At 45.0% G+C, this 288358-nt stretch overlaps 1 protein-coding gene across 11 annotated transcripts; it reads left to right on the top strand.

Moving 5' to 3' along the window:
• The first annotated feature begins 74385 nt into the window (after positions 1 to 74385).
• On the top strand, positions 74386 to 270865 carry ERGIC2 (ERGIC and golgi 2). 11 transcript variants are annotated; one of them, XM_085652338.1, is made up of 19 exons: positions 90608 to 90672; positions 90845 to 90887; positions 91492 to 91560; positions 100612 to 100769; positions 109623 to 109721; positions 110071 to 110170; positions 111789 to 111932; positions 124882 to 124990; positions 136533 to 136579; positions 138258 to 138328; positions 160139 to 160179; positions 160822 to 160923; positions 164612 to 164707; positions 168914 to 168969; positions 196829 to 196927; positions 205598 to 205695; positions 228369 to 228531; positions 245897 to 245976; positions 269984 to 270865. In XM_085652338.1, the coding sequence occupies exons 7-19, from the start codon at positions 111827 to 111829 to the stop codon at positions 270047 to 270049; spliced, it is 1134 nt and encodes a 377-aa protein (XP_085508464.1). In that variant the 5' UTR covers positions 90608 to 90672; positions 90845 to 90887; positions 91492 to 91560; positions 100612 to 100769; positions 109623 to 109721; positions 110071 to 110170; positions 111789 to 111826; the 3' UTR covers positions 270050 to 270865. The 11 variants fall into 11 exon arrangements, with proteins under 11 accessions (XP_085508463.1, XP_085508462.1, XP_085508465.1 ...); XM_085652337.1 differs by lacking the exons at positions 90608 to 90672; positions 90845 to 90887 and adding an exon at positions 74386 to 74482; XM_085652341.1 differs by lacking the exon at positions 100612 to 100769.
• Positions 270866 to 288358: the final 17493 nt, after the last annotated feature.

The following is a 288358-nucleotide window of genomic DNA, read 5'->3' as shown; positions in this document are numbered from 1 at the left end:
CAAGATGTTACCAAATAAACTACCCATTAGGCGTTGAAAAACCGCAGAAGCTGATGCTAAACCAAAAGGCATTCGAAGATAGCAGTAGGCACCTTTGGACGTGACAAAAGACGTGAGATAGTCCACAAGAAAGGAAGGTGCACTCTGATAGGAATCAGTCAGGAAAAACACGTGTAGTCCAAAATAATCTTCTTTTTATTAAAGTTGTTTGTTTTAAAACCGGCACAAAGCCAATGTGTTTCGTTCCCTAGTGCCATGGGAACTTAGTCAGTGCTTACTGAAAAGTCAAGTAATTAAATATAACCGGGATCCACGCTGTTGCCGGTTATCATGCCGTTTGTCACTCGTCCGCTTTCGTAAAGTACGTAATATCGGGCACTATCTATACCTGTTTGTTCTACATTTGAGAGCCACTGTGTGCCCAGGGATAATCTACTTTGGATGCCTGTTTGACTGATTCAAGATATTGTTCTCTGGTATTATCCACACCTGTTTTCTCAGAAATAATGGGAGCCGCTGTTTTAACCGTTGTGTTCCGAAAAATAAGATAAAAAATATTTTTGGATGATCTTTCTATGTTCAAGAATTACTTGGACTGATTGAATTGGATAATTCAAGTAGGTGGCGACATACAGCTCAAGGGACTATTTCGGTCAATTCCGGTTATCTTTAATTACCTGAATTTAGAGTAAGCCCTGGCAAAGTTCCCATGGCACTAGGGAACGAAACGCATTGGCTGTGTGTCGGTTTTAAAAAAAAAACAACTTTAGTAAAACGAAGAGTATTTTGGACTACACTTGTGTTTCCTGACTGACTTCTATCAGAGTGCACCGTCCTTTCTTTTGGACTTTTTCAATTAATTGGCATCCTTCAACAGCGGATGCCGGGAGTAGTTGCACTCGTCTGTGATATATGAAACTAGTGGAATTTAAGTGCTTAACCATGGTCAGCTGTTGTGTGCGTTTCTGTCTTGTGTAAATCCAAAAGACGTGAGATGTCTGGAATCCTTAGTCAACTGGATTTGATGGTACGCTGAGGAAACATCTAAGGAGGTGAAAAACTTTGCACCATCCAACGTTGCCAACATTCCGTTAATGTTCGGCAGGGGTTGGCGATCACTCCAAATGCTGGAGTAGAGATCACGAAAGTCCACACAAAGTATCATGGACTTGTCAGCCTTGCATGCCAAAACTATAGACGCCAACCACTCAGACCCCTCAATCGGCTCAATTTTCCACGTGTCACACAACCTTTTTAACTCTAATTTCAACTCATTACGTAAACTTAGAGGCACTTTCCACAATCTACAGGCACTCACAAGGGCCGAATCCTTGAGAATGATTTGTTTGATTGTGTTGGAAGCCTTTCAACTTGCCCAAATGTTCGCTAAACACTTCGGGATAGTTACAGACCCAATCATCAGCCACCAAATGTCCAACTATCTCCGTACAGGACGAAGAAGTTGGCACGGATACACCACAGGATTCTATCGTTCTTTGCTTTGATAATACCATGTCACGAGGGTTGGGGTCCAAAATTATTCCTAACTCCCCTTGTTCGTGCCACCCCAACAAATTTGCACCTTCTTTCACTACATAGACGGATCCAGTGGCAGAGTTCCCTTCAATCACCAAACTGCCTTCAAATTTTCCTAAAACATCCACCCTTCTGCCCCCGTAAGAGAAGATCTTTATACCAAAATTCTGTAACTGTATGTCCTCCAACTCCTTAAAATCTTTCCGGTTTATCAGTGTAAAAGGAGAACAAGAATCAGCCAAAAAGTGGATTTTCCTATTGTTCACATCAACCACACAAATTAGAGGTTTTCTCTTGCAAGATTCCAGAAAAGCAGATGAAGAAGATAGCATTAGTAACTCATAGTTCTCCTCATCTGAACTGTCCAGACTGTTCTCAATGGCTTTGACGGTGAGCATGGAGAGTTTGCGAGAAGATGTCACTTTGCACATCTGTGCAAGATGTGCCTTTTTACCACATTTGAAACAAGTCTGATTGAGAAATCCAAAACATTTTTATGGGACTCACAATTTGAACTCTTTCCAGACCACAAACAAACTAAGTTGTATGCTGAATGGGAATGGTTCTGGTAAGGCATCAGAAAAGGCTAATCAGATTGTTGTCTTGCCTGAAAGAATCTAATTCTACAAACAAGTACATCTCTGGAGGCAGGAATGTTGGGGTTGACTACATTTAGATATTGGCTTTGAACACTGTTCTGCAAGAGGATGATGCAGAGTGTATGGTGGCTGTGGTTGAAGATGTTTTAGATTTTACTCAGATAATATCCCCAAAAGATTGGTGGAGGGCAGCAGAAAAAGATGAGGGTTTGGTAATGGCCATGGAGTTTGTCAGGAAATGATGGCCCAGGGAAAGAACTTTGCCATTATCTCTCAAACCTTTTACACAACTAGGAAGCAAACTTTCGATATCGAAAGGTGTTTTGACGTGTAATGATGTAAGTATTCCACCTTCTTCAATTTGTGAAATGCTAATCAAAACAGCACAAGTAGGACATCTTGGGTGAGAGGAACTTTGGTAAAAAACCTTAAGCAGTATTTTTGGAGGCCAATGATTAATGCTCAGATCTCTAACTGGATAGTCAACTGTGACACATGTTTGATTTCTGATAAACATTGGAAGACTGTCAGACTCTTGTACACATAGTGCCTTTTCCAGAGGATGTTCGGAGTAAGGTTGAGATAAATTTTACAGGTCCGTTTGAAAGACTAAACAGTGACAAGAGACACTTATTAGTCTTAACTGCTGTCTTCTCAAAGTGGGTATGTTTTGAATTCACAGCTGCACCTACCACCCATATAAGTGATTACATTTTTTAGGAAAATATTTGCCACTGTAGGCCCACCAAAGGATCTGATAATGGTACACATTTTACCTCATTACAGATGAAGGATTTAATTGAATCTTTTCATATAAAACATTTAAGAATTACATTGTATTCTCAAACTTCTAATTGTTTAGTTGAGAAAAAATTGACACGTTTCTGAAGGAGGGTATCCAGTCTGCCTTAGATATAGGTGCGCCAGTAGAGGGATTCCTCAAAACGTTAATGGGCATACGTAGTCACTCCGCATAACACTACAGGCCTTTTCAACTTTTAAGAAGTGATCCCAGATTAAAAGTATGTTCAAATTGGTTCAAGTATTTATGGTCCAAGGATGATCTTTGCTATAGTAAGGATTATAAAGACGTTACTAATTCAGTTGCGTGTCGATAGGCTGTGCACAGATTGTATTTGATAACAAGCACTCTGTAAAAGACAGAAACCCTCAAGTTTGTTATTCTCAATTAAAAAGGCCAACTACGGTTAAATTATCTTTTGTGATCGAAATAAAGAAGGGTTAACTAATGAGATTCACTTTACACTGAACCTGTGCAAATAGTCATGGTGTTCTCTACTTACCCGACAGAAACATGTTTTTTGCTGTGCATTACACGGTCAAGCTCTACTCACTGTGAGTTCAAATCAACACATCTGTTGGCAGTTGTAAGTTACAGGAGGTGTAGTGCTACACGTGGGCTCCTTAGCATAGGATTAAACTTCTCTTCAAACCAACTTGGTGCCCATTTACCCTTCTTGACATGCACTAGAGCCACTTTACAGAGTTTGTCAGTGAAGAGCTACTTTCGTTTTCTCATCTTTCTTTGAACACCATCGTTTTCTCTTGGTGTGGAAGTGCACCATTCATGACGTACTGAAATAACTGGTTTATCCATGAAGTGGAAAACCTTTTTTTTTTTTTTTGTCCTCATCCCACCTATAAACTGCCTGCAGGGCATAACCGGTCAGTTTAATAATGGGGCGCCCTCTGACCGCCTGCACTTGTTTAGGTTATCCAACCAATCCCCTTCTGTCGTCCGGGATTTAGGTGTTAATCATAGGACCGTGATATTTATCGACCCTTAACATCTGCAGAATGGAATCAACAGAGTCTCAATTCCTGACCCAAACGTATAAAGGGTGCCCAGAATGTAGGGAGGCTAGGACTGGTGCTCAAGATTTCTAGCCGGGCCATAGCAAGTGCGGATTTTAACCAGTCCTCGGTTTTCGGGGGGAGGGGGTCTTTCCATCTAAAACAGATCTCCCTTCGGGCCAACAAAATCAGACATAGTAACAGCCCTCTATAAGGTTGAGCCATACAGGCAGTGGACACCTGATCATTAGCAAAGAAAATCAGATAGCCGTTCAACACAATATCGATTCCAAAGGACATACTTAGATATCTACACACCCCTTCCCAATATGATCCTAGTTTGGGACATTCAAAAAAGATATGTATGTCATTGGCTTTAGGGAGCGAGCACCTGGGACAACTCGGTACGGGGTTAGGTGCGAATTTCCAGATCTTCTCCGTAGTGTAATAGATTCGATTGGTGACAAAAAAATGGTTTTTCTTCAGACTGGCAGATTTGGTGGATTTATAAAGCATGATCATGGAGGGTTCCAGAAGATTCCCGATATCCGCTTCGAAGGGAGAATCGTTCCAGGCTGACACCTGATGGGGGATACCAACATCATCTGCGTTAATCAGGAGCCTATACCAAATGGAGATTTCCTTCTTCAGATGTTGAATGTTTTTTAGAGCGGCTTCCACCTCTCTATTTCCCCTTAAATTCTCCTTTTCTGTTTCAAACCAGGATTTTAGTTGGATAAACTTGAATCTTGAGAACCCCGGGCCAATTCTTGCCTTCAGTACCTCCCAGGGATGTATGCCATTTTCGTCCCCAAACTCAGACCAAGTCACGACCCCAGATCTTTTAATTGGAAGTGCCATGCTGTCCTGGAGGCAGGGGGGGGTCCCCGGAGAGTCCCAAATCGGAGCCTGATCGGAGTAGTAGCCTATCCCACATCTGGAGCGGATGAAATACCAGACCTCCAAAGCATTTTTGATCACCATCATCATTTTGATCATCATCAAGTGGAAAACCTTTAATGTGAACCTTATTAGCTGTTTTCCTTTTTCTAGTTTATAAAATGTGTACTGCAGCTCTGTGTCAGGGATGTGGTCTTTCTAAACCATACCGCTTATGTTTTGTAAGGATATAAGCAATGGGCATTGAAATGGGTCCCTTCCAGGCCCTGTAGTCCTGTCCTTAACTTTTCAGGCAAAAGCACTCATTGATTCCTGAATGATTGTAAAAGTCAACCATCGACCAGGTTTTCCGCTTTGTGTTAATTTATTGGTGAACTGTTCTGATTGGCTGGGGCATCCTTTGTCGCTTTCGATTTGACTCCTCGAGCCAGCCTTTGGAGTGCCTTGACTGACCTGGCAATGCCCACTGACATTTTATTGCTTTTAATTCGCTTTACCAAGGATAATTATTCGTGTATCCGTGAGAGGAGGGGTGGAATCCAGGCCCATTTGACGGAAGGGTACCAGTTTGTTAAGGCGTCCGCCAGGGCTGTGTCCTGACTCCCACTGTTCTCACATTTTATTAATGATATTCTTTCTTTTTTGTCTCAAGTGGAAGCAGATGCCCCATCTCTGGTTGGTTCAAAATTCCCGATTCGTCTCTTTGTGAATGACACCACGTTGATCTCCAAGACAGTGTGCGGGCTTCAGAAACTTCTAATTAGTTTAAATGAGTTCTGTGCTGCACGTGGCTTGGAGATCAACTCTTAAAACCAAGGTGATGCTCTTTAATCAACACAGATCTTTTAAGGGCATCCTATGTGGGGGGAGAGTTCCCCTTCAGAGGTTGATACTTTTGCATATTTAGGGGTCACATTTGCAGAGGGCAAGTACTGGCACCTTCATATCAATAAGGAAACCAGTAAACTCAAACAGATTTCGGATTGTGATACTCATGGAATTTTCTACATCCCATACCAAACCTATTTCACCTGGACTTAGGATCTATGAGGTCAAAGCTTTGGGTTCCGCTCTATATGGGGCTGAATTATGGGGGGTTTCTAAACATAACGACCTTATAAGAACTGAGAATAAATTCCTTAGGAATCTTGCATCTCTTCCACCTATGACCCCGTTATTTTTCCATATTTTAATGATTTGTGAACCACAGGGGCATCGGGTAAAATCTGCTCACTGCCCCTATTGTATTGGGAATGCCTGGGGACCACTCCCAAACTCGCTCATTATGTGTAAAGTCTAAAGGAAGCCACGAAGGCTGACCAATTTAACAACATTTGCATGGCTTGCAAACATAAAGTCAGCACTGTACTTGTTGGGGCTCCATGACTTGTGGGATCCACCGGCTTCAACTGTCTTTCCATCTAAGGCCCTGTTGAAAAATAAATATTGGTCACTGGTGGTGGCTGAGGAATCTCAGAGAGCAGTCAGCTCTAAGATGACCAGTGACTTCATTGACATGAAGCCCACACCGGTTCGAGTCATTCCAGGATCTAGTATCTGTTTCATTCCATAGGAAATTATATTTCCAGTATTGAATAGGCACCTTACCCCTCAGAGTATTTACTGGTGAGTGGGCTGGCAAAGGAGACACATGCTATCCTACCTGTAACCTTTCAGGAGAGAGCATCTCCCATGCCTGTCCAGGTTACACATCCCCTCAGCAAACTTGGCTCGCACCTGTATGTAGGTTACAAGGAGTGTGTACCCATCAGGAAGCCCTTCGTTTTCTTAGATCGGATCCCCGCCCAGTAATAGCCATTTCCATCTCCAAATTCCTGGGTGCTATGTGGTCCGTCCTGTTTTTTATGGTTTAAAATGTCTTTATTGCATATCGATAACTACATTTAAAACAAAATAGCAGGAGGTGTAACCTCTGGTAGTGATGGTAACAACAGTTGTTAGTTTAGCAACTCCTCCCCCCCCACCCACCCAACGAACCCAGACCTGGTGTTGCATACAAAGCAATGAAGAGAAAGAGCCAAATGCCCCAACCTCCATCACAGATTAACGGTTATAAGTTAGAGCAGTGTTTGACTCCGCTAGACTGAGTCGGTGTAGATACTTAGGGCAAGTGAGTTCCTGGAATTCTGTCATAAGGAGGGCTATAAAAGGCTTCCGGAGTTTGGGGAAGAATGAGCTTTGATCCGTCAGAGTAAGGTTAATGCGCTCCATCCCCATTATGTGCCAGAGTCTGTGTAGCCAGCCTAGGTTGGTAGGAATGTTTCGAGTTCCCCAATGTGTTAATATATTCTGAAGAGCCGCCAGCAGTGCTTAGCCAATCTGACTGCCTCTGTGGGACTTTAATGGGAAGGTAAGAGCGTTAGGGAGGCCAAGGAGGATGTATGCCGGGAATCTAGGAATTTCTGTCTTGAGATGTGTGTCTATGTCCTTAAGAACTTGCTCCCAGTTTGTAGCTAATTTCAGGCATTCCCATAATATGTGAAGTAGCGTACCTGTGGAACCGATTTGGCGGCAGCAGTCCGGCGGAGTAGTTGGTCTGTATTTATGTAGTCTACTAGGGGTGAGGTACCAGTACGTAATGAATTTTGTGGCTGTTTCCACACCTGGGGTATTGTGGGCAGTGTGTCGAACGCAGTAGTAGATGTCATCCCATTCTTTCAGAGACCGTTCCCTGCCAATTTCTTCCTCCCACCGCCGTTGACCCGGGGATTTCACGGTTGAGCCTTCAGGGGCCAGAAATTTATATAGATGGGTAATAAGGCGTGTCACTGACATGCTGGAAAGGAGCCAGCGTTCATAAGGGGTGAGGTGACGTTGTGCCCCTGGCCGGACATAGAGCTGAAGCACCCAATGGCGGATTTGGGTATAGTGCCAACGTTCTCCTTCGGGGAGATAATGATCTTGGTGGAGAGAGTCAAACGGAATGGGACCTTCGACGTCAAACAGATGCCCCACCGATCTGCAACCTGCCTGGGTCCAACGGTGGAACCCAGGATCCGAAAGAGCCGGGGTAAAGTCAAGGTTCCCTACAGTAGGTTTTAAGGAAGAGGGAAAAGAAGTGAGAAGCCTATGCGTCGCTACCTTGTCCTGGGCCGCCATAGCTGCTTTGGTAATGGAGGAAAGGTATAAGTTAGCGGGACAAGCGCTTTTGGGGTGAAAGGTAAACTTCCATAAGCGTTGTCCTGCAAGGACTTTTTCCATAAAAAGCCAGCGTTTTCGGACTCCACAAGTGACCATTCGACAAAGATTCTGATCTGAGTACCTTGGTAATAGTGGATGACATCCGGGACCCCAGACCGCCCTCCGACGGAGGTCTGTAGGTTAAGTCTCTACGTAGTCTGGGACGTTTATCCGCCCAGATAAAGTGGTTTATCTCGCCCTAAAGTGATCGAATGGAGCCCGGGGTGGGTCGACAGGTAATACTTGGAAGACATATAAGATCCTGGGTAGGACTGTGATTTTCACAGCAGCTGTCCTCCCGAGCCAGGAGAGGGTGTGTTGCCGCCAGTGACGCAAGTCCGAGCGTATCTGCTGGGTCAGTGCACGTTAATTGAGAGTCACTGTTTCCGAAGTCATGGAGGCTATCTGGAGTCCCAGATAATTGATGGATGAAATGGCCCACTGGAGAGGGGGGTTTTGTTGAAGGGTAGATATTGACCTTTGTGACATGGTTAAATTTAACGCTTGTGACTTATGGATATTTATTTTGAAACGCTGTGACTTGGCCAATGGTGGCAGGTTCAGCGCGGAAGGCCGGAAGAGATGAGCCCGGGTCTTCGAGTGTCACTAGAATGTCATCAGCGTACAAGCTGATTGTGTGGGAGTCACCGCCAAACTTGATACCTTTAATTATGGGGTGGGATTGGACACTGTGGGACTATGGCCCCATATAAAAGGCAAAGAGTAACAGCGACAGCGGGCATTCCTGTCTGGTGCCTCTGTTTATAGTGAATGGGGAGGAGGAATGGCCGTTTATTCAAATGACGGTATTGGGGCCATCATAAATGCTAGCTATCCACTTCCTAAATCTGTCCCCCATGCCGAAGTATACTAAAGTGGCCATGAGGTAGGGCCAACGAACTCTGTCGAACACTTTTTCAGCATCGACCAATAGGATCATAGGTTCTTGGCCATATCGCTGGGCCATATCGATGAGGTGGAGGACCCTACGCGTATTATCCCCGCATTGGTGTTGAACAAACTCAGCCTGGTCCGGGTCAATGAGACCGGGGAGTAAGGGATAGTGGACTGTCGCTAGGATACCTGAGAATATTTTAAAATCTATATTTAAAAGGGAAATTGGCCTATACGAAGAGCAATGGGTCTTGTCCTTCCCTGGTTTGGTTATCACAATCGAAGGGGGTAATTTAGCCGAGGACCCGAGGGCATTGAAGAGTCGGATGAGGAGGGGTGCCAAGATCGGACAAAACGTTTTTTAAAAGATGGCTGGGAAGCCATCGGGTCCAGGGGACTTTATTTACCAGTTTCAAAAGTATAACCATGCATCGTCAATATCTTGTACATTTATGTAATGACAGTGCCCATATAGCAGAAAATAAGTAACTCGTCGGTTCCACAGGAGCTCTAGTCACAACAGCATTCGGCACAGTGTGAACATCATCCAACGTCAGGGTGGGTGTGTGCGGAGGACGGCCGGGAGCCGCCTGAATCCCGCCCACTAATTAATTTGCCCGCACAGCGCGAAAATGTGCACAGAGCGCAAGGGGTTAAGTCAGCAATTGTGTGAGCGACACTCCGACCTATCATCCTTTCGTACAACCTGTATGAATTTACCAGAAATAAATACATTTAGACATGATTATTATTACATTGATGTACCCAGTAGTCAATGTACTATCTGCTCAGCCCACCCCAGTTGGTACAAGTCTGTGTGGCAGGTTGTGACTGTGCTGCTGACGTATAGTGTTTGAACGGGCCCCAAATGTCCCTAGGGCGGGACGTCTGAGGAAGCGTAGTGGAGTAGAGATCATAGTTGGTGTTGCAATACGCCTGACTGTTTAGCCAGTCTTTCAGTGTCAGAGCAGATCTGCGCCCCTATTTAATTGCAATTTCTCTCTTGGCCAGAAGTAACCCTATAACAGTAAATTTCCGGACAGCCTTTGGAATGTTTGTAACATAACCCAGCAGTGCCACTTCTGGGGTGGGTTCAATGTCTAAATCTATCATTTCCCCAAGTGTTTGGAAAATTACGGTCCAGAAGGTTTTAGTTTTGCCACAATTTCAGGAGAGATGGGCGAAAAGTGCATGTGGGGATTTACACTTTAAACAATAATAGGATCTGTCCCGGTCAAGCCTATGTGTCATCTCGGGGGTAATGTATGTTCTCTGCAGGAATTTAAAGTGAATCAGCTTGTGATGACTGTTCAGGGATACCTCCTTGGTCTGACTGCAACATACTGCCCATTGGTCATCCAGAATGGGGTCAGGAAGCCCTTAATTTGGTGTCATTTATTGGTATTATATCTGCACATGCCCTGTACATCTTGGAGATTAAATGTTCTCCCCAGTGCTATCCAAAACAGCGGCGAGGGGAACGAACGGTTCAGGTTCCAAAGGGAATCCAGGGACAATTGCCCTCAATGCTGACCTCATGCGGTTAAGTACAAATTTGTCCATGAAAAAGGCATCACTAAACTTAACTCCTTCCGAGACAGAAAATATTTGCCCTCCAATGTACAAATCCCCAACTCTGTGCAAATCATATTTGGAAAGTGTACGCAGCACAATCTTTTCCCCTGTGATGGGTATCCAACGGTTGTTGGGGATCGATAGCTCAGGAGAGTATAGCACCGGGGATCCCATAATCCTAACCAGCTTCTGCCAGGCCCAACTGGTGGTAGAGACCATTTGGATGTCGTTTGGGTCTTGTGGGAAGCCCTGAGGTAGCACTGCGTTAAGTGTGTCAGGTAAGATCAGCCTCTGGATGTAGATACGGGATTCTGGCATCTGGGTGGAACCAGGAGTGGGCATAGCTGCACTGTGCTACTAAGTAGTATAGCTGAAGATTGGCAACACCAAATTCTCCCCTATGGTAAGGCAATGTCATCACCTCCCAGCGGACTCTAGGCCTTCTGCCTCCCCAAGTCAGTCGGATGAGGTGGAGAACCGATTCGTTAGTGGGATAGGGATATTGTTAAAGAGATACACGAATTTGGGGAGGACAATAATTTTGGTCAATGCTACACGTCCTGCAATTGAAAGCGGGAGTTGTAGCCACTTGTCCACCTGCATTTCGAGATTGTGTACAGCCGTACCATAATTTATTGGAATAATTTCTGATACATCCAAATGAATATTTACCCCCAGGTATTTAACCGAGTCAGTGCCCCAGGCAAGTGGGAACTTGCAATCCCATCTCATCGTGCTTGTAGTAAGAGGGAATATCACTGACTTATGGCAGTTTATTCCGAGGCCAGAGAATCTGCCAAATCTAATAATCTTTCTGACTACCGGGTCTATGTTAGTCTGCGGGTCCCGAACATAGAGAATGTCATCTTCATATATCGACACCAGAAGGGTCCCCGTGTTAAACTGGAGTCATCTCTGCAGATGAAATTCCTGAAACTGTCTGACAAGCGGATCCATCGCTAGTAGAAATAGGAGTGGCGATAGGGGGCAACCTAGCCTGGTTCCTGGTGATAAAGTGAAGGAGCGGAATAGTGTGACATTTAGGCGTATCCTGGCAGTTGGGCGGAGTATAGAAGGGCTGCGAGATCAATGAACCCCCTGGGCACACCCAGCATGCGCATTACTGATAGTAAAAATGGCCACTTCAAGGAGTCAAATGCTTTCTCTGTGTCCAACAGGACTGCTGCAGCTGGAATTTCCGGATTAATTCTGTGTATTACAGCAAATAGTGTACGCAGATTCATGGAAGTAGATCTATGGGGTACAAATCCAGATTGGACTGGGGATATTATTTTGTCCAATAGTAGGGCAAGACGCAAAGGAATCATTTTTGCCAATATTTTGTAGTCTAAATTTAACAATGACAGTGGCCTATAAGACCTGCATAACAAGGGTTCTTTGCCAGGCTTGGGCAGCAAAACAATCACTGCCTCTCTGAGAGTAGGAGGCAGCTGTTTCCGTCCTAATGCCGCATTATAAACCTCGAGAAGCCGAGGGGCCAATATGTCTTTGTACATTTTATAAAAATCACCCGTAAAGCCATCAACGCCAGGGGCAGTGAAACCATTCAACGCGTCGATCGCGCTGATGAGTTCGTCCGAAGAGAAAGGTTCAGCCAGGAAATCTTGCATGAATTTTCCCATGTAGACCAAAGCTATCTCTGAAAAATAGTCATCTTGATCTGCAGAGTTGTGCACAATTTTGGATGCATATAAGGTCTCGTAATATGCAAGGAATTCAGCCCAGATCTCAAGCGTGTCTGTTAGGAGGTGTCCTGACTCGGTGCGAAGTTCTGTGATGTACGAATTAGCATATGGGGGTCTCAGTAGTTGTGATAAGGTGCGTCCCGGTCTCTCACCCTCCCCGTATCTACGTGCTGTGGCATATTTACCCAGGAATTGAGTTTCCCTGTCTGCTGCTTCTCTGAATTCCGCAAATAGTGCTAATCGGCGTTTTTGTCCCTCAGAGTCCAGGGAGAGCAGCAGTGTGTTACCCAGTTCTGTAAGTTGCTGTTCAATGTGGGCTATGGTCTTTCTGAGGTCCTTTAGCACTCCAGCATGTTTTGCAATGGCAACTCCCCTGATATAGGCCCTAAAGGCCTCCCAAAGTACTGCCCATATGTCGACAGACCCCAGATTTAATTCAAAGTAATCTTCTATTGCCACCCTGATCTCTGAGTGGAATAAGTTGTCATTCAAGGCTCTGCCAGGGAATCTCCACTGGTGCTCATGCTCTTCCGGCCTGGGAATGCAGGCTTTGAGTATCACTGGGGAGTGATCAGAGTATGTTCTGGGAAGAGTAATGGTAGACTTGTACCACGTTGTCAGTTTCGGGGCAAGTAACCAGTAATCTAGTCTGGTCCATGTGTCGTGTTGGGCTGAGTAGTGAGTGTAGCCTGAAACTGTTGGGTTGCACTTTCTCCAAGCATCAGAAAGCTGTAGTCATTCGCACATGGACAACAGTGCTCGTCGTGAGCAAGGTTTGGTATCTGCTGAAGCGGAGGAACTGTCTAATGCCTGGTTTAGGAGTAGGTGGAAATCCCCCCCCCCCACAAGCCCCCCCCATTAGAATACAATCAGTTCCCACGCGTAATATTTTGGCATGTAGTTCATGAAAGTATTCGGGGCTGACGATATTAGGGGTGTACAGGTGGACGAATGTCACATGGCCCATCAATTTACCCACTACTTTAGTATATCGGCCTTCACTATCTGTATGGCTTCTGTGCAGAGAGTAAGGGAGTTTCTTATGAATCAATATCGCTGTTCCCCGAGCATGTGTACTGTAATTAGAGAAAAAACGAAGTGGGCCCCAGTTGGCTGCAAAGCGTGTAACATCCGATTTAGGCAGCTGCGTCTTCTGTAAGAAGACGACGTCTACGTGGTGTCTTTGCAAATAATGCAATACATGCCTTCCTTTTCTAGGGTTTTTGAGACCCCTAACGTTCCAAGTTATCACGGATAGGTTTAAGTGGTCTGGTAGATTAAGTACTGCTGTCATCAGAGCCATCTGAATGTTATACAAACTACTGGTAATCAAGTTGTAGCTAACCAATTGCGGAACACCCTCTTCCCCCCCCCCCCACCCAGCCTCGCGTCCCAGTACCCAAGGAGCCAACCCAAATAAACAATAACCAAATGCATCCTGTAAACATCCCAGTTGGAAATGCAAATGCACCGGACGATACATTACAATCTGTGATTTTACAAATGTGCTACGCACGCTCTGCAGAGATGGTAAGAAATAAGATACTAATTCTGTCTCAACTATTGTAAGGCTGCTTTCAACATATCAAACTGCTATTCAAAGCTTGTAGCATGGGTTAGTCATGGGGGAATAGTTCCACACTGGCAACAGAGCCGGTGTAAGGAGCGGAAGAGCCAACAACAGTGTATTTTTGATGATTGCTAGAGTTTTTGTAGGATCGACAAAATTCCTGGACTTTTGTAGGAGTGTCAAAAATGCGGTGTCATCCGTTGATGTCTACTCGTAAACGTGTAGGATATATCATGCCATATCGGAGGCCCAGGTTTCGTGGAGTAGATTTAACGCCTGAGTATTTGCGTCGCGCCTCTTGAACCATTACAGTGAAGTCAGGATAGAGTGCAACTGTGGAGCCCTGCCAGGTAAGTTCTCCTCACTCCCTGGCCAGGCGTAGTGCAGTGTCCCTATCACGAAAGTTTATTATGCGTGCGAAGATGGGCCTTGGCGGGCAACCAGGGTTTAGACGAGGGCCAGTGAATGATGAGCGTGCTCAACAACAAATCCGGGAGTGAGGACCTCTTTCCCAAAAACAGCAATGAGCATTGTTTCCACAAAAATATCTATCCTTCCTGTGTTGGTCAATTCCGGGATTCCAAGAATATGAAGATTGTTGCGCCAGCTGTGTGCTTCTAAATCTTCGTGCTTTATTGCTACATCTTTTTAAATATTCTCCATGCGTTCCAAGTGTTTAGTAGACTGGGTTACACTGTCTTCAAGATCAGAAACTCGGCCTTCCACTGTGTCCAGCCGTCGTTCATGTATATCAAGTTTGGCCCCCAATGAATCAAGATGTTTGTCTAATGTATCAAACCTACTATCCAGTGACTTAAAGCAGGCGCTCAACTCCGACAACAAGGAGACTTGGGTGGCGTCAGAGTCAGCTGTGGTGGTCGTCTCCTGGCCCCCCTCTGCCATGGTGTTGCTGGAGTCCTACGCCCTCTCCGCTGTTTTGCTAAATGTTAAAACTCTCTGTTAAGGGTCTTTTTTGCCCATGCAGTCTTGCATGTGTGCAGCTAAGGAGATTCGAAGCTTGCAACCATGGATTGCCTGGTACAATCTGATAGCGCGGCATAATTGTGCTAAGTTTGAGGCAACGGGTCCATTTTGCCAAGCATTCAGCAGGAGGTGAGTGGTAGGGAAAAACTATTGTTATTACACAGCCGTGTGCAATAGCCAGGCGCTTTATTGGCCCTGAGTGGTACAGCCGTATTTACAGCACCGCTCTGCCCTGTTTGATAAAGCTGGCTTTTGAGGCTGGTCTGTGGGGCCAATTTGTGTGTGTGGGCTTAGCGTGGCCGGAGGTAGTAGCTTGGGTGTCTTTACACCAGGGTCACAATGTTCGATGGGGTTCCTCTGCTAAGGTGTCAGGAGTCACCAGAGAGCCAGACGATCCAAAGTGAGCTGATTTCTGCCCCAAGGTCTATGTTTGCAGCTTGACGATTCAATGCCCCTGGGCCGCGCAGCGTTGCCTGTGCGGTCGTAGCACTATTGCGAGTAGCGGAATCGGGTAGCAGCATCGCGGCAATTTCTCAGCGGGATCTGTGGTGGGCTGCGGAGCTCCCCGTTGGAGGCGTGGTGCCTGGTGGATGGGACTGTGACTCCGATGAAAGCCACGTCCCGCTCCCAACAGACAAAGCACAGCCAGGTGGCTTTCTCCCAGGCTCTCCCGAGGACACTGCCTCCTCTGGTCCTCCAGGAGTGTCATTGGCAACTTGTGCGCGCCCCAGCCACACTGGGAAGGGTGAGTGTGCGGCGATAGCAATATCAGGTCTGGGAGGAGGCCCATCAAACGCTGCACTCACCGCAAAGGAGTAATTAGCGGTAGCTTTGCAGCTATCTTTGAGATACTGAGGATCAAGGCTCCGGCTGGAGAGGCCCGATTACAGTTTCGAGCTGTGTAGGGATGACGGCGCAGGCTCCTCCCCCAAGTGCACTGGAGCCGAGTTTTGTAGTTTACTTGCAGCTACGAGGAATCAAAGCAGCAACGCGGCTTCACCGTCAAAGGAGGGCTCGGTGGGGCAAACTAAGGTGCCATAGCAGTCATTGTTACGGGAGACAGACGTTGTTAGCTGGGACGGCCGGACGGAGCTTCAAAGTCTCGCGGCCATCATGGTCCGCGGCTTGGCCACGCCCCCCATGTATTTTTAACTTTGACCTGTCTTATCACTGAATTTTTAAGTGTGGTCTATTTATTATATGTATTTTAAATTGTATGTACTTTTTTAGCCCTGGTGGTTGAAATAAAATGATTTGAACTGAACTGAGTGAAAAAGTATGAAGGTAACCATGTTGTTCCTGCTTACATTTCACATTCTTTGCTTAGTCTACCATTCCTTATGAGTGTTTGCTTTTCCAGGATGTTATTTTTTTTTCCTGGCAACATATTACTCATATCTAGTAAATAATTTAAATTGAGTCACATCCAAGTGTTTATAGCAGGGCACAATTGGGTTGTAGCTGAAGGCAGTGTGAGTTTCTCTCAGAGGGGCAGTATGGTGTTCAGTGGGGGAGAGGATGTGGCACTATAGATAGAGGTGCTGAATTTGGAACTGGGGAACCAGGTTCAGCCTTCTTGACCAGGCCACCAAACCACTCTCCTAAAGGAGCACATTCCCATGCTAGACCTTAGAATGTCTCACTAGGCTTTAGAAGCCCTGGTGTCTCAGCACCAGCAGGTGGATCCTAACAGTGGCAAGTGTGGGTCCACCAAAATCCATACAGAAGTTCACCTCCAGTCTTGCGGGCAGACCTAGAAAGCAGCACACCCTAGAGCGACAGTGACTCTGCCACTGAGGTCACAGGACCCTTGTGGCCCGTCAGCCTTACCCATTGGTACGCCATTGGCTTGTTTCAGAAGTATAGTGCAACTCACCAGGGATCGGCAATGCAAGATTTGCACGCACATCAAACTTAGGGGTCTATTACGATGGCAGTCGGAAAACCACCACGACCGCCATGGTAGCGGAAATCAACCGTCCACTGGTACCGCGGCAAAACCGGCGATCCGATTGGGATTAACCGCCACAAAATTCCGACCGCAACGTAGCGATGCCACGAAAGACCGCCGGTAGCGGGAAGAGCAGGTAAAGATCGGACGGCAGCGGTCGGATTTGCGGCGGAAACTCACAAAACCGCTGCGAGGCCAGCGGAATGACTGCACGTAAAATTAGGATTCCATTGAGGTGACAAGGGAACGATCCGCTGTTTCCGACCGCCACGATTGCAAACAGTGATGAATGGGAGAGCCGGTGGAAGGGCTGTTGCATATTCACCGCTGCGAAAGCTCCGTGACAAATATGGCGGTCGACCAAAAAAACACACAACCAGGCCACCAAGTGCACACATCAAACTAGCTCTGCCCCCAAAAACACCTAACACACCCCCATGGCAACTTCAAAAATACAAATCCCAGGACAACCCCCACAACACACCTGACAGCAATACTCCATTTTGACACACCCACATAGCTGAGTATAAAACCCTGACCAGAATCCTTTGCACTACTCCAGCCCTGAAGGAAATAAACCCTGCAGCACATAGGATAGGCAAAACACCACACATTTCACAAGCATAACACACACACCACCTTCACAACTGCACCTCAAACTATTTGCACATCACACACCATGGCACAAAAGAAAATGCCCAAATTCACAGAGATTGAGTTGTCAGTCATGGTAGATGTGATAATCAGAGAAGAACCACGATTGTTTGGTACCCTGGTCCAACAGACACCAGTAGCCACCAGAGCACAAATGTGGACAAGGATAGTCAACAAGGTCAATGCAGTAGGGACCACCCCGTGCACAAAGAAGGAGATCGTGAGGCGGTGGCATGACCTCAAGAGCAAGGTGAAAGAGAGGAACAACAAGAACCGTCGGCTGGCTCAGATGACTGGCGGTGGCCCTTCCACCAAGAACATTCACTGCATGGGAAGAGAAGGTGCTTGCCATACTGCATCCTGAGAGTCTCACAGGCATAGCCGGGGGAGTGCAGGCTGGTAAGTACAAACAAATGTATACCATAACACTGCCATGTACTGTCTTGCAAAACTACACCTTCTAGGCCCAATCCCATTCATCTGCACCACAATACCCTACACAGGTCTCACAGATGTAAGATTCACCCCCATCTGATTCACCCCAAAGGTAGCCAGCTACATTCCCAGGGTTGTATGTGTACAGGCAGCCAGCACTACAACTCCCACCAGGCCCCCTTGTTCCACAGCTCAGCAAGATGGAGCACTCCCCCCACCCAGCCAGAAGCATGTGGCAGCCATTGTACCTCACCAACAAAACTTCCAGGGAGGGCTGTTTGGGGGTGGGAGGCCTGCACTACAACTCCCACCAGGTTCCCTGTCCCACCCCTGAGCAGGATGGAGCACCCAAACACACACCCAGAAGCATGTGGCAGCCATGGTATTGTTCACCTTCACCTAACGGGTAGGTAGCCATCTTCACAGGGAGGGCTGTTTGGGGGGTGGGAGGCCTGCACTACAACTCCCACCAGGTCCCCGTTCCACCCCTGAGCAGGATGGAGCACCCCCCCACCCAGAAGCATGTGGCAGCCATTGTATCACAACAAACAAACCTACAGGTAGATAGCCATCTTCACAGGGAGGGCTGCTGAGGGTGGGAGGCCTGAACTACCACTCCCACTAGGCCCCCTGTCTCACCCCTGAGCAGGATGGAGCACTCAAACACACCCCCAGAGAGATGTGTCAGAAATTCCCCAATGTGACAACAGAACAGGTAAGGAGACAGTGCATGCACCCCACCATTCCTCTCGCAAAGCATGGAGCCATATGACAATACCAGCCCTCACATCCCACCAAAACTGACACATATCCAATATCCAATTATAGTGTGCAGACAGCTAAGCGTATTTAAATGTCACAGAAACCAAAGTGTGACTCACCAAATCACATGTTGAAGAAATTCAGGGCACAATCATGCACAGCACTGAATGCTATCTGTAAGTTCCATGGGGGCAGAGCTTGAAGGACCATATGAAAACAAAGCAAGCCTGGGCTGTAGAACAAATAAAGCAAAGCACATGACAGGACAAAGGTATGCATGAAATAACAATGGCTAGTTCATGCGCATATGTAACGCCTGCCAGGCAGAGTAATCAGCAAAGATGCTTCACATCAAGTCGAAGTTCCGCTAGTCGTTAGATGACATGTCCTCGTAATCACAAAATCTGCATGTGGGGCATGGTATCCATTCAATAACTGAAATATATCTGCACTCTGCCAGACACATCAAAGGGGGCCCAGGGGAAAATTATTTAAAGACCACTAGGTTCCTAACCCCCTAATTCTACATGTATTATAACTACAAAATAGAAACCTATGGTCTAGCTTGAAAACAAATTGGAGAAAAATAAGAAGAGAAGTCAAGAAGCACGTGAGTACCACTACTAGTGGAAATGAATCCCATCAGCCACCTGGGTAGCCACCCACATCATCTGGGATCCAGTGACCCTAGCTGTGCCATCAAGATTGAACAAGGCAACAGCTTAGCGGGCAACTAGACTCAAACTCACGGTTCAAGATATAGTATCTACCGTGTTGAACAAAGATGTGGTGTAATCGTTGGAGGTGGTGAGAGAAAGCAGTGCAGTGAAAATTGTGAATCTTAAAATCATCTACTGAAACAGATAAGAAGCTTTAATGGTTCTGTTGAAGTGATGAAATAAAATAAAACCAGTGCAAGAGCTGCTTTGAAAAAATAGCTGCTCACGTCCAGTTGGAAAAATGGTCTACATGTTTCAGCCTATGGATTATGTGGAAATCCGGCTTTCGTCAGGACCAAGGAGTATTTGCTACTGCTATGTAATAATGTGAATTATCCCAATTGTGAAAAAACATCAACGTGAAAAAAACACAATAAATGGAAGATATACAACCTACTTTGGTTGTGGACTTAACCATTCAACACTCTGTACTGGTTACTACAAGAGTGTCCATCCATTTCCTAAAAGTAAAGAATAAAGAAACAATAGATAGTACAAACACCTGCTTCATTGATAATTTTTTTCTCAACTTCTAGCATGATAATGCACTTAGCAATGTACAAAAATAACTCCACCAAAACATCAATAAGCTTACCCGTATCCATTGACATGTCACACGTTGGACAAGTATTGTATGTACCGCCACATCATGTCATGATGCACATCACTGTGCAGATATACAATGTGAGAACTAGTTAACTGTGTGTTGCATAACCTTTAAATAAGATACATCGAACACAAAGCTTGAGGCGTGCACATCAATGACCATTTCCCCTCTGTCCCACAGGTGACCAAGAACTGACTGCAGAGGATGACAATTCCAACCTGCAGAGCCAGTCTCCACCTGCGGGACAAGGACTCTCTGATGATGGCTCCCTGGATTTCGAGGATGGGGAGCAAGAAGCCGGCCCATCTGGCATGCCAGGGTGCAACAGGTCCCAGGACCCCACTGTCCCTCCCGCCACCACATCGGCAACAACAACCACGCTGACCCCTGCTGTAACGACCTGTGCGGCCTCCACCACCAGTGAGCCTGCAACACTCTCCCTGCCCCGGAGGATGACCACCCCACTCCACCAACTGAGGAGGGCAGTGAGATTAGGCGGGTGCGTACAGTGGTGAGGCAACAGGTCCGTGACAGCAGGGCAGGTGGGAGGGCAAGGGGGAGTCAAAGCCAACTGGACATTGAAACCGAAGCCCTAGACAACATCACCAGAGTCCTTGGGGCCTATCAACAGGCCCAGGAACAAATGGGCCAGGCTAAGGAAGATTCATGTGAGGTTCGCCTGATGCTGAGGTCCATAGACACTCGCATGAGCCAAACAACACCTCCGCCTCCCTCCGGTGGCCCGCAGGATGACAGTTCCACATCCTCCCCTGCAGCCACAGAGGGGGTGGGGGGGGATCCTGCAGCAGAGGCCCCCCCGCCAAACAACCAAGGGGCCGTCCTAAGAAATCTAAGGGAGGATGTCGTGGCAAAACGCCAGTCAAGGAGCCAGCCATGATGGCACACCTCTTCACCATTGCATTGACTTTGTTGACTGTCCTTCCCCACACTGCCATGTTAATGGCATCCGTCTGTTGGACTGGGTCACCACATCAATGTGGTGACTACTCGATTGTCTCATCTTCCATCACTGACAACTCATTGATTCACTGATCACGTTTTTGTAAATATTCACTTCCCTGTCACATGTACCCATTGTAAAAAAACACTCCTTACACACCTATATAGTTGTGTCTGCTCCATGTTTATCACAGGATGTACAATGTTCACCATTATTACAATGTACCAGGAGCATGGATTGTTTGTAGGCAAGGAGAGGCTGAAGGGACCTAGAAAAACACAACCGGATAATATTCACTAGTCAGGCGGTGGCATCACAGCCATCACACAACACTTGTCATCAAGGTACTCCAATCTGCACACATTACAATGAGCAACAGTACCGACATAGACATCCTGTATCTGTGCTAAACTACCCTGTCCCAGAAACATTAGCAGCCAGCACAGAGTCAACAGGCTGCAGTCACAAAGCTCACCTAGACCTTTTCCCCAACAACGACATCAGAAGACAATGGCCCCGTTGTACGTTGTCATTCACCTTCAAGAGAAGTAGCGGTTGATGAGCTGTTGATGCAGGTCGACACCTTCCTCCTCTCCACTATCCTCGTCACTGGACATAGGTTGGTTTGCAGGCGGGGGCCTCGGCTGCTCATCAGCCTCCAGGAGCAGGGGGATCTCCTTGCGTAAGGCCAGGTTGTGGAGCATGCAACTACAATCTGACACACCTTTTTGGGCAAGTACATCAGTGCACCTCTGGTCTTGTCCAGGCAGCAAAATCGAGACTTCAGAAGACCAAAAGTACGATCCACCACACGACGTGTCCTCCCATGGGCATCATTGTAGCGGACTGCACTTGGGGTCCTGGGATTCCACAGTGGGCTCAGCAACCAAGGACGGTTGGGATATGCAGCCACCTAGGTGTGAGATACACAGACGAACTTTGTAATATAACTGTGACAGAGGACAGCATGTCACACACACAGCACGCTACTTGACTGTGTACTCCCCCCCCCCCCAATCAATGCACGATCCGGAAACAGATTAGCCATCAGCTGTGGCACAATGCTGTTACGCAGGATGTATGAGTCAAGGGCCGAGCCAGGAAATTTGGCACAGACGTGTGAGATGATCATATCCGCCTGGCACACCACTTGCACAATGATGGAATGGAAATGTTTCCTGTTCCTGTAGATGTGCTCACGTACCTGTGGTGGAACCAGGTCAACATGTGTGCAGTCAATGGCACCAACAACATTAGGGATGTGGCCAAGGGCATAAAAATCACCCCTCACAGCCGCCAACTCATGCCTCCTGAGGAAATGGATGTATCTGTCCTTGTAGGTCATCATAGCGGACAGGACATCACGTAGCACCATGCTGAACATAGGTTGCGACATCCCACCTACGCTAGATGCCAGTAGCAAAGAAATGCAGGGCCGCCATCACCTTACACATTGGTGTCAAAGCAGTCGGATACGTTCTGCGAGACCGCAGGTGGGGTTCCAACAGAGGACATAGGTCTTGTAGGGTGGGTCGATCCAGATGGAATTTCTGTATGATGTCCTCATCCTCCATATCCGCCAGCACTGTGAAGGGACGATGCACATTTGGTCGCCTCCTAGGTGAGATGAAAGGGGACACATGTCATTGCAATCCACCATGTGATGTGTCCAACATCTTACGTTTTGACTGACACAACGCCAACAATGACTGGCATCAAACCTCAGCTTACAGCACAACTTACATGTCGGGACACCTTCAGCTACACTAGTCGTACACTTGTCCACTGTTCACACAGTGAATACCTCCAAAACAATATTGGACTCTGTGAATGCCCAAAGGTATATAGCCACATCTTGCATATGCAGCAATGACAGTAGTTCATACAGCATACGTGTGAAACAGCAACACTACTGTCTCCTACCTAGCTGCTGCACCTGCCACCCCTTCTTGTGTAAGTCGAACAGGGCACACATCAACAACACAATGACCACAGTCTGTGCGTTAACAAGTATGTGCATGAGCCAAGCAAAGTAGACAGTGAAATATGCACATTGTGTAGTCAGACATTCATCACTGAGTTGCTCAGCCCTATCACACATTGACATGTGTACCCAATGGAGGGTCCATCACAATACTGTTCAGTGTACATGCCCAGCAATATCACAAGTAACATGTCATTCAATTAATCAAACATTTGTAGAGCACACTACTCACCCGTGAGAGTCTCAAGGCGCTGTGGGGGGAGGGGTGATACTGCTACTGCTCAAACAGCCAGGTCTTGAGAAGTCTCCTGAAGGTCAGCAGTTCCTGGGTCTGCCGCAGGTGGATAGGGTGGGTGTTCCATGTCTTGGCGGCGAGGTGGGAGAATGATCTGCCACCTGTGGTCATTCTGTGGATGCGTGGAACGGTGGCGAGGGCGAGGTCCGCGGAGCGAAGCTGGCGGCTAGGGGTGTAAAAATGTGAGTCATTTGTTAAGGTATGCTTGTCTGGTGTTGTGGAGTGCCTTGTGAGCGTGGGTGAGGAGCTTGAAGGTGATCCTCTTGTTGACAGGGAGCCAGTGAAGGTCTCTCAGGTGGGCTGTGATGTGGCTGTGGCAGGGGATGTCGAGGATGAGGCGTGCAGAGGCGTTCTGTATGCATTGTAGTCGTTTCTGGAGTTTGTCTGTGATTCCCACGTAGAGGGCATTGCTGTAGTCAAGTCTGCTGCTGACGAGGGCCTGGGTGACCATCCTTCTGGTTCCGGTGGGGATCCATCTGTAGATCTTGTGGATGGAGGGAGTACATGCCAATGTTTTCAATCATATACACTAACATGGCATGTGTAGTCAGCAGTGGGCTAAATGTTACATTGGCATTGTGTGCACTATCTTGTGCCATGAATCAGGTGTCTAATGCACACTGTTGAGAACTGGCCATTGGCTAGTGACACAGCATGGTGTGTCCATAGGTGCTGTCAACGTGCTCCGCCACACAAATCATGGTCATTGGCACCAATGGGCAGCAGCCACATCGCTGTAGTGACCGCCTGGCCCCAGCAGCGTGTCACCGCCAATGCCAAAGCCACACTCGCGGTAGTGATATACATATAGTAAAATGGCGGTTGGCATGCTCCGTCACACAAATCACGGTCATTGGCACCAATGGGTAGTAGTCACATCGCGGTAGCGACCGCCTGGCCCCTGCGGTGTGTCACCACCAATGCCCATCCCTTACAGCCAATGGGAACTGTAATCGCGGTAGCCTAATGCATTTTTTAATATAGCGGTAGGCGTGCTCCGCTACCGCGGGGCCGGTCATTGGATGCAATCGAAAGATGCACGATCTCGGTAGAGACCGCCTGGATCCTGCGGTGTGCCACCGCCAATGCCCATGCCCTTACAGCCAATTGGAATCGCGATAGCCTAATGCATTTTTTTGATATAGCTGTAGGTGTGCTCCGCTACCGCGGGGCCGGTCATTGGATGCAATTGAAAGATGCACTATCACGGTAGCGACCGCCTGGCCCCTGCGGTGTGTCACCACCAATGCCCATGCCCTTACAGCCAATGGGAACTGTAATCGCGGTAGCCTAATGCATTTTTTAATATAGCGGTAGGCGTGCTCCGCTACCGCGGGGCCGGTCATTGGATGCAATCGAAAGATGCACGATCTCGGTAGAGACCGCCTGGATCCTGCGGTGTGCCACCGCCAATGCCCATGCCCTTACAGCCAATTGGAACCGCAATCGCGATAGCCTAATGCATTTTTTTGATATAGCTGTAGGTGTGCTCCGCTACCGCGGGGCCGGTCATTGGATGCAATTGAAAGATGCACTATCACGGTAGCGACCGCCTGGCCCCTGCGGTGTGTCACCGGCAATGCCCATTCCCTTACAGCCAATGGGAACTGCAATCATGGTAGCCTAATGCATTTTGTTAAATGGCGGTAAGCGTGCTCCACCACCGCGGGGCCGGTCATTGGTTGCATTTGAAAAAAGCGGACCTGGAACACCAATTGCAGCAGCTTAGAACCACTGAAACTACCCCAGGGGGCTATATATGTGTGGGAGAGAGCCTCACATTTCCACTGCTTCCAGACACTGCTGCCTGACACTCCTCACCACCAACTGCTGCTGCTCCTGTGTCCAGACACTGCTGCCTGACACTCCTCACCACCAATTACTGCTGGTCCTGTCTCCTGGACCCAGTGATGGCGAGGACTGAGAACATCAGGGCCCGTCCCTTCACCACAGAGGAGCTGGAGGTCCTGGTGGACGAGGTGCTCACACAGTATGGGAGGCTATATGGTGCTCCAGATGTCATGGTAAGTGTTTCATAGTGGAAGTGAGAGTGCATGGAGTGCACACATGAAGTTGATCTGCTGCAGTATGTGCCTGAGAGTGTGGGTTTGTGTCATACACTGCCTAGCATGCTGACTTCAGGGGAAAGGGGTTTGTAGCCTATTTTAGACCTTTCCCTGGCTGCACATCCGGATAGGAGGGACATGCATTGTTTTTGCAGCCATACAGTGACACAGCAAGTTTGTTAAGCTGGAGTCAGGACAGAAATTATCTGTATGAATGGATGTGTGTGTCCATGATGTTCTCCACAGGCTCATCTGTGACATTTTTAAAATAACACTTCCCTCAATCACTAACAATGATTGCACCGTATCACACAATTACATCAAACAGTTCGGTGTACCAATTTGTATCACATTATTTTATTTTTAAAAAATGAGAAAAAAAATATTTATACATATACCACAATAAAAATGTGTCATCAAATCACAATTCAAAAGTATTAAAAACACAAAAAAATCACATTATTACACAGTAGCAAATTCAACCACAATTAATAACCACCTGTTATGAGCCCACATAACAGAAAAAAAAAAAAAAAACAGAGACAGTGAACTTTGTCATATATTGCACATCCTAACAAGACATCTTTGTGCACAGTTTGTGATATATTGAACACAATTATATCTCCAAATACTGTGATGATCCTTTGGATTGTGCTTTCGGTTGCGTCGACGCGTTTCGATGGAATTTCTTATTTACCCCTCTTAATCAAGACAATTCATAGGCTTAAGATGTTGTCGATTATGTAATATCCTTCGTATTTAATGTATATAGTCGCACATTTACTGCTCCATAATGGCGTATTTTTTCACGCGTTCAAATACTGACTGTTCATGTACGGGGAATGTGGGGTAACGATGTCCCATGTACGTTAAAATCCAATTGCACTTGTGGCTTTGTTTTAAAATGAAAATGGTGAGTCGCTCGCTTTTTACTTTGCGAATGGCGGTGGGGGTCTGTTACGATCCTCCCTTCATTCCCGTCACCCTTAAAAAATCTGTTGTTCGACTTCAATGCGGAAGTGCCCCGGCATTGTCTTCCCTTAGGTGATGGGAATGAAGGGAGGATCGTAACGGACTCCCACCGCCATTCGCAAAGTAAAAAGCGAGCGACTCACCATTTTCATTTTAAAACAAAGCCACAAGTGCAATTGGATTTTTGATTGAAGGTGGTCACTGTAGGGGGTTCACCTGGTCAACAGGTGATGGAGGGGAAAAGGCAAGGCCAGGGCAAGCGTACCTCCGGATCCAGCAGGTCCCCAGATGAAGGCCCACTGTCTGCACCTGATGCAGCTTTGTTGGAGAGTGTGCCTGTTGTGCTGGCCCCACTTAACACTCCGTCCAAGACAATCCATCCCTATCGAGTCCCCAGGAAGTGGAAAGGCACCCCTCCCACACTGTGTCTCACAGCAGCATGACTCCACCTGCCACCACACCACCCGGTCCAAGCAGCTCTCCGGCTCCCAAAGCCACTGATGCCTCTACCTCAGCTGGTCCTCTCTCTCCCAGGTCCAGTCCTCCAACTGGCCCGACACTCAGCCACATCCCAGTCAGACTGATAACCAAGTCTGAGTCAAAGTCCCCCTCCCACACCTGTCTCTCCCACAGTGGTGCCTGGACTGCCCATCGTTATTCCCCTAACTGTGTTGCTGACCATGGCAGTGTAGTCTCACCCATTCCATGTGCAGCCTCTGATGCACACATGTGCCTACTTGGAACTGTGGACTGGCCACTGGCCTTGCTGTTCATTACTGTGTTTGCCCATTCCCTGTGCAGGATCTAATGTACCTACTATGCACATTGGACTGGCCACTGGCCTTGCTGTTCATTACTGTGTTTGCCCATTCCATGTGCAGGATCTCATGTACCTACTTTGCACCTTGGACTGGCCACTGGTCTTGCTCTTGTCTACTTTTGCTGCCTATCTGTGTAATATGAATTTAAAGACAGTTACTGCTGTTGTCTGCTTTGTCAGTGTCCTTGCTAAATAAAAGGTTTTCTGTGTGGGTATGGTTTAATGTGACACATGCTCTGTATGCCACTTTATCATTGCCAATGGCTTGTTTCACTTTTTCTGGGTTTTGCATAGGTGACAGGCACTTCAGTTCTTCTCGACTCTGAGGCTTGGGGGTGCAATGATGGTTGTTTGTGATAAACTACTGTTAACCTAGCCATTCTATGGTCAGGTTAGCTAAATTGTATACATGTCATGTTTGGATGCACTGACAGCACTGAGTGGGATTCTATCCACAGGATTGCAGGCAGGCTGGCCAGGGACCATCATGTCTGTGTGAGCTTTCTTGGTGTGTGAACAGCAGTTTTGGTGTATGGTCATCTTGTGATGGCCAGTCATCCTAGTCACATGGGTAAATGTCAATGTGTGCACTTGGGTGGTCATGAAGTGTGCAGTGTGAAGGGGGTGACTTTGTCAGTAGTTTTTATGTGTGTGTGCCCCTGCAATTTCAACTGCACACGTGTCATCCAGGAGTTGAATGCCTGTTAGTTTGATTAGTCAGCCCTGTGCTTGTGTGCACATGTGGGAGTTGTAGGTTGTGCAGTGTGTTGGTGTGTCCTTGCACTTCTGGGGGACACCTACTTGGTGGTGCCAATTGTGAGTATGCAGTGTGTGACTGGCAAGTTAGTGTTGTGTTTTGTTGATCAGCAATGTGTCTTGATACTGTTTGTGCTCACTGTGCAGACCTGCTCAGCCACACTGACATTGTGGGTGTGTTTTGTCATGCATTGCTGTCACTTGAGGCATTTTTGGCTCCAGTATGGCATGTGGAGTTATACCATCCCCTATCTGTGCTTCTGATGCCTACCTATTGTGAGTGAGCACTCCATTTATTTGTGTATGGTGCACTCCTGACATGTCCACTACTGACGCACACACCACTTCATTCTCTCTCTTTTTTTTTTTGTTATATGTTTATTGAGAAGTACATGTCACTTTATAAACAATACATTAAAAAAGGAGTAGAAACAAATCAAATTATGGCCACACAATAATTACAATGAAATGTTACCTTCTCAGATTTTTAAATATAAAAAAGATAATACAGATATCAAAAGATACAATAGTGGAGGTACTCATAAAACCTGGAAAGGAGGAAATAGGAAAGGTGGACTAGGGAGGAGATGATGAAGATAGAATACAATATGTAGTAAACCATGTATTATAGATAGTTGGAAGATAGTAGTGATAATATCATACAAATATAATATTTCAAGTGAAGATTTTTCGACTAACTCAACAATTTCAAATAGGTGAACAGTACGTCCTAATTCAAATAACAGTGTTACTGGCTAAAGCATCAACAGCATAAATATAAATAATGATCGTAATGAATTAATAAGGAAATGAAAAAATAAGAAATTCCCTTATTGTAGTTCCTAATTAGAAGAAAAATCTGAAATATAACCAGAAATAGAATATTTATTAGCTAGAAAGGGGTTCCAAATTTGGATGAAAGTTCCAACATTGTCCTGCAATCTATAAATGAGTTTTTCATATGATGCTATTTTATACATTTCAATAAGCCATTCATCATATGAAGGGCATTGTGGTGTTCTCCAATGTCTTAATCTACACATTTTTCCTACAGTGAGTGCAATAGCTATCAATCGTCTTATATGTTTTGTGAGATCAGTAACATCATGTAATAGAACTAATTTTTCCGTTAAAGGGAAGGACACTTGTATAGCTCTGTGTAGAGAGGCAGTTACGGAAGACCAATATTCCTTCAAAATTGGGCATTGGAATAAAATGTGTAGTATATCTCAGTCCTCCTGTGGGTACCTCCAACAGGTAGATCGGTGTAGTAAACCTGCTGACTTGAGTTTTTGTGGTGACCAGTACCAGTTATGAAGAATTTAAAAAAAAGTAAATTTCATTCTGGCCTCTCTGATTCCCTTATCCATGTTCATAATAACATCCTCCCATTCCTCATCGGAATAAGCTACAGTAATTAACCCTTTCCATTTGACATGAAGCTGTGCAAGTAATGGGTATGAGTGTAATTTATGCACTATGAGCTTATAAAATCAAGAGACTGCGCCTTTGAATTTTCCCCAAATTTTTAAGTATTGTAACACTGGGGAATCCGCAACTATCCAAGGAAATGGTCATAGTCTACGAAATAAGGCTTGTTTTAGTTGTAAGTATTTCCCCTCTTGGGAGGCAGGGAGTTGAAATTCTATCTTAAGCATTTCAAAGGTTTTAAGCTCACCTTCTAAAGTGAGTAAGTGATCCAACGTTAGAATACCTGCTCTCTCCCATATATCCCAGGATATAGCCTGTTGACCTATTCTAATATCAGTGTTATGCCATATGGGGGCCTTTCAATGCAGTCTCGGGTCACTCTTAAGGAGTTTGTGGGCATGTATCCACATCTTAAGCATAGATTGAATAATAGGGTTGGAAGTTTGTAAAGCAGGTGATTTATGAGTGTAAAACGTGCAAACCTGACGTTGCCTGTACAGTTTGTCTTTCAATGAGAACCCATAGTGGGGGATCATCCTGTCTGGGCCAAAGATAAACCAATTGAGGTAAATGGAGGGCTGTATAGTAATGCTCAATACACAGTAAACTAAGACCCCCACAATGCCTGTGAGCAATCAATTTTGAGATTTTAAGTCTAGGTTTCAGGGATCCCCAAATAAAGGATTTAATACCTTTGTCAATATCTTGCAATATTGATATTTTAACAGTCAAAGGCAACATACTTAAAACATAAGTGAAACGGGGCACTATAATCATTTTCACTGCTTGTACTCTACCCCAAAAAGACAAGTTAAGATGGGACCATTTTTCATACTCTGACTTCGTTTTGGCAATAAGTGGATCTAAGTTATCTTGAATCATACGTTCTAAACCTGTGTTGACGTAAACACCTAAATACTTCAGGCGGTCCACTTTCCATTGAAAATTATAGCCCAAAATAGCTGTCTTTGTTGTACCCCTGGACAATGGTAGAGCTTCACTCTTATTCCAATTGACTTTGTAGCCAGAAATGATCGAGAAGCGAGAAATGGTAGACATGAGTTTAGGGAGTGAATTAGGCAGATCAGTAAGTGTGAGCAATATGTCATCTGCATAAAGAAGTATTTTTGAGATCCCTGCTGGTGTAGGAATGCCTGCTATTTGTGAACACTGTCTTATTGCCGCAGCCAGCGGTTCAAGTGCAAGAAGGAACAAAAGGGGTGATAAAGGGCAACCCTGGCGGGTACCTCTTTGCACTAAACAAGATTTTGAAATGAAACCCCCACAATTCACTTGTGTGGATGGTGTCTCATATAACCATTTGACCTTAGAGATATATTCATTGCCTAACCCCAGCCTATGTAGTGTACGGAACATATGGCTCCATTCAATACGGTCCAAGGCCTTCTCGGCATCTAAGGATAAGGCTACTCTGTCTTCCCCAGCATCCTTGGATAGCCAGAGTATGTGAGCCAAAGTGTGTAGATGGTTACGAGAATTTTTGTCTGGCATGAATCCCACTTGAGAATTATGTATGAGTTTAGCGATAACTTGTTTGAGTCTTTTGGCGAGAATGGTGGCTAATATCTTTGAATCTGTATTCAGAAGGGGAATTCGACGATAGTTACTGCAGTAGAATGGATCTTTCTTAGGTTTAAGAAGGACCGTTATGATAGCTTTATTTGTGAGAGAGGAGAGGCTACCAGTTTACTCTGCTTCTTTATAGGCCTCATAAAGGGCGTCTATTGCTTCTGGTTTTACCCAACGGTAAAATTCCCCAGGAAAACCATCTTCTCCCGGTGCTTTATTGTACGGAAGACTAGAGATTGCTTGGGCAATTTCATCTTTTGTTATTTCGCCTGCCAGTATGAGCCGATCCTGTTCATTGAGGCGGGGGAAGTGTTATCCAAAAATTCCTGATCTTTGTGGTGATCATCATCAACCTCTGAGCTATATAACTTCTCATAATAATCTGCAAATGTATTAGCTATTTCCTGAGTCTGTTATTAGCTTACCTTCAGAATTCTAAATAGCTGGAATAGCTGTCATAGTTTCTCTCTGTTTTAATCGTGCCGCTAGTAAACGACCGGCTTTTTCTCCTTGTTCGTAATTTTGAGCCTTAAGTCTATATAACATATATTTTGCTTTCGAAGTATATAGTGTATTAAGCTCCATTTTAGCCTTTTCCAATCTACATCTGGAAGCTTCGGTTGGATTGGTAAAATGAGCATGTGTCAGGGTTTTGATATCATATTCTAAAATAGTCTGTTCTACGTTTATTGGCTATGGCAGAATCTCTCAATTTGGCCCCTAATGGTGGCTTTTGCAGCTGCCCATAACATTTGTGAAGAAGAAACTGAACCTTTGTTATCTTTCATATAAGTAGTCAAATGTGATTGTAATTGTGATTTTTCTGTCGGTAGTTTGTATCGGGATATGTTTAAATGCCATGGTTTCCTACAAGGACGTTTCAGACCCAAATCAAGCTGTAGACTAATAGGAACATGGCCTGAAAGTGCAATTTCTAAAATATCACAATCAAGTACATGTGGTATGATCGAATGTGAAATAAGGAAATAATCTATTTTAGAATATTAATACATGTACTGCAGAGTGATATGTAAACCCCTTATCTGAAGGATGTAATAAACGCCCAATGTCAGTCAACCCATGATCTTCACGGATGTCTCCCAGTATCGCTCTATCTCTGCCATGTGTTGTGTCTAGGGGGCCCGTCCTGTCTAAGATCACATCTGGGGCAATATTCCAGTCACCCCCCAGAGCTATTTTAGAAATTCCCATCTCTGTTAGAATTCTGTTTAGATGAAGGAAAAAAGGAGCTTTGTTTCCAACGGGGGCATAAATGGACCCCACTCCTAATATGTTATTACCGATTTTAAGCTTGGCTAAAACAAACTGACCATCTTCATCTGACCAGGACTGTAGTATTTGACATTGCAGTGGTTTCTGTATCAGAATGGCTATACCACATTTTCTAGTAATAGTACGGGACATAGGATCTCCTGACGTGTGAGAAGGAGGTTTGCAGCTGTAGAGAATCTGGCCTACCCAATCTTGTTTTAATTTTTCTGATTCTATACCTGATAGATGTGTCTCTTGAATGAAAGCAATATCTGTATGTTTGGAGGCTAAATAGGAAAGAAGTTTCTTCCTTTTAATGTAATTAGTAAAGCCATTGACATTGACAGACAATATGTGCATAGGACTAGTTGTCATGATGCTGATTGGAAATGTTAGAGTGTGTTTGTATCAAAGAGGATAAAAAGGGAAAGGAAGGTTGATAAATGATGTGGGAATATGGTAATGGAAAATTACTAAAGCGAGGGGGAGAGAGAGAAAAAAAAAGGATAATTAACCTGAAACCAATATGCGCAAATATGATCACAAAATATTGTTAATACTAAACTTCAATTGGTGTAAGTACACCTTTCTACCTGCTAGAAAGGAAAAGAACACTACAGATCAAACAATGTATATCTTTCGTCGGTGGGTCTAAACCTCAATGCAAGATGCAGACTCTGCAGGGGAGAAAACCACACATGGTAAACAGATTATGCAAAGAACCAAGCCATGGAGTTATAAAGTCCATCTAGGAGATTTGTATATACAAATACAGTATGAGATATACATGGTGTATTGAACAACAATGTAAGAGAAAAGGAAAATGAATCCTATCCATCAGAGGTAATAACTGGAGTAAAACAGGAATAAAATTATATTAATACATAGCATGGATATATACTCATCTAGCTGGAAGCAACAGTGGAAGGTTTAGCACCAGATACTTTATCAAAAGACGTAGATGACTTCAGAGGTGATCTCGATTTGTCTCCTGTGTACTTCTACACAGTGGACCACTTTATCTCTGTCAGACTGTTTCTTAAAGATACGGACATGTAATCTACCAGTACGGTGGGTTTGAGGATTATTCTGTAATTGAATTTGACTGTTCATAGTTGTTTCGGTCAGGGGTGGCGGTGTTGAGTCCATGTGTTGGTCCTCTAAACTGTCCAGGAAGCGTACCGGATCTACAGGCTCTGTGCAATCTCTCGATTTCCCATCCATTGTGATCCACATTGTAGCAGGTTCTAATAGACCATATTTAATATCCCCTTTCCGAAGTCTTGGCCTAAGTTGCAGGAACGCTTTTCGTTTGGCATTGGTTTCAGTGGAAAAGTCTGCAGCAATAAATACTTTATGGGCTTCTCAGTCATAAGGACCATGTTTACGAGCAGCCGTTAGTATTTGACGGACCTGTTCATGACGCAGGAGACACGCAATTATTGGTCTAGGTCTAGATTCAAGGGTTGAAGTTGAAGTTCTTGACCGAATCCTGTGAGCTCTCTGCAACTCAAGGGGATGCTCAAAAGATATGTTCAGTAGCCGCGGCATCGAGGTTAGTAGCAAGCTCTTCACATTCCATTTTTTCTGGAATTCCATAAAAGCGAACATTATTTCTTCGGGCCCTGTCTTCCAAATCTATAACTTTTAGTTTTAAATGCTAGATATCTGGACCCCAAAACTCTGCATTATCTAATCTTTCTTTCAAAAGGGTGGTTAGTTTATCTAGAGTTTCCACTTTGGTATGAAAAGAGTTTAGGTCCATCCTCATAGACTTCATTTCTGTCGCGAGATCTGAGATTTTGACATTCATAGATCCCAATCGTTGTCCCACAGCAGAGATCGCTCTTAAAATAAGGTCCATAGAAGCAGTATCTTGTGGGACAGTAGTAGAAGTGCCCGAAGGTAGAGTGTTCCCTACTACTTGTGTAAACAAAGGCTTTCTATTAGGTTTTCCACTGGCCATACTGTTATACTTCAATGTTCGAGAAAACAAGAAATAAGTGCTGCCTACCAACCAAATATGATATCCAGTCGCCTCACAAAGCAGTTGGGTAGTAACACTATAAGCACAAATACATATTTGGATATGGACAGACTTCTGGGATTCTCAAAAATTATGGCTGCATGTTTTCAAAAAGGGGTGCTGAAAAAGAGTCTATTAGAAATGCCACTCTGCTTTCCCCTGTTTATCTAAGATCGCTCTGCACCCTTTGCTGGTAGGACTTTCCTTGTCTTCTCAAATGAGTAGCAGAGGCTAAGCTCAGAGTTGAAAGTTCTTATATGCTTCTCCGGTGTCATGTGAGCAATTCAAAAACAAGCAGCAGCCTTTCCACTTCAAGAAGGGGAATTTCTCTTAACTCTTTAGAATCAGACTGTTTCCTGACAGAATGAGTCCTTTTTTTCACAGACTTCTGGGATTCTAAAAATTATGGCTGCATGTTTTCAAACCGGGGTTGCTGAAAAACTGTGTCATAAATGCCACACAGCTTTCCCCTTTTTAGCCAAATTCCCTCTACACACTCTGCTGACAGGAATTCCCATGTTATGTAACAGAGTCTATGCTTCTCCTGTGTCTGTGAGAAATACAACAGCAATTCAAAGACAATTCAAAAACACACAGCAGTCTTTACACTTCAAGAAAGGGAATTTGTCTTAACTCTTTAGACTCATGTGGTTTCCTGACAGAATGAGTTGTTTTTCACAGACTCTCTCAGCTACAGAAATGGTGCTCTAATTCTCCACACGCTCCACTGACAGGAAAACACCTGCCCTTCCCCTCTGCCAGTGTGAAGAGGTCAACCAAAGTTCAAGAGTAATTAAATTCCCCTGAAGTTCCCTTTGTGTTTAAAAGCAAGGAAGGTCACTTATCTCTTGAGCAGCTGACTGTTTCCTGACAAAATGATTTGTGAATCTCAGCTGAAGGAAAGACAGACTTCATGATTTCATTTTCATTGAAGAGCCTCAAAGTTATGGCACTGTTGTCCCATTCATGTTGCTTTCATTCTGGCTTCAAGGACACCTGTTGACAGCTGAATTGAAGAATTCTCTCCTCCGTTGGTGGCCAGACTCCGCCCCACACCACTTCATTCTCATGTCAGCTATCCTCTTGGGTTGCTAGTGTGTGTGCCTCCCCACCACTTCATTTGTTACACTATGCTTTGTGGTGTTGATCTGTGCACAGGCCCAATGTGTCACTCAGGACAGTTTCCCAATTGGTTATGTGTGATTTTCTTGTACTGGTTTGCAGTCAGGGTTGCGCATATGCAGTGCAACTGTTTTTGCTGCACAGTCCTCTGGTCCTATTGTTTGCACCTGGATGTCCCAGACTTGTGCATCTGTGGGTGATGGGTGAGCTATATGTGTGTTTGCTAAGGTACTGCTACCCTTCCTGAGTGTGATGTTGTCTGTGTGCTGTACTGATTTGTGTTGTGGGGTTCATCTTGTAGCACTCAGATATGTGTGCAACTGGTTTGGTTGGTGTGCACACACTGCTTGTTGTGCATGCAGTGCTGTGAGTGTATGTTGCCTTGTAATTGCCTGGTGTGCATCCCCTGATGTACAGCTGTGTTTGTAATGTGATGGATTGGCATGTGCATCTGTTGTGTGTTTGATGTGGATGTGTGCAGTGTTTGGTCTGTGTTGTCTCTTACAGCTGACAGATGCTCTCTGTGTGATGTTCTATTTGCATGTCATTGTGTGTGAGTTGTTTGTGCATTGTGATACATTCAGATGTGTGTTGCAAGTGTAGTGTGCATTACTTGTGTGTCTGTCACATGCACTTAGGAGTATTCTTGTTCCTGAGCTTGTTTTGAGTGCACCTTGGTGGTTTCTCCTCTTATATTTGACCTGTCAGGATTGTGCATGTGCATGCATGCGCTACACTATTGCACCATGTTGACGTGATGGGTGGTGTGGTATGTCTGTGTGTGTTTTCTTATTGGCCCATTGCTCCCAGTTTGTGTCCATGATAGTTTTGATGCACTTCTGGTCTGTGTTGGGGTATGGTGTCTGTGCATTGGTCCTGAGTGATGATGTTGTGTACTCCTGTTCTGTCTGGGCTCCCATTTCCTTTACACGGTTTGTCTGCACATGTCTGGGCTTGTTGAACTTATGTGTATGTTGTTTGTGAGTTTTGTGTTTGGCTATAGTTTTTGTGCCAGTATTGGTTCAGGTGTGTGGGTGTGTGTGTGTGTGTGTGTGTGTGTGTGTGTGTGATATGTTTGTGGTGTGTGTGTGTGTGTGTGATATGTTTGTGGTGTGTGTGTGTGTGTGAGATATGTTTGTGGTGTGTGTGTGTGTGATGTTTGTGGATGCCCCCCAGGGAGTATGATTGTTTGTCAGTGTACTCACAGGACATTATTTGCACCATTCTGTGTGTTAACACTGGTGTTGAGTGGTGCAGGTGGGTGGAGGAGGGGTATGTGTCGAGGATCCAACTTGTGTTTGACAGTCATGGAGTAAGTCAAAGGGCCCTGTGTGTTGTGCTGATGACATACACGTCAAGTAAGTAGGTACAAATGTGTGGCCGATCACTGTTTGACTTCAGACACTTCCTATCATCCCTGTGCCTATGCATGGCTTGCCTTGCTGTCTCCCTGAGTTGTGGCACAGAGGTCACTGTGGTGGTTTAATTTCACTCACTGTGCCAGCCATGTGTGATTTGTTGGCCTAAGGGTGTTGTGATATGTTCCTTCTCTTGCATGTGATGTACACATGCTTTGTGGCTAGCTCCTTGTCTTCTCATCACTGTATACCTCACTTTTGTCTTGCCCATTTCTTGTCCTCCATTGCTGCTGACATCTGGTATGTGTAGGTGACTGTGTCAATGTGGGGTGTGTCTGGGTGACTTGACAGGCAGTGTTTACAGTTAGTTAATTGCTCATATTCAGTGTGAGTGTTCGTTTTGTGATTGGACAGTTTGCTTGACATGAATGGAGTGTGAGTGTGGGGAGAAGGGTTGCCCTGGCCCTGAACTTCTGTGCTGTGTGTTCCTCTGCAGCCCCACCTGCTGAGACTGTCTCCCTGGTTGTTTGGTGTGTGTGGTGCAGGGTCTGGGTTCACCTGGCTGGTTAATTGTGCAGGGGGGAGCACAGGAGGGGCACACAGCATGTCCCCTAATGGGTGTGGGAGGCCTAGTGTGTGGAGGTGTGGCCCTATGTTCTTTGTGGACTGCCCATGCCTGGCGCTGGCCCTTCCTACTACATTGTGCGCGTGTTTTCCCGCATCCTCACAGCTGCGATGACGTGACTGGGAGATTGCATTGATTTTGTGGTTGATGGGTGACCTGGATGCGGAGGGGTGATTTTGTGACAGGTAGGACATGTGTGGGTACACTTGTGGATGTGTTCCTGTCCCCACCAGAGTGTCTGGTGTAGAGACGAACTGTATATCAGCCCTGGAGTTGTGTGTTGTGGTTGTATCATTGCGTACATGCGGCGTTGTCCGTGACGGTGCATTACTTGCTGGTAGTGTATCAGGTACAGCACCGGGAAGACGTGTAGAGCTGGATCCATTGCGGTCGGGACGGGGTGGAGGTGATCGGGAGTCTGGTTTCACGCTTCGCTGTCGTGCTTCCACCGTCTCTGGTTGGGTGGTTTTTCCGCAGCGGTGTGATGGGCTGTTTGGGGCATTCTGATTTGTACGGCGGTTGGGGCTTCATTCTGCATGCTGGTGGGTCTCTATTGGCTCCCACCGCCGCGGTGGCGGGCGCATTTTTATGGTGGTTCACGTTGCACCGCGGCGAACGGGAAATGGGCTATATTTGCCCATTGTAATATGGCAGACGTGAGGACCGCTGCTGGTGTTCGGAAAATGAAATTTTCCGCCACCACGTTGGTGCCTCCGCCTGCCATCCTAATGGGCCCCTTGGTTTGCAAACCTCACGTTCTCTCTGCTTCATGCACAATTACTTTTAATATGTCCTGCCTGCTTTGGGGGCACTAGAATTATGCAGCAATTGAGGACAACATTTTGTTGCAGGGTTGCCTTAATTATGCAGCAAAACAAAAAAGTGCAAACTAACAGTCTCTGCAAAGAAACTGAAAAAAGAAACCTAACGGCTTACTTATAGAGCTGCACCTCATGCTAAGTTTGTTTGCTATTGATGTCCAGCGCACTAACACTCCAGCACCTGCCATTGTAAGGTGCCTCTGGGTCCCAGATCCTTAATTGATACAGCCTATGAGGGTTGTGAGATGGATTAAGCCACGCCCTATTTACAACACTAAGTTAGCATAAACGAGATCATTGTTAGCAAGCAAGCTTGTCGTTTCTGCTGCGCTGCACACGACACTGTTGTTATGTGTTATTCATTTTAGAAATGCTGACTCGACTTTGCCTTACAGGATAACAAACTGTTGTTTCACATTCTTAACCGTGAAATGTGCCCTTGGTCTGTACATCATGCAAAGAACGCGTCTGGGTCACTAGAAGGTACAGAGTGTTGTGTTTTAGATTGATCGTAGACACTTGTTAGACATATCATGCATACAGCTGCCAATATCTAAAGGACAAGCGTCTTTAATATCGCAGAACAGTTTGGTTTTACATTCATTCGAACCGAAGAGCTGATGCATGCGGTAGCTGATCCTTTGATGTGATTCTACTAAGCTGGTCTATACGGTATGGGGTCCCCCCTGTTAGCCTAAGAGACCTTCTAATAGTCTAATAATAATAATGTATTAGATTTTAGTGAAAGGAGTGTGGCACCTTACCACTGTCATTATTAGTATGATCGCTCCTTTCATTATATATGGTATTGTAATAATGCATATGGTTCTGATCTGTACTGTTAGTCTGCTAGTGTTAGCCAAAGTACTGCATCTTAGGACGCGAGGTTTATAAAATAAACTCTTTAAACTTTACCGTGTCTGTATTATTATGTTGTGGACTAACAAATAAGTACGAACAGGTATTTCGGATTCCCACCACTCCTGAGAAATATCTAAGTCGCTTGTTCTGGTTTGTCTATACATTGGGACCACCTAGCTAGATCTAGGTTAACGAATGGGATACTAAGCTAGTCGGATAAGGGGTTCTGGGTTCTGAGGGGAGTTTTCTGGTACACCACAATTCTCTGAGGTCCTGGTCTCCTGCGCATAGTTCTGTGCAAAAGCAGAATCCCTGCAACATGGCGCACCTAACGTTTGGTCTTAAAATCTGAGACGCTTTAGTAGTACTAGTATTTAGTCCACAACTACCCTCACCCTCGTTTCCGGAAAACTTGAGTGACAGTTTTAACCTACCTAGGTTTAGACTAAAGGTTCTATCAAGCTTGAAAATTAAAAAGGTTATAAATTTTGAGCCCAAGTGCTACTGTGAATATCGTTGTTACTCTTTAAGGCGGTTAATATTCCCGCTCATAGTAGGGTTCCTCTGCGTGCTCATTTGAGGGCGTATGGGGTACCTGATGACGGGATGGCCGTAGTCTTTGTGGTCAGTGCTGATACCACCTACCCATTTGAGTTGTTTTACTCATGGGTGACCTTTGAGGAGGTGGATACGGACGATAATTTGTTCCACGAATATACAGCCTCGGCTGTACCTGCGGCTTATGCCCCATATCGGACTCTAGAAATTCCTATTTCTGCCTGGCAGCATACAATTTGGTTTAATGGCGCCCTCCCCCATGAGGTCGTATCGGCGAGAATGGGCCCGTTGTCAATTGCAGGGGCCACATGGATATACCCCACACCCACGCTACATGACGGTGGGAGTGGGTGATTTACGAACACTACACACAGCCCTGATTACGGTCCATAGGGCTTTAGTGCAGTATGTGTCACGCACAGTTCAGGTGGGAGCACCTGCGGTTGCTGGACACGGGGCGGATCACCATCACGCGGTGGTGATTAGCCCTGTTATGGTTAACGCGGTCGTCGGCAAGCGCCCCCTCAGTAAGGATGAATTTCCTTACTGGCTTGCGGAAAAATTTGATCAATTAGAAGCCGTGTTTCCAAACACTACACCTGTGGATAAACACAGGATACTCATCATTACTTTGCCGAAGGACCTGGTCCCTGAACTTGTTGATTGTGACAATTGGGGCAAGGTCTTTGCTGCGACATATTCGAAGTGCTACGGCACTCCGTCTATGGCTGTACTACCCTCCGTCATCAAGAAAGTTCAAGAAAGTCATGGTGCGGAGGCAGCTATTGAGTTGGGATTACGGCTTGTCGACAGTTTCGATGTGGTTTGTTCCATGGTAATGGGCAACCTCAAAGGAGATGCCATGCAGTTCCAAGTTGGTAATATGCTGGAGCTTGTGGCTGATGCCGATAAGCCAAGGGAGTTCGCCAAAATGATTGCGAAAGCCTATAGGATGGTTGGACGTAGTGCCCTAGGCGTGAAACCCACCATCAAAATTCCTGATGTAGTGCAGCTAACTAAGGTGAGTTCGTCTACAAAAGACGAAAAGCCCAACTTTCCTAAACAAAGTTGGCGAGCCAAAAAACAAGAGAAGCAGCAACAGAAACAGGTTTCTCGTCCTGCCTCACCCGTACAGTCGTATAGTGAACGCACTTATGATTTGCGTGATCGTACTCGTATTAAGTCACCTGATAGATTTCAGGTTTCTGAACAACGCTCTCCTCGTTCTTCACAGGAAACATCGACTTCGCACTCTGGTGGTGGAGACCGTGGGAGAGAAAGGGGCACTCAAAGTCGAGACCAGCCCCGCCAGACTGACGGTAAAGTCAAGCAGGAAGACGCTGCCAGACCACGTCCACCGTTTCAGAAAAAGAAAGTTGCTGCTATCTCAGCGAGATATGCCTCAGATGGTCAGGACACAGCTTCGGAACCTGACATGGGCACTAACGCTGCTAGACAGCGCGGCGGAAGTTACAGTAGTGCGGGAAGCATTGCGTCCATTTCTGGAGGCGACAGCAACTGACATTTATGTGACAGTTGAAACTGCTGATACTCGCGTAGCCCCCCCAGAAAGATTATTTGAAATAGTCCTTAATATTGAGGGTGACATACAACGCAAAATTAAAGTGGTTTTTTGGGATAATCTTACCACCACATATGATATTCTTTTGGCGGAGAAAGATTGGCCTCCGGCTTTCATTTTGGACGCCCCTAGGGGAGAGGAAGTTATACTTCCTTCCTTTGGGCACGCAGTGCCCACGGAGGAGTCTACTAGGTTAGCCGGGGAATGGGCGCAGGTGCTTGCGCCTGCGTTATATCGTAATCAGGTTGGCTGGGACAAATGTTCTCCCAATCACGAGATTCCATTGCGATCCGATCCCCAGCCACAACCCCAATATCCCATGCGTCGCGAGGCTAGACCTCACGTTGCGTCTATCCTTGAACAATTGGAATATCAAGGAGTGATTGAGACATGTGTGTCACCCATGAATAATCCTTTATTCACTGTAACGAAGCCTGATGGGTCGTACCGCCTAGTTTTTGATTACCGGCATTTAAACTCGCATTGCCGGACGTGTGCGGTACAAAATACTTATAGTTCGGCTCTCGTAGATAGTCTTGTGAGAAAACGTTTCAAAACTACGCTCGACTTATCAAATGGCTTTTATTGCCATAACCTGGCCCCTCTTAGTTATGAGTGGACAGCATTCACCTCGGGTGGCAAACAAAAATTGTTCAAAAGGCTCCCGATGGGCTATAAAAACAGCCCTGGAGTTTTTGCCGCTCGCGTGGTCTCTCTCTTGGAGATGGTAGACCCAGAAGCATACTCGTATGTTGATGACATCTATCTGACAGACGACGAGTTGCTTCCACACCTTGCTTGTGTGGATAACATAGTGACTATGTTTGCAGACTTCGGTTACAAGTTTAACTTTAAGAAGTCCCACATTGCTGAATTTACAGTGTTGTTCTTGGGGTACGAACTCAATAATGAAGGTCGAGGCTTGGCACCGCAGTTCCTTGAGAAATGCGCAAACCTTCGTATCCCTACGACACTGAAAAAACTACAATCCTTGCTGGGTTTTCTGAATTTCGGTCGATCCTACATTCCTGAATATGCCCAGCGTATCAAGACGCTTTATGCCTTGATACAACCAACTTTTACCAGATCTTGCTGGCTGCCAGAGCACTCGTTGGCATTGTATACTTTGCAAACTGATCTTCTTACAGCTAAATATCTAAAAACTCGTGACAACCACACCAACCTGGTCATTAGAATTGTTCCAGGAGCGGAAGGTTTCACGTACTTAACGTTCAATGAGGGTGACACAGTCCCCATTGCTTACAAATCTCATCTGTACACTTCGGCTGAGCTGCGATTTTCCACTGTTGAAAAAGTCTTGACAGCAGTTCAGATGGCGATCCTGAAAGAACGAGCGCTATCACAGGGAAAACGCATGCTGGTGGTAACACCGTTTCCTGCTCTTGAGGCAGTCACTAAAGCTAGTGTACCAAATTCTAAGGCTTTGCATCCGAGGTGGATACAATGGGCAACCTCCTTAGCTTCGCCTGACGTCGAATACATCTTTGACGCGGCGTTGCAGACTCAAGAGAGTTTGGAGTATGAATTCGTTCATCCTGCTCCACAGTCATTGCGCCCCATCGAGGAATACCATTGTGTCATATACACTGACGGGTCGGCGCAACCCGCAACTGGATCAAGGCACGCTTATTCAGCGGCTTGTACAATTGTAGTCGGTACTTTCGTGAATGGAGAGTTCAAATGTGATGCAGTGCATACGCAGTCATTGGGTGATTGTACCGCGCAACTGGCGGAGCTTCGTGCTCTGGTGCTTGCACTTGAGTTTGCTGATCACAGAGTCACTACTCTTATAGTGAGTGACTCTTACTATTGTGTTCAATCATACAACGACAATTTGCTTTTTTGGATTATGAATGGTTTTCGTGATTCCAAAGGTAGCGCAGTGAAGCATAAAACGCTTTGGGCTCGAGTGTCGGAACTCAAAGTGAGTCTGCCACTTGTGGATGTAATTCACACTCTTGGTCACCAACGAGTTGGTGTCCATGCTGTCGGTAACAGTTTGGCTGACGAGGCAGCTAAAACAGCAGTGGCGACATATTTAGTAGCAGCAGTTACAAGATCAAAAACTAAGATAGATGCAGACATCTTAGCAGCTATAGCTGCTTCTGAGACAGGGACAAACTACCCTAGAGGTTTCCCTTCTCGATACCATTATCACTTAAGTCTTGATAACGTCCCATTAGTGAGGATTAACGACGTTGGTGATAGATTGATTCCCAACGAGGACTGCAGACCAAATTTGATAACAGCTGCCCACGAAGGTGTTGCGTCTGCGCATGCTGGAGTGTCAGCAACTGTGTCTCTTTTGCAGCAACGTTACTGGTGGTACGGTTTGTATAAATAAGCACGGGCTTATGTACTTAATTGTGACATTTGCCAGCAGATCAAACCTTCTTCTGTTGCGCGTCCACCTCCTACGCAGCTGCATATATCTAATCAACCACTAGCGTGTGTTTATTTAGATCACTGCGGTCCTTTTACCTCTGATACTGCGTACAAGTACATCTTGGTTGCAGTGGATTCGTGCACATGTTTTCTGTGGGTGTGGCCACAAAGGAGTGCTGATGCCAGGACTGTCATCAAAGCATTGCGTGTCTTTATAGGGAGTTTTGCGTGTGGTACCCTTCACTCTGATCAGGGCCCGGCGTTCGCCTCTAAGGCTTACAAAGAGGCAATGAGAAGTTTGGGGGTCCAAGTCAAATTTTCGTCTCCATACCGGCCTGAGGGCAATAGTGTTGTGGAACGGATGAACCGTGACCTAAAGCAATCGCTGACAGCCAAGGTGTTAGGTACAGGCCGGAAGTGGCTTGCCCACTTGTATGACGTCCAACATGCACTTAATAATCTCCCTAGAAGGTCTCTGGGTGGGCGGACCCCGTACATGATGCTCTTTGGAGTGAGAATGTTTGTTCCGGACCTTGATGGTCTAGACATGGCGGCGGCTGCCGCGCCTTTTGACCTCGATGACCACTGTGCTGTATTACAGAATCTACAAGAAGCAAGAGACACTCTAGCGAAGGAACACGTGCCCTCTACATCTGAAGAAGCGCTCCTGATTCCGGTGGTCGGCTGGCTGCCTCGAGTTGGTGACCTGGTCCGTGAGAAGGTGGAGAACAAGAAGGAGTTTGGCCCCTCTTATCGTGCACCAGTCCCGGTGCTTGAAGTATTGGGTACACGTACAGTTGTTTTACCACCACTTCCTGGTCGCAAGGAAAACAGGTACATTTCAATTGAAAATGTTAAGCTACACAGGGTGGCCGATTCTCCATAGTATGACACCTTCGGTTTCCTGCCCTTCAATGCTGAGAAAGTCTGTTCTGTTGCCACCCTCTATCATCATGCCTGAAGTTTCCATTGAGATGCATACAGTTTCAGACCTGCCTGTGCCTCCTTCTGCTGGTGGTTTGCCTGGTGATCCGGAGTATTCTTATCCTACAGAAGTCGCTTTGCCCCTATTAAATACAACAACACTTACCCAGTCACATTCTTCCTTTGAAACTGAATCATTGACTTCCACTGTCCCTTCCAAAATCTCTATATTTTTTGCCTGGTTCAAGAGACATTTTTTGGTTGCACCTTGGACTTACATCTGGTTGGTGCTAATTTGTATTTTTTTATTCATGACAATTGGCTTTGTGGTAGTGTTTTTTAGACTTATCAATGGACACTACCTGAATGAGCGTTCTACAATTCAATTAATTGATGGAACTTTGGCCCCTCATTCCTCATCACACATCATGAAAAGGGACCAGACGTTTGTGAACATCACCGCCTGGCCTGTACGTGATGGGATTGCTTGGGATGCGGTGAACTTTCAAATTCATGGTCCCACCGAAGTTATTAATGTGCCAACTGTTTTTCGTGTTTCGATGGGTGATGTAGTTAAACAAAACATCCGCACAGATGATTGGGATGTACAAGCAATAGAAGCACTGTTTTCTGATTTAAAATATTATGCTGCAATTGATGCTGAAGATCTGTATTTAAATACTGCAAACTATGATGAACAGTTTTGTTTTCAACATTATGGCACACATTTCTTACACAGAGCAAATACTTTTAGAAATTTTGTTAATTTTACTCAATGGGAACATTGTCCTGTCCCTATGCCTGGCAGCTCTGACACTTTATTGAAAAAATTCACATACTTTTCAGATTTTAGTGTGTCTAACCCTGATTCTTTTTATTTTAAGATGGCAGTAGAACCCACTTCTAAGGTCAGACTGACACACACAAAATTATTATATTCCAAATCCTTTATGGATGAATTGGCTATTGGAGGTTGTGACGTATGGAAAGCTACTATCGATCTTAAATCGGTTTAGGGAACTAAACCGTGGCAAGTACAAGGAACAGAAGCTTTGCATCGTGCCTGTCTTATCCCAAACCATATCTTATTTTTAAATTCGTCTATTTTTCAGACCACCTGTTTTGGATTGGCTATATCTAAAAAATTAATTTCCCCCTCGATCCCTGATCTGGGTGCTTATCCTGGTTGGGAGAATCACTCAGATCCGTCCCTTACTAAGTTACAGTCACTTGTTTCCAATAGCACCTTCAATATTTCAACATTGAATCCTGAGGGTTGGTTGGTATGGCAAACAAGCTCGGATTCCTGTCAACGTAGGTTTTTAGATTTGGCTCCAGGGTATACACAACTTAGGGTTGACCCTCGTTTCACATCTTCACACACGGTGACTACCTACTCTGTAGGTAAGTTATGTCAGTCATGGCTGCAACATTCCACGTTAACTTCAGTTAAGCTTCATTTGTCACGTTTAAATGAAAAAATAGATTTGAATGATTTCATTAAGGGTCCTGTAAATGGTAGATCTAAACGATGGGCTTATGCTATTTACAGTGAAATCTGGAAATTGTCGCAAATTGAAGCTGCTTCTAGATTACGTGCTATTGACCAGGCCAATATGGAAAAGGTATTGGCTGTGATAGATAATAGTATTAATACGTTGTCTTCTAGAATTTATACATTAGATAATATTGTTTCTTCTGTCGTAGACATTGTGCAAGATGATGTATCTGTGTTGTATCATGGTCAAAATCAGTTGCGTTCAATTATGCAGTTTGCATGGACATTGCAAACGCTAAAGGCAGGGAAAGTCCCTTGGGATTACATGAATATTTCATCATTGTTCCTTCCGTTTAATTTGACAGAAAAACAGCAGTTCATGTCCATGAAAGATGCAACTTATGCATTGCTGCACATTGAAAAATTAGAACCTTTACCTTTTTCTGTAGCTGAGTTAAATTCAGCCGTGTGGTTAATTCACGAATTAGTCACTTTACTGTTCAGTTTGTTCAAATTTAGTTCGTGCATGAAGCATTATGCCATTGGCAGATATGAACAACTTGGTGATGCGTTCCTGCACGAAGTTTGGTCACTTCCGTTCACTTACAGGTGTGTAAGGGATGGCAAGGAAGTTTACTTAAAAGGTGAAGAATGCACTTCCGCTCCTGATCACTCTGTGGTTTGTAGACATATACAATTACATGGCGCTTGCAATATACACGCTCCTAATTTAGCTTGTGTCCTAAAGGGAATTCCAATGCCAGTTATAACATCTTCTTTTAAGCTGCTTGCCAACGGCAGTTATTTGCTTTTAAATAGTGAAGCTTGCTGTGGGATGCTAGTGGGTATTCCTTACATAGTGACTGTTTCGCAAAAAGTAGTTTGCTGTAATAACGTCCTTTTCCCACCCCGCAAGGCCGACTCGATATATCCATCTGGCCAGCGATTCCAACCTTGAACGCAGAGTTCAATAGGATGAGCAGAATAAGGGCTCTTTTGTCTAAAAAAGAGGTTGCGTTGACTTCGTCCCGTGAAACATTTCTTCTTAATGTGGCGAACACACGCACTGAGGTACAAGCTCTTTTAAATACCGACCTCCCACTCCATTTTGGAACCTTGATTCAAACTATCTTTAATGCTTCGTCTACGACTGGCCTTGTTCATTTTTTTAAAATTGTGGGCTCGGGCCTCGTGACATCTTTCCAGACTGTTTTTGGTGTGATCCCCGCATTTTTACATTCTATTTTTTCGAGTGTCTTCGGAGGGTTCCCCTTGATCCTCGCTTTGGTGGCTGGGATCCTCTTGTTGATTTGCGCACTTCGATATGGCTGCACACCGGGAGTTGCAAGACAGCGTGCTGCGCTTGCTCCATCTTCGTTGCCGAATGTTTGATTACTACGGCACCTTACCACTGGCGGTATTAAGCGTCAAGTATGGATTGTCTTTCCGGTTTCCCTTTTTTACGTGTGTGCAACCTGTCTTTCATTGCCTAGATTGTCCCTTCCAATGGGCTCTGGACTTGTGCCTGTCAAACTTGGCGTCACCTGACCCGGATTTTGATGAACTAATGTGTCCCTTAGTGGCTCATGAATTTGATTGTTCTGGTGTCGGGTTTATGGCTTTGGGTGCTGCACACGGAGTCCTTGGAAACTGGGATATCGGAGAGGCAGCTATTGAATTCCTTGAAAGGAGTCATATTGAGGAGACTGACAGTTGTCCTATCATGGTGCTGGATACTCCAATACTTGATGAACATGTGTGCTCCTTTCCCTTGCTAAATTGGATGGCAGATACTTTTGCGGAACGCTCCAATGATTTCCTCTTGGAAGCAGTTGCAACTTACGGTGCATATACCTTCATGGGTTGACTGATTGACACCGTCACTCCAGGGTACATCCAGGATTGTTAATTTTCTACGAAGGTTTTGCTTATTTTTTTTAACACATCATTTTTCATTTTTTTAAACGAACATTTTTTTATTCTCGGACTTTACACTTACCTTATATGGACTTATAGTTCATGCCCTTGGTTCCGTTCTTAATCACTTGAACTCTGCGTTCTTGATAAGTGTATCCCTATTGGTTAGTGCTCCGATCATGGGGGGGTGTGAGATGGATTAAGCCACGCCCTATTTACAACACTAAGTTAGCATAAACAAGATCATTGTTAGCAAGCAAGCTTGTCGTTTCTGCTGCGCTGCACATGACACTGTTGTTATGTGTTATTCATTTTAGAAATGCTGACTCGACTTTGCCTTACAGGATAACAAACTGTTGTTTCACATTCTTAACCGTGAAATGTGCCCTTGGTCTGTACATCATGCAAAGAACGCGTCTGGGTCACTAGAAGGTACAGAGTGTTGTGTTTAGATTGATCGTGGACACTTGTTAGACATATCATGCATACAGCTGCCAATATCTGAAGGACAAGCGTCTTTAATATCGCAGAACAGTTTGGTTTTACATTCATTCAAACAGAAGAGCTGATGTATGCGGTAGCTGATCCTTTGATGTGATTCTACTAAGCTGATCTATACGGTATGGGGTCCCCCCGGTTAGCCTAAGAGACCTTCTAATAGTCTAATAATAATAATGTATTAGATTTTAGTGAAAGGAGTGTGGCACCTTACCACTGTCATTATTAGTATGATTGCTCCTTTCATTATATATGGTATTGTAATAATGCTTATGGTTCTGATCTGTACTGTTAGTCTGCTAGTGTTAGCCAAAGTACTGCATCTTAGGACGCGAGGTTTATAAAATAAACTCTTTAAACTTTACCGTGTCTGTATTATTATGTTGTGGACTAACAAATAAGTACGAACAGGTATTTCGGATTCCCACCACTCCTGAGAAATATCTAAGTCGCTTGTTCTGGTTTGTCTATACATTGGGACCACCTAGCTAGATCTAGGTTAACGAATGGGATACTAAGCTAGTCGGATAAGGGGTTCTGGGTTCTGAGGGGAGTTTTCTGGTACACCACAATTCTCTGAGGTCCTGGTCTCCTGCGCATAGTTCTGTGCAAAAGCAGAATCCCTGCAACAGGGTGAGCTACGTAAAGAAGTCCAATCAATTTCTGTAGTTTTTCAAAATCTTCATTCTCAATTTTTTTCAATGCATCAGCATCACTAATCGCATACACTGCTCAGCCAACGCGTTTCGTTCCAAACAATAGGAACTTCCTTATGGCTGAAACCAATACACAAACACAAAATCAAAACACAATCAAAACCAATTATGACAATAACAGGACACACATGGACAAGTCTTACACTTTAAAAGTCTCTTATTACCAGACATGACAAAATTTCAGTTTGGGTCACCGAAAGGCCCTCACTGAGGTTTGGCAACAACCATGGTGGAACTAGGCCTAGTCAACCTTTTTTATTTCTACATATATTCACTTCACAAAAGGACACGCCTCGAAATGTACATACATGATCCCACCATAAAAAAGCTAATGTTAATACAATGAACAAAATAAGACTAAACAGTTTAACAGAAAAAAACGGAAACAAAAATAAACATGAAATACACATAGGACTTATAATAAAAAAAATACCAGCTATGCAGCCCAAAATTCAAAGTGGGACACAGCAAGTTTGCATGTCCAGAAACCACCATAAGTGTTCATGTCCCTATTCATCATAGTGTAAAATATATTACTATAAAAACTTTTTTATATAGTCTCTTTTTAAACCATTTTTTTTCTCCATATCTGAAATTTATTTTATATTTAAAAAAAATAGTAGATATACCCACAAAAAATACAATAATGATTCAGACCAGAAAAGAAGGAGATTGCAACGTCAGAGGTAGTATACACAGCGAAGGAGATAGAGCTAAAGTTGAAGTTAGAGATTTTTTAACAAAAGATATAAAGGCCAGCAAGGATACCAGACAAACAGGTATTCAACGCATCATCCTCCATACGGATAATCATACTGAAACCCTCAGTCAGGCAGAAGGTGTGATAGAGACCAGGGTGAAGGGGGGTGGGGGGGTTGACAAGCATATACAAGTCATACATGAAGCACACCTAAGGCCTGGGGTCTCACCTTAGAAATCAAAGAGATCCTATTTCACCGCATGACAATATTCTTGACCCAGCTTATTGAGCTGGATAGTTCGGGAATTCCTCGGGCATCATTATGCCCTCGACACAATACCTAGTTTGGATGACATCATAGAGTAAATACATTTCTTGAAAATTATCTCATCCAATTCAAGGACGTCCGGTCCGTTGCTTCCCTCCTAAGGTTAAAACAGATACTGCAAAATATTAACAGCACTTGAGGTATAGAAATCCACACACACCTCTTTGCAGGGAAGCAATCAACTCCCCCTTCTGTCCATGTAATCCTAGTATCCATATAGTGGCAAAGATAGGCCACCAAAAACATTTATCAAGTGACCCCCTATTTAGTCACACGCCCCTCAGCGAGAATGTTCAAGTATATTCCACTAATACACCCTATACACCAGAAACCGACATACAGTAGCCCATGCCCCGTGAAGTGTGAGGATGAGCATAGACAATCGTATCCAGATATCAACAAACGGCAGAGCAGGCCGGGCCAGAGTCAGCGTGATAACAAACACCCATGAGCACAACCCACGTGGTGTAGCGGCAATATTGGCCTCCCTTTTTGTGACGTCTAACCCAAAGAGCGTATTCCCATCATTAAACAAAGTTAATGGTGCACGCATGATTATAACCATAACTCAGAGGATCACCTTGGTGGCGGCTGCAGATTGAAAATGATTCATGTTTCATGCATCAAAAAACAAAAAGAGATGGTGCCCACCGTCAAGGCAACCCGTTAAACGCGCCGATATTATCACAATGACTAGTTAGCTCATGTTTGCGATTGGAAACTGAGGGGTTCCCCCCCTCCCAATATTGCACACCGCAAGTCAAACAATTTTCCAACAATAACAATTGTCACTAATGTTCAGTACCTTGGTAAGTATGCCTCCTCCAGCGATGTCCCGATAGCACTGGGCGCGCGCTAACACATAATTTAACAAGCATTTGCAATGCAATAGGTCTCGCATTTACGCGAGTTTAAGCTATTGGCATTGTAAATAACGATACCTTTTATTTATGTTTGAAAAACGAAAACACAAATAAAAGGCATTGTTATTTGCAATGTGAATAGCTCAAACTCACGTAAATGCGAGACCTATTGCATTTTAAATGCTTGTTGTTCCTTTCACTGTAGCAGTGACCTGGTTTGTTTTTAAAAAAATAAGACCTTGGGCCTCACGCTGTTTGTTCATTTGCATCTCTCTGATGCTGGGAACGAAGAGATTGCAATCTTTACTGCCGTGCGGCCCGCGAAAGTGAAAGCAAACGAGTGCTTTCAGGCCTCCAAATGGTGCGCGCGCCCGGCCGGCGCACATGCACTGTATTTGGAGGCCTGAAAGCACTCATTTGCACTTCCAGATCCCCCATTTACAAAAGCTCTCTCGAGAGCAGCGCTAAAGCGCTGTCTCAGGCGAGACCTAAAAAGTCAATGTGGCCACGCCTCCTAATCCATTAACTAATTGGTGTAGGGGGATTCCCTCGAAATGGTGAGCTTCGTCATCACCCAGGAAGTGCACGGTTAGAGTCACTCCGTATGAATGAAAAGACCCGCAATCTTTGAGTGTCCACAGATAATTACCAGTCCCATAAAACTAACCGTGGATGAGCGTAAAGATATACCAGGCGCGGGGAGTCAGAAAGCAAAAGATTTAAATTGAAACACACTGCCTCAAAGAGACAAGACGTGTGTTATAGCCGCATATTTGGCACATTAATTAGACGGGCTATAAGAGGGTGCAAGAGAATGACTCAGAGGTGGCAGATGATAATTACCGGGCCCATAAGGCGGTCCTCCAAAAGGCATAAAGATATGAGGCGCTGAGAATCAAAAAGTAAAAGAATAAAATGAAACACACCACCCCAATTCAACAGAGTTTTGTATTGCCGTATATTTGTCACATTCTTTAAACACGATATTGAAGGAGTCAAGAGAATAGATCTGAGGTGGCAGGGGTCCAATTTGAAAAATGCACAACCTCTCATCAATACAAGGACATAAGATTATCTCACTCACATGCAGTTACCGGTCCAATATGACCGATATACAGCCTTAACGGAAACCATCATAATGATTTGTGAAAGTGAGGAGTCCAAAAACGCAAAGTAAGTGCACCCCGCCTCGCAGTGACCGAAACGAGTGGTGCTGCTGCCTGTAATGCGCATTATTTTAAGCATTAATACAAAAGATACGAGGAAAAGATAGCTAGGTGGCAAGAGTCCGATTCCTAATAATGTACAAGGCCCTATCATGACACAAGCATGTGAGTGACAATGCGAGATAGTCAATTCCAATCCATTGACATACCCAACACCATGTATCCCGTAGCTCCGTAGACTCACAACGTGGTCTCTTCCCCCATATGTTAACTTGTACTTTGGACGATATGTCACAGCATTGCAAACATTATACTTCAAACAACCGGCAACTGGGGGGCGTGGCTAGCAGCTGAAGAGAATGGCGGCGCTCTGATGAGGCTCCTCCGCCCTCGCCGCAAACTCCGATCATAATCCTGGTAAATGTGAGTGCTGAGCCTGCAAGCTAGGGTGGGAAGGTGCCTGCTTCCCCCCGGCTCAATTTGTGTCCCCCCGCTGCCCGGAGGGGCTCTGCACGAACTTCAGTCCCAGAGGAGCAGCGGTAGAGGAGCGTGAAATGGCGGCCACGCGGAGTATCGCCGAGTGATCCCCAGAGTCCAGGTGCAGACTGCGGGGCTTGGGAACACCACGACGTGGAGGGGGTGCAGCGGTACACGGCGAAAGGAGCGCGGACCGGACCTAGTGGAGCACAGAGTCGGCTGCGGCGGAGGCGGTGAGTGCGGGCGGGAGTAAGGCGCTGGATGCCCCGGCGTGACGGAAATCGAGGTGCCGGCTGCGGCCTGTGGTCGGGCCTCGCTGGAAGGTTGGTGCCCCTCCCCCCCCCCCGCTCTCCCGCTACTGGCATCAGGGTTGGTGACGCTCTGCACAATTGACGGCCAAACGGAGGGGGCTGCCTTCGGGGATGCAGCTCTTCCCTCCTTAGACGCACTCCTTCCTTGGGGGAAGCTTCGGGACTTGGCAGTGCTCAGAACAGTGGGGAGAAAGGGCGGAGAGCACCGCCAGATAAAGGGGCAACTGGACAAATACCTGCCGGGAAGGAACATTGGGTGCAGTTAAGGCCTGGGCACTAACTGTCGTCGCTCGCGGTCCACTGCCAGGAGAGTTAGTGGCAGCCCCCCTGGGAAACCCGACAGGCTGCCGGGGGATCAGCCTCCACCGGGCAGGCGGTGGTGAGTACCGGGACAGGCCGCAAGAGTAATATCAGCCCACCAGCATCAATGGCGAGTGGTAAAGGTACCAAGGCCTCCGCCCAGGCCAGATTAGCCAAATATGCCTGGAACAAGGCAGTGGGGGAGAGGGACACAGAACAAATAGTATCATCAGGCGAGCCCAGTGTCCCCTCCCCAAAGACGGACCCTACACTCCACGACATCCTGGAGGCCATCGCTGGGGTCCACGCGTCCATGGACTCAGTGACAGTGGAGGTGTCCCTGCTCCGTGCGGACTTCCGTAAAATGGACGACAGTCAGACAGTTGGGGGATACTACAGCTGAGTTGCAGGCGGACACATCTCAGCTTCAACGCCAAGTCAATGTACTGCAAATACAGCCAGCCCCGATGGCTAAACAGCTGGACGACTACGAAGGGAGAGCACGGAGAAATAATTTGTATTTTGGGGGTTCTGGAATCGTCCAAAGGGCCCGCGACCGACCTGTATGTGGAAGAGTTGATCACCAAACATCTTCAACCCAAGAGACTGTCTGACTACTTCTCCATTGAAAGAGCGCATAGGGTGCCGGGGGGTCGTCCTAAGCCGGGGGCTCCTCCGCACCCCATTATCGTGCGGGTATTCAACTTCAGGGACAGAGATATAATCCTGCAAACAGCCGTGACAACTCCTCCACTGAAGATAGATAACAGCGTGGTCACCTTCTTCCCCGACTACACCCCAAAGGTCCAGGCACAGAGACGTAGTTTTATGGAAGTAAAACGAGAACTGTGGAAACGTGAGGTGAAATATGCTATGTTGTTTCCTGCGAAACTGCGAGTAGAAGTGGATGGGAAGACTAACTTCTTCTCCACACTGGAAGACGCCTGGGACTGGTTGGAGGGGTGGAGGAAAGTCGGGGGCCCGTGACGGGGTCGTGGGGCAGGTGCCCGGACGCCCAACGACACCGAACGGCAAGACAGGGAGGACGTTGACTCCCTGGCCGAGAAGGAGGAGAGGAGGCGTGGTGGCGAAGACTGAACCTAGGGGTAGGGTAGACTGGGTCCAGGTGCGAACTACTGGTGAACTGGTACGCTGACACCGAGGGTCCTGTGGGTGGGTCTAGCATACGGGGGGAAGTGTGCATATGGTATCCTATAAGACAGCACAATCACTATGGCAAGGCGAGGGGGATAAGGCGATTAGCCAACACCCTAGAACTCCATGGGAGGGTCACAAGGCACTCTGCCTAGTTTGGGGGTGGGTAGCTCTAAATCCATGGGCAGGGGAGGAGGGGGGGAGGAAGGGCAGTTCAGGGGAGGGAAACAGGGTTATTTGGATTGTTTGAGTTCACGTGACAAAGGCAAAATGGGAGAAATATTTCGGGTTGAACCAAGCCGAACGCATTACAGGGCGAGAAGGGGACACTGCAACAGTATTTCACGTATGCTTTGGGGGTCGACGCAGGGCGACTCTGGGGGAATTCCCCCGCGATTGCTTGCAGCTCGGGTGTGGGAGACGGTTGGGTGAGTGGATTTGCACCTAAGACATCAGATGGCAGCGGTTAAGAGGGATATATCACTTGCAGTGATGACATGGAATGTTCATGGCATGGGGGATAAAATTAAGAGGGGAATAGTGCAACAGTACATTAGAAGACAAGCCCCCGACGTGGTGCTCCTCCAGGAGACGCACTTGGTGGGCAACAAATGCAAAGCACTTACAAGATGGGGTTACAAACTGTTAGTGCACTCCGAATTCAGTTCAGGCTCCCGGGGAACGGGTATCCTAGTTAGAAAGAATGTAGCACTCACGGTAAGGCGGACTTGGGCTGACCAGTTGCAGCGGCAGAGGTGCAGTGGGAGGGCAGGCCTTTAAATGTGGTCTCGGTGTACCTCCCTCCAGCGATGGGCAGAGAAGCCCTGGCAGATCTGGGGAGGGTGGTGGCAGAACTTCCTTTGGGTACGTTACTAATGGGAGGAGACTTCAACATGACAATGAATGACAGCCGAGACAGGCATCCACCCAGACACTCGCCGCACACACAGATGAAAGAGTTTGCAGGGGCCTTAGGCCTCGTTGATATTTGGCGTGCACTCCAGCCCGACAGGGTTCAATTTGCATATTACTCGAACGCACACGGAAGTTCCTCATGGATAGACTACTACCTAACACAGTCCGGAGCTCTTGGTCAGTTTCGGAACTCCAGGGCCCTCCCATGAGGCATCTCAGATCATTCCCCGGTGACAGTAGAGTTACTAACTTTTGAGTGCCAACCACGCACCACCCTTTCCATGAGCTCCGGGTTGTTGAAGATCCCAGATATTAAGGTGGATCTAATTAAATGCACTCAGAATTACTTTAAGGACAACGTAGACTCAGTGGCATCGGCACAAGCGGTCTGGGAGGCGTTTAAGACGGTGATTAAGGGACAGGCCCTGGCTCTCCAGGTAGGGTACACTAAAAAACGGCAACAACATATAGTCCAGATGCAAGGCGATCTCCAGAGCCTGGAAGAAGACTACAATAGAGCCCCTTCGGATGACACTAGACACCGATTGCAGCTTAAACAGGAGGAGTATCGGTCCCTGACCAGAGAAAATCTACAAGCTAAACTCCTTCACACCACATACACACTGTACGAAATTGGGGACAGAGCCGGGAAATTATTGGCGTGGCTGGAGAGGAGGGAACAAGGGGAGAGATGGGTGCCTCTGCTAACTTTGGGAGACGGGTCACAAGTTACACACCCGCTGGATATTGCCAACGCCTTTGCCACTAACTTGGAACAAGTGTATACCCCTTCCACTTCATACACCTCAGAAGACTCCCGCCAATTGTTGGCAGACAGTGACGTGCCGGTTCTGTCGGACGAAGACAGGGAAGCACTGGAGGGGGATTTGACTGATGTGGAAATTCACCAGGCTATGAGCAAGATCCAGTCGGGCAAAGCGATGGGCCCCAATGGTATCCCTATAGAATTCCTGAAAGTGGCGGCCACGCAGGTGACGCCGCAGCTGCGAGGAATGTTTGAAGAAAGCTATGAGAGTTGTATCCTACCGGCGGACCTACGGCTAGCATCCATTGTAGTAATTAGGAAACACTGGAAGCCAGCGACAGAGTGTGGTTCATACCGCCCAACTTCCCTGATCAATGCGGAGGACAAAATCTTAGCTAAAGTCCTCGCCCAACGCCTAATAGCGGTCCTTCCATCACTGGTCCACCTGGATCAGTCGGGCTTCATGCCTGGAAGGAACACAGCGTTGAACATCAGACGTCTACATAACGTCATTGCCCGTCGGGAGTTTATCGAGGAAGATGCGGTGATCCTCTCTCTGGATGCCTCGATGCCATTTGATTCCATCGAATGGCCCTACCTATTCGAGGTCTTGAGGCGTATGGGCTTCGGTCCTAAATTTATGGGATGGGTGCGACTCTTATATACAGAAATACGGGGACAAGTACGGGTGAACAACCGTACATCCAGGTCCTTTCCTCTTGGGAGGGGTACAAGACAGGGTTGCCCTCTCTCCCCCTGTTGTTTGCTTTGATGCTGGAGCCGTTGGCGGCCTGGGTTAGGCGAGATGCTATGGTGAGAGGTCTGCGATGGGCGGAGGGTCACGACGACAGGATATCACTCCATGCAGATGATATTCTGCTCTACATGGCGACCCCTTATAGGTCCTTGTGTGGGGTCTTGGACATATTCACGAATGTTGGGAAGTACTCAGGGTATGCCATTAACTGGAGTAAATCAGTGCTTTTTATCTTGAAGGGGAGGCCCCCAGACTGCCGTCGGGATGTAATGTGGAAATCACATCGTTAGGCTTCAGATACCTTGAGATCTTTGTGACCCCGGACCCTCAACTGTTTTACGAGCGCAATCTGGCGGCCCCCCTGGCCCGGCTTCGAGAGGTCGTCAAGCACTGGCGCGCTCTGCCTTTGTCTCTGGTGGGGCGGGCAGCCCTCTTTAAAATGTTGGCCCTTCCTTGGTTCTTGTACATCATTCAGAACTGCCCCCACAAGATCCCGGACGCTTACTTCACCGGAGTACAGGGCGAGATTCGCACACTGCTGTGGGATGAAGGGTCTCCCCGAATAGCCCTGCACAAGCTGACTAAAGGGTGGTACGATGGGGGAGTTGCCCTCCCCGACCTCCGCCTTTACTATTGGGCGACGCAGCTAGTGGTGATCAACCACTGGATATATGGAACCCCGCGGATCCAGCTTACATGCTAGATGGGTATCAGATGGGCAGATTGGACTATTTGGAGGCATTATACTCCAAGGGCAGGAAAGGACTATATATTGGCCCCACGGCACATACGGTAGAGATATGGCATTTGGTGAACTCTCGCCTGGGTTGGACCACGATCCTCACCAAGGCCACACCCCCTGTGGTGCACACAGACACTGGGACTCCTGGGCAACCAACCGGGGTTCGATAAGTGGGACACCATCGGAATATCCACGATAGGAGACTTGGTAAAACACGGGGCGCTACTCAAGTTCGACGATTTACAAAGAACGTATGCTATGGCTGATGGGGAGGTATTTCATTACCTACAGGTGAGACACACCCTCACGACAGCGATCCCGGACATGGCAGATATCCCTGACACGTCCCCCCTGGAAGACAGGCTACTGGATGGTCCTCTGCTGAAAAAGGCCATATCACTCGCATATAAAAAACTGTGTAATAATCTGCCAGACACTTTTAATAAACTTCGAGAGAAATGGCAAAGAGACTTGGGGGCAATAGACGACGAGGACTGGCAGGCGGCCTTGATTTCACCTCGGGAGGCGGCCATAACACAGCAGTATAGACTTATCCAGTTAAACATTTTACATAGGTCCTACCTCACGGGACTGACTCTAGCGAAAATAGGCTCTAGGCCTAATGCATTATGCCTTAGAGGGTGTCAGCAAGACGCATCCTTTTTTCACATGATATGGGAATGCCCAGAGATGAGACCCCTGTGGGAGGGGGCCACAAAAAGTATCCTTGACGCCCTGTGGAAAGAACACGCCCTCACGCCAAGGCAAGGTCTCCTAAACATCTGGGAGCAGACTGACCTTACAGAGGCTGAACGACAATTCATGACATTGGGTTACACACTGGTCAAGAGAGAGAAAGCAAGGAACTGGGGAGTGGCAGACAGACCCTCGCTTCGGATGTGGTCCAGGGAATATGATAAATGCATGATTGCAGAGAAGGAGGTGTTCAAGGTGAGAGGGGGCCCTAAAAAATGGGACAGAAAGTGGGGCAAATGGAATACGCATCAAGGTGAACTATGTGTGTCCCCTACAGTGGAACTAGAACTGCAACGATCAAAACGTAAATCACAAGACGTCCACTGAATATGCCCCAGGTTCTAAATAATACATGGTTCTGCATGCTGAGATATGCCAATTGCCTCTTGATTACACAAGTGATTTGTATTTGTTTAAATTCAATAAAAAGATTTCCAAAAAAAACAACCAGCAACTACCAGTGTATGAAACCAACATGTAGCGTGGAATAATGGTCTCAATTTAAAGACCCCTGACATGCCATCAAAATACCACAACCACCATAAGTCGCGCCAAAGGTTCTTTAAAAATTAAAAGAAAATTCCTTAACAATTCACTCCGTCCCGTACAGCTTTCCCGCCCAAGATTGGCCAGATATTAATTAATGAACACCAAAAATGAATCAGTGCACGGGGCAGACACCTTCCAATTGTAACACCATGAGTGGGTATCCATTCCCAAATCCATGTAAATCATAATAGACCCCTCATTCTAGTTATATATAAGAGATGGCCACTGTGGAGAGAGAGATCTTACAGACAATACCAGGGCACTCCTAGGCTCATTCCTATCCCCAATTTGACATAGATGATGCCTGTCATATTCAGAGTGAAAGGAGGTAAAGCATGAACACCACTTCCCTTTGCTACTCCTTCAGGAAGTAATGCATTTCATGGTCTGTATTGTGCCCCTGTTCTATTGCACGTACCCTACAGATCCATTTTGCTTCACACTGTCTTAACCGTAAATCCCTATTACCACCGCTCAAATCTGCATCTACCTGTTCTATCTGATGGAACCAAAAGCTTTGGTCTCTGGGATGAGTTTTGCTGTAATGCCTGACAATGGGTATCTTGGGTCGCTGTTAATAATGGCTCTCCTGTGTTCCTGGATCCAGGGCTTGAGGTTCCTCTTGGTGCTCCCCACATAGATCTTATCGCAGGCACACCCTATAGCATATACAGAAAAAGTGGTGTTACAATTAATACATTTTTGATCTTGTGTCTGTGTGCACCATTGTATCCAAACTCCAGAATCTTATTCACTCCAAATTTACAAATGTTACATGTGATGCAGGGGTAAAATCCCTTTGGGAGGAAAACATACGGCTAAGCAACCACGTCGGAATAAAAAGCCACGTACTAGCGATCGTATGAACACAGTGACCGGATAACAGGTAGAACCCGCACCGAATATCTCTGAAGGCTATGCGAGGGCTTAACAGATGTGTAGACGGGGGCCTGTGGAGAAGTGAACTGGAATATTCTGAAGGAACAACAGTTACACTTTGGACCCAAAGTAATTTCCTGCGCTAGATATATGGGATGAGTAGCGGGATATTTGTCCTGCCAATGGTAGCGATTTGAGAACTGCATCAACTCAACCTGAGTGCTGTTGCACCGGCATAACACAAGGTCTATAGAGGACTGGTTGTTTTTTAATCAATACGAAGGGAAAATTATTTCACTGTCCCGAGGAAGGTGGTTGTTTCACAAGTGTGCCACCGAAACGCGTAGATGCCTAGAATATACACTGTTAACTTTGGAAGAGCCAGCAACAAGTGTTTAGACAAGGAAGTTGGCCCTATGCTTTAAGCTGGTTCTATACTTATCCGAATTAACCTGCAGATGACACAATGAATGGTCTTGTTTAAATTCTCCTTTTTTAATTGTGATTTGTAATAATATTGATGGTTTTATGTTTTTTAGCAAGAATTTTGTGACAATAGCTGTTTGCGTATATAACATTGAATTTACATTTTTTTATATTGATTAAAATTTGATAATACTTTGAGAGGTAGTGGACATCAATTTATGAGTGCCTTAATCATTGCTGTACGTGATATATACGGAGTATGAACGTGGTGAAGGGATAGAAACTGAATTGTTCTACGTATTTGCCGATACCATGTGCCATCATGGCGGAAATCGTTTTTTGGCTAATATCAACTTGTGGTAATGTGTTTTCACTAAGCCTGTGGCTTAGAATGTAATGAGCTCATGGAGTCAGTGTTCTGATTCTCCTGTCAACATTCTTGTAGGAGTCAGTTGCTCCAGAGCCCCTTCTTGTATGGATGTACTCTCTAATTAAATCCTCTATTTCAGTTACATACTGGCAAGATTCATCATTACAAACGTGGCGACGACCGGGATCGTTTTGGATACATCTTTCAAGCACTACAGTTTACCAAGAAGGGGCCAGAAAACGAAACGGTGAAGTGTACGAGGCGGTGAACTGTTAATTTTCTGTACACTGAATTGTGATTGCCAGCAAATCAACAAACGAGGTGAGAGTTTTCTTCGACATCCCATCGCTTTGGGAGTCTGCGGCTTCCGACTGGTGCGCGCTGCGGGGGATGCCTTGTCCTGTTATGACCGCATTTTCGGGATGCGCACCGCAACTGATTTGGTGAGACTGTTTGGAGCGGTTGTGTTTTGAAACGACCGGCAGCGCAAGTCTTGAGGCGCTGTGGGGTCCCTGTTTTGATTTCCATGGATTGTCATTCCCGGCGGGGCCTCTCACTGCACGTCGCGAGCGTGTATTCAAATTATTACACGCTCGCGCCTCCGTTCGATCTCACTCGCGCTACCACCACAAGCGCTCGCTCATACTTAAAATTGGAACTACAAACTTTTAGCAACTCAAGACCTTTCCTCCATTTCAAAACTAAGGAAGAAATAAAAAAGCTCCTCACCGTACAGTGTGTTCTCCGCCTTCGGTGTCTTCACTCTGGTTTAGGAGATCATAGAGATTAAGCAGCGCTCCCAGTGGCCCACTTTACAATTGCAGTTTATTCATCTCGTCTCTGTGATGTGCACACATGCGTTCTACTAAATGCAATTTGTTTTTTGCTTCAACATTGTGCACACTTCTTTTTCTTCTGTGATGTGCACACATGTAACCAACTTCTTTTTTCAGCAATTTCCACGATTTATTTTTACTTTGGTGACATTTATTTCAGCGTTTTGCAACTCCATCATTTTCATGATCATATCGTTGTGTTCATAAAGTTCCGCCCCCTCCTTGTTGAGGTAAAATCTGGATGCCATGAGACCACATTTATGCTGAATACAGGTCTAGAGACTGCCTACATAAAGGGTCATAAAATACATATCATCACACCATGCCAAATCATTGAACTTCTCTGCAAAGATTTTGTCTCATTTGTTACAGTGCAGTATGCAACTGCTGGAGTGAGAAAGTTGACCAGTCAACCTTTAGAATGGGCCCTCCACTTTACAGCAACACGTCACATTGTTTAGTAACTTTGATCCGTTTGAGCTACAAACAACTGTTTTAGTTAAAATCGTCTGATTATGCAGCAGATGCTTTATATAGAGGCAAATATGGCAGAGCCATAATTATGTGGAAAAATTGTGCATACGAGCATATTTAGGCCATTTATGTTTGAAATGCTCGTGTGAAAAAAGAGAGCTGTGCCGATGACAAACTACAGGGCAAGAAGAGAAATGGCTTGTGATTCCACTTTTAAACATATTTGGTACATTCTGTGATTGGAAACGTTTCCCACTTTATTAATGTATTTTAATGTCAATTACTCATATTAAACCTTAAATAAACATGTGAGTCCACCGATTGAATTAAATAACGTAATAAGCGGTACCTGGTCAGTGACATTCCAAACAAATACTAAAACGTGGGATGTTTTGCTCTTTCTGGCCACGCCTGACTCCGCCCATTGAACCCATCCTCCGGTTATTTCTGCCCTCTGATTTTCCACCCACAGTTCCCCTACTCGCGCCCACCCAGCCGCTGACAATGGAATGTATACTCGCACGTGCACTGGTTTTGTAATCACTTCATCACATGTACCTGAATTTGCATGAGGAAACTCCATCATTAGCTGCATTCACACCTGCACTGTGACTCTGATCAGCACTCTTATTTTCAATCTCACCTCTAAATTGGGTTAGCAGACGGCTTCCTGCAACGCCCATGTGGGTCACGTCATACTATATTGCTATATGTTGTGTTTCCATATTGTGTCCCTGCGCGGACACCGTAGTTTTGCTTTATGTTGTCCCAGCTGATACGCCGTATCAACTGTGACGTCATCAGCTGCCATCTGTCGGTTGACAGTTGACAGCTGATCAGTTAACCCGTCGAATGTTACTTCTACTCCGCCTCCGGAGTTTGTGTTGGCGCATGCTATAATAAAGCACATCTTTACCAACATTCTTCGTGTTGTGAATTCTACAATTTGGCGACGAGCGCCAACACCGGAACAAACGGAAAAAATAAAAAGTTACGGACTTTAAAAAAAAAAAAAATTCTGAAAGAAAAATATAAACGTAAAATTCGTGGACTCAGACTTGAAGGGTAAAAATGAATTAAGGACTTCACAGCTACATTTTCGTCAAAATAATTGAAAGGTCAGTGACTTTTACTTCAAAACTTGAAGGGAGTTTACCACGCAGATAAAGCAAATTTGGGATTGGTTTGCGTTCCTGAATAGATCACGCATAATACAACGGATGTGTGCCGGTATGCTGATATCTAAGCGTGTCAAGTATTCAAACTTAAACTTTGATGCAGCGTTGCTGAGGAGGTTGGTGAATTGACTCCAAAGTTTGCTGACCAACGTACTGTGAAAGGCTCCGTAAAAACGGAATCAACTGTCAATCACCAACGGACGAACAGAAGCCCAACTGTCAATTCACAGCTGACTAACATGCCTGCGTAGTTCACGTAGTGACGTGTTCGTCAACGTGCTTCGACATGGGACGCCATTTTGAACAAATAAACTTTCACTCTATGTGCGTGTAAGCTTCATCCCGAGTTCGCCTCCAGCAATTCAGTCATCGCGCAAAGGAAATCGAGGTAACAATTCATGCGGAGCGCGCATATTATTTACTGCCACTGAACTTGCATCCGGAAATGTTATCCTCTCTGCAATTGCTTATAGTACAGTGAAGTTCCTTTTCTTAATCACTTCAGTGCATTGTCGTTATGGAAGCAAATACGTCAAAATTGAGTAAATATTAAAACATTTATACTGATCTACACTGCTGTGGGAACTTTCACCTTTACTACTCTCCGTTTTTTTTTTTTGTGCTTCTACAAAATAACCTTGTGCACACTTGACTATTTTTCTTTTCGCCCTTCCCACCTTCCTAATTTCTCCTTGTTGGTATATTTAAATTTGGTACTTAAACTTTGCATATTATTCCTTGCACACTACAACATGGCATCTGGATGTGTTTGGAATTTATGTCCACCAGAAACATTTTTACGCGGTGGGGGCGAACCTACACTAAAGTGGGAGGAATGGAGGGAGTATTTTCTAAATTACATTTCTACTTTGGAGGAGGATGATGAGGTTAAACCGGAGAAAAAATACAAGATGCTAATGCATTGTCTTGGTGCTGGTGGTATCAAAGTGTATAACTCCATTAACAAAAAAATAAGGGCTGAAAATGAAGGTGACATTTTTCAAAATGCAATTGATGACTTAAACACATATTATAAACCTACAGTTTGCGTAGGTGTGGATCGCTACAAATTCTTTCACCGTAAACAAGGGAAGGATGAATCAATAGATGACTACGTCTCAGTGTTAAAGAACCTTGCAATAAATTGTCGGTTTGGTGCACTCCATGATGAGTTCATCAGAGACCAAATTGTGATGCAGGGTTCAAATGAAAATATCCAAGATAACCTGTGGGCCAAGGGCTAATACCCTTTGCAAAATATCATAGACATAGCACGCAAGGCTGAACTAACGGGACGCTGTGCCAAGGCAGTCCTTTCTGAAGATAAAGACAAAAAAAAAACAGTGAAAGTGTAAATAAAGTGAGTGATCAAAAAACCAACGTAAAACAGAGTTGGGGTAAAGGTGGACGAAAAATGCAAAACCAAAAGTATGAGACAAAGAGCTGGGGACGCTGTTACAGGTGTGGAAGTGCTTCCCATTTGGCCAATGACTTAAAATGCCCTGCACGTGAGGTACAATTTCAAATTGTGTGTTAAAAGGACATTTTTCAAAAGCATGCAACAGACGTAAAACCAAACGGGTAAAAATTGTTTCAGAAGCTAATGAATTCAACCAAGATTTGTCTGAGGAGGACGATATGAATATGTTTGTCCTCAATATTGAAGATGAAATAAACGGAAATACTGCATATGAGAATGTTACCAAAACGAAAAAACCTGTCTGCAACATGACCATTAGTGGTATAAACATAAGTATTGTGGCAGATTCTGGCTCACCCTATACCATTGTAAATGAAAAGGTGTGGTCAGAGAAGTTTAAGGAAAAAATTGGATATAATTTAAATAAACCTGACATAGTGATAAAGTCTTTCACTGGTGAGCCGATTGATGTGCGAGGTTACAGAGCCCTCACTTTTGCATACAAAGGAAGGGAATCCATTTGTAAACTATATGTATCGAAGGTTGGTCCGTCTGTTCTGGGATGGATGGACCAGGGCAATCTCAGAATTATTCTGGATCCAAGAAAAGAAGATCCTGTGTTAATCGTAGCTGAACAGGGAGATTATAGTAAAAGCCTAATTGATGAATTTCCAAATGTCTTCAGCAAGAAAATTGGGGCCTTAAGAGGGTACCAGCACAAAATTAAACTTAAACCAATCACCACCCCCAGTGGTACATAAAGTCAGAAACATTCCTTTTGCCATAAAAAGGGAAGTTAAAGAACAACTCGACAATCTCCTAAGGGACGGAATAATTGAGAGAGTGGAGGCTTCAGAGTGGGTCGCGCCTTTAGTAGTCGCGAAACGGCTGAATGGAAATTTAAGACTATTTGTGGACCTGCGTGATCTTAATAGTGGTCGAGCGATACCCTCTACCTAAGATCAATGAGATGCTGGCCACAACAAAGGGTGTAAAATGGTTTTCTACGATTGATTTGAAGTCGGCTTACCACCAAGTGCCACTTAATAAGGACAGTAAAAAACTCACAACGTTCATTACACCATTCGGATGTTACAGATTCACACGTGTCCAATTTGGTCTGGCCTCTGCAGCCGCAATGTTCCAAAGGCTAATGCATAACTTGTTTGATGGAATCCCAGACATATTAATTTTTCAAGATGATATTCTGGTCATGGGAAGAACAAAAACAGAGCATGACAAAAAAGTGAGGCAGGTTCTTGAAATATTAAATAGAAAAGGATTAACTGCTGAATATCATAAATGCAGGTTTGGATGCAACACAGTAAACTACCTTGGACATCAAATTACAGGTGATGGTATTAGCCCAAAAAAGAGATGATGGATGCCATCTTGGACTCGCTGGTCCCCACCAACAAAGATGAATTAAGATCATTCTTGGGAATGGTGGAGTTTTATGCGAGGTTTATAAGAAACTTCTCACACAACTTATGAATTGAGGCAACTCCTCAAATTGAAGAATAAATTTGACTGATGACTGTGACAGGATTTTCAGAAATATAAAAAAGATATGTGTACAAAAGCAACACCAAATGCACCACTTAAACAATATAATTCAAGTAAGTTCAAATCCTTGAGGTATTTTTCTTTTTCAAAAAAGTCTTCTTTATTATGTAGTGAGTATTTCAATTGTAAAAGATTTTTTAAAAACACAGCCAAAGCAGCCGACGCGTTTCGGCCTAGTCACTATTCAATTTGTCACAAAAAGATTGTTACAACCAACAACTGTGAATTTAGGAACTAATGACCTCTCCTTACAATATCACACATTGTTTTTTAAATTGTTAAACTAGACATGATACTATTGTATTTGAGTTTGTACTGTATTTCTGGTACCAAATATGCGACTATTAATGTCCACAATGTCCTCTGTGTTATGTCATAAGTGTTTGTGCCTAGTCTTTATGTTGAACACTGACATTGCGCTTTTGTATAAATTTGTTGCAGCCCTGAAGAAGTCCAGAGGTGGACGAAACGCGTCGGCTGCTTTGGCTGTGTTTTTAAAAAATCTTTTGCAATTGAAATACTCACTACATAATAAAGAAGACTTTTTTGAAAAAGAAAAATACCTCAAGGATTTGAACTTACTTGAATTATATTGTTTAAGTGGTGCATTTGGTGTTGCTTTTGTACATGTATACTCCAGTTACTGGAACGGCATTGTGCTGGCGGGTGCCAACCAAAATTGCACACTTATGGTGAATAGATTATATCACCAACGGTCACATTGAGTTATTTTTAAATCCGGTGCTACCCTAGAGGGCTGCCGCTAGCATTGTGGTTTGGATTTGCATAAAAAAGATATGTGCTCTGCTCTACCTCTAAAAGGTTTTGATACTTCACTTAGGAGCTTTGTGACAACAGATGCGAGCAACAAGGGGTTAGGAGCTGTGCTCTCACAAAAAGACTCCATGGGTGTAGAATACACCATAGCTTTCGCATCATGCTCTCTCACTCCCTCTGAAGATAACTTTTCGGTGATTGAGCGGGAAGCCCTGGCTTGTGTGTGGGCTTTGGAACACTTCAGGCATTTTGTGTGGGGCCGCAAAGTCACCTTATGCACAGACCACAAACCATTAACAAAAGTTTTTACCACCAAGGGTTTGTATACTGCATCCCCGAGACTAGCCAGGCTTTCTGTACGCCTTTTCGACTTCATGTATGAAATTGAGTATGTTCCTGGAATCAAAAACGTTGTTGCAGACTTCCTAAGTAGAATGCCCGTAGATCATCATATTAGTGATACTTTTCCGATGTGGAAGAGAATGCTATTGCAGCCGTTTTGGAACAGGACAGTGGCATATCTAAGGATGAATGGTTCAGGGAGCAAGAACATGACAGCACCATAATGCAAGTCATACAACTTCTGAAAGAAGGCTGGTGCACAAAGAATAAGCTTAATGTACAACTCAAAGCATTTTGGGAAGTTAAAAATGAATTATCGTATGAGGATGGTTTCCTCCTCAGGAGCGGAAAAGTCGTACCTCCCCACAAGATCAGATGTAAACTTTTGAAACTGTGTCACAAAGGGCATTTAGGCATAATCAAAACGAAGGAGAGGGTTAAAAACATGTACTGGTGGCCAGGAGTCAATCTGGAATTTGAACGTGCAGTGAGAGAGTGTGCTCTTTGTATGACATCAGACAAAGCACAGGTAACGTTCAGACCGCCTCTCCAACCATTAACCAGCCCAAGCATGCCTTGGGAAAGAATTGGAATAGACATTATGGGTCCTATATCTGAAGGTCAAGAAAAATGGTATGTTGTTGTCATAATAGATAATTTTTCAAAATGGCCAGAAGTAACATTCACCAAAAACCCAGAGGCATTGAACATTGTAAAGTTTATGGATAGCGTTTTCTGTCGTGAAGGTCTACCAAAACAAATTGTAAGTGATAATGGTACTCAATTAACATCAGACATTTTCAAAAATTATATTTTGAAAAACAATATTAACCACAAGACAACATCTGTCTACCACCCAGCAGGAAATGGGGCTGTTGAGAGATTCAACAGGGTAATTAAAGGCATAATACAGATTGCCAATAGCAACAAACTGCAGTGGAGATGTGAAACACTAAAGACTGTGTGGGCTTATAGAATCACCCCATGTGAGACAACGGGACACAGCCCATTTGAACTTATGCGTGGGAGGACACTGTTGTCAAAGGACAATGTGGGTTGGATCAAAGGTGCCAGGAAAGTTGACTGGCCATCCAAACAGGTTCATGATAAGCTTTTGAAGTCACAAGCTAAAATAAAAGAATACTATGACAAAACGCATGGAAGCAAACCTGTGGTCCTTAAGAAGGGTGACTATGTCAAAGTGAAAAAGAGTGGTCATTTCGCAAAAGGTCAAGAGAAATACACCCCTCCTTTGCGAGTCCGTGAGGTGTATTGCAATTCTGCTCTTCTTAGCGATGGAAAGATGTGGCACTTTTCCAATCTGTCAGCTTTTAGACACCCTTGGGATGATTCAGATACCTACGCTTCTAAAGGACCTGCCAGCGGTTCTGGGCAGGAACCTATGGACAAAGCCCTGCACAAGTGGTCGCATGACTGTGACTCTGAGTGCGATATGCCTATGGATCCTACTTCCGGTGCCAACCAGGGCGAGGGTGCTCCATCTGGACATGTCGAAAGACACAGTCCCCAGGCTAACGATGACAGGATCAGACGCAGGTTGCCAGTGCCACCGGTTTTGGACAATGATATACCGGTAGCGACTAGCAGGGCTGGTAGACTGCTTGGTCCACCAGCTAAATTAAGAGATTATATTTGTGAGTGAACATTGTCCCCATTTTATCTTTTCCCCTTCCTCCCCTGTTTCCCTAGGGGGAAGGATGTGTTGTGTTTCCATATTGTGTCGCTGCGCGGACACCGTAGTTTTGCTTTATGTTGTCCCAGCTGACATGGGCGTAGGAAGTGTGGGGGACGCGGGGGATATATCCCCCCCAGATTTTGGAGTGGGGGGGACACGGGGGACAAGGGTGGGGGGGACGAGGGGACAAAGGAATTTCCCCTCTCCCTTCTGTTATTGCAGGGCCATTAGCACGCGAAAGCGCTACCTAATGGCCCTGCACTTGACCTGCCTGGAGTCAGAGGCCACCCGCCCTCTGCCTTTTGTTATGCTGCAGGAAGGCTCAGCCGTTCTGGGAAGGGGAGAGAACGGAGAAAAAATAAACGCTGTCTCTTTTCCTTCATGGCAAGGACCGTGTCCACTTCTCCTGATCTGCCTCTGGCGGCTGCCCTCCTCTCTTTATTCCTCCATCTCTTTCTGTCTCTGTCTCGCTCCTGCTTACGTGCTGATTTCAAGAGGCAGCTCTTAAGGTACTCTCTCTTGCCTCTCCTTTTCTTTATTTGTTCCCCTGTGAAATTGATCCAAAAAAGGCTGAACACTTTGGCTGTAAATGTCCTCATTTACTGACCGTTTTCTATTGAAAAGAAAAACCTCGGAATGGAGAGAAAAAATAGTTAAATACCTAAATAAAGCAATACAGAGTGGACAGCAGACAGGCCAGACTGTTATTTACACCCACACACAATAGCGCCACTTTACAGAGTTTGCCAGTGAAAGCGCTACTTTCTTTTTATCTTCTTTCTTTCAACAACATTGTTTTCCCAGGGTGGGTAAGTGCTCCATTCTAAAGGGACTGCAATACCTGGTTGATGGGTAGAGTGGAAACGTTTAATATGATCGTTTTCAACTTTTTAATTATTTTAGCTTATAAAATGCGGCTCTATGTTTGGGGATGTGGTCTTTTTTAAACCAAACTGCATACATTTTGAAAGGATATAAGCAATGGACATTGAAAGGGGACCCTTCCTGGTCCTGTAGCCATGTCTTGAACTTTTCAGGCAAAATCACTTACTGATTTCTGAATAATGAGTTGAAAACCGTTAAGGTAACCATGTTTTTTTCAGATTACAGTTCACATGCTTTGCTTATTCTTGCATTCCCTATGAGTGTTTGCTTTTTCCAGGGTGTTATTCATTTTTTTCAGGCAGAATTTTACTGTTGTCTAGTGCATAATTTGAATTTAGTCGCAGCACAATTGAGTTGTGCTGAAGGCAGTGCGAGTTTCTCTCAGTGGGGCAGTATGGTGTTCAGTGTGGGAGAGAATGTGGCACTCTGGCCAGAGCTGCTGAATTTGGAACTGGAGAACCATGTTCAGACCTTCATGACCAGTTCACCATACCACACTCCTGACAGAGCTTATTCCGATGCTACACCTTAGAAGGCCCGATAGACCTTAGAAGCCCAGGTGTCTTAGCACCCGCAGGTGGACCTGTCCACCACAATCCATACTGCAGTTCACTTCCAGTCTTACGGGCAGGCATATGAAGAAGCACATCCTAGATCGACAGTGAATCTGCCACTGAGGTCACAAGCCCCTTGAGGCCAGCCTCCTCACCCATTGGTACCTCCATTGGCCTTTTTACAGCACTAGCAGTGCAACTTGCCAGGGGTTGGCAATGTAGGATTTGCATGCACACCAAACTTAGGGGGTGATTATAATGGCAGTGGGACCGCCACGTCACCCTGTCGGTGGCGGTCCCACCGCCATTGGTGATTGCATCACAGCCCGCCATATTACAATGGCGGGTGGTTACCTGGCGGTCGGAATGACTAACCACCACGCACCCGACGGGCTTCTTGAGCCCGCCGGTGTGGTGGAGGGGCTCGTGGTTCCTACAATGCTGGTGGTGCCTACCATGCACCGCAGCAGGGATTACGATGTCCCTTACCCGCCAGCTTATCAATGGCGGTTCACCTGCCACGGAAATGCTGGCGAAAGGGACATTAGGGGCCCGTAGTAGGCCCCTTTACCCCTGGCCCTCAGACATGGGTCCTGGGGGGCATCTATGATGCCCCACAACATATCACTGCACCATGTGGCAGGCACCGATATATTTAACATGTTCCTTTTTTTTTACTTTGCGGCGGATGATGCAGCCAGCAGCACCTGCTGCAATGTAAAAGATAGGCACTGCGAACACCGTAGTGGCAGTCGCATTGTAATGCCTATCGTGGGGCCTCCACCTTGAAGGCCAGCGGTCCCATTCCCTGATTCGATGACGGTGGTACTAAAGTCCGCCTGCCATCGTAGTCAGCCCCTAAGTTTGCATTTTATGAATATGATTCAGCGGGAAATAAATTGATGTTTGCATTTTAATTGACTTTGGTTGGCCTCTTATCTATGAGATTTCCCTGTTGAATGTGCCTTTACATTATACATTTTCGGTTGTATGAATTGATTGCATACTACACTCTCCTACAGGTATTAACTTGAGTGTCATTAGGAGTGTCTGGGACCAATTGTTTTCTTAGGAATTGTTTTCTTTACTAACCTTTGCAAAGGGCCCTAAACTTCACAGCAACACACGTCACATTTCTTTTAGTAATTTGGGATCTGTTTGAGCTACAAAATAGTTTTGGAGGAAATCGTTAGATTATGCAGCAGATGATGTATTATGTGGCAAATATGATACAGCCATAGTTAAGTGGAAAACATTTTTCCACTTAATTTTGCCCCAACATTGTAGTTGATCAATTTGTTTTTGTTTTTGTTTTTTTTTATTTGTGAGATTTTTTATTTTTCTTCATTACAACAATGGATTATGAGCATTACCCATATCACAAGCCTTAAATACTAAATTATACAATAAATCTGACCGATCACAGTGTACACCTTTATAGAAATCAGCTATAATTAAGAAACTCGACATCAAAGTACAGGCAACAACCTACCCCTCCCCCTAGCTATTCCTTCTTTGTCTCTCTTTCCATTTACATAATGGCTCCCAAATTCTTTTCCCCAAACGTCTTCCACTCCTCCCCTTTCGTGCAAAAATTTTTTCCTCTATATTATATGCATATAGGGTATTTGCCAGCCAACATTGCATTTTCGGAGGGCTTTTATCTAGCCATGCCCTAGCTATTGTTAATCTATAGACAGCCATTACTACAAAAAGGAATTCAGCATATTGAGTCTGCTCGTCGTCGCTCACCCCTAGCATAATCCAAACTGGTGTAAGAGATATCTCAATATCCAGTGAGTTCACCAAAAACCCCTCAATTTCCCTAATCAGAGTTCTTAGTTGTGGACATGTAGCAAAGATGTGTACGCTATCTGCTTCCAGCTCATTACATCTGGGACAATTAATTCCTTGATTCCCTCCCCATTTTGCAATCTTTGCAGGAGTAAAGTACAAAGAGTACAATGTTTTATAATGCTGCGACTGCAGCGGGGCAGCACATAATATCGTAGATCCAAAATTCAATGAATCATAAAAAAGCCTAGTATCAATACCCAGTTTATCTTCCCATTTTTTACTAAATTTAACTAAATCATCCTGCTTGTCTTTCACCAATGCTGCATAAAAAGACTTGATGGTACAATCCCAACAGTTTTATTTTCTCCATTATTTCCGTTTTATTAAAACCTGCCGGGCCCCCGTAGTTGATCAATTTGTAAGTTCCCCAAACCCAAAAGTCGAGTTTGCGCACAATTTGCATTTTAAAAGCAGCCCTATAACACAGGGCTACTTTTAAACTGACCTCAGGCTTCAGCAGTGCACACATGCAAGCGCAGAAAGGGCTGCTGGCCTCTAAACTGCCATGCCCTATTATATTCTAGGGACTTAAAGGTAGTCCTAATCCCCCTGCCCTATTATGTACTAGGGCCTTATAGGAGAGGTCATGCCAATCATAGGGGTACCCTAACCCATAGTGCACCCTAGTGTATGTAGGTGTTTTCACTGTATTTTTAAGTGCCTCTTTCAGAATAGCACTGGCTGTTTAGGCAGAGGCCAGGGTCAGTCAGTCAGGTACCACCAGTACCAGGCAGCAAAAAGTTGGAGAGTGCCCAGGGCGGCTTTGCAACACTAGAGAAACACAAACTCAGAATGTAAAACATAACACCATGGTTGGGGGGTTCTCTTCAATAATCAGAATTGATTTCTATCCTAATGAACCCATTTTCCAACATTAGGATAGGGAAAGACTGGGGAAAAATCATAACGTTCTAATCTATACATTGAAGTTTTTATGCAGCTCTTTGATGACGGTTAATAGCTCACTGTTCAATGTTAGGATTTTAACTTATAAACTTCAAATACCAAAAGAATATCTCAGACAAAAGCAGTAACTCACTGACCTATTGAATTAAAACTTTCACTAGACAAGCCTTCGATCTCTCTCAAAAAAAGAACATTAATCACCAAAGTTATCTTCACATTTTTATTGTTGCCTGAAAATAGCTGGAGACCAGGAATGCAGCAGCAGGTACTTTTCAAACCCTAATGCACTTGCAAACACGACGCCCCCACCCTAAGTCAGCGGCCTTGGTTTGCTTTGTGCATTAAGATGCAAGATTCATATATATGTTTTTTTTTAAACATTTGGTCTCATTACTATATGAATGTAAATAACAATAAAGCATACATGCAAACTGTGACTACATGCCTGCTTTTCTCAATATTTCACTTCGAAAGTATGCAATTGTATTTGTTTAACGGGCGGTGATTTGTATAGGGTCACTGGAAAGTGCACAAGGTTGTCCCTGTCCCCCCCAGAATTTTAGTGTCTCCTACGCCCCTGCCAGCTGATACACCATATCAGCTGTGCAGCTGTGAAGTCATCAGCTGCCATCTGTCGGTTGACAGCTGATCAGTTAACCCGTTGGATGTTACTTCTACTCCGCCTCCGGAGTTTGTGTTGGCGCATGCTATAAGGAAGCACATCTTTACCAACATTCTTCGTGTTGTGCAATCTACACAATATAAACTACTTTGGTTAAAAGTATCACTCAAACGTCACATAAAAGTGCGCTGAAAGTATGAAAATGCCACATGAGCGAAGCGAAAGCTTGGCAACATGTTGGGTTCCGGATGGTTGGATGGTGCGGGTATCGCCCGCTTCTCCGACGGCAATCTGGTTCTACTCGTCCATGAGTCAGGACGGCAACGTTTACTGTCGACCACTCAAGTGAACTCGCACCAAGGAATGTTTTCCAAAACAGTACAAGGACCAAAGCTCGGAGCTTCACATGTCTACAACAGAAAAGCAAACGGTATAGGAACGCGTACGTTTTCGATTGGCGAGTGTGCGGGAACTGCGGGATTGGTTAGTAGTTCAAAGGCTCATTGGGCCGCGGTGTACAAGGTTTGATTGGCTGGTTTAGCATTTCCCACATGTTCATTGGTTGAGGTGCCTCGGTAAAGAATTTGCTCGCAACGTCTTCCGGTCGTGGTAGGCTTCCAGATCAGGCACTTTGCGACTTTTCCTGGACTTATCAGTGAGTCAACGAGTGGCACAACACAGATGTTACGTTCATACTATTTATGTATTATTGGATGCACCTGGAACTTCGCCACGGCGGTCAGACTTTAACCAGCTTCGGTTGCGCAGTCCGGCGCGGAAAGCCACCCGGCTTCAGCTACGCCAGACGTTGTCGTTTCCTGCTCCGTCCCGCCCCCTTGAGCACTGGGCTCGTACTGTAACAGCGGGGTGACACCTGCGTGCAAGTGCTTAGGCCGCCTGCTGAGCTTTTCTGCAGCCCACCTTGGGACCACTAAGAGGGCGGTAAGTGTTTCCATAGTGAAAGGGCTCTGAGCAGGCTCGCGCTAGTTGTGCGTCAGGGGTGGTAGTGGACTGCCAAATTTAGTGCTCTGGATTAAAGGCTTGAGATCAGCAGGGTCTGTTAGTGGCTACCCACGACATTTTATGCACCTAGCGTACAGTGACATTCCCCTAGTGTGAGCCTCGGTGTTTTAAAGGGTAAGCAATGCGTGTCTTTGAGTGTCATCTGGCTTGTGTGTGCATGTTATTCACAGACGCCGGGTCACACGTATGGGGCTTAAGGCTTGCGCAGGGAAAGAGTCCAGCTGTGAGCCTAAGAGGGTGCCATATTTGGGTTGTTGCTATGTTTTAGGCGCTGTCGCGTTCCTCTGTGCTCCTGGTTACCTTGTGGGGTGAACTCGGCCCCAGGCTCGTCTTGGGAGGCAGTGGTTGAGAGGGACAATTGCAGGGCTTTTCCCATGAATGTCTTGTCCGACATGATCGATAATGGAGGAAGGACAGGGACAACAATACATGCTTTGAGTTTGTGCAATGTTTAGATGTTTTCGTTCTTCAGTGTCCTGATCTAATGCATGTAGATTGTCATAGGCTGGGCGCAGTTCGTGCCTTACATCCGAGGAAAGTTACTGTTTTGATTCTCAGCATACTAACTATTCAGTGATTGTATTAAGCTAAGTTGAAGAACTTGAAATATCACAACAACAATTTTTTAGGAGGGTCACAAGAAAGGGACTTGGTTTAAGGACTGAAACAACTCCGATCCCTAATAGACACTATAGAACAAAAAGAAGAAGTACAGTCCATTCAAAACAGAAATAGCCAACTAATGGTTATTGTAAAGGTGTGTACGAGAACCTGCGAATAGTTGAGGCACCCCTGTAGGAGATAGGAGTCCATCAGCCCACCCTTACTGGCGGAGCATCGTCATCTGGAACTCCAAGGAATCACTGTCTGAGCCCGAGATAACAAATCGCTCAGGTGCACAGGCTAGTGAAACCCAGAAGGAAAATAAACTCCTGCAAGGGTGTGAACCCAAATAGTCGAGGGCTCCTGTGAAGTGCAGTGCTAAGAGAGTGATGTGAGGTTAAAAATGAATACTTGATCAAAAATGAGTTTAATATGGATTAATCAAGTTTCATATATAAAAGAACCTATAGTCTGGTATGAATTTTACAGGCTAATTTTTGGTTCGTGTGAGAAAAGTATGGTCGACATGTTTCAGCCGGAGCGGTCACTTTGACCCGGCTTTCTTCAGGACCTTGAAATTGAAAAAGAGCTACTGCTTAAAGTAATCACAAAAAGTGAAAAAACAATAATAAATAAACCCATGCAAATCAATTTAAATGTGGGATATGTGTGTGGCGTGTGCCACCCTACCAGAACAGCTCAAGCATTGAGCGTGAGGACAATGTCTTCATTCCTAAAAATAGAATACACACATAAAACCTCATGCACATCAGAACAAAACCATCAGTTGAAAAACAGCAGGTCTAGAGTTAGCCGTGCCTTGATTATCAAACAAACTCAAAGCGATGTTTGGAAATACAATTTGTATATCAAAATAGTGGAAGAAAAATAGCAAAAAAACTCACCCAGCTTTGTGTGGGAGTAAAGCCTCACCTCACCCGGCTGACTACTCGGAGAAGGAGGCACCGCTCTGTTTGAATGTGGAGAAAAAGCCCAGACAGATTGCTGATTGATACCTGTCTGCTTTGATCTCAAAACACGTATTTCAAACATATTAAAAAGAACCTACAATAGTTAAAATGTCCGAAACCTTAAAGAACTCCTAACTCCCAGGATGTATTTATGGTCTAAATCTCTGCAGACCCTTGTTATTATGGGGTCATGTATCTTAGTAAGCCAGTAACATAGTAGAAACCAGTGATAGGTAGAAACCAGTAATTGGTGAAATAGTGTATGGTTATTGCCCATATGAACTAGGGGAATACTGGGAATTGGTGAAGGATAATTAAAGTGGCTATAAGTGTCCACTAGGCTCTACTTGTTACATTTGGGGAGATAATTCGTTTGTAAAGCACAAATAGCATGAGCTCCCAGCCTCCTCCCTTACCTGTCCGTCGATACCTCTGACTGACTCACGAGCCGTCTGGGAGGTATCGACCGGAACAGGAGGGGGCTTTTTGTAGCGCTCGCGTGTGAAATTGTAGTCCACGATCGAGATCAGCTGTGTGTCTCGATCGGGACAAGTGAGCGTGTCCGTACTGGAGCGCATGCGCCTCAAAGCTATACTCCCAGAGACACAATTCTCCACAGCGCATGTGTGAGAGCTGTCACGTTGTGCAAATAAAACCCTGTTTACTGGCAAACCGGCCGATGTAACAGTGATCAGGCAGAGCCGATCACCAACATAATAAAACCGCACACAACGAGTGTGCGGAGAGCTTGCTAGATAACGCGCTTCTCGTGGGATTATTGTTCGTCTGTCGCGCATGCGCGAAGAGTAGGTGGCAGTTACTAGCGCATGCGTGCACATGAATCATTGTGATAATGGAGCAGCTCTCGAAAGCTGCATAGACCAAGAGCAGAGTGTAGGTATTGACCCTGAGTGCTTTGGCAATAAAGAGGATGAATCGTACTGTTGGTTCACAATGGAGTCAATAATTATGACGCAGTGGCTTGGAATCCTAGAGCCACTGTTACGCAGAGTATGTAAAGGTATCGTAAAATAAAGTCACCATGTGAACACGATGCCCGCTAATCACTCTTGTTGGGAAAGCTAGAGTTACACTTAGAGTTACAACCCCTCTCGTGCCAGATAGGTACAGGAATGACAACCAGTTCCTCATTCAGGGGGTCTAGTTGGTAGTGGTGCCCAAAGGAGTAATCCAGTACCCTAGTAGTGTTCTAGTAAATCATGTTTAGCTTTTAATAGTATAGAATGACTCAGTCATCAAATCAGAAGACCCAAAAGGAGATGAACATGGAGAAGTTCAGCCCATCCAGATAACTAATCAATGGATATAAATGGGTGTTTTGATTAGTAAAATGCGTCCCAGTCATTTAACCGGATATACACATTCATACAGTATGGCGATACGGCTGTCTTAGGTGTAGACGGAAGCCCACGGTATGTTATCATTCAGTCCTTGGGTGTCAGTCTTAAGCTTATAAACCCATTTTTGTTCTTTGGCAAATAGAAATTGAGAAATGTTAGAGGCGGGAGTCTCTGGTTGGCGCAAGGTTGCCCTTGTGTCAAGCAGGAACCCTCTCCTCCACGTCAGGGCGCAGGATAACCCCTCGCGAATGACCCTTGCTCACCCTCTAGGTGCGTGGCGTGAGCAGCCAAGGCGATTCCTCAGGCGTTGTTGGTTAAGCACTTACAATCATACCCACAGTAAATACATCAATCCCCCCAGAAACGGACACCAGACCTGGATATATATAAAAATACGCTTCTTTATGTAAAAATAGGTATATATATCTCAGCAGAATTATCACAAGACCAATAACGTTTTCGCTATGCCACCAGGTTGTAAAGCAGGCAAATGTTCTTTGTTCTTAGCTTCAAATGGAGACTTTGTAGCCTCTTGCAAGTGTTACTTGTGGTTCCAGTACTCACAGCGATCGGCTCCTGCGAACGGGGAAATAAGGCGTTGCGGGCCCCGAGCCCGATACTGGAACTTCTTTCGTGATGTGGAGAGTCGGCACAGGTCGGTGCGACTCTCAGCTTCGGAAGTGTTCTTGGGTCCTCAATCAGCAGGTGTGGGCAAGTAGGCAGGCGCGGCCAGCGACCCTTTAGCACGGCGGTGCAGGGGGGTCTCCACAACGGGGGCGGCGCGGCCTGAGATGTCCGGGGATAGCGAAGCGGGGCACAGGGCACGGTCAGTGCAGCTGGATGACCCGGCGTGGATCACAGTCGTCGGACGGCTTCCGGCAGGAGGGGTGATAGCGCGGTCAGCGCGCTCCAGTAGCAGGCGGTGACAGGGATGCAGGCGGCCTGGCCCGGGGACAGAGAGCAGCTCGGGACGGAGCGGGGCTCTCACGGGTTGGAGGCAGGCGAGCTTCTGAGTGTCACGGCCCTAGGAGGGGCGATGAGGGGCGCAGTCTCTTTTCCAGCGGGATGCCCACACGGCTCGAATTGGAGGATGAGCAAGAAGCACAGAGAACCCACTGTTCCTGGGGTTCAGTTCAGGGGGCAAGCTCAGATCAAGCCCTTGGAGAATGTTCAAGCACAAAGTAGCAAAGTCTTTTCAGTAAGTCTCTTCCTCTCCTTTCTCAGCAAGGCAGGCAGCAGGCCAGCTCCTCCAGCGTCTCCTTCTCCTTCTAGTCGGGCAGAGGTTCTTTGTGGTAAACAGGATTCTGATTTCTTAGGAGCCAGGCTCCTACTTTTATACACCAATTCTTTTGTTCTTTAGCGCCAGGGGGCCTAGGCCTGGCTCAGTCCAGTTCTGGAGCACTTTGTTATGGTGACTCTGCTCTTTCCTTTCAGCAGCAAGGCAGAGACATCAGCCGCCCCACAGGGGGTGGCGCCGGCTTTGTGGTGGCAGAGCACAGGTCTATTCAAGAGTCAAGGTGTACTCCTCCCACCCATCCAGGTGTAATCTCTCTACCCACCACCTGGCAGCCAACCTGTCTCTGGGGATTCCCCAACCCTGCTCCTTACTGTTGCCAGGCAGAACACATACACACAGCAGAGGCGGACTGAGATGGTCAGGTCAGTAAATACTAGCTTTCTAAAAGTAGTATTTACAAACCCAGGATATTAAAATAAACTTGACTACAAGAAGTATTTTATCATCCTGAGTTCAGGCATACCAAACTTGACACTCTACCATGCTCTCTGAGTCCACTGGGGTCACAGCGTTGGCGGGATCCCAGCAGCCCATTCTGGCCTATGGAGAGCAGGTAGCCTTCAATAGTGAAGAACGGAAATGGCTGTAATTCCCTACTAAGACATGCCACACACATCAGGGCATGTCCTACCTTATGCCTACAATGCACCCTGCCCTTGGGCCTACCAGAGGGGTGGCTAATATGTAGGTAAGGGAAGGTTTAGGGACTGGCAAGTGGGGGCACTTGCGCAGTCAGCGCGACGGTCCCGGACCGCGCACAGGGTCTGCGGTGGCAGGCCCTAGACACACTTTACAAGACCGCTTCCGTGGGTGGCGCAACCAGCGCTGCAAGCCCACCAGCAGCATTGGCATTCACGAGCCCTGGCACCCCTGGTGCACTTTACTGGGGACTGACAGTGAATCCAATAAACCAATCAGGAACATCAATTACAGGTACACTTTACCTAGGGAGCACTTGCACTGCGGCACGGATTAGCCGTGGCGCAGTGCCCTGAGCGGACAACACCAGCAAAACAGTCGAGGCACACCATCAAAAAGTGGAAGGGAAACTCACGCCAAGGTGCCAGGTCTAACACGTGTCCCCTCCAGCTGAAATGTGGGGAGAACTACCCTTGCCCAGGGGGTTCCTCGTCACTAAGGCGGAAATACCTGGACAGACCGTCAGCGTTGGCGTGATCTGTACCAGGACGGTGTTCCACCGTAAAGTCCATACCCTGTAGGGAGATGGACCACCTCAACAGCTTCGGGTTTTCACCCCTCATTTGCATCAACCATCTGAGGGGCCTGTGGTCCGTCTGAACCCGGAAGTGAGACCCAAACAAGTAGGGTCTTAGCTTCTTCAGCGCCCAGACCACAGCAAACGCTTCTCGCTCAATTGCACTCCACCTACTTTCCCGTGGAAGTAACCTCCTACTGATGAAGGCTACGGGTTGGTCCCAGCCCTCCTCAGTCATCTGTGAAAGAACAGCCCCCACACCATGCTCTGAAGCGTCTGTCTGGACTAGGAATTCCCTGGAGAAGTCAGGGGCCAAGAGCACGGGCGCCGTGCACATGGCAGTCTTCAAGGTGTCGAAAGCTTTCTGACAGGTGTCAGTCCAAATCACGTTCCTGGGCTGCTTCTTCGAAGTCAGCTCTGTCAAGGGGGCAACGATCGTTCCATAGCCCTTGACAAACCTCCTGTAGTACCCAGTGAGCCCCAGGAAGGCCCTCACTGCGGTCTGCGTCTTGGGGGGTTCCCAAGCCAGGATGGTCTCAATTTTGGGTTGCAAGGGTGCCACCTTGCCACTCCCCACTTGGTGTCCCAAGTACACCACGGAACCCTGCCCGATCTGGCACTTGCTTGCCTTGATCGTGAGGCCTGCTCGGCGCAGCGCCATCAACACTTCCCAGAGGTGGCGCAGGTGTTCAGGCCAGGTGGCACTGAACACTGCGATGTCATCCAGGTAGGCGGCACTGAACGCATCCAGCCCAACCAGTACCTGGTTGACCAACCTCTGAAAGGTGGCAGGGGCATTCTTCATCCCAAATGGCATGACTCGGAACTGGAAGTGCCCATCTGGTGTAGAGAATGCTGACCTCTCTTTGGCCCCATCGGTCAAGGCGATCTGCCAGTACCCAGACGTTAAATCAAACGTACTGAGGAACCGGGCAGCCCCCAGCCGATCAATGAGCTCATCAGCTCTGGGGATGGGGTGCGCGTCAGTCTTCGTGACTGAATTGAGTCCTCTGTAGTCCACACAGAACCGGAGTTCAGGTGTGGCTCCCGGCGCAGCAGCTTTGGGGACCAAGACCACGGGGCTGGACCAAGGACTGCTGGAGGACTCAACCACCCCTAGCGCAAGCATTTTGGAGACCTCCTCCTTAATGCAAGCTCTGACCCTGTCAGTTACCCTGTAAGCCTTGTGCTTCACAGGTAAGCTGTCTCCTGTGTCCACATCATGGACGCACCAATCTGTGACACCAGGAACCAGGGAGAATCGGTCGGAAAATTGTCCCAGCAAGTGGCGGCAGTCTTCCTGTTGTTCGGGCGTCAGGGTGGGTGAGAGGTTAACTCCATCCACTGACCCATCTTTCTCAGAGGCCACTAAGAGGTCAGGAAGAGGCTCGGTCTCCTCTTCCATTCCATCATCAGTGGCCAGCAGCATGCCCACTTCGGTCCTCTCTAAGTGGGGCTTAAGGCGGTTAACATGTAGGACCCTTAAAGGGTTCCTGGGAGTCTGCATGTCCACCAAGTAGGTGATAGGACTTTTGCGCTCCACAACCTCAAATGGACCTGTCCACTTATCCTGAAGTGCACACGGCTCCACTGGGGCCAAGACCCACACCTTTTGTCCAGGTTGAAGCTCTACCAGAGTGGCATTCCGGTCGTACCACCGCTTCATCTCCTCCTGGCTGGCTTCCAGATTTGCCTCAGCAAGTTGCCTGAAACGCCGAGTCTGGTTTCGGAAGGCCAGCATGTAACTATATACATTCTGGGGAGGTTTCCTGGGAGATTGCTCCCAGCCTTCCTTTACCAAACTCAGAGGTCCTCTTACCGGGTGACCATACAGAAGCTCAAAGGGGCTGAATCCTACAGACTTCTGTGGCACCTCTCGGTAAGCGAAGAGCAGGCATGGCAAGAGGACGTCCCACTTACGCCTCATCGGACCGTCCAGGCCCATGATCATGCCTTTGAGGGTTCGGTTGAATCTCTCAACCAACCCATTTCCTTGGGGATGGTAAGGAGTGGTGAACTTGTACGTTACCCCACACTCCTTCCACAGGGATTTCATATATGTGGATATGAAATTGGTCCCCCTGTCGCTCACCACCTCTAGAGGGAATCCCACTCGGGAGAAAATTCCCATCAGTGCCCGTCCCACCACGGGGGCCGTCACTGTCCTCAGAGGGATGGCTTCAGGGTACCGGGTGGCATGGTCCACCAAGACCAGGATGAACCTGTTGCCCAGGGCTGTCTTGGGGTCCAGAGGCCCCACAATGTCAATACCCACTCGTTGGAATGGCGTACCGACCACAGGGAAAGGTTGCAGAGGAGCCTTGTGCTTCCCTCCGCTCTTACCACTTGCCTGGCAAGTCTGATAGGTTCTGCAGTAGGAATCGGAATTCTTATGCATTTGGGGCCAGTAGAAGTGGGTGACAAGCCTGTCATAGGTCTTGTCCATCCCCAAATGTCCTGCTAACGGCACATCATGAGCCAGCCCCAGTAGGAAGGTTCTGAACTTCTGGGGTACCACCAGCACACGGGCTGACCCAGGTTCAGCAGCCTTAGGCTCGGAATACAGGAGGTCACTCTCCCAGTACACGTAGTGTGTTTTGGCCTGAACACCATTGGCCTGGTCTGCAGCCTGCTGCCGCATACCCATGAGAGAAGGGCATTCTTTCTGCTCCCTGCAGAATTCCTCCCTGGAGGGACCTCCTTCTTGCTGCCAATGGGTCAGCTCAGGCAGATCTCCCAGTTCGGCAATCTGTTCCCCGGTAGGCTCCAGAGCATCCCCCTCAGGGTCTACTTCCTCCTGGGCCGTGGGAACTTCGGGGGCCGGTTTCCCGCGCCTCCTGCGCCTTCTCCCTAAGGCCGGTTCCTGGACCTCTCCCTCAGGCTCCAGGACCCTCTCAACACCCCTACTGGCTGCCATGGACCGGGTGGTCACGCACGCCCAGTCGGGTAGACCCACCATCCTCAGATGCGTGGTCTTCTCCACCTTTTCCCAAGGGGAACTCTCCAGGTCGTTCCCTAGCAGACAATCTACAGGCATGTCAGTTCTCACAGCGACTTGTAGAGTACCAGAGACCTCCCCCCACTCAAAGGGAACTTGAGCCATTGGACAACGACTCTCTACGTTGTCAGCATTGACAACCCTACAGTAGGCATTGGGTACAATCTGCTCTTGAGACACCAGGTGTTGCCTCACCGAGGTCACGCTGGCTCCTGTATCTCTAAGAGCCTCAACCTTCTTTCCATTGATGGTCACCACCTGCCCATATTTCTTAGTGTTAGAGGGCAGGTAGGTTACAGGGACCATCTCACTGTCTCCTAGCGAGACTAGGGTCATCTGCCCGGGACCCCCACCCTCCTGGACTGCTACTTCCTCCCCAAAGTTAACACTAGCTACTTGCCGGGGTGGAGCACCAGTGGGTGCGGTCTTACCAAACAGGCGACACTTAGGATCAGAGGCAATGTGGCCCGGATCGCCACACTTATAACAATTGAAGGGCCCCTTTGGAACAGGTCTACCTGTCGGGGCCCCGTTCTGCTGCGGGGTTGGGGGAGGCTGAGAACCCTTCTGCTGGTTCCCTTGGGAATTACTTTGGGGGCCTTTTTGGAACCCCTTCTGTTTACCCTTGTCCCCCCCACTCTTCTGCTGGGGACCCTGCCCACCTTTGGCGGAGTCTCCCACTTGACCCTTGTGGACCCTGGTGCTGAGCCAGCGGTCCGCCTCCTCAGCAAGCTTCCTCGGGTTGGACAGCTTGCTATCTATCAGGTGCTGGCGTAGCTCAGGAAAACATTGACTGGACAAGTGCTCCCATGCAATTAAATCAAGCAGCCCTTGATAATCATTCACTTTGCTACCCTTCACCCAACCATCCAGCGCTCTGCAGAAAAAGGTCACATATTCCACATACGTACTCTCAGGGATCTTCTTGGTCTCCCTGAACCTCTGTCGATATAGCTCCGGAGTTAACCCATACCTGGTCATTAAAGCTTCCTTCATATGGGGGTATGAGGTTTGGACTTCTAAGGGCAAATCTAACAGTGTGTCCCGCCCTTCAGCAAGGAACCTTCCCCACAACCCCGCTCCCCAGTCTTTCTCAGGGACCCGGTGTGAGGACATGGCCACCTCGTAGGCCCTAAACCACTGCCCTATGTCATCCTTTCTGAAATACTCCTTTACTACATCTTTGGGGATGTACACCTTGGACTCTACCTGCGCTGGTGGAGTGCTGCCACCAGAAGGAGCGGTGTCCAAACTTTTCGCCTTCAGCTCCAACTCCTTCAATCTGATATCGTGATCCATTTGGCGTTGTTGTGCCTCCAGGGCCAACTTCTGCTTTTCCATTTCCATTTGTCCTGCCAACTTTGCCATCTCCATTGCATGCGCCCTGTCTGCTGCCCTGTCTGCCAGCTCCTCTGGCGACCGGACTCTGCTGGGCTCCTCAAGGTTGTCGGGTGGAACGATGTCCCCCGCATTCCGTAGGTCTCGTGACTCCTTCCAGGCTCTCAACGCCTTGGTGTACTGGGGCTTCCTCTTGCATCCAGCATGGGGGACTCTGAATTGTACACTGTAGCCTTTCAATTGCTCCATCGTGTAGCCTTCCAGTCTCTCCCAATCCACCTCATCGATTCCAGAAATCACAGAGAGTGCTCTCCCAGCGGAGTGTGAGCCAGGCATGGTTGCAGTAATGGCAGATGTCTCAACAAAGTTCAGAAAATGAAAACCTGTGGCTGCGTTACTTGGTCTGCTCTCACTATCTGGTGATTAATAATTCACTGTATGCAAATTACAAGTGCAAATCCGAAATCCCAACCGCTGCCAACAATGTTAGAGGCGGGAGTCTCTGGTTGGCGCAAGGTTGCCCTTGTGTCAAGCAGGAACCCTCTCCTCCACGTCAGGGCGCAGGATAACCCCTCGCGAATGACCCTTGCTCACCCTCTAGGTGCGTGGCGTGAGCAGCCAAGGCGATTCCTCAGGCGTTGTTGGTTAAGCACTTACAATCATACCCACAGTAAATACATCAATCCCCCCAGAAACGGACACCAGACCTGGATATATATAAAAATACGCTTCTTTATGTAAAAATAGGTATATATATCTCAGCAGAATTATCACAAGACCAATAACGTTTTCGCTATGCCACCAGGTTGTAAAGCAGGCAAATGTTCTTTGTTCTTAGCTTCAAATGGAGACTTTGTAGCCTCTTGCAAGTGTTACTTGTGGTTCCAGTACTCACAGCGATCGGCTCCTGCGAACGGGGAAATAAGGCGTTGCGGGCCCCGAGCCCGATACTGGAACTTCTTTCGTGATGTGGAGAGTCGGCACAGGTCGGTGCGACTCTCAGCTTCGGAAGTGTTCTTGGGTCCTCAATCAGCAGGTGTGGGCAAGTAGGCAGGCGCGGCCAGCGACCCTTTAGCACGGCGGTGCAGGGGGGTCTCCACAACGGGGGCGGCGCGGCCTGAGATGTCCGGGGATAGCGAAGCGGGGTCACAGGGCACGGTCAGTGCAGCTGGATGACCCGGCGTGGATCACAGTCGTCGGACGGCTTCCGGCAGGAGGGGTGATAGCGCGGTCAGCGCGCTCCAGTAGCAGGCGGTGACAGGGATGCAGGCGGCCTGGCCCGGGGACAGAGAGCGGCTCGGGACGGAGCGGGGCTCTCACGGGTTGGAGGCAGGCGAGCTTCTGAGTGTCACGGCCCTAGGAGGGGCGATGAGGGGCGCAGTCTCTTTTCCAGCGGGATGCCCACACGGCTCGAATTGGAGGATGAGCAAGAAGCACAGAGAACCCACTGTTCCTGGGGTTCAGTTCAGGGGGCAAGCTCAGATCAAGCCCTTGGAGAATGTTCAAGCACAAAGTAGCAAAGTCTTTTCAGTAAGTCTCTTCCTCTCCTTTCTCAGCAAGGCAGGCAGCAGGCCAGCTCCTCCAGCGTCTCCTTCTCCTTCTAGTCGGGCAGAGGTTCTTTGTGGTAAACAGGATTCTGATTTCTTAGGAGCCAGGCTCCTACTTTTATACACCAATTCTTTTGTTCTTTAGCGCCAGGGGGCCTAGGCCTGGCTCAGTCCAGTTCTGGAGCACTTTGTTATGGTGACTCTGCTCTTTCCTTTCAGCAGCAAGGCAGAGACATCAGCCGCCCCACAGGGGGTGGCGCCGGCTTTGTGGTGGCAGAGCACAGGTCTATTCAAGAGTCAAGGTGTACTCCTCCCACCCATCCAGGTGTAATCTCTCTACCCACCACCTGGCAGCCAACCTGTCTCTGGGGATTCCCCAACCCTGCTCCTTACTGTTGCCAGGCAGAACACATACACACAGCAGAGGCGGACTGAGATGGTCAGGTCAGTAAATACTAGCTTTCTAAAAGTAGTATTTACAAACCCAGGATATTAAAATAAACTTGACTACAAGAAGTATTTTATCATCCTGAGTTCAGGCATACCAAACTTGACACTCTACCATGCTCTCTGAGTCCACTGGGGTCACAGCGTTGGCGGGATCCCAGCAGCCCATTCTGGCCTATGGAGAGCAGGTAGCCTTCAATAGTGAAGAACGGAAATGGCTGTAATTCCCTACTAAGACATGCCACACACATCAGGGCATGTCCTACCTTATGCCTACAATGCACCCTGCCCTTGGGCCTACCAGAGGGGTGGCTAATATGTAGGTAAGGGAAGGTTTAGGGACTGGCAAGTGGGGGCACTTGCGCAGTCAGCGCGACGGTCCCCGACCGCGCACAGGGTCTGCGGTGGCAGGCCCTAGACACACTTTACAAGACCGCTTCCGTGGGTGGCGCAACCAGCGCTGCAAGCCCACCAGCAGCATTGGCATTCACGAGCCCTGGCACCCCTGGTGCACTTTACTGGGGACTGACAGTGAATCCAATAAACCAATCAGGAACATCAATTACAGGTACACTTTACCTAGGGAGCACTTGCACTGCGGCACGGATTAGCCGTGGCGCAGTGCCCTGAGCGGACAACACCAGCAAAACAGTCGAGGCACACCATCAAAAAGTGGAAGGGAAACTCACGCCAAGGTGCCAGGTCTAACACGTGTCCCCTCCAGCTGAAAGATCAGGCTGCATTTCTTCTTTAAAGAGAAAGGTCCAACAGTCACAACCGTTGGCAACGAGATCAATGAGGTCAATACTGGATTACGTCCTAAAAGTACGTTTTGTCCTCTTCCTCATCAGGTCCCCCCACAAGTGTTTACTTTTGAAAAGGCGGTGGTTCATGACTTAATGACATTATATGACACCCGCCCCCATTCCTTCTGTAACTTTTCTAAGAAGGATCAAACTGCCCTAAAAAACATCATCAAGGACACGTCGATCATCATCAAACCAGCAGACAAGGGTGGGGCTACGGTCCTACAAGATACCGTCATCTACCGGGCTGAATGTTTGAGGCAGTTGTCAGATGCTAATTCTTATCGGGCTTTAGAGTCAGATCCTACATCTAGACTCTCCCTAGAGATTAGACAGCTGGTGGAGGAAGGGGAGGCAGAGGGATGGATAACATCACATGAGGCGAAATTTCTGGTGACCAACAACCCAGTTATACCCTATTTCTACTGCCTCCCTAAAATTCACAAACAGCAACGACCACCTCCGGGACGTCCCATTATCTCTGGGATTGGTTCATTATTGGAACCTCTATCTAAATTTGTAGACGTGTTTTTAAGACCCATGGTCACCGAGATGCCTACATATCTGAAAGATACGGCTGATGTCCTCCGTATTTTACCTGAGGTTGAATTCAATTCCGATACCGATCTATTAGTCAGCCTGGATGTAGAGTCATTGTACACTTGCATTCCGCAGCTTGAGACCCTCGATGCAATCAGAGGACTCTTAGAAGCACGGTCTTTGGATAGCATCACCCCAGTGCCTTTTATCATGGAATGCGCCAGATTGGCCATGATGGAGAACTATTTCAAGTTTGAAGATCAGATCTTCCTCCAGACATCTGGTACTTCAATGGGCAGCGTTTTTGCGCCCAGCCTCGCGAACCTATATGTCCACTTATTCGAACAGAACTATGTACTCAACCACAGCAACCCCTATCGTCATCATGTGGTGTTGTGGAAGAGATACATAGACGACATCCTGGTGGTGTGGCGAGGCACAGGTGACGAAATTCTAGCCTTTCATTCTTGGCTAAACCAACAGAATGCGTTTTTACGTTTCACCATCGAATACAGTAAACATCGTTTGGCTTTCCTTGATATCTCCATTTTTGTTCATGAAAACTCATTGAGTTCGGAACTATACAAAAAACCCATGTCTAAAAACTCTTTGTTGTCATTCAACAGCCATCATCCAAGGGCACTCCGTGAGAACCTTCCAGTCGGCCAGTTTCTGCGGATTCGCAGAAACTGTTCCACCAGACAGTTGTTTGATAAACATGCTGGAGCACTAGCAAAACAACTACAATCGCGACAGTATCCTAAACATCTAGTACGAAAAGCCTGGAAACGGGCATCTAATAACCATCGTGATGCTTTACTGGATACCGCTGTGTCAAGGACTACCAGCGAGAGACTCACCTTTGTCACTACATTCTGCACTGTATCCAACCAAATACAGAAGACAGTACGCAAGCATTGGCCGATATTGAACATAGCGTCGGGCAGTATCTCGCCTCCCTTATTTGCTTTCAAAAAGGGCCCAAGTTTGCGAGACAGTCTGGTCCACACAAGACCACTATCACATCCTGTCTGTGAGACCAGTACTTTGTGGTCCTTACCACCTGTTCGGGGCCATTTCCCCTGTGGCATGTGCAGTGTATGTCCGCAAACCACTAAAACTACATCTGTGGACATAGGCACAGAACGCCCCTGGATATTACGCAACCACACGAATTGTAATTCGGATTGCGTAATCTACAGAATCACTTGCCCTTGTTCCCTACATTACATAGGGTACACCACACGGAATGTCAAGCTTCGCATAAGCGAGCACAAAAGTACCATCCGCTGCATGAGACAATCCACTTGTTTGACCGAGCATTTCCTAGCTAAGAAACACAAAGCTGAGGACCTCAGGTGGATTGTCTTAGAACGTCCATTTATTCCCCAACATTTAACGGACGTTTCTCAATTTCTATTTGCCAAAGAACAAAAATGGGTTTATAAGCTTAAGACTGACACCCAAGGACTGAATGATAACATACCGTGGGCTTCCGTCTACACCTAAGACAGCCGTATCGCCATACTGTATGAATGTGTATATCCGGTTAAATGACTGGGACGCATTTTACTAATCAAAACACCCATTTATATCCATTGATTAGTTATCTGGATGGGCTGAACTTCTCCATGTTCATCTCCTTTTGGGTCTTCTGATTTGATGACTGAGTCATTCTATACTATTAAAAGCTAAACATGATTTACTAGAACACTACTAGGGTACTGGATTACTCCTTTGGGAACCACTACCAACTAGACCCCCTGAATGAGGAACTGGTTGTCATTCCTGTACCTATCTGGCACGAGAGGGGTTGTAACTCTATGTGTAACTCTAGCTTTCCCAACAAGAGTGATTAGCGGGCATCGTGTTCACATGGTGACTTTATTTTACGATACCTTTACATACTCTGCGTAACAGTGGCTCTAGGATTCCAAGCCACTGCGTCATAGTTATTGACTCCATTGTGAACCAACAGTACGATTCATCCTCTTTATTGCCAAAGCACTCAGGGTCAATACCTACACTCTGCTCTTGGTCTATGCAGCTTTCGAGAGCTGCTCCATTATCACAATGATTCATGTGCACGCATGCGCTAGTAACTGCCACCTACTCTTCGCGCATGCGCGACAGACGAACAATAATCCCACGAGAAGCGCGTTATCTAGCAAGCTCTCCGCACACTCGTTGTGTGCGGTTTTATTATGTTGGTGATCGGCTCTGCCTGATCACTGTTACATCGGCCGGTTTGCCAGTAAACAGGGTTTTATTTGCACAACGTGACAGCTCTCACACATGCGCTGTGGAGAATTGTGTCTCTGGGAGTATAGCTTTGAGGCGCATGCGCTCCAGTACGGACACGCTCACTTGTCCCGATCGAGACACACAGCTGATCTCGATCGTGGACTACAATTTCACACGCGAGCGCTACAAAAAGCCCCCTCCTGTTCCGGTCGATACCTCCCAGACGGCTCGTGAGTCAGTCAGAGGTATCGACGGACAGGTAAGGGAGGAGGCTGGGAGCTCATGCTATTTGTGCTTTACAAACGAATTATCTCCCCAAATGTAACAAGTAGAGCCTAGTGGACACTTATAGCCACTTTAATTATCCTTCACCAATTCCCAGTATTCCCCTAGTTCATATGGGCAATAACCATACACTATTTCACCAATTACTGGTTTCTACCTATCACTGGTTTCTACTATGTTACTGGCTTACTAAGATACATGACCCCATAATAACAAGGGTCTGCAGAGATTTAGACCATAAATACATCCTGGGAGTTAGGAGTTCTTTAAGGTTTCGGACATTTTAACTATTGTAGGTTCTTTTTAATATGTTTGAAATACGTGTTTTGAGATCAAAGCAGACAGGTATCAATCAGCAATCTGTCTGGGCTTTTTCTCCACATTCAAACAGAGCGGTGCCTCCTTCTCCGAGTAGTCAGCCGGGTGAGGTGAGGCTTTACTCCCACACAAAGCTGGGTGAGTTTTTTTGCTATTTTTCTTCCACTATTTTGATATACAAATTGTATTTCCAAACATCGCTTTGAGTTTGTTTGATAATCAAGGCACGGCTAACTCTAGACCTGCTGTTTTTCAACTGATGGTTTTGTTCTGATGTGCATGAGGTTTTATGTGTGTATTCTATTTTTAGGAATGAAGACATTGTCCTCACGCTCAATGCTTGAGCTGTTCTGGTAGGGTGGCACACGCCACACACATATCCCACATTTAAATTGATTTGCATGGGTCTATTTATTATTGTTTTTTCACTTTTTGTGATTACTTTAAGCAGTAGCTCTTTTTCAATTTCAAGGTCCTGAAGAAAGCCGGGTCAAAGTGACCGCTCCGGCTGAAACATGTCGACCATACTTTTCTCACACGAACCAAAAATTAGCCTGTAAAATTCATACCAGACTATAGGTTCTTTTATATATGAAACTTGATTAATCCATATTAAACTCATTTTTGATCAAGTATTCATTTTTAACCTCACATCACTCTCTTAGCACTGCACTTCACAGGAGCCCTCGACTATTTGGGTTCACACCCTTGCAGGAGTTTATTTTCCTTCTGGGTTTCACTAGCCTGTGCACCTGAGCGATTTGTTATCTCGGGCTCAGACAGTGATTCCTTGGAGTTCCAGATGACGATGCTCCGCCAGTAAGGGTGGGCTGATGGACTCCTATCTCCTACAGGGGTGCCTCAACTATTCGCAGGTTCTCGTACACACCTTTACAATAACCATTAGTTGGCTATTTCTGTTTTGAATGGACTGTACTTCTTCTTTTTGTTCTATAGGAACTTGAAATATCAACAGAGAAAAGCCCAACAAACTAATGAAAAAAAATGTTAAATGAAGAGCAGCAGGTAAGGCCAAGCGCTCAATTATACCTAGAAAATTAAGTGGCACCAATAAGGAATCTCTTCCTACAAATAACAGACTCAAAAGCTGAGCAAACCATTTTAAAAGGTAAAAAATAGAAATATCACCGGAGCAACAAGGAATAATGCAGAGGCGCAAACAATCACCTTGTTTGGCACCTTAGGATGTCTGGCTTGTTTGTTGGTATATACTAGTTTTTGATGATGTTGAATGCTGCAGTGAGTGTGTGTGTTGAGACAGGAATTATTAACAAGCGTTGGTAAATGCATTAGGTTTCGCCTATTGGATTAATAATAAGTTAAGTTGTGTGTGGTCTATACAAAGGACATGCTTTGCACAGTCAAGCATGTGTTGTAGTGTCCGCATGGTGTACTTTGTGCTGCACGTCATGCATGTGCTGTATAGTTAGTGAATGTTGCACTTTCCCGCACATATGTTTGCACTGCGGACACATGTACTATGTGTTGCACTAAAAGTATGTTTCTACCATTGGCACTTATAGTATATGCTGCACTTAATGCCCACGCTTTAAAATATACACGTGTGTAGGAAGGATTGGTATATTTGTAATGTCTTTAATACATTTACCTTTTGATTGGTAAAGCTAAACACATCTACCAACTTGTTCTGTGGGGCGGGTCACCGCAAGATTTTTTAAAAATTGTTTTTATTTTTTAAACGTCAGCCAGCACATCAGTAGGTGGACCTTGTACACAGTAGGTTTTACATTATTACATCCAGTAATTACCTTCAGGGAAACAAAGATAACGATGAGAGAGTTCATTGTAAAATACCGCTTCCCCTCGCCCTCCCTTTATTAACCATAGCCCTTCCAGTTGTCATATTCTCGAAGAGTGAAGAGATCTGCAGACTACTTGCTGACCCTATGTGTTGGGGTGTATCCTGTCAATCCCAGCCCCTTCGACTTCTAGGTTATAGTAGCTCAGCCACAGCTGCCATATTTAGTAAGCTTTTTAGGGCATCCTCTGGCTGCGTACATTGTCTTCTCTGCCCCCATATATAGGTCCATACTGCCTCTCCATTCCACTAGCGTGGGCAGGCCCTCAGCTCCCCAGGACCTGGCAATGCCCCTTTTTGCAACTATCCGCCCTAAGTTGCTCAATAGGAGTTGGTACCTAGGGAGATCAACTTCCGTAGGGATGCCAAGTATCACATATTTGGGGCCCATGGGAATCTCTGCCTCCAGTATTCCGTTGAGTTTCTTTACTATTTGTGACCAGCAACTTTGTACGTGCTGGCATTCCCATAATGTGTCATAAAACATTGATTACAGAGCACAACCACTATTTGATAAATCCACCGACCTTGTTGGTGTAGTTTTAATAAACAGCGCACCAAGCAGCATATACAAAAGAAAAAACAACCATCCAAAGTACCAAAATGCACATAATCAGTAATCTTGATTATGTTGACGCAGAATGTAAGGCGTAGATCCAGACAGCCTGCCTGGATGTCTCTTGGGGATGAGGTGTGGTGCAGCGGCCAGGGCGGCTGACTCTGGAACACAGGGGCTCACGGTTCGATCGCCAGCGGCAGGTTAGCCCAGCACCATGTGACTCTGGGCAATAGCTCGCTTAATCTTCCTGATGGCCCCCAGCTCCGGGACACCCCTCCGGAGGTAGCTGTGTGCTTTACAAATGCTGGTATTTCATTTATTTCATATCTTTAGGCTCTAGGGTTACAAATTAGCTAATTATAATCAAAGCATGCAAAATACTATTCCTGCGTGGTATAAAGGTTTCCTATGCAGGATCCCGAGGACCCGGCATTTTGACTTCGGCTGCTGGCGCTCTCGGTGGTATGGTAGATGGCTGTTCTTCTATAACAGATTGTCTGAAATGGCGAGCAAGAAGCAAAAACAACATCGTGTGAGGAAGATAATTACCAAATTTTTCATCTGCGGCTATAGGAAGTGGCATCCACCCAGTTGCTGTGTTGCTTGAGAGCAGTACATTGCCATGCCACCCACTGGGTGCCGGTGGTTCTGTAGACAAGTATTGACATTGAAGAAGGACCAAAGAAAAATACACTGTGACCGAGCCAACCACTAGAATCACAGTGATAAAAAGAAAACCAGCATTGGCATAGCCAATAGGTTTCGCCTTTGGGACCGTAGAAGTATTTAGCCATTCAGCACATTATCTTGGTGCTGCAACATCTACTCTTCTTTAATGTGGAAGCTTTGACACTACTAGGCACATTATAGCATCAAACTGAGAAGTACTTATTTAAAGTGTTATAGGTGTTTGCTGCATTTATATTGACAGCGAAACGCATTTCCTTTAAAAAACAATTGAATATTTGACACAAAACAAGACAGGAGGTCAAGGCGCTAGAAACCTGCACCAGTCAGTCTAAGTATGTAGTAGTTGGACAGAGATGTGGTGCAAAGAGGCGGAAACGCGACCTTCCTACGTCCCCATTAATTGGGAAACCCAAACATTCAATTGACAAACTAGTTTAACACCCACATATTGTCATGTACAATTTAAGAAGGATACAGTAGTTCACAGAAACCAATAGTTGAGCATTATTGTGGTGTCTTCCAAATAAGTCCGATAAGCCATCAGATTGCTGAAGACACATTCTTGTTTAATTGAATATTTGAATTGCCAGCCTTGAGATGCCTATTGCGCCTTTAAATACAAAACGCTTTATAGTGCAGAGCAAATAGCACTTTAAACAAGGATTTAATTCATTAGAAAGAATTGTGATTAAAACAGTTAATCTATGGAGCAGTCTTTCATCTTTGCCACTTTATTACTAAGAGGAGGAAGAAGAAAAGAAGCAGCAAGCAGGAAGGGGGCTGTGTCATGAACAGGCGCCCTCAGAAAGCATCTGACAATTGATCTTGGTCTTTGCCTGTACAGCAAATATGACGAGATAGGAGAAAGACTATCAGATTCAGTCTATGTGTGTAAACTATAAATGCCGACAGCTATGCGTGTTTTGTTAGAAAAGACCCCAAAAAACAATATTCCCTACACAGAAGCTGATGGAATCGAGATAAGCTGTGTGTTTGTAAGATATGCTGAGCGTGTTGTATTTGGAAAGCTAAAAAACACAGCCTTCTTAACCTAGGAGCCAAGGCAATAGTAAAAAAATATTGCGCCGAAAGTAACAAATAGCGAGCAGAAAAAGACTGAGTGGAAGGGGGTGTGGGAAGACTGTTGAAGCGCTGCTTTGGGTGAATCTGCAGCAGTAGTTAGGCGCTATACATAGGAGTGTTTATATAAAAGAGGAGTACAGCGGGAGATGCTCCAGTAGATCATGTTGCGCTGCACGAGCTCAGGGATGGGGCTGAAGCACTCCTACACCCGCTCCAAGGCCCGGCTCTCGCCCACATGCTTGGCCAAGCAGTATAGCAGTGGTTTCTAAACGCTACTTCTTTGGGCAAATAAGGAATGCAAGACTACGGGTTTCGCCCAAGATCACTCAATTTGCTCAAAAGTAAAAGCCATCAATAGAAGTCAGCGACTTCCCTTGCCACTTATGGTCTGTTTATCCACCAGTCCACGGGGGTTGCCCACTAAAGCTGGCACAGGGCACTGCTGCCTGTTCCACTCGGCTGCCAGGACTGGCGGCGGCCCAGAATGACGTAGATGTGCAGTTCACTCGCACTTTATACAGGTGGGGGCAACTGCCATCAATGCTTTTTAGGTCTCGGCTGCGAAGGCTGCGCTTGCGCAGTCTAGCTCCGAGATTTAATGACTTGGAGAAGAGGGGCTTGAACCCGCCCCTCTTCTCCCCTGTTCTCCATTGGCTGGCCTCTTGAATGCTGGCCAGCCATTGGAGAAGAGGTCAGTCATTCAGATTAGGCCCCGTCCTTTTCGGATCGGGGGGCGTGTTTTTTGCAAGAAGTCTCAAGGAGGAGTTAACAGCAAAACACGCCCCCGAATCCGAAAACGACGCTGCCTTTCTCCGAGGCATTTCTGTTTTGCCTCGGAGAAAGGCGGTGGTGTCTTCCGGTGCCCTCGGCTTGTTTAATTCGGTATTTCTCGTAGATGTTTAAAGGCTTGCATACGAATTGGATACAAGTCATGGTAAGCGAGGCTCGCACTGTTTGCTCCTGTTAGTGAGATTAATTGAGGTCTAACCGGTCTCACCGTCACACACGCGAAAGAACAAACACACTGCTACTATATGTGCCAGATTGTTGAATGAAGGTTTTTTTGAAATACGCAGTTATGGAGGACAATTTCACCACACCCCCTTAAAGCGGCTGCGTCTTGAATAGATGTTCCTAAGCGCACTTATTAATTAATGAGGCTGGAGGCAGAAGGCACAATGGCCTCGGGTCTGCGTGCTGCGTGTCTCTTTAAGAGGCTGACACCCTCTAGCCGCTGGAGGACTCTTCCTCTATGGTGAGCCCCGCCTCCCTGTGCCTGTTCATGCTCCCGGGGGAGTTCCAGTAGCTGATCCTCCTTGTGAGGTGTGAGCCGGGCTCCTGCCGAGGGAAGGCTTCAGCCCGGGCTCAGTGCATGCCGGTGCCTGCTGTTCCAGGTGCCGCCAGCCTCCCCCGCGCGCCCTGCCATGCACACGCAGCCCGTCCGCACCTGACTCCCTCCCTCCCAGCCTGGATGCGCACCCCGCCGCCCTCTCTGCCAGAGCCCCCTGCGCAGGGATGTGGTGTTTCTGCGCCGTCCCGGAGGAATTCTACTGTGAAGTTCTGCTCCTGGACGAGTCCAAGCTGACCCTCACCAACCAGCAGCAGGGCATCAAGGTAGGCAGCCGGGCTGCGCCGAAAGCCTGCGTCCTGTCACTGGTGTCAGTGCTGCTGGGATGGGCTTTGTCTGAGCCTGGAGTGCTGCAGGGGTAGATAGGTGCGCACTGACCCGAGTGTGTGCGTGCAGCGCAAGGTCTGTGCGTGAGGCTCCTGCAGAACCTGTCACACGACATCAGACAGGAGTGTTGTTACCATGTCCGTGTTATCTGAGATTAGTGACGATGGCAGATAAAGCCGTTGCCCAGGGTCACACTGTGTTCAAGTTATAACCGGGATTAGAACACAGCGCTCCTATTTCCAAATAATCAACCGTAACACTGGACCACGTTAGGCTCACAATCTAGTGTCTTTCCCAGAGCGCACAAAACACCTGCGTGGCCTGACACACAGAATGTCACACATATCACCCCCGCTCTGAAAATTGGCCCATTACACTGTTTATAAGAGTCTCCCGCAGACCACTTGACTTAAAATGCGCTCCCTGGAATATGTAATTTATAGCGCATTGAGGCCAGGCGCGCCTACAATGCAGAAACTCGTGGTAAGGCGGAGGAGTCCCCTTTCCGAAAGCTGTTCTGTACAGAGAGAGTGATTCGTCGGAGCGCGCACCGAGGGCAGCGGCATCCGCAAGTGGGCCGGTAAGTCAGGCAACTAGGGATCCGTAAGCTTCTGCGCATGTTAAAAAAAAAAAAAGCATTTACAATGCAACGGTCTCGGCATTGTTAAAGTTAGAGCTATTGGCATTGCTCATGACAATGCTGTTTCTTTAAATGTTTGAAAAAAAAAAAACATAAGCAAAAATAATGTCATGAGCAATGCCAATAGCTCTAACTTTACCAATGCCGAGACCATTGCATTGTAAATGCTTGTTTTTTACTGCTGAGGTGAAGAGGAGTCCCAGCGTTTCTTTGCGGTTTAGAACTCTGCATTGGCACCTATACTTATATCTGACCGGGTGCTGTCATGTCTAGTGATTTTTGCTAGGTCAATATATGATTGCTTAGCTGCAGCAATTTTAGAATTGACATATATAGAATGACTATATCGAACATTAGCACAAACCGAAGGTGCCAACAGCACCTACGCTATCCCAAAACGTTCAATATCCCCTCTGGACTCTTTTTATCATTGGACGGGAAAAAGGTACTTTCAAACGAGTAAACATGCAAGTCTTTCTTTAAACCAGCGGGGCCAACTGTGCACAATGACACCTGGGCTGCGAGGTGGGTACCCATTCAGATGTGTGGTGCTGGTCAATTTAAACCTCAGAGCCAACTCGGGCCAACTCGTTTCAGTACAGATGTTTTTGCTTTTCTGTAAAACGGGGCTCCTGCAAACACCACCTCGAAGTGCTAAGTGGAACATCGACCCCCTCCCTGTTCCCAATAGCAGACAAAATAAAATCTGTGTGGTTGAAGCGATACAGCTGCTTGTGAAGCCGTCATTTCATCTGGCAAAAAAGGTAAATAAGTGTAATAGAACAGCGTAACATTGCACCAGAGATGCCCGTGCAGCCGGAGCGCGTGTCTCCTACCTTGGCAGATGAAGAATGTCGCTAGCCCAGCCAGGATGACCCAGGAGAAGGGGGGGTTGGAGGTGCACCCGAAACCTTTCCATGTTTCCCCGAATTCCTTGTGTGGGGGTTCATTCCCACTACCTTCCAGAAACTCTGGCCAGCTGTCCAGACCCTGAGAGGGAAGTTCTGGGGGGGTCAGGGAGTTGTGCTTAACAGTCTGCCCTGCTGGGGGTCTAGGGGATGGCAGGGCCGTTGTTGCTCAGAGCCCTCCAGGTATGAACAGCACACTCGGGCTATTGCTTCGGAGGCAGCAGCCGATGAGAACAGGATGCTGAGAGCTTGCCCATGCGACACACTCATTGGCTGGTATTACTTAATGGACAGAGGCGCACTAATCACTGCATCTTTCTCGCCTTAGCTTCCCTCGCTGCACCTCTGCGTGACTACTTGCTGTTTAAAAAAGTATGATGGATTGAGACGCCGCTTCTTAAAAACTAAAGGTATTGCAGGAGTGCGGTTAGAAAAACCTTCAATTCTGTTAATTGATTCTGTGGCACGCACTCTCCAAAACTCCAGTGCGCGGGGCGAGATACTGCCATGTCTGTTTTTGCCTTCACCCAACATCTTGGGGTGAGTGGCATGGCTATCTAGCAAACTCTCAAGTGTCCCATCACAGGGCAAGAGGAGATGTTCGGTATGTGGATTTTGCATTATTTTTTTATTAATGCTATTTTCTGCTCACATCACTTTGCATCTTGGTATGTGCAAGCATGCAGTGTCAACAGAGGAAATATTAAACAAAACATGCAAGGTGCCAGGAGTTTACAAATAAAACAAAAAATGAATTTACTGACAATATCACCACAAACAGGATAGCTCACGTTCTTGACTCCGTTCTTCCTCCAAACACCTCCGATCACCCTTCCCACCTGAAGGCCTCACCATGCATCCGCAAATGTGACGATAAGATGAAGAGACAAGCCCTCGCCCCCGACCCCTCCCAGAAGCGCACATAATCGTAAACAGCCTTGTTAAAGGCACCCACTGTGGAAGGAATGCAGCTGCCAACCCTGCGCGCCGCTGCTCGATCTCGAGAGCAAAACGCTGTGGGAGTGACACATTGGAAAAGAGGTGGGACATGCACCCGCCTTTGGCCATTTGCGTGCTTTCATTATTGAACGACACACGCAAAGGCCAATCCAATGTGTGGGAGGAGTCGGACCCACACAGAGAAGTTTGGAGTGCTCACAAGAAGCCTCCCATAGTGCAGCACATGTGCGCTGCGCTAGGCTCGACTTAAAAAAGGGAGTCCAGGCGCAGTAGCAGCAATATCACACAATTCTACTTTTAGTACAAAAAGAATGCTTTACAAAATGCCGAAAGATTTGTGAGATTTGAGACAGAATTTGAAGTTGGTAATATGCCATAATGTTTCCTTTCTTCACACAAGAAAAGTGTAATTTTATTTGCTAAATTATAGGTAGCAGCCATCTTGTTGTATATATCTATGCAAACATGTTTAATATTACACTATGGTACTTAATATTGCAGGCTCCTTTTAAAACAAGCATTCGCAATGCAATAGGACTCGCATTTACGCAAGACCTATTGCATTGAAAACCCGAGTGCGGGCGGGCGCGAGAAGGCACAAACACAACCGGGAGTGCGTGGGAGGGGGTCGTGGGGCCCCAAGAAGTCACAGAATGTGGTTAGGGGGTAGGGAGGGACGGGAGGAAAGTAGTCTGTGCAGTGAAGGGGCCAGAAGTCATGGAAGGATACAAATGACTGACATGGCTGTCATGGGAGGTACTAACAAGCTTACAACCAATCGGAAGGCAGCATTTATAACCTAAGCCAATGAGGAAGATGGGCCGGAGAGTGGTCGGTGCTTCCATGAAGCTTCCACACTACAGTGTAATACAGCATGCCTCGCAAAGCGATGGCAGTGCATTCTCACTGCAACGCTAGGAGAGACCTAAAAAATAAATATACCAGGGAACATTCTTGTTTAGAATTGAAAAAAAGCCATTGTCTATTATGGCCACCATGGTAACATGCGATCCGCACATTAATATTCTCAGGCAGGATTCCATTTTCAGTTTTCCGCTGGCTACGCCTGTCATTTAAAGTAAAAAAAACAGTGCTGACCAAAAGAAGAGTTAATGAATGGCAGGTCACAATGTGCTCCACGTTTAATCAGTTCTGTTTTGTTTTTTACCTCTGCTTTAAACGCATAAAGGTTTTTTAATTCCTGATTGAAATCGCGCCTGCTGCCTGACTCTAAGATGGGGGATGTGTGGATGTTTGTTATTAAAATGGTGCGTGGGAGGAGGGTAAAGGGGAGGGGGAGCAAAGCGAGGGACAGAGACCAATTGTAGAGAGTGAGTGAGAGTGGTTGGTAGACAGTCGTGTATAATGTAAATCAGTTCGGGCAACCTCACATTTTTCTTCGATATTTGTCTAAGAAGGGAACTGATATTCTAGTGCTAATCAGAATGCCCCCCTGTTGTTTTGTTTTATGAGGGTAGGACTGAAAAAATACTTTTGAGCATTTGTATGCACTGTGAGTGTGCCAGTCTTATTTTAGTTTAGTCGCACCACTTTGGTTTGTCTCAAAGGGTGTTTAACTGCCACAATTCTACCCAATGTAGCTCCTCGGGACAAGAATCAGGTGTCTCTCTAAAGGGCAGAGATCTTTGTGTCTTGTGATACGGAATTTTTGTGAGCCTTGTTGAGACTTAAATCAAATGTCTTTGTGCCCATGGTCCCCAGGTCCTGCTGGTCTGCTTACGGCAGTAATTCCATGAAGTTGTTCATACTTCTTCCTCTGATTCAGCATCCTTGCAGGCAAATCCAAACCTTAGCATGTAGTGCATCATGGGGCTGATGGCATTTCTACAGCATGGAGTCAGAGCTGCTTTGGTTTGATGGTAAGCCACAGTCAATGTGTTTTGTTCGCTTTTCTTTTTGTGAGTGAGGAGTGGTTAGGTATCGCCTACAGACAGCTTATAACAGTATGTTGTTGAAAAACCTCTTGTGTAACATGCCAAAAAGTTTCAGTGGCCTTAGATCCTGCTCTCTGTCTACCATTGGTTGGCTTTCTTGTCCCTCTCATTGGCTAAGATGAAAGCAAATTACTTTCCTTTCTCTTTTTGTTCATGTCCGTTGCATGGTGCATAGCTTATGTACCATCTTTTTGATTGGAAGACTTGTTTTCTAGCTACTCCCTCATGTGCTGCTTCCTTCCCACATGCTCCATTGCTGCCTCAAGTGACCCAGTTCCTCACTTGCTCACTCCCCTTTAGTTCCACCTGCTTTCACTTGTACCACAAATGCTCCTCCATTGTTGGTACCTATACCCTCCTGTAGTGGCCTATAAACATTTTTTATTAACTTTTGTTTTGTTTTTGGTAGCCAACAACAGCTATCATTTGCCCCCTGGCAACTACTTTTTTTTAAATGCACTTTTGCACTCTTAAATAATTGTTTTCGTTTCCCAGTATACTATGGGTATCAGCTATCTTGGAATGTTAAATAGAAAACAGACCAAAAAAACCAACAACTTGAGTGGTGACACATGCACGCATACGTCATAGTGCTGGGCTGCTGTAGCTTCATGGCTCATACGAAATTTTAGTTCTTTTTTTTTTTGTTTTGTTTTTCCCCTGGTGCTGTACAACATCGACCAAAAGCTTTTCTTTTTGTTTATGCTGAACAGTGTTGGCACGGAGAATTGTCAAAGTCAATGTATCGAAAAGATGAGACCCATTGGCTTCGCCAATGATTGTTAAGTTATTCATTTCCTCTATGTGAGAAGAGGTAGTTGTTAATTTTTGGGGTGATATTGGGTTCATGAAACTATGTTTTGAGACCCCTAACGTGAGTGAAGAAAATACTGTTAATTTATTGTTTTGTTTATGGGTGGTTCCTTGGAAACCTTTTCTTCTCTTTGCTCTGTTGGTAAGGAAATTGGATATTGTTTCTGAGGTTGCATCTGTTTTCATTACGGAAGAGTTGCACTAAAATGCTGAATGAGGCAGAGCAAAAATGTGATTGTGCTCTTAATGCGTGTGCACGTGGGAGCTTGTTTAGTAACAATGGTATAGTAAAGATGATAGTAACAAAGCTATCAAAGTGGAGTCAAAGTTAATGCTAAGCAACAACAGTCTGGATACCTTACTCTGTGGCTATCCCCGGTGACTGCTTTAACCATCCCTCAGTAAAATATTCACATCAGCATTCTAATGGAAGAAGGATTGGGGCAAGACCAGGAAATCAATATACCAAGTGCAGAGTGGGACAGAGAGAGGGAGACATAAACAACCATATCCCCTACATTTATATAACTCATGATTCGTACAGTTGATGCAGGATACAGCCCTGATAACGTCTATGCAGCAAATGGTGTAGATATGGGCCTTTCATCAGAATAAATACGTTCTTATTTAGAATACAGAATGCCATAGATCATGTTTAAAAATACCTCCTACCCCAGCTTCAGCTCACTTCAGTCTTACAGGACTCTTGTACAACATTTGACACGTGAACAGCTAGGATAACATCTTTCAGTGGTGCTTCCTGAATGTGGCAAAGTGCTTATAGTTATTACAAGGTGTGGCCCCCCTTAATATCGAATCAACAATATCGATGGGACAGAATGTCAAAAATAAAATATCAACAGGTAAGTGAGTCTAGATTTCATATACCTAACTCCACATATGTGTACTATACAGTACATATAGCTTCAAGCTACGTAGATGTGGAGTTAAGAATAGTAAATCTGTACTTTCCTATATCTACTTACCTCTCGATATTGTGTCCCTCGATATTTTGTTCTCAGTATTAGTATACCACAATACCTTTTGGGGTCGATATTCAGTAGTACAATCATGTTCTAGCTGGTGTAGAGTTGCACAGAAATAAAAAGCTGACTAACTGGTCTGCAGTGATTGAGAATATGTCTTGACAGGAAATATATATATATGAGGCCATTAGAAAATACCTCTGATTCCAACAATTAACAAATTAATCCTGTGGTTTTGATTCCTGGCAGGTGTAGGCAGTCCGGCTGAAACAGAAAAGCAGTCGGTCACCAGCAATGTGGTCTTGGCAACACCGCCCAGGAGGCCAGGGCACTAAACTACAGTCCCTTCACCAACTACCCAGATAACTGGGGCTCTAAGTCTCATCATACTGTCCTGAATGTATAGGACCCAAGCTGAAACAGCTGCTTTCAGTAAGAACAGCAACAGGGCAGGTGGACCTCTACAATGTAAGCGGCAGTAAATGCACTGGTAGCTGGTCCTGCGCTACTGTGATGGGTTTATAGGATTAGTGGAAAAAGCTGAGTACCCTTTCCTGACTTCCATGGTTATAAAATGTATCTTCTCTTGCGCTTTGCTTTGGCTGCAGCCAAGCATTGTGACTACAGAGTTTGGTGGTGGGCATATTGGAAAAAGTCTCTGCATTTACTATGTAGTGTGTGTTTAGAACCCAACTTTCTTGCCTAGTAATTTAGATTCAGGGAAACCTGAGTTATGCCACAAAAACCTGCAAGTCTGCCTTGGCCTTTCACCACCTGTGTCTGTCTGTCTGTCTGTCTGTGTGTGTGTGTGTGTGTGTGTGTGTGTGTGTTTACGATTTCTTTGTTAATAAATACATAAATGTATAGCAGCCATCATGACTCTGCACACAACTGTGAACTAGTACAGCAGTCATTTTTAAACTCCCTGATGATCAGTGGAGGAGAGCAAAATATTAAGCATCCTCCTGCCCACTAGTGCCTCGTCTCCAGAGCGGAAGAGTATAAACTACTCCGTCCAGAATCTGAGACCTTGGATGACTGAAAGGTGAGGGTAAGGAAATGGCAATCATATTGGGTAGGATAGGGACTACAAGAGCATAAGAAAGGCCTGTCTCTTAATAGTAGTTAAATTAGTTCCTATGAGTTAAGCCCTTGTATTCCATATTATTGTTGGTCTATTTCCATTTCACCTTCTCCAAACAACTTTTATCCCTTCAGTATAGCTGTTTTCTAACTTTGAGTAATTATATACTCAGTTGACAGGGCTCCAGATTAAAGTTTTTCCATGGGCACGAATGGCTCTCAGCCAGAGCATCTTAAGCAACAATCCAGATGTATGGTGCCTCCAGTTTCAGACGAGTGGAGGTTCCAAAATTATTGTATAAACGCAGACATATCTTCCTGTGAAAAATGCCTTTGTTTTCTGCAAGGGGCATCATAAATCATTTGACGCACAATGTTTTCTCGCATTGTACATTGCAGTGTTGAATTTTGGCCTCCCTCTTCTTCAGTGTTCTTCCTTTTAACTTTTTAGGAGAGGTGACATATAATATGGTAGTGCACATACATTTAGTTGTATTTATGAAAATAACTGGGATTCAGTACATTAGTCCTTGCAAGTTCTTTTCTTGATCTTGAATGATTCTTTCTCCAAAAAGCAGTCAAAGAAGTTTTCCTTCCTTTCTTTAAAATGACGTGTATTTTCAGACTTTGTTTATTGATTTACGGAATATGCACATCAGTCAACACTTGTTTTGTCCTGACACTTTTTGAGGCTCAATAATTTTGAGAAAAACGCGTCGTACAAATAGTCACTTGAGGTATGGTTTAATTCTAGTAATTAATGTACACGTCAGAATGTTGACTGGCATTTTTTAAAATAAAGGGCACTGAAAACATATCAATCAAATGCCCTAATAGGAAGCATAATTGACGTCATTTGTTCATCCTAACAAACCTTTTTAAAATATTGGGAGTCCAATGAAAGCAACGAATATTCAGCTATGATAGACCTACATCCTCCAAGATCTGGCCGAGTCACTGTATATGCTCGTGCCAATCGTATAGTTGTGTCTTGATGGATGATATGTATCACAGCTGTTGGTAGCAGGGGGCCCGAAATTGTTTTGGACCCTCTGTGGACGTCTTGGCTTGGGAACACAGGTCCTGTAACTGCTTCATAGCTATATGTGCAGCTACTACTACCTTTTGTATTGATGCAGCTTTTTAACTTGACTTGTACTTTTGTAAGCCCCATGTTATATTTGAAGTGGCCGAGATTCCCTGGCCGTTCCAGTATTCCACCAGGACCCCGCACCAGTTTTGACAGCAACATCACAGACTTCGTAGCACCACTCATGTGTGTTATGTTATAAATTTACACAGCGCACGAATACCAAGCGGTGTCTTGGTGCTAACAGTTTAGTAGCGAGCTGGAGCACTCACTTCTAGGCTGTTAGCTGTAAGACCTCCGACCCTCGGTCTAGGTCCACTCTCTCCCCGCAGCTCGGCTGTGCCGTCTCTTGCCTCCAGACCCCGACCTCCTCCTAGGGAGGTTCAAGGCTGCTGCCCGCTCCTGCTGCCTGGTCCAACTGGGACCAGACTGCCTGCAACCACAGTAACCCTACTCAGCCGTTTTTTTTCTGATTTTTTTTCCTATTATGCCCATCTGTTTCTTGCTCTTAATTCCACCACTGTTTTTATTTTCTCGTGCCTGCCTGTTCCTTTCGCTGCTGCTACCCCTGGGACCCCTCCCCCCAGGAATTCCCCCCTGAAATGTTCCCGCTCCCGCCTCCCAGCCTCTTCACCCTCCCACCTCTCCTACTTAATGGCAGCTGCGCGCAGCGGGCACGCCGCTGGCGCGCTGAAGGCGTGCCAAAGGCGTGCCAAAGGCAAGCCTGTCTGTGCCGTCCGTGATCCGACCCCTGCCAGCGCTAGGAACCCTGGACCTCCCACTACCCATCGCTACGACACCACCACCCTCCTCGCACTCAACCCTGGAAGACTTAGAGAATGCCAACAGGCCTCACCGAACATGACCCATGGTCAGTTCTCCTTCCTCCACCGCTGCCAGACCCTCACCGACAACCCGGCCTCCAACACCGCCGAGGCCAGAACTGGCGACACCCTAAAATGCATCCTCCTCAATGTACGCTCCGTACACAAACACGCCATGGAAATCTGGAACCTACTCGACTCTCTCTTGCCTGACAACGCCTTCTTCACAGAGACCTGGACCAACGAGACAACCTCACCTGGGCACCCGACTCAAGTGACGCAACCGACGCAGCCAGAGAACTCCACACCTGGATCTCCAACTGCGCAGACTATCTCGCCCCGCAACCCTGACAGACAACACCCCAGGAAAGCCGCCTGGTTCACTACCGCTCTCCAAGAAGCCAGACGCACCTGCAGACGCCTGGAGAAGAACTGGAAAAACACCAAGACAACCGAAAACCACACCACCTACAAGGATGCCATGATGGACTACCACAACCAGTTTAGAGCCACCAAGAGGAACTTCATCCAGAACAAAATCCTGGCCAACTCCAAGGAACTTTTCATGTCATTAAAGAATTCACCAACCCACGCAGCGAAGCCACAGACATCAATCCATCCCAAGACCTCTGCGACAAGCTTGGAACCTATTTCCACTCAAGATCAAAAACCTCTACAACAACTTCATCGACCATACACCAGGCGCCACAGACTGCGCCCCGCCCCCCAGAAACACCAGCCAGCCCACCATCTCCAATTGGACACCAATCACGGCCAAAGACACTGCCTCGACCATGAAACTCATCCACTCGGGGGGGGGGGGGGGGGGGGCACCGACCCCCTGCCCCCTCACATCTACCACAGAGCCTTGGCCACCATCGCACCCAAATTACAATGCACCATCAACACCACCTTCAAAACAGGCACCTTCCCAGACGATTGGAAGCGCGCAGAAGTCAGACCCCTGCTCAAGAAGCCCACAGCTGACCCCACCGACCTCAAGAACTATCGGCCCATCTCGCTCCTCCCCTTCGCAGCCAAAGTTTCAGAGAAAACAGTCAACAGGAAACTGACACGATTCATTGAAGAGAACACCGTCCTCAACCCTTCCCAATCCGGATTCCGAAGCAGCCACAGCACAGAGACCGCCCTACTCGCCACCACAGATGACATCCGCACCCTCCTGGACCAAGGCCACTCCGCAGCCCTCATCCTACTCGACCTATCAGCGGCTTTCGACACTGTCTCCCACCGCACAATAGTCGCCAGGCTACATGACGCAGGCATGCAAGGAACAGCCTTGGACTGGATCCGATCATTCCTCACCGGAAGAAGCGAAAGTATCACTTCCACCCTTCCTCTCCAACCCCACGAAAATCACCTACAGAGTCCACCAGGGTTCATCACTGAGCCCCACCCTCTTCAACATCTACATGGCCCCCCTCGCAGCCATCATCCGACAGCACGGCCTCAACATAATGTCCTATGCCGACGACACCCAGCTCATCCTCTCCCTCACCAAAGACCCCACCACTGCCAAACTCAACTTCCAGAAAGAAATGCAAGATGTCGCAGTCTGGATGACCAACAGCTGCCTGAAGCTCAACGCAGAGAAGGTAGAAGTCCTCGTCCTTGGTACCACCCCTTGTGCATGGGACAATTAGACTTGAAAAATCTCTGCGAAAGTATCCGTTTCGCCCCGTCTGACCGAAGGCATCTGTTTGGAGAGTACCAGTGTAGTGACCACCTTAAAAACTGAGGACTGGTACCATGTAGTGCCTTATATGTGATACACAAGGCCTTGAACTTAATACGACTCTTGACTGGCAACCAATGCAAACTCCGAAGGTGCTTTCCCACTGATAGAAATTTGGGGATCCCCAGGAGGAGCCCTGCAACCGCATTCTTGGTCACCTAAAGCTTATATAGCTGCTTTTCGGGTATACTGAGATATTGTCTGTTGCAATAATCCAGTTTGGAAAGGACTAAAGATGTAACTACTGTTTTACAGCTGGGATCATCATCAACGCCACCACATTCATTCCCCTCCGGAGGCATTCACTTTTACCTATATGACAGTACGAACCCAAACTCTATGGCTCTTGTAGGAAACAGTGGCCTAACCTAGACCGTTACCAAACTCACCCACACTGCCGGAGACCTATTCGACCTGACATTTTCCTTAGTCAGAAACATCACAGTTGACAAGCCAGCAACTTTGACCTGGACATACCATGCCCTCTTTAATTTTAACATAAACATCCTGCACCACCCCTGACATACTGCCATCGGTCCTATCCGCAGCAGCTGGAAAATCCTCACAGAAGAAGACTGGGCTTCTGCACGCCAGCAGCTTGCTGAAAGCCATCAAGAACCTTAGGAGCTGGATCACTGCATGTGCTGACACTCTGGCTTCCCTCAAGTGCATCCCAATACAAGCGCCCAACCTCAGGACAGCTGGTACTTCGGTGTGCTTTTTGAGACCAAAACATATTTTTGCTTTTTGCTAATGTTTTGTACAATAGCGAGGGCCCAGCAGCTCCCACAACAATATAGTTTTTACAAAAGCCATGGCAAAACGAGGCACGCATTGACAAAACCAAACTACTGACCACCATATTGGCTTTGCCAATGCTAGTTTTTTTCATATTTCCCATAATCTTTTTGAAACTTGTTGCGATAACTTTCACTTATGAATATGTTTTGGAAATACTAGTATATATCTACACATTTTATTAAATGTTGCTTCAAAGAAATGGTACCTAAAATTTCACAATAGTTTAGCAAAATGTTTATTTTCTAATCGCAATTTTTGTGAATATTTTGTTTTGAAAGCAAGGACTCCTCAATCTTGCTTTCAAGCTTCTTCAAATATTTGCATGTAATTGAAGAACATTCTAGAAACATTATACATAGCCTCATATTGTTAAACTTTGCAAATGTGGGTACACATTTTATACTGGAACCACTGTCAGTAGTGCAGTCTGAGCTTACAACATTTATTCAGAACACTCACTCGAATAATAAAGGCTTTGCATTAATGAACCATATGTCGAAGTTCAAACAGCATGAGCATATGGACACAAATATTTCCTCAACTGCAGACAGTTCCCATTCCTGCTCCATAATGTGGTACTGTAAATTGGTAGGTAGCCAAAGGGTTTGTGCTGCAGGGGGTTGGGCCTACTTATCCCAAGGTCAAAATAAACTTTAAAACTTGTTGTACTTGACACCAAACAATATGTCCTGGGTGTAGGGCTATATTAATTCCACACCCCTGGTGCTCATTTCAAACGACAGACAGACAGACAGACAGACGCTCTCTCGCTCTCTCTCGCACGCTCTTCTCTAGCATCGCTCCAAAAGTGTGGCTCGGCCTTGCACTCCATTTTACTGCTGCTACACTAATATAGTTCTTTGTGTTGCCCTATTTATTTTTCAGAGCACCATGAATGGTATGCATTTGGCTCTTTTTATATTGAAATAAATTTTCTATAGGGAAAACTCTTGTAGGGCAGTGTGGCTAGGTTAGATCTAGTTACAGCTCTGCCTCTAACAGACACCGACTCTACTTCAACATTTACCTTCAAGTGCACCTTCAGAACATCATTTTTGAAGTTCAGTGCACTGTCAGGTTGTAGATGAAAAACTGTACTAGCATGTCAAACCCCCCACCCCTTTTTTCAATTTCCATTGATATAAGTTTGAATCCACAGCAGGATTACACACCAACTGATTTAAAATCAGTTACTGGTTGCAGGCGATACTTTATTTTTGAAGACTGTAAAATGCTACTTTCTGTAAAGTACTTATTACTTTCTTGTCCGTTAGCTGAAAAAAATACTGCACTTGCGTCACACTGTAGAGACTATTTGTATAAATGCAAGTCCTCACGTAAAAGTATCTTACTGCTTTCCCTGGCTTTCAACATTGTAGCGGTAAATATTCATAATACAAAAGACTTTTTTTTTATCTCTTCCAGTGCATGTCAAATACCCAAAGGATGTTCATGGCAAAAGGGAATACAGAGTTAAAAAGACTGACAGTTTGGTTGTGAATTGAAAATATTAGGAGCCTAAAGGTGTGTCTTTTTATTTTTAAATTGTTTTTTTTAAAAAGGAATAGTCATTTCTAAAATAGTAGCATTTTACAGATTTTCATTGAATCAATATATAAGTGGTGAAGTTAGCATTTGGCTTGTGAATGTTTAGTTTTCACAGTTCGGGTAAATCATGTCTAATCCTATTATCCTTAAATTCGTATGCCCACGTTTTTAAATTTCACCCCTTAAATTTATTGTGAATGGCAGAGTAAGAGTTTTTAAATGTATGGTAATAGGTCTTACTATAGAAGATAAAGCTGATCCACATTGGATTTATACATCTTTTGGTGAACGTATAACATTTACATTAGTGCTTTTGTAATCCTAGGTGGATATGTTCGGTGTAGACGGCCACCTAGGAAGCCACATTGAAACCTTATTGATGGACCACATTATCACACAGGAACAAATCAAAATTTTGTCTTATGGTAAGTCCTACTACAACTTTACCTCTCTACTTTTGGTGACGGCTTTTGGGTAAATCTGTTTAGTATGCTCTCCCATGCAGTGGAAACCTTATGATAATTAAAGAATCCTTTTGCTTCAATGTAACATTGATTTGGGAATGAATCCTCATGCTGCCTTTGTAGAATACCAAGTGAGAATGCTCACAGCAAAGCACGTTTTTACCGTGCCTAATTTTGACTGCTACCATAGTAATATGTATTTGAGTAGTTAGTCAGCACTGGGATAAAGCACAGTTGCGTGTTTAAGAAGTGTTGTCCTCTTTTTGGTGAGCTTGTAACTTACTTGGAAATTGCGTAGTGGCTGTATAGTCACTGAGAGCAGCTATATCTTTATTATGTAATCTGATTTAAAGAAAAAAGATATGTTCTTAAAAGCAAACATGAAGCAGACACTTACCTATCAGGATTTCGTCTAGGTATCTCACATCACTGGTCTTCTTTTCAAAACATTTTATTTAAATCCTAGTGGGTGGTTAGCCTTTACCTACAAAATAAAATCCTGTTCTCTTTCTAAAATAAAGCACTGACTGCATTTTATTTACTGTATCATTCTGCCTCTAAGTTTCTAACCCCCTTCTCCTCCTGGAGTAAGTTATTACTGTTCATTCTTGTGACACTGATAATATAGTACATTTAAAGAATCACTTGTCTACCCAGTTTGAGTACATTAGTATTGAGGCCTTTATGAATGAGAGATGTGGAGATCTTCAGCTCATTATACCTCTTTTATTTTAACATTCTTTCTATTGGTATGTGGCACTGGTGGTCAGTGGTTCTCTAGTACAGTGCATGGCTCATTTTGGTGAATATATTAAGGAAGTTCCTTGCACATCCAATACATTGTTTTCTTGTTCGAATGTCATCTCTTGTGGATAACAAAATGCATCTTATCTGTTTTATGCACACATAGTCCATCAATATATTTCTTACCTTTTTGTGTTCTTTCCTTGATAGAAAACCAGTATGACTAACGTTTTCAATATGTACTCTGCGTTAATTCCATGTTTTAAATGTATCCTGTGGATTCTTACTTTTTTTAAATTGCCAATCTTTAATGGCGTACTTGCAGATAAGATCTAGTATGTTTCCATGTGCAATTGTTGTTGGCTATCACTTGCCTGGAAGCACCTCATTGCAGATAAGCATCTTGTCTGGAGTGATTATATTGTAGACCTGTTGTAAATCTGCAATATGAATAGTTAACATTTATAGATTTGTTTACACATTCAGTGCAGTTATGTCTTCTCTCCTCTGTTGTATGTCTAGTGGGCTAGTTTGATCCTTGCAAAGTACATAGTAAATGTAAGAAGTTGCTTTGTGCTTATTTGGCAACACCTAAACGTTCCTACAGCAAAGTTCTGCAGAAAGGCCCAAGAAAGGCAATAGTTTATATCACTAAAATGTGACTGAAATATGAGGCTGTTATTTTCTTAGAGAAAATCCAATACGAACCTTGACAAACCAGTGTTGACAAACTCCACAAAGTGGTAATATTAAGCTAGGTGTTGCCAAATAACTTGTTGTAACTGCCCAAGAATGTTTACAGCTACATATGGACTTCACTTTTTTGTCACTCTAGAATGAATGTGAGGGAGAAGCTGGAGGAACCTGCTGAAGATGAGGCGATTGAATCGAAGGAAAACCTTAAATTTGGTTAAAGAGCTTGATGCTTTTCCCAAGGTTCCTGAAAGCTATGTGGAGACTTCTGCCAGCAGAGGAACAGGTAACAACAATGAAATGCATTTAATATGTTTAGTTGCAAAGAGGCAAACTATGTCATTATTTGACTTCATTAATCCAGTTTTTATCTTGCCCTGCATTAAAGCTAATTTGCATAAGTTGCCAGTGAAATGTGCCTCTTCCTGGTACTATATAAAAGAACAAAATGGAAGACACCATTGTAAATTGCTTTTTCTCACTCTGTCTCTCATTCCCTTGTTCTTTTCTGTTTCCACACTGAGAGCCGCTGCCAGCACAAACTAAAATTGCCTATGTCCCTGCAGAGATCCTTCACTAGCAATGTAGATAAAAGTGTGTGACACTGGGGCATTGTTAGAAATGGGGGTCTCTAGTTGGCAATGGCTGGCCACTGTCCAAGTAGGGACCCTTCTTCCCAAGTCAGAGTAAGCAGACTACACCCTTTGATAACCCTTGCTCAACCCTGTGGTAACGTAGCACAAGCAGCTAGGCTTATCTCAGAGGCAGTGTGTGAAACATTTATGACCATACACAGTAACACAGTGAAGAACACTACAAAGGGATGCCACACAAGTAGTTATAAAAATAAGTATCTTTATATATAGACTTAACAAAAGACCAATAACAGTAAAAATCCACAATACTAGAAAATAGGTTTACTCTTAAAATGCTGCAAAAATAGTTCAAGGTGTGCATAGAGGAGTTTAGTTCAAGGCAGTGGTCTCTGTGACCCTTTTACTCACAAGACACCTGGATTCTGTAGCAAAGCAACAAAAATGTCGCTAATGAGTTGTAGCAATGATTTTCCTCACGCTAACCAGCGATGCGTTGAATCCTTGCCGCAAGGGAGGATGATGCGCTGATTTGTGTGCAGGACAAAGCGACAAACTTATGCACGCTAAGCCGGCGATGCGATAAAATTCTTGCTGCGAAGGGAGGATGAGGAACCGAGCCTGTTGCGTGTGCGATCATGTTGCGATGAAAGAAAATGGCGCTCCGCGAGGGAGCGACGATCCTGATGCGATGAAAAAGGCGAACGCACGGCGTCCGCGCTGCGATGTCATGAAACGAACTCGATGCGATGATCCTTGGTTAGCGAGCGCTTTGAGGCCCGCAAACATGCAATGCGATAATCTTCGGGTTAGCGAGCATTTGGCAGCCCGCACACAGGTGATGCGATAATCTTGAAGTCCGCGAGCCTTTGGCAGCCCGCAGACAGGCGATGCGATGATCTCCGGTAGCGAGCACTCAGTGGCAGCAGCGCGATGATTTTCCTCACACTCTTCAGCTGCGGGGGCTCGCTAACGGGCGTTAGTGACGATTTTCAGCACTCTCTTCTCCACAGTAGAACTAGAAGCCCTGGAACTCACAGGAGCCTCACCTGCAGATAGAAATTCTCGCTGGGAGGAAACAGGAGGCTGGTGGTGGAGTCTGATGTGCCTGAGACTCCAGCAGGAGGCTAGCTCTCTTCTAGCCCTTGGATGATTGCTGTAGCAAAAAAATAAAAGTTCCTTCAAAGTCCTTTTCCTCTTCTTCCAAGTCCAGTAGTAACCACTGCAGGCCAGTCCAAGAAACAGCACAAAAGCACAAGGACAGTCCTCTCCTGCAGATTCCTTCAGTTACACAGTTAGAGGTTCTTCTTGTTGTCCAGGAGCAATACAAATTGTAAGGGTTTCAGCACAGATATTTATACCCCAAAAGTCTTTGTTCTCAGAAGCCACAAGTCACTGAACCCAGCCAGAACCAGTTCTGCCCAGTCCTGGAGCACTTTGTTTACCAGGCTGCATCCTACCTTTCAGAAAGAGGGGGCCTGCCATCAGACGCGCAGTAGGAGGTGGAGCCAGCATTGTGGAGGGAAGGCACAGCCCTAGTCAGGTCCCAGGTGCAACTCCTCCCACCCATCTAGATGCAGATCTCTCTATTAACCACTGGGACACCTCACCCTGTCTCCTGGAATTCCCCAGCCCTGTCGCTTCAAAACCAGACAGCCAATACACATAACAGCAGAGCACACTGGAAGGCTTAGGCAAGAAAATACCTACTTTCTAAAAGTGGTATTTTCAAACACAGAATATAAAAATAAACTTCACTAAAAGATGTATTTTAATATTCTAAGCTCAGGCATACTAAATTCGTTTTTCTACCATGTTCCCGGGGTCAGTTAGGACTATAGAATGTAATAGTCGAACTGCCCATTCTGGCCTATGGAGAACAGGTAGTCTTACAGTAGTGAAAAACGAAATTGGGTGTAATTCACTACCAGGACATGCTACACACATCAGGGCATGTCCTACCTTACACATACAATGCACCCTACCATAGGGGTGTCTCACAAGAAGCCAAGGGAAGGTTCAGGGGCTGGGAAGTGGGTGCACTTCACAGCCAAGAGGGCAGTTCTGGACTGCACACAGACACTGCAGTGGCAGGTCTGAGACACACTTTACAAGCTGCTTCTGTGGGTGGCGCAAAACAGCGCTGCAGGCCCACCAGCAGCATTTGGGTTACCAGCCCTGGGCACACACAGGCCATGCTACTAGGGGCTACCAGGTAAACCAAATAAGCCAATCAGGGATATACCAATTCACACAGTCATATTTACAAAGGGAGAGCATATGCACTTTAGCACTGATCAGCAGCGGTAAAGTGCCCAGAGTCATAAAGCCAACAAAAACAGGTTAGGAAAAATCCAGGAGGAAGGCAAAAAGCTTAGGGATGACCCTGCAAAAAGGGCCATTTCCAACAGGCATCACGTGCATTCCCATGCTTTTTAGATGAGCAGTGAAGGGTAGAACAAAAATGGACGTTCCTTTTGATTGTGTCATGGTCTATATGATACTGTGAGAAAATGAAACTTTTTGCGTGGTCACCAACATTTTATGCTTAATTTTATTGCTGACTGTTAGACTCTGCACATTTATGCACTGTTATCCACTCCCAGTGTTTGTGCTGTGACCCCTAAAACATAATTAAATTGAATTATCCCTATTTGACTTATTTATGTTACCCATTAGTGGGCCGGCCATTTACAATTGCAAATGCATATATTGAACTGCTGCAATTGAAAGTCAAAGATGTAAACCTAATAATATGAAAATGCTAACCATGTAAACAAGCATTTGCAATGCATTCGGTCTCGCCTTTGGGACCTTATATGTATTTAGCTATGCTGCACATTTGCGTGGGTGCTGAGACATCTACTGTTCTTTAACATGGAGGGAACGTAAGCACCAAACCGCATGACACGCCAGGTATGGGAACACATCCTAGCGAGGGAGGCTCAATGAAATAGGGTGCGGTGGCTCCCAAACCTGCTACCGGTCCTAGCTGTGAAGGCGCACTCTCCCACTCGCCACTATCCCAGTTTGATACAGCACTCAGAGGATGAGGAGTAGTCACTGGAAGGATATCTATTCTAACAAGCATTTGCAATGCATTCAGACTCTCATCTACACAGACCTATTGCATTGTAAACGGTAGTCCTCGCGGACAAGGGGATGGAGGGCAGATGGGAAGGTATAGACAACGGGAGTGAAGGGGGGAGAAGGCACGGACAACAGGAGTGCGGGCGGTGGGAGGGGGGAGAAGGCACGGACCACAGGAGTGCGGGCGAAGGGAAGGGGAAGAAGGGGGCAAGAAGGCACACTCAACGGGAGTAAGTGTGGGCAGGGAAGGGGGTTAGAAGGCACGGACAACGAGAGGGAGGGGGGAGTAGAGAAGGCATTAGGAGAACCTCATTAAAGAAAATAGTGCTCACAGTCTAACTAACACGTACCGTGTAACACTCGAAGTAAAGGGGCCAGTAGCCATGGGAGGATACAAATGACGACATGGCCGTAATGAGGGACTAACAAGCCTATAAACTAATCTGAAGGCAGAATTTGCGAAGAACAAAGACACAAGCCAATGAAAAATATGGGCGGGGCTTCCCTCACCTACTGAACTACAGCAGATCTTCACCAGAGCAGCGCTTGCGCGCTGACTCTAGGCTGGACCTAAAAATAACCAATATTTATCTAAACCAAACAAGATAAACACATGAAAAATCTAACATACAGAACTCAAGATATCACTTTTTAAAGGCTTAAGCAATTCTGTCCATAGAACTCTATGGATGCTGTGATTTTAGTGCAAAGTACTTTTGATGCATCAAAATCCGAGCCGAAAAACAGCCGCAGAGGAGAGAAGTGTGGGAAAATAAAACAATGCGTTGGTTCTGGAGTTCCAGGGGAAATGAGGCGTCAGTTCTGCTGCATGCAGGAGAAGTGTTGCGTCAATTCTTTACTGCAAGGAGTAGCAATGTGCCAAAATCCGAACACTGTTCCAGTCTGCTGGGTGATGCGTTGGAAACTTGCCGCACAGGTGCGATGCGTGGAAATCCCGGCGCTCTTGACTCAAGGCAGTGGCAGTAAAACAGTTGCTGCATTGATTCTTCTAGCCGCAGACTGGTGATGCATCGATTCCTTCAGCTGCACAGCAGGGCCTACGTTGGAGTCGGAGCCAGGGTCTCGGACCCCGAAGACTCAGGACTCTGGCTGCACCGGTTATTTGGGCAACAAACAGGCGCTGCAGCAATTTGTTCTTTTTAGCCGCACCACGGCAAGCCTGCGGTGGTAAAAACATTGCTAGAAGGGGGATGTGTGGATTTTCAAGTTTTGAAACAGCAGAACCACCTCCAAGGGCCTAGAACTGGAATTGGCACCACTTGGGAGGTCAGAACTCCCAGCAGTGGAGTTCAGAGATGCTGCAGATGAAGCCTTTAATGGCCCTGAGACTTCTTAACCGGAGGCAAGCACACACAAGCCCTGGGAGAATCTTCTCAAGCAGGATACACAACAAGAAAGTGCAGTCTTTTTCCTCTCCAAGGCAGATGCTGCCACTGCAGGCCAACACAGCTACACAACACAGCAAAGGGGCAGTACTCCTGCTGACAGCTCTCCAGCTCTTCCTCTTGGCAGAGTCTCCTCTTGATTCAGAAATGTTCTAAATATGTGGGGTTACAGGTCCAATAATTATATCCCTTTTGGACTTTGAAGTAGGCATACTTCAAAGGATAGCCTTTGTAGGGCACAAATCCTGGCTTGCCCTGGCCTGGCTCCAGACATACTATTGGGGGATGGAGACTGCATTGTGAGAGGACAGGCACAGTCCTATTCAGGTGTCAGTGACCACTCCTCCCACCACTCTAGCTCAGGAAGGTCCATCAGCCTGGTGATGGGCCACCAGGGTATGCAGGGCACACCACAACTACCTTTGTGTGACTGTCTAGTGAATGCACAAACGGCCCAGCTGTCAGTCTAAACCAGATGTGGATTCCACAGGCCGGCAGAGTCACAGGATGGTAAAGCAAGACTTTCTAAAAGTGAAACCGCTAAAGGGGTTTGGCCCACTTTCTAAAAGTGGCATTTTCAAGCACACAATTTGAAAACCACCTTCTAAGAAGATGTATTTTAAATCCTGAGTTCAGGGAACCCATACTCCAAATCGCTATCTCTTCCCAATTGAAAATTACACTTGTAAGGTGTTACAGGGCAGCTTTAACATAAACTAAGGAAGAGATAGTCCTTGCAGTAGTGAAAAACGAAATTGGCACTATTTCACTATCTGGACATGTAAAGCACACCACTACATGTCTTTCCTTTCAAATATGCTGCACACTGCCTATGGGGCTTCCCTGGCCCTACCTTAGGGGTGCCTTACATGTAATAAAAGGGAAGGGTTGGGTCTGGCAAGTGGATGCACTTGCCAGGTCGACATGGTAGTTTAAAACTGCACTAACAGACACTGAAACGGCAGGTCAGCGACCAGCTTACAGGGGTATTCAAGTGGGTGGTACAATCAGTGTTGCAGGACCACTAGTAGCATTTGATTTACAGGCCCTGGGCACACACAGTCCACTTTACTAGAGACTTGCCACTAAATCAAATTATGCAAATCTTGGATAACTTGGAGCCAACAAAAAGCGGGTCAGAAAAATAGGAAGCAAAAACTCAGGTTATAAACCTGCAAAAAGGGCCAGTTCTAACAGCCATCAAGCTGTGTGCTCACTCGAACTCAGGCTGAGCATGAGGTTTTTATTTAGAAGACTGTGAGATCCGTGACATTCAATTCATTTCAATGTAATAAATGATTTAAAAAACTAATTTTGGAATTATTTAGCTTCTAGTAGTTAAGTGTTTGCACACCTTTACTCGATTGGATGAGTTAAAAATATGGTTCGAAAATGTAAGATGCACCCATTAACAAAATCATCCAAAATCTGTTTAAATGAACTAGGACTATTGTTGTGTACTAAGTCTAGATTGAGTGCCGCTTTTGCTAAACTCTACTTAGTTTCCCCACATCAACTGTCTCAAATGGAAGAGTACTGCCATTTTGTGGTCTGTGTGCTCAATAATCTAATTGTTGGTAGACGTAACCAAGAATTTCTCACTGTGGGGTACTACCCAGCTCTAGATTTACCAACCCCCAGATCATTGTCAAAACAGTAGTTGCTCCTCGTTGGGATCCGCTCCAGGAAAGATCAGGAATCCCTCATACCAAGAGCAGCAAACATTTGCTGCCAGCTTGGCCGAATTTTAATATAGGGATTCTGATGTTTGCAGCTTTCTGAAATACTTTCCTGTGACATTCTTGATTACTGCAGAGTAATCTTACTACCTGCTTTGCAGCCATTAAAGGAACCTGCACGAAAGCCCTCTGTATCTAAGGACACCATAGTTGTCGTTCTCTGCTTTCTATTTTCTGGTCTTGCTGGTAGTAGCACATTTTCATTTTGCCCTATGACACCCTTAAACCAGAGTGCATGTGCTTTTACCACAACAACATACATTTTGAATTTGTTTCCACCAAATTTACCTTTTTTAGGTTTCCAGTAAAGCCATGGTAGATGGCGCAGAAAATGTACCTATGAAATGGAAGTTAAATTTCACATATGACCCGGAATATGTATTTACTCCATCCACAGATGGCTTTAGGGAGTGCCATTGTAAAAGTACAGTGCTGCATTATGAGGATATCACCTGTGCCATTTTGAACGTTCTACCTTTTATGTATTCGCAAAATCACCCTTGTAGGCACATATGGCTGGGTTTTTTAAAGTTAAAAATGGGGCTAGTTGGATATTGGGAAATTGATGCCCCAAAAGTGAACCGTTAAAAGTGGTTTCCATTGTAGGTAAAGGTATATTTTCCATGAATATGATTTAGGGATCAAGGCACTTTTTTCTACCTACGTTTGGAAAAAGTATTTAAAGCAGATTTTTAACAACTTTAGCGGAAAACTAACTTTATAAATGTGTATTTTGTAGACCTGGTCTGCCTCATAGTCTTGCTCAGAGGCTGAATGCACATCCCTGGCTGCTTCCCTCCTGGAGGATAGTGGCTTGGCCTTTGGCAGCAGGAAGGTAGGAATAGTATCAACGATGGCTATTTAGAGATTAGTTAACCACCTGGGAGAGGGTTAGGGACAGAGGACAACAGAAAAGGCAGATTGAACAGCCTTTCCTTTAAATTGGAAATCTCAAAAGGGACTGTGAACATTGTTTCCCAGAGCCACCCTAGACTCTGTGTCTCCAGAAGGGAAAACCTGTTCCAGCCCTGACAAATAGGAGGGACACCTAATCTTCATAGTAGAGTGGCCAGAAAGAGACTGTGTTTCTAAAGCTGTACGAAGAATAGGCAGTTTTTTTGTTGAGGGATGTTTTGGAAGAATTGCAGTAAACTGAGATTAGAATTTCTGAAAAATCTAGATATAAATTCTGTGAGATAGTAGCAGGCTTGGCTTTAGGATATGCTTGTTTTGCTGGCTACTTCCCTTGAATAGATTGGTAACTCGCCACTACTTCCTGCAGAATGTCACTGAACCTAGGAAGATAACACCGTGAAGGATGAGTACTTAGCCTGGCTGCTGGAAGAAAGATGATACAATTACTTGATTCCACTGCAGGCACGCAAGGGCTGGAGCTGCTTTCCAGGGGCCATGTGGTTGTCCTCCTTTTTCCTTCACAGGGACATAAAAACCAGAAGGCATCCTGATTCTGCGGAGACCTGGGTGAACAGTGTGGATGAGCAATGGCTAGAGGGAGACTTGGTGTATAGTAGCCTGCTGTGAGAGCTGTAGCAGTGACTAGGAGTTGGAGAAATGATATCTGAAGGACTGTAACAAGGTGATGATGCTTCCCCAGGAGGGTGCCACCTCGGTGGGCAAGACATCTCTGATTGTCCCCCTCTTGGTGTTTTTGTCATAAATTAAAAGACCTAAGCAGAAACTTGTCCCTAAGGTATCAAGCGTCTTGTAGTCCTACCTTGCCACAGCTTCCACACTTGCCACGCTGTGTTTTTTTAATTTTTTTAATTTTTTTATTTCAGTAGATTTTTATTAACATTTTGTTTTTGTCCCCCCAAAACCAATGACATATATAACATATCGCATAAATATACATATAACAATTAACATGCACTCTGCATCGCTTGTTGTTACAGGGTCGCCCACTTTGGCTGTGTAGGTTGTGTTACAATTAGCCTATTTTGGCTGTCCCCCACCCACTGTCCTCGTATGGGTCATAGAAAGCACAGAGAGGGACAGGGACAGGGGGCCAGAGCAGAGAGAGAGAGAGGAGGCATTTCATAGAGGGAGAATTAGCGTGTTCCATATTGTCTAATGCGGGTTGCTATCCGGGTAGTTCTACTGGGCCTATTTAGGGCGGATCATACGGGTCTAGGTACTTGTCCAGTGATGCCCACATTTTCCTGTCGGGCTGTCTCCACAGTGAGTCTCGTAGGGCCACTGTATCCGCTCCCCTAAGGTACATCACCCAGTTGAGCCATCCCTTAAACGTTGCCTTGGAGGTGTCTTTCCAGTTATTGAGTACCATTTTAACCCCTGCTGTTAGAAGGAGGTCGAGTAGGTCTCTGTCTTGTTGGGTGTCTGCATCTGTCCTAAAGAATGCGGTTACCAGGGTGGCAAACTCCGTTTTAAGGGTACAACCTAGCATGTTGTTTAAAAAGGCAAAGATCTTCTCCCAGAATGCCTTGACTTTTGGGCAGTAATATATGAGATGGGCCAGGTCCCCCTTTCCATTGTTACAATTCCAGCACTGGTCATTGGGGTTCAGTCCCAGGGTCGCCAGGCGCGACGCTGTGGGGTTTTGAGACAAAAACTAAGTCTGGAGATAAATTTATTACAGTGGTGAATCGATCTTTGCAGCTACAGAATCCTGCTTTGTCCCACTTGGAGCTTTTGATCCCAAATCTTCAGCGGCAGTCAACATCTTTCTGACTTTGGGAGTCCCTCGCTGGCTCAAGGCTTTCAGAACAAAAGGGAAGATTACTGTAGTGAGATTCCTGCCAAAATTGGTGGAGGAGGCTCTGGAGCATTAAACCAAACTACACATTATAGAGGAAGCTATTGGGAAAAAGATTCCTGTCCTGTTAAACGCTATGGATCCAAGAGAGTAACTTTGAAGTGAGATTTGCTAATGAGTTAATCCCTACTGTCCTGATGGTTGGATCGGTCTCTGCGATAACTTGTTTGGAGAAATAGCAAGCGCTATGTCATATGAGGAGTGATTGTTCAGCCACAATTTGTTGACAAAATATAAAACCTGACTGTGGTTTGCCAGTAGTTCGTTAAGTTCACATGCTTGTTTTGGGAATGAGCGCACGTTAATTAAAATTCAGATGATGGGATTTATGATAATGTCAAGGCTTTATTCCGGGCTTCTCCAACAAGGTGTTTCTGAACGACTGGTAGCTCTTCCGGTTTAGCAAGTAGCTCTCCCATGTGCAATCCAGTTTACTAAATTAGAAGCTTTAGGTTGGTGAAAATAAGTTCTGTATACCAAAATTCAAGACAAGAATGTGTGTATTTTCAAAATGTATTGGCTGATGTTTGATAATTCAGTAGTTTTTCTCCAAAGTATATTTAAAGCTGATATTTCAGTGATAAACAATGAGGCGTTGTCAAGACTTATTACGAATATTATTACCAATATTATAATATTATTACATATTATTACCATTATGCCAGAGGCATTGAAGCAACGGCTTTTATCTATTACTCACCAAGAGGCATTCCACATTGACAAAGCCTTCTTCACATTAGTGTTTGCAACAGTGCCTGATGGACTAAGGTTATCACTGCTTCTAAACTTGCAAATGGTGGCCACAAATGTAATCTTGTCTAATGTTTTCACTTTTACTAGTCAAATATTTGTAGCTCAGGATGATTTTCATTGAGTAGCTCTTAAAGCAGGGATCGCCAACCTTTTCTGCAATATCTGTTGTATGATTTTGTATGAATTCCTAGTAAAATCAATTGAGAGCATATATGATTATTGGTACTCAGAGGTCGCAAAGAATGTGGTTGCACTCTTGAATAGGAAGTGGTAAGTGTAGTTTTTTTGCCAGGTGTCTTGGTAGTGCAGCAGGCATCATAGTGTACCCTGCGCTGTGCCTGGACAGTGAGGGATGGACTTACCCTTAGCGGATCAGCAAGGCACCCACTCCACCATCTTTGGGAAATGCAGCCATCTCATAGGAGAGGCTGACGTCTTATGAGAAGAGTGCCATTCCTGTGCTACAGGTCTGGAGTCGGGGTTGCACTCTGGATATTCTGGACTGGAACCTTATGAAGAGGGGAGCTTCACTGTTGGGTATGTAGAATGTAGGTCTTATTTTTACAAACATTTTGTCCTTCGCAAGCACTAATCGGTCTCCAAGGTTTGTTAATAAAAAGCGAAATATCTTGGGATAGACCAAAGTTGATTTGTGATGGCTGTTCCCTAAAAGTCTCTTTGGGAGCCCATAATCATATCTATGTTTTTATTAGTAGATAGTTGAGATAAAAAATTATACATTTACATTAGATATCCTATACAGATCTAGAACAAACTGGTGTTTATGAGTAGAACCATTAAACAAAATAAATGGTGTCCTCATGATCTGTCACTGCAGCGTTGTCTGGACTGTGAACTCAGTGACTGAATTCCCAGAGCACAAAATTGGGATAAAAAAAATGCAGCCCAAAGGGGATGAATGTCCTATGTCAGAGGCCCTAAATCACCTATTGGCTAATAATGCCTGTAGATGAGAGCACTGGAATGCAGGGTTTAATTCTTACATCTGGTACTTATGTTTTTCTATTCAAATGATCTAGCCTTGCATTAGAATACTCTTCTTGCACTTTAGTGAAAAAAAGTGTTGTTAATCCAGGTTACAAAGTCTCTCTGAAGAGCACTAGATTTTAAATTTATTAGATTGACATATTAGTAATTTCTTGATTCAGACGAGCATGGTATACAACTGATGTGAAGTTCATCATGATAATTTGAAGTATCAAATTATGCACCCATATAAATCAGCTCAATACACCTTTTTGAGTCCTGAATATTGGCCTTAGAACCTGACTTGTAAGATAGTGTAGTGAGGATATAGACACACCTGCAGACATTGCTAAGTTAGCGTAAGTTAGTATATGCTTGGCCGCCATTTTGCCGCTTATTGCTCACATTACTACATGCCACATTTCTCGTAAACACTTTGCTTGCTCGCTTTCACATGAGAACTGTCTGCATTTCACATATTTAGTTGAACACTCTGCTCCTCGTCTGTACAGCGTGTTCAAGGACGAAAAACAATGAGCTCTGTTGATTTGCTTTGGTCAGTCTCACATCCCTAGCCATAACATAGAACACAGCCGCAAACCTGGAAATCTGGTGCTTTTAATATTCCCTTGCTTGCATGTTAACACACTTGGAGAAACACTTTCCAGGATACAAGAGCTGTGCTCGTCTGGTGATGTAAATGACTGCATCTGTATTCGGAGGTATGGGATCCCCCTGACAAAGCCTGTTGGTCTTCTATAATTATAATAAACTAGCTTCTAGCACGGGGAGTGTGGCAAGGCGCTATTGTCCTGTTTCCACCATCATTATAACAGGATTTCCCCTTTTGTTCTAAATGGAATTGTAACAATGCTGATTTGTTTGATCTTATGCATATTGCTGCTAGTATTGGCTCGTGTACTGCATTATAGAGCACGTTATTTAAAATAAACATTTTAAACTATTCCTTGACTCCGTTTACTTATGTTGTGGACAAGTACGAGAGTTTGAACGAAAGAGTGTTCTTGTTCCCATGTATCCTGAGAGGGACGGAGTAGCATGTTCTAGGATGTCTAATCATTGGTGGCTTTGCTGTAGCACGGAGAACGAGTGAGACACTATAGCTAGTCGGATTGTGGATCTGGGCACCAAGGTGGGTATTTTGGTACACCACTACACACTGAGGTCCTGGTTTCCTGTGCATAGTTCTGTGTATGTGCAGAATCCCTGCAACAATAGTGCATTAGGTGCTCCATCGTTCATGCTACCAGATAATCTGCCTATATAGAATTCCTTCTACTGGCTTGGCGGCTTAGAATACCCCATCTTTATGCACAACTCTACTTTAATAGAAATACTATGTTTTTCTTTTTTAAACTGAACGGTTTGTTCCTTTACAAAGGAATATTGATAAATGTGACTAAGAGAACCTCAGCGTAGATTAAGTGAAGCCCTTGCGTTCTGCTTTTTTCTCAGATATGAGAGCAGTATATCGGAAGCATTCTGCAGGCTACCTCTTCTAACTATTGCTTTCCATATATTTTTATTATAGAATTCAGTTATTTCAAACATTCCAACTCCGCAATTTTAGCAATTGAATGAAATTTCCAAAATGTTTACTGAAGCTTTCTACAGGAGTGCAAACCAATGTCCCTTCCATATACTTGCGTCTTGTGTTGTTAACTTGTAATCAGTACCCGTTTGACAATGAAAGCTTATAGACATTTGTGAACAGGAATTAAAGACTAAGTGTACACAGCTGATGGCCCAATTTGTGCTTATTTTTTCAAAGTATGGTGCATTTATATTGTTAGAAACTGAGAGCCCTATTAACCTACATGTTTTGTTTTATTTGTTTGTTTGTGGTTTTCAGTTTCTATCCTAGCCTTCACTGTCATGCTTGTGTTGACAGTAATGGAGTTCTTTGTGTATCGGAACACGTGGATGAAGTATGAATATGAAGTAGACAAAGATTTTTCAAGGTAATAGCATCTCGACTACCCCTGACTCCTCTTCCCCCATACCCAAAAAAGAGCCTTTGGCATGAATTTATTTCCAAGGTGGTCATTTACAGTCCTGCTGAATGGCCTGTGACCTTGTTCCATTGTATGAAAATCTGACAGTTTGTCCCTTGTTTGTGAATGATCCTAAGGTGCATTTTATGGCTTTTCTACATTCCCAACAAACAAAATGGTCTTTCAAAGCAGCTGCCTTATTTTGGACAGTTTTTCCTGAATATTTGTACAAACGCAGCCCTCTTGAGACCAACACTTTGCGAGAGTGGCACTCATTACCAGCATCCATAGACTCCTAACCTTCCTTGGCGTTTCACTCCTATACTTAATTTCTCTTATTTAAAATAAAGTAATAATAATAATAATGGTCCAAAATGCCAAATTTGTGGGTCACATTGCTGTCATCTGAGGACGTAGGAATGGTGCTGGGCATTTTAGCGTGTCCCCACAAACTCTCTTTTCTAAATAGAAAATATGCTCATCGGCAGTATTATTTCAAAGAAGATTGAATACTCCATAGGAGATAAGAGAAGAACGTGTTTATTCCAGTCATCCACTTTCCTCAAATCACGGATCGCCTCAACATTCTAAGGTGAGTTACAGGCAGAAGATTCTAATACAGAAGAGGGAAAGGGGAACTGGGAGGAAATACATCTAAGAAGATTACAACAGGTATGTTAAATGTGATTTTCAGAACTGTTCACTGAAAAGATGGGCCATGCAAGGACACAATCATTTGAGGAAGGGTTCTTTTATAACGTACAATTGTATGTTTAAGTGCAGCTTATTGTCGAAGTTTATTATGGTCAGAGGCGTATCTTCAGGTGGATGTATGGGGTAGAACACCCCCTCATCATTTTTTAGAGTCTTGTTAAGGAGGCTACCATCAGACCTATGAGAGGATGATTGAGTCCTCTCCTTACCATCCCTTCACTGCAGAAAGCCTTGGGAAGGTGAGCATTTATCAGATAACTAGGGTATGGCTGCATGTAGGGTCTGGAGTGGTCAGGGATAGGTGTGCTTTTGCTTTAAAATCATATGCGCGCACTGCAAACCTCTGCTTGTAACTTACTCAGATGGGATTTTTTCAGTTTGACCTTATGTGTTGAGGTGCAGGAGCTGTGTTCCAGGTGCTTATTTTAGGCCACTCTGCAGCCGCCTGTGAAGCGTAGGGTCTGATTTCACTTTGTGCCCTCTGCAACCGCTTTGATTTGTCAAATACCTACGGGGTCTATGTGCCAGTGATCATTGGTGACACGTCCGGTCAGAACATAATCAGCGAGTCGCAAAGCACCTCTGCTCCAGGCTTTCAGTCATTTACGCATCATGCTTTCTCACCCATCCTTCCTGTATGTGAGGTTTTACAGAGGCTCAGCACAGCCATGCCCTTAAATCACTTTCACCTTGTCTAATGAAAGTTATTTTCTGAATCCTAGATCACTACGCTGTGAATAATTCAGATAGTACTGCCTCACACAGCAGTGACTTTCTGAATATCAATGTTTGCCATTATTCAGTTGGTTAATGCACTTTTGGGTGTAATTTCCAGTGGCAGGTTTATAGCTTCATAAAATAGCCTGGAGGTTTAATGTACCTTGTACAAGGGCATATGTATTGCATATAAAGTTGTCAGATATTTGTATTCTTGGTTGGTTACTGCTTTTGTTGCTGACCGATAACTTGTAGGTAACAAGTTACAGTCCAGTTAAAATACCTTTAGAGTTATGCACTCTCTACAAGCAGCTGCATGTAACATGCAAGGCAGAAGCTTGTATCCTTGCAGGTTTTTACTAAATTGGTTCATTTGGGTAGTAGCAAGCACACAAATGTGATGGGAGGAATGCTTCCAATTCGCCTAACCACTGGCAAATGCTTGGGTTAGCTGCCCAACCCGTTTTTGTCCACCATGCCACCTCAGTTTGGACCCAGCCGTATGCAAATTAGCCTTGACCCTGCCCCTCACTGAAACAGTCCAACCCGGACTGCCAGACTATGTCTTCACCAAACCATAACACAAGCAACCTGGGACCGGTTTCGCCCTGATAAAGGCTTATCTGCTAGGTATAGCTTGGTTCCAGTGGCACATTGAGCATGGGACCCACATGTGGGCATACCCTGGCCATTTAGGGTGGTGTTTCAAACACAGAAAATATGTAAATAATGCTTGCAATTTGTTTAACCACTGGCAATCGCTCGAGCTGCATTCCACACCATTCTTCTTTTACCCACCATGCCACCTCATTTTGATCCAGCCAATCGAAATCAGCCTGGACCTTGGTCCTGCCCGAACTACAAGACCAGGTTCTTGCGGAACTGAAACACAGGGAGAAACAAATCTTGGGTTGCTTGTTTTCCAGTTCAGAGAGCAGAGCACCTAGCTTGGCAGTTCGGGCTGGACTGTTCCTGTTGGAGCAGAGTCAAGACTGGTTTGCATATAGCTTGGTCTAATCTGAGGTAACATGGTGGGGAAAAGAATGATGGGTTGGTATGCTATCCAGAGCGATTGTCAGTGGTTAGACGTATTGCAAGCATCCCCCCATCACCTTTTGTGTGGTTGGGTAGTAACAATTCACCATTCATGCACTTTATATAAGTTTTCTACAGTAGTGTCTGGTGGGGGGGGGGGGGGTGGTAATACACCTCTGGGCAATTACAGGATTTTCTGTGTCTTGGTCTAGAATTTTACCTGCAAATGCCGGGCCCAGTAATCTCAAGCACTTAGACGCTGGACTCAGACCTGACAGAGGAGTTATCGAGGCTATGGACAACTGCACCACCTTGCCCTCTTATGGCAGCAAGAGGGAACACAAAATGCTTCTCCAGTTCTCTCTTCTACTCATGATCTTTCCTCTACCCCTTACTATCTGTTACCTCCACCATAAGGCAAAATAATCCCGACATCTATTTACCACCTGCTAAAAACTGATTGTAAGTGGATGTAGATTTGGGCTCGTTATTTTCTACGGAACGGAGAAAACACACACGTAATAGAACCCGATGTTCCTGGGTCTCTGCGTTATTCCCAATTCTGGGGAAAATAACACATAATATTGGAGGATACTGGACGGAGTTGGTGATTCCTGTTCCCAATTTACTTGAGCCATAATACAGGGAACTCAAAATAAGGGTATAAGTGCGCAAAAAAGTCTGTTTATATTGTGCTGTATAAAAGATGTTACACACGTAGGCATGTTTCAACTGACTTGGTCAGGTTCCTTGCCCCACCTACTTCCGCCATGTGCACGTGGCCCCTCAGTGAATTCCATCTGACGTCTACACTCTAGGAGGGGGATTGGCATGGTATCAAGGCTAGGCCTGCTCTATGTTTAACTGGCTGTTGCTTATATTTTCGAGCACCAAGGTGAGGATCTGAGGTCTAGGTCTTGTTCTTATCTCACTTATCCTGTTGGTGGTAGCATGAAGGACTGTTTCTCCTGCCGTGCACCACAGACTGAACTGGAGTTCCTTTCCATTCTTCTGACCTCTTCCTCCACTTGCCCTCTGTTTTTCAGTCTACCTTTGGACCCCTTAGCCTATGCTGCTAAGGTGTTGGATTCTTGAATTACTACACTACACTACACTTCCTATCATTATCGCCCTCAAAGGCATGCTCTTATGAATAGCTAATCGAGGCTCCCCATCCATATTTGAAATGTAAAAAACTAACAAACCAGGAGAGGGAGGGTTAGTGAAAGACCTGGGGTGAAGTCATGAGTTAATGCACCACTAGGAGATGAATCAGTTGACAATCAATGGTCTGTCTGGACAAGTGCATTATTTGCATTAAATGTGATAGGTAATCTGTTTTGCCTTGCTCAATGAGTTAGAAACTCAATATTAAAACACCTGTGTGGGTTAACAATTCTATTGCAGATACCTATGTGTAGCCAGCAGTCACAGCTTATAACACTGGTGAGATAGCTCAAGTGTTTAATGCACTAAATAGTGAGTTCTACACAGAATAAATATGGCTATTGCGTCTACTGCAGAGCATTGCATGCAACATGCAAATCGCAGATTTATACTAAGTTTGATAGTTCAGTGGATTAATTCAGTTGTTGCAGAGATCCTTGTGCAACCTGCAGGAGAAAAGTTACAATAATAGTATAGCAGCTCAGGGAGTTTTATGCCATCTGCAAACAATTGTGTATAATATTCAAAATAACGTAATGTTTTGTAACTATAAAGTTGGTAAAATTAGTTCTGTTGGGTCATTTTAACATTTATTTTTACAGTTTGGAAGCTGGTGCCTTCGTTCGGCCAGCTGAACACTTGCCCAGAAAAAATGTAGTAATCTGCAGGCCACAATTTTTAAGAAATCCTATCCTTCTAATGTTGAGTCTGGTTTACTGTTCTGCAATATTAAGTGCAATTGTTATCCCATAGACACAGTATCAATAAACCAGGTTTTATAAAACATGGCTAATCACACGATAGGGTATCCAGCCGCTTGATATAGTAATGACAACTTTCATTTATAGCGGTCAGAAATACAACAGGTGTGTTATCTTAAAATAAAAAAGGTTCATATCTGTTTGTCTCTTGCAATATTTGACTTGACACAGTGTGTCTTTGTTCTGTGCGGAGGAATTGTGAAATTCCTGTTGGACTCTGTTCCACCTCTAAGACTTGCTGCCAGCTTAGGAACATCCTGGACAAAGAGAATTATGATAGCCCAGGACGCTGGGCATTTGCAGCCTGGTCAGGACTGGAGGTAAAAATGGACCTCTCTCCTCCCTGCAGGCTACTTCTCCAGACATTATGCACTCATTCTATGTGTGGGCACTGCTGCATGGTACTCCACCAATATAAAGGTGGAAGGATTTGCTGGGGATGGCTTGACTTCAGCTCAAAAGTAGTTATCTGAACCAGAGTTAGGACTGCTTCCTATCTTCTCAAACTCTGCTTCCTGTCACAAGAGCACCCCCCTGTCCTTCAGAGGTCAGCATGCCATAGCGCTTGTTGGGGAATCTCAGACTCAATATTGACTAAGATACGCCCCTGATTATAGTATTTTTCTCTGAGATGGTAGGCCATTTATACTTATCCTGTTCCTGTGTCCAGCTGGCCATTCCTCGAAGCATCTTCTTGCTGCCCACACCAGTGCTGCCTACCTTGTTGCGCTGCAGTCCCCCGCCGCCGCCATCTCCATCAGCGGCCGCAGTGTGGGGACAGGGTCGGACTACACTCCCCAGCATCCTGTGCGCCACCGGACCCGCTGACGCGGTGTTCGCGCCACGACTCGCTTAAAAGAGCACCGTTGCCTTCGCGTCGCGGGACGCACGCGGGCGGCGCCGGGCTGAGCCCGGGCAGAGGGCGGGCCGTCTGTGGCCGTCAGGGGCCAGAGGAGGCCGGGTCGGGCCACCCCCCCTGCGTCGTTTCACTGATGTACTGTTAAAATCATCCTGACCGGTCACCGGAAACCATTCACTGTCGGACTGCCCTACTCGGACCAGCTGAAGACATCAGACGGTATTGTGCACATTAACTCTCTTCCATAGCTCATTAACATGGAACCACGTAAAAGTACAGTGGGCACTTTAGATGCGTATCTACTGAGAGCTGAATCCCTACTCATTCAGGAAATACATTCTACCGAAAAAAGACTCTCAATAGAACCATCATTAAGATCAATCAGATTTTCTGACGCTTCCAGCCCACCCTCACCGACTAGATCTCCCATCAGGACAATGGCCACTATGGACCCCCCAGTCCATCTCCCCTCTACGTCACCGGGCCCAAAAGGAATACAGCAGAAAGTCACCTCTCCACAACCAAAAGGACCCTTAACTCGGGGGAAAGCTAACATTTAAATCAAGCACTGGGAGGGGGGCGCACAGAAAGGGCCAATCTGTTAAACCTGGGAGGACACTAACCCATTTAATTACTCATGATATAGGCACTCAAACAGATGAACCAATCCCACTCTCCCACGCTCGATTAGATACCCTCGAAGAAATGATTAAGATGACAGCACAAAATAGTATGAAGGAAATTCAAACAGCTGTTAGCCATGACATAGAAGAAAAACTGAGCGAAATGATATCTTTACTCTCCTCGGTTTTTGAGGACAAATTTGCCAAACTTACGAAAACCTTACTCGATGGCAGAACACAATCGCACCTTTCAAGCACCGTGTTTGCATTAAGTCAATCCAACCCCCAGCAAGCACGAAACCCATCTTTACCAACAGAACACTCAAATAATCCTACTGCAATTACTTCCACCACTGTCTCAATAGCAAGACCGCCGAGCAAACAGGGCACACAGGGAGTTGTCACACCACACATAGCAATGGAACAATCCGTGACACCTCGCACAATTTTAAACCATGAGAGCAGGGTAGACTTGACTACCACCATAATTCCAAACAAAGAAAGTTTACATCTACCGCCAGCTGCTCGACCATATGTCTTGGTCCTAACAAATGTCCCGCCCCTACAAAAAGATTCCAAAGAAACATGGGTCTCATTAAGGAACAAGGTTGCCAACTGGCTCACTAACAACACCTATTTCCACTCCAGGCATATAAATCAGATCCTGATGGTGAGAAGAGTGGGCTGGATTGGGGACCTTAATAAAAAAACTCCTGGAGACTGTATAGTCGTGCATTTCAGGTCTCCAGGTCTAGTTCGCTCCCTTCTTAGGATCAATAGGGGAACAATACACGAAACCACTAACATCAATCTGGTGCCACTTGATTTTTTCTATTGTATTGAGCAAACTAAACCCCACAGAGGGAATGGGTGCATCCTCACTCAAAACAGGTACGAACAACTCTCCACGTTAGAGGAGGTGGAATGACAGCTAATACCATCGGATATCCCTATTCCTCCAATTTCCACTTTGCCCCCTCCTACATCAAACGAGCATTCTAGCTTACATCCCGACACAAATAAGACCTCGATCATATCTCCCCTTACTTACCCATTACCAACAGCTCAATCGGGGACCCTTTTAAACCCAGATCACACCAGTGCTCCTGAAAACATCTCGTTCCAAACAGCTAGATCCTGTAGGGTGGACGTCAACATTCCCACAGAGTACACTCTTGTGGGCAAACAAATTACATCCAGGACCCCTAACAGAAGTAACGGAGAAAGCTCCGTTCTAACCATAACATTTTGGAACATTTCGGGCCTTCTCTCAAAGATCCAGAATGAAGAATGGATCAAATTTATGAAAGCAACCTAAATAATTGCTCTCCAGGAGACATGGGTAACCACCCCTATCCATATAAATGGTTTCAAGACTTTTTTTAGTCCAGCACTCCCCTCAATAACTGGTAGAGCAAAGGGAGGACTAACCATCTACGTCTCAAACTTAATATCCACTCTGGAAGCCTACCCCCTTAAAAACGAATCACAGTATCAGATCCTGCGAGTTACCATAAACAGAATGCCACCAATTCTAATAGTCAACATCTATAATAACCTTACTGATTCCAGCTTTATGGAGGTTATTAAAGAAATTCGTGAATTCTTACAAAAACAACTCACTCAAAGGAAAGGAAATGACCCTATAATAATCTGAGGGGGGGGATTTTAATTTGACACAATGTAAAAGTACCTTAAACGGAAACTGTGGCTATACGGACCATCAACAAAATTATATCCCCCACTTCGTGCACTCACACAAGGGGTCAATTCTGAACGAGACTATGATCCTTTTGCAATTAGCATTTGCAAACGAACACACTGTACCTTTAACTCCCTTTGCTCCAACTTTCAACGGCAGAGGTCTATCTTCCTGCATTGACTATATTTTAGTGGGGAATATTCGCCCGAAACAGATCATCGATGTCCCCACACACAACTGTGTTTTTAGTGACCATTTTCCACTATCCGTTGCCATTCAAATTACCACATTGCGAGCAAATGCTCAAACAACACTTCATGACGATTTCATTTCCATGTCCCGCTTAAACGGTTATGCACTTAAATGGTCAAACATTGACCCCGAAGACATTCTAAAAATTGTCATCACCACAGCTCGTCCAGCCTTTGAAGTCTGCATAACAGAAACTTCATCCCCCGCCGAGATAGTGACCAACTATGAAGAAATAATCTCAGTGGTAAGAAACGCCCTGACAGTGCACCCCAGGGGACAAAAATCGACAAAGGACAAACCTAAGTTCAGATGGTTTAACCCAGCATGTTCCAAAGCCTATAAACATCTTAAAAGATCTTTAAAAAAAATCCCCAGAAACACGCTCGAGGTCCAAATGGCCAGGCAAACTTACAATAAAACAACAGCATCCAGGAAAAAGGAACTAAAAGAGGAACACTGGACTGCTTTACATAATAGTTGCCTAAGTAAAGACTCGGTCACTTTCTGGGAGATTGTAAATTCCCCCTTCCTGACGGGCTCAAAAGGCAGTGGAACGCTTGAGTCGACCATCTCTGAACAAGAATGGGTCACCCACTTCTCAAAAATATTTTCAGCCCCAACAGATCAATCCCCACAGACATTAATCTTACCACCGGCCAAAACTAACCTTGCAGCGATGAATTTCAATCTTGCCGAGGTGGAGCAGGCCCTGAATGGTAGTAGATCAGGAAAGGCCCCAGGACCAGACTCTGTTCCCATGGACCTCTACAAATCAAACATCGACCTCTGGGCCCCCCTGCTACTAAACGTTCTAGTGGCCCTGGGACAAGTAGGACTGCCAACATCCTGGTCAGACTCGATTTTAGTCCCTATTTTTAAAAAAGGAAATAGGAACTGTCCTACGTGCTACAGACCTATATCCCTACTGGACTCCTTTGGTAAAGCAGTAGGTAGAATTCTTTTAGTACGACTACAAACCTGGGCAGAGACAAATAATATTTTATCTGACATCCAGTTTGGTTTCAGAGAAGGAAGAGGCACCACAGAACAGGTTCTTAATCTCACTCTCCTGAGAGGGAAGTATGTCCATGCAAAGGGTGGCAGCCTTTACATGGCATACGTTGACCTATCGGCAGCCTTCGACTGCGTAGACCATAACAAGCTCTGGGCCATAATGACCAAATTGGGAACTGATATAAACCTAGTCAATTACATCAGAGAAATCTACTCGAATACCACCACAAGAGTTAGATTTGGTACAGGGGGCCAGCTTACGTCATCTTTTGGTGTTGAACGGGGAGTCAGGCAAGGTTGTGTCCTGGCGCCTTTCCTTTTTAATATTTACACCAACGGTTTAGAAGCAGCTCTGCTAAAAGGTAGCCAGGACCACCCACATATCCAACTGCGCCCAATCCCCGCCCTTCTCTATGCGGACGACGCAGTCATAATAGCCCGTACCCCTCTGGAACTACAAAGGACCTTGGACAGATACACAAATTTTATGCACTCATTGGGCTTAAACATCAACGCCAAGAAAACCTTTACAATGACTTCAGGTAAACAACTGCGAAAAAGGAAAAATATCTATTCAAGTGACTCTAAAATAGAACACACTACTACCTATCCCTATCTGGGAGTCATAATAGACAACAAATCCACCTGGAATAGTGCCGTAGAGAATAGAAACTCACAATTCCTAAAAGCAACAACGGCACAGAGTGTTTGCTCGGAGACTGGGAAAAAGAGCATCCAAAGAAATGCTAGACATTTACAACTCAAAATGTCTTAGCGTGGCGATTTACGGGGCAGGGATATGAGGTAGCGCACGAGTCACCTCAATTCAAAAAACAGAGAACTCCTTCCTGAAATTTTTGCTGGCAGCTCCGCGATCCACCTCAACTTTTAACATTCACAGAGAACTGGGCCTCCCATTTATTACAGACGTAAAACGAATGCAGCAAATTCTCTTATGGCATCGCATCTGGTCTACACCGGAACTAAAATTCACACAGACACTCATTTTAGACTGTATGAAACTGGAGTACGGATCACGCATTACTTGGCTCACTTATGTCAAAAACTTTCTTACTGACTTAGGACTCTAACACTTTTTTACCAATCCCTTAAATACTAAACAAATCTCCAGAAAGAAAATACGTGACATATGCTCAACCCACCTAATAGACTTACGTCTGGCACTTGAATCAAACAAAACTACCGTGCAACCGTTTCTCCACATCCAGACAACAGATCAAATAGAGCCCTATCTGAACTCCGCCTTAACCAACTACGAGAAATTCTTACTGACCAGATTGCGCTTGAATATATTCCACCGCTTAATCACATTCCCTGTGACAAATGATTGGTCAGCCCAATTGGCTCTATGCCCCTGTGATGACTCCTCTGTCCAGTCGACCCTGCACACAATCATGTTTTGTAGATTTTACACCGAGGCAAGAAAGCTACACCTGATTCCTGTTTTGAAGCATCTGGGCCTAACCCAATGTAGACCAGCTTTCATGACTCTTCAAATGTTAGAAACAGAAATGTTGGCAACTAACATGGCGAAATTACTAAAATTTTGCGTGCGACATAGAGCAAATCTCTAAACGAAATTTCACTCAGACGGCCCCTCGAGTCACTTAATCATACCCTACGATGAACTGGGATTAGCCCCCCTTGCACCCTAAACCTGCAATTGGGGTTTTTTTTTTTTCGAGCACCGTCTGTACATTTTTACATTTTTAATGTTTTAAAAATTGTAAGGAACTGTGATGAATTATTTTATATGTATATTTGTATGTGCTTTTATGGTATGCAATTTCCTTACCGAATAAAGCTTTTCATTCATTCATACTTATCGCCCCTAGGACTAGCAGGCATGTGGTTTTAGGCAATGAGCTTTAATATATATTAAAAATTACTACATTGGAACGTTTCACTTATGGCATGTTGTGTTATGTCAAAGGATCAACAAAGTTTAATATTTTGAAAGGAAAACCTACTACATGTGAGATCCTAGTCTTGTCAACCATGCTGTCTTTGAGGCTGCTCTGAGTGATGGTGTTATACAGATGTACGGCTTACATTCAGTAAATGAGGGTGGACAGACATGATTGTAGCAGCCAGGTATCAATAATGTTAACTTGAAATATGTTTGCATTCTGGTGAAATGTTCAACTTTGTAGTATATCCTGTTTAGTAATACAGAAAGTGGAAAAAGGCCAGGCACAAAGTATAGAGTAAAGGTAATCAGTGAATTGAAATCAGACTGTTATGTGCAAAATATGACAGCAGCTTGACAGTCTTGCAGCCAGACTGATGGCGGATCTGAAATTGGATGGCACTACCAAAAATGCTACTCCTATAGAGGAGGATTATATATTCAATCTGGTGATGTAATGCCACCTGATGTAGTAGACAGGCTTAAGTAGCGTGGATAATGTATTTATTGGGCAATATTATGGAAATGTTCTAGTGATTGTACGTACATTTTACAGCCTTGTATTGAGCTCAACCCATGCTATTCTACCTTTTAGATTGTTTACTTAAGTTACACTGTTCATTGTTATGAGCTAATGTTTCAGTCCTCTTTTCCTTATAGAACTCATTTACAGATGCATTTAGCAGGTTGCTTACTGTGTTTGACCTAAGAACCTTTTTTCTTTTTATCTTACAGCAAATTAAGAATTAACATAGACATTACAGTTGCTATGAGGTGTCAGTGTAAGTTGAAAGCCATGTTATAATTTGGTATTTTGCTCACAAACTGAGGATTCTTATTGAAATGGTTGTTTTATAAGTGTCCATGTAGCTAGGTTTTAGGAAATAACCTTCATATGTATACTTTTGGACAGCAATAATCATAACGGGATCAGATAATTTGGGGCACCTAAGTGTAGCATAAGCGCTCAAAAGAGCCATTTGCGATTTGAAAGGCTGCATCCTGATCCACAGGTTGTGATTAGTGGAATTTTTCAAGGTGTGCTTACAACGGAAAATAATTACGTCAAGGATCACTTATCCCTCATCTAAAATTGAGGGCTAGGGCAGAAGATGGAACTTAGCATGGGTTAGTCCATACAGAACACAGTGAGCACCCACATACTCCAGACACTTGTGATTATTGAAAAACATTTTGAACTTTGGTTCCACCCTGGAAGTGCATATAAAACTGCTATTAAATACAGGCGTAATTATTTTTCCAGGGTGACCTGGGGAAAAGAATGAATTAGTCTTAAATATTTAAGTTAGGGACTGGGGTATTCCCATAGATAAAAAATATTTTCCCCACCAACAGAGTATATCCTTCCTGAAGTACTGAATTAGTGGGGGGATGCGGCAGGTGTGATCTAATACTTTTGCAAACCAAAGTTGAAACAGTTCTACTTTCTTGATGACTGGGCGACCATCTTAATGTATAAACTTTATTATTGTTAAAAAGGTGGGTAATATGGAGGGAATGGGATGGGAATGCACCGGTACAAGGATTAGGTTGTCTTGGACAATATGATGGGAGAATATTTTGGGGGAAGGTGGGTCAGAATGTGGAGGTGTCACTGACTAGAGATCCGCAATACACAGGGAGGAAAAGGTGGGCAGAATATGAAGTACACAATGACTCTGGATTGGGAACACATGGAAGACAGAGAGGCCAGGATGTGAAGGATATCCAGATCTTGATGTGCAAATGCATTGGTCACAGGGTGTTGACTGTGGAGAAATCACAACTGCCTTACATTTACATTTGACTTGGTGCTAACACCTGTGTCAGATTAAACTGGTGCATGGTTGTTGGCTGTTCAGTGTCCTCCTGGAGAGCTGTGCATACCTTTTCTGTAGTCTTAGGTGTTGGTGGCATTTGGAATGTGGGCACGCTTCAGAAAACAGGATTGAAGTTTTGATGGGGATTGGTGGTTTTGGTAGGGATTGGATAATATCTTCTCAGTGTACTCAGCAAAGATATTTGAATTCAAGAGCTAGTCCGCAAATCATTGAACTGGTAAGACTGAAATTGTTGGGTTTGGAGGTCTTTCCCCCTTACTACCGCCCTGAGAAGCCGTGGACTGCTCAACCCTGTTACCCTGAGAGTTAAGCGTGGCTGAGGTTGTCTTTTGCTCAATTTTCAAGTCCTAAGACTTATCCCAGGACACAAGTAGCAAATACCTCAACTACTATGGGTTGATGCACAGTAACTCTGTCCTGTGGTGCTCTAATGAGCTGTTAAAAGCTGGCCCTAATTAGAGGTCGATAAACCTTTGAAGGTGATGGGATGTGCATGTATTACTTGTAATTCTAACACTAGCCTTATTTTGTGTTACTTCAGACTTGTGTTGTGCATTCTCGTTTTTTCTTGTACCTATGAAGTAAATGTTGGTTTAATTTACTGTTTCTTTGTACACAGATGTTGGAGCAGATGTTTTGGATTTAGCAGAAACCATGGTTCTGTCCAGTAGTGGGCTGATTTACGAACCGGTAAGCTTTCCTACAACAAAAACTGATACATCACCTCAGGAAGACTATTGTTGCAAAGATGCTTTGCATGCTGAAAGTTGGTGTTTAGTATTCGCCTTGCTGATATGAGAGAAAATGTATTGGTTATCCAATATTCTTTGACCTGACTGGTACAGTTTTCTTTCTAATTTCATGTTCTCTTTTGGCTGACTTAGTTCTAGGCTTCATCAGTGGGTGTTGATTTTCCAAGTGATGCTCTTTATCCATTTGTCCTAAAATTTTAGTTGGTCCGCTTAGTTTGTCTAAGTATGATATGCATGTGGAATGTATTGCGTAATGAATTACTAATCTACCTTTACAAAAGTTTGGTCCAAAAGACCTTCCCACAGATGCTGATCTTCACTATTGGTCTTATGAAGAAAGGTGATACTAATCCTGTTCTTAAAAGTCTCCTTCCTGTGTCATATACTCATTTTTAGATCTGACAGTTGTCAAGAAAATGCTGTAAGTGGCTTTGGGTGAGCACCCTTCAGTGATTAATTTCTTTTGGTCAGGCACCTTCAACTGTTGCTAGTTTGAAGTGTTTTTCACGTTTTTGCTCAGCTCCCAAGAGTATTGCATTAGTTTACCCATCCTTTTCAGCTGTTATTGGCAAAAAAGGATTGCAGCTGCAGCTGCTTTTCAGTTATTTTGCCCATGAAATCTCTGCTGACAGGACCAGCAGTGGGAAGATGGTGGTTCCATGTTGATCATGACATCCCATGGGCAGGAATAGAAGCCATGTTGTTTTCCTCTGCCCCCTTGGAGGACACATGCAAAGCCTGGTTCTGCTGCAGGTGCGGAGGAGCAGGATGAGGAAGGAGCTGCTGTGCTGAGGTGCATCCCGCACTACCACTTCGAAACCCCTAGTATCCCAAATCCCTGCGCTGCATTGTCTGCATCCACCGGTGTCCTGTTGCATTGCACTCCAAATACGTCACTTTGGTGAGCTCACACTGTCCAGACATTTAGCCATGTCCTGCAAAACAAGAGGCATCAGGTTGGTTGATGTCTCTCTGCGTGATATCTGCATATCCACACAGTCCTTTGCATACTCATCCTTCGGTTCTTGAGGCCACCTGCACTGTGCATGTCCAGCAAATATTTTATGCTAAAAAGCCCATCTTTTAAACATGGATTTCTTAAATAAATATCTTTATAATCTCATTCTGGTAAACACAATCTGATTCATCCAAAATACCCACTCTTTGTCACACCTAGGACTGTCTCACAAACTCTTAGATGCTGGCACACACATTTTCTATGCCTCTTGTGATGCATTCTTTATTAGTAAATGTTGCAAAGCAGTGCACTCTTTGTTAGTAAATGTTGCAAGCACTCTGGTGCTGCCTGCAGTGTACTTTCAAAGTCCCGATGTGCCCCTCTTTAACCCCCAAACCATCAGGAAATTACATCAATCCTTGTGAAATATTGCTTGGCGCAGTCATGTAAATATACTTTCTATTTTCAATGCAGTTTTTGTCTAGATTCCCTGAGGTGCTGCAGCCTGTTTTAACCGGCTTTAAAAGTATTGCTGTGCTCCTGATTCTCATTTTACTTTCTGTATTATTTAGTCCTTGGTAAGTTTGCCTTGATTGTCCTCCATCTTCATTATACTTTTAAGCAACGGTATATATCTGAAGTTTAGTATGGCTCCATCTTGTTTTATGAGTCCTTATGTTTAGCAGAATTCCGTTCATTATCGGAATAAAGCTTCCTCTCCGATGTGTCAAACTACCATAGCTAATAGTTGATAAACTCTTTTGACCTGCATTCTACATGTCGTATTATAGGGCATTAGTGCCTCATGGAGGCAAAGCAAACAGATGGCCCATTTCCCTCACCCCCTCTCCCTATATCTGCCTGTCTCTCATTTTCTGTGCCTCTATTTCATTTTCTTTATTGCACTTACTTTTTCTCTCTCTGCTGCAATTCTTTTTTTTTGCTTTACCTTTTCTGTGGGGACCACCCCCTCTCTGCCTATTTTCGTAAGCCCTAACTCCCTCTCCACTCCTCCTCTGTCTGCTCTGCTCCCCGTCTCTCTCCCTTCTTGTCCCTCTTCCTCTGCCTGTTTTGGATTCCATGTATAATTTTGTTCGTGTTCTGTGCAGAGAGAGACTGGGGATCCACACGTAGCATCAGATGGTCTTCAAAATAAAGTAATGTTTCTACTGCTGCATTAAAATGGCAATAGGGTTATTCTTAAAGATCATTAATTTTAATTAGTACAAATAGTTTTTGGTCTATCAAATGTAATTTCACAGTGAATTTGTAATACACTAGCACTGGAGTGTTTACAGGTAGTTGCTCTCATTTTGGTGGAGGTTTGTCTGGGCATCGGAGGAACTGTAGCAAAGCAAACCAAATCTCGCCCATTAATGTGGTTTCATTATAAGGGAACAGTGCCTTTATTTGTACATCAGGGACCAGGATATCTGGGATCAAGAGGAGGAATCCTGCTATGAGAATTCAAGTGAGACGGTGCATCTAAAACCTCCCATTGTCGTAACCTCCTCGTCTCCACCAAATAATTAAAGTCTGGCTTGCCCTTTGAGTCCACAATACTTTTAATATAGAAGGGAAAACCTCAATTGAAGGACATAGGATTTTCAGTTTTTTAACCAGAAATAAACAGTTTTCAAAATTGCCAGTTTGGAGACCCATTTTGGAGATGGAAATTATGGGCTCCATCTATAGCATTTCATAATATATTCTAGCCTTGTCATCTTGAAAAAATGATAAGGTTCAGAAGCGAGCCCTGAACTTGCTGATACAATGCTCTTTTTATAATCTCAGAATTGCCCAAAGGGAACCTCTCCAAGGTGCTCTGCAATAGAGACAATTTCCCCCTCACCCTTTCAGATCAAGAAGAGGAGCACTCAGTGCAGTTTGTAGTGGATGCTTGTCAGGAGACTCTTGGCTGTTTGCACTGTAGGAAAATGATTTTGAGAGGAGAGTTGCAGACAAACATCCTGTTTAATAGCAGGACCATCTATTCTGCATTCAATTAATTATCCTTGAAAACAATTCAACGATGAAAGTGGCCCCTTCCTTTATTTCCCCTAGTGAAAAACATGGGCAAGTCTGATAGAACTCTGAATTGAAACTCTCCTTGAACATCTGCATTTCTTTGACAAAATGGTTTTCTAGAAGCATACTTTGTGCGTCTGGTTATGCTCTGGAAATCTGATTTCTCCCACTTTTGGATCGGTTTTAATCCCTATACTTTCATTGCAATCTGTGAATTTACCACAATCTATTTTCCCTAAACGGCAGATCACCCCTTTGGGTTAAACATCTTAAAATCGTTGGGGCGATGTTGACCCCTCTTCTCTTGTGATCAGACTAATACTATTTCTGTGTACAGAATAATACCTAAAGCAATTGCCTTCTGACATTATGTGATCTATCCTAATATAATTGATGAAAATGTAACTATTACTGTTTGCAGTTTTTCAATGGGAAGGTTGAAGAGCTACATAAATTGAATCACCTATTTTTATTGGGATTTCTAAGTAAGGTGAGAATCGGATTATTTACTAAGTATAGAGCAAGGTTTGAGCTCCCACAGTGTTAAAGTTAAATACGCCTGACCTAAGAAGTAAAGAGCAGGTTTCAGTGAGGAATTGTGAGCTTACCCAAAGTCAGGAAATTGAACATTAAAATTCTCAGATCAATTAATAAAGAATAGAATTTCTGTAAGTAAAACTCCACTAGAATGGTAAAAAATTGATTAAAGAGATTGAGTTATGAGTCTGATAGAAATGCCAAATATCTATAAGAAACAGTGGGAAGGTAAAAAGTGATGATAATCTGTGCGCAAGAGTGACTGAGTCATGGGTGCCTTATCAGACCAGCTACAATGGAGTGGAGCATCCTGGTTTAGTGTTTTATTGCCAGACCTGGTCTCTCGGAAGGAAGTTAAAGTTCTTCAGTAGAGCAAAGCATGAGCCCTTGGCTGCCTAGGGCTTCATGAGACTGGATACACTGAAATAGAGGTCCTTCTGCCAGCCTAGGTTTTTGTGTGAAAAGCTCATTCAGACCATATTGAAATCTCTAGCTGTTGAGGTCGCTTTGCTGCTGGGATCCCGAGGCTGCTTTTTCAATCTAATACAGTTTGTTCTCAAGTAATAGTCTTTCTGAAGCCTAAAGGTCTCCAGTGTGGCAGGGCAGGACACAGTGGGTGCTATAAGTCCATGCATGTTCCATTTGAACGTCTGCTGCAGCCTTAGCTTTTTTTAACCAAAATCTCTGAAGCCTTGGCTTTTTTTAACCACAATCTCTGAGCACTTCATACCTGAACCATAACTGTAATCGTCATCTCTTGGGTGTTCTTGCTTTCTGTTTGGTCGCACTTAGTCTCTTTTTTAGTGCTCTGATTCTTCCGCTGGGGCAAGGCTGAGTGCCACAGTCTCAAATCTGAATACCTTCTCCACCAGGACCCTCTGAAGGAAGCTTTGCTTTTTGTGGCAACATGCCTCAGTGGGATGAACCAGAAAATCCTACCTGCTGAATGGACAACTTTCTCCAGTGTCCTTCATACTTCCTCCCGGTCCTCTTGAGTTTGAAAAATATTTTAACTTTATACTTCTGAAGATTTTGGATATTTTCCACCTTATCACTTCTAAAGTTCCCAGGCTTCTAGGTTAAGCTTCTGGATTATAGAATACAGATAGCAGTGTTATGCAGGATGAATGAGGTCATTTATATAGCACAGCTTTCACTCCGAGGAGCATCTTGGCGCTGAAAGCGGGTGAAAAGAGGCATAGAGGAGAGTATTCTTAAACTGGAAACCGTCAGATAAGATATAATAGCAGATTATCTTGGGCTGCGAAAATCCAGGTATTCAACAGTTTCCTAAACATGGGTTCTGACTGCATAAGTCTCAAATGGGTGGGAAGGCAATTCCAAGCTTTTTTTCCAAGGTTAGCCATTGACTTCCCCCCTCTGGACGTCAGGTGAAAGCGGGGAAGTGCAAGAAAATTTTCAGATGAGGATCTCAAAGGACGTTGGGTAACATAAGGTTTAATTCTCGTCCTGAGGTATCTGGGTCCAGTTAACCTGAACCTTCTGAAGGTGATTACTAGGATCTTAAAGAGGATCCTTTTGTGTGTGGCAGCCAATGCAGGGTTTGGAGTGCCTCTGAAGCTGAGGGCCCTCTTGGCAGTTTCAGTACCAGTCGGGCCGCTGCGTTTTGGACTATCTGTACCTTTTTCAGAGTTATTTTCTTTGCTCCTGTGTAAAGTTTGTTACAGTAGTCCAGGCGAGGCCAGATTAAGGCCACTGTGACTGTCTTAGAAGCAGTAGTTGGAAGAAGATCAAAAATATTTTTGAGGGTTTATATAATACAGAAGCAGGTGCCGGCCGCCACAAAGAGCGCTTGCTGGTTGAAGGACAGCGAAGTGTCGAATGTAATCCCCAGGTTCTTTACAGTATCCACTGTGTTAGGAGGAGGTTCTGCGTCAGTCGGCCACCACAGTTTGGGCGTGAATATGTTAGATTTCCCAAGCGGCATGATCTTAGTTTTTGGGTTATTACACTTGAGGGGGTTAGATTTCATCCATTCAAAGACAGCGGAGAGGCATCGCTGAAAGTTTTCTTCTGCCGCTGTGGACTCTTTATCTAGAGTTAGGATAAGCTGAGTATCATCAGCATAGGAGACAGACTCAATGTCAAAGGATGTCACCAAATCCAGTAGAGGTACAATATATATATTGAAAAGTGTTGGGCTCAGGGCTGAGCCCCGAGGAACACCAGAGAGCAGCCGTTTCTCCGTTGATTGGTAATTGCCGAAGGTTACTATTTGTCCCCTGTTCTCCAGGAATGATGTTAGCCAGGCTAACGCTATGTGTGAGATGCTCTTTTTTTTTTTTTTAATCTGCTCTCCCAAGATGTCGAGGGAGACAGTGTAGAAGACGGCCGATAGATCCAACAGAATCATCACTGCAATTTATCTTGATCTAGGGCAAATTTTAGCGTTTCCCTAGTATGTAGCAGCTCTGACTGTTGAATGACCGGACCTAAACCCTGATTGCCTGGGGTGTAGAGTGTTGGCTTGTAGGAGAAAGTCATTTAGTTGTGTGATTACTAACGTCTCAGATATTGTGCTTAAACATGGAAGCAGAGAAATGGATCTAAGATTGTAGAGGGTTGTTGGGTCTAGTAATTGTTTTTTTTGAAGGGGTTTAACTGAGGCGATTTTCCAATTTTCAGGTACTATTGCTTACCTAAGGGAGGAGTTTATGATTTGATTAATAATTGGATTTATATTGTCGATGAGCGCATGTAAGACTTTTGGGGGGCAGGGGTCAAGAGGAGAACCTGATTTACATGAGAGGATAGCTTGTCTGTACTGTTCGAGGGTAATCTCCTTGAAACAGTTAAGCCTCTGTCTGTTTTCCAGATCCAGATCAGCTCTTTCTAAACGTAGTATGTCAGTTGACTTAAAATCTTTTTTGAGGCCTTTGACCTTTTCATCACAGTAATCGAGCACCTTAGGGTGGGTAAAGGATTTTACAATTTTATAGATTGTTTTTTGATCAGATGCTGTCTGCTTGATGAGATTGGTGAAATGGCCCTTCTTTTCTGATTTGATTTTTTGATGATAGTTTTTGAGTGCTACTCGAAAAATAATAAGCTCTTCAGGTTTATAGTTTATCCTCCATTTCCGTTCGAGTTTTCTACATTGGCCTTGCAATTCTTTTAGCTGAGAAGTGTACCAGGGAGCAGAGTTTTTGCCAAGGAAGGCTCTACTAGGTGCAGCCACCGGCGCTAAATTATTAGCAAGTGTGGCCATCCAGTCATCAAAGATGTCCGTGTCTAGCGAAGGGTCCCCAGTTTGAGTGGGTTTGCCCAGTTCCAATAGTCGTATTGTTACTACGAGGATTTTGGTTTACTAATCTGTTAAATTGTTCCTCAGAAAAGCTGAACGTTTTGAAACTGTCCATAATTCTACAACGAAGGATGCTGATAAATTAAACCTGCTCGACAGAGCCTGACCACAGAAATGACAAACTCTCCAAACCAAAAGGATTGTGCTAACAGTTATAGAAACTGAGAGGGACCCCTTATGCCAAAGGAATAGGGTAGCATACAAATATGTAATCACAAAGGTTTCCTTTGGACAGCACTATGCAACCAGCAATGTGTGTTACCTGAAATTTCCAACTTCATCACTCAATCACATCCATTCCACTCAGAATAGGAGAATATATCTGTATACCCAAGGCTACTATAATGGACAAGGCTAATAACACAAGGTTAAAATTATTTTATTCATCGTAGGACATAAAATCAAAGAAACAAATATACATGGTAAAAAGCAATGCAAATTTCATAGATTCATTCAGAAAACATGATAAAAAATATTGGGCGATATAAATTAGAAATATATGCGAGAGTACAAATAATAGACCAAAAGCTTAGTCTTAAACTGATCACATCCGTGATAGTTGTTCCTCAATAACCGAGACTGGGTGCTATGTTCTATGGGCACTCAAAAGTCTCAGTAAAAGTACGGGTTGTGTTCCTAACAGCTCAGGCGTCGACGCGTTTCGATGGGAAAATTATAAGCATGTTAGTTTTCTTGCTGGCCGGATGCAATCACTGACCTCTGCCCCTCCCTAGGGAAAGACCCAAGGCAGAGGGAGTGTCCGGTGCCCCTCCGCACTAAACGGCGAAGCCGCGGCACCAAACGAAGCAGAAAGCCACCACAGGGAACACATCTAAAGAGCTTTTTATGATTCTAAAAGAACTCTCAGCCCCTCCAGCGAGTTCAGGGGAAGTCCCCCCCACGACTGAGTCATGCAATGACATCGCAGACTTCTTTATAGGGAAGGTAGAAAAAATCTATGCATCGTTTCAGACTAACTCTGAAACTATAAATCCCGACCCTAACTGCGGAAAGAAGGTCAGGGAAGAACTTAGGAAATTTGTGGTTCCCCAAACTGAGGAGCTTATCAATATCCTATCTAACATTCACTCAGGCTCTCCCCTTGATGCAGTACCAGCGAGAATTCTTCGAAATCATATCCCGCTGGTAGCGAAGCACATAGGTAACTTGGCTTCACTGTCTTTCCAGGAATGTTCAGTTCCGGATAGCTGGAAACTGGCCCAAGTCGTTCCAATAAAAAAGAAAGCCCACATAAGCATCACGCAATTAGACAACCTGAGACCAATCTCCCTCCTCCCCTACTGTGCGAAGGTAGTAGAAAAATTGGTCAACCGACAGCTGGTGAGCTTTGTGGAGGAAAACATGCTCCTTCACATGTCTCAATCGGGATTTAGAGCCAAACACTTGACAGAGACCGCCCTCCTCCTATCAACAGAACTGCTACGAAGTAAGGCGGATAAGGGTCACACGGCCGCACTGGTCCTATTGGACTTAAGTGCGGCGTTTGATACCGTATCACACCCCGTATTACTTGACCGCTTGAATGAAAAGGGAATAACCGGTCCTGCACATGAGTGGCTGGTCTCCTTCCTTAACAACAGGAGATTTCAAGTGCACTGCCCACCATGTAAATCTAGTGTAAGATGTCTCAGGCAAGGGGTTCCTCAGGGCTCAATCTTGAGCCCCACTCTATTTAATCTGTACATGGAACCCATTGCCAAATTGGTGGAGTCATATGGTGTTGCAATAGTCTCTTATGCAGACGACACACAACTGGTGATCAATCTATCCCGTGATCCAGTTGTGGACGCTGAGAATTTCTCGGCCTGCTTGGTGGCACTTGACGGCTGGATGAAACAAAACTGTCTCCGCCTCAATGGTAATAAGACGGAAGTTCTTATTGTAGGCCCTGCCCTTCCATTTGGACCTCTGCCTGGTGGCCCACGGAACTGGGCTTGGTCCCGGCCCCAGCAGACACAGTTAAGAACCTTGGCTTTCTTCTCGACTCTAAGCTAGCATACACCAATCATGTTGGGAAGGTTGCCGGAAAATGCTATGGACTCCTGAAGGTCCTGAGGAAAGTCCTGGACCTTTTGCCCCCCAGCTCCAGAAAAACTATGGTACACGCCTTGGTCACCTCCCACCTAGACTATGGGAATTCCCTTCTATGCGGACTTAGCAATAAAGGCCTAGCACAGTTACAACGCGTCCAGAACGCAGCTGCTAGATTGGTCCTTAACCTCCCTAGGAGAGCCTCTGGGAAACATGCATTACGCTCCCTCCACTGGCTCCCAATAAAAGAACGAATCAAATTTAAAACTATGTGTATAACCCACCGTATAGCTCACAAAAAAGCACCTCCTTATCTTCAGGACCTGCTTCCAGTCTATCGTCCCTCACGTCCTCTGAGGTCGATGGGCAGCATGCTTTTAGTGGCACCTCGTATACATAGAGCAAGGATGGGAGGTCGTTCCTTTAGACATCATGCCAGCAATGACTGGAATAACCTACCCATCGATTTGAGGATGGAGCCGTCTGAAACCAGGTTCAGACAGAGGCTGAAAACCAACCTCTTCCCCAAGCTAACTTCAGCATAGCAGGCCAGGCTCTCCTTCTGTGATCCAGCTGATTAGATGTAGATAGGGCTGTCAGCGCGGGGACGCACTGTTCTCTGTGCAACCATGCGCTTAACAAATGTCATTAACCTAACCTAACCTAACCAAGGCAGTGAGTGATTTTTAAAAGGATCAACCACTTACCGCAGCCGGGACCTAAACAAAGTCCACTCTCGAGGGGTCCGTTGGTTCTTCCTCAAAGATTCTATATTTTTTTATTGTCCTTTGTTTACATAGTACTATCGGAGGCTAGCTGGCCTGACACTTGAAGTATTTTTCTTGTTTTCATCTAAATCAACTTCTTTCATATTATCTTTCCACTCCCCTCCTCCACTATGTCTGCACTGCTCCCTGTCTCTCTTCTGTCTCATCCCTCTTTCTATACCTACATCAGGTTCCATGTATCTCTTTGTTCGTGTACTGTGCGGAGGGAGACTAGGAATCGCAGCATCAGATGGTCTTCAAAATATAGTATATTTTCGAAAGCTGGTGTTAAATGGCCATATGATTTTCTTTAAACATCCTAATTAATTTTTAGTCTGTGAAAAGTATAACTGTGAATTTGTGATACACTAGCAATGGAATCTTTGAAGGTAGTTACTCACAATTTGGCGTAGGGTTGTTAGGGCATCAGAGGAAGTGTAGCTAAGCAGCAAAACCATAAAAAAACAAGCATTTGCAATGCAATAGGTTTTGCATTTGCGTGAGTTTGAGCTAATGGCATTGTAAATGACAATGCTTTTTAGGTCTCGCTGAGCCAGCGCATGCGCTGCGCTTTGAGACATTTAATGTGTGGGCTTTTAAAAGTCCTACCACACGCTTTTGGCTGGTGCAGAGAGTGCAGTTGCGCGCACGCTTACAAGCACAGGCGCCATCGCGCACCACTCGCGTCCACCTTTTGCTCGCGCTTCTAGTTTTATTTATACTTTAACTTTTCGCAAGGCTTGAAAAGACATTTATCTTTAAGTAAGACTTTCATACCTGTTGTTCCCTGTTTCTCCTTGATTCTGCAGCTGTAGATCAGCGTTATTTTACTCTCCTGTGCTTTTGCCTGCACTTATCACTGGAACCTGATGTGGTTGCTGGAATAACTCTCTCACTCACCTGCCTCTTATTTACTTTTTCTAATAAAAAAAACAGGTTTTCCTAAATGTGTTTTTCGTTTTCAAGAAGGCTTTTCTGAGTATCAAATTGGATTCCTGCCTTTTATCCAGCAGTGTCCTTAGTCGCGTTGAAACCCGTCTATTCACAAGACATTTCGGCTTGTGTTAAACCCTTGAAGGGGGTGTGTGCTTGTGATTAATTAAGCAAATGACGCCGGATGAAAGGAGACCCGAGTTCAGAAACTGGATTTCTAGTGATCACCTTGTGTGATCCTGGGCAGGCAGTACTCTCAATCTCGTGCTTATGTTTTGCACACTGTGCATCTGTTCATTAGCTTCGTAGCTCAGACCAGAGGATTTATTTCCCATTAATGTTTTGTAAACCACACAGCAGTCAGTCCGTCGTCAGTTTCTCCATACACAGCCCCGGGTTCTGGAAAACGCAATAAATGTTCCATCCGCAAGCCAGCTTGAGGAACGCCGACCTCTGGCCTCAAGGACGGAGTGGATGGTGGCTTTTTGGGGGTTTGTTATTTTTAGGACCAGCTGCACTTGGTCGCCTCCAGGGCCAATCTGCAGAGGCTGCCTTCCAGTTACCCGGCTTTGAGGCTAGGAGCCCCTCTTCATCAGCCGCTCTTAAGTCTGTCGGCGCTCGTCATTGAGGCTGCCCTTGCACACACGAGTTTCACACAGCTGTGTGGAGAGGGCCGGGGGAATGGGACAGTGGGCTGAGTCCGGAGCTCATAACCGCTCCTAGTGCTGCGAGGTGGAAGATTCTGGACACTTACCGGCCCTTTCTACCACATTTAACCCAGGGGCTGCCCCTTGACCCCTACTGAGGCCTCAGCCTTTGTCCATCCCCCAAACTCTGGTTTATCTGCAGTGAGAGAGGGTGTGTTTAATTAGTGTAACTTGTGTAACTGCCCCGTTTCATATAGCGCATTGAAGTCGATACCTGCATCTGTGCATTGTTACATTCTGTAGATCATGACTATGAAACATAAGGTGGAGCTCCAGATCACATCGGCTGGTCAAAGAGCAAGCCGGGATTAGGGCCCGGCTCCTCTCTACACAGTTCATAACTCTGCTCCTAGACCCCCCCACCTGCGAGATTCCACATGTCTGTGGTTCGGTTTGTAATGGTGCATGCACTGTTCATGGGACCGGCTGTGTTCTAAGCATGCTCTATGGAGCTGTGATTCATCCGCCTTCAACCATTGGATATCTTTAGCACTGGTGTCTTCTGCCATTGGCTTGAGACATTGTCAATCACATCTTGCATCAGCCCTCCAACATCTCCCCTTCTTTCTAATGGTATCTGTGTGTTTCATTCCGTCTCTTTAGGAATGCATCACACATTTAATTTTACTTATTCACCCGTATAAATACAAATAAATAAAGTATTTTTTAATTGTTGTGCACTGCAGTAGGCTTATTTTATTGATTTTTCTCAGGGCATGAATGCCAGCATCAAACCTTTTGCCATTGGCAATGCTTGATTTTTTTCTCACCGTTGCTGTATGTTACTGCAGCAGAATTGAGGATGCTCACTGCTTGAAAGCCAACTCATGTCCTATATGTGTCCGGAAAGGTTGCACGTTGGATGGCGAGTTTCTAACAGCCATCACCCACGTGCATCATAAACGTAGTGCGCTGAAGTCGCGTATTTAGATTTTCGTAATATTTGCTGGAAAGGTAAAGTACAGTCAGTGGTGAAGATTCTTTTGCACACACGTTTCCTACTTTAGGTACTGGTCGAAAGGCAGCAGTCCCTGCTGAGTGAAGGCCCAGGCACAGTGTAATTTGAGGCTGCGGATTGGTCAGCCTGGTTGTCTGTTATCGCATAGTGAGCCAATCAACAGTAGGTTCACACATTCATGCGTTGAGTTGGGCTGGTAAGCCAGGTTCATTAATAAGGTTTGCAAGCGTTGTGTTTTCATACCTGGCAAAGCGCAGTGACAGACCTGCACCACATGCAAAACTTTATTTTCAGTCCGAACTTTACTAGAGTGGGGGTTTCCTCCTTTTCCTGGTGTTTCTTTGTACATTTTTTGAATGTTTTCTTCCAAAGTGTACCATTACAATTTTTGGTGGTTTTGACCTCAAACTCCCACTTAATAAAACGAATGTTCAGTTTAATAACATCACATTTCCATCCTTGTGCTTAATCAATAATAATCAATTTCCATGAGATTCTTGATTCCAGTGTACAATGTTAAATTGCTTTCTAAGTGGTCATGACTGCCCCTAGGCCTTGTGAGGTCCCAGCTCTCATTGCCACATTAAAGTGTGCAAGCATCGGGGCAGGAGGTGACCAGCTCCTGTCCACAGGGGGTGTCCAGCTCCTTTCCATGTGGGAGGTGCCCAGCTCCTGTCCACGTGGGGGGTGCCCAGCTCTTGTCCACAACAGGAGGTGTCCAGCTCCAGTCCACAGGGGCAGCAGTGGCACCAGGTTTCCAAGATAGCCACAGATTGCGATTACCATTTTGAACCTTTCTATGCAAATGTATCCTAAGAGGAAATCCTTAAAATCTGCCATGGCTGCTGTACCCGGAGAACAGCTTTTAATTATATTTGAGGCTGGCTATTTGGGCCTGTAAACAGTGGAGCCATCATATGTGGCTAGCTTCTTTTCCCATGCTCTGGTCTCTGGCCCGAGTTTACTTCACCCATCTAATTTTGGCCACCACTGACGAATAATATTTAACTTGCCTTTAGTAAGCACCACAGTGAATTAATCTTTGTTTACTCAGCATAGAAGTGCAAGAAATGTTGGTTTCTCTTTCATAATCCTCCTGTGATTGCCGCACATACTAGATAACGACACATAGTTGGCAGGGTTTTTATCACATACAAATTAGGAAATCTGCAAACTTAACATTCTTCCGAGGAAAAAAAGGCTGCATATGTCATCCTATTTGGAACTAGCAAGCAACAGAGTTTTAAACCTGCCTTTTTAGAAAGTGGCACACACCTCAGTGCCAGCTAGCACTCCTAAGCAAACATCGTCTGCTTGCTTAGAAAAACTTTGCCAAAGTGCTGACTTATTACAAACCGGAAACTCTGAGCACTACGCGCAGGCCAAAAATCTGGATTTGCATGAACTTTGCCCACGTCATAAAAAGCTCCCCAGTGTTAGGATGTTTATATACGTCGGCCCTCGGGTCTCTCAGAGAATTGCAAAATCTATCTTCAAGCTCCTGCCTTGAAAATCAAGGTTTTAGTTGCTTTCTTGTGTCATATGACGCACCTCCACAGGGGTAGGCTTTCGGACCATCATCCATTTGCCTTTTTTAGCGCCCCAATCTCTTTGTACTGTAGAAAGTTTTCAATCTGTTAATTGAATAGTCGGCAGTTTTTTAAAAATGCTCCAATAATGTAATTGATTTATTTTATATAGCGTTCACATTACTTGGAAAATCACTTCAGTGAGATGATGTTGGAAAAAAGATTTTTGGATTAGTGTACTTCTGTGGCGATGCCCTAGGGAAGGGCCCAGATTTGGGCTTTTTTTTCCACCACGTGCATTTCATGGCTTGGAAGGAAGGCTGTGGAGATGGCCGGCGACTTGGCCCCGACATTGCAGGTGCTGTGATGCGGCCAGGGCTAGCCGTGCCATTGCGCTTTTGTACCGTCCTTTTGCTGTTACGTACCACCCTCCACTTGTCCTTGTCTCCCATTATGACCCACTCTCCCATTGTCAGTGTTGCCTGCCCCGGCCTGACATAACAAAAAACAAGCATTGGCATAGCCAATAGGTCTCGCCTTTGGGACCTTATAAGTGTTTAGACATGCAAGAGTTGATGTTGTTGCACCAAAGATATTGTAATTCATAACTAAATACTTATAAGGTTCCGAAGGCGAGATCTATTGGCTATGCCAATAGTTGTTATTTATGTGTTTTGAAAACGTGCAAGCGGTGTTTATAGTCCTTGCTTACTAGACGCAAGGCTGGCAGTAACTGCGCCTCTTTTACTGCCAGCCTTGCTTATATAAGTACAAAGTGTGTATTTACATACCGTTTGCAAGTTTTCAAAACACATAAATAAAAGGCGTTGTCATTTACAATGCCAATAGCTCAAACTCTCGCAAATGCGAGACCTATTGCATTGCAAATGCTTGTTTTTATATGTGACCACCAGCTGCAAATAGAAGCCTTCAGCTCTGCTTCGTATGGAGGACCACACACCCTAATTAGAGATCTCTGTCTAGTGGGGATCTCTGTACCTACAGTGCATGTACCAAGTGCTCTGCGGGTATAGATAAATGTTTTTTTTAGCCCACTCAGGAATCATTTTTGTTTTTTCAAACTAACTGCTAAAAAGCAATGACCTGAAATGCAAGGAGTTTTCCCTCTGTGTGTCAAAGCCTTTGCATGTGTTCTCTCTATGGGTGCGTCATGGTTTGGAAGACAGGCACACAACCGGGAAAAATCAGTAAAAGTAGCCCTGTTCTTAAGCTGGTGGGCGTCTATCACTGCAACCCAGTGGTCCTTGCTAGATACTAGGCTTCTGGCAGAGGAGCTCATGTTCTACTGTTGAAAACCCCGCAGTTTCCAATTTCTAAGTGAAGGAGGAACCACAAGTGTGAAAGGGCTCGTGTATGTCAGTGCTCTCTCCCCTTTTTTTTACAACAAGAGGACACTGTTCCTATAGCAGGGTGCAAAAAGTCACCCATGCATGAGGGTGCAAAAGTCACCCATGTAATCAAAGAAAAAAAAGAAAAAGAAGAGAAAAAGAATCCTAGGTGTAGAGGACCCAATAGTAGGGAGGAAAAGACCATTCTTTGTCCTTTATTGCCCTCACACACCCCAAGGGATGTCATGCTTCATCATCGGGCGGTTGCTCCTCGTAGGGCCAGAGCTGCAATTCCCTATGGGTCCCTTGAAGGGTCACTTTCTCCGAGATCTTTTCAGGTCTGCCGGATGGTGCATGAGGGTGTGTGGAGGGAGGGTCTACTGAGGGTAAGGAAAGTGCGTGCAAAGTAATACATTTTTAAAATAAAGGGTAAACCTGCAGCGCAGTTATAAGCAATTTACCCTTTGCAGTGAAAAAGCTGCTAGATAAAACATCGCCCCAAAGGCACACTATACCCGGGTGTCAGCGGTCATAGGTCAACATGTTTCGCGCCTGCGTCTCAATAAAGGTCGTTGGCGCTTCTTCAGGACCAAAATCATCAAAAAGGTGAAGTGCACGTGAACCAATATACGTTACATTAAAATACCCTCTCTTTTTCAGTCAGGGCAGAGCAGGAACCTGTATACCCTCACTGTGGCTACAGCTGCATTGTGGGAGCTGCTCCTGACCTGTGCCTAGGAAAGAAAAGACTAAATAAACCACAAATATGGGCATCAGTACAACTTGATGCTTCATAGTGTGCCACTACTGTGTGCACATCGATTACATAAAGTCAAGAAACGAAACAAAGACACGAAACAAATTAATTGTTGGTACTCCATTAAGCCCCAGTCATATACGTTGTCATAGGCAATACAAAACGAGACCTTACTCCGCGCATAAGCTATATTAGCTAGTAGATACCATGCTTGGGGATTCTGGGTAAGGAAACGTTGGGGGATCCACGCAAGCCATACCTCTCTGTAATCCCCTGGGTGTCTAGTTTTCAGAAATGTGTGAGTTAGGTAGGTTTCCCTAGGTGGCCGCCGAGCACCGGGCCAAAAACCCAGGGTACCCCCTTTGCAAAACCAGGTCGTTTTGTGATAGGCAAATTTGATGTCGCCTCACTACATTTTAGGCCCTTGCCTGTCGCGGGTACTTGTGCCTCCCACACATGTGAGGCACCGTTTTTATCGTGAGACCCGAGGGAACGCTGGGTGGTGGGAAATTTGTGTCAGCCCGGTGATGCCACAACATTCCCACACAAAAATGTGTGAAAAAAGTGCATTTTTCAGCTAAAATTGAGGTTTGCAGGGGATTCTGGGTAAGGAAACGTTGGGGGATCCACGCAAGCCATACCTCCCTAGAATCCCCTGGGTGTCTAGTTTTCAGAAATGTGTGGGTTTGGTAGGTTTCCCAAGGTGCCGGCAGAGCTAGGGTTAAAAAACTACAGCTACGCACTTTGCCAAAAAAGGGTCATTTTTCACTGCGAAATTGAGCTGTGTCCACGTTGTGTTTTGTGCCGTTTCCTGTAACGGGCACTAGGCCGACCCACACAAGTGAGGTACCATTTTTCTCAGAAGACTTTGGGGAACGCGGGGTGGGTGGAAATTTGTGGATCCACACAGATTCCAGAACTTTCCACCACAGAAATGTGGGGAAAATATGTTTTTTGGGACAATTCTTTAGGTTTGCAATGGATTCTGGGTAACAGAACCTGGTGAGAGGCAGTCAAGTCACCACATCCTGGATTCCCCTGGGTGTCTAGTTTTCAAAAATGTATAGGTTTGCTAGGTTTCCGTAGGTGCCGGCAGAGCTATGGCTCAAAAACTACAGCTAGACACTTAGCCAAAAAAGGGTCATTTTTCACTGCAAAACTCAGGGTTGTCCACGTTGCGTTTTGCGCCGTTTCCTGTCGTGAGCACTATTCCGACCCACACAAGTGAGGTACCATTTTTCTCGGAAGACTTTGGGGAACGCGGGGTGGGTAGAAATGTGTGGATCCACGCGGATTCCAGAACTTTCCACCACAGAATGTGGGGAAAATGTGTTTTTTTTGCCAATTTTGTAGGTTTTCAAGGGATTCTGGGTAACAGAACCTGGTGGGAGGCAGTCAAGTAACCCCATCCTGGATTCCCCTGGGTGTCTAGTTTTAAAAAATGTATAGGTTTGCTAGGTTTCCCTAGGTGTCAGCAGAGCTAGGGTTCAAAAACTACAGCTAGGCACTTTGCCAAAAAAGGGTCATTTTTCACTGCGAAATTGAGGTGTGACCTCGTTACGTTTTGCGCCGTTTCCTGTCGCGGGCAGTAGGCCCACCAACACAAGTGAGGTACCATTTTTCTCTGAAGACTTTGGGGGATGCGGGGTGGGTGGAAAGTTGTGGCTCCACGCAGATTCCAGAACTTTACACCACAGAAATGTGGGGAAAATGTGGTATTTTTGACAATTTTGTAGGTTTGCAAGGGATTCTGGGTAACAGAACTAGGGGTGGGCGGAATTTGCAAAATTCACTTTCGCAAATTATCGCAAAAATGTTATCTCCGCAAACACGCGGAAATATCGCGAAGATGCGGAAGTTTTTTTCCCGCCCGTTCACGGTATTTTCTGCGTGGTCGCGGCCCGCCAACTTACCCATGCGGTTGCTCGCGGGCGCGGCCATCTTGTTTTCACTTGTCTCGAGGTGCATGATCGCGAGAAGAAATACGTGATCGCGCGACGAATGACGTTACTGCGGGCGCGAACTGTCGCGAGACAGCGCAAATGGCTACCAACAATCCAAAATCTCATGGAGAACGCGACCGGATCGGGAAAACTTCTCGACGAACGCGGGGATTCAGGTAAGGTGATCGCGCGCATGTGAGAATATATTATTTTACAGCGTGAGCAAGCAAAAAAATTCCGGTAAAATGCGGATTGCGGATATTTTGACATTTTCGCGCTCTCCGCGGAATGCGAAAATGTCAAATTATCGCAATTTCCGCGAGCGGTATGAAATTTTAGCCCAGGCCTAAACAGAACCTGGTGAGAGGCAGTCAAGTCAACCCATCCTGGATTCCACTGGTTGTCTAGTTTTCAAAAATGTATAGGTTTGCTAGGTTTCCCTAGGTGCCGGCAGAGCTATGGTTCAAAGACTACAGCTAGGGACTTTGCCAAAAAAGGATAATTTTTCACTGCGAAATTTGAGGTGTGACCACGTTGCGTTTTGCGCAGTTTCCTGTCACGGGCACTAGGCCGACACACACAAGTGAGGTACCATTTTTATCGGGAGACTTGGGGTAATTCAGATTTGTAAAACAACTGTTATTACCTATTGACTTTCGATGCATTTCTGCCTTCCAAATGAAAGACATTGTGTAAAAAATAAGTCATTTTGAAAAATGACTGCTAATTCTCATGCTGGTATGAGTATTCCCAATTTCGAAAATGTGCAAATATCTACTGTTTCTAAACTCTATAATTTGTTCCCATTTCAGAAATACATTGGTGTCTTTCATACCGATTTTTCCATGTATACATTTTCCCACAATAATTGATATATACCCGGTACATAATAAAAAGCCATTGCAAATTGCTGCTCAGTTTTTGACTCTGGGTTCGTCGGGTTCTTGGTGAACCTACAAGTCCTATATATCCCCACAACCGGAAAGGTCCAGCGGATGTAACAGTATATTGCTTTCAAAGAGCTGTCATAATTAGAAGAAGTTACAAGTGAAAACGTTGACACAAAAGGCTGTGTTTTTTTCAACTAATTTTCAAATTGTCCTATATTTAACTGTTAGTTTCTATAAAGAAACGTTGATGGATCTACACAAATGACCCCTTGCTGAATTCAGAATCTTGTCTACTTTTCTAAAATGTATAGCTTTCCAGGATCCATTATTGCTTTCATAACCATTTCTCCCATTAACTGGAAGGAGGTTGAAAGCACAAAAAATAACAAAAATAGGCTATGTCCCAGAAAAATGCCAAAACTGTGTAAAAAATGTTGGTTTTCTGACAAAAGTCTGTCATTCCCTAAAAGCTGGGAAAATGGTGATTTCAGCCCCACAAACCCTTTTTTGATACCATTTGCAGGGAAAAACCCAGACGCTTTCTTTGCAGCCCTTTTTTCCAATTTTTCCCAAAAAAAACTACATTTTGCTGTATTTTGGCTAATTTCTGGGAACCCTCCAGGGGAATCCACAAACCCTGGGTACCTTTACAATCTTCATGATGTTGGAAGAAAAGGACGCAAATTTGGCGTGGATACCTTATGTGGTCAAAAAGTTACAGGGGCCTAAGCGCGCACTACCCCAAATAGCCAAAAAAAAGGCTTAGCACAGGGGGGAAAAGGCCTAGCATCGAAGGGGTTAATGTTGTTGCTTTATAAGGGAACTACGCCTTTATTTGTACCTCAGGACCTAGATAGCTGATAATCAGAGAGAGAATCCTGCCAAGTGAATTTGAGTGAGATGGTGCATCTTAAACTTCACCTGATTGTCACCTCCTCCCCACACCCCCTTCATTTTCACATCCCTTCGAAAGCTTTGGTACAAGGGAAAGCAAGATCCAAGGTATCCATGCTTTCCAAGACCAACAGCACAATATGTTTTCTTGTTTTCTTCGGAATCCGCTGCTTCCAAATGAACTTCCTTTGACTTAACTTCTAAGCAATCTGAGGATTTTCTGGGGTGGCTGAATGCTATTCACTTGGTTGGTCTTCTGTCAGCCGTCCTATGGGCTAGTTGATTAAAATGAGCTGTCCTTCTCAGATATGGCAAACGTATTCAGAGTGGTTGTGAGTCCAGGTCACCACCAGAGGTATCAAGGGCCAAGCAGGCTATGAGAAAGAAAGCATCAAAATAGGCTCACTTCATAGCCCTGTTGTATTATAAACCTACTGATGTTAGATTTTCTTACTGCCCTTTATGTGTACAAATTGGGCTACTGTTCTCTCCCCTACATTTCTGAGATAAATGGTGGTGATGTCCCTACATGTAGTCTTCCACTGAAGACTGTTTGTTCTCTAGGAGGTCCTTGATGTAATCCATACTTCCTCTCTGGGCTGGGGAAACCTAATTCAAGTCAGTACAGGGGCCAAGAGTGTAGTATATCAATTTGAAGCTGTGTATGTCCAGGTATCATAAGCATCATCGTGGATTTCTACTTCATCCTCAAGATAAATTTCCTGATTGTGAGTTTCATGCATAAATCAGCCCTTTTGTAAAATAGATGGGATGCTCCAGCCTGTGTAGGAAGTAGCACTTGAATCCCTTTACTGTGGAGACATGCCAGACTAGTGCTGGTCGTGTCTAACTTCTACACATTATGCGCAGAGGTCTCGTTTCCCTCAAGGCACGACTTACAGGTGACCTAGCTAATGTTGGTAGTGAGCTTGAAAAGATGCAAAAAGAGTTCATTTTAGCATGTGCTTGTTGCAGCTTTGGTTTTCTACATTTTTAGGTAATAAGAGAGGGCGCATGGGTAGGGGAGAGTACTGCAAAGCTGAGCACAAATGCAGGATTGAGGAGAGGTCTGACAGCAGAAGTGAAAGTAGGCACAGCCAGGTGAGTAGGGTGGTGAAAGGTAGGTGGGCAGCGACTGGAGACAGGCAACGGGTAGGATTGATGTACCGTGAGAGATAGATGAGAGAAATTGAAATTATAGGGAAAAGAAAGAGATATGGATGGTTTGATAGGAAAGGTGAGCATTGAAAGGAGAAGCTAGGTACCGTAGTACACTAGCTGTAGAAGTGGACATTTACTAGAGACGTGGGGATCGATGGAAGATGGAGGTCACAGTGGAAGAGGTGGGCAGTATCAGAGAAGTTGGACACTGATAGGAGAGGTGTACATTTACAGGAGAAGTAGGTGCTGCTTAGTTAGTGGGGCAGTGACAGGAGAGGTGGGCAGTGAGATGTGAGGTATTAACTGAGAAGAGAAGTAAATACTGACTGGGTGAAGGGTCAGGAGAGAGGTTGACCTGAGAGAGGGATAGTTTTAAGAGAAGTACTCAGTGACAGAAAAGGTGGATACTGACCAACGAGAAGGTAACTTTGACGGGAGAGAGGGCAGTGTGATATACCTGTACGGTGACATAGGCAGTGACGAGGGAAGTGTGTTATGATTAATGATGAGGTGGGGATCAGAGAGGGGGCAATGTCTGCTAAGACTAGCTGGGATTATTGAGAAGAGAGGAGGAGGAGGGCTTAGTCCTATATCCGTGTTCACTCAGAAAATTCTCTCTTGGGCTTGTGTTTAGGTTTGGAGACCACTGATGTACATCATCAGAGATGTTAGACAGCACCGCTAAAAACCATTGGCAAAGCTAGCATGTCCCAAAGTTGGTTTGGTAATTTAGAGACACTAAAATTTGATTGTGTAAGTCTGACAGCGACACGTAACGTTTGTCCCCCTCATACTCTGCCCAATACCCCATTCTGAATTGGGACTACATTTGAAGATGTTAGTTGGGTCCCCAGTGTTGTGGTCTTTATTGATTATATTTCTTTTGGCAGAAATAAAAGAATGTCTGCTTAAATGATTTTGCAGCGTCACCATATTTTGCCATTTTCTTTCCTTATGCAGGTAATATTTGATCTTTCGCCCCAGCAGAGACAGTGGCAGAGGTATGCAGCATGTTTAAGTAATGTGTTTAACAGCTGAAGCTAAATAACCTGTTTTAGATTTTGTACTTACTTATGCAAAAGAGATTCTTGGAGACTCTTTTTGTTCTTGTCGCAACCCACGTGTATGAACTCTAAGGTTTGGTTCAGTAGCTATACGCAACCGTGAATGTTTACAGTAGGCATGAATGAAATTATATGTAGCGTAACAGTAAATAAAGGACAGCATGAAAAGTAAATGCTTGAATAGTCTCAGCAACTGTTAATTACTCTGGGCTGCGCTTCATTTTGTTGTGTTTTTTAAAATATTTTTTTTTTTTGATTTTTGTAGTCCGGGACCGACATAGAAATAGGGCATCTTTTTTATTTTCCATATCATTGGAATTTTTTTTTATATTTTTGCTCACCTGATATCTTCTATTCAGGAGTCTGTTTGGTCTTATTTATTGGAAAATTACATAGGTATTTAAAGTTTTTCTTGTTTATCTGGCAGTTTATTACTTAGTTTTTAGCTTTATCGTTCTGGCCTGCTTTTTTATATGTGGTAGGCGTTCGGCTTTTTGTGGTGGGATAGCTGTTACATATGCACCTAAACAGAGCACCTGTAAAGCCGTTGTGTTGCTTTATTTGTATCATTGTCTTCAGGATGCTGCAAGTCATTCAGAATCGCCTGCAGGAGGAGCACTCTCTTCAAGATGTAGTTTTCAAAAGTGCTATTAAAGGTGCTTCAACAGCTCTGCCGCCAAGGTGAGAATGGAAAACGATTGTATTTTGCAGACCTGGCTCTTCATATAAGCACCTTGGCACCACATACCTACACAACCTGGCCAAGCGCCTGGATACCCCCTCTGATGATAGTGTGCTATACAAATCAACATAACATGGCATGCTTTGTTGCAAGGCTGTTGCGCTTTCTATCTTGAGAAGTTGAAATTTGTGTTTGAGTTTTGCTAATTGAATTGCGGTACTGAAACCACTTGGCTTTTGCTTGAAGTAAAATTTATAATAAATGTTCTTATTCATGAAAGTCCATAAACCACTTATGGCCATGTTATGTACTCTTCTTTTTCCCAGCTGAGAATGGAGCATAATATCATTTAAAATACTCTGTTTCGAAAAATACTTTTATTATTTGTTCTCTTCTGTAATCTACAATAGGTAGAACAGTAGCATTTCCGTAGCAGAGAACTGTAAAGTTAATTTCAGTATTCTTAAAAGTGTGTAGTTCAAGTGGAGGTTAGAACACTTAGCATACCCCTCATAAGTAAGATTTGTTAATACTGCTTTGTAGTTTGATGTTGATAGTCCCAGTATATTGCTCTTGGGCAGCTCTGTCGGAGCAGAGTAAGGATGTTAGAGTAAAGGCGGAAACTAGAGTTGAGCATAGCCAAAAATAAACAAGCATTGGCAAAGCCAATTTGTTTCACCTATGTGACATCTATTAGCTTTGTCAATGTTTTTTTAAACATGTTGCACTGCAGCACGAACTGCTGTGCAACATGGCCTAAAGTGGGGAAGCACACAAACTGGAAAATTCACACACAAAGACTAGCAAGAACTCCACACGCACACACTTGAAGAACATGCACACAAGCTCAGAAACATTGTACTAAGGATAGCACTGGTTTTACAAGTTTAATCAAATCTAAAGGGTATCAATATTGGCAGGAGGTGGGAAAACGAGTTTTATATATGTGCAACAGGCAGACACACGTGCTACTGATAGATGCAGAAAATATACTGCAAAGCAGAGGGAGCAACTATAAGCACGCCATGTCCGATTAGAGGTGAGAGGGGGAGACAACGCTAAACTTGTGCAGATGCTGAGAGTGCATGGAAGGACTGATGCATGAGTGATTGGATGTATGGATATATGATATGAGTTGATGGCTCAATCAGGTTTGGGTGGATAAATGAATGTATGAATTCATTTTGTTGGCTGCATAGCTGCATGGATAATATTGTGGATGGATGAGTTCTTGATTTTTTTTTTTTTTTTAAAGATGAATTTGTGGATGAATGGATGGATTTGAAAGCTCTATGCTTATTTTATTCTATTCAATGAAGCATTTGTAGATCGCATAGCTACCAGAAGGCATCCCAGCCCTAAAATGAAGCACATAATCAATAGGGGAATCAGAAGGGCCAATCCCAGAAAAGTCAAGTCTTTAATTCTTTTCGGAAAGGAAGTTCCTTTTTAATTGAAAGAAGCAAGTGTGAGGCTGTTCCACAATTTGGCTGCATTATATGCAAAAGAGTGTCCTCCACATTTAGCCCTTTTAATGATGGGCACCTTAACCAGATGACATTAGAGGAACGCTGGGATCTTCCGGGGGTATACGAAGACTGCAATGAACGAGTGATTGGAGGCCCTTTCTCAAGAATGGCCCTATGAGCAATAAAGAGTGATTTAAATTCAATTTTCTTTACATTGTGGACCCAATGAAGAAGGAAGAGATACTGCCGGGCAGATTGGTGTTTGGGAACGTTGTGCAGTGTCCGAGCAGCGGAATTCTGCACAACCTGAAGTCTCTTTATTATGGCCTTCGGTGCTTCCATATAGAGAGAAAGTATAAGCACCTGGATTCCCAACTTCTTAGAGGTAGTGGAAAGGAGAGGGAGAATATTCCATAGTATGCCGAAACGGATGGCAGCAGCTTTGCTACCTAAAAATCTAATTTAAAAACTTCATCCAGCCACATTCCCAAGCTCTTTATGACGGGTTCAGAGACAGGAGGCTGAATGCATGAAGGAAGATGGGCAGACTATATATAGGTAGCTATACAGGCATAGATGTAGGTAAATTACCCACACTATGTGTGTTGGTAACATTCCCCTCCTCTAGCCTAGATGTCTAATATGCATAATATTAGAAAGATGCAAATAGTAATGTTTGATAATTGCAGTGCTCCAGAAAGGCACTTTGGGCAATTTAAGTTGCTAAATAAACATGCGTTCCCACAGAAATAGGTGAGTGTTTGCCTAGAGATGTGCAGGATCAGTAATGGCCGTCTCAGACACGGAGATGTCCCCTAACTTGATCATGACACAGCAGAGGTGATTTCACCTCCAGAGGCGACATTTCTGAACCCGCACACACAACTGCTGTTTTCTTTTCTGCTCCCAGTCCTCTGCAGATTAAGTTCCCTTGCATATAGGGCACATTTTCTTTGCCAAGTTTGCAGGAACTGTGAAGATGGAGACAGATCTACGAGGGGGGTGAAAAATCCCCCAAACTGAATGAAACCCAGTAAGAGGGCCATGGCAGGACTTAGCTGCAGCTGGATGGCGTGGAGCTCCATTGAGCTCCAGTGAAGCCTATAGACAGAGGACTGCTTAGTCCATTTCTGGAGTGCCTGAATGTGACGAGCAATTGTCTGCTTTTACGGTCGCAAACGCACAAATGAGGTGGGAAGAGGTGTGTAATGGAACAGAGAACCTGACCCCAAGCGCAGGGTTGGCTGACGAGGTGTGACAGAAGCGGAAATTGACAACCGAATGCAAGACGCCAGGGCTTTTCGTAGTGTATATATTTCGGAGAGATTTCCATTCATTAAAGTATGTCTAAAATAAATAGTGTGACTGCCATTTGCAAACAGTACAGCCACTCTTGCCAACTACATGAATGGGAGGAGTGGTGACAGGGGTGGGGGGGCATAATGTTAACAGACGGCACACGGCAAACCAAGTTCTGTGCAAGCGAAACCTAAAAAAAAAGTTCTACAAAAGAAGGTGTAGATAAGTACGTTGGCCATGCCCCCCCCCATACCCCCTAAAAAAATTATGCTACAACCAGTAGAAACTGAAGAAAAATAATTGACCAATACAGACAACTGAAAAGGAAGGGCGGGATGTAAGTCCCTCTTAAGAATTATATTAAATACAATAGAATTCACAAGCACAGCTCACGCACCGTGCAGACGAAACCTAAAAAAGCATCCTTCCTAATTATCATCACTACTTCTTTTCCCCTCTGTTCATTACGGGAGTGAAGGGGAAATATACTTGCGCCTCTTCATAGTACCTCCCTTTTTTTGAGTTGGATGACTTTTCTTTGCACATTTGCTTTTAAAATCAGTTAATGTTAGGTGATGCTACAAGGGTTGCTTTCAAACTATCCTCATTTTTAAAACAACTTTTATTTTTTTTTAAACGTAGCTCATTTTTTTAGACCTTCCTATAATGTCATTTCTTGTATAATGGAACCATCTCGGTCGGACATGGAGGTTATCAACTGATTGAACAGATTATCATAACTTCCAATATTTCACATTTTACTCAAGTTAACAACATAAATAGTTTTGAGATGATAAAATTCTTGAATATAAGCATTTTTAAATGCTATGGTATGCGCGTACTAATATGCAAACTACATAGTTTGAGCACGGGTAACATACTGGTTCTATTTAACAGATGTGCTATGTTTTTCACATAGGGAAGACTCTTTGTTGCAACCTCCAGACGCATGCAGAATACACGGGCATCTGTATGTCAACAAAGTAGCAGGGAACTTTCACATTACAGTTGGCAAGTATGTTTTCTACTTAAGCATAACAATATTTTAATTCATGCAAAGTACTTTCATGTGTCCCTGGTTTTCGAACATAAACTCTTTTGCTAACGAAAATTAATTCTCTGTCAAAGAGCAGCATGTATCCCAATACATTTCTTTTTATTCCCTATAAAATTGTTTTCGTGTGAGGGGGGAAAACTTGAAACCAAACCAGTTACGCAAGCAATCATTTAGTCTTGCTCCTTTTGTTGGCTAATGGTGCAGTGTAATTTAGCCGGAGAGGTTCCCACACCCATTCCAAGCTCACTCACAAATAAAAATTTCTTTCTGTCCTTAGTGGAATGAAATGTGAATTAACTTGAATGTGTACAATGATTCCTTCTTCAAAATGGTTTTTTTTGTTCTTCCCACACACTAGAAAAATCCACTTAGACTAAGTTGTAGATTACGTGAGATGTGTCTTGTACAAAGGCCACCATCCAGATGTGTTGATATAGTACTTACTGATTATCTTAAGATGAAAGGAAATGCATTAATGAGGTGGGTTATCCTTATCTGACGTTGTGAGCCTCCCAGGAAACTGGGTTTCCACGGGCCGAATCACTGAGCACATTTTCCTTGTCTGCGCCGGGTTCACCTTCTGATAGGTGCGCCTGGCGCAGTCAAGGAAAATGTGATGTATTAGGATGAATGTGTTGCCCCTAGGGCAGCCGTGAACACGCGCTGCCCTGGGGACAGCGCATTCATGTGGAAAACAGCGGCTGCTTTGAAGACGCTCCGTGTTTCACCGTGCAGGCAGGAACCGCCTTTGCACTTTGTAGGGAGATTAGAGATCCCCTTGCAGACGAATGCAGTGAGTGCACCCACCTGAAAAGGGATGTCTGGGGGGGATCCATGGGACTCCCTCCCCCCCCCACCACCCTCCAGATGGCTGCTGTCAGAGGGTGCACTGACAGGGCACCTCCTGATAGCATCTTTGCCTCTTCGCCCACGTCTATAATACGGCACTGGAGCAGAGGCAAAGGGATTTCCTTATTTGCACGGAGCCATGCATCCATGCAAATGAGGGAATGCCGTCTGATTATAGTGCTGGCACTTTATGTGCTCCAGTGCTATTGGTATTACAGAAGGGTGCACACAATCGTCTGTGCCCCCTTCTGTAATACCAAAGTGCCTCCCCGTTGCGCTCGGGGTTTTTCCAGAATACTGCCCTGGTTTTTTAAAAACCTGAATATCATTCAAGAGAGTAAATGCTGCAATATGATTCTCTGAGGCAAAACCTTTGCCATTAGTGCATCAATATTTTTTCCTCTTAATAATTGTTATTTGTATTAAATAGCCTTTCTTACAATCCTAAAACATATGACGGTGCCTCATAGAAAGAGTGTCTCATCACAAACTTCACTTCATGCAAGAAAATCTGCAACTGTTTGATCATCTACTCTACAGGATTGAAACAGGATCCTAGTGCATGGGCTTCTCAAACAGATATGCCTTCGGAAGTTTACAAAAACTAACCATATCCATCCAACCCATCGAGTCTTTGTGAAATTGCGGTACAATGGACCATTGGAAGGCAAAGTTCTATTTACATTGTAACAGACAAAAGGCCTTACATGATTAACTAGAGGAGGCTCCATAGTGAGCTTTGTGACAAAGACAGAGACTCCTATTTGAAAAATGAATGTTTTACGAATAGATGCCAGATATGTTGAGATAGAAGCTCTTCTGTTCATGCCAAGCATCAGACAGCTGTGGCAGTATGTATGCTCTACGGTCTTTTAATAAACAACCCAACACCATAGGATAAAGAGTTATGGTAGTCTAGATTCAATAGAATAAGAGATTGAAAAACCCTGTTTGTAAGGATACATGGGAATAGTTGACTCATTTTCTTGATGACAAAAAGCATATAGAAGCAGGTGACGGATAACTTGTCTGTTGTGCAGACAAATTGCCTAATTCATAGTACACTGATTAGCCATTGATGCATCAGTAAAAGTGCTAAGTTACTCTGTAATTTTAGATTGAAAAAATCAGGAAGGATCTGACCAGGGAGATTGAAAAAGGGTCACTGTAGAATCACCGGCTGACGGATGAGATACCTTCCTTGTAGAAATGTTTGTAGTCATGTCTATGAGATCATTCGCTCCTGGTGGAGTGCAGTTTTTCTGTGAAAACGTTTAACTCTGCTTGGACCTCATTCAATGACCCTTTGGCATTTGGGTTTATTCATGACTTCTCGTGACGGTGTTTGTTGTAAATGCAGACTGCCTTCACGGGCACCCGAAGTGAAAATGGGTTATTGAGGCCAGGATTTTGGGGTGTTAGGGCATCCTTCAAATCCGCACCAGTGACCAAAAGATTATAGTTGCATTATGCCATTTTCACATCCTGTTTTACCTTGTATGACAGTATTTTGTGCTGCTACAAAATGTATAGCCTATCTTTTACTACTAAGCTGATGTGTAGTTGTGGTAAGTTAAACGTAATCTTTGCATACTGTTTAATTAAATCTCGCCCTCACCTCTTCTGTTAAAAGTCGCCGTGGCTAATGATCAGCGAGAGATCTTGAAACAAGGCAAGTAACCTTGGCCTTTGGTTAACTTACCTTCACTGGACTGTTGATTTCATTCAGCTGTGATGGCCTCCGTATATAGATTTTAGTGCCCCTACAATACTTAGGGAAATAGTTAAAAGAAGGCTGTTGATACGGGAGTGAGTTCTGATATATTATACATGAGTATTGTGGGCCCATCAGATGGCAACTACGAGGAGTGGAGCAATCACAATCTTGTTCATTAAACCTGATAAAGAAATAACGGAATCACTGCAAGACTGGTTGCAATACAGCTGCCAGTGAGAACAAATAATAAGGGAAAAGCTTGTGCTTATTTAATAAACACTCCTAGCCCCAAAAATAATTTTAGTCTGAATATCCGTCCATCGGCTGTTTGAAATAGTTTTGTTTCTAAAGTGTAAAGCATTATTTGAGTGTTCAGCCTGAAATTCACGAAACTGGAGAGGGTGGAGGGGGGGTGGTCAGGGAAGCAGCAGAAGGGGAAGCAAAGGCTTTGCATTCAGCTCTCATCCCCTTAGACTCTTCTGTTATATTCAAAAGTGGGTCTATTGAAGCGATGGGCTTGTAATTATGATCCCTCCTTGCTCTTCTGAACCCTTACCACACCCATCCACCTTTTCTCATTGGAGGACCTGAGTCTATGCAGACTCCCCTCTATTCTCTATTCAGTGCACGGTCTTCCTCCCTTCCAATAAGCTTACACCCTGGCCAGTTGCTAGTAATTGTACATGTTCCTCAGTTCTTTGTAATCGCATTGCTGGGGGCCTGTTGCCATACACCCGTGTTTAATTCTATTGGCACATCGTTCCCATTATCTCATTTCATTGGTGTTATTCAGGAAGTACATGCTTGACATAATCCAGTAGGCAGACTTAAGCCTATTCTATGTGTTTTGTCTTTCTTTGTCTTGTTTTACCTTGTAGGTCCCACTTAGTTCCTGTTCACCAATACATTGCTTGATCCCACATTACATTCTCCTGATCTGACCTGTCATGCCTTGGTTCTGTGACTCAGATGTTGATATTGGCTTGTCCCTTATTCTCCTACCACTGCCAAAAACCTCCGCATCAACAGTTGAATCTCGGCAGGGGACAGGCTTGGGGCAGTGCTCCACACTCTAAGCCCCTCATCTGTCCAGTACCACCTGCAGATTGATTGGAGCGTGTAATTTAGCACTGGGCTTCTTCTGAAGACCCTCTAGGTGCCTGATCTTAGGTGTGAAAACACAAGTTCCTGTAAATTGACCAGAAAGAAAACCGGTCAGATGCAGTGTACCTATCTTTTTCAGGTATATACATAACAGCGTTGGGGCATTAAAAACAAATAATATATTTGAAATTAAATAGAAAAAGAACTGCCATTTATGAATCCAACTTTCCTAACATTGCAAATGATTGTTGTATATGATTAAGTTCACATTTATGTAATCATTGCTTTACACATCATCCTTACAATACAAGTGATATTCTCCCTTATTATGCAAAATTGGAGTATTACAACATTTTCTTACTGTTGTAGGTGGACATTGGTTGTAAGCTAAAAGCCTTAAACTTGGCATATGTTTCAGGGACTGACTTTGTCTTTATGTTTAATGTATTGTTTATCTTTTTACGGCACATGTCTCATCTAATCTTCCTTTTTAGGGCAATTCCGCATCCACGAGGCCATGCACACCTGGCAGCACTCGTCAGTCACGAGAGTAAGCTTTGATTTTCATTTTATTGCCTTTTTGTGTGTTTGCAATGTCAAATATAACTAATCACATTTAAAGTGTCACTAAACAAATATTACGTTTAGAAAGATGTTTAATTTTCTTCACGGCATAGGGCTGCTCAGCTTCGGAGCCAGAGCAAATGGCTAAAAACACTTTAGGAGGATTCAAATTTTTAGTTGGTTACAAATCAGGATGTTTAATTAAATGAAAGGAGGAGAGATCCTAGGTAGATCAATAGGGAGATCTTTCCTGAGGGAGGAAGTCAACCCCAAGAAACCTCAACCATTTACGTTCAGGATTACTGCATGCTGAGATCGTAGAGCCCAGGTAAAGACATGCCTCTTAAGATGTTACTTGAGAAAGTAGGAACCTCCACCATAAAGAAGGCAATGTAAAAGGTGCCCAACCTTGAAAAGAAAACCAGCTTGAATGTAGAGTCAGCGAATAATGAAACTTAATATTATGAAGATAGATATTATCTTGAGAGGTTCTAGAAGAAATACACTACCCTCTTCTTTTAGGGACATTACTCATAAAAAAGGCATTTTTGTATTCTTGTTTTTTTTTTTACACATAGAACATACAGTTTCAGGGCGAAGCTGGGTTTTTGGAGTTTTTTTGGGCTTGAAACTTTGTGTTGATCGCTCAAATCCTTTAGACCACTCAAATCAGAACCTGGCAACATCTATGGATCTATTGGATATGGGCTTTCATATTCCAGTAAAGGAGGAGCATCTCCTGTACTTGTGGGTTTCAAGTGGAATGCTTCACTGTTAATACAGTGTTTACTGTTCAGGCTGAATTCTGTGCCAAGGCTTTTCAATAAGGTTTTTTCAGTGATGGTATACCATTTTGCCTTTACTGGATATATTTGTTTTCCAGTTTAGGGCACTGGTTGGCCTCCTGCATCCTATCAATAGGCCTCCATCTGTTTTTTCACAGTTTTACAATTTTGGGTTTTGCATCATCCATACCTTTATTATTCCATCCTAGTGAATTCATTTTATAGGCGCAGAGCTGGACTCTTCTGTGGGTCCTATTTTTTTCTCCTCCGGAGAATATCCTGTCCCTTAGTGAAGAATTGGCACATCTTGCAGATTCTAATGTGACTTTAGTGTGGTTATTTCTGAGATAATTCAGCAATGTTTTTATTTGATGGCCTTTTGCATCCATGTTGTTTTGTTTAAGTTTCCTCATAATAGATTTTATAGTATAGTCTGGCTCAGTTCAGTCCTTAAAGCATTCATTAAAAAATATTGTACTTGGCCACGTATTGGAGTCTTTTCACAGGGGAAGGGGGGTGCAGCTTTCAACCTCCTAAATGAGGCTTATATCTGATGGAGACTACTAGCCGCAGATTCCTTAACGTAGAATTATCCCAGGCGTGAGACTGGACCCGGAAAACTTTCTTGCCCCAGCAACTCTTCGCACGGGGCGGCACCACGCAACTTCGCCCCGACGTCCTTCGCGTGCGTGACGTCAGCGAGGCTATACAAGCCCCACCCCGGCACGCTGACATCAGTTTTCTTCTTTTCCGCGTGCCACACGGATCCGGTTCGTGTCCCTGGCTTGTTTTCAGGCCTTCTTTTCACGCTTTTTGAGAACAGTGTGCGAATGCCGTCTGGCTTCAAGACGTGCACGTCTTGTGCTCGCCAGATGTCGGCGACGGACCCTCACCCCATTTGTAAGTGGTGTTTGGGTGACCACCATGACTCCACAGACTGCGAGGCTTGTCAGCCGCTGAAGCCGAAGTCCCGGCGGGAGCGCCAGATGAAACTCCTTTCGACCCGCATGTCCAGGCCGGCGTTGTCACCGCGCTTGTCCCCCGCGGTAGGGTCGAAGAACCTCCGCTTCCGTCTCCGACATCGTCCTCCTTCGAGGCTGCAGGGGCGTCGCTCACCCGTTGGTAAGTGTCGCAGCTTGTCCCTGAGGTCCGGCCCGTGCCCTGGGGGGGTCGCGGGTTCTCTGCGGGTCATGCGGCCTCGCGTGCCTTCTCCCTACCAGCCGTTTCCCGGCGCAGGGGCGTCCAGAGTCCAAATGGAGGCCTATGCTGCGGCCTTGCAGGCCTCATTGGCTCCTCCTCATCCTGGGACGTCCGCTGTTACCCTGCCATGTGTGGGGCCTCCTGCGGAGTCGCTGGCGGCTATGGCCTCGGCGGGTTTGGCTTCAGGTCCTTGTGGTGTTGTCAGTGTACGGCCCTACGGGGTTCCCTCCTTCAGCCCACGGTGCCGCTGCCTCGCCGCAAACCCCCGTGGGGTCCCTGTGGTGTCGCGGGAGGTTGCCGGGTCTCGTGGCTCGTCTCAGAGTCCTCCTCTGTCCTCTGGGCAGACGGCGACCTTGTCCGAGGCCGAGCTGACGCCGCTCAGGCGCTGGCGGCTGTCTGCCCTGGTGGCGCCGCCGGGTCCCCCTCGCCTCTCGACACACGCCGCTGCCTCGTCGGAGGTTGAGTCGGCGCCTTTTCGGCGTCTTTCTTTAGCCGTCCCGGCTCCGACCCCGCCCCGGCTGCCCATTTCCCTGCAGACCATTTGCTTGAAGTTCTCAATCAGGGCTCTGGTGGACGGGAGCCGCTTCGAAGCTTCGCTCCATAATTCTATCTTGGGGACCTGGGAGCGTCCTGCCATGGGGGACCCGGTGCCCCGGTCGCTCTTGCACCGCCACCGTCCTGCTCCGCATGATCCTGTCTGCCTTTCCCTCCACCCTTCTACCAGGGGTCCTCTTCTGCAGACTACCTTTCCTTCCTTGCCTTTGGTGTGGTCTCTCCCGTCGCGGGAGGCCCGGGGGTTGGATTCATGGGGACCTAACATCTTCGCTTCCTCCAGTGTTGCCTTGCGGGCGCTCAACACACTTTGTGTGTTGGCCAGAGCCACTTCCAGCTTGTGGGATTCCACGGAGTCCCTTCTCTCTTGCGCTTCTCAGCAGGGTGCCTGCGCTGATCTGCGGCACCATGTGTTGGATGGCCGGGAGCTGGCCGCGTTTATTCTTCGCTCTGCTCTGGATGTCTCTGAGGCTCTTGGTCGCACTATGGCTCCATCGGTGGCCCTCCGTCGCCATGCTTGGTTGAGGGATAATGTTTTTCCCTGAAATGTTAGTGAGCGTCTGGTTGACCTCCCTTTCGATGACACTCTTTTATTTCATGCCCCTATGGATTCTGCCATTCAGCGGTTCCTTGTGGTGCTTTGTCCTCCCCCCACCTCCTCCTCTCCCACAGTAGACCTGGATGTCGGTCCTCTGCTGTGTTCTGGAAGGTGTTCTCCCATTGTTTTTTTTCTGGGGTCTAATGTTCCGTAGCCCCGGTTGTTTGGTGTGCCTTCACGGTCCTTCCGTGCTGTTGGCTGCTGGTCCAGCCCCACTTTTTTGTTTTGACTTGTGGTTTTGGCTGTTTGATCAGCCACGTAGGTCATGAGATTGGGCCTTCTGTGTCTTCTTTATTCGCTGATTGGCAAGCCGTCTGCGGTTCTACCCGCAGGTCTTTTGTTTGTCCTCTGCTGCGGAATCTTTTTTCTAATAGGTTTCCCCTGTTTTCTTGGGGCATAGCATACCTTATGTGGGGTATTTATAGCTATTACATAGCTCTGTCATGTGCTGGGGAGGTGTGGTCACCCTTTTTCGGGTTCCGTGCTCTCCCTTGCGTCACGGTATATCGCAAGTGTGGTCTCTTTCACGTTTGTCTTGGCGCAGCTTGTGTTGCGCCGGGTTTGTTTTTCTCCAGGTTTGCTGCGTCGCTAGGCCAATCTGGCCTGCTTCTGCGGCATCGTGTTGCGTCGATTCTGCCCGGTGTTTCAGCCTGGTCCTCTGTCTGGTGTTCCAGGGGGGACTGGCTTTCCTTGGCTTCTGTGTTCTGGTTGACGGCTTGGCCCGTCTTCCGTGTCTCTTTCTTTTCTGCCTTCCCCCCCCCTCTTCTTTCATGGGTCAAGGTGTGTTCTGGACTAGCCCCTCCCTTGGGGTGTGTCCTGGCCCTCCCTGGCCTCTGCCTTCGGCTTGCGTCTGGCTTGTTCTGCGTGCACTACTCCATGGTGTTGCCTGCTGCTGGCTGTGCATGCTAGCGCATGCCTGCTCATGCTAGCGCATGCCTGCTCATGCCTGCTCGTTCTGGTCCACCGTCTTGGCCCTTGGTGTATTCCCTTGTGCCCTGCCTCTGGTTCCATTGGCCTTTGCGCGCCTATGCCTTTCTTCTTACGCCTTTGCTATTGGCGGTGGTGCCGTTCCTGCTTTGTCCGCGGCGGTGCCGTTCCTGCTTTGTCCGCGGCTTGCGGTTTGGGTGTGTTCAGCTGTTTCCTGTCGCTGTGTGTGTGTGTTTCTCACGGCGGGACCTGCCTCCGGTTTTACCTCTTCTCCCTGGGGTTTGCGGTGCTTCTTCTGTTCCTTGAGGCTCTTCAGGTGCTGTTTGCCGCTGCGGGATGTTAGGGTGGTTCTCCCTTGGTTGGGCTTGGGTTCGCCTGGCCCTCCCTTCTTGTCCCTGTGACATGTCCCCTGCTGGGGCCCTGTGTCTCTCCTGCTGGGGAGGCTCTCTCGCAGGCCCTCCTCCTCCCATCTGGGTATGGCTAGGGTATCTATTCTACGTTAAGGAATCTGCGGCTAGTAGTCTGTATCAGATGTACAAGTTACATACCTCCGGTAACGCTGTATCTGGTAGAGACGATTCTAGCCGCAGATTCCTTCACGACCCGCCCTTCGTCCCCGTTCTGCGAGGACCCTCAGCTTGGCTTTCTGTGCTCGCCTCCCTCTGGGTGGCTTGTCTTCTGTGGGTGTCCTCTTCGCTTTCTTCTGGTTAGGCTGTCCTCTTCTGCTTGATTGTTCTACCACCCCCCCTCTTTCCTTTGCTACAGGGTTGGTTGGTTTCTGCGTGCCTTTGCATCCCTCCTGCTGGTTTTCGTCCAGTGTAGGGGCCTCCCTTGCTCTCTTTGTTTGACGTTTCTGATCCCCTTGCGGTCTACTGCATTGGGGGTTCTTTTGCCTATCCTTTGACCTCCTGCTCCTTTCGGGGGCTGTGGCCCGCCTTGTCGGTGTGGTCTGGGGGTGGATTGCTGTTGCTCCTCTGTGCCGGGCTTGTGGCCCTTCACTGTGTGGGGTCTGTCTCTCTCGCGCTCTCTCTCTCTCTCTCTCTCTCTCTCTCTCGCTCTCGCTCTCGCTCTCGCTCTCGCTCTCGCTCTCGCTCTCGCTCTCGCTCTCGCTCTCGCTCTCGCTCTCGCTCTCGCTCTCGCTCTCGCTCTCGCTCTCGCTCTCGCTCTCGCTCTCGCTCTCGCTCTCGCTCTCGCTCTCGCTCTCGCTCTCGCTCTCGCTCTCGCTCTCTTCTCTCGCTCTCTTCTCTCGCTCTCTTCTCTCGCTCTCTTCTCTCGCTCTCTTCTCTCGCTCTCCTCTTTTCTCTCTCGCTCTCCTCTTTTCTCTCTCGCTCTCCTCTTTTCTCTCTCGCTCTCCTCTTTTCTCTCTCGCTCTCCTCTTTTCTCTCTCGCTCTCCTCTTTTCTCTCTCGCTCTCCTCTTTTCTCTCTCGCTCTCCTCTTTTCTCTCTCGCTCTCCTCTTTTCTCTCTCGCTCTCCTCTTTTCTCTCTCGCTCTCCTCTTTTCTCTCTCGCTCTCCTCTTTTCTCTCTCTTCATGTTCTTGTGCCTCTGAGATGGTTATAGCGGAGTGGTGCTCCGCTCTTTCCTTGCTTTAGTGTCGCTGCTATGGCCTTCGGTTTCTTTAGTGCCATCTGGTGCTATCGCCTTGGCTTGCGCAGTTGTTCCTCAGAGTAGTGCTCTGCTCTTTTCCGGCTATGGCTTCTCTGCTCTAGCCTTCTGGTGCCTTGGTGCCAGCTGGTGCTGTTTCTCACCTTTCTTTCTTTTTGTTTTGTTTTTTCAAATTTTTCGCACACTGTTCCCATGCTCTCCTCAGTTTTGTTGTGATGGCGCCGCGTTGTGGCACGGAAAAGTTCTCCGAAGCAAACTGATGTCAGCACGCCTGGGTGGGGCTGGTATAGCCTCGCTGACGTCACGCCCGCGGAGGACGTCGGGGTGGAGTCGCGTGGTGCCGCCCCCGGCATGCAGAGTTGCTGGGGCAAGAAAGTTTTCCGGGTCCAGTCTCACGCCTAGGGATAATTCCACGTTAAGGAATCTGCGGCTAGAATCGTCTCTGCCAGATACAGCGTTACCGGAGGTAAGTAACTTGTACTTCAAGCTTCAGCTACTTACAAAAGGAGGACTTTAGATTCACTGACTCTGAATTTAGTGTACTGAGATTTGCATTTCATTCTCCTGGAGCTACTTCCTTCTGGGAGACGTTACACTTGTCCTCCCAAACAACATTGCTGCAATATTTCACCTATATAAGCATAGAGGATGTTCTTGTTATCCTCTTTAGTAGCTGGATGCTCACCTTTCGGAAGGTCCATCATTGACATTCTCCCGCTAGTGACCCATATGCAGGGCAAGAGCACTGTGGAAACTGACTTTCAGCTGTTTTTGTTCTAGTTCCATGAATAGCAGATAAGTTTAAATGTAATTCTTACTGTCTTAAACTCTTAAACAGCTGTTTTTATCTGTGGATTTTCCTTTTTGGCAACAGAAATAAGCACGATAGAATTTTAGAATCTGGGTGAGGAGGGAGGGAAAGGGAAAACCCAGACATTGCCACGGGTTTGCCTTTGCCACACGTATGCCTTTACTATGGATGCCCTTACTATGCATGCCTTTACTATGAAATGGTATGTATATATATATATATATATATATATATATATATATGGTTAGTGTGTGCGCATGTATATGTAGTATAATAATGTGTGTGTGTATAAATATATTTATATATCAGCTGCTGACTTCAAATTTTCGGGGTGATCCGTCAAGCGGGAGCCGAGAAATAGGGCTGGGGGGGGTCCCAAAACATGTTTTCACCATGTTAATTCCCATAGGACCATTAGACACGGCTCCAGTCCAAACTTCTGAACGGAATGACACTAAATTTGTTCCAGGGCAGTGCCTTTTTGGTATTTGGTGTAAATCCGTTCAGTAGTTTTAGAGATATTAACCTATATCTACATTTGTATGACTAGGCTCATGCCAAGTCATAGCAAACTGTCCGCTTCTAGCAAGCAAGAGCATTAAAAATGCTCCTTGTTGCTAGAAGTAGAGCAAAATTGCCCTATGTGTAAAAGCAATGCTAGCTCCCGCAGGAGGCGGGGAGCCAGCAGGGACCGCGGGGGCCTTCAGGCTCCCTCCATAGTTCCCACCAATGGTGAGTGGGTGTCCTGGGTGCGACCAGGCACCCACAATAGAGGCCGAGGAATGGGGTCCTCTGGGCTAATATCGACCCGGAAAGAGGGTCCCCTTCCTTTAATTTAGAAAAAATAATAAAAAGTGTGGCCGCGAGGATGGAGGGCTGGAAGCCGAAATCGGCTCTGGGAGGACGGCGGCAAGGCTTCCCTCCCACATTGAAAAAAGGCCTGGCCCCGGGGATGGGGTCCCCAGGGCCGAAAATGGCCCAGGGAAGGGTGGGGCCTTCCCCTACTAAATAAGAAAAGAATTACTGGCATCACGCTGGAGGCCCCAACCCCCCTTCACCACCACTCTGCAAACCTGCCCCCTTGCGTACAACTGGTTGGGAGAGGAAGTCCCCTTGGGTGCAGAGGGTGTTTGGGGGGGCCAACAACCCCTCCTATTAACTCCAGTAAGTCCCACACAGCGGAATTGCTTAGAGGTCTTCGTAGGCCATATTTTTAGAAATCAAACTTATTGTGGTACACCATACTATACTTCAGTGAGTCTTTGGTCATGCACACTCCCTCTTTCCTTCCCTTGTAAAGTTTTATCTTTGAAAAGGCCCTCTCAACATTGGCACTTTAAACGGGCAATGCCAAAACAGCCAGTACACAATTTGCTAACTATAGCCACTGATCTAGCTTTCCATGCCAATACTGGTGCACCTGAAGATTGCGATTCCCTGGACAGGTTCTGCAGCATATGCTTTGAACTGGTCGCATATGCCCTCGGTTATTAAAGCGGTCAAAAATGAAACATTACTTTTCAAAGTCCGAAGAAAATTCCGCTTTACGGAAGGGATCTAAAGCTTGTGTAGTGTACCTTCATTGACTTCAAATGCATTGGTTGGTGAAGGGACATTTCTATACATTATTGCAAGCCATTTCTCATCCTTGTTAAATAAAATTTCCTGATTTGTTCCTCAACATTTCTTTGCTTACCAAGTGGCAAACGTTCTAACATGGAACATGTTGCAGTGGCAATGTCACTAAACGTGTCGCCCGTCTACACTAATTATGCTGAACACTTGATGGACAAGGATGTTTTCAGACTCTAGTTTTTTGGTTATGTCCACTTCAGCAGTCGTGTTTTCCTGTAAAAATCCAAGAATGCAGTAGAGTGTACTTTTTGCACCTCACTATCAATATTTCTTGCCTTTGGCATCATCACTAAGCAAAATTTTGTGAACTGCCACATGGAAAATATAGCATTCACTGCCTCTAGGACTGAGAACCATGGGCTAAATGTCACAGTTGGGATGACTTACTTTGAGGCACAATAAGCACAAAATTAGAAATAATCGTGTTTTAGTTCTGCCGCATTACGAAACAGTGCACCAGAATGGACTACAAAGTCAATAGCATTCTTCATTAACTCTGAAGATTGTAAAGATGCTTTGGCGAGGATTTCCTACAGGGAAGCACTTCAGCTCGGGTATCGATTTTGACAGGTCATCACACATCATTTTCATACATGTAGCTGAATCACTGCAAATACAAGTATTCCAAGTGAAACTGCATTCCAAGTTTTCAAAAAGTGTGGTGTCATGTTTTCACCACTATTCCAGATGCCTGGTGACAGCACTCATTTCACATATACCTGCCACCTCATCTTGCATTGAATGTTTTACACCTGGAGTATTTGGCAATTCACCTACTATCAATACTGACTCACTAGAAAAGGGGACTAATTTACCCATTCTCTGTCTGTGGGTAAATGTGATGGTACATATTGGGAAAAAGATTCTTTTGAAACCAGCCATTTTACCCATCCATGAAAGAATGTTCTTAGAGGCGGAGGGTGACATTCCGGATTACTCACAGTTCCTCCATAAGTTTCAAGTTAGGGTGGGGCAACGGGCACTCTGCAAAGTTTGGGGGGCGGACATGCAAGTGGGGGTTGTTAGCTCAAGACACAATTCAGGTAAGTTCTGACAATCAGGGGGAAGGGAGAGGGTTTAGTTGAGTCATAGATTTGCAGCGTGAATCTTTTCTAGATTCACATGCTGTACATTATTTCACCATCTAGTGGTTGGGTCAGGAATTGTCTTTTTTTTTTCTTTCTTTTGATTGCTGTAGACGTCAGACGGTATCCTGGAGGTCGACGTGCGTGGTGGCCATCTTCAGATTCTTTTTTCTGCCATTGGGTCTGGAAGCAAGACTGGAAGCTCCGAAGAAAGTTTTAGATTTTCCCCAAAAAACTTTGAAAAAGAAGATTGCTGAGAAATATCATCGAGGTCATAACCGGAGGCAGGAGCAGAGCTTCAGTGGAACACCAGAGGACCACTCCAGTCCACAAATGGCGAGGTATGGTTCATGGAGAATACCTCCTTCAAGTTCTGCCCCAAGTGCCAGCACAAGTACGCTCAACGCGACCCAAACGACATTTGCAACCTTTGCCTGCCCTAAGATCATCAGGATAAGGACTGTGAGGCCTGCGCAGCGTACCTGCCGAAGACGCTGAGGACACGCCGCCGAAATCAAAGACAGGCCCATTATGCCACAGTGTTGCAGACAACAAAGAAAACTTCCCTGAGAGACCTGGATTTCTCTAGTGACGAGGAAGAACATGGAGCACCAGCTGAGTCGACGCTTGAGGGATCGGACGTCGAGATCCTACAAGGGGACTATGAAAAAATCCATGCTGAAAGAAGGAGAGGGATCCGAAAAAGAAGACGGAGAAGGTAAGACACCATAAAGATCCGTTGGAAGGGCCACAAACATAAGGTGCACAAGGCAGCCCCGATTAAAGGAACCCAACAGAAGGTTACAGAGGAGGTAAAATCGCCGAAAACGCAGAAGCCAAGGGTCGACACCAAACCGCAAAAAGGGGCAACAAAACGTTGACGTCCGGGAGAAACGAAAATCTCCACCCTCCGACGCCGAGAGGGCCCTCGGTCGAAAGGAAAAGACTGCAGGAGGACATGGCAGTGCTCCTACAAAAGAAGAGGAATTTCGATGCCTCACTGAAAGACTTTCGAATCCCAAAGACACCGGTGCCAAACCATAGAACGGCGATGCCGAAGAGGCAGAAGATGCCGAGGGATAAGAGGAAGGTATCTTCGACTCAGCTCCAACCCCTGAGCCTCGAGGCGAAGAACCGGAGGAATACGGAGACATACCTGAGGAAGAGGAAAACTCCGAAACTTTCGAGGCTACGTGGAACGACCTTGACACTGAGAGCCCAGAAGAAGAAATTTGCTGTTACCTTTTTGAAAGCTTCACCTCCAGATAACATAGCTTTCGATTAGTACTTTGTAAAAAGGGCAGCAAATCAATTTTGTGTACCCTTGGAGGAAGACAAAGGGGACACATGTTTCTTGCTAGAAACCCTAAAACTAACCGTGGGCGTAGGGGGGTACATGGACGGCCACGGTGGTACGAACAAACTCCGTGGCCCTCTGCGTAGCCCCGCTACGCCACCCGCCTCCCCCCCCCCCCCCCCATATTAACAATGAATTTTGGTACTTGAAAATAAATTAAAACCCACTTACCTGTACTGTGGCATCCCCGGGCTGCCCTCCTCCTCCTCCTCGGGGTTTCTTCTAATCTAAGCGAAAATTGCGCATGGGCAGATTACTATGCTCCCCTCAGCTAGCAACTCTTGTGATCTCCTCCTTAATTTGAGGCTCCTACCTGCTCCGCTGAAGACAGAGCCTTTATGGAGAGCGACCCGATGGCAGATGTAATAGCCCTGTCAATTTGTAGTATAAAATCGGCCAAGTCAATGGGGTCCATCGAAATCCTGATAGAATTCTACAAACTCACAGCACCTATAATAAAACCATATTTCCACAAGATGTATATGGAAAGTCGTAATAGAGGTGTGCTCCCTAGAAACCAGAGGCTAACCCCCATAGTTGTTGTTCATAAGGAGGGCAGACCGGCTGAGAAATGTTCCTCCTACAGACCCATCTCACTTCTCAAAGCCGAGGTCAAAATCCTTGCTGAACTGTTGGCCTTTAGACTTCTACAAATTATCACTAAATTAGTATATCTCGATCTGTCTGGCTTCATGCCAGGCAGAAATAAGGCCTTGAACCTACGGTGACCCCACGGAGTGCTGGGACGGGCAGGAAAGATCCAGGAGGGTGTAGTTATTCTATCGTTAGATGCCCATATGGCCTTCAATCACATTGAACGGCCCTACCGTTTTTTATGATATTGGAGCAAATGGGCTTCGGCCCCAAGTTTCTATCATGAGTGTTGTTTTGCATGCCGATCTCCTATCCCAGGAGGTGGTGAATGCTAAAACTTCTCGAGAGTTCCCAGTATGGCGAGGGACCGGACTGGGCGGCCCTCTCTCACGGCTTCTATTCGCTTTGATCTTGGAACCATTAGCGGCCTGGGTCCGCGGCTTCCGTTGGACTGAAGAATGGGAAGACAACGTTTCTCTCTACGCAGATGAAATTCTACTGTATGTCGCATTTCCAAGGTAGATGATCTCTGGTCTGGTGGGGCGGTGTTGCTGTTCTCTGAATTATAGAGAGAATATGACCTCGCTGTCACAGAAACCTTTCGCAATTCCAGGTCTAACATGCTCTACAGGCAGGGATCCTCAGGGGGGAAGGACCTTCCTGAATGGTCACCATTGGAAGACCGGCTGTTAGACATTAACATGACCTGTAGGGCGATCTCCCTGATGTGTAGTAAATTGATTAATAATTCACCAGATACGCTCCTTCAGCTGCAAAGCCGCTGGGAGGCAGATCTGAAAGACCTAGCAGACAAGGACTGGCCAGAGGCCTTAGCCTCTCCTAAAGAGTCCAGCTTAAGATATTACGTAGAGCCTATATATCCTGCGGCAGAAAGAAACCTGACCCAGCCTGATAGTGTGGATGGGACCCTATTTTTTTCCACATAATCTGTGATTGTCCAATGATCCAGGCCTTTTGGAGATCAGTAGTAGCTTGTACAAATGGTGCCTCCTAAATGTGTGGGAGGCTACAGAATAGGGCCGCATGGAACAGATTTGGCTCTCCCTTGGCATAATGATTGTGAAACAAAATATAGCCCGATCATTGTTGGCAATATCTGCACCACTTCTCAGAGACTGGAAACAAGATATGGACTGGTGTATGGTGGTGGAAAAGCTGGTGTACGAAAGTGGTGGTTGCCCCAGCAAGTGGGAGAAGATTTTGGGCCAGTGGACTGTGTATAGAGGTAGTCCATGCATTGCTCCCATGGTACTGTCCTCAGAGATTGGTACTACTAGAAATGCTACCATTAATGTACATTAAGACAAAGAGATGTTGTGACGCCGAGAATGTGCCTGTCTAGAGCTGGATTGTGTAATGTATAGTTTGATATATTCACTAAGTTGAATTGTACCATATATTATATCTTTATTTTCATTGTTGTCATGTTCCTAATTAAAAAAAAGTTCTAAAAAAATAAATGTCATTTGGATGTCATAAATGATGTCATAGAACTTGTCATGAGTAATGTAATATGTGAGGTCATAAGCAGTGCATGACACAACTGGTGAATTTCAGTGTGTTTTTTTTTTTTTTTTTAACGTTAATGTTGTCCCTGAGATTCACCTAACTGTAATGTTACTTTTAACCTTTGTTTTATTTCAGTGAATTACTAAGGTTTTCTTTTTAAACAAGTAAATCTTTTTATGACGCCTAACTAAACCTTTGAATTTTTTCTGTGAATTTCTTTCCTTGTTTTTCTTTGTGTAAAGTCATACTTTATTACCATTTAAAGCCAAGCCCCGCCACTCACTGCCCCAATCCCCAGGGCTGTTTTTTTTTATTTAAAGAGGAAGGGGCCATGTGACCGCCCCCTTTCCTAACCCTTGTTAGTCCCTGAGGGATCCATCCCCCATGGCCACTAGTAAAATTAAAGGCGAAAGAGGGCTGCCCCCCCACCCCCTCGCCGAGGCTTTTCTGGTCCCCAGGGCCCACAATTCTTAAAGGTGGGTGACCTGATGACCAACCAGGGCATACACCATATACTGGGGGTGAGGGGGACCCAAAGGCTCCTGCAGCCAAAGCCCGCATGCAGCAGGAGCTGGTATATGCCCAGAGGGAGCAGCTACTAATACTGCTCCCTCTGGTCGGAGCAATATGTTAATCCGTTTCCCTGCCTGCTCCAGTGTGGGCAGGGAAACCGATCAAAAGACTGCTCCCAGATGGCGAGAGCATTTTTAAAGTTTCTCCCTGCAGGGAACAGACTTTGTGTTTACTCCACTTGACGGGAAATTAAAAAATGTTCCCGCCAAGCGGGAGCAAGGACAGGTGTCCCTGGCCGTGCCAATGCGATCAGGGAAATTACTATATCCCGGGGCTGGCTTCCCCGTGACATAGCTAGTGATCTGGCCCTGGGGGATGGTGTGCCTGAGACCATTAATGGCTAAGGGAGGGGGGCTGCATGGCCCCCCTCCCTTTTAAAGATTTTACAGGCTTTGGAGGATGAGGTCATCAGGGCCTTCAGAGGCTCAGGGAAGGGGCCGCCTTCTCTTTTTGTCATAGTTTGGCCCCTCTGGAGGACTCCCCGGGACCTATCATGGCACAGGGAGGAGGACCCCTCCCCATATTCAATGATTTTGGCCCAAGTGGTCTCTCTTGGGACCCCTCCATGGGGTCTAAGGGGTCAGGGTATCAGTACCGTACCCCCTTATATATATATTAATAAACCTGTTCAGGACAGGGGACTAAAACCCTGAGTCTTGTAATGGCTCTCAGTAACCTTTTTCTCATGTTACTGGTAGCCAATCAGAGCGCTTGCTTTCATGGGAGTCTGACTCCTGCGGGAGCTAATTCGAGATCAGGAAAAGGCTCCTTGGGCTGATCAGAGCGCTCTATAATTGGGATCTAGGGACTCTTGCGTGATACTTTTTTTTTTACCTTAGTATCTCAAAAACTACAGAACGATTTTACACCAAATGACATAAAGCAAAATCTGCGTACCAAATTTTGCGTAATTCAGTTCAGCAATTTTTGCTGTAGCTCTTCTTAAAGAAGTCTAGAAAATGCATGGGGATTAGGTGTCCCTTTAGTCTCAGCCCCTGCTAGATGGATCACCCCGAAATTTCCAAGCACAAACTAATCGAATAGTAGCACCTTTTTGGAAAGTTTCATGGAGATTGAATCAAATGGGGCCAAAGTTATTAGCAACACAAAAACGCTTTTCCTCTGGAACAGCTGAGCTAACTATAACTGGTAATGTATAAGGGAATTATAACTCGCTCTCCCACCATGCACAGTTTTCTCCTTAATAATTTTATTGTAAATGTTGCAGTGATATTTTCAATGATGCCCTAGAAGATGTCATGAGTGATGTAATATGTGGGGTAATTAGCTGGTCTTCGCAAGGGCGCAAGCTATAGTTACCTCAGGACATGAGTTGTATTTACTTGAGATAACTATAACTGATTGATTTCTGTGGCTTTTAGAGGTTAAAATGTTACGTTGTTAATGAATATTTCACCTCATTATGTTACTTCAACCTTTGTTTCTTTTGTAAATGTCTTTATTTTTTGTTTAATGGGCAGTAATATTTTATTTTCGTACATAAACCCATCTCCCTGGCAGTGCACCGTGGGGATTAGCCGCAGGGTCTAGCCTGTGGCTAGAATCTGTGGCCAATACCCCTGTAGGCAACCAGCTCTATATTGCGCATGCTGTTTGATCATGGATAGTGGGGGCTTGGCAAAAGAGCTTGGCTAGAGGCCAACCTATGGCCAATTCACCAGGGAGCAGCCAAACCCCACACAGCTTATGTGCACCCAACGTTTGTCGTGCGCTGCATGGGGTTAGGCGCAGGGCCTGACTGGAAGATGGGGCCCTGGGCCCTTGTTAAGGCACGGGCAGAGGAGCTACGTGCCCCCTCTCATTTTTACTTTTTCCCTGGCCTCGGGGGATGAGGTCCCCAGGGCCTTTCAGAGCTTGGGGAGGGGGTCACGGTCCCCCTCCCAAAAATAAATAAATGTATCCCTTTAAACTCCACCCCCTCCCCCCCACCGTGCCCTGGCCCACCCATGTTTTTTTTCTGAAACAAGCACTGGGACCGTACTTGGGTGGTTTTTTTTTATTGCCTTGGATCCTCCCGCAAATTTGCGACAGAATTAAAAAAGGATAATAAATATTTTTAGTCCCAGACCTAGAGGGTTAGGGTATTCTCACCCTGCCCTTGTTTTTTTAGGACTCTGGACTCAATCCAGAGTCCTAAGATGGTTAGCACCCCTTTCTGGTTGATGTGGCTGCCAATCGGATCTCAACATGAGATCTGTCTGCCCACAGATCCTCTGCGGCGTGATATATACACTTTTCTTTTTAACTTTAATGGCTCCAAAACTACTGAGCGGAATTACACTGTAATGCAATAAGGACTCTTTCTGCCCCAAGATCTAGCTTTCTGCCAAATTCGGTGTTAAACTGTTCAGCTGTGTGGGCTGTAGCTGTGTCTAAAGTTGCTATGGGAAAATAAATGGGAAAAATTAGTTTTGGGAGCACTCCTTTTTCTCATCCCCCGCCTGACGGATCCCCTAAACATTTCTAGTTTCTAGAAAATTCTCCTTTTAAATTCTACCCCTCATGCAATAGCAAGTTTCCATGGTCAGACCACCATTGAATCTGGAATGCCTTGTGTTACTATTCGGCCTCGAAGGGTTTGAAAGTGGGGTCATATGCCATAATACAGTATAGTAAACAAACAACAGGAGTATAACCCTTAGACCAGGTTGAGATCTGGGTAGATAAACGAAAACTAACAACAATGTCTCAACCGGTATCATTAAGGAAGACAAGTATATATGCATGTACAAGACATTACAGGAAGGAAGAGGGAGACTCGTTGTGTGAGACAAGTGACTTGTGCATCACTTTCGTGTGTCACGAGCACAGTAGTGCACCAAGTACGTTTTGGGTTGCCCTTGCATTTATGCATACAGTGCTGATACAACTGTTCTAATTTTTGTTACTTTAAATACATGATGCTAAGAGCACTTTCTAAAAAACACCACGAGTCTCCCTCTTCCTTCCTGTAATGTCTTGTACATGCATATATACTTGTCTTCCTTAATGATACCGGTTGAGACGTTAGTTTTCATATGCCATAATACAGCGCCACAACTTTACAGAGTCCTTAACAGGGGTGGTTTTTGAAGACTGAAGGATCAGAGTTCGAAATTCATAAGATGAAAAGAGGGCTTTTATATAGTATATAGGAAAAGCAAAAGAGATTGGAAAACGGAGCAATTTTTTGTCGTTCATGCACCGCACCTGTTAGAGAATGCTGTCACTAAGGAAACCATCAAATTAATCAATTAGGGAGAACCAATAGGCTCTCTTTTTCGGACTGTAAATCGACCTCAAAAAGGTATTAGCCCTCACCGACATCATATGCGTTACAACAAACTAATTCTTTGAAATCCTTATGGCTCCAAATGATTTGATTGATGTATTCAATCATGCAAACAATGATCATTTTGGCCAAATGAGTTCCATGCAAGTTTAAAGTTCTTTATTCTGATCAGAACGTTGGATAGTCCTTTATTTACGTATAGAAAAACTCGCTCTCAGGTCAACATGTGTGCCTCTCATCGTAGCACTCCGTTCACCCCAATGCATTATGGTAAATGCTGTGCACGATAACACAGTGATAGTCTTGATTATTTCACCCTTATTGGTGCATCTAGTGCTGTATACCTCTAAACACTTGTCTCAGGCTTGTTATCCTTCAGTGGAGAGCAACACATTTTTGGGGGAATCTCGATGATGCTGAAAGTCTTCTTGGGTATCCGTACCAACCACTAGGTGCAGGTGCATCAGCCAAAGCTTCTCAGCTCATTAGCTCAAGGGAACCTTTTCAAACAAACCGTGCCGGAGCACACTGCCTCACATCCCAGCATGCAGTTGGCCTCTGCATTGTGGTAAATGCAGTGCAGGATAACCCTTACTTCAGTGACCGTCTTTAATTTTTCACCCTTGTTGGGCAGCATTTCCAGAACCCCCAAAACAATGGGTAATACTGCTACTTAATTTACAGCATGTGAATCTAGAAGACATACATGCGGCAAGAGAAACTTGAAACTTTTTTTTTTTGTAAACATATTTTTTATTGCCATTTATAATAAAACATGTACAACATTACAATAACAAGTAGTAATCCTCTCAACCCATCTTCCCCCGTTCCCAAAGTCCAGTCCTGGATGTATGCAACACATATTAATTTATAAAGTACATTTCAGATCTACGAATATTAATTTGGAAAGTACTTTTTAGGTCTATCAATACATGTACTATAATCCTGGCTGCACTTCTACTCGTTTTCTTCTCCAGATTCATCACTCATAATAAGTGATCCCATGCTCGCACCCTTTCAGTTGATCCTCTTCCTTTCCTTACTTCACTATACAACACTGAGCTCTCATAACCTACCCACCGAATAGCTCCTCTTTCCATTTTGCCACCCAGGGGGGCCTGGGCGCCTTCCAATTCATAGTTACCTCCTGTCTAGCAAGTACCAGGGCCAAGTCAATAAATCCTGTTGTGTATTTACGCTTAGCAGGTCTTGGAAATCCCCCCAGAAGACAGACCACAGGAGCACACTCAATAGATCTCTGCATCACCTGACTAATACTTCCTCCCTCCAGTATTCCACCAATAATGAACATTACCACACCATAAGTAACATTTCTACTCCTTGTTCCCTGCTCCGAGGGCATGCCACAGCTGTCTGATAAACCCGAAGTATTTTCCCCGGAGTTAGATATGCCCTGTGTAAGTAGAAAAAAAAATCAATTTAAATCTCACATTTCTAGACACAGTGTTTGAGCTTGCAAGAAGCTTCGTCCATTCTGGTTACTTACCTGTAATTCTAGATTTACATCTTGAAATACTTCTAGATTCACATTTAACCCTCCTATCTCCCAGGAAAACATGGGAGCCTATGCTAACCAACCCCCCACATCCCAAAAAAAAACAACTCTTCCCCCTATCCTACCCCCAACCCCCACCGTCACCGCCCAAAAAGAAAATCGAAAATGGGTCTCGTTTGGAGCATTGTGGGCTTAGGATAGACTTCCTACTGGTTACACCTATGGTCGACTCCAAGAAAAAATGCTCTATTGAACACTACATGGCGCAATAATGCACAGTGTGACTCTAGATGAGTTGCAAGCTGCTAAACTAGAATTTGTTGGTAAGTAACTAATTTCTTCCGACTCCCTGTTCCCTCCCTCTGAAGGGTCTGTGATCTGCATACTGTACACAAGTAGAGCATAGTATTACATACACAAGTCGAGAGTACTATTACATACACATCCTTCGTTTTAACTCCTTGTTGTCTCATCGTTTCTTGCCATCTTTTCCACCTTCAGTAAAAAGGGCAATGCACACTTTAGATGTCAGGAAGGCTGCCAAGTTCTATGTAGCTCATCCTTCTACTATTAAAAAAATTACAACTCTTGGTTTTTGCACAGCCGCATCTTTCGAAACCTATATAAAATACTAGCCAAATGCATTGTTATGAGCATTCACATGGGTTATTCCAAAGCCAAACCGCATTTCAAACTACTCCTACAGCACATTTCACTTGCAAAAAGGGTGCATCTCATTAGTTTAAACATGCAAACTGCTACTTGATCCTCTGGGCTCATGTTTACCAAACCCTATTGTGCGGGCATCTAGAAGCGCAGGTAGGACAACCTTTTCAGAAAACCTTATTCCAGGCATCTTGTACCTCTTCCCAGAAGTCACTGCTCTAGGGTTTTAGGTACTTCTCTTTGGTCTGTGCAAAGCATGTGATAACAGCACATGCTGCAAACAGAAAACGCCATCAGTAATAATCTGTTTGATCTAGTAGTGCTGAATATTAACATGCACACTACCAGCGGCATGATAGGAAGCTGTTTTTAGAAAACATTTATACTGCCTGCTCTTCAACTGTATGCTTATTCTTCTCTGTGCACAGGCTTTATAAGCATTTACATCTCTACAACCTGCTCTTAACCAATTGGCAAAACAAAGCAAAGTCTGTGTTCTGGTGCATTGTGGTTTTCAGTGGAGGTATTACAAATCACTTTTAAATTGAAAGTACTTCTTCGAAGAAAAAATTGTAATGTTCTGAGCCGGACGCTAGAAGACCGAAGCACAGAAAACATGTCATCTTCTGCGCCCTATGCCGCAAACCGTTGGCAGCAGGTAAATAAAGTTTTCCTATACAGGTGGGATTGATAGAATTGTCTTGATGTTAATCATGCCTTTCTGAACCCCCTTAATTCATTGAACACTTGTTTAGTATGAGATCTGTCTACCCTTCATCGATATATGTAACCAATTTTTGACCTTGCCAAATTGTGTTTATGGCAATTCCCTTTTCTTTCTCAGAAAAACTTTCAACTGGTGTGGAATTTTATAACATATGTACTTGAGAATGGAAGCTTCAGAAATCTACATGTCTTGTAAAACAAATTCTACTTGTCCCTTTTAATGCCATGCAGTGAGTTGCAAAAATTGTGGCAACTGACTTATATTGGACCTCTCATATCATAATCTCTGATTATGCCAGGGCTCATATTACATCACAGTTTGAGGCCTTTCAAAGCTCTGATTTTCCACAAATCTGCAAATTTCCATACAGGGGCTGAAAGTAGACGGTAAGCTGTGTGTCCAGGGTTGAAATGCACTGTGAGACTATGCACAACCACAAATGTACATATTTAAGGGTATTCGCCAACTCCGCTCCAGTGTCTCCCCATACAGGACAAGATATAAAATGTATTCTAGACAACAGTAGGAGTAAAACATTTTTTAAGGATGGAGGGAAAAAGGTTTAGGAAAAAAGAATTTGCAATATATATATATATATATATATATATATATACATATACATACACACACACACACACACACACACACACACACACACACACACACACACACACACACACACACACACACACACACACACACACACACACACACACACACACACACACACACACACACACACACACACACACACACACACACACACACACACACACACACACACACACACACACACACACACACACACACACACACACACACACACACACACACACACACACACACACACACACACACACACACACACACACACACACACACACACACACACACACACACACACACACACACACACACACACACACACACACACACACACACACACACACACACACACACACACACACACACACACACACACACACACACACACACACACACACACACACACACACACACACACACACACACACACACACACACACACACACACACACACACACACACACACACACACACACACACACACACACACACACACACACACACACACACACACACACACACACACACACACACACACACACACACACACACACACACACACACACACACACACACACACACACACACACACACACACACACACACACACACACACACACACACACACACACACACACACACACACACACACACACACACACACACACACACACACACACACACACACACACACACACACACACACACACACACACACACACACACACACACACACACACACACACACACACACACACACACACACACACACACACACACACACACACACACACACACACACACACACACACACACACACACACACACACACACACACACACACACACACACACACACACACACACACACACACACACACACACACACACACACACACACACACACACACACACACACACACACACACACACACACACACACACACACACACACACACACACACACACACACACACACACACACACACACACACACACACACACACACACACACACACACACACACACCTCTCTCCCAAGCATGTCCGGACGCAATCACTACTGTTGAAAACCGAAGTTTATTATCATGACAGCCAGCGATTTCATACCGGTAATTTAAAGTTTAAAAGTGCCGACGCGTTTCGGTGTATTGAACATCTTCTTCATGGGCAGCTGCATGCTTATTTGTAGTATCCCGCCCATAGTGGGTGTAGCTTAGTGCACAGGGGCATGCTGGAACATGTAGTACCCTCAGTGGGTTGCATAGACTTCTTTGGCAGCAGTTGTATTCCTTTTGTAAGGCTCCGGCATTGTCGCTGGTTAGTTGAAGCCTCAACAGTAGTGCCGCCTCAACGTGAGATTGTTCCCACCGCAGCCTCTTTTCTTCAAGATGGTGCGCCCAGCACGGCAGGGCTGCCGCGTTAAATTTTATTCACCAAACTCCCAAGCATGTCCGGACGCACTCACTACTGTTGAAAACCGAAGTTTATTATCATGGCAGCCAGCGATTTCATACTGGTAATTTAATATATATATATTCTTATGCAAAAATCGAATTCACAAATGTTTGCTAGGATTATGGTTTCCAGGCTAAATTCTCTGAACTCTTGTTAATTCCTGAAAGGCATTGTAGATCAGCACCTGCAAAGACATGTACCAGAGTGTGCACTTTTGTATCTTTAATAATTGTAGCCTTAATTTATTTTAATGTTTCCTGTAGGAAGCTGGCTCTCTACACAATATACCGCTCTTTGGTATATTATATAGACTCCATGTATACCTTACTAGTGGACAGGGCTTGGTTTAACAATCCCAAGCTGCTCTTTTTGCTGTGTGGTCGAGCAGCCTTATACTTATCAAGGAGGAGTATTAGACATTTGTTGCATACACACAATCAATAAATGATACACAGCAATTTAGCAATTTAGAAAAATAGCACATTTTTATACAACTTTTAGCACCAAGAACCTCGTTATTGGGTAAGTACTTTTTAGGTCGAGCCTGGGCAGCTCATGCGGTGCTTTGCAAGGCATGCTGGATTCAGGAATGGACTTGAAGCTCCACCCATTTTCCGCCCATCTTTTCATTTGGCCCTTGTTACTGTTTCTAAATGGTTGCTTTTGATTCATGAATGGGGTTAGTAGTCCCTCCTTAGTACCGCCTTGTAACCTTCCATGATCACTAGACTTTTTATTGTGTTGTCTGTTTTATCCACAGTCTGTTAGCACTATTTTCTTTAACCCCTTGGTTGCGGCAGGAATTCCGCCGCAGCGCTGTGGGGGGTTTGGGGGCAGTGCGGTGGCGCTGTGCTCATGACGGAGCCACTCCGTGATGAGTCACGGTTGAGCTGTGCTCATGACGGAGTGGTTCCGTCATGACTGCACCCACTGCGCTAATCGCCCGCACAGGCGGGGAATTAGCGCCGCGTGGGCGGAGCGGCCGCCAACGGCCGCAGCATGACGGAACCACTCAGTCATGAGCACACGGCGCCCGTGGCTCATGAAGGCGTGGTTCCGTCATGAGCACGGAACGGGTTAATTATTTTCCCCTGTTGCAGGCATTAAGTGCTTTCCTGCAAGGGTGCCTGCTTAGCTTCCCAAGTGTCCCATACCACACTTTCACTTTAATGGTGGCCGCTCAACTTTCTTTAGATAAGCCTTGTCTAAAGAAAGGGGGGTGGCCGTTAATAAAGTGAAAGCATGGCATTGGGCGCTTTTACAAAAACAAAAATAGTTTGTCAACTTAATAAACAAATGCTTTTTTTAGTAAAAGCCCCCTAAACCACGCTTTCACTTTAATGGCAGCCACGCACCTTTCTGTAGAAAGGGGCGCGGCTGCCATTAGCGTGAAAGCGTGGCATGGGACGCTTCTACAAGCATTTGCAATGCAATAGGTCTTGCATTTGCGAGAGTTTAAGCTATTGGCATTGTAAATGACAATGCCTTTTATTTATCTGTTTTAAAAAACCAACAAATAATTTAAAGGCATTGCCATTTACAATGCAAATAGCTCAAACTCTTGCAAATGTGATATCTATAGCATTGCAAATGCTTGTTAAAATAGAAGCTTTGAAGTAAACAGGTAAGTATATTTGTATTGTCTCTAATGTGTTAGTTATTCAATGGGGAAAATCGCTTATACTGCATACAGGTACTTAGCAGCGACTTACAGGACCAATCTTCTGAAGTAAAGTTAAGTACAGGGCAAGGTCGAAGGCAGCACCAACATGTCACCTCGGGAAGTTCTGGGGAGTCATGGTGCAGAGGTTCTTTTCCTAGGTGGGTGCCCGTTAATTTCAATGGGAAACGGTCTTGAGACAAAGAGGCTGCAGGTAGATACTGGGGAAGCAAGTCCAGCTAAACCAACAGGGAGGCTCAGTTCTCACAATGCTCGGGCACATAGGGACACCTTCGGTTCACTTCTCCTCTGGCTGTGGGACACGGTGCAGTGGTATCTTTAGGCATCGGGTTTGCATTGCAGGAGACACTCGTGGTAGAGGGGCCCTGCACAAAGAGGCTGCAGGCTGCGACTTGGAGTCTAGTCCGGGCAAACCCAAGTTGGGGTTCGATGTTGGAGGGTCTTAGGACATCACTGGCACTATTAACCCACTTTGACTCGGGCTAGAGGGTATGGGTGCAGTGGTGCTTTCGGGTGTTGGGTTTTTAGAGATCTAGAGTTCTTGTGGTTCTTCTTGGGTGCCTGCAGGGGAGCAGCTCCGCTACTCCACAGGAGATTCTGGTGGCTTCTTAAAGTGCTGGCAGTCCTCCCTGGCTTTTGGGGGCAGAGCCGCTGCAAGATGAGTTGTCTTTAGCACAATTATTAGGGACAGCAGGCAGGCTAGCAGGGTTGCTTTTCTAGGCTCTTCATGTCCTTCTTTTCAGGTCAGTAAAATCTGCTTTACTGGTGCCAGGGGCTCCCCTAAATACTACATTCATTTAGGAGCGTGAAGGGTGATAGTCAATGGGCTACTTACCCTTGGGGTCACCACACCCCTCATATGACCACTTCCTATGGGAAATGGGCATAACCCTGTCCCAGAGATCCTAATACTGCCATTACCAAGATGGCAGAATATTCCTAAAGGACAGCTCACCTTATGGGTGTGATTGGCCTCGTAGTGCACCATGCCTTCTTGCATATCTTGCATTTCTCCTGTCTGGGAAAGCTGTAATCACATATCAAAGGCGGCCGAGGCCTTTAAAGGCTGTTGTCTTGATATGCTGATTACTGAGCCATCCTGCTTGGAGGAGGTGACAGCACCTCCGGCCAGAGCAGGCATTGTTTCTGCCCTCAGGGGCAAAGGCTCTCCCCTGGGATAAAAAAAACCTGTCTTTGGTGGCAGGCTGGTCTACACCGGTCAGCCAGCACACTAGAGGCTGGTAGGTTTTCAGGGGGCACTTGTAAGGTGCCCTCTGGGTGCATGTATTAAGAAATCCACCACTGGAATCAGTGTGGGTTTATTAATGCAATGTGTTTTATACCAAACGGCATAGATTTGAGTGAAGCCATCCTATCGCTGGGGAACTCATTTTTACTAGTGTTCAGCACATGTACTAAAAATGGCTTCCCTGTTCACTTGTGACATCTAAAAATTGGCTTAGACATCACAGGGGCATATCTACTCATGCCCACACATGTAGTATAGTGACCCTGCCTTAGGGCTGTAAGGTCTGCTGTAGAGGTGGCTTACCTATACTGCATGCAGTGTCTGTAGGCATGGCACACAGGGATGTGTGCCATGTCGTGTTTTCACTTTTATCTGCACCAAGACATGCAGCCTGCAATGGCAGCTTACATGAGTTTGGTGAAGGGTCCCTTGGGTGGTACAATACATGCTGAAGCCCTTTGGGACATTCTTTAGTACCCATGCCCTGCTAGGGACTTACAGGGGTGTTAAATGTATGGCCAATTGGGGGAACAGTTGTACAGTTTTAGGGAAAGAGAACTGGCACTAGGGACCCGGATAGCAGGAACCCAGTGCACTTTCTGTCAAAATTGCATTAAATACCAGGCAAAAAGTGAGGGTGGCATGTAAAAATGGGCACTATCCTACATTGTCCATAATTGTTTTATACTGATTCTCATCATGATTTTAAATATTGCTATGGATCAAACACATTTTAGAATTGATACCTAAAAGAAATGTTACCTAAAGTTGCAAAATAGTTTTCAAGTCGCTATTTTGTTGGTATCAACCTTGCTGTCAGTCTTCTACCTATAATTAGGGAGCATCCTGGGAGCTGTCCAAGTAGCCTCAAATTGTTAAATTTTGTTGCACTGTTAGTAATAAAGTTGACTCCACTGTTGACTGAATTTCCTTAGAAGACTCATCCTAATAATAAAGGCTTTGCATTAATGAATCCTATATAAATGTTTGAACAACAACATATAGATACAAATCTTACTTTAGTAGCAGACCATTCTTATTCACAGACCTGTACTGTAAACTGTCAGGCTAAGTGTTTGTGCTGCAGGCGATTGGGCCTACTTGCCCAGCAGACAAAATAAACATAAAAGAGTGTTGTCCTTGACCTCAAATAATATGTCCTGTGTCAGACGATAAGTATTCCACACCGTTGACTTTCTGATGCTTACCCAGTTTCTGGATCTCCAAATCGAGCTGAAAGAGCGGATTCTTTATCCCTATCTCAAATTTGTTTTCGGAGAAAAATACACCCATGATATATCAATGAGAATAAATCAAGAAACAATACAAAAATAAATGTTTATGGTTTTGTTAAATAAGAATTTAAGCCTTTTAAGTACTTTCTGAATAACACTCTGGCTTTAATTTACTCTGTAGCTGACACAGGGATTTAAATGTTTCTTTTAATTATTACTTGTTTTGCTCTTCTATTGTGGCTTACCTGAATTCTCATACTGGCATTTTGCTTGCAAAATAAAACAGTGACGTATCATTTTGACTGCCTTCACGTTCATTACATTATTTAAGACCTAGCTTTGAAGTCTAATCTTTTCATGTCCTGCATATAAGCACATTTTTGACCTTACTACATAAAGTTTATTGACGAATTTCGTAGTGGCAATCACTTCTAGCAGAAGAACCGTGGAGCTTAAAGTTCTTTCATATGAAGTGTCTTCCACTGTCTTCGACAAAGGTGAAGTTGTCCTTTAGGTAGTCCCTTTCCTCCTTCATTGTGAGGTTCTACATGGAGTTTTAATTTAAATTATTCTTACTCTTCATCGGTGATATCAAAGAAGAGACTGTAGTCTAGGCCTCTGAAATTTTACCTGGACAGGATCTCAGAACATGTGACTTTAACATATAAAGCTCTTGCGCCGGAAAATAAAGCATCAAAAGCCATTGTAACCAGGTGGATAGTATTTTCCGTTTTGTATTTGTAGATGAGGAGGTTACAAGTTCTCAGACTTTGTCATGTTGTCACTGCAAAGACGCATGGTCTTTTTAGGGGCTAATTTTGGCTACTATGCCTGCTTTTCGTAAGTATTAATCTGTGGATGTATCTTGGAGAGCATATATGCTCCTTTTAGTCAGAGGTGCTCCACAGCGTATAAGCTTGAGGCTTGGCCAGGCAAATGCTGCCTCCCCTCCTTGTGTCCTGTTCCCAACCAATTGAGAAGCAGGGGAAAAGAACTTTACAGTAAATCTAGTACATTTAATCTACATTCTCCTGCCATCTAAGTAGTTTGCATACACGAAACAGCAACTTTACATATAGAGGCAAACCTATGCAAGACATTCTTTTTAGAGGGCCCTTATATGGCCTTTCTAACCAGGTGTGAAGGAAGATGAGCTAAGACAAAGACCACCGGAACCCCCATGAAGCTTATCTTCCCTAATTGAAATCCTCTAGTCTGTTGAGAAATGTAAAAATTGCATAAATAAAACCTGTTTGAAGACCATTGCCTTTGGTCCAAGTTTATTTAGTCCAGTCAGAAATGACTGGTTCACCCCTATGCGTACTTAACACTTAAGTATTTTGTGTACCAAAACAGGATGTTTTAGGTATTACTTGGACTTTTAATCTTGACTATTACCCTTGCAGGAAAATTACGTTCCAGCAACCTGTTTTACTGACAGTCAAGTTTAAAGATTTGACACAACTTTCAAAGATTTTTAAAATAGAAGCAAATACTTCTATTCAATAAGGAAAATAGAAAACATATGCATATTTGTTTGTTTCACTATCTTGTTATTGTCCCCGTTTACTAGTCATTCAATTAAAATTGCATACACTACAATTAATATAACACTTAATGGCTTGTCAAAAGCAGCATTTCTTTCCCCAGATGTTCCTGCCATAAGTGATGCTGACATTCTCATGATTGTATTCTGACCCTGGAACAGCATCCTGCAAAGAGCGGACAGAATGTGGAAACCATCTTCTGTCCATCTTTAAAATTAACAAAAAAAAGCTTTGGTATTAGACTGAGAGATTACTAGATAAATGGATATCTGCACTGTAGCATGCAAGTGAATTGTGTACAGGAAGACCCTTTGTCAACGTATGCCAAAACATTCACTTGTGAATAGTAGCATTGAAAGTGTGGTTGCATCTGACAGTTTGATATAATCTGGGCACTACTTTGTATTATTCTTAATAATTGTATTATTATTACTATTAAAAGATTACTTTTATTCAGATGCCTCTTGCTGTTTGATATCAGTTTGGTGTAATTTGACCCACCAATTGCTACCAATCACCTGTCATCTGTAGTGCAAAGGTGCATGTAGAATATATCATAAATGACATTGTCAAATGTTATTTGTTTTTATTCAAGTATTTAATGCTTTTTTGTTTACAGCATACAACTTTTCTCATCGAATTGACCATCTGTCATTTGGAGAGCCAATTCCTGGCATTATTAACACCCTTGATGGAACGGAAAAAATTGCCTCAGATCGTAAGCATTTATTGCGAAATTAAATTCTTTTTTGTAATGTTCCCTTTGTGATCATCACAGATTGGTAGTTCTCAAGCTACATGATTGATTTGGAACTTTCGCATAGGTAATCTGTAAATTTAGCAAGATTGTAGTAGTGACCTAAGTTGGATAACTTCTTTGCTGAAGGACATTTTCCACTCAGTACTAAAAATATGTTTTTTATTTGTGGGAATTTGTAAAGGTATGCAGATAGACACATTAGCCACCAGGCCATTGCTGAAGTTAAATTACTTGTTCTTCTGCAAGCTGAACTAGATTCCAAAGCAGTTGTGGAAGTACTTAAAGAGGTCAGGCATAGTCTCTGACGATGAGAATGTTTGTGTACTGTTTGACATGAGATCTTTGTATATATCTCTCATACTTTATGCAAGTCTTGATATGCATATGACATGCAATGAGACAATGGTCACACAAGGTGGGTTAATGGAACAGTCTAATGGCTGTTACAAACATGATACAGAAGGAAGTAAAAAGGTGGACGAGAATTGACCAGGGCCCTTATGCTTCAAAACACCTCTCCCTTCTGTGACCCGTAAGGAACACAAACCACACAGTGTTCACTTCGTCCATGTAAGGTAATGGTCACTGGACGACAGAATAATCTATAAAATACATAAATGTTTTATAGCTAAAGACACTGCTCTTAGTGCTAAAATGTTTCCAGTCACAGATGAAGGGAAAAGTAGAACAGGTGGATAAGGAAAATACAGCAGTGCTGTTCACTTAAACGGGTGGGGTGGGACAAAGTGCTACACCCTGTCTTATATAACACAAGATGTATGCAAATGGGGAACTATATACAACACTATAATCGTGGCCGTACATTTAGCAAAAAAGCTTAACATAGAGGCAGAGAAGTCAACATTTCTGACATGTAGAAACTAAGTTAGGGAAAATATTTTCGAGAAATGGGCACTCCGAAACTATATCTATTTGCAACAGTAAACAATGCAAAATTTCTAAACTGCACATCCAGGTTTCAACACCCACTCTCGCAAGGGAATTCTCTGCCACTGAATTGGTGCTCAGTACTTCGTTATGCTCTAACACTACTATTAAAACCTCCCTGTGAACCAATGCATAAAGCCAACCTTGAAGACTAAACTCCGATTACCATTATCAGATCACATCACTACACTAGACTAGTGAACTACTGCTGATACTTGTCTTGTGCATTGGCGGGGGAGACTGCACCTCCCAGGCTTTTCTGCAAAAGGGTGCGGACCAGGAGGAGGAGGAGGAAGGAGCCAACAGAGCTCTATAGAGCATGACACCTATTCCTGCAGCTTGGGATGACTTGCTTATTATCCTCCTTGGGCCGGCAAGCTTCAAAGAGCTGCCGCCTTTGGAATGCAAATCTGGCTCCCCTCACAGGAGAGGCAGCCGCCACCCTTTGTCCAGGACCCCCTCAGCACCTGGACAGGTGGGAAAATTAGCTAGTCAGGTAAGCTTGCTACCTCCAGGCTGTTACCACCCCCTAAGGTAGGCTACTGTGAGGTGGATACAATTTTTCGGAAGTAGCCATCTTTGTGATGACATACTTAGGAATTCTGGGACAGGGTTACGATCACTTACCACAGGAAGTGGTCATATAGGGGGCATAGTGACCCCTAGGATCAGTAGCCCATTGGCTCCTACCCTACAGTCCCCTGACATCCCTAAATTCAGTATTTAGCGGAACCCCTGGCACCAGAGAAGCAGTTCCTCGCGCCCTAAGAAGATAGAGGACACCTAAGAGCCGCAAAAGCAGAGAGGAGAAAAGAGGCATCTGATCTGGTACCGACCCTGCATCCCTCTTCGAAAACTGCACCAAAGATAGCTCGTTCTGCAGCTGTGACTCCAGAACCTTGGGAGGACTGCCTGCCTTCGATAAAGACCAAGATCTCCGGTGAACAGCAGACCTGTTCCCCCTGCATCCTTCAGGAACTCCAAAAGCAAAGACTCTGAGGCCTGCGGAACTCCCCAAAACCCAACACATGAAGCCACCACTGCACCCGTCGCCTCTGGCCTGAGCTCAAGTGGACCATCGGTGTCAACAAGGTCCCCAAACCTCCAGAGCTCGAGTCTGTCGTGGTTTCACCCCTCGTGGTCTCTCCAACCTCAACCGCGACTGCTCCAGTAAGGAAAAACCCAATGCCTAAAGACACCCCTGCACTTGTCGCACCTGGGCCTTAGAAATTGAAATTGCAGTTGGGTACGCTAAACTCCGCTCCACTAGAGCAGATTAATTTCGGCCAAATGGTAGAGTTCACTATCAATGCTATTTATGCCTCTCTGACTCAATCTAACCCTATGATTTTATGTATATCATTTAGATTTCGATTGAGGCTGTCCTACTCATGTCTTACCCAATTAGTCCCACAGGTTTCCCTTCTCCATGCTTTGATGGTGCCAAAAGGGCTTCAGTACTCCGCAAAGCTGAGAGTTCCGCCACGGTCCAAAACCAAACATACATTTCTATCTACAAAGCCTCTTTAAAAAAAATTTTTTTTTTTTAAACTGGAGTTTTTAACTATCACAGATTTAGACACCGTTCTTACTAAGTTGTCAGTAATTGAATTTAATATTAATCTCATTTTAACAAAATGTGCTTCTGTCATGCATCTCCTTTCAAATCCGCCCTATTTCCCCAATTCAAGTGAGGTATATTCCTCCCTTCCAGACAGGCGCTGGCCCTTCACGTCCTAACCCACCTATCCCTGCCGTGGAAGTCTGCTTAGATTCAACAGTCTATTACTTATCTGTACCCCTCCTGTCCATGTCTGGTCCTCCTATTGACTCTTTTTCTCCACCTTAGGTTGTCTCTACTTGGACCTCGCTCCCAATTCCGTTTCCCGATACTGAACCTCCATGTACTCCTGTTCACAATTCAATACCTACACTTCATCCTGCACTTAAAGCATCTCAGTTTCTCCTGGTTTTAGCGGATGCTCCAAATTGCAAAATCCTTGGTTAACTCAAACATTATCAAAAGCATGACAATAGTTCATAGCTAGAGCATGAAGGGACAGGAACACATTGTTATAAACAAATACAAAAGTTAATTTTATTCAAACAATGCAATACATATGAATAATGTAAAAACAGATCACAGGCATACTACAGTCATGTCGACATTCCCTCCGTCATCATTCTATACATGGAGACAGAAAGTACATAGACATGGACAATGACAAAAATAAACAGAAGGATGTCTATTAATTTGTCATTTATAATAATATTTGATCCTAAAAATCGAATCTGTCTACATGACCTATGATATCGTCACGAATGGCTGAGGGCCAAATTCTATTGTAACAAGAATCCAGAGCTGATAAACTTTAATTCATTTCGGCAACAGTCAAAGGCTGGAACCCAGATGGTATTTACACGTGTTACGGCACAGTACCTTCATCAGGAAAAGCCACAAATGACATTTTCATATTGCGTAGGCAGTGGTCCCTTGTGCAACTTAATAAAGATGGAATAAAGTCCTCTGGAGCACCACTTTAAAGAGTTTATCTTAAGACCAACTATGGTGGTTGAAAAAGATACCTGAAATTTATATGGGCCAACCTATGCCAAGTGTCGGTCCCAGGAGACTACCTTTTAACTTGTGAGTTTCTCGCTCAGAGTAGGGCAGGAGGTGGTAGGGGTAGCTGATAATGACAGGGACAAAATCATTTGAGATAACCCTCCCCTTGCATTGCTCCTTCTAGCAAGAGTCCTCTTCAGCATGTGTCCATTCGGCTGGCAAGGACGATACCTTTTCCATAGACCGTGAGTCCGTGGCGAGAGGGGGGTTGAAGTCAGGTAGTCTGCAGCGCAGCCTGTACACCGGCCAAGCTTCTAGTGGTATTGATCTCAGCTCGAACTATAAAATCAATGACCTAGACAGACAGAAAGAAGAGCTGTGGCTCTGAGAGAGGTTTAACCTTCCCACAGCCTGAAGCGTCCATGTGCTGTCAGTGGCAACTCAAAGCTCTGTACAAACGAGCTCCTGAGGATTTTTTAAAGCCAAGAGTCTGTAAGTGAGTTTTTAAAACTTGCCAAGACAGGCCTGTGGATATAGAAAAACTTCTTTGTTTGCTACTGGCTTGATGAGGCGGCCAGCCTTATCCACACTGAGGACAAGGAATCTTCTCCTGTTCCCAGCCAGAAATTAGCTCCTCCATTTGATGGGAAAGCGGGCAGCAGTCCCAGCCGTGTCACAGACGGCGGTAGGAGGCCGTGCCTTTCGCTGGAATGGCGTGCTGTTTACTGGGACATAACCAAAGGCAAAAGGCACGCTTTTGCTGCCCAACAAAAACAAATGAAACAAGCAAGGATAGCGGCAACGTAGACGGTGGAGGAGGCGGGCTTTAGGTCTGGTTGCGGCTGGAGAAACCTACACGACAGCGACTAAGTAATTAAGCAGGGAAGGGTGGGGGATTGAGTTAATGCCGGGCACCCGGGTTAAAGTGAAAACGGGCTCCCTTGTCATAGAAAGCAGGCGCCTATGTGCTGCCTGCAGTAAGACAAACTCAATAAAAGTAGTGCTTACAGACTAAAGAAGGAGTATGTGAGGAAGCACGGGAATCCAACATGGCAGAAGTCTTCGACCAAGCCCCAACAACTGAGAGCACTCCAGCTCTCCCTGAACAAAGGGGGGACTTGATATGCCACTGCGAAGGACTAGACAAGAGGCAAGAGAAGGGTAACGAGGGAGGAGAAAGACTGCAAGGAGAGAATCTAAAACTGGACATACGGGAGGACATAAAGGCGAGCAGCTGGAAACCAGAACCAGCGACCACGGTTCCTGAGGATTTACCAGTCGGAGTATACAGCATCGTGGACCAAGGTACGGGAGCGTCCAAGTGCCCCAGAGACGCCGGAGCCGAGAAGTCTGAAGACTGACGGTTGCGCTGTTCCAATCATGGGCCCCTCAGGTGCCCAGACCACGGCCCAGGAGACGGGTCGTGGTCAGAGGCAAATATCAAGGAATGCACTGGGTTTTGGGTGGGCCTGGTGGGGCGCCAGAAAATAGCAGGCACTTGGGACAGAGAGAAGTGCATGTGGATGGGAGCGAATCCCATCACCAAAAGCCTCAACTTCCTATTGTACATAAAACCCCTGCCTGGTAAGGGGGGCACTCTGGTGAACCCCCTGGAAAAAGTGACACGTTCTAATTCCTTGTTTTAATTTTTTTTTCCTTTTTTAATTTTTTGTGTGTTTAATTTGGGAGCCCTGAAAGATTTGACGCTTCCTGAAGGAAAGGAGACCGATCACCAACAACTGAAGCCTTGAGAGACTGATTTGAATCTACTCCTTTCCTTTACTCTTTTGTTCTTCTTGTGTCTAATAAACATATATGCCACTCGAACCATCACAGCGTGTATCACAACCTCTTATACTACTACAGCGTGCTGTGTAACAACCGAAGTAAAGGGGCCATAAGCCATAGGAGGTTACAAATGAAGACCAGGTGGTACTAAGGAGGGACTATCAAAAAAACTATCTGAACAAGTCAGGTAGACAGGAACCTAACAGGGATAAACAGAAGGTGTAGGAAACAATTTGATCCTTAAAAACACCGTTATTCGGAAGAGAAGTATTATCTCTTTCTATAGTCCCCTCACTCACCAGGGTTTCCCCACGGTGACATGCTTCATCATAGGGGTCCTCCCAGTCCTCTACGGACTGAGGCGTGCTGCGACTTGCGGTGTTACGTAGGAGCACTAGAAATTTTGTAAACTATGTGTAGTGTAAGTGAAGTAGTGGTGGAGTGGGAAAATTAAAATAATCAGCTAGTGGGCTACAAAAATAAACTTTATTGGTGCTCTAAGCTGAAAAAATTAAAAACGGGGTAATATGACAAGGGACCCTAACTATGATGGAAAGGTGTGCCTAGCATATTTTGAAGTCAACTAGTTTCGAGCTCCCCAGCTCTTCGTCAGGACTACACTGGGACCAGCCCAGTGTCGAGAAACTTACCACTCCTAGTCAACCTTAATAGGGTGAAATAAGTGTGATGCCACAATAGTAAGGCATGCGTTTTAAAATATATACATACTTAATGTACGTTAGCACACTGATCTGTAAAGTACAAAATCACAGTTAATTGCGAGGAAAAATATATACATATATATGCGCATAGTGTAATACGTAATAGTAACTAAGTTGTGAGCACACTACACACAGGTGGATGCATCCACCTGTGTGTAGTGTGCTCACAACTTAGTTACTATTACGTATTACACTATGCGCATATATATGTATATATTTTTCCTCGCAATTAACTGTGATTTTGTACTTTACAGATCAGTGTGCTAACGTACATTACGTATGTATATATTTTAAAACGCATGCCTTACTATTGTGGCATCACACTTATTTCACCCTATTAAGGTTGACTAGGAGTGGTAAGTTTCTCGACACTGGGCTGGTCCCAGTGTAGTCCTGACGAAGAGCTGGGGAGCTCGAAACTAGTTGACTTCAAAATATGCTAGGCACACCTTTCCATCATAGTTAGGGTCCCTTGTCATATTACCCCGTTTTTAATTTTTTCAGCTTAGAGCACCAATAAAGTTTATTTTTGTAGCCCACTAGCTGATTATTTTAATTTTCCCACTCCACCACTACTTCACTTACACTACACATAGTTTACAAAATTTCCAGTGCTCCTACGTAACACCGCAAGTCGCAGCACGCCTCAGTCCGTAGAGGACTGGGAGGACCCCTATGATGAAGCATGTCACCGTGGGGAAACCCTGGTGAGTGAGGGGACTATAGAAAGAGATAATACTTCTCTTCCGAATAACGGTGTTTTTAAGGATCAAATTGTTTCCTACACCTTCTGTTTATCCCTGTTAGGTTCCTGTCTACCTGACTTGTTCAGATAGTTTTTTTGATAGATATATTTGTGGAGGGTGAACCTAACTTTTACCTCTACTTCCCCCTATTTCTGGATAACTAAGGAGGGACTAACAAGCCTATTAAGAAATCAGAAGCCAGCACTTACGAAGGACAAAGACACAAGCCTATGACAGATCTGGGCAGAGAGTGGGCAGGGCTTCTCTTCCATACTCCACTACAACAGCTCGTCAGAACAACACATGTGCGCTGATTCAGACTCGACCTAAAAAGGAAGGTTTTGACCTGGCAAAAGAGTTTATCTTGCCATGTTGCATTAGCAGTTTTAACCCTGCTGAACTAGGCTGCAGTTACAGGCCTAGAGTCACATTTTCATGTTTTCACTTTTGTCACTAGTGGTAGCACATTTAAGTGCTGCAGTCGGCTAGTGACAGTCCGCTTACTAGCCCTGGGTACCTCTTGTATCATGTACTAAGGACTTATGTGGTAAGTTATATAAGCCAATCGGATATTAGCCAATTGTACACGCACTTTGGGGATCAGAACACATGCCCTGAGGCCTGGACAGCAGGGCCAAGTACTCTACAAAGTTGAAATACCAGCGACCTCAGTCATAAAACTTCGGGGGAGGGGGGCGGAGAGTGATCATACAAAAATAGGTCATTTTATTTAGGAAGACATTAAGACAGACAAGTATTGACAAAATTCTGACTCAAGAATGATCTATGTTTGCGACGTGGTCATGATGTTGAACAACATTGACAAAAGTGTGTCCCTCTTTTCAATCGGAAACTGTGTGATATAAATGTATTCATCTGTCATCATGCATGCACACTTATGTCATGATACTGTCCCTGCAACAGCAATTATTATTTTTTTGCTCCCTGATCTGAGTAAAGGAATGATGCATGTCATACAATTCGAGGGAGGGACAAACGGAAGTAGAGGTAGGAAAGTCATTACATAAGAAGCAAGCAAACGAGTGTGTAAAGAAAGCCAACCTCGTGGTAAACAATGGGCTGACCCAAAGCTTGCTGTAAGTATTGGTTTACTTCACAGTAGGTTTTTTGACAATGGACAACTAAAGCTGTTTATGGCCCATAGTTAATAAAAGAAATCTTCAGAAGAAGGCGACACATAGTGCCATTGTGGGTTCACTTTCCAATGTCATAGATTCTGCCTAAGGTTGACGCATAAAAATAAAAAAACGTTTGTATTATTCCTGAATCCCACCATTGGATGGTTGGATAGTGCACAGCATGTTCATTGAAAACAGTTTCAAACTCTAAGCTATTGTTACAGGTAAGACTATAGTTCATTTTCTAATAGAGGAAACTGACATTGATTTCCTAAACTTCAGTGCACATTATCTGCACTACTGCACCACAGATATTTGGTCCTGAATAGAATGATAAATCTGTTTCATTTGTCAATAGTTTTTGTTGTTTGAAGCGCTTCAGAGTAAAGCCTACTTTACAAATGACTTGCAACACAATACTTTCTGGTAATGTTGAACATCCTAACGTTTTCATGCAGCATATCTCCGTGGGTCGCCAGTATCCATTTAATTCTCTACAATGTACTGCAATTTATTTGTAACTAACCACCAATTTGCTACGTTGTTAAGACTTTTCAAAGTGTGCCCCTAAGGTTCAGTTACATTTTGATCTTTCACAGGTGAGAAAAAATTTCTTTTTTGAATAGCAGATTCAGTACTGCAACCATGAATAAGTCTAATTTTTAGATGTGTTTTTGTAGTGTTGCTGTAAATCTGAAGCCATTTATTTTTTTTACTAGACAACCAGATGTTCCAGTATTTTATCACAATTGTGCCAACAAAACTCAGAACCTACAGAATCTCATCTGACACTCATCAGTTTGCAGTGACAGAAAGAGTAAGTCAATTGATCTGTGTGAAGACATTCATGTAGAATGAACAAGCGGTGGCTCTTGGAGCTAAGATTTTATAAGTGCCCTTTCAGTATGTTGACCATTCAATCTATTATTTTATGTGGATGCTTTCTTCATACACCTGAAATGTGAAATCTCCATCCATATCAATTGTGAACCATGGCACTAAGGACTTTGTGTGTTTTTAGCTGGTGGTAGGTGAATTGGTACATACTGTTTGGATATACCTGGAGGTGTTTTTAGCTTCACTCATCTGGTTCCCTGCATAGCCACTTTTATGCTTTATATAAGAACTCCCATAACAACTTTGGTTGAGTCCGCCCAGGTAGTACCATCTTACCTGGGTGTGGAAAGACGCCTATGATGAAGCATGTCACGATAAGTGAGTGAGGCGTCTTCTCCAATATCTGTGGATATTACAACCAAACAACTTTTGGAGGAGAAGTAAACTGTACGGGACCACTTTCACTCGTTTCCCCTTCCTTTTTTCCTTCTGTCTTAGTCTAGACATCCCTAGGGATATATAGACAACAGCAGTTGCTTTTTTGTGATGCGATTGTACCGGGGTGAATTGATAACAGTGCCAACTGGTTCATATTACTAATCGCTGTTAGAAATGGGATCTCTGGTTGGCTAAGGCGTGCGCCAAAGCCAGGCAGAAACCACCACTCTAGTCAGGGCAAGGAAGTTACACGCCAAAGATAACCCCTGCTCACCCCCTTGGTAGCTTGGCACTAGCAGTCAGGCTTATCCCGGAGGCAATGTGTAAAGTGTTTGCGCACACACACAGCAGCAACACCCCAGGCACACCGCAAAAGGAACTCCACACAAGGTTATATATGAAAATAGCCTTTGTATTATAATAAACACATTAGATCATAATCACATAATATACACTGTGCCAACTGGCACTGGGCAGTATCTACAGGGGATTATAAACACCTGACGGGGCCAATTGGGCCACTGTCCGAACAATCACAAAGGGAAATTAGCAAATGTAGAACATATACTAACTGTAGCATAAATTATAGATGTAGAACAAAACCAGTAACTACTGGTAAAAGTTAGGAACACACTACGCAATCATGATCACATTAGGCCTAGAACACAGAATGCAATCACTGTAGGCATAAACACCTGAGATCTGCAAACCATTAGCATAACGCATTACGCACTTAGCATCACAAGCATAAATTCATTAGGTAATACCTGAAAGCATGAGCACCAGTCGATATAGCACATATAATAAATGTGGAACACTACCAGTGATTACTGGCAGACACTGGACTCAGTAGTAGAACCTGTAACATAAAACATATTATGCCAGCAGCATCACATCAGGCGCAGACCACCTTATGCGCCACTTTAGAACTATTCGCCCTTTGTCAGGTAAAGTCAGGGCGGGCTGCAATAGCCGCAAAAGCAACGTGAGCCAAACTCGCCTAAACGTGGCAGCTGCCCATTACTTGCTGGACAGCTGTGTAATCACAAAGAGGGGCACAAGCACTCTGTGTGCCCTTTGGTGCCAACATGCGCAAACCGTCGCAGCTGCCTGCGCTCTCGCAGGGCAGCTGGGGTCAGGGAAAAGCGGGCCCTGGCACGACTGTGCCCTCTGGGCCTTTCTGGGGCTCTTAAAACAATATTGCCCCTGTTGGAGCCACACGGGCTCTAAAGTAATTATGCTCAAGCGTTGGAGTCCCGATCTGGGACTCGGAAGAACCAAATGGCCCGACGTAGCGGCTGCTGGGCAGCTGTGAAGAGTTGCGCGGGCACCAACACTGCGGCGCCACTCTTATTAGCTAAAAATGCCCCCGATGTTGGAGCGACCCCCTTATCAGGTGGGGGCCGCTCAGGAAATAGGCCAGGCTTGGACCGGCACCAACATTGCACACGTGGAGCCCCCCAGCCCTTCTCAACTCACCAGGCTGCTCTCTGGGGACTCCGCTCCTTTCCTCGCCGGTCTCTGTACCACACGCGGTACACGGGACCCCGCCTTCCCTTTGCCCAGACTCTCTCTTCAGCTGCGCAGCTTCTGGGTGGTTGCCAAAGCGGGGTAGGCTCCTGCCTGGCTTCTCTGTGTTCACGGGGCTCCCTCGACACCACAGGAGCCCCTCTCGACCCGCAACACCTCCGCCTCCCTTCCGGCCGGACTCGGCTCCCGTCTCGCGATCTCCCTGGTGCCGGGACTTCCCGCCTCCGCTTGCCATCACGATGACTGGATGGTGGGAGTCCCGGTTGCCAGGCAACACTCCGTCTTCCCTCGGGCCGCAGTGGTGAGTTTTCTCCTTCCTTCACAAAAGCGGCGATGCGGGGTGGGCACCCGCCAATAATGAAATTTAAAAGTGCGGCAATGAGGGGTAGGCTCCCACTTCCTTAAGTATTCAAAGCGGGGTAGGCACCCGCTATGAAGGCACCGATGCGGGGTGGGCTCCCGCTCGGTTTTCACACAGTAATCAGCGGGGTGGGCTCCCGCTCAAGAAGGGCACAGATGCAGGGGGATCCCCACGCCGGGGATTCCCTCTCTAAAATGATCGCAGCTCTGTGCTGCAGTTAAAAACAGAAGCGCTGCTCTTCTTGGGCAGAAACTAGAGTGCTCCCCAGGCAATAAAGATATAGCGCTTCCCAGGCGCTTGAAGTCCCAAAACCCAGTGAAAAAGAATGGAGCGCTCTGGCCAGCAATAAAGAGCAAAGCGCTCTTGCCAAGAAAGGCAAAGTTTAGGGGGCACAAGGCTGGGCTCAGGCAGGCCAGCACACAGGGCCCTCCAGCAGGGAGGCAGTCCCTTGTGGCGGTTCCTCCTGGAGCCCAGCAGCAGTAGCCCCCAGCGCCAGGACCAGCACCACAGAACACACCATTCATGGGTCACAGCTCCTTCTCTTATACACAAATTTCCTTTGTCACAAAGGTGCAGGGCCAGGGGGAAACCAGATGCAACTGGTTTGGGGGATCTTTGGAGCATTTTGTTTTGCTCAGCTCCTCTCTCCATTGTCAGGTGGGGGCTAGGTGCTCAGACGCACCACAGGGGGCGGAGCCAGCATTGTGGAGGGAAGGCCCAGTCCTATTCAGGTCCCAGGTGCAACCCCTCCCTCCCATCTAGATCTCTCTATTCACCACTGGGCTGACTCACCCTGGCTTCTGGAATTCCCCACACCATCCAGCACCTGTCAATCACAAGCCAGACATGCACTCCACATCGGGCAGACAGGCAGGTACACACCACACAGAAATGCCAACTTCTAAAAGTGACACTTCTCCACCAGTCACAATAAATCTGCGCACACCATTGCGCAGCATTTATTCTCACGAGTTCGCACATACTAAACTCGACCCTGCACTCTGCACACGCCAGGAATTACTATGGACCCACACATCCCCCATGCATTCCTATGGGAGGGCAGGCCAGTCTCACTAAATGTAACACATAGCGCACGCACTTTACACTGGGACACAGTGCTAAAGTGCTTAGAGGCCTAAAACCACTAACACTACCTAGGGAAAAAGGCTAGGATAGCTACAAAAAGTTTAGGGGTGAACCTGCCAAAAGGGCCAGGTCCAACAATCGCCTACATAGGAAATCCTACCCCTAAACAAATTAAGCTTGATATTTACTAGCAGTGGAAAAAGGAGAGTGATAAAAGAAATAGGAAGAAATCAAAACATCTGACAATAACCACATATCAAGTAGTGTTAATACTCTAAAGGACCACCACCAGACAAAGAAAGTAAACAAATAAAGGGTAGGAAAAAAGATGGCACGTTCATCTAATTTCGGTGCTCTTCAAAATAGATATAGTTCCCAACAGTGGGAATAGATAGAAGAGCTGATGCAACAACTCCCTGACCATACAAAAGAGAACGAAGACACTAATTCAAGAGGGTAAGACCGTAGCAAACACCTGCCTTGGATGTGCATGAACCCATGGCTTTAAGGAGTCGTGCCTGGCTAAGAGTATGAGGCTTCAAACAGTCAGCCTATTCCTCTACCAGAAGTATACCTTTTATGGAGGAGAGTTTCTTTGAGACTTCATTGGCTGACTCCCTCCAATAGATAATGGACAATTACACAGCGAAGACAGTGGGGGCCCTACAATTCAGAGAATATTTAGGTGTGCCAGTACTCCTTGCAAGAGACTGATGGGGCGAAGAGGTTTTCAGCCCTAAAACAAACATAGCTCACATGGAGTCATTATCCTGGGAACAAGCATGCCATAGCAGTATCCATTACCACATAGACTCTCCTTTGAAGGTATAGCCAGGGAAAAGGCCTAGACCATTAGAGGGTTGGCCATAGCCACCAAGTGACTCACAGAGAAGACGCCTTGAACTTACACACTTGCAGGGGGCAGACTGGGAGGTTTCCACTAAAAATGGTGACAAATCACCCCCAACAAATTAATTCTTAACATCATAAAATACAGTTGCAGTATAGTTATACAAGATGTCCCCAAATGTTAATCCAAAGAAAAGGTTTTCAAAGAAGAAGAATTTTGCCTTTTAAAGCAGTACCTCCTACTAAAGGGGAGATACAGGGGCTGCCAAAAGAATAACAGAACCAGGGAGTGTAATCTGTATACTTCCTCATTGTTTACACTGAGGCCCATCATAGATCTGGGATTCCTGAATATAGTCATCTGAGCACAAAATGTTAAAATGACCACACTGCATGAAGTAATCACACTGGTAAAAGAAGGAGACTACATAGAGTGCATAGACCTCAGGGACACTTATTTAACTATTCTGGTGAACAGCAAACACAAGAAGTACTGCAAGTCTGTGGTAAACTACTCACATGACCAATTCAGAGTGTTACCCAATACTGTAAATTCAGCAACAAGAGTATTTACTAAATGTGTTGCCAATGTAGCAGCTTGCATAAGAATGCAGGTGATACATGTGTACCCCTGTTTAGAAGAGTGCCTTGTAAATGCGAAGTCGCAAGAACAGTCTAAGACTGCATACCAAGAGTGACAGAGACCATGCACAGACTGGGCTTCTCGCTGAACATGTAGAAATCCTAACCCCTTCCCATGAAGGAAGGGGTATTCTTGAGGACAGAGTTAACCTTTGTGACAGCAAAAGCATACCACATTCAAAAGAGTCCTGGTATTGAAAGAACAAGTTCACCTACACCAGAAGGGACAGTCCAACAGTGAAAACAATGATGAAATTGCTAGGTATGATGGCTTCTTGCTTTTCTCTAATCCCATTTGCCAGACTCCATCCATGAATAGCTGCAAAGCCAATGGCTACAATTGATGGCGGACAGGGAGAGTTTACTGGTTGCTGAGAAAGTACAGAAGGAGTTGAATTGGTGGGCAAAAGAGAACATCACAGTAGGTGGACCATTCAGACAACCACTTCCATCAGTGACCATCACCAGAGACTCATCCCAATGGTCATCCCCAGTGATTTGAGGAAGGCGTATCACTGTTCCAGGATCCTCGCTTCCCCTTTTCATGCCTGTGCCGGTACTGACTGCCAAGAGCCTTCCCACCAGTGCGACTCCCTCCATTGATTTGGTAACTAACAGATAATCTTGTCTCCTTTTTGAATCGATTGATAAAGTGTACCAAAAATTGATCTTGTAGAGAGCTTGATTATTAGAAAGTGGGTTTGCCTGTTGAATAGAATGCGTGCCAGTTGGCTCATTCTGTGCTTCTGCCTGCGAGTTTCAGTGCGGACTGGAGCAGGAGTCGCATCCCCTCCCCATTTCCCCTTCTGAGGTTGCGGTGGTACTGGCAGTGGCACCTGCTCCCCACAGAGACGGGCATGGGGAGCAGGGAGGCATACTGCCTTGCTCCTGAGGTTCTGGTCTGCCCCGGGAATATCCTTACTCAGTCTGGCCTGGGGGATGGGGTACCCCAGGAAAATCTTAATGTGCCCCAGGGGGTTAGGGTCCGTAGAGCCAAAGATGATCTCAGTGAGTGGGCCCCCATTTATTTCTCCTGCCCATGAAAAATAAATTGTGGGGTGCGCCGACTCCCATTGGCTTGGCACTACCCGGGAGAATTTGGATATTTTGCAACAGGTCTATGCACGCTTTTTTCTCCACCTTGTACCTTCAGGGAACCAAGATTTTCAGGCCTGTAATTCTCTCCGCTCCTTGCTGATTTATTTGAATCTGGTTTTTGTTTTGCTAAGGGTACCAGCTCTAGCCCTATGAATATTTTCTTCAGCCCTCCTGGCCTCTAAAGGGTATATGTCTGGGAGCTTGATATTGTTGATCCCTCGCAAAACTTGTCCTTTGCTTGGTCTCCTGATTAGGCTTGGGTTAAATTTTAATTATGCCAGGTTCATCAGAGTAATTTTAGTAATTCTAGATTTCTCTTGTGACTCTAAATTACCAAAAATTACACCTGTTTGCTTAATTTGTGGCAAAAATGCCTTCCCAATTGTACAGGAATAGAGAGCGGGCGGCTGTTGGCTACTGCTGTTGATGTTCTGTTGCATTTAGCACTATTTTCTTAACACAAAATGCATCCTCTGATAAATGTTTGACACAGGAGCATTTTCAGCTCAGAAAATATTGCTAAATGCATGGTTACACTTCTTGCATTATTCCTGGTAACTTTGCTGTAATTTTGCTCGGTTATGCTACAGAAAACTACACTAGTTACACCCATGCACAGTGGCGCTGCAGTAGAGAGACCAAACCTAGTCCTTGGTGCCAGCTGAAGTCGAAGTCCTTCAGTTTATCTTCGCAGCTGAGATAGGTGACTTCTCCTTTCAGCTGGGCATTAATCCTGCGTCACAGCCACAGTTCCAATGTCTTCTCAAAACTCTTTCTCTTGTGCACATGTTTTTAAGTGAAGGGTGGCAAGCGCTGGAGGTTGGACACCTCTTCCCAGTCAGAGGATGCTACTTCATCACCCCGTGCCCCAACCCTCCTGCACAAAATTCTGGACATGGCCCCCTTCAGGTGGTCTATGGAAAGCCCTTACCTGGGAGTCTCAGCAAACGCACTAACTGACACAGCTGCCTGATCCCTTCCCACCAACGCTTCAAAGGGGAGCCACTCCTGTGTTTGGTTACAGCGGTCTGGCCTTTCTCCTTGGTTTCTGTGACCTCGGACTTTCCCAGGCCAGGCACAATTTGAAGAGTTAATTAACACATGCGGATTTTCTTACCACTCCTTCCTTTCCCAAGAACTAGGTCAAGCACTGTAAATGAGTTCTATTGTGTAGCGAGGCCTTTGATCCTCCTGCTGACCAGCAGAGTAACAAATTTGGCCCAATTGAGGGGAGGGGGGCCAAGGACCTGGAATCTAATTATGGCTGAGCCAGGAAATATAGACATTTTCATAGTGCCATAAGAAGTGTACATATTATGAGAGTGATTCGGATGTAGGTTTACTTTAAGATTGATACCTCATTGATGCTGTAGGCCGAAGCAGGGCGAAACTGTACTTTGGTGCTGATTTTGCCTATAATGTGTATTTCAGTTAAGCACCACAGAACTACGATATGAATGCTAACTCACAATATAAGATCTAAATCAAGTCTGCACCAGTCCCTGAAGGGTTCTTCTGCGAAAGATTACTTTTGCGCAGATACCGAGCTGAGCTAAACTGGTAGTGTCACATGTGTACACACATGTGCAGGCAGTTACTACTAAACAGCCTTTTCTGTGATTTACCAAAGACCATCATCTTAATAAACAACCCGAAGTTTATGCCTAAAGTCCCTACTGAGTTCATTTCCTCTTTTTACTCTTTCCCTAATTTAAAATGAGCAGAAAAAACTTTGCACTCCCCGATTGTCTGAAGGTGCATTAGAATTTATATGGACAAAACAAAAGATTTATGTACATCAGACCAGCCTTTTGTGCCTTATGGCCTTCCAGGAGAAGACCTCTCACTATCCAAATCGAGCATAGGACGTTGGCTGACAATCTGCATCATCTACGCTCACAGCAAGGTGCAGTGCCCACTCATAGGAAGAGTGAGACCGCATCCCACAAGAATCATGGGGACAACTTCTGCACTTAATGCTGCAGAGCATGTACAAGATATTTGAAGAGCGGCCATATGGAAAAAGTAGGCACACTTTCACCAAGCACTACTGCCTGGATGTGAATGCTGCAGATGATTCAGCATTCAGGCAGGCAGTTCTAGTAACCTGTTTCTGTAAGGCTAAAACTGCTTCTCTTTTTATTGATATGGTATGCACTGCTTACTACTCTGATTCAAGCATGTGAATATATGAAAGATCCAGTGGAGGAGTGCAAATTAGTTTCTGACCTGTAACTCTAGTACTCTTTCCTGTGACTTTGGGTGGCCTTTCAAAAACCACCCTTACTGCACTGGTGGGAGCCATTCACGAGTTTCCCTTATTCCTCAGACATTAAATTCCAATGCCCAGGACCTCACTTGGCAAACCTTTCATGATTGCCCATAAGTGACAAACAAGTACCCTTGTAGCTCTGATGACAACAGCAAAGCAGACAATGAAGTGCGTGCAAAAGAAAATATGCATCTCTAAAAATGAATACTAGCATGATTTGGTAAACTGGAAGCTCACAAAATAGCAAGAGTAAACAATTGTTTGAAAAAAAATTGAGAAATTAAAATAAATGTGTGTATGAACTGATTGAATTTTTCCAGATGTCAGCTTTTTGTAGAAACCAATGAAATGTTCCACATTTAATTTCAATTTTGTGTAGTAGCACACATTATGTCCCCCCCCCTAGGGAGAGAGAATGTGTTTGCTAATGTGTGTGTATGTTTGTGTGCATTTGCATGCTGTCTTTGTGTTCATGCACCATACAAGAGCCTGATCTATTGCTGTGCATACTTTCTAAATGGTGTAAAATGACAGCTGCTTAGCTCAGTTTCTATTTTGTTGAAGAGTCTCAATGTGTTATTGCGGACTCTTGCCTCTCCTTTAAGCTCCTCTTCTTGTCAGGCAGCCTAAGCCGCATTGATCGTGCCTGCAGGTTACCATCCACCCCTTTCGTACTCCCTGTTCATTTAGTATGTTGGTTAGGAGTATGAGATGGATACCTGATAGATACTTGAAAACAGAGTCCATTCCCTTTTCTGTTCCTGAAGATATTTAGGCATGCAGGCCTGGATGCCTTTTATTATAATACGCGTTATCTCTGTTGTTGTGTGAGCTGCATGGATATTACCAAAACCCACCAGAGGATTAGGTTTACAACTCTCGGTGGGGGATCAGATTACCATAATGGCTTTGAAAAATAAAAACACTTTACAATAGGTCCAGATTTGCATGATGACATATGTAGAAAACAATTATCCTTTTGCAGGTGATAGAGAACAGGGGGAATGAGTAGAAGCCATAAAAGCTATTTTGCATCTGCCTTTATTGGTAGTTGGCTCTTAAGCTCTTGCTATATTGTCTGTATTGCTTTTAGCAGGCCCGTCTCTGCTCTTTATATTGCACATACTAAACATCTACATATGGCAGCCTTGTTTTTGTTTCCTTTTTCATTAGCCCATTCTGAAGGGGTTATTATTGTGCATCTGTCTTCTTCCATAGACTGAGTTGCCTTTTGCTTTACTCATTTTGTCGACTTGTAGCAATGTTCTGAAGTGGAACTGCTGTGCTGTTTCTCTGGATGCAGCAAAGATTTGTTAGAAAAGGGTTATTCAGTGTGTTTCAGTGCTGTTAGATCATGGTGTTATTAAAGCTGTGCAATTCTTTCACCGTTTAAAGTTTGTACACAATAAATGAACAATGAAAGGATACAGGGTTTTTATTTGAAGCATGCTTTGCTTCCAGAATTATGATCCATATACTAATAAGAAACTGATCTGGTTTTATTGAGAACGAGGGGAAAGGCGCGTAATATACTCAAATCTTGGTTCTGGATCGCCCGAAAGTGTGTTTAATCTACCCTGCCTATGTCTTAATAAATGTAATCTAGGATCAAACTCCATGTATAATGGCTGTCTACTCTGCTGCAGTCACGCCTATCTGAAAGAGACACGTTAGTGATATATTCCTTACCTTAGAATATCCCCAGGCATCAGACTGGATCCGGAAACGTTTCCGTCAGCAGTGCCCCTGCACATCGGTAGGTGGCGTTGTGCGGCACCTCGTCCGTCGCTGGCATCGTAAGCGCCAAGATGGCGTCACGGAGACTACTTAGGCACCACCCATGCGCGCTGACGTAAGTTCTTTCTTTTTCCGCGCCAGAAAGCGCAGATCCGGTTAGAGCACTTTTTGACTATCTTTTTGAGACTTTTTGTCTCCTGTAAGTTTGAGTCTACTCTGGTGCATGTAGGGATGCCTGGTTTTAAGTCTTGTGGGGCCTGCCGTCGCAATATGTCTGTGGCAGACCCCCACGACGTCTGTCTCTACTGCCTGGAGAGCGACCACCACTCCCGGTCTTGTAAGGACTGTTTGGCCATGGCCCCGAAGGCCATGAGGGAGCGGCGCCGGAAGCTGTTTGACGTCCGGCACTCGTCCCCGTGCGGTTCACGGTCATGGGGCCGCTTCAGAGAATGCTCGCGGGGCCACCATCATCGCTCCTTGACTCCAAGTCTTCACCCTTGGATTCGGGTAAAAGGTGACACAAAAAGACGTCGAAGAAGCGTTGTCACTCTCCGACGTCCCCCCGTCGGTCCACGGATGCAGACAAGGGGGGACAGGGGTTCTGCCCCTGCGGCTCCTTTGGAGCCCGGAAGTCCCGTGGCCTACCCACCTTACCCGGGTCCGTGGACGACTCCCGCACAGGTGCAAGTATTTCTTGCTACCATGGACTGCCTGTTTAGGCCTCTGTTTCCTGCTGGCGAGCCCTCGGGCCCTGCGGTCGCATGTCGGGATCCTGTCGGTGCCGCCGGCTGCCCCGGCACCACAGGATCCTGCGCCGCTGGCTCTGGCCACGGCGCCACAAAGTCTCGCGAGCCCGCTCCGGCCCCAGCTCCACCCTCTGCTCCGCCTCTGGCGCCGCAGTGGGTGCCATTTGTTCCGACCCTGCCCAGGTTCTTGGACAATTTTACCTGGGATCTGCATTGGGACACGGCGCCGGTTCGGCCCTGTCCGGTGCCGTTCCCGGCGCCGGTTGTTCCTTCCCTGGTCTCTGCCCTGCCGCCGCAGTCTGTCCCACATTAGGCAGAGGTGGAGGACGACTGGAAGGGGTCCGAGGACCCTCTTACTCATCAATGTGACTCCGAGCAAGACTGGGCGGACGAGTTAGAGGAGGCCGGCGGCCTTGATCTCTCCTCTGACCCGGGGTTTGCCTCTCCTCTGCCTACCATGGAGGAGGGCGCTTTGTACACGATGGTGCTCCGTCGGGCCGCTGAGGTCCTCCACCTTGATCTCCCTGCAGTGGCCCTAAAGACTATTCTCCTCACTGAGGTGCTCCAGACGGCGTCCACTTTGTCGGAGCCCCTGCTGCCATTTAATGACACCCTCACTGACTTCTTACTGGGCACTTGGTCGCGGCCAGCCACAGGGGCACCAGTGGATAAGAATGTCGCCAGGCGTCATCGCCCGGCGCCGGGTGACCCTGCCTTTCTGACCACTCATCCTACGCCCGAGAGCCTGGTCATCCAAGCTTCGACATCCCAGAGTGCCTTTCCCACGGCTCCGCCAGATAAGGACTCTTAAGAAGCTGGAGCAGTTTGGCAAGCGGTTGTTCTCTTCGGCCAGTTTAGGGCTGCGGTCGGTGAACACCGCATTCCTATTGGGCCGCTATTCCCACGCGATGTGGGATGCCGTTGCACAGGTGTTGCCTCAGTGTCCTGAAGAGACCAAAGCTGTGCTGTCTCAAGCTGTTGCCAAGGGTAAAGATGCAGCTAAGTATGCCATTCGGTATGCTTTGGACACCGCAAACTCACTAGAGCAATTTCTACCACGGTGGCACTTCGTCGCCATGCCTGGTTGTGAACTACCGGGTTCTCGCCAGATGTACAAAGCTCACTCATGGACATGCCCTTTGATGGCACTCGCCTGTTTGGCGATAAAGCCGACCGTGCGCTGGAGCGTTTTAAGGACTCACGGGCTACGGCCAAGTCCTTAGGTCTTTGCACGAAAAGCCCAGCCACTCCTGGTTTTCGTTCCTTTCGTGGCCACGGAAGGGGCGCCCAGGCACGTTCCTTCAGCAAGCCTGTGCAGAACCAGACTCCGCGCGGACGCGGTTTCCACAGGGGCGGGGTCTGGGAATCAGCGTGGGGGTCAATCCACCTCCGCCCCCACTGCTTCTACCTCCAAACCTTCCTAATCCGAGCTTTGTGGGGCACCCCACAGCAGTGGCTGGCAGGATCCGCCATCTCCTCCCCCCCCACTGGCACACTATCACATCGGACAAGTGGGTGTGGCAGATCATCCACAAGGGTTACTCCCTTCCCTTTCAGTCCACCCCTCCAGCCATGTCACCTCAGTACCACCGCATGTCAGGGGAACCCTTGGCAACTCTCCAGCAGGAAGTCACGACCCTCTTGGCCAAGGGGGCCATCGAGTGCGTTCCTGGGCCAGAAGTAGGGAGTGGTTGTTATTCCCACTACTTTCTGGTCCCCAAGAAGGACAAAGGGGGTCTGCGTCCCATCTTGGACCTCAGGAACGTCGACCGCTTCCTCCGGAAGAAGAAGTTCAAAATGCTGACTCTGGCTCATGTCTTGGCTGCCCTCGACCCTGGAGACTGGATGATAGCGTTGGACTTGCAGGACACATATTTTCACATCCCTGTCCTGCCGGCCCACCGGCGTGACCTGCGGTTCACGGTAGGCCAGGAGCATTCTCAGTTTGCCGTGCTCCCCTTCGGCCTTACCAGCGCCCCTCGGGTGTTCACAAAAGTGATGGCGGTGGTCGCAGCTCATCTGCGCAGGTCAGGGGTGTCAGTCTTCCCCTACCTTGACGACTCGTTATTGAAGGCGGGCTCGCCCCAGGCAGTCGTCTCCCACCTTCAGACTACGGCCAACCTCCTGCATTTGCTGGGGTTCTCCATCAACGTGCCGAAATCGCACCTGAGTCCCTCTCAGAAGCTCCCCTTCATCGGAGCGGTTCTGGATTCCACGCAGTTTCAGGTTTATCCTCCCGAGCAGCGAGTCCGGGATATTCAGGCAATGATTCCGAACTTTCAGCCTCTATCCCGATTTCAGTCAGGATGACCCTCCAGCTCCTGGGCCTGATGGCCTCCTGCATCCTGCTAGTGCAACATGCCAGATGGCATATGCGGGCTCTGAAGTGGGACCTGAAGTTCCAGTGGGCGCAGCATCAGGGCAACCTGTCCGATCATGTCCAGATCTCGGAGGGCACTGCACGACAATTGCAGTGGTGGCTCACGAATCGCAATTTGGTCAATGGCAGATCCCTCTCCCTTCCCCAACCGGAGCACACAGTGGTGACGGATGCGTCCCTCCTAGGATGGGGAGGCCACTTGGGAGAGGCGGGGATCAGAGGACTCTGGTCTCTGGCGGAGTCCTGGCTCCATATCAACTTTTTGGAGCTTCGGGCGATCTGACTTGCTCTGAAGACATTCCTTTACTCTGTCCGGGGAAGTGTGGTGCAGTTGTTCACGGACAACACCACCGCCCTGTGGTATTTCAACAAACCGGGCAGGGTGGGGTCCTGGACCCTATGTCAGGAGGCTCTGCGCCTCTGGACATGGCTGGAACATCAAGGCATTACCTTGGTGGTTCATAACCTGTCAGATTCTCTGAACGCCTGGGCGGACGAACTCAGCTGCCAGTGCTTGATGGATCACGAATGGCGTCTCAACTCGGACGTGGCGCAAGGTCTCTTTCAGCAGTGGGGAGAGCCTTGGTTAGATCTATTCGCCATCGAAGAAAACGCGCAATGGCGTCAGTTCTGCGCGTTGGAATTTCCAAGGCGGCACTCGCCAGGCGACACTTTGTCGCGAGTGGAGTTGCGGTCTATTGTACGCCTTTCCTCGTATACCACGTCTGCCCAGAGTGCTGAAGAAGATTCGCGCGACCGGGCCCAAGTCATCCTTGTGGCTCCGGATTGGGCACGAAGATACTGGTATCCCGAGCTACTCAGCATGGCGATCGATCCTCCGATCCGACTGCCTCTTCGGGAGGACCTTCTGTCGCGGCAGCAGGGGACGGTCCTCCACCCGAACCTGTCCAGCCTCCACTTCCATGCGTGGAGATTGAGCGGCGACAGTTGACGGCCTTCGATCTTCCTCCCGGAGTCTGTGATGTCCTTCTGGCAGCCAGGTGTCCCTCCACTAAAACGGTATACTCCTGCAGGTGGAACAAATTTGTGGCATGGTGCACAGCAAAGGCTGTGGATCCCCTCTCTGCCCCTCTTTCTGAGGTCCTTCTGTTCCTTTCTTTCTTTGGCCCAGCAGGGCTCTGCTCTGAGCACTATCAAAGGTTATCTTTCGGCCATCTCCGCCTTCTTACGGCTTCCAGATCAGCCTTCTCTTTTTAAGTCCCCGGTTGTTAACCGTTTCTTGAAAGGCATTACACACACATTTCCTCCCGTGCCATTCATAATGCCTCAATGGGACTTAAACCTTGTTTTGACATATCTGATGTGCGCTTCCTTCGAGCCCCTTCATAACTGTCCTTTGCATCTTCTCACTCTTAAGGTGGCTTTCCTGGTAGCTGTCACCTCTGCCAGAAGAGTGAGTGACCTCCAGGCTCTTTCTTCCAAACCTCCTTTCCTTTCTGTTCATCCGGACAAGGTGGTTTTAAGGACCCGTCCTTCTTTCTTGCCAAAAGTTGTCACGCCTTTCCATATCGGGCAGACCATCACTTTGCCCACCTTCTTTCCGCATCCTTCAAAAGAGGAAGAGCGGCTCCACCGTCTGGACCCAAAACGTGCGCTCTCGTTATATCTGAAGCGCACATGACAGTTCCAGGTGGATGACCAACTCTTTGTTAGCTACGTGGGTGCCAAAAAAGGTCGGGCTGTGCACAAACAAACCATCTCTCTGTGGGTGGTTCTGTGCATAAAAGCATGTTACTCGTTGGCCAAGAAGGAGCCTCCTGTGGGGCTGCGTGCCCGTTCTACCAGGGCAACAGCAGCCACTACTGCCTTGGGACGCGGCGTTCCCTTGCAGGACATTTGTCAGGCAGCTACGTGGGCTTCGCTGCACACGTTTACGAAGCATTACTGCCTTGACAGTCAAGTCTGGAGAGACGGCTTCTTTAGCCGTTCTGTTCTCCGTGACTTTCTGGTGTAATCTTGTTCGCAGACCCACCACCGGGGTTGATATTGCTGGGGTATCTATTCTAAGGTAAGGAATCTATCACTAACGTGTCTCTTTCAGATGCACTAGTTACTACTTGTGTAACGATCTCTGTAAGAGACATTAGTTAGTGATAGATTCCTTACCACCCCCACCCATCCTCCCCGTTCTGCGTACTGATTCTAGGGTTAAGGTCATCCCTTTCAGGGCCCTAGTTTCATGGCACCAGTGGTCAGTTTCTTGCATGGCCCTGCGTTCCTGGCGCGGAAATTCGTGTACAGAACTGAAGTCAGCGTGCATGGGTGGCGCCTAAGTAGTCTCTGTGATGTCATCTTGGCGCTTACGATGCCAGCGACGGATGCGGAGCCGCAAGATGCCACCTACCGACCGCAGGGGTACTGCTGATGAAAAACTTTTCCGGATCCAGTCTGACGCCTGGGGATATTCTAAGGTAAAGAATCTATCACTAACTAATGTCTCTTACAGATGTATCGTTACACAAGTAGTAACTTGTGCATTAAATACATTAATTCATCGAAAAAGCTTGCACTCTATGCAGACCCTAAGACATGCTGGCGCTACATCAGTTGTGCACCTCACAATCCCACTCGAAATGGAGTATCAAGCTTCATCCTACTCACTACATTTGGCAATTACCTCCATGTCCTCCTGAATGTGCAGTGTAGCTTCTATCCATTTTATTAATTTGTCTATCTTCTGTAATCCCACTCTCGTGGAGCACCATGTTCCCTCCCACTGCACCATATCTAGCCAGAGTTTTTTTTTCTCAAATTCAAATCATTGCAATTTCGATTTCAAATTGTGGGACTATATCACTCTCCGTGATGGAGAGCAACCTGGGCATATTTTGTGCCTGTGAAAATATCAGCAGCACATTCTTTATTTATTTTCTTAATAAACCAATTTTATTTGTATTTTAAGAAACAACAAAAATAGAACTCAATGCAATTAGATGCAACCATACAGCAATATCCATCTACTAGGAAACATCTTATCAAACATAGGTTAGTTTATTTTATTTTAAGCTTTGCGAACAATAATGAATGTGAAATGTACAGTCTAATTTACTTGCTGCCATGCTCCTTTCCAAGCATGGTGTTTGTAATCTACGCTGTACTGTTCAGTGTACAACTCCTCGAGGTCGAAATGTTGTTCTTACTGTAAAAATGTCCTCTGTAAGGTGCTACCCATCTTGTTAGAGCTACGTGTGTGCAATGCTAAATACCCCATATGACATAAAGTAAGTGTAGCAATATGAGCTCATTGTCTGGGGGTTTTAAAATTGCAAAATATATCAAAGATCAGACGCAGAGGTCAAACAAATGCTTTATGCATTCTCCCTTTTACTAAACGTGCGGTAAACTGGTTAAAATAAAATGTATTTTTGCGCCTTGCTGATTTAATGTACTCCAAACTTACTTAACTTCCCATCTGGCAAAACCAAACTGTTATCCTAGTTTAGGGACACACGCCTTACCCATTCATTTCTAAGCAAACAATAATTCTGGTGGATACAATTCCCATTAGGAAATTGATTGCTCTGATCATATAATATGAATGTTACAAGCATCTAATAAAGGCTACTAAGACTTCGATCATGATATTTGGGTGAAGTAAAATACATTTTTTTCTGTGCTGGGTAGTTGGTTTAATCACAAGGAAGTCACCAATATAAATATCTGGGAGTGATTAAATAAATTGCTTACTTGGAAGCATCATTAGAAGGTTATTGAATCTTAAACGTTGAGGTATTGTCATGACCTAAAACGTTTTGCTAGACATTGTTCATGTGATATTTATGGACCACTTTTGAAACAATTTAAGGCAAAAGTCAGTACTGTGCTGTTACATTGCTCACCTGAGCTTTCACCTATGACTCAATTAGAATTGGATAGATTTGAATGCAAAGGAATATGTAAATTAGTATGGGTCCATCCGCATCTCAAACCTTGGTACGTTTAGAATTCGGTATCTTAGTAATCTCAAAGAATATGTCTTGGAAGTGATGAGTTTAAAACATTTGCTTCCTTACTTTGGATTGTCTTGCTGCGGCAAAACCGTTATGAAATGTGAATTTAAACAGTTTATTAAAATATAACTTCTAAAAAATTAGATATTCAACAGTTTTCTCAAATCAAGGCTAAAGTTAACAGTAATTGAACAAAGCTTTTCTGGTAATAAAAAATATTTGTCTAGCAACAGATATCTCATGGTAGGCTTACAGCCTTTTGTGCAAGATAGGTTTCTAAAAATAAGGTTTATGGAAATCGATGTTCTAGACATAACAGCTTTGTGCGATGCATCCGTGCATCAAAAATATAAATTGTTGGTTATTTCAATTGGACAACAACGCCATGGGACATCCTTTAACTATTACCCAGTTTTCAGACTAGCCCACAGTCTCTGTGTAATGCAGGCCTCTATACAAGGCTTATAATAGGCAACTCGGCAATGCCTCAGAGGTGTTGCAAATATGGTTGTATCGCAACATTTGTAATATGGCATTGAAATCACTTAAGGTTAGCATGATGTAATACTAGCAACTTTTACGTGTTACTATAAATTAGACACTGTAAGTATAACTGGAGAGAACAGGTTTGTTCGGTCTCTTACGAATTTGGTATGCTGAGTTGCTTTGTGCATCTTTTTGGCTATCAGGTCCCCTTGATTTGGCTACGACGGCGGGTTTTAGACTTGGTATGCCATCTTAATATCAGTTCTGACAAGTTCACTAATGGTAATTTTATGGTGGAGTACACTTTTTTTTAATTGTGTTTGTCTGTGTAATCTTTGTATGCATTGCATGTTTAATTCACATATTTGAAAAAGACGATAAAGATCGGTTTTGTAGTTCTCCATAATTACATGTGTAGCAAATATTTGTGACTTAGACTTCTTGTTCCCAACTTGCAGACCCTCGGTCATAGCAGATTCACACCCGAATGCATGGACCATACGCCTTGTGATGTCTCAACAGCAGGACTAGATATACATCTATCCATACATAGAAGGCCGCACAAATACACTCATTTTGAGAAATCACTGTTGCCTAGATACGGCCTACAAAAACAGTGGCATCACCTCTCAATGATAAATGTGTAAGTCTCTAGCATTTTTGTCAAATGCGAGTATGCAAAATATCAAGAAATAAGCTTTGGAAAAACGATAAATCTATGGTAAGTTGTAGGGGAACGCACCTCCAGTGGCCAGCGTCCTACGAGGACATAGTTTGTCGTTCTGTCAGTGTGAACCCCCTTGTTTAAGAAATTAGGAACATTGAATTTGAAGTAGCAGCAAGGACCTGTGAAGAAAACAATTGAAACACTTAGTTGAAAGTAAATACAATAGTTGGCTTGCAGGTGTGTGGTACAGGTTCATTAAAATTAACAAATGAACACTAGAATCGTCTCAGTACTTTCTCCGCAAGGGCATTCCACTGAGCATCATGAAGATTCCTCTGTGGCAACTAGATTGAGCTTTTCTGGGGCAGGCTTTTGTAACACGTGGTGCCAATGCTATGCTAGCTATAAGAACCCCATGTTCAGTAGTGAAAGCAGGATTTTGATAATGCATATGTCTTTGCATCATTTCTGTATCAACACACTTTAACTTTACCTTGAATGAGGGGGGGATTGAGGTTTGGCTGCAAGATGGCTACACCTTAGTGCAGTTCTGTGGGCTCGGGCACCAACATCCTTGGGTAAATCAATTTAAAGAGGGCTACGGCTGTACAGGACCAGTGAGGTACTGATGTTATCGGCAAGAACAATTTTAGCTAAAAACAAAGCTACACCGGCGCATGGCATAGCTGCTAACCATGGTTGTGTGCCATGCTGCAGAGCAGGATTGTAGGCTTCAGCCCGGGCAGAAGAGTGAGGCTGCCTCCCAATGCCGCTGGTGCACTCGGGACTCCTGGTGACTGCACCTGGCTTTACAGCTATCAAAACCGACTCAGTAGAGCTGTTTAAAAAATCTACTTCATCTTGAATAACAAAACAAAGCTTACTGCCCCCACCCCACCAAACGGCAAGGTGGGAAAGGCATACAAATGGACAGCCCAGGTTCACGTTTTCCTCGAGAGGTGTCTCTAAGCCCCTGGACCCTGAATCAGAGTGTAAGGGACAGGTGGGTACCATCGGTGGTGGCATGGATCCATTCTTCGAGATGAACTTCTTATTGTAAGCAATGCAACAAAGCCTCCAGTCAATAGACTAAACTATTGACACACCGAGTCCATGCAGGAACAACATTGACTCCAAATTGGATAAACACTCAAACAGGCTCGGAGCGACAAAACAGCGTATTTCTGACACGGAAGAAGACTTTAAGCAAAAGACAGACAAATACCTCAACTTGAAGAAAGTGCTTGCTGTAATAAAAGTGAAGAACAAAGAACTTGATGCAAGATCTACACCATACAATTTATGGATTCTTGAAGTTCCAGAGACTCCAAACTAAGGCAAAATACAACTTTTTCGAAAATGTTAACTTCCGTATTTGGAACCAAATATTGCTCCTACTTTGTGCTGAAGCAGGCACATCTCACTCACTCCCAGGCTGCCCCATGGGTGCCAGTGTGCCCGAGCATAGGAAAACTGTTAAACTACTGAGACTGGACAACGTGCTCAGGGTGGCCTGTGAAAAACGAGTACTAAACCTCCAAGTATATGACCTCTCATTCCCTGATTTCATGCTGACAATACAGACTGCACAGCGTTGCAAAAAGGATTAGCAATCCTTTGCTCTGTCTAGCACACTTCTTAATAAAGCATAAGGGAATGCATGATGTCTTTGCCTCACATTAGGCAGCATCATCATTTCTGACAATCCATACCAAGCATCGCAAAGGAAATATCGGCTCCGATCACGAAGATGCTGAAGTCGGACAGTACAGCTGACTAAGGTCACTACAAGTACTATAAAAAAGAGGTAATATTTATAATGTGAACGTAAATACAGATAGATCCCTGCAGATGATTATACAAGGTAAACTATGTTTTATCGGATCTTTTTATTACACCCATGACCTATTGGAGGTTTATTGCTGGCACTCTGGTTGCATCTCATGAGTAATACACTGGCCGATAAATTGTCTAAGCGTCATTGTATTTGTCACGTTTTGACCTATTTTACTCATGCTTTTACTACAGTAAGGTTGGGTTGGAGTACCTATTAATGGATTGTGGTTAATGGTGTGGGTTGCTTGTATCACGATATTTACATTGTTTTCGTCCAGTTCCCGATTCTCAGGGTACAAGACAGGGATGCCCACTATCCCCAATACTATTTGTTCTCGCCATGAAGCCCCTGGCTGCCACATTACAACAAGTATGCTCTGATTAATGTCCTGCCTAATACCAGGTTCACTATATGCAGAGTGTGTGTGTGTATGTACGAGTATGTGTGTATATATATGTACAAGTGTGTGTGTGTGTAATATATGATCTCCCACTATTGACTGTGACAAATCGGTTGTCTTCCTTCCTCACTTCAAACACCATTAAATTCACACCATTATACCCATTTATATTGGATGAGTGCATGGTGAAATACATAGGAATATGGGCATATCAGGATATTAATGCTGTCATTAGGATAAATTATGATAAAGCGATTTCTTGATTAGAAGATAAAATCGAACGTTGGATCAAACAATTCTTATATTATTGCTCGATTGTACCTATCCCCATCACCAAAGCATTCTTTTATACGGTACGCTAGCTATACATTTGCTCACTATAGGTTTGATTGTTATGGACCGGTATTCAGCCTTAAATCAGATGGGAAGTACTGACATTATCCAGCAATCAGGGGCGTTTGCACACTTGATATGGAATTATATTACATGCGGACACAGGCACAGTTTACCTACTGTTGGTATCATCCCCAACTGTACATGACACATCTGGCAGCGGAGATACAGTGCACACTCCATTTCGGCAGCTGATACAGAAAAACCTACTAGAAATAAACACAACACAACACCATAAACGACCCTACTGTGGAAAAAATTAAAGGTTTCATAAGATACTGCTTCTTTACTGGCCATCAATCTCCTGTCAGGCCACCCAGTTCTCCCTCCCGGGGGCGACCAGAATCAAGTCTTGCAACTAAATAAAAGAATCTCAGTTTTCTCTGAATTGAGTTCGACACCTTTTGTTCATTCATTTTCCTACCTCCTGCATACAATTATAGAAGCGTGTGGCTACCTCAAGCTAGTCGGTTGGAATGGAGACCACAGTGTATGTATGGATACTTGTATAGCGCACGACTACCCGGAGGCCTCTCGGCGCTTGTACGAATACCGCTGTGGAACCCATCCTGGCTTTTCCCTGTGAGGCGTCCACTCCTGGGCACCCCCAAGGTGAAGGCCAGGCATCCTTAGCGTTGTGGGGGCCGTTGTGGAGATTAAGCAAGCTATTGGCCAGAGTTGCAGAGTGGGACTCCATGATTAGAATGGCACCGAGGCGAGAATTATCAGGTCCGTGGAATTTTTTTAGCCCAAGACCCGCCGAGGCGGGGAATTGAACCCTGGTCCCGGGCTAGACCTCTGCATCAGGGTCTGCCGCTCTAATCATTGAGCCACACTTCTCCATTCCAACCGACTAGCTTGAGGTAGCCACACGCTTCTATAATTGTATGCAGGAGGTAGGAAAATCTAATTGTCAGCAGCATAGAACACTATAGAGAACCCAAAAGAATGGATATGGTTTGCCAGGGGGTGTAACATGGACATTAAACAATGTGGAGCTTAATGCTGAGCCCTGAGGGACCCCACACGGAAGAGAGAACGGCTTAGAGACAAAATTGGCAAGAGTGACTGATAGCTCTGGACCCACTGGAAAAGACCCTAACATAATCAGGGCAAAATCACTGATTCCAGTACTCTCCAGGCGGGCCAGCAGTACTTTATGGTTGACTGTGTTGAAAGCTGCCGACAAATCGAAAATAATGAGGGCAGCTTCGCCAACACTGTCAATTACCTCTCTGATCTCAGTAACTACAATCAAAGCAGATTCTGTGTTGTAACAACCTCTAAAACCATGCTGAAATCAATCGAGCAATTGGTTAGCAGCAAGAAAGGATTCAAATTCTGTATTCATAGCTTTTTCAGCTATTTTAGCGGGAAACCGAAGTAGTGAAATAGGGTGATAACTACTAACTTCCAAGGGGTGTACTGAGGGTTTCTTTATTATAGATATGATTGATGCCTTTTTCCAGGTTGTATTTAAGAGTATGGTAAGATGTGTGGCCAATGTCCTTGGGACCAGATGCAGGGTTTTAGGAGGGCAAGGATCATTAGGAGCACCAAATTTGGTGGCTTCAATTAGCTTATTTACCAGATCAACTAACAGAGGAGTAAATTTGTGTGAAATGTTCTTACAGATTTATAAAAGACTATTTACTTTGCCTTATTTAGCGTATGGTGTTAGTACTTTCGGCATGAGAAATCATAATGTTGCAGGTTTCTTTGTATTTGTTGATCATTCGAAATCTTTTTTCTCTTTTCAGGAACGTGTGATTGATCATGCATCAGGCAGCCATGGCGTGTCAGGCATTTTCATGAAATATGACATTAGTTCGCTAATGGTGACTGTGACAGAGTCTCATATGCCATTTTGGCAGTTCTTAGTGAGACTGTGTGGTATTATTGGTGGAATTTTCTCAACAACAGGTCAGTATTTTAGAAAACAATTTGATTCTGTCTTCATTGTTCTTGAGTGTGTAAGCTTATACTGACCGTGACCTACAAAATAAATGAATTTTAACAGACTCCAGTATGCTTTTTGAGAGAGAGAGGTTTATGGACTTGAAAAAAGCTTTAAACCAAATAATACCCCCTTTGTTGCTGGTACTATGTTTGAAATCTGGATAACCTGTATCCCATTACCGTTTCGAGAGGAGTCCGCATGTGACCAATAGATTCAGATTCATAAATTTTGTCTGGAATGTATTACATTGCCTCCTTTTCATAGTTGTGATATCAGATTTTTAAATTGGCTTAACATCAGAAAATAAATCATTCTGTTGGATGAAGCATTCTTACTTTTCATGCTAGCTGCTCATAATACCTTGATCCTCCATAGTAGCTGGCTGTTCCTGGATAGGTCTTGGTCTGATAACTGGACGCATCCTGGGAAATCAGCATGTATTAGTTGAAGAATCTGTCCAAGTGACAGATGGAGTGATCCAAAGAACTGTAACTGATGTTGTGGGCCATTTGCAGTTTCACTGTACTGCTTATGTGTTCTTACACATGCATAGTTTAATCTTTGGGATAAGTATATGCTACTTGTAGGATCAACTAGAGCTGACTTCCTGTGTTGCGTCCATTTATCAAACCATAATGTCCGCTTGCTCAGCAGACAAATGTTTTTGGCCAAGTTTTAAATAGGTGTAGTTTATTTAGTCTATGAAGTAAGTGTCGAGATCTTCTGCTGGTTATTAGGTTTTCATTACTTTGGCTGCAAGTGCTGCTGATCAAAAGACCACTACTCCAGTAGTGTAGCAAACAACTAAGGCTGTACTGCTGCAAGTGAGACCTTCTGTCACTGTCCTCAGTAGCATGACATTGCATTTCTGTTATTTCTTCGGGCTCTTTGGCCTAGAAGCAAACCAAGTAGTAGTGTAAAGTGGCAGAAAACAATTGGTGGTGTGATAAAATCGATGTACTATTGTACATGTTTTTATCTTTGTGTACTATTTGGTGCCTCTTCTATGTGAGTGCCCACTTTCATATTTTGTTTCCAGGGCATAAATGGTGTTTCAGTGATTTTTTTTTAAGTGCACCAAAAATAATCAGTCCATTGTTGACACTTACTGTATTTATCACTGTGCATGCAACATCTGTTCTCTACCCCTGCAATGCCCCATTCTCAATATCCATTGCCTTTGGAATGTTTTGCACAATTCAGATTTTGCCTTTTGCTGTAGGAAATCCAGTCTGGTCATTGTCCTCCCCTTCAGCGGGAGGAAGATCGGAGTCCTTCAGGAGGGTGTAAGTGTTGCTGTCTCTTGTGGGTGATCAGTTATGCTCATACACTTGCCTACCCCGTCCCCCACCACCTTGCAAGCGATCCAGGGTTATGATGCTCATCTGAAGGAGTGCGGGAAGAGAGGTGGGGAGCAAGATACTTTCTGGTGAAAGCACACGCTCTTTTGAGTTCTCGTTGAGGGGAGACTGTTGAGGACTCTAGAGGGGAACCTCTAGGTTCTCCTATGTCGGGAGGACAACGACTTACAATACCCAGCGATTACTTGTTGGATTCAACACCACGCAAAGGAAATTAGATGGCCCGCTGGAGCAGAAACAGAATGCCCACGTGGGGACCTGATGGCAGCTGAGGCGCAGCAGCATTGAGCTGCAGGAGATTTTCAGAGAATCCAATTATCTGTTCCCTGAGGAGCATTGGAGCTCTTGGTGGACGTTGTGGATTTTACAGGTGCTAGTCACTGTTTGTAAAGTGCGACTGAGCTGTACAGTGCAATAGTGAAGACAGTGCACAGGGCGGGCACGCTGCACAGAAAGAGGTGACCTACAAGCCATGGGGAGACAGTGTCCCACCTGACCCATTTTTGGCTCCACTTCTGCTTCCGGGCAAACGGCAGTAGAGAAGGATGGTCTTACTGACCTATCAGCGGAGAGGAGTTTCTCATGGCCTTAATGGGCATGGTCCATCATCAGTGGGACTTGATAGAAATGTGTGTAAAATCATGCTAGATCATATGCCTCCCTGATGGAACCTAGAAGAAGTGTGCCCGTAACAGACGGCGAGATGGAATGTGGGCACTACTGAGCAGGCAATATAACAATTGGTTATAGCCTCATCGAGGATTGAATTGCTTCAAGGCTGTGCTCGCACATATATTTCTTTTCTAGAAATGTAAGCTAAACAACTTAAAAACCAGTGGTGCTCATACACTATTTGATTCTGAGAGTGGCCTACACTAAGGAAAGAATTGAATCTGTTGATGTTTTTAAGGCATTCTTGCGACAAGGCACTAACACATTTATCAGTGGAGTCTCTTATGGTGGGGAAAGCAAGGCTCTCGAGAAGAAGAGTCAAAAGGAACAGGGAAAATGCACAAATGGATCTGGTAACCCTGGGCAAGGATGACATTTGAGAGACGATCTTATGAGCAGCCACCAAATTCTGATAAAAGAAGAAAAAAAGAAAGAGGTGTTGGCCTATATTTTGTTCCCCGTCCTAATAGGAGTATGTGTGGGGGACATGACCCATATGTTCGCTCAACTATAAATGAAATGTTCTTTAGTGAACTCCATGGACCTACAGAGAAGGGTGTCTTGGTAATGGTAAGAAATCCTCCCCCAAAGATCTGCACTGTCCGACTGAGTCCTTCAAAGGGCGGTCAATTATATGCACCTTAGTGTGATTGTATGTCTTTTTTATGTAGGTTTCCAATGGGCCTCGCAGGTATTTGGAAAGAATCTTGTTGTACTGTCACTTTGCTCCCTCTCTTCCCCTGTGTGGCCTGGTTAAAATCACGATGATTGCCTGGCATATGTGTGCAGGCTTTGTCTTTTGGTGCCCCAAAATTCTGTACTCTGGTGCAGATGCAACTCCGTCTGTGCTCCTTGATGTGACGTCTGCGCTCTGATTGATGTTACTTCTTTTGCCATTCCGGGTATGTATTTGCATAGTAGAATGTCTGTGGGAACATATGAGCGCCTGGAGGCTGCAGCCGACCAACAACCCCTTTGAAAGAGAGTACAGAGATTCTCCTTACCCATTGCCCGCTCAGAATATGCTATTGCAAGGTGTTGGCTGTGAGCAGCTAATGATGACACTACCTTTTGTGCTGAATTATGTTTCTCAAAAGCTGACGTTTCTTTTACTAGAAGAGGTCGATCACCCGTATATGACGTCCCGTCCCCTCTCATACTTCTGATGCCTTTACACCCCCTTTTTAAAAAAAAATTAAATAAAAATTAATTCCATAGACTTTTCTCCCCCACAAAAAAAGCTACTAATAAGCAGTGTCCTTTTTTTGAAGAAGGAAAGCTCATGAGCCCCCATGCCCTTCCACCGCTTAGAAAGCCCCACCAGCCTTATCGACCTCCGTAAGTACGAACACAAGTACAGGATATTAAAAGAAATTAAAAAAAAAAAAACTTCCACAGTATTTCCGACAGCCTCCTCTCCCCCTAAGAGCAGACTGCTGTGGTGACCTGCCTTTATCTATTTTTGTCACTTTTCAAAATAATACAAAACACAAGTGGACTGTTCCCTGCTTCTCCTATAGATGTAGAATTCCATCCACCACAATACCATCTCTTTCCATTAAAACATTACAATTTAGCCTTGATTTCTCCATCTTCATTTTCTTAATGAAATGTCCCAGTAACCATGGTATTCCACTAAGCTCACACCTCTCCGCGAGCCCACCGCCACCCAGTTAAGCCAAAGTAAACCCCTAGGAACACACAAGTGGCCACCATTAGTGTGTAAAACACGTCCCTTCTGTCGTTGCCTGCACCTACGTTCCACTCATAAAAACTCGTATAGCTATCTCCGTGTACTACGTTTAAGACTTCAGCTCTTGAAATTGGACATTCTTAACCATTTTATTAAAGTAAAAATATTGGAGAAGCATATCCCTAGTGTTGGGTCCAGCATGCCAGACTGACAAAAATAAAACACAGGGAACAAGAAAATTTTATTAGACCTGTACTCTTTACAGCCCACGTCACGTTGTGAAGATGATGTGTATGGTAAACGTATGCCGACTGGACGTAAGGTTTGAATAGTGAAAATAGACCAGCATTAGTTACCCATAACATTTTTTACATTGTGAAAATCAGTCGTAAATAAAACGTAGGATGAAAAATAACCATGCTTCCACCAATTGGGTAACAAAGGCTTGCCACTTAACCCAGTCTAGACCCAGTTACGAGGCGCATTGTACCGGAGCGATTTTTACCGTTTCCGTGTGGTGAAATCACCCCAGTACAGGGCACCAGTCCTAAATAAAGAAGTGGGAGTACTATTCAGGTTAGGCAGTATGCAAGTAAAATAATGACACATGCCATCACAGCGCACGATTCACGATGCGTGACATGGCATGTGACATCAAAGGAAGTGACATCACAAGAAGTGACATCAGATATTAGGATCTCACACACATGTTTATCAAGTACATCACAAGTAGATTTTTTTTTTTTGTTGTTGTAAAAAGCCTTTATTGACACATCGAATATTCACAGTCATGGGCCTACAACCGCCTGGGCCGGCCGCTAATGTAGAGAAAACAACAATACAGCAGTTAGAAGAGCCGAAGCGAACCGCACACAACGGTCGCAGCCGCCCACAACCAGACATAGTATCACAGAAAGGCTTCTTATTAACTTTTTATAAATAAAACAACAAAAAGAAACTTGCACCAGGCAAAAGAACTCCATTAACAGGGACTTGCTCTCTCATGGGCGGGGGACAACAGCGACAACGCGGCCAATCACACAGTTATTAGCGTGAAAAAGGGCCGGGGGGGCAGGGAGAGGATCGGTCATCACTCCCGCAAAGCGACCAGGAACATCAAAGTCAAGGGGACATCGTTACGTCTGGTGCGACCACCAAGGGGGGGGCGCAGATATCTCCCCGATAGGAATTCCAGGGACCCCACATCTTACTCCAAGCCCTAGGCTTGCCCCTGGCCACATAAACCGTCTTCTCTCGGAACATGCACCAATCCATGTTTTCTTTCCATTTCGTGACTGTGGGGGGCCGGCCGGACCCCCAGAGCTGCGCAATGTCCCTTTTAGCGATCATGTTGCCCAAAGTCACCCAACGTTCTTGTGCCACATCGCAGTCAGTCGGTTCCCACACATTTAACACACATCGCCGAGCCTCAGGGAGCAGCGCCACACCCGTAACCTCCTCCATCACTGCATGTACACCAGTCCAGAAACGTATCACCTTCGGGCACTCCCACAGAATATGAAGAAAAGTACCAAGCAAGCCACAACCGCGCCGACATAAACCATCACTTGTGTAACCCATGTGAAGCAAGCGGGGACCGGTGACATAGACCCTATGGAGTATCTTCAACTGCACAAATCGAAGGCGAGCCGGTATAGCAACCTCCCTCGGTGAGGCTACGGCCGCGACCCAGTCCTCGTCATCCAACTCTAGGCCATCAGCGACCCAGACCTCTCGCAAATGTGTGAGGAGGTCCGCTCGAGTATTAATCAGTTTTTTGTAGATCAGGGAAATAGTACTTTCTGGCAGGTAACCATCAAGCAGACGATCTTCCAACGGGGAGGCCTCGGGGATAACAGCAGGATTCGGGAAAGCGGAAAGTAGCGCATGGCACATCTGCGCATAACGAAAGAACTCCCTCTCGCTCAGCTTGTATTCCGTCTGAAGAGCTTCAAACGATTTAAAAGCGCCCTTCGTCCAAAGATCCCCCACACGAATAATTCCGATCAAGTCCCACTTCTCAAACCCTTTCGAACGCCATAAACCTCCCAACGCGTCCGACGCATACAGTGGAGTCGCACGAGACAGACGGCCCGTCCATCCCGTAGCAGCGGTGGCACAATGCCAGGCGCGCACCGCATTTTTCGTAGGACCAGTCAATTTAGTACTTCCCTTCGTAGAATAAAGCGCCCTATTGAAAACTCTGCCCGGCAACAGTAGCTTATCCATCTCGTACGCGGGGTTTACCGCCGGGCCGTATGTCCCATGATTCACCGCCACCAACTGGGACGCCCAATAATATCGTCTAATGTCAGGGAGAGCTATGCCACAGTCGTACCACGGTAGGGTCAATTTAGCGAGAGCAATGCGCGGTCTCCCATCCCAAACTAACTGCCTCTGTAAGCTCTCTACCTCACTAAAATATCGGGCGGGCACCACGTCCAGCGTATTCTGCAATGCATACAGAAAGCGTGGAAGAGACATCATTTTGAATAAGGCTGCCCGGCCAAGCGGCGATAGCGGGAGCTTACGCCAACGAGCTACATCGGCCCGCAGCCGCTGGAGCGGAGGCAACAGATTCAGAGTATAACGGACCGCCGGATCGAGGGATATGTGGATACCTAGATATTTGAATCCAGAATGTGAAATCTGAATTGGACAGCCACGCGGGAGAAGAGGGGGGTCGCCGACCAGCACATAAACACAGGATTTCACCCAATTAATGACAAGCCCTGAATTGCGACCAAAGGAATTCAATACATCAACTAAGACTATCAACGATTTCCGCGGGGAGGTGAGATAGAGCAAAATATCATCTGCGTAGAGTGACACGCGATCCTCAAACGTCGGTGTCCACCGAATACCCGTTATGGAGGGCTCCCACCGGAGCCACGCCGCCAGGGGCTCCAACGCAAGAGCAAAAAGAAGCGGGGACAGGGGGCAACCCAGCCGCGTGCCCCTGCCAAGCAAAAAGGGGGCAGAAACTCTACCATTCACCACCACCTGCGCCAGTGGTTCCACGTATAACAGCTTCACCCATCCAATGAATCCAGGTCCAAAACCAAACCTAGCCAGCGCCGCCCAGAGATACGGCCATTCCAGCGTGTCAAACGCCATCGTGGCGTCCAGGGACGCCAAAATGGCAGGCTCCCGAATAGAGTCAACTCTCGCGAGGACTCCATGGAGGCGCCGCAGGTTCAGCGCGGTGTTGCGGTGCGGAATAAAACCAGACTGGTCCGGGTGTACCAGGTCACCGATGACTTTAATCAAACGACTAGCGAGCACTTTAGCGAGAATCTTGGGTTCAGCGTTTAGAAGGGAGATGGGCCTATAAGACGCACAGCAATCGCGTGGCTTGCCCTCTTTATGGAGCACCACTATGGTCGCTAGACGTTGATCACGCGGTAGGGCGCCGGCCTCTCGGGATGCAATAAACATCTCGCGGAGATGAGGTGCCAACCTATCTGGACGAAGCTTGTAGAGCTCGATCGGAAGGCCGTTGGGGCCGAGGGCCTTTCCTGAACGGACCGAGCTAATCGCTGATGCTATCTCATCGTTTGTAAGCGCCGCGTCCAGTAGTTCTTTATCATCGACCGAAAGGCACGGCAATGCAATATCTCGCAGCAATTGACGAGAGTCGTCTTCTGGCCTCTCCGAAACCGGAGAGTAGACGTCCCGCAAATGGTCCGCAAAGCAGCTCACAATCTCCCCCGGATCCGTAACACTCACACCATCAGCACGCACAATCACCGGGACCACACGACTCGCTCGCTCTCTCTTCTCCAGCCATGCAATCAACCTTCCAGCCTTGTCACCAACATCATACAAGCGCCCCTGTTGCTCCCTACTAACGAGCTTGGCAGCATCCGTAACCAACGCCCTGTAATCCGCTTGTTTCAGGCAAAGGGCATGGAGTTTGTCCCGTGTGACCCCCCGCCCGAGATCTTCTTCCAAGTCAGTTATGTCTGTCTCCAGGCGTACCACCTCCTCAGTTTTACGCTTCTTAGCATGGGAGATCAGGGATAGGGCCTGCCCACGGATGACCACCTTGAAAGCCTCCCACAACGTTACGGCCGATGAAACTGAACCCTGATTTTCCTCAAAATAACGGTCCAGAGACTTAACCAAAAGGGCACGAGTTGTGGGGTCATGCAAATACCAGGGATTAATCGGGGCCACCCTCCCCTCTGCCCCCATGGCCACATCTAAGTGGAGCAGGACCGGGGAATGATCAGAAATGCCACGGGCCAGATGTCTGACCTCCCCGATCATTTGGGCTTGGGCGGCTGGCATCAGAACATAGTCCAATCTAGATAGGGAGCCGTGGACGCCAAAGTGAAATGTAAATTGAGCGAGCCCCGGATGCATTGATCTCCAACAGTCCACAAGCCCCTCTCTACCCGACACAACAGAATTGAAGTCACCACCCACCAGCAAGAGGCCCTCCGGGAGCCCCAGCAGCAACCCTCCCAAGTCCGCAAAGGTAGTGGTTTGCAACCCCGGGGGGACATAAACTGAAACCAAACACAAAGTCCGTCCTTCCCACCGGCCCACCAACACCACGTAGCGCCCCAGGTCGTCGTGTATCACCTCATCAATCTCCAGCGGGAGAGAGGATCGAACCAAAATGCCCACCCCTCTGGAGCCGGTAGTAAAACCAGAGTGGGCCACCAAACGGTAGCCCTTTCTATTCATAGCATGGCATGAGTGTCCCACCAAATGCGTCTCCTGCAACAGAACCACATCAGGAGAGAGACGTTTCAGATACTGTAGCACCACCCCTCGCTTCAATCGGTCCCACAAACCATTGACATTCCATGTTAAAATGCGCAACCCCCTACCCCCCATTTCCACAGCAACGGACACCCCACCCACATTGAGAGCTAAAAACAGCACACTGATTGCCTGGTAGAAAACGAACACCAGACAAAAACACCCCTACCGCCACCCCCCCAACTCCCGCTACACACCCCCCCCACCCTGCACCCCTGCACAGGACCATTAAGCCACCCTAACTCGCAGTGTGCCTGTCACCCCACCATAAACCTACTCTACGGAAAGAAAGAAGAAAACCCCCCGAGGAGGAAGAATCTCCCCAGATACCCCGCGGCCTCCCAATGATGAAGGAAGAGTAATGCAGTCCTCAAAAAGAAAAACCCCAGTACATCAAACCCACGTCGGGGGTGAACACAAGATTGTCAAGGAACCACAAGTCATTCGTTCACCCTTGTTCCGCTGATCCACCACCCTCATCCGCAGCTCGTTCCTCCCCGCCATGCCGACGGTGCAAAGCGTCAAGCCAGTCCTCAACCGCCTCGGGCCGGTCGAAAAAATGAGTCCGTTCTTCCAGTTCAATACGTAGCTTGGCCGGGAAAAGCATAGAGTACTTCAAGCCCATGTCCCTCAGCCGCCGCTTGACAGTCATAAAGCCCATTCGCTGTTTTTGCACCGATTGCGTAAAGTCAGGATAGAAACTGATATCCGCATTGTCATATTTCGTCGGGCCATGCACACGGGAGGCCTGCAGGATTGCGTCACGGTCCCGAAAGTTGAATATCCTGGCAATGATAGGTCGCGGTGGGGCCCCAGGCCTCGGCCGGCCCCCCGGAACTCTGTGTGCCCGCTCCACCGTAAAGAAGTTGCTGAGGCCTTTCGGCGCTAGTTTGGTCAGGATCAGATCTTCCACAAAGAGATCGACCGGCCCATCCTCCGACCTCTCCGGCACACCGATGATGCGTACATTATTCCGTCTGCAGTTCAGCGACATCCGTCTTGAGGCCTGATGACGTGAGATCAAGCGATTTGACCTTCTCACTAGTTTTTGACAGATCTGCCTTAAGTAGGTTGATATCGATCAACACGGTGTCCAGCTTGTGGGCCAGCGAGTTGAATTGCTGGCCGACCGAGGCCTTCATGGCGTCGATGGCACCCATGACATCTTGTAGTGACAATTCCGTCGAGGGTGACGGGCCCTCCTTGGCTGCATCTGAAGGCCCACTCGATCCGGGAGATCCCTTCTGCTGGGCATAGCGGTCCATGTTGTTAGCTTGCACGTAGCTACCCCTCCGGGGAGCTCTAGACTTGTGCTTGTCACCGTCCAGCCGGGTCGTCATCACTCAGCAGGGAAAGCAGATCTAATATACCTGTGAGGTGCAGCGATCACCCTGGGGAGTCCACCTGACTGATGGACAGCCCCCTTTATCAATGCCACTCGACCGCTACAGATCGGTCCCAACGCAGAGCGACTGTGAGCGCCCGCCACCAGACTCGTAGAGGAAAGTCCAAAACGAAAGTGAAACCAGGGGGGGACGGGCCCGCCCAAGACCCCAGAGCTGTTGTTGTTCGATTGGAGCTTGGGGACAGTGCCAACCCGAGTCCGGGGTGGCGCCACGGAGCAGGCCTCTTTCTGGAGTACAGGATAAGTCGAGTTCCCAAAGTCCGATTTAAGTTCCGAAAACGGGAATCACCTCCGCTTCAGTTCACCAGGAATATTCCTTCAGATTAACAGGATTACAGCCAGGATAGACGTGGGAGGTCGCGAGGGTCCCGGGAGCCCTGTGCCTACGCGTCCATCTTGGTTGCGCGCTAGGCTCCTCCCCCCCACAAGTAGATTTAAGCCCATTATGAGTTTTAACAAATTAGATTTGGCGTTTGGTTATGCCAAAAAAATGGTGCTATCCCGAAGCAAAATCTGGGCCTCAACTAATACATTTATGTTTTTTAAACACTGCTACAAAGAAATTGGCAACAAGGAGGAAGCATGGTAGTGGATCTGTTATGCATATTTGGTTGCAAAGTCTACATTTTCAAATATTTGATTGGGTTAAGAAATCTGCTGTGAAGGTGCCCAGTAAATCTAAGGGAATAGTGATAATGGTGACATTAACTGTTGGTTAATGCACTTGCTGGAGAGATCTGTGTTTTGTAAAGTCCTAGATTTGAATCAAAGTAGTCAAGAAGGTAAATGTGTCTCCTGCAAAGCACATCATCTAACACGCAGATGACAGACAGGCGCGCAACACCCATTGGACTCAAAGGGCTTCACCCCCCCCCCCCCCCCCCTGTCGTGTGTGGCAGCCGGGATGAGACACCTTCCCGGGCAAAAAAGCAGCCGCACCCCAGCACTTCACAGGTCTTTAAAAGACCATTTGCATGTTAATGAGGCCTTGCAGCTCCACTCTGCCTATTGCTTAAAGTTCAGCCCCCTCCCCCGAAATTTTTGCTCAGCCCCCCCCCCCGGAAATTTGGCTCTAGTTGCGCCTCTGGTGACAGATTTTTATTTTAAGTAGATAGTAAAGTGGGTTACTGCTTTTAACTGAGAGATCCTTTTGTTGCTTGCAGTTCATAAATTGTAACCCTTCTAAAAGACCACAGTGAGGTAAGGATATGCGACTCCTACACCATGTAACCCTCACTGTCTCATGTAACTCATCTCTCATATACAGGAACTGAACAAAGGCAAAAGCACTGCTTTCTTGAGTACCTGTGAAGAGATCAGCTGTGTGCCTTTGTTTGCCCTCTGTGGCATTAACATTTACGTGTGGGGTTCCAGGCCACCTCCAGTCAGGATATTTAAACAAAGGGAGGCCTGATGGCCCCTCAACTTCGGCCCAGCTAGAGGTGAAAAAGGAACTCCCTCGCTGCCTGCACGTTGAGGCTGGGAATGGAAAGCAGACAACGTACAGGCGCTGCTGAATGTGTCCCGGTGTCTGAAAATTACTCCGGGACAAGTTCCGCATATTTCCGTGGGCCCCAACTTCTTTGCAGGGGGGGCGGCTTCCACCTTTTAAAAATAATGGGTGGACGCTCTGCTGTAAAACAGCACGGAACCTCTTATTCCATGCGGCATCACCGCATACATTTCGTGTACGTGGGGTGGAGGAAAGGGGCATGGGAGAGTAGAGGAGTTTTTAAAAGGTGGAAGCAATGTCATTCCCCATATTGGCGGGAAAGTGTCAGGATACTTGTCTCCTACTGCAACTGGTCATGTTCTTCCAGACCTGGTAAAATCCAGGTTCGAAAAATCGAACCGCAAATAATTGGACGAGCTAAATGAATGGCGGATTTGTAATCCGCTCTAACATTATTCCTGCAATCCCATCTATACTGGACCACCGTCCCCAGAAAGGGCCCCGTTTGTCTGTTTTAAGTTTGTGCATCGCAATTAGCAGTCTCTAGAGTCTGGACTGAGCATACCAACCCAACCCCATCGGTTCAGTCTATTGAAGCGATCACTCACGTCAGAAGCGAGTCCTGTAGACTCCAGATGCTTAAATGGTCCGGATTAAGATTATAACTTTGAATTTGATCCGTTTATTGGCTGTATCTTTTGAATGTGGTGAGAAGTAAATTGACTTATTGACTGGTTATTCATTCTATTATAAGGGTGGTCAGAAATGTTTTGGGGAGTGGGGTCATACTTCTGCCCTTACCCTATGCTCTTGTGCTATTTGAATAACATTTACTATTATAAAATGTTTTGTGGCATAATAAATAAAATAAACTGCCCTTCTTTATAAAGAACCATTCAGTCGAAACGCTTGTCAACACTGCCATCTTGTGGATGACGAGCTGCAAAAATTGCCCTGGATTATATGGGTTTATAGAGGTTTCCATGCCTTTTGCCAGAAGTGTGTAGGATGTCCGAAAACACATGCTCATGGGCTCTGTGCTCTAGTCTAGCTTCTGCTTTCTATAGAGTCTGTGCACGTCTAAGCCCTTAATTTAGATTTTTTTCACTCACCATTCAAAACGGTGCCACAGTTCTAGCCTGCAGCTGAGATGATTTTCAGAGGTTTTTTAATATCAAATGTATAATTTGAATTCATTGGCTTCCTTCTTTTCTAGGGGTCTTTACTTTCAAAATAGTTATTTAACAGACTTGTGCTGGTCTTCCAAAGAGCAGACCTCTGTTACTTGTCGTCTTCCCTGATTTGCTTTCTTTGCCCTGGATGCCTGAAACATATGTAACATTTTTTGTCCACTTGCTGAATGGTGGACCATTCATCAAGAACTGGTGCCACTGCGTGGCCTACTGTTTACTGGTGATATTCTCTGAGTACTAGACTTTTCTTCACAACATAAGGGTGAGTATTCATCCTGCACACAGGAACTTTACTTACCCCCATCAGCCCCCCCCCCCCCCCCCACCAAAAGAAGTAGCCAGCAAATTAAAGTTCCTAAAGCTCTTGTGGCACCAAGCAAGCGAAACAAGTCAACACGGCCCTCCCCGGAAGAGCTCTCTCGTGTCTTCCCCCCACCACCTATCTGTTCATTCTTCCATCCTTTTCATCAACAAGAGGGATTAAAGGGGCTTTTTATCAGGTCCAGCATACTTGCCCAAGTGATCAGAGACAAAAAGGGTATGCAGTTCCTTGGAGGGTCACCGTATAGGTAAGTACAGAGAAGTAAGAAGTGTTAAATTTCCTTTAGTGGCAACATGTCCTTCAGGGGAAGAGGGGCGGAGGGGGAATTCCTCCTTTCGGAACTAAGGCCCTCACACACCCAGCCAGCTGGGTGTCATGCTTCATCATCGGGACTGCTCCTCGTCGGGTCGGCGCTGCAATACCCGACGGGCACCCAATGATGGGGCTCTTTGGCGGAGATCTTTTGTTCCTTGCCGTTTGGTGAGGTGTGGGTGAGGGGCCTAGGCTAGTGTAGATGTAGTGAAATGAAAGTGGAATTTAAAACAGGTTAGGTAGTCCAAAAAGGCACTTTAATAGAATGGCTCCTACCTGATTAAAAATGAAACTAGAGTGTCGACTTCTATCTTAAAATTATTAGTTTAAGATTCTAGCGCTCTACTCTACAACGGTCAACAATTTTCTTGCCTCAGTGTCCAAAAGATCAAATCGCAATTCATCAAGACCAATGTGCATACTATCTACATATAGTGGTAGTGACTGGCACAATCTACCTACCACGTTTGTTTTTAGGAAAAGTACCTAAACACAGGTGAGGGTAATCTAAGGAAAAAAGAAAAGAAAACACATCATGATCAATAGTATATGGTTGCTGTGCATCCTTGATAACACTGTAGCTCTCTGTACAATCTAAAAAGTGACACAATTCTCTGACTTTATGGAAGGTTTTAAAAAAAAAAACAATAATTACTCCGCTCTCGTGGGTAAATTAGGGTGTATTTTTGAAGAACTCACCCTATGGAACCACTGCCCATGCCTCAACAGTACCGGCGGGGCTATGACACCTCAAGGATTAGTTCCCTAAATAAAAAAGTTTGCAGGGTTGCCGAACCCGATCTTTTAAAGTAATTCCAGCCATCGATTAACAGCTGAATACCGGTGAGACCCTGGTGCACATGGAAGCCCCCAATGAACCGCCGTACTCGCGCCCCGCAGCAACACCACATAATTAAACTCCGCTACATACCACTCCACAACACAAAATACCATTACACATAATTACACTCCATGACACACAATCCCACTCCACATAATTCCAGTACACTCAATAACACATAATTACTATCCACATAATTCCACTGCACACCATGCCACATAATTCCACTATACAAATCCACTCCACACCACACAATTCCACCACACACAATTCCACAGCAAGCAATTCCAATCCAACCCAAATAATTCTCTCCACCCCACATACATCATCTCCACTCCAAACCAAAACACATGGGTAAAAGGCATTGTCATTTACAACAGCAATAGCTCTGACTCTCACAAATGCGAGACCTATTGCATTGCAAATGCTTGTCTAAACTGGTGTGGTGTCCATTTGTAGTGTTTTCACTATTACTGTATGTGTTCACAAATGCTTTACACACTGCCTCCGAGATAAGCCTGTCTGCTCGTGCCAAGCTACCAAGGGGGTGAGCAGGGGTTATTTTAGGAGTGCATCCCCCTTACCCGGACTAGAAGCAAGGGCCCCCATTTGGACAAAGGTACCTACCTCTGCCAACTAGAGACCCCCATTTCCAAGAATCAGTATATCTTCTTCATCTTTTAAGAGGCATAATCAATCATTCATTTCCAAAAAATAAGGCTTGCCCTTTTGTGCAGAACAACCGCAAAAATAAAAGCACTTTTGTAAATGCATGTGGAGCCAGGAAACGTGAATCAGTGGCAGGAGCGTTTTCATAAACACCAGTGGAGCCGGGAAACCCCTGCATGAATCGGTGGCAGGAGCGCTTTTGTAAACACCCGTGGAACTAGGAAACCCCTGCATGAATTGGTGGCAGGACCGCTTTCGTAAAACCTGTGAATCTGTGCCTATGCTTCCGTAAACACCTGTGGAGCCGGGAACCCTCTGCGTGAATCATTGGCAAGATCGCTTTCAGGAACAGCCCTGGAGCAAGGAATCCCCAAAGAAGCAGTGGTAAGAAGCACTTTTGTAAACAGCCATGGAGCAGGGAAACCCCTGCATGAATCAGTGGTATGAGCACTTTTGTTAAAACCCCGTGGAGCCAGGAAACTCCTGTGTGAATCATTGGCTGGAGCTCTTTTGTAAACCGCCTGTGGAGCTGGGAAACCCCTGCATGAATCTTTGGCAGGAGGACTTTTGTAAACACCCTCTGAGCCAGGAAGCTCCTGCAATAATTGGTGGCAGGGGGACTTTGTAAACACCTGTGAAGCCAGACAACCACTGCATTAATCGGTGGCAGGAGCACTTTTGTAAACACCTATGGAGCCAGGCAACCCCTGCATGAATCAGTTGCACAAGCACTTTTGTAAACACCCGTGGAGCCAGGAAACTCCTGTATGACCAGTAGCAGGAGTGCTTCTGTAAGCAACTTTTGTAGCCAGGAAATCTTTTTATGAATCGGTGGCAGGATTGTCTTGGCACCAGTGTGAGGCAATTGAACTGTGGGCAATTCAGTTGTGAGGAGTGGAAATGTTTGTGTCCAGAGACCAGTCGATCATGAATATACTCAGCCAAGGCCTGAGGTGTGAAAGCAAAGGGGGCCAAGTTGCCTCATTGTATGCATCATCAACAGTGAGGGGACAAGTTTGGTTCCATTCAGGGCCAAGCGAAGGCCATCCCTCAGCCTGTGTATAATGACGTTTGTTTTCATGTATGCCCAAAAAAGGAGTTGTGTGTGTGTGTGTTTTGTTTAGTAAACACCTTAGGCAGTGCTGCTTGCACTGTCTCTTCGAAACATTCTGTGTTGAGGATATGGGCTTTCAGCTCTGCCCATTGCCCGCCTCTATTTTCAATTGTCTCTTGTGACTGTCCTTTGTAAATGCCTTATTTTCTGTGGGTAATTGCTTAGTAGTTCCTCCTTAGCCCCTCTTTTTCTATTCTTGTAACCTCCCATAAGGACTGCCCCTGTTACATGTGTTGTTACTCTGTTATTTACAGTTTGTGAGCACTCTTTTGTTAACTACTTTTTTGTTGTAGCTGCCAGTGCAGGCACAACAGCTACTCACTGCCACAACCGCACCTCCCCGACATGTTGTTCTTGTAATTGTTCTTGTAATGTTAGGTGTTTTTCTATGGTTGGGTTGCATTAGTGTGCAAGGTAACATTTTTTTTGTGATTATCTTTTTTTGCAGCGCAGCATAACGCGCTTAATATTTTACAATGGCGCCAGTGCATCTTATCTTTTGTTGTGCGCAGGTCGGCCCACTAAATGTCTTTTTTTTAGCACGGCGTGCCGCGATTCATCTTTAACAAAGGCACCAGCAGAGTAAACGCATTAACGCAACTGCCCATCTTGCATCTTTTAGCAAACCAGCCCCGACCCGTAATTACGCATTAGACAACCAGCGCAGGCGCACTGTTGCCGGTTGCTCTTCTGTGATAACATAAAAGTCTGGCCTGGCAGGAAGCGGGGGCTACGCAGTAAACAGAGGGATGATCAACTTTTACCATAGCTCACTGTGTACAGACACTGCTTGTGAAAGTACGGCGTGTATTAAGTAACTTGCCCACACACTAGCAAACACACTGAATTGCATAAGTCACCATGCGCAGGTTTGATTTAATCAACAAATACATGTTATTTTATGTGGCAGCATTCCAGAATCACATTCCTGCGCGGGCATTTATCCATTCACAAGCTTTCAATTGGAGCCCTTTCCCCTTACATTATTTAACAGAGTTTGAAGCAAAATTTAGCAGGAGTTCCACTTCCGGCCCTTTTCGGTTGTGGCCTCAGCTTATTTCCTGACCTCAAGACCTAGCCTGCAGCCTCTTGACTAATTGCGGTCATATCAATACTAAAAGGCTCTGCCAACTCTAAACCAAAAAACGTAAGTAAAATCGTTCACATGAACAACTTCAATTGCTTCAACTCTCAGCAATGCGAGACTTAGTCCAGTGCAAATGCTTGTTTGTTTCACTGCATGTTATTGCGAAGTTGCCCTTGGTGGGGACTCTCACTTGGGGTAAACAAGTCTTAATACATAAATATTGAGTTCCTCAGAAAGAAGCCAAATTTGATTTCAGCAGAAGTTTTGAAAGTCAAAGATAATAGCTTATGTTTATGTTTTTCATTTGTTCACCGTTGTTCTTCCATGCTGCTATGCAAGAAATGTTTTAAAGGCTGCCCCTGTTTACTTTTATGACAACGTAAGCTTGTATTCACAACTGCAGTACTTTTACTTCTGTTCATCTTTATTGCAGGCATGCTGCACGGAATGGCAGAATTTATTGTAGACCTCGTCTGCTGTCGTTTCAAGCTAGGAGCTTACAAGCAACCGACTGTAAGAACCTTCTCTTTTCCAGTTAAAAATAATATGCAATTAAAACAGTATAACCCCGGCTCCTTAGCTTGCTTCCTGTAAAAATAATCATTTTGCCTAATGTGTTAACATGATCTTCCTTTTTCTTGCTGAAAGAACCTAATATAATGCTACATATTACCTTGTTTTGCTGACCTCCTAAATATTTTTGTGGCACTTAACGGTTTGCGTTAAAGAGATAATTTTAATAAGGCATTGTTCCAGAGTGTCCTCTGCTAAACAGGTTTTTACTGATATCTAGAAAAGTCTCTTGGAAGTATTTTTTGTATATCCCCATGTACCAAAGAGGGAGCGTGCCTGACGTTTGGAGGCTTTCATGAGATTGGAGGGCTTGTTAGGGGACGGGGTGCTTGGGAGAGAAGCCACTTCATTTTACAGTAGTGAGCAGGCACTAGTGGAGAGAAATTCACAGGTCTTTCAGATAGGGTGACCAGATTCTGAAAACAAAAAACAAGGGACAGGTCATAGACCTAGAAGTAGGACTACAGCTTGCAGCAGTCCTCGACATTGAAAGTAGGACTATTTGATAGCTGTCTAGCATGGTAGAAAAAGGACTACAATGACACGCTCCTCCACAGACACAGATGAAGAATTACAGATGACCAGTCAGAGGTCTTTTCTTGGCTGTAAACTTTGTCAGAAAAGTAATGCAAACCCAGGGCAAAGTTTTGCCTTGGGATTTATTTTCTAATGCATATCCTGATTTGCATTGGAAAGTAGCATTAAACTAAAATAGCGGTGAATGCTGCTTCACATCAACAAGGTGTACACGGGGGTTCTATGCTTCCACCCATGGATTTTGATGGTGATCTCTAGTGGGGAAAGTTTTTTGCTTTGTCAAATCATAGTATTTTGAACTGCAAGGGGCTCGCTTCCAGTACAAAACCTATGCTTGACATGCACACACTCTTGCACTGCAGTGCAAAGGTGCGTGCAAGGGTGCAAGGCAGCCTAATGTGTGCCACATCTAGGGATAGAGCCCAGATCTTAGAGATATGGCAGTGTTTTACTGTCTCCATCTCATGCAACGCAGCAACTTTGGTTGCTGCTTTGTGAGAAAATTCAGCAAATCTGTACCCTTTATTTCTCTAGGCCAGACACTTGTAATATATAATGGCAGCTGTATGGATGACATTTCTCTCCTACACCTTGTATCCTACATCTTATGTAATATTTCTTATTCACTGATTTACATGCTTGTATAATTAATGGTCTCTATATAATATGCAGGAACCCTAGAATTATGTGGCAGGGGAGCACTAATATGTGGCAGGTAGAGTGCAAATTTGCCTGGTGATGGCTGACGCCAGCCTCATGTGTGGTTCTTTTTGTACAGACGGGTGCAAAACCGCCACTGGCAGCTGGCGAAGCCTCAGTGACACATCCAACCTTCAAATAAGCCCCCATTCAACCTTTCCGTTGGAAAAACAAAGTTACGCTGCAAAAAGCAGAGTTGCTTTGACCTATTTGTGTATCACAGAGGGGTCACCTCCTGGTGTGCACAATTTCCTAAGTATGGTTGCATTTTTTTCCTTAGTATCACCATGATATTTTGACCCCTGACGGCCAAGTACAATAAATAAAGCTAGCAAGGCAACGTTAAAAATTATAGTAGATGTTTTTCTTTAAAGTAAATCTAAAATGTAATGGCATTGTCAATATTTGTCTCTGAGGGAAAAAGTGCGGCAGCCCTAGGCACCCCATCCAAATTTGATTTATACCCAAGAAAGTTTAAAGAAATAGCTGGTGGGGGGTGGGGGGGGGGGGGTGGGGTGGGGTGGGGGGGGTGGGGGTGGGGTGGGGTGGGGGGTTGGGGGGGGGTGGGGGGGGGGGTGGGGTGGGGGGGGAGGAGGGGCAGGTGAAAACACAACACCGGCCAAACAGCAAAGAGAAAATGTCCCAGAGCCATGTACATACTTATGTTGCGTGTCTTGTGCTGGATTGCAGTCTGGGAGAGCATGCCTCCTACGGCTCCTGAAGGATCCTGGCTGGAGCAGCGGTGATGCGTGGGCAGGTTGCTGACTTGCTGATGCTGTCAGGGCTGGGGAGTTGTCATGCAGGTTGGTTCCAATCCAAGCCCATTTCGCTTTTGGCTGCTGCTTAATTCTGCAGTCTGCATGCTCGCTTTAAAAGGGCAGAGCAGTGTCACACTGGTGACTGTATCTTGCTGCAGGCTGTGACCTCTGACTCCAGTAAGCAGAGCAGGGCAATGCTGGTACCTCGTGGTTTGGACATGCTGTTGTGCCGATGGCTGGCACAATGGCATCTTGATGCGTTGCAGAAAGAGAAGTGAAATCCAAGGAGAGAATGTCTCTCTTCAAAGGTTTTCCCTTACCGCTACAACGCTCACCTGGAGTGACGTCACGCCGTAACTTCTCCAGTAGTGAGAAGTGAACATGCTCACATCTTTTTTTAACACCAGTGCGCATGCTCAACGCAGTTGCTACCCTAAAAGCCAGGCCATTTCTTTGCTTAACCTAGCCACTACCCAAAAACTGGTATATTTATTCAATTTGGAGAAAAGGGTCTTCACACCGGGACACTTCTCCAAAAACCGAGACTGTCCAGAGAAAACCGGGACATCTGGTCACCCTACTTTTAGCCCATCCAGCTGAAAAATCAGGCATTCACCTTCATCCGACTGGGGGTTTCCTTTGTTTTATATGGCCAAAGCAGCCTTCCTGCTGCTTGAAGCCTTTGATGAAACATTAAGTCCTATATTTTCTCTGTCATATGTTTTACTTTACTAGTGCCCAGCATTCAGTTCAACCATTGGTATGAAGGAAAAAGAAAATCAAGAGATAATTGGGAAGAAGGAAATATTTCTTTAGCGTTAGGGGCATGCTATACATACCACCTCATCTTTAATGATATAATCCCAATAGGTAGTATCTTCTGTGCAGAAAATAGTTATTTTGCTATTTTTAAAGGAACATCGACAAAATAGACCATCATCTTCATTGACATAGATTGTTGTCCTATTATGTGTAGGGTGGTGGCAGTAGGGCTTTGGCAGTGGTGAGTGGGCATTGCAGAAGAGTTGCAGGGTTGGATCATGTTTAGTCCTATGGGGGCCTTCCCTTCCCTATATGACCCTAACTCTGTCCTCAAGGCATTGATTTCATGCACACCCAAGGAAAAGCTCCCGGCCAGCTTTCACAGGTTGGAGCTAGAGCCGCTTGCTTGCACCGATCAAACGTATGGTGTCCCCCCTAGTTTGAATCTTGACCTCACTATGAATGCTGTCCAGAAGCTGCCTCCAGAAGGTTATGTCTGCATCCAGCCTCCTCTCTTTGCACTTTTCTCTCTTTGCTTTAAAAGTTCACACCATTTTTCAGTGTCCATTAGAGAAGTACGTGAAAATTACCATGGAGTAAGAAGCTTGCCGCCGAGCTTCAAACCAACTGGCAATCAGAGATGTAGCAAAAAGTGGTTGTAGCTGCTCCTGGAGTGGCAGATGCTGGGGTGATTTGTACGGGCTCTCGGGAGCTTCGCCGCAGTCATTCATAATGCCCCATGGTATTGTTCTCTCAGTACCCCTGTACCAGAATATCCTGTCGTACTGGATTCTCACATCCGTGCCCTCCACCTCAATCTCTACCATAAAGATGGTAGCCTGAAGGGAGATGAGCAGGAAAGTAACCCACACTTGGTAGATATGTTCATGCGGTGAGTGTAACTGGGAGTATGCTTGTGATATATACTCCTAAGCATAAACGATCAGCCAATGCCACATAGATGTCTGAACTGGGGTGGCGGAGTGAGCTAAAGAATGATGATGGATTAAACCCAGATCAGTTGACTGGGGGTGAGTGCTTGCAATGTTCAACACTCCGTCCATCATCCCCTTTGGTTTTGTTTTGTTCGCCCTAAGTTGGCAGGGTTTGCCCAGACGTGGGTCCCTTGCTCACTTTGCCACTGGATTCAAGCTAGCCTGGCTGATGACTGCGTTTTAGCCAGAAACCGGTCCCAGGATGCTTGTTTCCGGTCCAGGGAAGACCTGGCTTGGCAGTTCCGGCTGGACTGTTCCCATGAGGCACAGGGTCAGACTTATTTGCATATGGCCATGTCTGAACTGGGGTGGCGGAGTGAGCTAAAGAATGATGATGGATTAAACCCAGATCAGTTGACTGGGGGTGAGTGCTTGCAATGTTCAACACTCTGTCCATCATCCCCTTTGGTTTCACATAGAGGGTAATGCCTGGCATTTGATGGCAATCTGTATCATGTGATTGTAGTTCTCGGTTAGCATGGAGACTGATGGCAGTGCATTACTGTCTGGCAATTTGTTACCTACATATATGAATTAGTATATGAGCAAGTGGCTCAGCAATAAATTAGTACGCCATGAACATGGCAAGCTTCTGGTTGAGTTGAGAAAGTGTACCTTCCCAGAACTTCAAGCTAACATTTGTAGACATAACTGCATTACTAAAAATTCAAGTTGATAACCATGCATTTCCAAAACGTCGCCAACTGCTATTTTCTGCTAATGAATGCTGATTTTGCGGTCATGTCTGTAGTGTTTATAGCATAATTTTCCTTATGCAAGAGGGCAATTTTGTGCTGATACGGCATTTTTATCATGACTCAGGAGTTCATTTTCTGATTAATATGAATGGCTTTTTGTCACCTAATGATCAATAAAATTCTACAGTAACTTTTTTTGGATGTCTGAGAACAAACTTCCAGTTTATGCAGTCTGAACCGTAACCTCTCCGTTATCTGAGCTTACGTCCTGCTCACTTTGCTCCTGTAAGATACATCTAATATGAGGGATGTGAAAAGTACTGAGGCCAGAACACAAAGAAATTGTGAGGTAATTTTATTACTTCTGACTGGGAGAGAGACACTAGTCCAACTGCGCAAATAGGCATATCCACGAGCCTGGAGATAGCGGCACTCCAGAACACAGTAACGTTCCACCGGTTTCTACATAGTGAGAACACTACACATCTCCCTCCTTTAAGAAATTTAACAAAACAACATGAAAGTAAGAGAACGCAAACATTAGTACAAAATATAATATAGCATTTGTAAGTTATCAGATGAAATGTGAGTAACAGTAGGTCCCAAACAAAATATGGGCTATGCATAGGTATATGAATTACATCTCAAATTTATCAAACTTTTTTTGAGTTATAATATTACGATCCTTAAGGACTCCGGACGTGTTTCTTCCACACACACACCAGCTCTGGATTCATAATCCAGTTCACCTTGTTCTTTCTTTTCTCAGTGTAGTCTTCACTGTTTTCTTTCCTATTCCACACATTTCCATCACTCAACAAGAGGGTATATTTATACACTTTCTTCACCTGAAGTGGCTCTGAATACATAGACTTCCTTTTACTAACCATACAGCCTTTCCATACTCTAACTCAGTCACCACTCACATAATCACCTCGTTTGCCAGAATCACTCTCCACCACCACCTTTGTGCGTTCGACTCCTTCGGACAACAGTGCCCTGGCAGTTTGCCTCTCATTGCTTCCAACGGATTTTGTCCAGTTCCAAAGTGGGGTGTGGTACTGTAAGACAACAACAACTTTCTCATCGCAACTTTCCAGTCTTCTCCTCCAGCCAAAGCTAGTTGAAATCCCTCTTTCAATATTCCGATCCACCTCTCTACAAGGCCATTCATTTAGGGCTAATAGACCGATGAACGAGCATGTTCTATGCACTACCCTTAGAAGAAAGTCTTTTATTTGCTGCGCAGCAAACTGGTTGCCGTTATCGGAAACCATAATTTCAAGCACTCCTTCTCTCATTAACCACTTCTTTAAGAACACAATAACTGTTTCTGAAGTCACTTCTCCGGTAATTTTTACTTCAGGCCACCTAAAGAAATAGTCACTCACCCAACACATGCAATGTACCAGTTATATGAATTCCTATTTTCTTCCAGGGTCCATGTAATTTGTCAGACTCCACTGAAGGATAGGTTACAGTTTTCTGGGATTTGTCACTCCAAGCACATAATACACACTCTCTGATGTTGCTCTCCACATCGCGATCCAAACCGGGTCACCAATACTCTTCTCTTACTCGTCTCTTGGTAGCACTCATTCCAATGTGTCCATCATGCCCCAGTTTACCTATACTTTCTCTTAGTACATAAGGTACTACCAGCAAATCGCCTCTCATTAACACACCATCTACCACCGCCAATTCCTGGCTAACCTGTCAGAAACACTCTGTCAAAAGATGCACTTTCTTTGTCCAGCCTCCCTTCACAGAGCTATTTTCCAATTGCAACAATTTATGAAAACCGAGCAATAGGGTTCAAAGTAAAAATCAAGTAATAGTGCTAGTGCACATCAATGAAAGTCTCAAATTAAATTCCAGCTGTTCATGTCTTGTCTTTATTTCTTGACAAAGCTTCTTCGTTGCAAGCCCCCTGCCAGCCAACACGTGTTTCGTCCTGACTATATTAGGTCATGGACTTCATCAGGGCTGCAGGCAAAGAAATAACCAAATTCCATAAATATATATTACTAGTCAAAAAACATACGTACAACTGTACTGACATCAAAAACTATAATACTAATTGTACAATTTATTGTACCACTTAAACCTAATAGATAAACGTGATGGTCGGAGCAAGACATATGATGTGAGTTCACCGAAAAGTAAGGGTTGTGATCAGTGATTATAGGAAAGGAAGCGAAACTACAGAAAGGGAGTAAAAAATTATTAGGAGAGAACCCAATGAAAAAACAATAGATGTGAATATCAAGAGTCAAGTAAGATCAAGAAGCTGTATGTACCTTGATGAAAAGATAGATACTAGCCTCGACACTAGTGCCCTAAATAGAGGCATACGAAAGAAGGGGATATTTTATAAGACACCTGAATCCAAGTGACCCGCCAGTAAAGTTAAGCCATTGCCAAGTGTGATCTGGTAATATTTATTAATGCTAGAAAATTAAAATTCGAACAGATAATACATTGAACTCACCAATACTTGGTGTGATCAAAGGCTTAGTCTAATAGGTCCAGAGGCCTAATGCTGCGTCCGCATTCTACAAGTAAGCAAGAATATTATCAATATAATTAGTGTTCAATCAAGAATGAAATCCTCTGTTAAGCGCCAGTAGCATAAATATTAAAGAGCGTACCAGTAAAATCTCAGGCTGCTGGCTTCAATCCAATTTCTCAAGTATAACGATCTGTAGTATTCAGCTCTAGTTATCAGTCATGTGACCTAAGACAGGAAGAAAACCGAACTTTACCGCACTATCCGCTATGTGCCAAGGACACTAGTTCGGAAAACTGTCAACTGTAATCCATAAGCAGTCTAACACAGCCAGCAAACGGCCATGAGATATAATAGTATTAATGTAGTGCCGCAAGCAAAATAAAATAAACCCATGAAATAATGGCAACGCAAATTGATAGAGCCCTATGAGCTCCTACGCCTAATTATATTAGCATCTCCATGATCTAATACTCCGTCACAAATTAACACCTCGAGAGGTTAATATATTTTAAATTATCCCATCGCGCTAGATCTGCGCTTACCTCAGTGCGTTCAGAACGGTCCGAAATCTCAACCTCGTGTAATCATCTTGGCGTCAGCAATGAGCGCCATGTTGATATGGGAATAAATAGTCCTATTAGACGACGGACTCTGTAGCTCGGTATTCATGCTTCGGATAAGCGACATATTAGAGCAGTACATCATTTGATTCATCGGACAGCGTAAGTCTTACTGATAAATTAAACTTAATGAGGCGGAGCCTAAGGTAAACGATATGTTTATAAGGGAAGGCTGCCATTACCTAATTTCTACTCATAACAGTTGCTGGCTTCCAGTGCATCGAGAGTGGCGCGCCATATTGGATCGGGATCGTCACGTTAAAATTAAGGCTTCTAAGTAACGCGCCATCTTTGAAAGGACTGAGACGCCAATGGCGTTAATATAGAGTGTTCACTACAAAAGTAATTCTTTAACTAACTTCTAAAACTAAACACACATATCTGTGAGAATAAGTGTGCTACGAAGCATAGTAAACTTGTCAAACATGAGCTCTAGAAGTGACAGAAACAAAATAGCTGAGGAACTCTTTAGAAACTTACACGCAGGAATTTCAATTAACAAAGCGGTTTCGCAAGGTAATGTGAAGATTAATGAGGGATTAAAAGCTAAATTTTCCAGATTGGAAAGACTCAAAAAAACCGAAATAGGTAAATGGTGGGATGGAGCTACACTTAAAGAATATATTCGATTGGAAAGAATCCCACGAGGCTTGAGATCTACTATATTTCCAACATATGACGATCTCGAGGAGGATTTACTTCTCCTCTGGGAAAAAGAACTCACTGGTAATTCTATGCGTCTGATGAATATTCTTATAGAAAATGCCGAAAGAAAAGTCCAAAAGGCAGCAGAAGAAGCTGACATTTTGGAAAAAGAAATTGTTGAAATAAACTTGCCTGAAGTAGCCAAAAAGAATTATGCCATTTTGGAAAACATTTTGAACAAATTTGAAGAGGAAACAAAAGAAAAGAAAGCTCGTAAATTAAAACGTGATGAAATAGACTACCGCAATGGTAGAGTATTTACATTTGCCAAAAAATTTGATAACCTGGTCAGACAGGACCAACAATTGACGAGTAGCAGATCATCTCTACTCAGCACAGTGAGTTCTGCCTCATCTAGTAATGTCTCAGTATCAGGAACGGAGGGAATTACAGAAGGGGTGCCTAACGTACTCCCGGGTAACAGTTTTTTACGGGAAGTACAACGTATAAGGATAGGCAACAAAGAGAACAACAGAGCGAGAGAGGATTTAAGAGTAAAGCAAGGAGAGGCTGTAGGGGGGGGCACTAAATCAAAACACAAGAGAGAGTAAATACCAGATCCTGGAGCAAGGTGAAACAATAAATAAAGATAATGAGAGAATACAGGTTATTAACCTATCTGATACTGTTTTGTCTACTGACATGATTTCGGTTCTAAGCAAGGGTATGGGATTTTGCCCATCCCCGGTTTGTGACATGACGAATGTGAAAATAGATCTTTTCAAATTCTCCAGAAACCTTAAATTAAAAAAGTTTTTTGCCACTACTATTGTTCCAAATAAAAAAGGTACCACAGATACTATGGTTGGTGATTTATCTATCCAAGATATAAGAGATAGTCTTATTATTATCTATTACGGAAAATGAACAGGATCCTATTACCATGCATAAGGTCCTGCAAGACCTTGACTGTACAACAAACCTAAGGGAGGATAGTGGTCTCAAACTCAAGTCAAAATGGGTTCCACACCTTGCATCAGGTAACAGCATTGACCTGTTTCATAAGATGGTTGAAAAGGACTTAGATGTACTGGAAAAAACTATTAACCATCGGAAATCTTTCCCCCATGTTGATAATTTAACATCTAAAGAAAGACTCGCACTGAAACAACTGAGGGCAGACTTGTCAATCACAATAAGAGAAGCTGACAAGGGAGGTAATATTGTAATAATGTCTACAGAATATTATGAACAAGAAATACTGAGCCAATTAAACAATACATCATGGTACAAGAAACTTCCCAGTAATCCCATTTTAACTATCAAGGTGATTAATGATCAGCTTAAAGAATGGAACACTGTGGGCTTACTCAGTGATGATGAACTTCGTTATCTTCTGATTGACAAACCCAGATATCCTTGCCTTTATACAGTGCCTAAAATCCACAAAAATGCGACTTCACCACCCGGCAGACCAATTGTGTCGGGAATAGGTGGACCGACTGAACGTATCTCTGAATTTGTGGACACTTACTTGCAACCTTATGTCCACAATCTACCATCAACTATTCGAGATACGAAACACATCTTAAATACACTTATGGACATCACTTGGGATGAGTCTATGACCCTAGTCACATTAGATGTGGTGTCACTTTACACCAATATATTACATGAGCAAGGCTTATTAGCTTTACGCTATTACTTGGATAAGAGACCTGTTGAATTTCTAGAACATTCACAAATGATAATAGATATGTCACGAATGATTTTAGAACACAATGTGTTTTTGTTTGGGGGAGAGTGGTACCAACAGACGTGCGGTACTGCGATGGGTTCCAGATTTGCGCCGTCCTTTGCCTGCCTCTTCATGGGGTGGTTCGAGGCGGTGCACATCTGGGGCCCATCTGGCACGAGATGGCAGGAATATATAATGTTTCTTGGTCGTTACATAGATGACTGTCTTCTAATATGGACAGGTAGTATTGACGAACTTAATGGTTTTTTTGAACATCTAAACAGCAATTCATTTAATATGAAATTCACAATGGCTTACAGCAAACAAAGAATTGTGTTTCTAGATGTGGAACTTTTTGTTGAAGACATGTACATTTACAGTCGTATGCACAGAAAAGAGACAGCATGTAATTCAGTTCTGCATGCAGCAAGTGCTCATCCTAGGACGCAAGTTAATTCGATTCCCTATGGAGAATTTCACAGAGCACGCCGCAACTGCAGTAAGGATACTGATTTTATTAACTGTGTAACAGATATTGAAGCGAGATTTTTGGATAGGGGTTATGATCAAAATATAATCAAGAAGGCAAAAAAACGAGCCAGTCTTCTTAACAGAAATGATACTTTAAAATCACATCATAACCCTAAGGGTAGACAAGAACAACTAGTGAGAATGATAACAAATTTCCACCCTTGGTCTCATAAAGTATTTAATATACTTAAACGCCATTGGAAACTTCTCACATCAGACTCTGATCTTAACAAAATCCTGACCAATTACCCAAGTCTTACCTACCGTAAAGGTTTAACAATTCGGAATATGGTCAGCCCAAGCTACCCTAAGAAAAAAGTTGATACTAAGTCTTGGCTACAGAGCAGAAGCTTGGGTTTTCACAAATGCGGTGATTGCAGTATGTGCAAACATGCTTTATCAGGAACTAAAGAATTCACATATAATGGATCCAGAAAGTTTCACATAACCCAGTATATTAATTGCAATACTAAGTTTGTCATCTACGTCATTATCTGCAAATGCTCAATGATCTATGTGGGTAGTACGGTTAGGAACCTTAAAACTCGAATTGCGGAACACTTCAGAGCATTGAAGAATATGGATGATAGATACCCTATAGTTCATCATGCTTTAGAATGCTCAGAGCAGAACAAACAACAGAACTTTAAATTTCATGCTCTGGAATCAGTACCAAGTGATATTAGAGGTGGTAATCGAGAACTAAAGCTGCGGCAGTCTGAAGCACGCTGGATTCTGAGGTTACATGCGGTGAATATGGGGATTAATATTGAAAATGAATTACAGTACTTTTTGGGTACATAACTGAATGTTAGTATCTATATTACCCCTGTTCACGTTAGCCTCAGGCAATGATGTTAACTTCAAATAACTCTGTTATATATTGAATAATTACTGTGAATAACCCTTTGCAACTTTACTATGTGCTTCCCCTTTTTTGCCTTCCCATGTGTTTACTGGATGACTGTAATATCTTGTTCGAAGATAGTGTATACAAAATAATATGTTGTACATTACTGTATGCCTTGCCTCACAGTGATCTTGCTATGGTGGGGTCACATTTGGTTTCTGGCAACTTATCTTTTCCTTTTCCTTTTCTTTTTCTTTGGAGTTAATAATTCACTCAATAGATAATTAGAAGCTTGTATATACATATCTATCGATTGTTCAATCACCCTAATTACCTGAATTTGAGACTTATTCTCACAGATATGTGTGTTTAGTTTTAGAAGTTAGTTAAAGAATTACTTTTGTAGTGAACACTCTATATTAACGCCATTGGCGTCTCAGTCCTTTCAAAGATGGCGCGTTACTTAGAAGCCTTAATTTTAACGTGACGATCCCGATCCAATATGGCGCGCCACTCTCGATGCACTGGAAGCCAGCAACTGTTATGAGTAGAAATTAGGTAATGGCAGCCTTCCCTTATAAGCATATCGTTTACCTTAGGCTCCGCCTCATTAAGTTTAATTTATCAGTACGACTTACGCTGTCCGATGAATCAAATGATGTACTGCTCTAATATGTCGCTTATCCGAAGCATGAATACCGAGCTACAGAGTCCGTCGTCTAATAGGACTATTTATTCCCATATCAACATGGCGCTCATTGCTGACGCCAAGATGATTACACGAGGTTGAGAATTCGGACCGTTCTGAACGCACTGAGGTAAGCGCAGATCTAGCGCGATGGGATAATTTAAAATACATTAACCTCTCGAGGTGTTAATTTGTGACGGAGTAATAGATCATGGAGATGCTAATATAATTAGGCGTAGGAGCTCATAGGGCTCTATCAATTTGCGTTGCCATTATTTCATGGGTTTATTTTATTTTGCTTGCGGCACTACATTAATACTATTATATCTCATGGCCGTTTGCTGGCTGTGTTAGACTGCTTATGGATTACAGTTGACAGTTTTCCGAACTAGTGTCCTTGGCACATAGCGGATAGTGCGGTAAAGTTCGGTTTTCTTCCTGTCTTAGGTCACATGACTGATAACTAGAGCTGAATACTACAGATCGTTATACTTGAGAAATTGGATTGAAGCCAGCAGCCTGAGATTTTACTGGTACGCTCTTTAATATTTATGCTACTGGCGCTTAACAGAGGATTTCACTCTTGATTGAACACTAATTATATTGATAATATTCTTGCTTACTTGTAGAATGCGGACGCAGCATTAGGCCTCTGGACCTATTAGACTAAGCCTTTGATCACACCAAGTATTGGTGAGTTCAATGTATTATCTGTTCGAATTTTAATTTTCTAGCATTAATAAATATTACCAGATCACACTTGGCAATGGCTTAACTTTACTGGCGGGTCACTTGGATTCAGGTGTCTTATAAAATATCCCCTTCTTTCGTATGCCTCTATTTAGGGCACTAGTGTCGAGGCCAGTATCTATCTTTTCATCAAGGTACATACAGCTTCTTGATCTTACTTGACTCTTGATATTCACATCTATTGTTTTTTCATTGGGTTCTCTCCTAATAATTTTTTACTCCCTTTCTGTAGTTTCGCTTCCTTTCCTATAATCACTGATCACAACCCTTACTTTTCGGTGAACTCACACATCATATGTCTTGCTCCGACCATCACGTTTATCTATTAGGTTTAAGTGGTACAATAAATTGTACAATTAGTATTATAGTTTTTGATGTCAGTACAGTTGTACGTATGTTTTTTGACTAGTAATATATATTTATGGAATTTGGTTATTTCTTTGCCTGCAGCCCTGATGAAGTCCATGACCTAATATAGTCAGGACGAAACACGTGTTGGCTGGCAGGGGGCTTGCAACGAAGAAGCTTTGTCAAGAAATAAAGACAAGACATGAACAGCTGGAATTTAATTTTAGACTTTCATTGATGTGCACTAGCACGATTACTTGATTTTTACTTTGAACCCTATTGCTCGGTTTTCATAAATTGTTGACGTTTAAGGTAAACTCTGTTTGCCTAAATTACGATGTTGGTGGTCGTCGTATTGCTAACCTAGTAGCAAGGGTTCTCATTTACACATAAGTACCAATACTTCATTTCCCAGCGCAAATTGTCCCTACCACTGTGGTTTCTTTTCTGTCCTATTTTCCAATTGCACCAATCACATTGCCTCCTTTAATGGCATCCAACCATTCCTCATGTGACATTCTGCCTTTAGTTATAACACTCATCGCCACCAACCGACCCTCTTCTTCACTGAACACACCAGACTGACAGCAATTGCGACAAACAGTCGGCCAATACATTTTTTTTCCGGGCACCTAATCCATGCAGAAAATGTATTCCAACATTTTCATAGACAATCATGCAATTCTCGGAGATGCTCTCCTTCCCCCACTTGTTGTGAACACTTCTGTAAGTGGCTGAGGATTCGTTCTGCCTGTGAAATTAGTTCCCCGCACATATGTTCCAAAAATGATTGACACCCCACCACGCAGCCAATGCTTCCCACTCTATGGTGGAAAATGTCTTCTCTGCCCCCTTAATGGTCTTGAAACTTAGGCTATTGTTACATCTACACCATCTTTTCTTTGAAGTAAAACAGCACCTAAACCCACCTGTATTTAGTACAATAGGATCATTGGTGTCAAATGGTTTAAGTGCAGGCGCTGTGGCAATGTTTGTGTTCACATCTTTAATTTATTTTTCACAAGTCTCAGACCAAACGAGTTAAAAAGATTTTGACCATGAGACTACTCATGTTCTTGGTTTTATCAGCAAACATAGGTACAAAACAGAAATGATATTCCGTTAATCCTAAAAATGACCGTAACTGGTCTTTACTTGTTGGAGATGGAGCTTCCTCTATGGCAGACACTAGTTTCATTTTTGGAGCTATGCCGTCACCACTGATCAAATACCCCAAATACTTCACCCACTTCACGTTAAACTTGCATTTCTCCTTCTTGATGGTTAACCCGTTCTCTTGTAGAATGGATAATACGTCCCTCAATATTTCGCCATGTTCTGCGTCATTGTTGCCAAAACCTAAGATGTCATCTTGAAAATATGTCACACTATGCATGTTTTTTAGTAAATGGTGCTTGGCTCTATAAAAAGCTGCTACCGCCAAGGCTAAGCCAAAAGGCATACGTTTGTATTTAAATGCACCCTACAGAGTGGCAAAAGATGTTAGGGGCCTTGACTGAGGATGCAGTACAATCTAGTGATAGACTGAAGAGGGATCTAAATTAGATAACCGCTTTGCACCCTTGGAGGTGGCCAACATTTCACCAATGTTGGGAAGGGGATGCCTGTCCACCCTAGTGGCCTCATTAAGATTGCTCAAATCCACGCACAACCTGATGTCACCTTTACCACGCAAGCAAGCCACTCTGAGATTCTGTTTCTTCAATTGTCCCACTCTCACATAACCTACATAGTTCTTGGCGCAGGGGTTCTCTTATCACTAGTGGTACACCCATGGGTTTATGAGCTACCGGAGTTATACCTTCCCTCAACTCAATTTTATGCATAAATCTGTCTCAAGTGAGCGTGTCACCGAAATTATATATATATATATATATATATATATATATCCATCCATCCATCCATCCATCCATCCATCCATCCATCCGTGAGCGTTCGCACCACCCCTTCAAAACCAACAAGGGTTCGTCTTACCTGAACTGTTCGGGACTTTGTGACGGGGCAGACGGTTTGAAATAAAAGAACAGGATTGCTAATGCTGAGGCCCACTGGAGGGCTATTACCGGTCCTTGTAATGGTTTGCATGCACACAGAAGCTACTGGAAGCAGAAATTAAATGGATTTCAACCACAAGTTCCAGCGTGCACTGGAATGTAACTTACTATGAAAGGCAGACCAGATGCCTGTTTAATTAATTGAAATAACGCAGGGAACTGTGGGAGTCCAAAACCTTGTGTGCTTCCAAATTCTCTCTGAAGAAAGAGCGTGAAGGCTCTGAAACGCGTCGAGCAGGAGGACCGAGATTATCGGAATAGCAATGCCTGCTCCTTTTGAATAAAAAGGTTTTTGTAAATCACCGACTGGAGGACTGCGTCTCTTAATGCATGGGCATTTGTGGGGGGAAAAAAAATATTGTGTGTGGGTGTGGCGCAGAATTTGACACACCAGGTTTGCGTGTGCGTCACTGAAACTGAACTCCAAAATATAACAATCAATGGGTATCCACTGTATGTATCACTGAGTTTGGAGTGTACACACTGTTGCTCCTGCAGAATACTTCGTTGGCTAGGCACCCAGATATTCACACACAAAATGAAGAACAGTGTGCAGGTCACTGATGCTTTTCCACTTGCCACAGGCAAAGTCACTTGGAAGGCACCAAAATATTCATACACAACATGGTGAACAGTGTGTCACTGATGCTTTCCCACCATGAATTGTTTGTAGGTTAAATCAACTTGGAAGAGAAAGTCAAGAGAGTCACCGCCTCTTTACATGGGGGCAGCAATACAAAACAAACGAGGAAATACTATGCACCTCCTATGTTTTACCACACTGTGTCACCTCTCTCCGTGTGAGGGAATGCGTTACGAGGGAAACGCTAATGCCTTTTTTGCTGACACACAGCATTGTTTCCTGGCACGTGACGTTGCTAGGGTGCAAGTCTTAATAGTGACTCACTAAGTTGTCTCACTCTAACATCAACCTCAGGTGATGTGAGGTTCCTAAGCAACGCCGGCTTCAATTTCTTGCACCATAATCCTGTAATGAAACTGTGCGCTCAGACATTGTTAGCAACCAGCGCTTCCCCAAAAACTAAAGTCTTGCTGACTTTGATGTCCTTCGCCACGTCTCTCACGACCCGCAGCCCGTCCCTTTAACACTGCAGGGAAAGTGCCCCTAACCCTTTTCCCCTTTCGTGGATACAGAAGGGGCACCCCACTAGAAGTTCAAAATGCTCATGCTGGCCCAGTTTCTGTCTACCCTCCACCCTGAAGACTAGATGGTGGCGTTGTACTTGCAGTACGCCTATTTCCATATTCCTGTCCTGCCAGCCCACAGACGGTACTTATGGTTCATGGTAGGCCTCAAGCATTTTCAGTTCACCGTGCTCCCCTTCGGCCTTACCAGTGCCCCTTGGGTGTTCATGAAAGTGAAGCCAGGCCAGCCCCAGGCTTCCATCCCCCACTTCCAGACTACAGCGGACCTCCTGCATTCGCTGGAGTTCACTATCAATGTGCCTAAGTCACACCTGACTCACTCTCAGTTGCTCCTTTTCATTGGGGCTTTTCTGGACACAGAGCAGTTTCAGACCTATCCTCCCGAACAGCGAGTCCAGGATATTCGGGCTATGATACCGATGTTTCAGCCTGTATCCCAGATTTCGGTGAGAATGACCCTGAGGCTGGTGGGTCTCATGGCCTCCTGTATCCTGCTGGTGGGTCATGCCAGATAGCATATGCGGGCTCTGCAGTGGGGCCTGAAGTTCCAGTGGGCACAACATCAGGGGAATCTTTCCAACTACGTCCCAGATCTCGGAGGGAACTGCACAACAACTGCAGTGGTGGTTAACGAACCAGGATTGGGTCAGAGTCAGATCCTTCTCCCTTTGCCAACCAGACCTCAAGGTGGTGCCCGATGCATTACTCCTGGGATGGGGCGGCCACGTGGGAGAGGTGGAGATCAGAGGAGTCTGGTCTCCGGGGTCCGGGCACCATATCAACCTTTTGGAGCTCTGAGCGATTCGCTTGGCACTGAAGGCATTCCTTCCCCCCCTCAAGGGGAAGGCCGTGCAGGTGTTCACAGACAACACCACCGCCATGTGGTAATGCAACAAACAGGGCGGGGTGGGGTCGTGGACACTGTCAAGAGGCTCTTCGCCTCTCGTCATGGCTGGAACACTTTCTTGTCTGTGCATCCGGACAGAGGGGTGCTTAGGATGAGACCCTCGTTCCTTCCTTAAGAAGATGCTCCTTTTTACATAAGACAAACTGTCACTCAACCCACCCTTTTCCCCCCTCCTCACCCTTCCACGGAGGAGGATAGACTCCACCATCTGGACCCAAAACGTGTGCTGTCCTCCTACCTTGACCGCACTAAAGATTTCCGGGTGGACGATCAACTCTTCGTTGTCTATGTGGATGCCAAGAAAGGTCGGGCTGTCCAAAAGCGTACCATCTCAAAATGGGTTGTCCTTTGTATAAAGATTTGTTACGCTTTAGCAAAAAAGGAACCTCCAATGGGGCTGCCAGCTCATTCCAGTACATCTACTGCAGCAACTGCTGCTTTGTCACGTGGAGTCCCACTTATTGACATGTGCCAGGTGGCCACATTCACCAGACATTACTGCCTGGATAGTCCAGTCCAGAGGCACGGCTACTTTGGCAATTTTGTCCTCCGGGACTTTCTGGTGTGAACTTGGTTCGCAGACCCTCCTCCGGTGTTGGTATTGCTGGGGTATCTATTCTAAGGTAAGGAATCTATAACTAATTTCTCTTTCAGAGGAACAAGTTACTTACCTTCGGTAATGATGTATCTGTAAGAGACATAGGTCAGTTATAGATTCCTTACTGCCCCACCCATCCTCCCCGCTCTGCGAACTGATTTCTAGGGATAGGGATTCCCTTTCATGGCCCTAATTTTGGTGCCCTAGTGGTCAGTGTATTTAATGGCACTGCGCTTCTGGCGTGTAAAGTCGTGTCAAAACTAATGTTAGCACGCAGGGGTGGTGTCTAAGCAGGCACCGCAATGTCATCCCGGCGACCACGACACTGACGATGGACGCAGAGTTGACCGACGCCACCTACCGACGCGCAATGGTACTGCTAAGAGAATAAAATCTCCAGATCCAGTCTGACGCCTGGGGGTAATTCTAAGGTAAGGAATCAATACCTAACCTATGTCTCCTACAGATACATAGTTGCTGAAGGTAAGTAACTTGTTCTTCTGGGTTAATACAGCACCTCTGGAGTTCACCAAGTGCCTTACGGTGATAGCCACACACCTGCGCATACAGGGCATCCACGTCTTCCCTTATCTGGACGACTGGTTTATCAAAGGTTCCACCCTCCAGATTTGTCGCGAATGCACACAAATCACGATAGAATTGCTTCACAGATTAGGATTTACCATCAACTACATAAAATCCCACCTCAGACCCCTACTTGCAGGCCACTCTCAACTCCGATGTAGGCATGGTCTTTCCAAGCCCGACTCTGAATCAGTCTTTTCATACACTGCTTCCTCTTTTTCAGCCACATCAACAGGTCACAGTGAGAACAGTCATGCGCCTCGGAGGCATGACGACCCCATACATTGCCATAGCCTCCATGCCAGGTAACACATGTTTCCGTTGCAGGAGTGCCTAGTGCAACGGTGGTCTCCAGCGAAGGGCCTTTGGGATGATCTAGTGTTGATCAGCCGCTGCACATGTAGCTCTCCGCAGTGGTGGAACACCAACAACCTGTTTTGGGGGCGGCCTTTCCTTGACCCTGTTCCGTAAAGGACTGTCACAAGGGACTCCTCTCTTACGAGTTGGGAGACCCACCTACAGGAAATGAACTATTCAAGGCCAAGGGAAGCCCTCTCAACAAGGTCTCTATCAGCTATCTGGAGCGTCTAACTACTCATCTACAATTGAAGGCTTTCCTACCTCACCTGATAGGTAGGGTCCTTCTTACCCACACGGACAACATGACAGCACTGTATTACCTTCAGAAGCAGGGGGCTACACCTCCCTCCAACACTCCCAGTTATCTCAAACCATTTGTTGGTAGGCTCTCTGTCTCAAAATTCATTTAATAGCCGAATACCTTCCAGGGATGGACAACTTTGCAGACCTTTTTAGCAGGATACGGCAACAAGTCCACTTGCAAGTCCTCCACCACTACTTCAAGAAGTGGGGTTTTTGAAAAATAGATCTGTTCAAACCACAGAAAATATCAAATCCCCAGACTTCGCCTCCAGGTTCCCCTACCCATAGTCCTGGGCAATGTACTATGGATGAACTGGTCGGGTTATATGCCTAGTAGCCCTTTACAGGTTGTGGAACGCGCCTTTTTAAAGGCCCGTTTTGTGTACTCCTCCTTAAACATCTCCTCAATCATTCATAAGGAAGTGGGGTTAACCCACCTGGAAGATTTGTTACTTAAACCTATTCCATTGTGGCGTTCAATATGGGCTAAACCCAAGATAGAATTTACAAAAGCAATTAATCTGGATTGTCTAGCGCTAGATTGTGCTCTCAGTATTCTGTGGCTCTCCTATATCAATGTCCTATATCATTGACACTCTTAAATTAGCATTTGGCTTTTTTGGGTTCTAGTATTCTTGTGCCCTGGAAGTCCGAGATTAAGACCCTTTCACTAAGTGTTAGGGTGGAAAAAGAGCTCTTCCTGATGTAAGGAAACCCACAGTAGTTACATATTTGTCATATTCCCTGCCTGACTGCTTTCAAATGTACCGGTCTCTCGTGACAAATGTCCAACACCGCCTTGTTTTAACAAGATTGCAGCTGGGTATAGTACATCACCTTGTCACTTTCCCTGTCGTTAATCAATGGCATAGTACATTGGTTCTGTGTTCCTGGGACAGTACCTCAAAACAGAGCACTCACCACTTTGTTATTCTGCCAGTTTTATGTTGACTTAAGGAAGTAAAGTACTGTTTGAAACCAATTTTTATTGCATACAGCATTAGGGACCACAATGCCGCCATGCGTTTTCTGTGTATTATGGAGGCCCCTGCAATTTGTTTTAGCGTTGCTTCCTATAGTTGGGTAGCAATACGTATCTGGAAAAGCATTATTAATCAATTGTAGTCCTGTTTTATGTGTGCATGATCTTAAACACTGTATGAATATTTTAATATTTTCATTTGTTTATAACATTATGATGCACTGTGTCTCAATCATTTGTTCTTTAATGGCCGATGCTGATAGTGCAGAGTAAAGATTTTGAATCAAACTGGTCTGGTATATTTGGCTACGCTTTTCCGCCTCTCCCTTCCATTTGTGGTTCGGAGGCTTTGGCATACATCCTTCAGGCTGATCCTAGTGACTCCCACATAGACCCTCTGGTTCCATGCGAGAGGCTTCTCAACAGGCCGTACCTTCTCGTGCAGAACCATGGAGAACCCGGGCACCCAGATCCTGGTTTGCTCAACCTTGCGATCTGCCTCCTGAGGTCATAGAATTCAGATATCTCCATCTTCCTCCTAAATGCACAAGTATTCTTAGAGGCAAGCCGACCTACCACCCAGGCCTGCTATGCGGTAAAGTGGAAAAGATTTGTGTGCTAGTGTCACTCAAAACAAATTGATCCTTTTGAAGCCATGGTGCAGGACAGTGTTACCTTCTACATCTACAGGTTTCTGGTGTAGCTTTCATCTCCATACATTTACACTTGGCTGCTGTGGCTGCCTACCTTCAGAATACATACAGAGACTCTTTGTTGCTTACTCCAAACCCCACAAAAGAAAGGCTCTATCCAAATCAGACATTGCTTGATGGATTGTCAGATGCATCCAGACATGCTAAGCTAAAGTTAAAAGAACTCTACTCCCTGCTGGTCTGTCTGTTTGGATCCGTCGGCATGGGCAGACCAGCAGACGTTCATCTCTGCATCTCTAGATTTGCCTTGTACGCATCACAGGGAAAGGATCTGATTATACACCTTAACCCTGATACTTGCCCTAGAACGCCCTGAGGAAGCCCCAGGCTGGATGGCCAGTGTAAGGGGACGAAACACGTGTTGGCTGTGAAATGTCCTACTCTGGTCTTGAAGCACTATGAAATAAACTGCAATCTGTTCCAGAGAACAAGTGATTTGTCTTACTCGTTCTGGCACATCTACAAGGTTAGATCCTGAACTGCAAGGTTTGAACAGACTGGTCTTAGTCACCCTCTTTCGACTTCCTGTTGAAGCCAGTATCATATCTAACTGTGACTGTTAATTTTAAAAAATCGGACATTTCGGAACACTTGAATACCCTGGCCATAAACAGACGTTCTCCAGTTGATACTGGTCCCTACAGAGCTAAGACAACCTCAACCTTGAAACCCTAATCTTGCAGACTCCAGAATACAACGCCTTGACTAGGAAGGACACCCAAGGTATGGAACATGAATCCATATTCATGCACCCTACCCCTCTACCATACGCTTATTTGCAACTGACCTCTTTTGTGGAGCAGTTAGAAAGGACCTGACATACTTTAGGCTGCAGTGACATTTCCACCTTAATCCTTCTGCAAGACTTTGTGCGGTGTCTGATTTCCTTTTATAGCACAAACCTAGCCAAAAAACAGTGGAGCGCTATACAGTCCGTGGACTGTTCATGTCTTTAATCATCTCCCTAACGTTGTGGTATTGATTGCTGTTGCTGTTCCCATTTCCAGTGTTATATAAAGTATGGTATGTATTTATTTTAGGTCTGGTTTAGCCACGGTCTTTTGATGTTACTAAAATTATACAGTTGCTTACCTATAGGGCTTTCAGTTAGTCCTGTTCACCCGTTGGTCCGTTGTTGTTCATGTTTCTTCAGTCCACAAGAATAATGGTTCAGCCCACTTAAGCAATTGGCTAACATCCCTGTAAGTGACGGCATTCCTCCCTTTCACAAAAGCACATCCGCACATAAAGTAGTTCCCTAATGATAGAGACCACTATGGAATTGAGTGCTTTTTGCGATCAAAAAACTTTTTAGCTTTTACCCATTTTTAGGTCTCGTCTACGCAGCGCTCATGCGCTGCATAGGCAAAAAGACCTTTTCCGATCACTTTGGCTTTTCAGCCAAAAACGTGCACGTGTTCCATTGCCTTCAATGGCCACGCGGGCACGTCTGGAGATTCACTTGCGGGAGCGCACGGCGCCATATGGTAGCAATTATCGCTCCTGGCGCTGCACGCTCCCGCAATTGAAACTCTTTCACTCGCTCCCTACTCTCGCCCCTCCCCCTGCTGCCTCCTTTTAGCGCGAGGAACGCGCTTGTTCTTCAAGCTAACAGCACTGCCAAATTGTGTATTGAAAAATGGCCTTCTGGGACTGCTAATCAAACCTCGAGGAGCCCTAGTTCCCAGGTTTACCTTACTGGAGATGTTATACCTCCAAAACAATTTCTAAGTTTATCAATCAAAATAGTCAACATGAGCAGCCATCCATTTTCTCCCACCCACAGGCATTCATATGGGTCAGACACAGGAATCGGGATCCTCAGTCCAACCAGGCACATGGAAACAATCTGGACGCACTTTAAGTTTCGTCATAGTATCAGCATGCCTTTTCGATTACGCTATTTCGAAATGCAAGTGCGCTGCTGGGACTGGTCAGCAACACAGCACGGACCCGAAGATCACCAAGAAGAGAAACACAGCAATTTCTAACTTGCTGAAAAATGCCGCAAATGTATCCTATGTTGTTTTGACGGCAATGTTAACAATCTAGTATCTCGTGCACAATGATGGGTTGCCGGGGCCGCAAAACCAGGACTTCGCGCAAATGAAAATGTTGTGCAGTAAACTTCGAAATGTTGTAGACATCTTAGACTACACCATCAACATCATTTGCCGATCTATAAACACTTCATCGCTGCCAGGAGTATGAACAACGATTTTGAGAATACGGAGAACATTTGTAAAACCCAAAACAAGCATTGGCATAGCCAATAGGTCTCGCCTTTGGGACCTTATAAGTGTTTAGTTATCCAGCCCAATATCCTTGGTGCAACAACATCTACTGTTGCATGGCTAAACACTTATAAGGTCCCAAGGGCGAGACCTATTGGCTATGCCAATGCTTGTTATTATTCAGCAAATAGCACAGCTGCTTCCCAAATATCCAAGTTTTCGAAAAGCAGTGACGAAACAAAACTAGCATTGGCAAAGCCACAAATCTGGGAGCCAACAACAACAAACGTTACCTCACTGACTCATGCTGTGCATTTCATAATCGCAAACACCTTTTTTTTTTCCATACCTAAGTTAGAGATGCCTAAAAGTTTAGTACATCCGGCCCATAGTCATAAAGCCTAATATGGTGTGCTAGGCGCAGATACGTTACTGAAATGTCTTTAGAAAGATGTTAGCGATTTTATTTGTAATCTGTTAAAGTGCCAACCAGACTTACTACATTATTTTACTAAGCATCTATTGCACCTTTGTGATATTGTCTTCGCTCTTATTTAGCGCAGTGTGCATAAACGTTCAAGTTTACAGACATAGTTGTCCTCTAGCAGGAGCAGTGGCGCAGATTTGTGGTGTGTTAAATTCCAAAACACATGAATTAAATGTACTGTGTCCAGATCCTCTCTCCCATACTGCTTTTTAATGTTAGCATCACATCTTCTAAGAGCAGTTGTTTCTTCGTTATAAGCACTGACCAGTATTTCAAGTTATTAGGAAATTGTGAATGTGCCAGTTTACAATGTCCAACGCTGAAAGATCTGCTCTTTCACAAATGTTCTACCTATTTTGCCCTGTTCAGTTCGAAACAAATGTATTTTGTTTTCTTTTTTTTTAGGTTCCTCTGCACCATGGAGACACAAATAACCACATACCTCTACTTAAAGAAAACAATACGCATTGACGAATACACCTGGAACCATGTTCCAATTGTTGTGATGAAAGCCACATTTTATTTCAATAAAAGACCAAAAACATTGTGCAGTATATTTCGGAAAATGCAAAAGTATAGGTTTTCCACTAGAAGATAAAGCACATCAGACCAACCCATAACAAAAATAATCTTGTTGTGAAACAGACCTTTTAATGAAATGAATGCAAATGGTCACACTTTGAAAATACTTGCATTTCACCTTACGTTTTTTGATCCTTGGCAGCGTTAGGTTTGGGAAATGGTATTAGTCTCCATCCCTCAACCAGAATGTGCCTTGTACATTGTTCTTCCTTATTATAATGTGTTTTCGGAAGAAATCAATTGAAGACATCACACGTCTATTTGTACCAAGGCTCAAGGAAGCACTGCCAATTCAAAAGCGAGATTTAAACAGAGCTGATTAGACCAAGATCACACAAGGGCGACGAGTATGGAACTTGAAGCTTTCACCCTATTGGGCTATCTTCAGTGACTTTGTCCTATATTTGCTGCATACAGTTGTTTCAAAGCGATTATTGTTATAAACTGGAAACGCACTTTTGAGGTATTGAATATACGAGGATGCACACTGCTCTAGAGAACATTGCAGTGGTCGTATGAACATGTAAATTTGTATTAAACAGATTGCTATGTGAGTTGTGTGGGGTTTACCATCAGGGAAGTGAAATATTTAAAATTGTTTGAAATGCTTTTTAACTGGCTGTACTAGCACATCGAAACAATTGGTTTTTGTACCATCTTTGGAGTAAATATGACGTCAGAATTAAAGAATGTTGAGATTTTAAACGTCATTCACATGTTCCTGTTTTGAAAATCTACTTTTATGAAATCTAGTGTTTAGGTCTATCTAAGTAAAGGGCTTTAATAATAAATGAAATGGGCTCTCGCAATGCCGGCTCCAACTCCCAGCATTTTCCAGTCCATCAAATTCACCCCTGCTTGTTTTATGATTTGAACTTGGCTAGAAAAGTGTTCATTGTTACCACGCATCCTTTCACATAAAGAGTAGCATAGTGCTCACAGGTTATTCTGGGAAGACAGTACAAAATAGTGCAAAGAATAGCCAGGGGAATATTGCAAAACTGTTACGAAGAACACTTTTGCTAGAAGTATATATATATATAGTGGTGGCAAAATGGAGACACAGACACATCTTGGGTGTATTTATCAGTGTATTCCATTGGCTTATATTGGGATATTCTTCTCAAATTAAAAAATACATTTTAAGACTTTGAGGAATTGAAAATAACTTATCCTATCATTGTGACATCTAATCATGATTTTATAAAAATACTGATTATATTGCCAATTTTGCACAGGTATTGCACCAAAAATGAGAAGGGTTTTTGAAATGGATTCATGTGTGTCAAATTCAGAACCGTTAGTGCAAATAATAAACTGTAAGTCGATTTTTTGCTTCACAAGGAATGATTTTAAGTTGAGCACAGAGCACTTTAATTTAAGTATTTTAATGAACACAACCTGTTCAAAGATTGCCGCTATGCATTTTGAAAGAATGTAATGCGAGTCCTTTTTCTATTCATATGAAATAATCACGTGATGTATGATGAAATTAAATACACGCACGAGAATGGAGGAAACTGACATTGAGAAAGCCGATAGGTGAAACACGTTTGTCAGAGGAGGGGGGGGAAGTTTGCACAATAAACACCAGCGAGGAAATCATCCGAGTGTGCTCTCCGTTTTTTACAGCGCCGAAAAGGCAGCTGTGTTGTAGAATTTGAAGCGGCTCACCACCGCTGGAGTGAGCACCCGGGGAAGAAAGGAGCGACTGCGGTGAAGTTTGGTTGTAAAAAACAAATTGTCCGTCAGCCCGGAAACTCCAAAACGAGAATGGCGGCGTGTGAAGTTCGACGCCTTAAAGATTGACTAACGGACTTTCATTACCGGATGTGCAGGCGAGGACGTTTCCGAGTGGTTACCCGGGGAGAGCGATGCCAACAGCCCGGTGAGTCAGTCCCCGAATATTCTGACTAACAATTAGAGCAGAGTTTCTATCCCGAGGGTAACGCTGGTGTAGGCAGACAAACATACCCCCCTCACTTACTAACATTGATAAGCAGTGTGAGATAATTCGTACAATTCTTGCAACATGTCGAGTCTACAAGAGAGGGAGGAAGCGGCACAAGATAACTTCAGACAAGGAACAGGGACAATTAAAGCACAGTCAAAAACCAGCACTACGAGCAGCAGTGCGGCATCAAATCTCGTGATTCTATATCAGACACTGGAGAAAGCACATGAAAGAGAATTAAGAAAATGGTGGGAAGCCACCTCATTACAGCGGTATATTGACTGTGATCGAATACCAAGGGGCCTACGTATTTTCAAGAATATCGGCTAATAAGGGAAACAAGACCAAGACCGGCCCAACAAACTCACCCCCCTCAGGAAAAGAAATCCAAAAACCTAAAAAGCGGAAAACAAGGAGGGGGAAGAAGAAGGACCTACCCCAAGAATTACACGCAGCAAGGGGAAGAGGGGCAAATGGTGAGTGCAACAGAAACAAAAGAAGAAGACAGAACAGTGATCAATCTGTCGAATAAAATACGAACTACAGATCAGATAAAAGTCTTACAACTTGGTCCCACATTCTGTCCAACATCTAGCTTCAATTATACGAATACTCGAATTGACCTTTTTAAATATATAATGAAATTGAAATTACAAAAAGTTTTCTTGTTACATCCTGAAAAACAATCTTCAAGAAATGAGAACGAAGAACCATGCAATGAAGACACAGGAATTAACCCTCTAGTGGGTCATGATCTTGAAACCTTGCTTACACTACAGAATCTAGAGACATCAAATGAGGAAATGGAAACAAACTTGGATGACTATTTGGAAGGGGCAGGAATAAGGCAATCTAGTGGATACAGCAAATTTAAAAGAAAATCGAGAACCGTTCCACAAATGCCTTATGATGCAATAGACGTTTTCAATGAAGCTGTCATCATGGATTTGAAAAATCTAGCTAAATCCTATTCTCCTCAGAATCGAGACTTTAATCTTTCAAGAAAGGAATGGGAAGCCATGAAATCCCTAAAAGAAGACACCACTATAGAAATCAAACCCTCAGACAAGGGGGGCAATATGGTTGTTTTCAACAAAGAGGACTATCACAAGGAAGCCATGAGGCAACTGAAAGACATAGAATGGTATGTTCCAATACAGAGAAAGGATTATGTCCAATGCATTAGTGAATATCACCAAGAATTGAATGACTGGCGTGATGAGGGCATGTTGGGACAAAATGAATACTTGTTTCTTCATTGTGATACCCCCATTTTACCCCCATTTTATCATTTGACTAAAGTGCATAAAGACTCTAAACAGCCACCTGGAAGACTGATAGTGGCTTCAATTGGGAGTCTTTTAGAACACACGGCGATATACATTGACTCCTTTCTGGCACCTTTAGTCAAAGATTTGGCTTCCTATATCCGTGACACACAGGATTTCTTAAGATTAATAGAAGGCATCACGTGGGACAAAGATATGCTCCTCATAACTTTGGATATAACAAGCTTGTACACGTGTATCAGACATAAGGATGGAGTTAAGCTGTGGAGTGGTTTCTCGGAAAAAGAGAATTGAAATTTCGAAAACCTAATGAGATGCTCCTTAATATGATTACTTTCTCCTTGAATAATAATATTTTTATTTTTGCAGGCCAATTGTATTGTCAACAACGCGGGACAGCTATGGGCACGTGCTTCGCCCCCAGCTACGTGAATCTATTTGTGGGCTGGTGGGAGAAGCACGTGGCCTGGGAAGATGTTAATTAAATGTGGATGGATAAGATAACACAATGGGCAAGGTACATCGACGATCTCTTTGTTGTTTGGTGGGGCAGCCGCTCCTCGGCTGAGGAGTACGTAGCCTCGCTAAACAACAATGAGCTGAATCTAAAATGTACCTATGATATCAGCGATAGATCAGTGACCTACTTCGACCTGGAGTTGTATGTAGAACATGATACATTATTAACTCGACTGTATAGAAAATCTACAGCGGGAAATGGGGTTCTACATGCAGGAAGCCATCACCCAGTGAGCCAAATAAAAAATATACCCTTCGGAGAGTTACTACGATTAAAACGGAACTGTACAACTCAGGCGAGCTTTAAAATAGCCAAAGAGGAAGCTCTGCAGAGATTCAAGAGAAGGGGTTATACCAGGGGAGACCTGGTACAGGCTGAGATTAAGGTGGAGAAAATCAACACATTAGATACATTAGTAGCGAAAACTTCTAGAAAAACAACTGACAAAGGACCAATAAGAATAACTAGCTACAATGAAAGATCTAGCAGTATTGTACAGATTTTCAGAAAAAATAGGCATATCCTACAAACAGATAATATTCTAAGGACTAAACTTCCAGAATACTTATTAATAACATACAAGAGGTGCCCCTCAGTGGGGGATCATCTCATCCACAGCCACTTCTCCAACATCCCTAAAACTCAAAACCAAATGGATATTGTGGGATTTTTTCCATGCAAACGTTGCAAGGCCTGCAAATTCAGCAGTAAAATCAATACTTACCAGGGCAGACCAGGGGATCCTAGGCCTGTCCGTAAGATACAGAGATTCCTAAATTGCAATTCGGAATATGCTGTTTATTGCTTGATATGCCAATGCCAAAAACGTTATATTGGTAGCACCATAAATGCAACAAAAAACGCATCTTAGAGCACATGCGTGCAATTTCAAACAAGGATGCAGCCTACCCTGTTGCACGCCACTTTGAGAAATACCATCAAAGCAACAGGGACCTCCTACAGTTTTACTGTATAGACCAGGTGGCAAAACAAGAAAGAGGAGGAGACAGGGTACGCCAATTAAGGGCCTTGGAATCAAAATATACTATAGATCTACAAACCAAGGCGCCCACAGGCCTGAATAACGATGAGGAGCTATGGGTACATCTGGAGTAAAAAGTAATTTTAATGAAAACAGACAGCAGATGTCATCTCAGGTTTTTGCTCTAGAAGATGCTAGATATCTCCCATCTAAAATAGACTCGACGGACTAAGTAAGCCCACTCAGGGCTCAAAAGTGGTAGCAAAATGGAGACACAGACAAATCTTGGGTGTATTTATCAGTTTATTCCATTGGCTTATATTGGGATATTCTTCTCAAATTAAAAAATACATTTTAAGACTTTGAGGAATTGAAAATAACTTATCCTATCATTGTGACATCTAATCACGATTTTATAAAAATACTGATTATATTGCCAATTTTGCACAGGTATTGCACCAAAAATGAGAAGGGTTTTTGAAATGGATTCATGTGTGTCAAATTCAGAACCGTTAGTGCAAATAATAAACTGTAAGTCGATTTTTTTGCTACACATGGAATGATTTTAAGTTAAGCACAGAGCACTTTAATTTAAGTATTTTAATGAACACAACCTGTTTAAAGATGGCCGCTATGAATTTTGAAACAATGTAATGGGAGTCCTTTTTCTAGTCACATGAAATAATCACGTGATGTATGATGAAATTAAATACATGCACGAGAATGGAGGAAACTGACATTGAGAACGCCGATAGGTGAAACGCGTTTGTCAGAGGAGGGGGGGAAGTTTGCACAATAAACACCAGCGAGGAAATCATCCGAGTGTGCTCTCCGTTTTTTACAGCGACCAAAAGGCATATATATATATATATATATATATTTTATAAAGCATATGCAGAAATGTTTGCTCATCTGTTATCACCGGTTTCTCATCAAGAGTAATTTCAACCATTTCAAGGACTTCACTGCAATATCTTAAATTAAATGAAATACTTTATTCAGTATTTTTTCCACCATAAATGTACAAGAGACAAACAATTATATATAAAATAAATAAGACTAAAGTACGATAAAAAAAACACATAAAAGAGCTCTAGCAACAAATCTCATCACAATTTACAGATTCAGCAACATGAGAAAATATATAAAATAATGAGATAAAAGTACTTGATCTCGGAGCTAAAATAAATAGCGGCCATGTCTACAGAAGTAACTGTAGTCATAAGATATCACCTTAACAGACTAGCCATATGTAAAATACAGTCTGGATAGGCAGTAGTACTATTTGGAAAAAACGATAGCCTACTGGAAAAAAGCAATAAGACATCTTTAGTAGTGCCTAATTAGAAGTCAGAGCTCCTGGCAATACAAGTTTTAAGTAAAGAGGCCCAGGCCATCAATTCTGATCTAATGCACCAGTTTCAATAAAGGTATTTGTACATTGTGCAGACAGTGGTCTGCTTAGACTCAGCTTGCAGGAGCCGTAGGGCATCCTGATACTGTCTACAACCCAGTTGTTTACATATAGGGATAATGCAGGATTTTCTGGGGCGAGCATAGGAGGGACAAAAAAGTTTAATATGCCAGGAATTTCTTGGCCTGCTGACACGTTGGGCATGTGTTTTGCTCAAACAACAACAGGGGTTTCATTTCACTTGAAGCGACAAAAATGGTAAAATACCATATTGAAATTTAAGATGTATACTCCTAGCAGCTATTGGGGTTATGTAATCTTAAAAAAGGCTCAAAAGCTGTTATTTCAATCTTAAAGTCTAAAAAGTTAGCAGCAATATAATCCTCTTGAATGTTCCTAATTTCAACAACATGCATGTACTCCCAGAAAGACTTCACGAGAGAGGCCCTAGAAAGATGTTTCATAGTAGGACAGGAAGACTAAAATTCTCTTAAATCAAGTTTGAATAACCAGTTTTGGTATTAGAGAGCCATTTGATTTTGCCAGTCACATCATAGGAAGCTACGTCCTGGTAGGAAGTATAATAGTCCTCCAAGTTAGGGGGGCCTAACGGTTGGGCTGCTCGACCTCGGACCTGGGGGAACTGGGTTCGAGTCTCGGTAACAACGCTAAAACCTCCTGATTCTGGGCAAATCACTTAATCTCCCCGTGTCTAACGAAAATAAATAAATAAATGAATGTGTGTCCCCATGTTAACGTAACTGGTGCTATGTAAAGCGCTCTGATACCTGATTGGATTCGGGTCAGGTTCGCACTATATAAAACTCTGTTAAAAAAAAAAAAAATGTCTGGTGAGTACTTGAGCCTTCGCCAGTACAGGAGTGGTCCAAGTTGGGCCTTATGGGTCGTGGCCTCAAGGCCCAGGTCCAGTCTAAGTGGGCTCAATGGACTATTTTTTGGGAGGTTGGTTAAGGCTCTTATAAATATGTTTTCGGCCATCCCCAACTGGGCCAATATAGCGTTGCCCCATACAATGTACTGCCCTCTGCCTTGACTCTGTACACCTTTAGGGCGGGCGATACCCGGCTAGCTCTGGAGGCCTTGAACAATCTTAAGATGGCGGCAGACTGCTGCGTGAAAGTCAGGCTACTTCTCTCAACCTGGGGCATCCAAGACATTGATTTAGTTAGCTTGATCCCCAGGTAAATTCACCCACTAACCTGTCTAGCGGACTGCCTTCCAGAGTTGTCCAGCCCCTGAAAGACTTGTGCGTGCTGATGACCAGATTCTCTTGGAGTGATTGATCACCAGTCTTTGCTCGCTGCAGAAGGCAACGAACTTGTTCACTAAAAGTTGAAGGCCACTCGGGGTCTTTGATATCAGAAGGGTGTCATCTGCAAATAATAGGAGGGGAATCTTACGACCAGCCAGTCATGGGACGTCATTTTGAATATCCTCTATGTAAAGCGCCACATAATTTAAATGTAGATGAACCAAAACACCCAGGAGGACGTGTAGAACCCCTTAATTTTAAAGGATCCCTCACAGCTTTCCTCTTGGGATGAGGTTGAAGGCATACTTTAAGTCTACAAAGATCAGGTATAGGTGCGCTTTTTTGAGTAAAACTATCTTCCAATATATTAATATAAACCTAAAGACCTAGTCGATTGTACTAAACCCTTTCAGAAAATCTGCCTGCAATGGGGAGATGGCCTTATGGTCCTCAATCGAACCTTCCAGGTTCCCTAGGTTTTGCTTCGCAAAGACCTTTTGGGCAACATCAAGACTAATCGGCCTGTGGCTTGAAGGGGAACCGTGCAGCCCTTTTTAGGTCTCGCCTAGGTAGCGCTTGCGCTGTCTCGTTGAGACATGCAGTATATGCTTTAGTGGGGAAGTCCCCGCCTCTGTTTTCCTATTTGTGTTTGAGTGTGTCTTTCAAAATTTCCTACTTGCTATTGAGTAAACCAGTTTTATATCCCTCCTTTTTCCCTCTTGGCACGCAAATGGCTATTGGCCCTTTACTGGTATTAGTGCATTTTTTTGGTGTCTGTTGTCTTTTGTGGATCTGTTTTTTTAAATGTGCTTTTTTAAAAATGTTTTTACTTCGATGCATTTATCTGAGCCGCTGTTTCTGGAACTGAGTTGCTGCAAGTATCGGACTGCCGGCTTGCGGAGAGCCAAAAAGCGGTGAGCATCGCTTAAGACTGGTTTGGAAACATTGAATGTTTTCTTTTCACACGCACGGGACAACCTTACTGACGCCCTCGTGTCTTCTGTTTATAATGTGAGGCTCGCAATGACGCCCACGTGTCTTCTTTTTAAAATGAACAGCTCGCCGACTTGCACCACTCAATTAAACATATTAATCCTCCCCCCATAATATATATATATATATATATATATACACACACACATATATATATATATATGTGTGTGTGTATATTTATTTTTATAGCCCGGCACGCTTTTAGAATAGCGTCTGTGTGCCTTCATTTTGACCGGCGTAAGCAAGGGGGGTGCTACTGGTCCCTCGCCACAGCTTCAGGAGGAGTCCAAAAACACACCCTAGGACCTCGCTCTCCTCCATGGCATCTGACGCTGCCTCACAGCCCCCTCCGTGCCGATTCCACAAAAACAATGCGGTGCGAGGCACAGGATAGAGCCTGCATGCCTGCGGCTTCGAGCAAACACTCCCCCATTTAAACACTATTCAACTGTTGTTGGAGGCATGTGGGGACAATGGAGCGCTTTGTAAAGGGACGCTAATCACACGGTGACTGTTTTCTTCATTAATGTTTACATTTCACTTTCCATCTGCCGTCAAATATCACCACGTTAAAAAAGCATTGCACCGCTCATTTAAAATTTAAATCCTCCCCCAATAATGTATATAAATATATATATATTTATTTATTTTAATAGCGTGGCACGCTTTTAGAATAGCATCTGCGTGCCTTCATTTTGACCGGCGTGCGCAAGAGGGTGCTACCGGTCGCTCGCCACAACCTCAGGAGGAGTCCAAACAACACACACTAGGACCTCGCTCTCCTCCAGGGCATCCAACGCTGCCTCATAGCCCCCTCCGTGCCGATTCCACAACAACAAAGCGGTGCGAGGCACAGGACAGAGCCTGCATGCCTGCGGCTTCGAGCAAACACTCCCCCCTTTAAACACTATTCAGCTGTTGGAGGCGCGTGGGGACAACGGAGGGGTTTGTAAAGGGACGCTAATCATACGGTGACTTTATTTTCTTCATTAATGTATACATTTCTCTTTTCGTCTGCCGTCAAATATCACCACGTCAAAAAAGCATGTTTAGTGACTGCTTCATTTCGGGTGGGCTAGAGTCAAGGAGTTGCATGGTGCGAACCTGTGGTTCCAAAGTTTACCAGAGAAGTGTGTGGGTGAATTGAATCTCTTCCGGTTGAACTGTAGACTCTTCGCCAAGCATCAGATCTTTATGCCCTGGGTGCATCAGTAGGGACGACTGCTTTGTTGTGAATTATGTGCTGTTCAAGCCTTGATTGATTGATTGATTGATTGTGAAACTTGTATAGCGCAGCTTTCGCCCTACGGGCATCTTGGCGCTTTAGACTGAGAAGACAGCATCAGAGACGGCAGAAGGAAGGCCGAGTGCGCATGCCTAGATTAAGCTTTAGGATATAACCAGGTCTTAAGTCCCTTCCGGAATTCAAGTAAGGAGTTGCACTGTCGCAGGTTCGCAGGGAGCTTGTTCCACTCGCCAGGAGCTACCGTGCTGAAGGCTCTTCCGCCTACCCTCATGCGCTTGTATCTCGGGACCACCAGTAGACCAGCTGTAGATGAACGTAATTGCCTACTTGGTAGGTAGCGAGCAAACCTGTCCTGTAGAGGGGCTGGACCAAGTCCGTGCACTGCTCTAAAAGTTAGACACAAGGACTTGAAGAGGATCCTTTCTCTCACCGGGAGCCAATGTAAGTCCCTTAGTGCTCTGGTGGACGAGGAGCGGCGTTGCCTTTCGAGCACCAATTTGGCTGCGGCTGACTGAATCCTCTGCAATCCTTGGTGGACATACTGCGGAGCCCCTAGATACAGGGAGTTGCAGTAGTCAAGTCTGCTTAATACCGTGCTGCGCACCACTGTAGCTCGCGCCTCCCTAGGGAGCAGAGGTAGAATACTCCGAAGCAGCCGCAGCAGGGCAAAGCAGACGTTAGCAGTCTTACTAGCTTGGGAAACCATCTGCAGATCGTCGTCGACGATTACCCCAAGATTGCGGACCTTCCTAACTGGTATAAGGGGTCCTTCCTCAGGTGTGAGACAGAATTCAGGAGGAAGATGTTTGGGAATCCTAAATGGTGAGCAAAATACCACCTCAGTTTTACCGCTGTTAAATTGAAGAGAGTTCCTTCTGAGCCAATCCGTAGTCTGTTTCATACATTGATGGAAACGATCCATGGCCAGTGCATCTTCCCCTTCAAGAGAGAAGGCCAGCTGCGTATCGTCAGCATAGTTCACCAAGCTGACTCCGAAAGATTTTATTAACGGAAACAGGGGCCGCAGGTAGATGTTAAAAAGGATGGGACTAATTGCGGATCCCTGCGGCACCCCGTACGCAACTGGAGACCTGCTAGAGGAGAACGGTGCCAGGGTAACTACCTGCTGTCTGTCCTCAAGGTAGGAGCGGAACCATTGCAGTGCTCTGCCCTTTACACCTATCTGCCTCAGCCTCTCCAGCAGGACAGGGTGGCTTACCGTATCAAATGCTGCCGACATATCAAGGAGTACTAAAATCATAGCACTCCCGTTGTCGGCTCGCATTCGAAGGTGGTCCAGCATGGTGATTAAAGCTGTTTCGGTTCCGTGACCAGGATGGAATCCGAACTGATCCCTATCTAGCAGAAGGTTCTCTTCCAAAAACTGAGACAGGGTCTTGCTCACAGATTTTTCCAATAATTTCACCGGGTACGGCAGAAGGGAGATGGGCCTAAAATTGGCTGGCACCAAAGGGTCCAGGTTCGGCTTTTTTATTAGTGGGGTGACTACTGCTAGTTTCCAGCGACCTGGAACAGATCCATCAGTTAAGGATTGATTACAGATCATCCTTAGCCAAGGAAATGTGTTGCGTCCATAAAGCTTCCAGATTTTATGGGGGAGAGGATCTAGAGGAGAGCCAGACGACACGCTTTCAGTCAGTTTATCAAAGGTTTCATGGGAGAGAGGTTGAAAGCTGTCCAAGATAGCAATCGTTTTTAGGTCTCCATCAGCAGGACTGGTTGTTTCCTCGGGGCCATCCTGGATGTTGACCTGCAGATTATTTACGATGTTGGAGATCTTTTCCTGAAAAAAGAAGGCGATTTCGCTACACAGAGTTTGCGAGGGGGAAACTCTATTAATCAGACAGTCCGGGTTAGTAAGATCACGAACAATCTTAAAAAGAGCTTTGGACCCGTTAGAAGCCTGTGTAATGGAATTAGCGTAAAAATCTGCCTTCGATCTCAGGATGAGAGTTTTATATTGCAGTTGTACTTGTCTTAAGACTTTTTTATCTTCCTCAGAGTAGTTTCTTCTCCATTTTCTCTCTGCCTGTCTGCGAGAGAGTCTAAGATGGTGCAGCTTCTCATTATACCAAGGGGCAGATCTTTTCCTTATCTTTTTTAGAGGCTTTATAGGAATGCAGTAGTCTAATAGCATAGCTATATGTTCCGTAAATGACTTATAGTTATCCTCAACGGACTTATTGGGGAAAAAAAAGATTAACGTCAAGGGATGTGATCAAAGAGTCAGCCTTTGCTAGTTTGGCCCACTCTCTGTCCAGCCTGTGAGAGTACTGCTGGCTAGACGTATTCTTCTTACATGGCATCGCCAGACTCAAAAGGATGAGAAAATGATCCGTCTAATTCAAGGGCGTAATACTAGATACTTTTATTGTGTCTGGATTGGCAAAAACCATATCCAGAATGCGACCTTTCTGGTGGGTGGGACTGGACACCAATTGATGGAGATTCAGGGTGGAGCACGTATACAGGAGGTCTCTCAATTGACTGCCAAGGCTTCCATCCTCACTGAGATTAAAATCACCTAGAATGACCATATTGGTGTGGGTGAGCTTTAAATTGATGATGGTTTCGGCGAGAAGGTGAAATTAGATGGGACAACGCCAGGGCTTCCCGCTTTCCCCCACCGCCCCTACCCAAATTCTTGTCTCCAGTCCCTCGTTCACATAGTGTCCAATTTTACTGATTTGTGTGGTAGTCTAGAGCTTCCTGTGCATTACAGCTTACGGGTAATAGATTCTCTCGAATTGTTTATTTTTTTAAAGAAATAATGTTGGGGTTGAAAGAGTTAGCGGCATGTCCTTCCGGTGAGCCGTGCAATTAGTGCAGTGATGGGTTATTTCCTGTGATGTTTTACCCGTTTTTAAAAATGTTTTTGATTTCATGCTGGTTGAAAAGGTGGACAGGACCAATCAATAAATTGGAAACGTCTGTTCGTGAATTGACAATGTTCTCGAATTTTGCTTTGAGGGGCGGGCTCGCAACTATGCACAGCCATGCAGGTAATTTATGGCAACAGCTGACACAGTCCATAGGCTGTACTCTGGTCGCGCCCTTCAGTTGGTTGTGCATATAGTGCTTCAAATCGTCAGAAGCATGGCTGTAACACTTTCTAAATTGAAGGGCACCAATGTCTGCAGCGTGCCGTTAATAAGGGGCGTGCAAAACAGTGACTACACCAGAGATCATGTTCTCTTAACAAAAGCCTTTATAAATCTACATGCTGTACTGCCACCAAATATGTCTGCAGCGATTGGATATATGAGAATAAGAAGTTGCTGCTTGTATTATTTTGTTGCACTGCTTGAACTGGGTATTGATCTGCAGCTTTTGTGTAGGTTTTAATGCTGTGGTTTGAGGATTTTCCCACTTATGGAGTGTTGTTTAAGTGGCCCTCTTTGCCTTCTAAGCGATGTTAGGTGCTGTGTTGATTGAGAGATTGAAGTTGATAAAACAAGTGCCAAATTTACTGCCACACTTATAACCACTGCCACACAGTCCATTGCAGTAATGTGGGATGATATAATGCATGGCTAAACACTTATAAGGTCCGAAAGGCGAGACCGATTGGCATTGCCAATGCTTTTTTGTTTATGGGGTCAATTCAGCTGCCTTCCAGTTACAGGGAATGCTAGCCTCTTGGAGGATGCAATTGAATAACATATTAAAATCGAAGCCCAGACGTCAATGTCTGCTAGAAAGACATTACCTGGAATACCATCAGGCCCTGGCACCTTGCCCCTTGCTATGGCTTTTATTGCAGTAGCGGTCTCACTCACCTCCAATTTGAGGAACCCAGAATAGATATCTGCCCTTGGCTCGGATGTTGTACTAAATTCCGGGCCCTGTTTGTAAGGGTCTAGAAAGTGGGAATGCCATATCTCGGGAGAGATGGAATAGGCCATGAGCTTAACTGTTCATTGATCTCAGTTGGCTACTAGCTTCCAAAATTTCATATTGTTATAGGCAGCAGCTTCATAAAAGTGCTCCCATATGTGTCTCCCAATCTTATTTTTCTTTTTGGACGTATTAAGTTGGAATCTCCACAGACGAGCTAAGCATAGCTAGTCTTTCTTGTCATCACAGGCTTTGTTATACCAAGTGCGCTCAGGCATTGGGAGTGGCCGAGCAGGACCATGATGTCGCACAAAACACCCCGCTAACAGCATAAAGAGGTCCTTGTTAATCTTTACAATATTAGACTGCCACAATTGATCCCTAGATTGGGCTGATACTAAATAGTTTAGTTCCAAATCAGCATCCCCTAGGGCTTTAGTCATGTGATCTCTGATTCCTATATTTGCTGCTACTTTATCTGATTTGGTTCTGCGCTGGTCATTTGAGGGTACCATATTTGTACTTAAAGAGACAAGGATATTCACCATGAAGTTAAAGCAATCCTTTAAAGAACAGTGGAGGGCATTGTGATCACTGTCCTCCCTGCCTAATACCTTCAGATCGACTAGTGTACCCCACAGATGCAGAGAAATTAAGCAATAGTCAATTCTACTTGTATGAACCAGGCAGTTGAAGGTGTGGGCAGCATGCATATCCAAAGGTGTACGTCCTTTGCAGGCCCTTAGGTCATATGATAAAGTAAATGATGTAAGCTGGTAAGCAGCACTTGTGTAGCGTTTCTTTGGATTGGCATTAGGTGTAGGGATTCCCCATATCTCATCTTCCTTGCTGACAGGGGACCCATTTCCCACATCCATCGGTTTGTATGTCGTATAAAACTCACCAACGATAATGAGTCATGGAGGTAAAGGGGGCCCTGTTTAGGGTAAGATCCTGTATTTCAATACACCTGAAGGAGTAGGGAGTGAAAAAAATGGTGTCTCTATTTTTTGTGGTGGCTCGTGCTGTGTGTCTTAATACTGCCCTCCCTTACACGTTTGTGTGGCATGCTTCATCATAGGTCTGCTACCAAACACCACTGCACAGCCAACGCCTGGGGTGAGGGAAGACAAACACAACATAAAAGAAAAACAATTAAGTTTAAGGTTACTGGGATCATCAGAAGTGAAAGTGCAGTGTAGATTAAAACTAGCTCGGAGGTGTCACTGTGCCTATACTTTATTCCTGGACCCTCCGGCCAGGATTAAAAACGTGAAGGATGGTGGTGATTGAGAAACGTAATGTGCTCCTTACACCCCTCCTTACTGCCAAATCGTCGACATGTTTCGGACGTGTGTATGCACCCCTCATTCGGGGTCACGCCGGCCTTCCTCGGGACTCTGCAAGTCCCAGAGTATAGATGTATAAGTATCTCTCGCCTCGTATTCTGAGATAAGAGGGTGTAAGAACCACTCATTCTGGCTCAGAGGTATCCCATTGACTGTACTCTGTTGATGTACTAAATGGGGACAAGAGACAACAGAACAGAAGGGGTCAATATATATTCGGATACCACAGACTGGAGTTGATATCCCCTGTTGTACTCCTCTTTCATGAGTCAAGCTAGTCGCTTGTAATTAACAATAAGTTTTATCCTACCCAAGGGGTAGGTATAGATCAAAGCGACAAATTGTACCAAAGTACGTTGATATACAATTGAACATGAGGACCCGTAGTATGTTATGACTTGCGGAGTTTGCCCCAAATCAATGCTAAAACTGGCGGGAGGCAAGGAGAGACCCCCTGTAGTCACACAGTGGGGGAAGAAAATTGAAAAGACAAAGTCTAACATCGTCATTGTTAATAATAATAACATATCCTGTTCATTTCTAGAGACATGGTTGCTATCACCTGTGTGGTTGTTTTTGGCACCGTTTGTCAATTAGGTGCCTAGTTGCGGCTGCGTTGTTAGATACACTGCGGTCAATGAGGTAGACTACCTGCCTCCCACCAGTTTTAGCATTGATTAGGGGTAAACTCAGTAAGTTATAACATACTACGGGTCCTCATGTTCAATTGTACGTCAACGTACTTTGGTACAATTTGTCGCTTTGAGCTATACCTACCCCTTGGGTAGGATAAAACTTATTGTTAATTACAAGCGTCTAGCTTGACTCCTGAAAGAGGAATACAACAGGGGAAATCAACTCCAGTCTGTGGTGGAGCATATTTTCAATATGTCTTTGTTAACAGAGAACCACGAAGGGGAACCTCATTTATATTGACCCCTTCTGTTCTTTCTTGTCCCCATTTAGTACATCAACAGAGTACAGTCGAGGGGATACCTCGGAGCCAGAACGAGTGGTTCTTACACCCTCTTATCTCAGAATACGAGGTGAGAGATACTTATACATATATACTCTGGGACCGGCAGAGTCCTGAGGAAGGCCGGCGTGACCCCGAACAAGGGGCGCATACACACGATCGAAACATGTAGATGATTTGGCAGTAAGGAGGGGTGTATCAAGCACTTTACTTCTCCCAATCACCACCATCCTTCACGTTTTTAATCCTAGCCGAAGGGTCCAGGAATAAAGTATAGGCACAGTGACACCTCCCAGTAACCTTAGACTTTATTGTTTTTCCTTTATGTTGTGTCTGTCTTCCCCCACCCCTTTGCTCCACCCCAGGCATTAGCTACGCAGGGGTGTTTGGTAGCAGCCCTATGATGAAGCATGTCACACAACTGTGTGAGTGAGGGCAGTATTAAGACACAGCACGTGCCACCACAAAAAATAGACACAATTGTTATCACTCCCTACTCCTTCAGGTGTATTAAAGTATTGTCAGGTGGTCCGGAGTAGGTGAGTCTGTTACCCTCACCCCTCCTCTTTTGTGTGAATTAAGATCCTGTATTACCAGAGTCTATTCCCCTTCTCCAGCCACCTGATTTATAAGCATGATATTTAAATAATAAGTATGGGAATCTGCCCTGGAGATGGATATGCCCAGAATGTCGTGTGAAAAAAAAAAAGGCAGCACTGTTGCTTTAGCATCAAAGGTCAATTTAACCCATATGAGGAGGCCTCCCGACAGGTGGCACCTCCCTGTGCAAATAGCATGTATGTGGTATGTTTTATAACCAGAACTGTGCAATGGATCACACAACCAGGTTTCCTGCAGGAGACAAAAATCTAATTAGTCAATAAAAAAAACTCAAATTTGGATCACCTAGTTTGGACTTAATCCCTGCTATATTCCAGCACAGGCTATTAATAAAGTGGCAGGTTTTGGTAATGACCTCAACATTTGGGACTAGGGGTGTGGTGTCGCTGATGTTGCACATTTTCTCCCATTTGAATGAGGGATCCCTATCACTGGCTACGGGTCTGTGACTGGGTATCTAGTCAATCTACCATGGAAGTCACCAAGACATCTGGCGAGTTACAAGGTGTCACCTTTCGTTCAGCTACTAAATCGCTTGTCGGTCGTAATATCACCTCCCAGTTGGTTGGTAAATCACAAGAGGAAGAAAGTTTCAGTTTAAATCTAATCAATGAATCGGGTGATAGATCTCTGTTCATGCGCAAGTTGAGTATGCTGTCCACAAGGGATTTCGCCTTCATCTTCAGCCTTACAGAATCAAAGCACCCTGCAGGCTTGGAGAGTTCGTAAAAACGTGTTGCTTGCAGAATGTCCCATTGATATAGAACGGCAGTCCTAGACTGTCTGTATGTGGTGTAAGCATTTATTTATAATGAACTCTTTGTCTTCAAATGCTTTTTTTTGATAATGTAGGTACTTTTACCATATATAACAAAAGTGTTTTATCTGATGGCTGAGGCGTTGCTGATTTAGGAATAGGCCCATCTCGATCCCTGTTAGATCTCACCCGTATTGGGCCCTACTGTCCCGGCCTTTTCCAGATAAGAGACAAGGGGAACAAGATCCTATTGGGGATCAGGCGCAAAGGCCCATTAGTGGGCAAGTCTTTGGGAGGGTGATAGGAAATATGAAGGGATGCACACTGTTTCCAAGCACTATTATTGTTCTCGCCATTTTATTTGATTGATTAGTGAGGTGTAGGCACACGTAGCTACCCCTTGGGTGATACTATTAGCACGGGGTGGCTTGACAAGAGCTCTAAGCTCTCCAATTTCTGTAATCAGTAGGGTTATCTTGGATCTCATATCAACCACCTCTACCTGTAGATTTTCCAAAATACGAGGTACATCAACAGAGCCTGGTTCACACTGTACATTATCTACCGATGCAACTGTGTTCAGGGAGGATATGTGTAGAGTAAGTGGTGGAAGAGCCTCAGCTAATTTTGGTTGGCTCTCTAAGGAACTCGGAAGCTGGATAGGGCTTGCAAATGTCAAACATATATTTACACAGATTATCGAAGGAGGAAGTGGCACAGATACATTATCAATAGATACAGATTGCGGTGAGGTGATCATTAGGTCACTCTCACACCCATCGGCCATTGTTGTAACCACAACAGAGACCGGGTTTAGCTTGATTGAGCCTGCGAGTTGCATTAGCCTTCAATTTTTATAAAGAGATAGACAGTACTTTCTTCGGCTTTTGCCTTGATTGAAAGTTACTGGAGCCATCTCCTCCCAAAAGATTTTCAACTTCTGTTAAATTATCGATTTATTTCAGA

The sequence above is a fragment of the Triturus cristatus genome, chromosome 4_1 (assembly GCF_964204655.1).
Source record: "Triturus cristatus chromosome 4_1, aTriCri1.1, whole genome shotgun sequence".
Classification (NCBI taxonomy): domain Eukaryota; kingdom Metazoa; phylum Chordata; class Amphibia; order Caudata; family Salamandridae; genus Triturus; species Triturus cristatus.
The sequence above is the reverse complement of the archived record's forward strand: the minus strand, read 5'-3'. Positions and strand labels throughout refer to the sequence as shown.

Excerpts from the sequence above, each read along its gene's own strand:
- ERGIC2 (XM_085652343.1), top strand. The coding sequence starts at position 111,827 with ATGAGGCGATTGAATCGAAGGAAAACCTTAAATTTGGTTAAAGAGCTT. Across the intron at positions 136,580-138,257 it reads AGTTGCTATGAGGTGTCAGT|ATGTTGGAGCAGATGTTTTG; the intron begins GTAAGTTGAAAG and ends CTTTGTACACAG. Across the intron at positions 160,924-164,611 it reads TCAACAGCTCTGCCGCCAAG|GGAAGACTCTTTGTTGCAAC; the intron begins GTGAGAATGGAA and ends TTTTTCACATAG.